This window comes from Labrus mixtus, chromosome 7 (genome assembly GCF_963584025.1).
Source record: "Labrus mixtus chromosome 7, fLabMix1.1, whole genome shotgun sequence".
In the NCBI taxonomy this organism is placed as follows: Eukaryota; Metazoa; Chordata; class Actinopteri; order Labriformes; family Labridae; genus Labrus; species Labrus mixtus.
Window position 1 is genome coordinate 5,475,153 of NC_083618.1, and position 288,358 is coordinate 5,763,510.

Consider the following 288,358-nt stretch of genomic DNA (forward strand, 5'->3'; position numbering starts at 1 on the left):
GTCCAGTGGGTAATCTTGAATGCATACTCTTCAACATATGGTATCGAGTACGTTGGCATGTGCTGCAGAAACTAGGTAAGCTACGAAAATCCTCATTTCAGCCCATGTTTGAGCACCACATCCATGCATCCAACGCGAGGCTGTGAGGAGGGTAAATAGCACCTAAAAAGACATTGAAATATTCAAGAACCATTGGGTGTTTTCCAACATTAAGACAATGGTTGAATCTTGAAAGTGAATGACATTAAATATTATCTGAAAAGATAAAAGTTAAAGAAAAAAAAGTGTGTTGTTTGACTAAATCCAGCAGCTGCAGATTCATGCAGCACCCCCTCTGCCTGTAAATCCTGCAGCATCGGGCAATGCTAGAGAAAATATTTCATTTTTCTGCAGTAGTACATCCCTGCTGGTGTTCACAGGTCGCCAAGAGTGACCACTCTGTGTTCTGCTTTTTCACTCCTCCATCCATGTTGTTTCTGGAGGGGAAATAAAATAGTGCACACAGCTAGGTGTCATCACCCATATATTTCTGCCACTGTTATGAAATATGGATGCAGCTTCATTTTTTTCTTCTTCAGTGAGTGTAAAAATGTTTAGCTAAGAGAGTGAATAAAGGAGGAAGGACTGTTGAGGACGACCGGAAAAGTGGGCCATTGAAACCGCTCTAATCAAAGAAAGCAGAGAGAGGAGGAGTGGAGGAACATTTTTTTAAGGCTGCTCGATCTAGGCTTTGATGTTGAGAAAGGATGGAAGCTCTTTGCTTTACTTTTCTTCAAAGACTTATCCACAAATCCTCTCACACTCAGATCCACACTTATGGGAGGCCTGAGATAACAACGTCAGCCTCTTCAGTCTTCTAGTTTTTCGTTTGCCCATATGATGAGAGCTCAGTGCTCTACAATCTCCTTCTACCTGCCACCCAATATCTACCTCTGCTGCTTTCACACTTCAGACTCCATTTCTGTACTGTTAAGAACTTCAAAATCAAAATCCAACAGAGACCAAACCAAAACAACCACACGCTCTTTTATTTGTTGAATATATTATTTTATTTTAACATCATCATCATAGTTTAACTTTTAATTTCCCCTTCCTTCATTTAAAATGATCACCTCTGAATGTACACATACTGCAAACTGTCAAAAATATACAAACAAATGCAGGCTTGTGCTATAGTCTGGTCAAATGTCTAAAAAACAGTGGCACTGGGGAGAGAGAGTGAGTGAGAGAGAGAGCAAGAGAGAGAGAGAGAGAGAGCGAGAGAGAGAGAGAGAGACATTGAAACCGGTAAAGACATGCACAGCATCATTGTGAGCACCCGTTACAGTGATCTGGGTGCGCAGTACTCCCATGGGTTCCTTGTGGAAAAGTACATCCATTCATCATCTGACAACGACCGCAGCACAAAATGCTCGTCAGGTATCAAATGGAAATCAAATTGTTGTTGTTAATGGAACTGTTAGGCACATCATTGTTTTTTATGGTTTTACATTTTCTGGAAAACTTTGTTATTTACTGTAAATGTAGAATGCTAAACCAAAAACAAGAAAAAGGAAAAAAAAAAAAAAAAGGAAAAAAAACAGCTCCCAAAAGTCATTTTAGAATCACTGTCTTGTTAGTAACATGTTACATAATGTGCATGTGTGTGTTTAGTATGTGTGTGTGTGTGTGTGTGTGTGTGTGTGTGTGAGTATTTCAGTTTCTGAAAGCATTTAAGTTAGTGTTGTCTGGTGTGTGTATGTATTTGTTAGTTCACAATTTGATGCATTTCTGTTGAACCAAATGGTATTAAAAGTAAGTGTTTGAGGTGTATTGTGGGTAGATGCTGTTATTGTCTAACAGCGTCCAATCAGATGCTCAGGTCTTTGGGGTTTGTCTTGTGGGTCTTCTTGGGCTCGGGGAGTGTGGCCTTGGATGAGCGACTGGTGTTGGTCTGAAGCGTGCTGTAGTACTCCCTCACCTTCGCTGCTACAAAGTTGTCATCGTCCTCTTCGTCCTCCGAGTCTTCCCTTGTGTCGCTCCTGATCGGGGAGATGTCTCGCCCCAGGCTGCGGGTTCGGTACTGCGGCTCGGGGGAGCTTCCTCGTCTGGCGAAGAGCCCGTCACTCCTTTCAGGTGAGCGTCCCCTCAGCAGCGAGCTGTATCTCTTGTAGGCGGAATCTGAGTCAGGGGTACGCACTCTGGGCAAGGTGATGTCTCTGTAGGCGTCCCTCGAACTGCCCGACGCCACGTCCCTCAGCAAGCTGTCCCCCCTGTAGGCTTTCTCCATGGAGGACGCTTTCAACAGCAGGCTGTCATCTGCAAACAGGCGATCCTCTCTTCGCAGTGGAGGGAGCGTGTCTTCCCGGTTCAGGCGGTCCAGGGCTGGCAGCTCACGGAGGATGCTGTCGTCCACTGGGACTCTGGGCACTGAAGACGTTGGCGGCTCCTTCAAAACGGCGTCGTCCACTGTGGGCTTCTCGTTGCTGCGGCTCTGTCTCGGAGGAGAAGCATGGCGACGGTAGGGGTCCGAGGAGTGGGCATGGCGTCTTGGGGAGTAGTGCCGAGAACGATGGGGGGACCTGTGGCGGTGTGGCGAACGGTAAGGGGAGCGGTAAGGAGAGCGATAAGGGGAGCGGTGGCGACGATTAGGGGAATGGTGACGATGTTGTCTGTCTGGTGAGCGCCCGTGTCGATGTCCCCTGTGACGGCTTTCCAGTGTGTTTTCTGCGCTGCGTGACCGCCCCTTCTCTGGAGAACGATGGCGGCTACGGTGGTGGCCCTTGGAATGGGGTTGGTGGTCACTTCCCTTGTCATCCTTCTTTTTGAACAGTTTGATTTTATCGCCTGCTGACTTCTTCCCCTTGTGTTTTCCTTTGCTGTTTTTCTTGTTGGGGGAGCGGTGGCGATGATTGGAACGGTGGTGCTTGCCGGTGCCAGTAGCGTGGCGGCTCGGCTCCTTCTTGCTTCGGGATGACTGGTTTGGTTCTGGTGGGAAACTTGATTCTGATGGTGCGTTGGTTGTTGGCAGGTCACTTACTTCCGCAGCGTTTTGTAACCCTGTGGCTGCGATGGCTGAGATGTTGTCGTTGATGCCGTCTGCAAGAGAATGTGACATACAGACCAGGGCAGGGGATCAAATATGGATCTAGACTCTAAAGGCTCCTATGTGCTTTCACGTTTACCATGTGCAATCACTCGGACATAAAGCTGAGAACATTTTCAATGGAAGCCGTTCTGATGTTAATACCAGCGGAGATGGCTAGTTGTAAGATGCAAAAAAGAAAGAAAAAAAACAGCCAATGGAAAAACTTTAGTGTAGCTGACATGAGAATAAATGGCAGTGACACAAAGGCAGCCATTGCTTGAAGATACTTGTTTTTTTCTTCATGAAACAAACCTGTTCTCAGGTAGAGCTGAGGTCACCTCTCTGAGGCAGAAAGGGACTCAGCTTGCTGGACTGGGCTGGTTGGAGTGCCCCTGTTCTGCATGATAATGAAGCTGCCTGATTGGACTGATTAGCCATGCTCTTTCATGCACTGACACGATGCCTTAGAAACTTTGTAAATGTTTGAGGCTAATTAAGCTGCAGCAACGGCTAGGACATAAAAGAGGTGATTTGCCTTAAAGGAAAATAATTGATTTCAAATTAATTTTGTGACTCCTTAAGGAACTTCCTCCTGTTTGTCTATATAAGCAGAAAACACAATTCATTAACTATCGGATTCTAGGAGTTACACCTAAATCTAATTTTACATTTGGTAAATGTTAAATGTAACTGGTGCAGACATAAGCATACAGTATCCTTAACAGCGGCTACGGCAGCGGCGGCACTGGCGATGCATTTTGGGTGAATGGATTTCTATGCATGGAGCAGAGCACGGGCATGGGTGAGTTGAGGCCATACCACACAGAGATCAGGATGGAGAAAGAGAGAGAGAGACACAGGAAGTGGGAGAGAGAGCCAGACGACAGGGGAGGACAGTTACAAACCGTGGTCTGATTTTGGAGGACAGAGGCCTCCCCCATCTTGTCATTTCTCATACATGCAGTGAGATGGGGAGCGACCATCCCTGAAGGAAGACAAGAGCCCAGCGTAATACAGGAAAGAGAAAGGGAAGATACAAAAAAAAACAGAAGAGAAGAGCACAGGGTTTAGATCGCTAGGAACCAACTTGAAGGAAGAAAAGGAGAATTATTGTGTTGATTTTTCAATGAAAAAACGTGTTTATTTGATCATTGAGTCATTCAGAAAAAGAGACAGTCCAGGAAATTGCCCAAACCCTTTCAGTGGAAATCATCAGTTACAGAGAAAAGTCCTGGAACCAATCGCACACACAATCGGACACACTAACCCACACACCCACCTACACATGTGGACACAGAAGCAGCAGAAACCCAAACCCCAAAGAAGACAGTGAGACTCACACACCCACAATAACAGCGTATGAAGCAGTTTTACATTGCTGACAGAAATCAAAAGAAATACTGGTGAGACTGTCGAAAGGTTGTGCCAACTAAAAAGTACAAACAATGATCCAAAATATACAAGTTCACATGTTGCCATATCGGTGCAGGTTAAGACAGCACATTCTTAGCGCAAATAAAAGTACATTGATGAACTTTTCAAGACAGGCAAATGCATCTCCACTCAAATAAAAAGTAACAAAATGAACATTTATGATGACTCGTGACTATCAATCAAAACTGGTCATTACGATTAAAAAAAGAAATGTTCCATAAATATTATGGAAAATAGACAATAGAAGGGGAAAAAAAATCCAATGTACACTTTTGACAAGTTCATGCAGCAATAAACTTTTATCCATTAATATGTGGCTTCAATTCATGGCTCTGTACATGGAACAAAAATACTTGCCTCTATTCTTTTCATCACTGTACAAAAACGTCTATATAATTGGAGCGACTGGTTTTCTTTTTGACTCTGGATGGGTGGAGTTCTTATGGTCACAGCTTTTAACTTACAGTAACAGTGGGTGCAAATAAAATCCATGGATCAGTGAGTAATGTCAAGCACAGTACAGTGAGATTCTCTCTTTAAAATGGCTGAAAAAAAAAGCATCAGACCGCCTTTTTCTTCTCAGAACAGTTCTCACTTTAAACCCTTAAGAGCTCAGTAGCTTACATTCACCTTCAATAAATATCATAAATATGCCTGTGTCACGTCTAACCAAAGCTGAGAGATGTCCCATTTTATCATGGGATGGAACGGATCAAGTTTTCCTTTACTCATAACAATATCAAAGTGTTTTAATAAGGAGGCCTCAACATTACTTTTTTACTCACAGGAAACATTGATTTTTACGACTCTGGTCATTCAAACCCTGTAAACAGTTTCTGTTAGCATGTAGCACTGACATCAGACCCACCACCTCTCTGTGAAGTCCCAGCAGAGTGATTTTGCTCAGTGGTCAGAAGGTGAAAAGTGACAGCGGGATGACATGGAAACTGAGAGCAGGTGACAGCATGAGAGGGCAGCAGCACCCACAGGAGAAAACCTCCACCCCTGCACCCCCAAAAATCCCAAAGCCCAGGAGTGACCTCCACCAGAAAGACCAACCAACACCAACCATTCCTCTGGTGGACGTGTCCCAGGGAGGGGTGAAGGGTCCTGGAATGGAAAAATAGTTCTTTCCCCTTCGACCCACCACCGTCCACTGGGCGTTCCCTGGTTCAAGGCGTGAAGATGGGGGAGAAGGGAATGTTTTCGTAGATTGACCCACCATATTCAGGCACCGAGCCGTCGCCTCTCTTGAGCACCAAGTGGGCACGCCGACCTCCGCTCTTGATGAGCTCAATGGCTCGCGCATGCTTCATGCCCTTCGTGCTCTCGCCGTTGATCTCCAAGATTTCATCGCCGACCTACGGGCAGGAAGAGGAACAAGAAGGAAAGAAAGACGAGGAGGAAGTAAAAGTTGGTAGGAAGAGAAGGGAGTGACAGGTGAGGATGGTACAAGGAAGAGGTAATACAGAGAGAAGAGGAGAGACAGTAAAAGCCAGAAAAAGGAGAGGAGGCAGTAGAAAAAAGACAGAATGTGGAAAACAAGTGCCAGTGGGAAAGAAAGTACACAAGAGGAAAGATGAGAGGAACCAAGGTTCAAAGGAAATAGTGACAGCAGGAGGAAGGGAAAGGGAGGACAAATTGAAAAGAAGTTACATATCGAGTACTCCAAAACTGGAAAAAAAAAAAAAAAAATCTCTCTAAATCAAGAGTTACCAGAGAGGGCAAATTGCGTTATAAAGCAGCAACTGAGACGCTGAGAGAAGAAAATGAGAGAGAGAGGAGAAATAACAGGAGCCAGAAGTTACACTTTCTGTTTCCCCGATTATTTGCCTCCATGCCTGAAGTTATCTGTCAGTGCTCTGTGCCGAGGGAATTCCTCTCTGGCAGAGTATGGATCTCTCTCTGACACCTCTCTGCCTCACAGAGCTGCTTCTGCTATTAATACCTCTGCTAATAAGGTGCACAACACTAACTCCATATTCATATATGCATGCAGAAACACATGCACACCCACACACTTCCTAAAGGGAGTATCTTCACAAACACCTTACATTCCTTTATAGGTCATAACCATACAGTATCTGCCAACAGACAGTCTGCATATGTCACATGTAAACATAGAACGGGCAGAATCAATTAACCCACTATTGTAAATTCAATCAAGCAGCTCAGGGGAAGAGCTCCTAGTTTAAGCAATTAATGACGATTTATGACGTCTATGTGTGAAGGGCTGTTTAAAATCAACTAGAGGCATGTTAATTCATTAACATGTACATATTCTGTCAACAGGTATGCTCTATGGCTCTGCAGTCTTTGATATTTTATATTGCACTCACACATTCCTGATACGCACCGAGGCCTTCAGGAGACTGTGTTAATATGCAGTGACTTGTAACTTGCAGTTTTTGGGGTTACTTTTGTTGTTTTTGACTGTAAAGTCTATGAGTCAGGATTACAAGCCCCTATGTTAATCAACAAAGTCACTGGTTTAACTCATCTAACTCAACAGTGATCCATTTAAAAATCTACTTGACCGCTGCTAAGCTGAAGACAAGGCTTTTTTTCTGCTTGTCAAAAGCTCTTTGGATTTGATTTGATTTTGGGGTTGCACGCAGAGATCACCCATTACAGTTTTGTTAACATGAGCAGGGATGACTACCACATTTCCAACCAGTGGAAGGAACCATGATAAGCAAACATAGTCTAAATGGACTATGTGACCCAGGTGTCCTTTGATAGGTTCCAAAGAGTGCAGCTTCAAAGCTTAAAATACATTTGGAATTATTCCAGTTACTAAAGACTATATATACGCTTTAGTTAAGAAAGTAAGTCCCATAGAGACAAAATAAATAATTTCAAGGGACTACATAGAAGAATATTAAATTCAGTAAATAACTGTAAGGACTTTGTAGACTTTAACACCTTCAAAAAAATCAAAAAAGTATCGCGCTGAGGATGACATACCCTGACTTTTATTTGCATTGTATGAACTGACTGGAAACAATTTTTGTTCGTGTGAGTCAAGCTTCAAGAAATGCATCGATGAAACTTTCAAACTCAACTCTCATTCCTAATTACACACGTCTTAGCACCCAAAATAAGACACCCCCCTGCTGACATCATCAGGGTGTGTTTGTCACACTTTGTCCGTACCCTCATGTTTCCGTTGCGGACAGCTGCCCCGTCTTCAGCTAGCCGCAGCACATACAGGTCCATGTTGTATTCTCTGCCGCCCCGCAGACTGAAGCCGAAGCCTTTGTTGTCTCGCTCCAGGTCCACTGAGTAGAACTCGGAATCCTGATAGACACAAAGATCACACACACACACACACACACACACACACACACACACACACACACACACACACACACACACACACACACACACACACACACACACACACACACACACACACACACACACACACACACACACACACACACACACACACACACACACACACACACACACACACACACACACACACACACACACACACACACACACACACACACACACACACACACACACACACACACACACACACACACACACACACACACACACACACACACACACACACATTTGCATCAAGATGTGTGATCCGGATATAAAGGGGGTGTGTGTCCTTTGAATTAGGCTTCTATTTCAGGAGCATGGGACAAATGCCACCTTCAGGAAAGTCACACCTTTTTAATAGTTCTGCCAGACTCTGTGAGTGTGTGTGTGTGTGTGTGTGTGTGGGAGAGAGTGCATGTGCATATCCTCAAGTGTAAGGATGCTGAATTATTGATGCCTTGGGCTCTGGGTGGACAAAAAAAGAGAGGGCACAGACAGAGGGAGAAAGAAGGAGAGAGCGTCGGGCACCACAAGGACAAGCAGACAGCCACAGCAGCTCCTGTCTTCACGCCCTCCTAATCTCCTCTGCTGAGGGATCAATGCTATCAGTGAGAGCTATCTCCACACCGCCAGATTAATTCAGCGGTGAGAAAAGTGGACTGAGGGGCTACATTGAAAGCAAACAGGCTTTCCTTAATGCATGGAGTCTGATAACGGCAGCAGGTTGTAACGGGGGAACGGGGGAAATAAATAAATAAAAAAAAGCACTCTGTTTGTCCTTGGAAGGCTGGGGAGGTGGATCGGTTGATGCACGAAGGGCCACAGGATGAATGAGTGTTTGGGTGCTTGATCAGCTGGACGGATTTATGAAGAGATGAATGTGGATGTGGGTGGGAAGCTGATGGAATGGAGCAGAGATGGCTTGGGTGTTTGATGGAGACATGAAATAGATTCATGTATGAATGAAGCGACAGGTGGAATTGATGACTGGTGTGTCCTTCCTTACCTGAGGTGAGACTTGTTGTGTGGGGGGTTGGGGGGGAGGTGCTTGAGGTGCTTGAGGGGCTTTGAATTCATATGATTCCTGTTTTGGTTTGGTGTTGTTCCTTAGAGAGAGCGAGAGAAAACAATTGAGATCAAGTCAGTTAATCTCTGTCTGCATTTAGCACATTATTGATTAATTCAATCAGCACATTTTCTACACTTACACTGAAGAAACCCAACATTGCACATCTTTTTATGGGACTACACATAATTCAACACATGCTTCATTTCCTCATGTGCCTCTTACCTGGCCTCAGGTGCAGCCTGTTGCTGAGGTGTGTGAGTGGTGGTAATGGTGGCAATCTTCTCCGCATTGGTCAACAAAGAGGCGTTTGATGACTCTGAAGAAGAAAAAGTTTGTCGTGACTTTTCCATCCAAGAGTGAAGCACAGTTCAAGCACTAATATGATGTGCTAAAATTAGCCTGTTTCTGATTGCCAGCTGAAGTTCACAAAATGTCCTTAAAGAAGAAAGATGGAGAGTTTCCAGCAAGCTGAAGTGATGCTGAACAAAGGCACAGAACTGCTACTGAAGAGATAAACATAAAGGTGTCATTTTAACCATGTTCATATTCTAAGGCTAACATTAGCCCAGAAATCTACACATGAAATATAACTTTTTGCTAATGAGAGTGTGATTTGTTTGATAATCAGATAACAAATATATATATATATATTAGTTAAACCATACCACGTAGCACTCAAGGAAAAGTTTGCTTATGAAAGTTGTTGGGACGAATCCTTTGGGGATCATGAAAGGGTGTCCCCAATATCATGTCTGGACAAAGCTGATGGATCAGCCGGCTGATAGACAGACCAACAGGACAACATTTGACCCATCAAGCCAAGCTGCTTGAAACAGACTGTATTGAAGTAGTTCAGTTAAAAATCAGTCTGAAGAGATAAAGAGTCTCTTTGCTGTTTTCAGTTTAACAGCATGTTACACATTGTGTCCCAATTTAAGGAAACATGATGGTATGAGGATAATGAGCTCTCAAAGACGCCTGGTCAAAACTCAGCTTTTCATGTCAAACAGCAAAATACAATTATTTTACACAGTTCAGGGACCGGTCTACCTCATGCACATAAAAACACCTTCATCCTTCACTGACTACATTTTGACGTTTCCATTTCCCTGATATGGAATAAAGTATAAATTACATTTAAAAAACCCCACTCTAATAGAAGTGTATTATGTGTCCTGGAGGACTCTGTCTGATAGAATTAAATTCCTATTTCTCAGATGGAACATTTTCAGGATTTAGCGTAGGTTCAGCTGCTTTCTGCAACAAATGTAAGCTGCCCCACAGGGATCCCCGTCAGTTCACAAGCCTTCCCTACAATGCTTAGCTAACACCAGACTAAAGCAACAGATAACACTTTGTCATTCAGTCGTTTTGTCAGGGAACTTGTCTGATTGTGTTTCTCCTTTTTCAAACGGTGTACATTTCCTTGCACACCCCTCTCCTCGAAGGGGCATAAGCACTTCTGATTATTCTGTCTTTGATCTTAAGTGATTCAATCATTTCTGGTTATCAATGAATCCTGCGGGGCTCTAACGACAAAAAAGGCCATCATTAATTCACTCTTGCTGCATAAGTATCCTTTCTTCTTCTTAACAATATATTCTGTCTTGGACTTACAGGTATCCTTTATTTAATTACAACTCTCCACTCCTCTCTGCTTACTCCCCTACTCACTATTCCTCTCGCAGTCGTTCCCCTTTCATCTATTCATCTCCTTCACCTCCACAAGTCCCCTCCAAGCCTGTTGGCTTAACTCTTCGATTGCCTGTTGCCAATGAGATGCCGAGTAAACCACTCAAGCAGAAGCCTGGCTGGGGCGAGCTTTGATTGGAACTGCTGCCTCAAGAAATTCTGGCATAAACCTCAAACTGTTTACAATCTCACATCTTTTGCGCTGCTCTATTCCCACGCTTGTGACCTTAAATTTGTCACTGTTAACCCATTTGCTCATTTGAATATCCTCACTTCCTCTACCTCTCTCCGTGTATCTCTCCTTTTGAGTGCTTTGTCTGTAAATTAAATCAAATTTGCTCTGTGTCTCTCGGTCTTTCCTTTCTCCTTGTGACCCACTGCCTTTTCCTCTACCCGGGCTTTTAAAAACATTCATGGTGCACGGAGAAATCTCTGAGCTGATTCAGTAATTTGTCTCCAGACAGAGCAGTCTGCCCTCTTGCGCCATATGGACCGAGATAGGAACAAGAGCAGTTAGAATCGAAATGAGAAATTCTGAAAGAGGAAAAAGGGAAATAAAGGGAGATGAGATAAGAGACGAGACAACTACAAAATCAAGCCAAGGTTTTGCTTAGAAAAAGGCACCTCATTTCACCTAAGGCAAGCCTGTCTCCCTTTATGCACACATAATAGAAAGCAATGAGGTGTTTCTGCTCTGTGCTGCAGAGACATACGCTCTGATGAAGGCATTATCTGTTTGCGCTTGCATTACTGTGCACCAGCAGGTTCCCTGTCTTTGCAGAAGTATTGAGCATCCATCACTACAAAACTCTGACTGCTTTCCCACACAGGGGAGAGGTGAGCTTATTGGAAAGGAGCTGAACCTGACTTCACCTTGAGAGAGTCTCTTCTGACGGTGTTTATTCATGTCAGAAAGTTTAGACAGGATTGATTGCCACAAAAAATAAGCATGTGCAGTCTCCTGTAAACAGAAGCAGAGAAAACAAACACTCCGAGACACAACTCGAGTACAAGCCACAATCTTTTTCCTGTCACTTTCTGCGTCTGTGACAGCCAGCGTCTGTTTGTCTGACACATGCACATAAACACAAAGCAAAAACTTTCTGATAAAGCATATCCAGTCATTCCTCTTTGACGCCTTCTCTCTTGCTCTCTGGTCTTCGAGGCAGAGCAATTTTTGCATACTGTTCTCATCAACCGCTCTGCAGAAAGGAAAAAAAAAAAACCCTCTTCATCAATAAGAAGTGAGCCGGAAAGCAACGAGCGGCGGACAAATCGCTCCAATTTCTACCAGTGCTCAGGTTGACAGGGAGTATCGCCTTCCTCTCACACGCGCACACACACTTAATTAAACCGTATTTGTGAAGCATGCCGGGTTGATCTGTCAGCACAAAGAAGCGAGAGCTCTCGGCTGCACCACAACACAGAAAAAGTAGACAAACTTTTCCTTAAAACCAATTTGTCATAAGAGACACACCTACATCGCAGAGCATCACGGAGGAAGTTTTTTTTTTTCTCTCTCTCAGACACCATACACACAAACTCACGTACACACCTATCCCTCATTTTTGAAGTGCAGGCATGCTGAAGGCAGAAATGCAAAGACTGGAAAGACTCCCAGATATCCCCAAAGAGGAAGTGCTGTCATCAATGTTCCACTCACTATGAAAGCAGGTAAAAGAAACTGAACATTTGGTATAACACTACGAGCATACATATTAACCACTGAGTGACGACAGGACGACATGTCCTGCACCTTAAATAGACTCTGGTACAAAACTTAGCCAACATGTTGATGCCATTCCTTTTCTAACGAGCAGAGCAACTTGAAAAACTCCTGACCCCATTCATGATCAAAATCTTGACCAGTTGTTCAGCTAAATAAGAATTTTGGCTGTAGGATACAACCTGAGTGGGATATTGTTAGAATGTGCAGGTAACCATAATCCAAGTTAATGCAAGGACCCTTGAGGTGGCTGAGTTCCCCTTTAATACAAATAAAATCACACTTTGTGATCAAACTAGCTTCGTAAAGTTCCCAACTCTTAGTCTCTACTCACCATCTCCGGGAATGATACGTAGCGTGACAGTGTTCCCAGCCTCCTTGATGAGGTTGACGATGTCGGAGTGGGACTTGTTGGTGATGGAGCACGAGTTCACGGCCAGGATGCGGTCGCCGACTTTCAGCTTCCCGCAGCGGTCTGCCGGGCTTCCCTCGATGATACGCCCTATTTTGTGGGGCATTGCCACACATGCATTGCCAGCTATGGTCACCATTGACAGGTTATGGTGCGTGATTCAGTACATATGTGTGTGTGTGTGTGTGTGTGTGTGTGTAGTTGAATGGTTGTTGGATTGCGTTTGGAGAGAGAAGGAAAAAAAAAGGAAAGCGAGTTGGGAAATGAGCAGAGAAAAAGAGAATAAGAAGTTTACGGGTTAATTCACCGACAGCATCAAGCCAGGCAAAGTCACTGAGAGGAGCTGATCAGAATAAAATGCAAGCGTTGGGAGAGAAGTGTGTGTGCTCTAGGAGAACATGGCATATTTAAAGTTTCAGTACTTCGGCTGCAGATGTCTTTCTCAAACGAATTATTGGAAAAAAAAAAATGAGCTAAAATATATATCCAATGTGTTCCCCCTAATTCTCCCTCTCTCTCATCCTTCTTTTTTACCTCAAGCTGCTACAGGAACACATTTGGAAAAGGGGTGTCATTATTATATTTGCATGAGAGTCTCTTGGCAGAAAAGGATAATAATGAAAAATCTGTGTTGTGTTGCCTGCATCCCAAACACCTGCACCTGCAGAACGTTTCAGCCCATAAACATACATCAGAGCTGACAGCTCACAAACTACCCTCAGGTCTCTCTATTCCCCCCCCCCCCCCCCCTCTCTCTGTCTGCAGTTTGACATCAGATCTGCAGTTAGAATCACTCTTTTCTTTCTTGATCTTTATTCAATATTATTTATTTATTCCTTTTTTACTGTTTCACTTTGTTATTCCACTAAAAACTCATCTAACCTCAACCTCCGTCTGCCTCTTTAACTGAATTGAGCAGTAAAATATTGAGTGGAAAACAAATGATGGAGAAAAATAATGGCAGAGGTGCTGTTGCATCCGAACAAAAAAATGAAGTGCTTCTCCAAACACACAAAAGTGTAAGTGGACGCACTTCTGACTCCATCACTGCTATGAGCTGATGCAACAACTGAGTGTGAAACTTTCATGTGGTCAATGGGTCCCTATGAGATATTGCACGTCAGGTCAAATCAAATAAAGTGTACACATCGGAGCTGTGCTTTCTACTGTGGCCTGGGAAAAAAAAGGAGCTTTGCCACTTTGTCAGCCAAACTGGAAAGTTGAGCTTTTTCAGGCCTCTTTCAGTCCACCCACACTGAGATAAGAGCCTGAAGAGTAGGAAGCTATAGTAGTGTAGCGGGAAAGCCACAGCGCAGAAAATAACCTGCTCAGAAAAGACACCACTTGTTTGAAAAAAGCAAAGTCGAGTCATTTTAACAGATTTATATGTGAGAAAGTTTGTGGTTTAATTTAAAACGTACTCATTACGGTTATTTTCTATTAGCTTAGTGACGCAAAATGACCTAAAAACTTGATCAAGAGTCAGCGAATCACTTTGATCCCAGACCATATTCTAAATAAACAGATTACACACTTATCATTACTTCCCATTTAACCTACTTGCAGCACTCTTATCTTTCTCATTAAGTTGTCATTAGGCTTTTAGCGACGACCTGCCATCGACAGAAGCCATTTAGGTTCAGCTGAATAAAACAGATGCCTTATGTAAGACCGACTTCACTTATGATCAATTATGAAAGCTGTGTGTGAGCGAAGCAGCAGCTGCAGGCAAAGAAAGGGTTTCAGTGTCGTGGTTTGACAGGCTCAGGCGAAAATAGAGAAAAAAAAAGAAGCACTTCTTTGAAGAGTGTTTGTATTGATCGGGTTGGGACTGTAAATAACCAGAGAATGAGTCTGATGTCAGACTATTTGGAGTTCAGAGGTTTTATGGATGACACAAAGCCAGCCCAAGAAGAAGATGAGAAGATAAAAGGCCGCTGTGTTAAGGAATTGCTTCAGCGGTTGTTGCATGTTTTGCTGAGTGGAACTGCAATATTTGCATAGGCAATCAACATCTGTGTGCAGGGAGATTTGTTTTTGAACACTTTAAACAGAATAATGAGACATCTCTTACCAAAGGTGGTGCCGGCTTCAGGCCGCGACACCGAGGAGACGATCACAAAACCGAATCCTTCGTTCTCACCGCGTCGGATCTCTACATCATAGGGCTGCAGGCCAGAGGAGACCGTGGAGTTGGCGATGGGGGGCTGAGAGGAGGTGGTGGCAGCTGCAGTGGCGACCACAGCGTTACCACTGCCTCCTGCCCCTCCGCCTCCTCCCCCGCTGCCTATGCCAGAGGTGGAGCCGCTGCCGGAGCTGACTGTGTTGAGGGAGTTCTGGCTGCCCTGCGGGGTGCGCTTTCCAATCTCCTCTGTTAGGCTGGGCGCATGGTTACTGCTGTGATGGGAGGACGCAGGCGATGGAGGCACATCTCCTTCTGCTTTCACTAGAGATAGAAGCGGAGGATAAGATGAGAAAAAATGACCATGTACAGTGGAAGGTGGGAGAAGAAAAACGGTGACAGAGACATATTCAGAGGGAGACAGTAAACAGTAAATTATATAAAAGACTAGGAGGTAAATTAAGACAAATACTGTCGATAAAAAAGAAGAAGCTAGTGTTGAATGAGCTGAAGGAAAGTAAGATACCTTTGCATAATAAGGTAGATAACATATAAGATAACATTAGAACAAAACTGTTAAGATTTGACAATAACAGGGTTTTATCAAGAATTACATGAAAATGAAAAAGTTCTTGTAATGTCTTTTCCACCGAACACATCCAGTGTTATAAAAGATAAGCCAGCAAGACAGCTTATGGAGAAGAGCCTCTTCAACTATCTCCCCCGTGATCTGTTTTGAACAGAAGATGAACTAAAGACACGCTCCGCCTGGTGTATCTGGACATTTCATTCCACATTTCATTTCCTGTACAGCTGCTTGAGGAAGGCGCCTCATATTCTGGACGCTCTGAGGCAGACGGGGAGCAGCAATGCACTAATGTCTGGCTGCTTACATCGGTGCCGAAGGTTGACCACGCTCTCCATCATATTTATAGGCTTTTCTTTATCGCCTGATGGGGGTGGAGGTGCTTGCTTTGGAGGACGAGCACTTCCTCGTGTTACCCACCCAGACTATTACAGTAGGACGCTGCCCTTGCCCAAAGTAAGCATGTCCCTCGCGTCCCTGAAGGAACTGCATTGAAAATAGATGGAGCCATGACGAGGTGCTTTTCAGCTACTGAACATTTGTTGAACTGTTGAGCTGAGGCTGTAGTGATATTATGAAGTCTAGTGCAACTTCAGGAATATGTTTTTATTTGTAAAAGTAATCTTTTAATCTGAACATATGTTGTGAGTATTTAAGACATACCATTCTTTAATGTCAAGTGAAGATAAAGACATTGATGGGGTTTGTCAAAAGGTTAAAATAAGGAACAGAAGAGGTTAATTTTACAAAGATTTTGAATGAAATTTTACCTAAAATCATAACAGACAGTTGCCCAGTAATTTATTAACACTTATTAAATACAGTTCTTTATATTACTTTTAATTGTCACATACTGAACCTAAGTTAGCTTCACAGTCATGCTGGGTTCACTGGAAAGAAGTCACCATGCATTTCTGAATTACTTTTTTAGCTAATGTAAACGCAACAACCAGCTTTTCATACCTTACATCACAAGAGTTTAACAGATGAAAGCCAGAGAGGCTTTTACTTTGAGGGAGCTACAGGATGCAATACATTTGTCACAACTGTCACCTCTCAATGTGACTGTTCATTGAGAGTGCGCCCTTAAACAAAAATACAACAGTCATTTTCTTTATGTTTTGACAGCAGATCCATTCTGGATATTCCAGTATTAATGGAACAAGATGAAGCAATCAGTCTGAGCTGTCAGATGAAGAGTTAAGTTAGAGTAAGACACTACAAACGTCACCAACTTTACTGTGTCCGGTGTCTTGTGCGGCATGACATTAGATTTTGGTTGCTCGTGGTACGATGGAAAAGGTTATATAACTGACTTCTTCAGTTCAACACAAGTATGTTAGGCTAGACTGTAAAGACACACAATAGTTGCTCTTCTGTTGTATTTTTTCATTTACTCAACATGTGCGCTCCTGCCAGAATTGTTTGTACTTTAGTATTAACCCCAGCTTGTTGTTACCAAGGTTGTCATTTACTCGCTCTTTCTTTTCATGCAATTTGCAAAATATCTATCCTTCTTTTGCCTCCACTTTTCAGAAAATGTGTGCTCAAACAGGACGTTTGGAGATGTTCCCTATGTGACATCACAAAGGGCAGTAACCCCTCCCCCATGTGGGTGACACTCCCACAGCTAGGTGTTTGTTCTGCCCTCTGTGTCCGGCTTCTCACTGTAAACAATTGGGCATGGAGAGAGAAATCCCGAGCCACCTAAGCCCTTCTAGAGGGGGTCAAACACAGCTCATTTAAAGGTACAGACACAGAAACAGCCTGTTCTGAGCAGGGCTGAAATAGAGGGGTTTATAGGTATATCAAATATAGGATCAGGGTGGATTTTTAGCAATAAACTTTACAGTCATGCCTCTGAGACTTATTTAAAGTTGTTAAAAAGAAGTACAATATGTGACCTTTCAAACCCGTCTTGTGTCTTTAGTGTATTCACTTTAATTCTCTCTCAGAGTTAAGGCCTATGCGAGTGGTGTGAATTTACGTTTTTGGACCTCTAAGCCAATCTCTCAGCTCAGCTGCCCTTAAATCTGGACCCCTCTTACCTGCGTAGTTGGTTTTGCGTCGCACAGTGAGGTTCACATGGCCCTGCTTTGCAGCCTGCTGCATCAGCTGCACGACAAGCTGGTGCGACTTTCCCACAACTGCTGTGCCATCCACACATATCAGTTCATCTCCAGACCGCAGGCGTCCATCCTCATCTGCAGCTCCATACTTCACTATGTGGCCGATATAGATCTGAAACACAAACGGAGAAGATAAAGGAGACATGTTAGACTGTGAGGAAAAATCTAGATCATGAAGAGGAGAAATTAAGCCTTAAGCAATGAAAAAAAGGGTTAAAAGAATTTAAACAATGCTTTCAAATACAGCTTGCAATGTACATATAATTAGAATTCTCAAACATCTCAGCCTTCACTGAATTCATTAAGTTAGCATCTGGTCAACTAGAAGTCAAACTTCCCTATCACATTGTTTGACTTTGTGCAAGCCTCATTATTTTACTTTAAAAAACAAACACATTGGCAGAAAAACACAGTGTATCTGGGGTGACCTTTTAAAAAAAACTCTGGCCAGATCAAAGAGAAACCGTTTTGTAGGAATCACTCATGAAGCTTGAAACTACACAACAGATGACAATAAATCAAATAAAGACACAGATGTTGTAAAATACCTTATTGATGTTGCCCAGACTACTGCTGAAAATATAGCATCCTTTTCATTTACCATGTTACTGCATGTAGTCAGTGGTTGTAGTTATAAAAAACTATGAAAATTGAGGAAATTGAAAGCAATCCAGAGGGAATGAAAGATTAAACAGGCGAGAGAGAGAGAGAGAGAGAGACTCACCGGCTCTCCTGGCTCATTGCCTCCGAGGATCCTGAAGCCGAAGCCTGTGTCCTTCCTCCACAGGAAAATGTCCTGCTCCTGGAAGTCTGGAACTGCAAAATCAACAAACCATCTTTATTATTTCTGCCATAATACCAACAGACAGCCAAGGAGACTCTCTGTGCCAGCACCAGTACAGGAAGAGTTCAGCTTTTGTGTACCTGCTAGTTTAACTCTCTCAATAATAACCTACTAAAACTTTCAGTTTTTTTTGCCTGAGTCACAAAGAGCCCTGAAGACCACAGTCTTCAGCCTTCCTCTGTCTACTGTGGAAGTAACCATTGATTTGAAGGACACAAAATGCTCTGCCTGCTTATGTCAACATGCAAATAAATTCCCTCCAAACTGTTCCAAGTGTATCACTTTGTAAAGACAATCTGAATTGAGGCTTTGGCTAAAGAAAAAACAAATAACCCATCAAAAGATTAAAATGGTCTATTTTGAGTAAAGAGCAAAGGTATGGAGCCTAAATAAACATCAAAAGCCAATAGAAGATGCCAAAAAAAAAAAAAAAAACAGAGCACACTCATTCATTGGAGCCATAATTAGAAACGATCAGGCTGAAATTCCTCTCTGATGTTAGAAATAGAATAGGGTCATTTTCTACTAGCTTTAAATCTTTCCCTAGGTTTGACATTACAACTGAATGGACTTTACTGGGTTTTTTTTAGTCACATGCAGCTCAATCTCCACTCTTCAATATCTTGGAGAGCACTTCCCAGATAACAGAGGTGCTAATACATGCTGAAACCGGTCATATATTATTAAGTCTGGATGGTTCACAGTCCACTCCATATGAGTGTGTGCTGATAGACACTAGAAAGGTGCTGTACTATAAAAGAAGCATTGCACTGCAGAGAGTGACAGCTCATGGTTCATGTAGCAGGGGATATGTGGGGAGCCTCAGGGGGGCTCCAGGGCACCAGGGGAGAGACAGAGTATGTGAGAGTGAGTATTCGTGTGTGGTCATATGGTATACACATACGATTGTTTGCTTTAAATATGTGTCTATTTATTCACATATACATGTATGTGCATGCATTTTGCATGGTTGCAGCAGAGTTTAAGGGGCTGACAAACATGTACCTCTGAGCAAACCTCCCAGGGAGATTTCTTTTTTTGCTTTCATTCAGGCCACTCATGCCAAGGACAGTAAAGCCAGTAAGAGGCGGCAGGATGGCAGAAGGCGCAAACAGCCAGTTTCCAATCTGTTCCTTCAGTCAACAGTTGAAATCCCTGCAGAGTGCAGCCATCGCTCTCAATATATCACAATGTAACTGTGCAGGAACCAGCAGAGGAAGAGTCAAAGGCTAACAGCCGCAATCTGCACCTACACTGGGGAGGGTCAACTGCACGGTTACACCCTGCTCCTGTCGATTAATAGACCCATTAGTGATCCCCACAGTGAGGCAACTGGGCGTGAATCACATTGTGAATCGATATCTCACAGAGATAGACCGTCCTGAGCACCTGTGCAGAACTGTGAGCGAGGACTGCAAATTACAAACATGCATGGGCCAAACATTGAAGAAAATGAAATTGGCATCATGTTAAAAAAAAGGGGCACTAATGCAAATGAAGAAGAAGTGAGTGTCTTCTCCTCTCTGGCCTACATTTTTTTCTTCAGCAGGTTAATGCCGTGAGGTTTTTTTTTTCTGGAGACTTTTTTTTTCAAATGGAAATCTTTCACCACATTGGGTGTTTAAAGACCTTGAGCTCAGAAGGACTTTCCATTAAAGGGAATGATGTGAGGAGAAATGTCTCTGCAGCAGCCACGGCCAGGGCCCTATGGGGGTGCACACCGCAGGATTTAAGGACCAGAGGCTCAATGCAGCGTGAGGAAGCAGAGGATTCACACCTGCTGCTTTAGGTGAGCTGCCCTTCCTGTCATTCTCTGTGAGTTCCTCCCTTCTTTTCTTTACCTCAGGATCTCTCGATTCCACAAAGCTTGACATTTCTCTCTTCCTTACTTTTTTTTCTTTTACGTCACTTTATGTATTTCTGGCATGTCCCTCTTCGTTATCCTTTGTGTTCTCTTTACACATCCTACACTTTGTACTCAGAAACAGAGAAAACCCCCTGTTGAGACACCATCACATTAGGATAGGTATGAAGAAATAATCCCTGTAGTCTTGGTATCTTTCCCTCTTTATCCTTACTCTTTATTTCCTGTTTAAATCAAACACTTTAGTCCTCTCAGCCCTTCAAACGAGACGCTGGTGTCTGCTCAGCCCTTTGTTTCACATTTTTCTACACAAGCAAATACATGATAAAAATCATTGACAAGGTGGGCCTGGGAAGTTGATTAGCTATTAAGTTTTCATAGCCTTTACAGCCTTCTTTTTTTTTTCATTCCAGTTGACATAGTACAGAGGCTTGTTCTTTTTAATTGGCGCTTTCCTTTTGCTTTGGCAAAGCTAGACAATGAGAGAGGGGAATAAGCAATCCACTTCCATCCACTACGCCGTGGATGCTAATTATAGGGCCATACGTCTCCTAGGAGAAGTCTGCTATAAAAGTGTGTCAGTGGTGCCAATGTCTACAACTGGGCCTAAGTGGCATCTAATAGATGTGAGAGGACTAGACCAGGAACTTGAGGGAGACCTCTAATGCTAATGGTGCTCCAGATGACAGCCAACTAAATGTGAAAATAATAAATTACTCAACGTTTCAGTCACAACATTCATTCACTTTCCTACTTTAAGATATCCCAAAGGATTTATACCTCTGTCATATCTTGGTTCTCTGCATAACAGACTTACAGATGTCTTGTCTATTGGACTTATCTAATCTAGTGTTTAAAATGCTGTACTTATTGTTGGCCTGATGGATGGATGTTTTGCTGTTTACTGCAAAACAAGACAACTTTGAACCATACCTGTATGCTTTATACTTAGCTAGAACTAGCAGGGGATAACCTTTGCTTAGTTGCATTTATTTCATATTCAGAAATGCTTTTCCCACCCAAGGCTCCAGGTTCTTCAGCACTCATCTACAGTCTTATTTGGTTTCCAACACTTTATATGAAGGAGGTCAGTCTAAATAACAGCTCTCATTCAAAAGCACAACAAACTACAACCTCCATAAAAATCTAACTGTGAATAAACACTACTCTGAACCGGTTTGAACAAAAGCTGAACCTTCAGAGACGAGAACTGTTCACAAGACTGTTGAATTACATTACATTGGTTTTAGTAAAGAGCAATCCAACAACCCATGCACCAAACCGTGACCAGACTCCTCGACAGAAACTGAACAAAAGCACACAATTAGTATGGTCTCTGTCAGTTCTTTGTAAGAATATATACCAGTTACTTACATGTGCATGACTCTTTCTTATCCAAACCCTGCTGCAAAATAGCAGCACCATTTAAACACACCAAGGATCCCCATCGAACCTTAAGCTTCATGCAGCCCTCTCCCAAACCGCCACCAAAAATGTATATACTTACGCCTACTTTCATACATGCTCCTGGACTGGGCCCAGATCTTAAAAGGGTCCGGTTTTCTCTGGATTGTTCCGTCAGCTGGAGAGTCCTGGGGCGGCAGGCCTGGCAGGGGCTGAGAGGGGGGCGGGGGAGCGATGCTCTCGTTGAGAGGGGGCGCCAGGGACGGGTGCACAGGAGAGTCTGTGTGGGCGCTCCTGTGGCTTGAAACGCTATGCTGGGAGCTGTTCTGACTGTCCTTTCTTGACAATGGCTGTTGGAGAAGAAGTAGATCGATATCATTTGACAACTGAAAGTCAGCAGCAGCATTACACCTGTGAACATGGAGGCTGACAGAGGAGACAAAAAAAGTAGCGTGTTCAGCAGTTGAAAGACAAGAGGAAAGGAGGTTGTGGTTTGTCAAAGGAGACAAAAAGTGGGGTGAAGCTTTAGAGGACTGAAGACTTTTGGATAAGAATTCAGAATGATTAAAGGTTGCTACGTCTTGGAGACAAAAAAGGAGAATCTAAGAGAGTATGATGTCAGCTATTGTTGCGCTGCTCCCTTAATCATCACAAAAAAAATAATCAAGCCCTTTTATTTAGGCTAGAGAATGATTTTAGCACGCAAAGAAAGGAAAAAGAAGAGCTCAACTGTTTCTCATGATTAAGTCATTCAACTGTGGGAGAAGAAGAAAAAAAAACACTGTTGCTCCACTTACAGTGAGTGTACATTGCCTATTCCTTTTGTTTAACAGAGTGGAATGTATTAACAAGGATCAGCATCCCCCCCCCTTGCTGTGTATGGAGAAATATTCACAGCGAATAATGCGCATGTGGGGTTTGAAATGAAGGGAGGATTTCACTGGTGATGCTTGAAAATGTAAAACTCTTTTAAAATTGCCACTGGCCACTCAATAACACAGGCTCTTAAGCACCTGCTCAAGGATTTAAGGGCAGCGGTGCTTGAGCAGAGTCAAGTACATACAAACCTGAGCTCAAGCACAAGTGCACTGTGAATACAAGTTAAAAATCCTTCCCACAACACAGTATCTGTCTACAGACCCCATCTTCCACATGACTTAGCTACAGTTCAAAAAGAAACCAGTGATGGGAAAAGGGCTACAGAGCATGAGAAAGACAGAAAGATATTTTAAGACAGTAAGAGAAAATGACAGCAATTCAGTCTCTGAACATCACGTGACCTCCCAGCACTTCAGATGTGGTGTACAAAAATACACCAGGAAGGGGCGGAGGCAAGGGGGGCTCATGTGTTCTGCAAAAATATCAAAGTGTTTGGCCTTCAAAGTGCAGCTATGTCTTCAATAAATTTGGACTCATTACTCCCTGAATCAGCCTTCTACACCTCTGCAATTCATGTTTATATTCATCAACCTTGTTAGGCATAAGAGGAGCCTGACGCTTTAGCGAAGATTAAGTCTGAGCAGACCAGTGGTGTGATTGTAACCTCACTGGGTTGTGTGGTGAAGAGAAAATCAATGGTTTATATAATTAGTCACAAGTGCAGAAAAAGCCGGACCCCAGGACCGATGCTTCACCCAGACAGCAACATTTATTCAGGCTTGTTTTGATTCATCAAACAAAATGCTGCTTCCATTAGCAAATGAAGCATCCTGTTTTCTCGTGTCTCTCAGTTTGATGCACACAAAGTCTGAATCCTATTCCCCTCTTAAATGAAAACAAATCTCTTGTTCTTGATGGATCTATTAGATTTGACCTTCTGCAGTTATTGTGTTCTCCCTCTGTGCTCCGGGACTGCTTTAATACATTGCTTTCTCTGCTCCAATAACTTATTAAGGAGACAGAGGAAGGGGGAGGGGGGAGGGAGGGAGGGAAAGGGGAGCTGGGGCAATGAAAACACATCCTGGCTGCTTCCTCAGACTGAGTTTAATCCTGCTCTGCCACCAGCAGGCCACGCTAAGGTTCAGTGCCTTGATGCATGACAGCATTAACAGACATCCCAAGTGTATTTTGCAGCACATAAACAAACGTATACGACCAAACATTATGTTGAAATATCACGCATTAGCACCATTATCATTCTCAACTTACAACCTCTATTTTCCGCACTATGAAAGCTACACCATCACCATTATCATCTTACACATTACATAACCAGCACCAGCCAAAACTTTCACCCCAGCTCATCAACATTACATACCCTCCTAGCGTAATCTTTGTATGGAGGAGCCAGCTCATCCTGCAAAAAAACAAAATTGACACACACACGTTCAGTTGGGCCAAGTCAACAGAGTCCCTCCATAGATGAGGCATATATCACAGGACGAGGCAGTCTCCCAGCTGTGATCATACATTCAACTCTCACGCTGCAAGCTTAGCACCCGGCGCGATGAGATCATCGGCATGTTAGCAACCCAGCTCACGCTGTGCATCAAAGCCCCTCGTCCCAGCCCACGCCAGAGAGAGCGTGATGGGGGGGGGGTGTTGTGAAGCTACAGGGATCCACCCCCACACAACAGAGCATCCCATGTCTACAAACAGACCCACAACATCAGCACAAGTTGCACCACACAGAGGAGAGGCAGCAAAAGTGAGACCAATATCCCTGAGACAGAAACACCATATGGATGATGAATAAGAGATGAGAAAAAAAAAAACATAGGAAAACAACTACTTACCAGTTTTGGGCTCTTCTTTGCAGGTGCCACCCCTGTAAAACCAGACAACAAAAAGAGAGAAAAGAAAAAGGAAGCCGGTTACAAATGGAGTTTAACTATATTTCCATGCTCATCAAAAGAAAAATGCAAAAAAAACAAAGCAGAAAGGAAAAAAAAAAAACAGACAACGCAGACTCCAAAACAATGTCACATCAGTGCTCGGCTAGCCCTCGTCTCCTTCTCCCTTCTATCCTCTCTTCCCCTGCTCGGATCCTGTGCTCGCCCATCCGCGGCTGGTGTTTGAGTAGGAAGAGAGGGGAGGGGAGGGAGGTGCAGGCAGCGAGATCTATCTGCATCACTGCCGCGTCCAGCGCTCGGCTTGACTGGTGCAGCGGAAGACTGGGGCCAGCCCCTAGGGCTAACTCGGTGCTCGTTCAGATCTTGGCTACCGAAACAGCGACGCACGCAAATGAGTGAGTGCGTGTGTGTGTCAGGGAAGGAAAGTGAGAGTTGAGAGGAGAGGACAGAATCCTAGAGAGTAACTAAGCCAGAGAATAAAAGAGCAAGGAGCAGAGAGGAGAGAAGCGAGCTGTGCTCTGGAGTTCCTGGCCGTAGCATTACCCATGGAGAAGGAGTCCAAGATACTGAACATTAAATTATAGGCAACCGTCAGTTCCCCTCTTACTGAGACCATCTTCCTGCGTCCGCTGAGCACCGCACTCCGCTGTCCAAGGCTCCAGCATCTATAGGCAGTAGCCGTGTCCTCCCTGTCTCTCTCTTTCCTGCTGCCTTTTCCTTTTTTTTTTCCCTTTCTCTCTCTCTCTCTTGCTCACCTCACTGCACACTATCCTCCCTCCCTTTTCTTCCCTCAGCATCATCAACGCACCCTCCCCTCTTCCTCCCTCCCCTCAGTCTCAGTCTCCCTCCCACATGCTGGTAAGCATCCGTGCAGCTGCACACACACACACACACACACACACACACACACACACACACACACACACACACACACACACACACACACACACACACACACACACACACACCCAACAACACACGGCATTGCTACGACGCAAGTTGTAGTGTGCTTAAGGTATGAGAAATAGCTGTCTGCGTGAGTGAGCAGTGAACAGAAATATCATTGCAGAAATAAAATGATCACAGAAGCGGCACACAGAGAAATACTGATAGATGCCGACACAGCCTGGATTTAGGTGGGGAAATTTGTTCCTTAAGCACATCACTGCCCTCTCCCCCTCCCCCTCCCTCCCTTCCCCCCTCAGCTCTGTATGAAATAAACAGCTGTATGAAGTTATGGAAATAAGAATGGGAGAAGGAATGCATAAAACGAAGAGAAAATGCATGACTCTATTTACCTGTACGATACTCAAGATTCTACAGTGTGTTGGGTGAGAACCACACAAACCTCTGATATACAAGATGGGTGTGTAACGACATGTAAAGCACGAGTGAGACTAGGCGGCATCTGATCTAAGAAAATGGGCCACTATTGTGTGTCAATCCTTCGGGGAAAATAAGAGGATAAGATCTCTCTCTCTCTCACTCTCACTCTCTCTGACACACACACACACACACACACACACACACACACGGATGCTCATTGTCTTTATCTCTCAGACATCTGGCTTCATTCACAACTGACAGCTCCAACTGTGTTGCGTCTGCAGCTTTTTCTTCTTATTTCCTTTCCTCTTCTCCCACCCTTCCCCTCATCTCTCTCCTCTCCCCTTCTTTCAATCAATAGGAATCATTCATTCAAAAGCGTATTACCATCACATAAATCAGATGCAGCCTGTCAATCTTGCGGTATTCTCTCCGGGCTAAGCATGCTGTCAGTCAAAATGTCAGGGGGGGGGGAGAGAGTTTGATTAACCTGCATCTATCCACCGCAGCTGATCAGCTGCTTACTGTTTGTCAATGTCTGTCACTGCTTTCCTTTTAGTTTTACAATCAGAGACACTTAAAGTAGACAATCATATATCGGTATTAAACACAGTCAGAGGTGGATTCAGGTCGCCTGAATGTAAAGCACTTTCTAAGTTTAACACTGAAACTAGATGATAAAAATAAATGTTTGTTTTTCATAAAGTAAAACTCATAACTGTCAGTATTACAGTTTCAATGCAGACAAAACAAGAAATATCAGTACGATAATGTAAAGGTCAACGCTGCTTTTAGGGGTTCCATGAGTTTTAGCTTTGTTGCTGAGTTTTAGCTTTGTTGAGTTAGTAAAGCCCCACAGTGTATTTGAAACTCCCTGATCAAAAGGCAGTGTGGATGTTTCAGTCAACCTCTACTTTTAATTACAAACAAAGAGGGGGAGAATGGAGGAAAGATGTTAAGAAGAGGTGGGCGATGATCGGCTGCCCTGCACACTGACAGGCTGAGTGAGAGAGTGCCTCCAGCTCTCAAATAATGGACCAGGACTGCTTTAGGGCTCAAAAGCTCAATTTATTGTGCTTACCTAATCTTGAAATTTATGGACAAAAAAAATGCATTCTAACCAGTGAGTAATGAAGAACTGTTCAACCCACAGGGCACACATTTTGTATAATAGTGTTTTTTTCTATGATTAATGATGTATTAACTGATTATTATGTATTCCAATGAAGCTGAAATAACAGAGTATCCAGTATAGTTTAGGCCTGCAGTTAAAAAATGTTCTCAAACTTGACAGAATAACAGTCATCTTGTTTCCCTGCCTCAGGCAAAACTCCATTAATTTCTGGGAACACAACTTGTTTTTGTCCTCGGACAGCCCGACAGCTGGTCAAAATCCGACAGCAGACACTCTGGCATCTTTTTCACACTCTGGATATTAAGGTGATATGGAAAGAATTTAACATCACATATGAAAACGTTAAAAACTGCGTAAGGAAAATTAAATCAGCTAAAATAGTTTCCTGGGAATCTGAGGCTTGGAATAATTGTATTGGGAAAAACTGGGTACAGATTTACAAGAGGTGCTGGACCCTCTGCTGGAGGGTTTGTACAGTATGCCTCAACAGATAGGAACTGTTGCAACAACCTGGCAGCACAGCAGTCACTAAACGGAAGCAGTTACAAAGCAGATTATGTTGTCTGTCTGCAGTACGTGTGTGTGTGTTGGTAGATCTCGGCTGGGGGTGATGGTGTCCAACAGGCAGGTCCATCTGTCACTGGGGCGACAGTGCCTGCTGACCATAGGGAACTGACAGACGGTCCCTTAGGAGTGAAAGGCTCACATCAGCTGAGAACATCAGCAGCCACGATGTGACAGCCCAGCAGAGCACAGCTTTATTTTGCCTGTGTGTGTGTAAACAGTGAACTAGAAACGTGACAGAGGACCACAGCTATGTGACTAAAATCAATGGAGAAAGAGTGCATGCAAAAAGTAAAAAAATAAAGAAAAAAGGATGGAACATCAATATTTTTCTTGCAATGAAAGCAATGCTGCTCTTTAAAGAAGAAAGTCTGAAAAATCTAAAAGAAAATTATTGTGTTGTGGCTTCCTTCTTGTGTGGCAGGGGTGAAATCCCCTCCTCCCACAATAGCGCACATACCCTGAGGAGACCCCCGAGGAGATTATCTGCAGAGCATTGCCATAGAAACAAAGGATGGTGGAACAGAGATTTACATTCTGCCCAATAGCAGTGGAGTTGTGAAGATCAACAGTGGGGTTGAGGGGGAGAAAAGAAAGCTCACCTTGTCCCTGTGCAACAAGCTGTGATCCAAAATCCAAATCCAAATCCTCCAGTGAGCCCAAAAATGAGCTGTGGTAAAATGTGGGTACCAAGTGGGAAACCCGTTCCCTCATCATTGCTCTTCAAGCTGTGACGCTTTTCGTTACGATGCCAACGGAAAGTGCAGTCAGCAGAATTTTTAATGCAAAGTGGGCAAAAATATGATGCTTCCTGCCCATACAGTGAATTGATTTCCTGCTTCTGTCTGTGCAGGGACTCCTCGTCACCGTTTATGTCTTCCTAATGGCTGTGTACAAGACATTTCACATTATACAACCTTTATGACTGTGCATGCCGGTAAATGTGTGTTTGTTTATGTGGGTTATCCAAGTTCACATAATTGTATTTGTGCCTATCAGTGTGTGTCCTCAAAGTGCACTGATCCGATGGACGGAGTGCTTTTTGACAGGAGGCATTTACAAGCTGTTGCGTGCCTGTATGCCAAAAAGAGCTCTCTACTGTGGTGCTGATCCACTTGGTGTTTTTACCCTCTTTAACCTGCATGTCCAAAAAAAGTAAACACACATTTCAGCACAGTGTCTGTCTTTAAGGGGACAATAAATCTCTTTTAAACCGCACTTTAAGGCAAAGAAGGGAAATGCAAACCAACGTAATGAGAAGAAAAACTCAAACCTCTACCTAAACACTGTGGATGTATGCTCCTGTTCAAGTAGCCTGAAAATAATTGCTGATCTTGGACATGTCTTTGGGTATTTACTCAAACGGGATAGAGTCGCAAAGGTTCATCAGATATATTGGCATCTGCGAAAGAGTTTAACATCTCTCCTCTGTGTCTGTCCGTAAACCTGCCATTGGTCTCTCCGCTGGCTGTTCGGGCGTAAAGAAAAAGGTCCATGTCTCATTTGGTGCGAGGCCTGATTGCCCGGCCGGGACTAACGTGTCTTTGGTTGATTGATGAGTCATGCGTAGGGGGGGGAGAGAGAGAGAGAGGAAAGGGGAGAGAGAAAAGTGTGGAAAGCATAGCATCATGGGGGTTTATACGCTGCTCTTTCATCATCTCTTGGAGCCTCTGACATCCTTCTATCTTCTGTTTTTCCTCCTCTCTCTTCATGCACTTTTCCATCCATTTTCCAATACGTAGCTACAGTTGCTGCACTCTATCACAAATTACCTTGCATTCATCTGTACCTGCCAGGCCTTACAAACAGGTAAGACATATTGAGTAGAAGGCGACCCTACATCCTTCCTGAAATAAATGGGCTTTCTGTTTTAGTTTTTTTTTTATTTATAGCTGACTAATGACACAGGCTGCTGGGCTAGCAGCACAAATTCCACACCCAAACAAGTTTTCGCTGACAAAAGGCTCTAAAGCAGGTGTGTGCGTCCCTCGAGACGCTGCAACATCCACACACCTTTTTTTAAAGGGAACAGAGGAAATTAGCTTCTGTGCTACGGCAAGACCTCCGGGGCTAAAATGAGTTATGCCAGCGCATCAGTGGGGGCAGCAGAAGACTGGCAGGGGAAAATGAGCACATTAGAGAAGTGTAATTAGACAAATGAAAGAACGATGTATCACGAAACACAGAGCACATTGAAGTAATAAATCAGGCCTGTGTGCTTACAAGCAGTAAAAAAAGCTCAAAGTACAAAATGTAAAAACTGTTTTTTGTAAGCTAAACCTATAAAACACTGACAGTCTCATAACCTGAAACTCTAACCTGAGGGTGTTTTTTTGTGTATTAACTTGCTTTAGAGGTTATTCACACATATAATGAAGCTTGCTTAGGCAAAGATGATGAAAGCAAAATGCCTCGAATGACAGACACACTGCCAGGTTTTCACCCGGAGCGCCATGAATTGTGCTTTCTTCTGGTGTGGACTGAAAACGCACGTTCACATTTCCACACAGGCTGACGTGCTCGCACACTGTGAGAAAGACAGTGAGAGAAGGGGTGAGGGGTTCACTGTTGCACAGAGCCGCCTTAACAAGTGTGAGTCTTCATGCACTGGTCCTCTGGGACTGGCTCCAGATCTCACGTGGGAGAGCTGGTGTGAAACTACATGCCAGCAGAGAGGGGGAATGGGAACAGAAAAATGGGGGGATGGAATGGTGTAGCAGGAGTGGATCTCCACTAATTAAGACTGTACAAGGGTCTGTGTGGCTCCAATCTTTAATTGGGTGCACAGTTTTCCATATTGGAGGCTGACACGGCTTGTGCGGATGTATGAGTATGTACAGGCAGAAGCTGTGTTTGCCCAGGGAAGACATGATTCTTGATGGATGGAGAGAGAGTGAGAGTAAAAAGAGAGCACAAGAAGGGGAAAAAAAGATGTATGTGTATGATAAGCAAAGCTGACATCAGGACCCCAATTAGAGGCCAGCATGCATTGCTGCTACCGTCGGAGTGAGCGGGAGTGAGAAAGCAGTGAGAAGTGTAAGAGCGGGAGAGTAATTAAGGCACCGTGTCTAGAAACCTTGCTTTATGTTCTCTTGTGTCTTACTGCAACGATAGTGTGTGAGTGTGTGTAAATGTCAGCAACATGCATGACACATGACTGATGCTGTGTAAACGCATTGACACCCAAAGGGTCTAATGTAAACAGATTCATCACTCGACATGAAGGAATCTGAAGGACAGGGAAATGTGTGAGTCAGAAATATAAACATGCACACAATTGCCTGCTCCATGTTGTATGCTAATGTCGTGTTTGTGTCATCATTCGAGGCTGACAGGTGGAAATGGTAATATTTATGAATATAAAATGTTCTATAAAAAAGGACAGGGGTCATATTCTACATTGAGTTTTGTATTCAAATGATCCCATATGTGCATAATAATGTTAAAACTCTGTGAATTGGGAAATTCTGTCAAGGTGGTCGATTGTCTTCAGTGACTGAGCGGGGAAGTCTACACAGTGTTTGGCTGGGAAAAAGCTGGAGGTAACTTAACAATGGTAAACCAAATATTTGTCTTTTTCCCACTTCAATGGGCATATTTTTAGTTTTAATAACATTCTGTCAACAAAACAATCAAAAATAGAAATTGATTGTGCAAAAAAAACCAGAACTAGTCTACATTTCTGATTGCTTATCATTTTGTAGATTGGTGACACTGCACAATATTTAGCAGGTTCTAGCTATATAAGGCTGTATGCTATTCAACATCTGTCAATATTTGTATGACAGTTTTTTTATATAACACGGAGTAGCTGCCACTTCGACCTTAATGATGTCATTAAGCAGACCTTTCTTCTCTTATAAATCAGAAGGTGAACTGTAGTATTTTCTCTATGATCATGTTTTTTTGGATGCTCTTGGTCTTTAATTGGGATTTTGTCTCAAATTGTATTGTTTCTCTTGGTTGTACAGCACTTTGGTCAACATTGAGTTGTTGTGCTTTAGAAATACACTTGACTTGACTTAATCCCCATGAAGTGAAACAAAGTCGGGTCCTACAATAAACAACATGATTTTTCTGGCTTTCTATTTGGTTTCCTGTGCTTGTTTCTAACCTGCCTGGCACTATCCAAACAGAACCTTAAACAGGATCAATCCGACTATAAAAAGCAGATAGTAACTCTGGTTCAATCAAAACGCTCCATATGCCCACATTTCTGTAAGCTCAGTGCCATTTCTTCTACCACAGTCATATCCATCTCTCTGTGGCTATCAAAGCCTGTCGCTACGTTTACACAAGCAAGGCTAATCTCCCTTCTGTTTTATTGACAGCCCATTATGCCCCTGCCTATGATGAGGCTGTATCACTTTGTTGGCTTGTGTACACTAGCAGGATGAAGAAATGCTACTCATTAGCAGAAGCCAGTGAGGGGGAGTGGAGCAGTTTGATCAGTGTGTGTGTGTGTGTGTGTTTGTGTGGAGAGAGTGGGTGTGTGTCAAGAAGCGAGACAAAGCGAGAGTGTGACAACATGCAGAAAGATACGGAGCTACAAATTGAGACAGAATCACACATGTAGATCAAAAGACGGACGAGAACACATGGTGGCTTGCCTGCCATTTATCTGACCAATTTTCCTTGACAGTTTTGAGCACTTAACCCAACAGAGGAGATAAACGACATGTGTGCTCCCCAAAAACACACAAAAACCTTTTAGTTTGAACTAATAGGCCCCAAAGCACAGCTATGGACAGTCTTGACAGAGAAAATAGTCCAATTACTTGTATCACACAGTGCATTTAGAGCTCTGGAGGTCTGTGAGTCTGAGGGGGATTGAAGGGAAAATACAGAAATTCAATCATTTCAGTTTTAGCCTCCATTCACAGTTTCTTTGTTTCCATTTAGGGCTCGGGTGCGACAGTGACTTTCAATCAGAAACCACGACAGAAGTTGGGTTTTGGTTCATGTTGAATGGCAGTAATAAGATGGCGATGCACTCTTTTCTTGTTGAGTTGACATTGAACAAATAGCAATGAATATGTAAGCTAATAGTAGAAAATGTCACTGACTTCAGCTCATACAGACAGATAGCCTTGTGGGTGGCTGTAATGCAAGCCGGCACCGCTGATGGAACCTTTCAAGCTTTGATATGGGAGGAATATAAAATCTTAAAATAAACTAGACATGCTGTCAACCCACAAACATGGCAGAAAAGCAGAGGAGTGAATAAGAACCTGGGATTAGAAATAGAACGAGACGCAAATTCAGCCTTTGACCTGGAACTTAACCTTAGTTTCTTTGCTATAATTACCCTTCTTAGGTCATCCTACCCTCCTTTTTATCTTTCCTTCTCAAACAGCAATAATATTCCGTCTGCCAATACCTCTCAGCATAAACACCTCACTCTCTCTTTCCACTTCTTCTGGGGCTCCTTTCCCCCTTCCATAATTATCCCTCTATCTCGCCTTCTGTGCAATCACTTTTTCTTCCAACCTTTATTTACATGAATAAATAATTTGTGTGTGTCAATAAAAGAGCTCTCTGTGGGCTAGAACAGCCTGTAAGGCAGAAACTTCATGAGAACAACATCATAAGAAAGGTTTGTTGTTGTTTTTTCCACATTACTTAAACATATGGGCACTAGATCAGAATCTGCCACATAACTCACTCTTCTCCTCATCTTCCTCGTCTCCATCTGCTCCCATCAATTACAACACAAATGACACATTCAGTGGGACAACATATGGGAAGATCAGCCTCCACTCACCTCTCTGCACCAGCATGGTGACCTCGCTGCCTTTGGGACACTTGCTAAGCAGGTCGACCACCTGGTTGTGAGACATGCTCTGCACGTTTCTCTTGTTCACCTCCATGATGATGTCGCCCTCCTTGAGGCCACGGCAGCGTGGGTAATCCACAATCTGCTTCACCCGCTGCCCTCCGCCTCCGGGACTGTCGGCGATGGTGAACCCGAAGCCCTTGTCTCCTTTCTCCATGTGTACAGTGATGAGTTCTGGTTGTGTTGCGATAGATGAAGCCAGGGTGACCGAGTCGCTGGGGTAGCCGTGCTGGGAAGAGGTATCAGACGCCCCCTCCGCTGAGGGGCTGTGGGGTCGAGGGAGGCCGTTGAGGGGTGCCCCGCCGTTAATCGTGCCGTTGTTGTTGTTCTGACTCCCGTGGCTGGAAGGCGAGTCGTAGCTGTTGGGGTGCTCCTGGCCATTTACAATGATGGGGTCTTTGTTTTCCAGAATGGCCACTGAGGTAACCAGGCTGGTGTTGGGGTCATCTGGGTCAAAAGGCAGTGGGTAGCCACGGCAAAGCTCTAAATTGACCATGGAGCCAATTGGGATGGACTGGAAGATCTTCACGACTTGGGCATGGGTGTAGCCTAGCACACATGTGTCATTGACGCTCACGATCACGTCACCTTAGCAAGAAAGAAGAGGGAGAAGTTCATTTGATTTTTTTGAAAAATAATTCACAAGTTTCAGCTATTTTATGCGATAAAAAGTTTAAGCTTTATATATGCAAAGATATTCTTTGATAGTGTTGTTTTGCATTGGAAGAACTCATTCATTAGATAAAGCTTTTCAGTTTGATAAAAGATTATGCTTCCTTATTTTTTACACAGTGCTTTCATACAAGGACCATTCAGAAAATATAACTGTAACAACACATAAAAAAAAACTGTACTCCTTTTTCTTTTAACTTTTTATCATGTTTAGTTCACTAACCAGTCTCCATTTTGCCATCAAGGGCAGCAGGTCCATCCAGGACCAGGCTCTTGATCTGCAGGAACTCGTCCGGCTCGTCCCCTCCCACCACGGTGAAACCGAACCCCCGACGACTCTTTTTCAGCTTGGTGTTGATGAAAGTCCCGTTCAGCTCGGATCGGTTTCGAGTAAAGAAAGGCTTCCCTCCTGATCACACAAACACATGTGATTAAAACGGGATCAATCTGATTTACTGCTGTAACAGCAAAACCTGCATTAGAGCTTACATGTCACTCTAGGTGCTAATACAGTTCTCAACCTCAGCCCTTAAGACTCGGTGCATCTCCTGAAATCCATGAACACACAACCTTTACTCTTAGCGAACAATGCAACCATGTCAATGGATGTTGGCCAGGGCTTTCAGATGGCCCGGTCAGAGTGTTCTGTTCAAGAATCAGGTGAAGCGAGAGGTTGCTGGCTGTAGTGTATCAAGACCTGTTGTATAATGTCAAATAATTCAGACTCTACAGCTCAACAATTGCTGCCGTAAAAGAGTAACTTGAATTCAGAAAATCTGGAAACTGTATTTGACTGCATAATCTCTCTCTCTTTTTTCCAGCCAGTTAGCTGTAAAAAATAAAAAGATGTAAACGATACCCATAAAGGGTTCTAGAGTGATACCGTATTTGTGCTGACTGAAGCTTTATTGATTACTGGTACTTATAAGTGCATGAAATCAAAGGCTTTGTTCGGAAACAGCATCTAAAACAGATTGCCAGGGAAGTAAAACATCAAAAGAAGTATAAAGAACATTCATTTTTCATTCATGTGTAAAGATTATACAATTCTAGACTCTCGAGCGCCTCTCATATGAAGCCTCGTCTTCACCTTAAATGGTGGTTTTGTAATACAGATAAGGCAGTGAGGCAATACATTATGATAATCACAGAAACACATTTTGTAATGCTCTTAAAGCAGGAGAACTGATAAAACACTGCAATTATCACCCAATTACTCAGTCATCCTTATTCTTCTCGCTTCCTCTACCTCATTATCTTGTCTTTGAGATTAAAGAGAAAAGACATCAGATGCAATAGATCTAAATCAAAAACACTGAGTAAGGTATTCATCCACTGTCTTCCCTTTTAAGGAGGGGAGCGACGGGGGGGCGCTGAGCTATACCTGTCAAATGAAAGATATATAAGAGCCATATACTACAGAAAATAACTTCACACAAGTGAAGATGGAGATGTTGGTGAAGGTGAAGGCAAGAATGAAAGTGAGAAGGAGATGGAGAGGGCGCATGTTAAGAAGAGGGGATCTCAGAGGGATGTTTGATTAGTGACCTGCAGCACCACAGCAGGTTATGCTAGTGCTGCAGCGTATTCGATGAAAAATGTATTACCCTCGGTGTCCTTGTGTTTGTGAGGTTTTTCAGTGTGTGTGTGTGTGTGTGTGTCTGTGTGTGTGGTTTGCTTTTGAATAGCCTTCTACAGCACAGGAGAGAAAGTGCGACAAAAGTGTGACGATAAGACAGCGAGGCAGAGATGTAAGAACAGACCAGGAAGCAGGAGAAACATGAAAGTAGGGAGATAGATAAAGAGATTTAAAATGACGCCTTGCTCTGAAGGAATGTCAAGGCCTAGGAAAGTGCAGAATAGTGAAATCTCAGAGGATGGGGGGGAGGTAAAGAAATAGAGCTCAAAGACAGAATGATGGACAGAACCTACAATTGAACCAAAGCAGAGAGCAGCAGGAGACGAGTCAGAAGTCAGCGAGATGGCTAATGTGGGCCATAAAACACAGAGAGCGAGGATGAGGGAGAGGGAAAAGACGGCAGACAAAGCGGCGAGGGAGAGTAAGAGGGAGAGACGGGGTGAGGCAGTTAATTCTCTGCTATGGCTGTGCTAATTAGACAAGCTGCTGGTGGGAGGCTGGTATAAAAGGAGCTGGCAACCAGGAGAAGAAAACACACAGTAATGGCTAGACGATGTGTGTATTGCTAAATGATGGGTGAAATCAAGCCATTATTTTATCTTCAAAACAAAGATGACAGGAGTTGAGAAACAACAGCAGGGTGCATATATATATAAAGTATGTTTGGTTTGTTTGTAAGAAAACATGAGCAATGTCTTGCCAATATCAGCAGGTTTTTTTTGTACTTTTTAAGAAAATACGGTGGTAACTTGTATTTAGAGCATCATAGCATTATTTCTTAACTGGTTCTCCATCATGAAAACTCAAACAGGGCCTGAGGCAATGGCTCAGGAAAACAAACTACAAGAGCCAAAATTCATTTCAACTTATAATGAGTCGCTCTGGGTAACGCAACCCAGAAAGCGAAGAGTAATGAGGAACTTTCCTTTTATGAAGTTTCAGGTTTTGATTCTTCAGGAAGGGGAACTTACGTTTTTGTCCCATTGCGTTGGGCACTGGAGGTCCTGTCGGAGGGTCCCTGTAGGTCTCTTGGTGGTTTGCAGCATAACTGGCCAGTGGGGCCCCTGCCAACGCTGAGTCCTCAATCCATTCTGCAACAGCAAGAGGCACATGTTCTCTAGACGGCGTCTAAACGGGTGCACAGCTGCCCTACTTGTGCAAGAAACCGTGCCTGCGGGCTCCGGGGCACTTTGGCATACTGTGCTATGTTTCTGGGAAAAGGTATTTGACTTTCCATGAAGCGGGACGAACGAAGGGGGCAGATCTGAAAATGATCCTATTTCTATTTGACGTCTATTTATTTAAAAACTCACCTCCAAAATGTAAGGGTTCATGTACTCTAACTATCAAGATAAGACCTGAAACATACATTTCAGATTCCAATCTTCTTAAGGGTGCAACTTCAGGGATAATATTTGAACCCAGGTAAAACAGGTCACTGAAACTTTCCACAGATCTTCCAATTGAATAATAATAGAGTCCTGCGAAAATAGAGCTGCCCATGACTTCAAAATAGATTCCATCTTCGATTGATCACCTTGTTACAGCATCAAGGCACCAATTAGACTACCAAAAACACCTCATTAATATTATAAACAGTGACACAGAATCAATGCGGAAGTGGGAAAAATGGTTAAAAACACCGCTTGAAGGTATTGAGTTGATTTTAAGCGATTGAGCCTTCAGACGAGGGGAAAGTCAGCAGGTAATCGAATGGCAGAGAATGATTTCTGCTGAATGAGCAGAAGGTGGAGCGTGATAGCAGAGTCCCCATGTGGGTCGGCCTGCATTTACAATTAATCTCCCCGCGGGGCGTCCTGAGAATGTATAAAGTTAAAGACAGGAAGCAGGAGCGACCTAAGGTGACCAACTGGTTGGGTTTTGGCAGAAGTTTGAGCTAAAACATTACTCTCGTTACTGGCAGCACTTAGTGCTTTGTTATGTGACAACAATTAGGAGAAAGAGACTCTTTAGGAAGTTCAATGAATTTCAGATGATGAAAAACTTACCTGTTTCCGCTTGGGATAAAAGGGTTTCAAGTTATTACAACAAATACGTATCCAGAGGCAACACAGAAAACTGAAATTAACTTCAAAAAGGCTGCACGGTACAGCCGTAAATAATAGTTATGCCTTTATGGAAGGGCACTTAGCAAATCATAAGGCAGCAGCGGGCGACACCAAGGACTGAAGCAATAAGATATAGGCAGTAAGACACACTCTCACTCACATACAGAGGCATTTGCAGGCAGCTCAGTCACACACACATGGATAGAAAGAAAGGAAATGACGCCCTTGGCGGGGGCTTGTGAACGAACCTCGGATGTAGCGCTCACCTTCAGGTGGCTGCTGACTCTGGGGCTGAGGCTGCTGAGGCTGCTGCTGCTCCAGCTGCCTGCGCCTCTTAGTCTCCAACACTGGATTCTCATACTGGGTCTTTCTGTTGATATGACTTTGGGACGGTGAGAGGGGAGATGAGGTGTAGATGAAGGTTGCAGAATAAAAATGGAGGGGCAAAGGGATGCATGATAGGAAGGAATAGGGAGTAGGAATAGAAACCAGGATGTAGGACAATAAGTAAATATCAACGGGGAAGCGGAGCATAGCAGGGAGGGAAAACAGGAGAGGAGAGGAGAGGAGAAGGTAACAGAAAAGAGAGATAGGGCCAAGAGGAGGGAGGAGAGACATGGCAACAAGAGTTGATTAATATACAGTTTCCACATTATACATTCATACTTACACAAGAGTCCTGGTGCATGACACATTCAAACCTCAACATCACATTCAAAAAAATAGCATTTTCATGATGGCTTAATTCACAAACAATAAACATTTTCCTGACAACCTACCATTACAGAGAAATTACAGCTGAAAGCACCCCATTATGTAGCAAATGAATGTAATGGTGAATAGTAGTGTACAAATATTGCAGAGACAAAGAGGAAGAAAATAGAAATGCCACAGCCCTGCGCCCCAGGTGCTGCTTTGAACAACATCAAAAACCAATGAAACATATTCTGAGGCTGAGGGGCTTCACACAAGATGAGATGCACACATATGCTCACATAGACACACACACACACACTCAAAGTGGCTTCACGTTTCCCCAAATGATAATGACACAAACAAAATGACCTACATTTTCTGGCACACAAAAGACCAAAATAGCTGAAAGGAAATCATGTGATGTCTTACAGCTGAACTGTGCAAACATTACAGATGATCCAATTTACAGAAAGGTCAAGGGTTTCTTTGGTTAGAACGAACATGTGTGAAAGCAGTCATATTTATGTTCAAAGAAGAAGAATGCAAAGGGGTCATTTCTTCTTCTTTCTGCATGTGTGAAACATTTTGTATGAGCATAGTGTGCACCCTTGTGTGGCCGCCACACATGCTGTATGTCACTTACTCAACGTAGTAGACCCCATACACTGGATCGTCTATTTTCTCCCATCCCGGTGGAAGTTCTAAAAAAAAAAAAAGACAGAGAATGAGCCAAAGAAAACAAGGCAAAACTCAAGCTGTGAAGTTACTAGAGACCATGTATTGAGCCATCAGAGGTAAGGCAAGGAGAGACCTTTCTCCTCTCCATTGTGTCTGCCTGTCAGTCAGTCTCAGAGGCATAAGTGACTCAACAGCTTCACAAGCTGCCTGTTTGCCCCCACTGTTCCCTTACACTGCTGACATTTCCACACATTAGATTAGAACAGAGCGAGACCCCCTCGAGCAAAGATGGATGGATGAATGGTGAGATGAAAGAAGGCAGGAGAGAGGGGTGGTGAAAGGGTCAGAGAGGTAGGACAGAAAGCGTGCGCGGGGGGGGGGGGACTAAATGTGAAAGACAGGTAAAGGTGAGATGAGGGGAGGGAGGGAGGGAGATATAATCCAGACTAAAAACTAAATAAAGCACACACTAAAAAATATATAAGAAAGGTTTGAGGTTGATAATGTAGAAGACAAAATGAGAAAATGATTGATTGTTGTTTTTGAAGGATGACATGTTACTTGTTTTCTTTTCCCAAAAGAAATGACAGTAGTCCAAAGAAGAGAACAAAGGCACATTTCCAATCAAGTCTATGGCCTTCTTAGTGAAAAACCTGCCCCTTTCTTAACAAACTGTACTGTGGCTGTTGTATCCCTGGTTATGGTTGCCTTCTTTTTTCATGACTACAGCCTCTGTTTGTGTATGTGACCTGACTTGACCTGTGCCAGCTCCTGCTTTTCCTCTTGAACTGAACCCTTGACTTGCCTGAAAACGTACTTCAACCGATGGGGTCATAATGTCAGTGGCTAACAGTGATGTTTGCATACTTCAGAAGACACTTGCACAGACTTTCACAGAAAGAAAAAGTCAAATTCATCGTAATTTGAATAAAACTGGGTCCACTTCAGCAGCCTGTGCCAGGCTGATGGTGCAATTTATTCTGTTTCCACTGCATTTGCCAGAGAGAATGATGTCATTATCTCCAGCAGAGCTGTCTGATTCAGCTCTATATTTTGATTAGAGAAGCATTGATTATTGGCTGGCCTCCACGTTAAAAATGTCAGAAGATTATAATTGGCTACAAACACAGATTGTCCAATAGTCCTCTCCTGCAATGTATCAGTTTTACATATTATTACCCTCAGCCAATTAAGCCTCACCCTGTGTGCAAGTAGATGGTAATTACAATCATCCAGCTTGGAGAGCCTCCCTCTGCTTTCTAATGAGGAGGTCCGTTTGTTACGAGTGGAGTCAGCAGAAGAGGCAAAAATAGAGCCAGATGGGAATGTTTAAATTGTCCGTACTTGACTCACAACTATAGAATGCAGTTTGTCTGACTGGGAAGCTAAGGACAAATCTGCAAACCAAGTCATCAATTTGATCCATGTAAACAACTCTAGAGTTATTATTTCATGTTTCTACATGCCTATTGCAGCTAATACAAAGAAATAAATATGCAGCAAAAAGAGAATGTAAGGTAACAGTGGTAGTGTTGCAGCACAAGGTGAATCTCAGAGAAGGCATGGTAAATTATCATTCAGATGTTTTGAACTGGAACATTAAATGGAATGCAGTCCTGCCTCGCCTCGCGCAAAATTTTAATCACCCACTTGATTTCACACAGCACTAGTTCCGCTCCAGGAGGAGCACCTGTTTGTGTGTGTGAGTGAGCATGTTTGTGTGTGACAGCAAAAAGGTCGTTTTTTTTCTTTTCAAAATCTTGACAATATGGTATATATTCCAGAGGGAGGAAAACACATATGAGAAAGACAAAGAGAAATCTGTCGCTAATTAAGCAGCGTTTTCTCTCTCACCCTGTATCCCTTCTCCCACGTAAGACCTTCCAGAACATATTGTGAATTCAAGCAGGTGTCAAGCCTGATGAATTACATTTTCAGTTTACATCTCATATTCTTGATGCAATGCTGTGATTGATTTCTCTTGAGTAAGCATATACTACAGAGAGGAACTATACGTGTGTGTGTGTTGTGTTAGAATTAGTGCATGTATGTGCCTGCGCTCATAAAACGCTTGAGTCTGCTTCTCCTTAGAGAACTGAGTTAATTGCATTCTGTTGCCCACTTGTATTGGATTGTGCTGATCGATAACTATTGAACATGTTCATCCAGTGGAGGGCTGTCTGACAGGCAGGGGGGACTCGTCTGATCTGATGGTCATGACATGACAGCTGTTGAGGATGCTTAACGATGGGAGCTGCTAACAAGGTGGAAGACTTGCAGTTTGCTTTCACAGAGCATTGTCAACTTTTCCCATGTGATCTTATGTCTCTGTCCTCTTTTTAACCATTTTGTAGATAACAGCTGTCGGATACTTCAACTGGAAAAACACCATACGAGGCTAAAAGTAGAGTAATATTACCATAATACCAATGACATCATTATTTTCGCTACAGGTCACGGTCTCCAGACACCATTTATCCTGCTAAAGCGACCAGGCTGCTGTGTCTGATAGGATAGTTAGAGCGCTGATAGGATTCAAGAAAAAAAAAGGCCTATTGTATTGTGGCTCAGACAGACACCCATTAGGGAAACCATCATTAGAACAATCTTCATCGGAGCACTTGCCTCCTGTGTGTGAGATGACGGTCTGCCGACGTGGGAGTTTTTTTGTAGAGTGTCTGTGTCTGCTAGTATGTGGGTACTGTTCACAGCTGTGTTCAAGGCACATACAGTGTGTGCTTGTTGAAAATCAAAGCTCCGTACTATGGCTCATAAAGGTGAAGGTCAATTTTCTGTCAGCGTTGCATCTTGTCATAGCTAGATGGTTAGAGTCTTTGTCATAGTTATCTCTCAACAAACTGACAGACGAGTCTGTATGAGCAATCAGCGGTGAGTTATTATGTAGATGTGCACTATTAACTGTTGTGACTATTATCTTCATGTATGCAGTTTACACTGTTTAAAATCTGCTGACACTTTTTGAAGGGCAGAAATGAATCAGATGTTTGCAATCTACAAATGAACAGCGGTGGTGGGATGAGAAGAAGGGTTATATGTTTGTGTATGTGGTGCAAAAGATAAATTGAGATCTTACCTGGGTCATTGTCCAGCTCCTCTGTATGTACCCCTTCTACTCAGCAGATGGACAGCACAGATGCACAGGAAAGTGGTTTAAGAGAAGAAAAAAAACAAGGGAAAAGGTGCACATCTGTGAGTCACTCCACTGCATCTGGCCAATGGCCTTTCCCCCCTGAGTGATTGGATCCTCGCTTAAATCTGTCAGGTCAGGTAACATCTCACTTTCCGGGGATTAACGCATCTCACCGAAGGTTAACAAAACAACAACAACTGCAAGAATCACTCAATATATTTGGAAATATGGTTATTTCTGTCCTTCAGCATCAGAATCTGTTGCTGCATATCTGTGTTAAAGATCTATGAGCAGGCAGTAATGACACCTCAGTGTAAGTGCTCTAATTATTATTGGAATTAGATTATGCAAAAGAGTTAATTTGTGAAGGTGTAGAGCACACTGGTCTCATCAGTAAGAGCTAAATAAAGGGGCACAGCAAACTAGTGGACCCACATCACTGCTCACTGTTTTCTGTGACTCAACAATGACACCTAAAGGCTCCTGGGGGAACTACTACTCCAGTTTAAACCTCTCACTTTTAAATTGGGAATAAATAATTGGAAAAACAATGTTTTTTTTCTTAACTTCGATTTCAGTCAAATCTAGAAAAACCTTGATGGAGGTACAGCTAGAGCCTAAACACAAGGCTAGTTACCTTGATATATGGAGAGATGGTAACATTACTTTACCCATAAACAGGTTTTCAAGGAATTCCTGGCAAAACACCAAATAACCCGCATTACAGCATAGATATAAATGATCTATAAGGCTTAGACATACCGTCATCTTCACATTCTTCCAGAGGTTTCTGAGGCTTGTCCAGGCACCGAGGGTCAATCCAGGAAGTTGTTTTTGTGTTGTGGCTACACAGGAAATACACACAAATTAAATGATAAAATATGAAGAATTTAAAAAAGTTACATCCACACATCCAGCATGAAGTAGGATCTTTTTTTTTTTAAATCTGGATTTGAGACTGACTGGATTTAAGAATTAGAAATTGTTAAATGAAGATTTGTCTGTATTTTATGAAGTGAGTTGAGTGACTTTTCAGTTAAATAACTGTTTGAATTCTTTGTTTAAGGATATGTTGGAGTCAGACGTTCTTGTGATCCATTGATGGGAAACATAAAAGTCAATACGACTCAAATTCACTTCTGTCATCTTTATCCACAAAACAAGAGCCCAAACTAAAAACACAGAACACTGTATCAATTGTAAGAGGAAAAGCTCTTCTACTATTGATTTGAAACACAGACAGGGGCCTTTGGATGGTAAAGCTACTACAGAAAAGGACTATTCTTAAAGATTGTTCATAAATTAACAACAGAAATTCTGAAGGTTATGTTATTTGTTACATACTCTGCAAATGATGGTTTAGTTTTAATCAAGGCCTTTCATCTGCTCTTGGATGTTGTCACTCAACTGCAAGCTCTTAATACCTGGGCCATGCTCCCAGATGCTTTATGGCTGTTTCTATTGAACCCACAGCAGATCGAATTCAGGTTTTTCTTTTTATTAAAGCAGAAACATGAATCTATAAACAGAATGGGTTATACCAGGTTTGCCTGAGACAATGTGCTTGTTTTCTATAATTGATGTTTCACAACAGACATTCTGATCTGCACTATATTTATTAAATTGAGAAGTTTAACATTACACCTTATGCACATATACACCACATACTCATACATGTAATATAGCTTGCTTCTTGGACTTGAATCTTAAGTTAACATACTTCAATTCTGAAACATCACCTACAGACATGATGCATTAAGAGTGTATATATGTCTTGATCGGCTTACTCTATAAAGTAGACCTCTCCGTTCTCGGTGTAGGCCATCTCCCAGTTGTCAGGCAGAGGTCCCAGTGGGTCCTCGGGGGGAGGATGGCTCAGATGAGGGTGTGTCTGCTGTGTGCTCTCCGTGGTGGCCGTTGGTGAGGGGGTTATCCCAGTGTAGGGAGGTTCACTGTAGTGGGGGGCGAAGGGGCGCACCGAGTAATGAATCTCGTCTAATTCACTTGAGTCTCCTGGAGGATTCAAGCAAATGAGACGCGGTGTAAAGAACATGTTGGTGATAGTGAACACTTGAAATAACAAACACATGATCAATCACTATTGACAACTAAAAAAAGGCTTTTGCAGAGACTATTTCTTCTCTTTTATTAAACACCTCCCAGACTGTGACACTTATTTGTAAGAGCATGACATGACTGTTGCCAGGTTGCAAATATGACAAATTGTTTTGGATCAAGTGCACATTTCTATGTTTATAGAAAACTGCAAAAAAAAATATCTAATTTTCTGTATTTGAATAACTAAAATATTCTCCACATGACTAACAGGGATGATTTTGCCAATGCTGTCAAAACTTCCACGATGTGAGAACTTTAAGGCTTTTAAAAAAACCTCTGGGTGCCATTAGCAGCCCTTTACATCAGTCCAGGAACTTTTCAAAGCTTTCACATTCAAGCTTTTGGTTCAATCACAGTTACACGACAGCATGTATTTCAGCTTTTTTCTCAACTACTTTTAACAGCCGAAAAAAAACATTTCCTCCATCTTGGACTGCTAAGTGGGCAGTTCACACCTAGAGCCATGAAATCTGAAGTGCCATCACCTAGCTTCCTGTTTTTCTCCTTTTCACACTCACGCTCAACTAGCACCCTCAGAGCTCACACAATCACAGACGGCAAATAAACAACTTTTGGTCTCACTTCTAAAAAAAACACATGGCAGAAACAGCTTACAGGCTGAGTCAACCTCCTAACAATGCCTCCTGACCCACTGACATACTGGAATAGATCTGCAGTAAGTAAGTATTCAGAATCATCGCTGAGAGGGATATTAGAACCCAAGCGCTCATGTCGGCATTAAACATCCAAACATTTGAAAGTAATTAAGAAAATGCTTCATTCGTAAACCCAAATGACCTCCAGAGTAGAAATGAAATCATCGAGAATAATTGAAAAAGATGAAGGTTGCCCACATGTCCACAGCCTGCTTCTTACAGCCAGATGGCACTATTTTACATTTTGCCTGCATGGATACAGGCAGATGTAGTCATACCCAGAGACCACTTACTCACCAATCAAAGACGCTCTTGTATATGCAGCCCCTCACCATACAAAAGTGCTCCCTCTGCCTCTCTCTCTCTCTCTCTCTCCTTTGAGCTCTTTCTCTTACTTCTTCATTTTCTGAGCTTATCCTCCTCCCAAAAAACCTATAATCCTCCCTTCCTTCTCTTACTCTCTGTCCAATCCAGACCGTGTGAAGCCCCACCCTCTTTCTTCTTGATGTTCTGCTACCTTGCCTCCACTTTCATCCCCTCCCACTTTATCCACCTCAACTTCAACATTCTCGTTTTGTCTTCCAAACAGAGCTGCAGAAAGCAGGATCACAGTCTGGTGTTATACACTAAACTAAACAGAGCACAGCATGTTGTCGGGCTGCTGTTACAGTCGGCACTGCAAGCAGCTGCCTGTGTGCTCAACACATTCTACTCTGTCTGCTCCAGCGGAAGAAGCATGTGAGGCGTCATGTCAGTGTTGTAAAACTGAAGTTAACGTACTATTATAGCTTGTGTTGTATAGAACAATAAGTCAACAATAACTGTAGATTTGGTAGAGTTTTGAGAAGACATCCAAACCTGTCTGAAATCATAGTAGTAGACAGTCTTTGTCAGTGCTAAATGTGGTGAATCATTTTGGCTGTCATCTGTGCAAAGATGCCAAAATTATTACATTTGGAGAATAGTACCAGCTTTGGAGTCCAATTCCAAAGCTGAGTGAAGTATTTCAAAGCCAAATAAATAGATATTGTGTCGTAATCCATTGGAGACAGACTCCTGTTTGGTCCTGGTTACAGAACGTGTTTGAGAGAAGTCTTGACTGACCGCCAATTATTGGATGTCACTTCCCTTCTCTCATAGTGAAAGTGTTGAACAGAAAAAAACACATCTTGGTTGAACTCAACAAAGATAATTAAGACTTTTCAGACTTTTCAGTGCCCATACAAATTACATCAGACAGACAGGATTACTTTGTAAAGCTATTAAGCACTGCACCTGCATAGAGATGGAGGACTTAAGCCATGATAGATAACTAAGAAATGTAAAACAGAGCAGCAGTGGTCCAAATATCGGTTTAATCCTTATCAAAGGTCAGGCCCTAAAGACCTTGGATCCTAAATGACCCATACCTAATGGTCTCTGTGGTCTGGTAAATGTCCAGTGTTTAACTTTACAGTGCTAACTTTCTCTCATCGATTTGTTATCACCAAAGCATGAACAATTCAGTGACATCATCAGCGTTATTTTCTTCTACTCTTTCCTACCCCCTTCCCCCCCTCAACCCTCCAGTACGTCCCCTGTACGTACCTGTAAAGCTACTGTTCATGTCAGGGAGATCCTCGTCGTCCTCCTGCTGCGGCTCTCCAGGCACTATTCCAGCATTGTGCATGTCATTGTAGGACTTGGAGCGACGGGGCGTAGATGGCTGCGAGCCTGGCAGGCTACTGCTGAGCCCGTCTGGCAGTGGGGCATCACCGCCGCTACCACTATTGCTAATCACTTTCCCGCCGGGGGGCTGCACCGGTGGCTTGGGGGTCCCATAATAGTTACCTAGGCAACGGAGAAGAAGACAGGGAGGGGGGGATTAAAAAAGAAGATAGGAACAAGAAGAGGAATTTAGAAGAAGGGTTAGAGAGGAGGGGTCAAAGGGTTTTGTGCATATTGCTTTGTGCTTGTGTGTGTGTGTGAGTTGGAGGGGGTTAAGTTTTAGCCTTTGTATGCAAATGAAGAGCCCAGCACTCTGTGAGAACATTCCTAGAGTGAAAACTAAAACTATTTATGATGAATGTATTTAATCATATTATTTTATTCATGATAAGCAAAAACAAAGTTCCAAACCAAGACAGCTTTGCTTTAACTTACAAAGTAGTGAATATATTACTCAAATAGTATTTCACAAAACCAAAATCCCATAACTTCCCTGTGTTTACATACAGAGATAAATCCATTGTTATGGAACACTGAACAGGCTAAGTGGACACCGCAGGCACTTAATTAGACAATATCTGAGTGAATGGAGGCGATACATGGCAGTGTTGTTGTTTACAGTCCTTCAGTATTGTTTTTTGTAAGCAGCAGAGCAAAAGTGTGTGCTGTGTAATTACTGACACGTGCCACAATAACTGAACTTTTTGCTTTTGTGGACTAGAGTTGCAGATGGTTATAAAACACATTTAGTCATGGCAGCTTTAGGTGCATACAGTGCAGAAGAAATAAAAAAAACAATACAGTTGATTAATCAGAAGGCTGTGATATCAGTGTGGTTGCAAAACCCTAAACGATCGTGTAATGTCCCAAAAACCTGGACCTGACCTGAAACATGTGCCTGCGTTTGTGTGTCAAAGTTACGAGCTTAACGACACAGACATGTCAAACAAACAGTTACTGACAACTTCCCAGTCCCTCGTTTAATCAAAATTCATCAAATCTATTTTTCATACCATTTTCGTTTTGCTTAAATGAAAGACAAATCCTCTCATGATATTGGCAGCTACCTTTTCCAACTTCCAAATTTTTTTTTTTTTTTTTTTTTAAAACTTTACTCATGCTCTACCTTTGCTTCTGTTTTCCAATATGTCCGGAAGCTACTTTCAACATCCCCAGGAATACAAAAACACATGTTGCTGAGGGCTATCTGACCTAAATTTATAGTGGACAGAGCGATGCCAACAGTGGAGCAAAAAAAGTCAAGAGACTTAGAATTTTGTTATCCCAAAACTTCTCCTAAAAACACATGAATTCTTCTGCATTGCTCAACAAGTTAATGTGTAAATACAGCTTTTCTGCCCTTAGCGTTGCATTTCTTTCAATTTGGTTGTTGACGGTCAATGCAAACAGAATCTAGAGCGAGGCATGTACTCTTTCACCTTCAGGGACGGACTGAAAAACTTGACTGTTGTCGATGGCAGGCTTGTTTTGAGCACTGGCTGAAAGCAAAGAGGGGGTATGGTTCCCTCCTGCTGGGCCAGCAGGTGCACCTGTCAAAAAGAATGCTGAGTGGCCTGGTCTGGGACACAGCACTTCTACTTTTTTATAATATACACTGGATGGTCAAGTTTAAGTGCTGGTACAGTGGGCATTATTGTTTATAAAAAAGTTTATATAAGCTTGCATTTCTACTTGCTACCTGTCAAAGCATCCAGTGCATTTGTGTTAATAAAGCATAACCATATCTATATGCAAATAGCTTACTGCCATTATTGCTGAAGTTCTAGATACCCTGAACTTAAAATACGAGCTATTATAGTACCAAAGTCAATTTATGCAATATCAGCAAAACGCGAAAATGATGTCACACCCTCTATGTTGGTCCAAGTATTCATAATTTTTTATGAAAGAGAAAAATAAAGAGAAAATTGACCCTGTGATGCACGAGTAAAGTGGGCCAAGTGATTCAAGGTAAACTTCCACCAAAAAGCAGACTAAGCAGGTGCAAACATCTGGTTCACCTATAATGATTCCTACTTCTCCTCAGGTATGAGTAGTTCGCCAACCCACAAAACAGAAAACACATCAATTGAAGTAACATACTATACACCAGGCAAAATGTGTGATATCTTGATTTACCTTCGTATGTTCCAATCTCTAATAAGGTCCCACTTTTCTCCAACTCCAGGAAGTCCTCCACCGAGAGGAAGTTGTAGTCTACCCCAGTAACTTCTCCTTCTCTTGGGGCACGGGTTGTACCTAGAAGTCAGAACAGAGACAGAGGGGGAGTTAGAGAAAAACATGAATAAGAGGGAATATAACTACATTTGTATTCACAAGAGTCTTCTCAGCTTCTTTGATTTACCAAGCTTAGTTGTAACTACCAACTACTGATATTGCAACAATTTACTCGCTTCACTTCCCCCCAAAAAATTCCCGGGTTTAAGATCATTAAAACAAGGAATGTGGAGAGAAAAATAAAATAATGTAAAAGCTGATTATCCAAAGGCAGAAGATCCATTAATGCTATGATCTGCATTCACACTAAGGTAGAGTGTGAGGTATCATAGTAGCACTTTGGTGGGATCTGGCCATATGTGAGGGGGGGAAATATCTGTGTGTGAATGTGTGTGTGGCGGCTTGGCATGAAGCTTGTGAGATTCTAGCACCTCTCTTTAATGACTGTGGGCAGTTGGCCAGTGTGGTGTAAATGGTAAACAGCTTCACGGCAGAGACAAAGTATTTTCTTTCTTTTACACATTCTGCCTACTTTGCCTCCTTCTATGGTTCTATCTTTACCGAGCTTTACGAGCACATTTCTACTTATATCTGACTGCTGTCTAGCTCTTCTTTTAGATATCTCACAAGTCTCTTTTGCATTGTATCCAACTACAATAGGAGATGATTCTATCAGAGGATTAAAACTGTATAAATTAAAGTATCTAGACAGTCCCAGCTCATAGCAAATCACCTTTCTGATCTCAATCATTCTTACAGACATCTGCTTGTCGACAACAGAGGGCTTTCCCTCCTTTGCTATATACCTTGTAGCTCTTCCATCTCTTGATCTATCTGTCTTATCTCCCAATCAATCTGTCTCCAGTGGGTTGGTAAGCAATAAGCCGGTAAAAATAGATATGTGGGGATGGGGGAGAGACTCCCACTGCAGCCATGTTCATGACACCGGTGATAAATCACAGATGTGCCGGTCCTAACTCAAGCAAGCATGTAGCACTCTCATGCAAGCATACAGAACATGTAAAAAGACATGGTTGTTGCAATTTCTGAAGTACCGATGTCTCACATGAATTATTCTTGACAAGCATCATCCAGCTTTCCAATCAGGGTATTCCCGTAAGTATTTTTTATTATAGGATCAAGTAAAGGGTCAGAAATAGACATAACATCTTCCCTCACTAGTATTCATACTTAACAGTCTACAGATATACACTCCACTGTCTGTGATGAGACACTCATGGGACGAGAGGAAGTTGAATTCAGTCAAAGAAATCGCCTCAGAAATCTTTCAGAAAGTCAGTGCACTCAATCCAGGGCACAGAGCATTTTACAGAACCTGGACCTTGGAGGGTTCTCAGCTGATCCTGAGCATTCATCTGACTGTCAGTTTACTCCCAGCACAAAAGTGTCCATTGATTCGACTCCATTTAGACACTGTTTCTCTTAGAAAACCAAATAGGAAGTGGAATTGTGATGGTGTTTTAAAGTGGATGGAAAAGAAGTGCCTTGGCTTAGACTCAGGGGTAAGACGGTGTCAATGCTATAGGCCTGATTAATTCAATACACAAAAGCCCCATTGACCAAGCTGTGAAATAGAGTGAGAAGGGTTGGGACAGAGAGTCGAGCATTGAGACTCTAGACTCCTAGAGTACTTAGACTTGAAAAAAATGTAATGACAACTATCCTGGATTATGACTTTTGAAATGCAGCAGAAGAAGGAGAAGACGTGAGACTAGCGAAGTTGAGCGTTAGCATAATCTGGCACATTAAATAAAGCCTTGGGAATTTGCTACAAGGGTGTTCGTCTAGCACTGCCTGGCTCGGGACTTAACGGCTTCAACGTTGCAACAAGCTGAGAGAGGTTGGTGGGCGTTGAGGGAAAAAAATCATCGTTAACATTTCAAGTAGATGATCAAGGAAAACAAGTGTTGAGATTTTGGCAGTCATACTGTAGCTCAGGGAGCACAGAGCCACTACTAGAGCATCAAAACACATGAAAAGAAGCAAATGTACTGTAACCTGAAACTTAAAAACAGAGAAGAAATGATCCAGGGCTGTATGTTCCTTTAAAACAAAACAACAAACAAGGAAAAGAAAAAAAAATGAAAGTAATTTATGTGTCTTCATGCCACTGGGTCTCTGCTGTTGCTAGGGACAACCAAGGATGGAGAGGATAAAAAGAGAGAGAAAGAGATGTGGGGAAGCTAAGTGGGGAAGTTTGTTTTCTAGTGATGATACAATCCTCTACATAGTCTCCTTTTGCTTCACAACTCCCTTTCAAGTTCCATGACAGTAATATGAATGCTATTTTGGCTTATCTTAACACTAAACTTGAGCTGCATCTGAAATTGGAAGGAACTGGACATACACCACAAACTTGTTTCCGTTGGAAAAGAGTCATACTTAAACAGTAATGCTACAATATTTGTCAATTATCATCCATGGGGGTGAAGACAAAGAGTTACATGAAGGTAAAGCTGGATGACGCTTAGCAGTAGGCTTGGGCGATAATACGATAAATATCACAATATCATTTTTCTCCATATAAATGTGACAAATGTTAAAAAAAGAAGTTTGATATATTAAACCTGTAATTACACAAAACAAACACTGGAAAAGTGGGGGAGGGTTGCTAATGCCACCAGACATCAAAAAGAAGAAGAAGAAAAGACAAACAGCCAATCATGTCGCAGTGAAATGGGTGGATGCTCAAATTTGGAGTTTGGATATATTTTGGATATTTACAGTCTGACAAAAAGCAGAGGAATGTGATCTGTGTACTGAGCCAGAGACAAGCGCAGCTAAAACTGACAACACCACAAACCTTTTCCACCCTGTGAAACAATATCAACCGTTAGAAAACAGCGAAGAAAATAAATGAAAAAACGTCCCAAACGAGTGTTAGTGGACCCTCAGCAAGCAGCGGGCCAGTAAGTTTTACTCCCCAGCAGCAAACTGTCTTATCAGTGTTTTTCCGGCACCGTGCACTATGCTCATGATGGTGAAATGTTCATCATGTTCTGACAATAAATAATCATTGAAACACAATAAACCATCTGGTTTCTCAACTTTCACTCGATACAAAAAAAAAACGACTTTATTCTTAAAGAAAAAATGATTTGACATTTATCGTGATAATTATTGATATCGACTGATATTACATTTTATAATGTGATAATATTTTAAGTCATATCGCCCAGGTATGGCTGGTTACATTTCTGCACATTAAAGCTAACTGCTTCATATTAAAAAGTGTTTCAAGTTCAATAGAGCTCTACTTAATCATCGGTGCTGCCCTTCCATCTCTACTTTATGCTTTTCCATGTCCCTTCACACAGATTAGGGCACAGTGATGAGCCACCTCTTCCCCCTGGCAATCTAGCAGAGGCTTGACTCAGATACCAACAGTCACAGAGGAGTCATATGGCCTGTGTGTGTGACGGCAAAACATTATTCGGCTTGTAATTAACGCTACAAAAAGGATTTGGAAGGAAACAGCTCCTGTTATAATCAATAGCCCGTGTCAGCCAGGGCATACACATGTATAAATGCACACTAGCATGCACACACACAAAAAGCCTACACACATTATTGACAATGGGGATGAGGTGCTTGACCACCAAATGGCATGGTCTGGTGCTAAACTGGAGCTGTGGGTGGAGGGTAATCACTTAATGGAGCTTTATGCAACTGGCTCCTCTAACACACACACACACACACACACACACACACACACACACACACACACACACACACACACACACACACACACACACACACACACACATTTTCATTACCATAACAGCCACAATGGGAGGAGTGTCCTGTCTATGCTTAGAGCCACCTATGGTGACCAGATTAGACCCCCACGGTGAGAAGATAAACTCAGAGTTCATCACCTCTGAACTGTTACTCAACATTGAATAAGCAGGTTGTAGTTGCTAAAAACATCACAGCCTTTTCACAAAAATTATCAATGGGTTCCACCATTTTACTGCTTCTATTCTCATGGCAATTGTTTCTGCATAATGTGGGAATGTTAGCATCCTCATAGAGTTTTTGGTCGGAGACAATTGCAATTGGAAACAACTAAATCAGGAAACAGAAACTGAAAGGAAACTGAAACTGACTTATCGAGTTTGACATTCAGATATTCAGCCATTAATCAGCAAGAATAGACCCTATAGTCAATTAAAAAATAGCTTTGAAGAGGCGCTAATGACCTTGCGGTTATGTCTTGAGCCCCATGTGCAGAGGCTATAGTCCTCATCGCAGGGGTTTGGATCCAACCACGGCCCTTTGCTGCATGTCGCCCCCCGCTCCCTCCTCCCAACATTTCCTGTCTCTCTTCAGCTGTTCTGTCTAATAAAGGCGACAAAAAATTGAACAAATGTTGCTCTGAATAAGACCCAGTGACAAAGTGAGTCAGGGGACCTCCGACCAAACACAGCACTGTCAAAAAAACAAAAACAAAGGACTCCAGTGCTTGTGTTGTGTTGCTTTGGGGAAGATCCTGACTGATAGTAGATCTTTGAGGTTAATGCAGATACTGATTACAAAGAGGGATAAGCTAAATGATTACTGACATGGTGGCTGATATATAACTTCTGGATGGAATGAAAAAAAGACATATCATCAGGGCTTTCCATAAACATATGGATTATTTTGCCAGCCAGGTATTTGAGTTTAAAGGCACATTATAGAACTAGCAAAGCCTACTTTATACGGCTTTTAGGGCAGGTCTTTAAACTTAGGTCTTCTTCATTTTCTCCTTTGTCAAGGAAAACTGCATCAATGCAACAAGATTGCTTAGAGAATCAAGGCATATACTGCATAATATCCAAGAGGTAACGACACAGAAAGAAGACTTCAGGATGTTGTCCAATGACTTGAACTGAGTTTATGATGATGACGTATAGGAAAAACAACATGCCGGCTTCTCAGCTATGCATTCAGAAGACGCTTCATCAAAAAGTGTTTTTTGCAATATCAAGAACACTCATTATTCAAACCATATATCAATTCTTTTTGCATCTGGTAGGTCGTATAGCCCGAGAGAGAAGTGTAGGTGTAAAGACTGTGTCTGTCCCCAGACTGTTAAGCTTCTGAACTCACCATCTTCATTATCAATGACTCTCCATGTTTAAGGGACTAACCAGTCCTTCACTATGAACTTCATTTCCACAATCAGAAGTCCGTGGCACACTGAAAATAACTTTACTTTTTCATGATTCGCTGCAACCGTGAGCACCTGGGAGCATGTTTAGGCTGTGCATAGGGTACCCTGTTGACCATATATTTCATTTCCACAATGTTTCTTCTCTGTGCTGTAACAGAGAGCACTGAAAGGGCTTTGACTCAACAACAACAGAGAAGTTGAAGGTTTACGCATACAAATATTTTTGTGTTTGTTACTTTGTTTCAGATTTTAAAAGTTATTGTTCTATATCAAAATAAATGGAAAAGAAGTATAAAGAAGTACCTTGTAGTGGCACAAACATCTTTATGACTGTGTATGCCAAAGGGTATGCAAGTTCAATTACAGGGTTTGTTAGTCATGTGTAACATTAGACCACAAACCATATGCAAAGTGAGTGCATGTGGAAACACTTTAGATTTACCAGAACAAAATCAGACAAAATAAGACATAACTCATAGACCGTAAAAAAAAGTGGATGTAGCCGCCATGATGTCAACCACTGGTTTGAGAACTGGTTTGGAATATTTGCTGACCAAGAAACTAAATACATGAAAAAAGTTCACTTCACGAAAGCAGCAAACTATTTCCTTCAATCTGTTAAACTCCTTCAGCTGACACAATATGAATGTCTCATCTGTCCAAAACTATGTGGTTCTCACTCAAACACTCTCCATGATGATACCATTGTCTTGTTTTCTTCTTGGCTTTCTTCTACACATTTATGCTGTTTGACTTCTGGGTCAAAACCTTGTGTTGGAACTGTGGAGCATGCACAGAACCCCTAAGTATGGGTCTGATTAAGGTGTATACATGCAATAGCAAATCGACTCTAAACCCCATTGTCTAGGTGTGTTAGTCTAACTTCGGGAAAATTGACAAAGTTACTCTAAATTAGCAACATGAGAAACAAGAACTGAGAACAACTTATAACTGACTGTTAGCAGGACTTGCATTCACATATCTGCTGATAAACTATTTCCTGATGGTTTCTGGATTTGGATTAAAAAGAGTTGCATTCTCCCTGTCTTTCGCTCTCCACATAGACATTCTCCTTCATACAACGACGGCCTAGTAGACAATACTTAGACTTTAGAGAAAAATCATAAAACAACACCAAAAGTCAAAATCCTTGCCTTAAGATTCTGTATTCGCATACAAAACATTTAAAAAATAGGTTTAGTTGAATCATTTTAGTTTGAAGGCACTTCAACATCAACTTGACATTTCTCTGAAATCCTCAGTTTTGGAACCAAATAACCATACCATAATGCTATTATCATCTAGAACAGTTTCCTGCACTCTACTTTTGCAAGTAGATCATTATTTTTCCCTTCAACAGTATGTTCTTGTTTGCAGTAGTTTTTCAAGTCAATCCCTCATTCAGTGACATCGCACACATGGAAATATATTAGGATTACTGATACTACCCTGAGTTGTCCCTTGATAAGGATTTATTTAGCACTTAGACCTCTATCTATCTCAGCAGAAGTCCGAAGAACAACTTTAACCCACAACGTACAAAATCAAACAACTGCATGTGATATATAAAGAGCAAGTATTTCTCCTAACCCAGGGACCAAAAGTACAACTAAAACAAAATATCCCAAGATTTGGCTTTGGAGCTTTTCTGAACTCTAGCCTTCAAATGTGTATCAGTACATGTTTAAACTTAAACTTACAAAATAGACAAAAGATGAAAAGTAAACATGGTATGTTTTAGTTCAGTTATAAATGAACACAAAGATGTTATTCAAAAAACTTTTTCACATAATTTAGCGATCTCAAAGGCAAACAACAAAAAATGTTGGTGCTACCCTGACCTTGGGATCACCAATCAAAATGTTGTCCCATCCACAAAGTATCTCATGATTGGGCTTACCGACTACAGGGAGCATCCAGTTACACCACAAAGTCTTTCAAACCACAATCAATACGTGACAGCAACTGGTCACACCCCTTAATGTGACCTTGGCCTCCCCAGATTGTCTCAACTCTAACTCACCTTACAGAGGATCAATATCAAATGGTTTTTTTTTTAGTGTCATCTACCCATCAACTCAACAGACCAGAATCAACTGTCCTGTTTCAGGTTCAATTAAACAAACTGAACCTTTATTCAGAAGATCTGTCTTAAAGTGATCAATGTTCATCACCTGACACAAATCACTAGATCTAAATAGGGTAAAGAAAAATGGATTGTTTTGTCATTTTAAAGCTAATGTGTGGAGCTTTCATTTTGTGTTTATCTTTTGTGTCATCCTGCTTTTTTAATCGTCTAACATACCACTCAAGTTAAACTGTGGAAAATGTTTACAACCTGATCAGCGGCGAGCTGTTAATCCCTTTGATTAACAACCGCCCGTGTCAGGAATTTAAATTATGATATAGAAATGGTCAACCATCTCGATATTGCTTGCATATGAAGGTCATACAGAGGCTTCAGTAATTCCTTCAGTGGGTTTTGTAATGTAAAACTTCTCACAGGTGCTTTAGCATACGAAAGATCTTCACCTTTTCCCTCTTAAAGCACAACCAAAACACAACAGCAGACAAATCCAAGCACCTCATCCATATTAAATTGATAGCGGACTATTTCAAGGGAGCATTTGCCCTTCTAGTTTCATGATAAACTTAGAAGAAAGGTCGTTGACATTTATGAAAGCAGAGGATGACCCTATTAGACATATGAATACACTGACATTATAAAAGAGAAACTCAAAATGACTACACATTTCAATTAGCATCACTGAAACATCTTCTACCACAAGCCTAGAGACTTAGAGATGAATTATATCATTATTTCAAACGTGCTAGATTTTGAAAGACAGGAGAGAAATGCTTACAGGGAAGAGGAAAATATGTCAGCTTGGCAACAACCAATAGAGTCTAAATGACAAGAGGGAAACACATGGTATTAAAATAAGCCATCTTTTTTTAACACCGTGACATCAAAACACATGAAAAATGTAAAAGGAGGCTGAAGAGGCATGCACGCAGCCACAACCCAGCTTCTAAAAATAACCATGTGTGAAAAATCTGTTTATTTCCTACGCTTGCTTTCCCCAGAGCAATAGAGCACCCTGAGCCCACATATCCCCCAGGCTCGGCCTTGCATTTTAGCTGTGACCTACATTTAATTCCCTCCACAAGGACAATGTTAGGCTGGACTTCTTTGACAACTGCAGGTTCATTGCTGGGAGAAGAGGAGTTGAGTTTAACGTCTTCCTTAGGTCCAGTTCGGGGGTGAACATCGGCATTTTCCTCAAGTCTGTCGTTATCTTGGCAAGATTCCAAGGACTTGACTTCTAGGACAACTACAGGTTCATTGCTGTGAGCTGAGGAGTTGACTTTAACGTCTTCTTCTGGTTCTTTTTTTAGGTAAACATCAACATGTTCCTCAAGTGTGTCGTTATCTTGGCAAGATTCCAATGGCTTGACTTCTTGGATGACTTTGGGTTCATTGTTGGGAGCTGAGGAGTTATCTTGCACGTCTCCTTCAAGTTCTTTTTTGATATGGACATCAGCATTTTCCTTCAGTGTATCTTTATCTTGGTAAGATTCCAATGGCTTGACTTCTTTGACGACTTCTGGTTCAACGCTGGGAGCTGAGGAGTTGTCTTGTTTCATGTCTTCATTAGATCCAGTTAGGAGGTGAAGATCTGTATTGTCCACTAGTGTGTCTATTCCTTTGTTAAATTCCAAGGGTTTCTCAATTTCAAAAGGTGCAAGTAACCCAGAAAGAAATATTTTTCTCATATTAGTACCAGGTTTCCTTCGCTTTTTGCGGGCTCCATGACACCCACAAAACCTGAACATGACTAAATCCTGGTCCTTACAAATAAAAACAAATCCAGACCGATTTGTCCAAATATTATTGAACGTCAATTTCAAACTATGAAAAGGGGTCCAACAATAGAAAGCTGTAGCAAGAAAAATAAGTTTCCTGAATAAAATACCTTTCAAAGGAATTGCTTGCCTTTCACGACTGAAAATATGCAGTTTGTGTCGCAACACAAATGAAACATACTGACTTCTGTTTGCTGGACAAACTGGGAGGAACCTTATTTCTGACCCCCAGGCTGTTCAGACTTTAAGGGAAGTCTTGACTGACACTCGACATTTGACAGTGAAGAAAACACATACAGATAGAAGGCCTAATTTGCCTATGCAGCCTGGCTAAGGCCCTCAGGGGTTGTTGAGATGGGATGGTGATCAATACTGGATTGTTGTGTTGAAACGAAACAAACAATTTGAGAACTTGTCAAATCTTCTGTTTTTTACAAAGGTATACAATGCTCCAAAAAAAGGGGAACTTGAGATGATATAATCTTTTTTTAAATATCTTGCATTATTCAGAAGATCAGTATCAAACTGACAGAGATCAATGTTCATCACTTTTTAACAATCACGCTGACAGACTTCCTCTGCCTGAGTGTCACTGATGGTTTATTAGTATCATTAAGAAAGAACAAAAGAGCTTACTGGTCTTATGGCCCAAACGGTCTTGTCCACAACACATATTTTTTAGTGCAAATATAATCACATTTTCCCAGCATTTTTCCAGTTTGGTTATGTTTTAAAAAAAAAAAAGTATACATACATATATATATATATATATATATATATAACAAAATATATACTGTATATAACAAGTAGTTTCATAGTTCATGGAGCCATTAAAAATGACTGTTTTGGAATATGGGCACAGCAAACTTCACTTGTAATTCCCTGTCATAAATCATTGAAGATTAAAAGGTACTTTGTGCTCTATCGCCCAGCCAGTTAAACCTGGAATTACTTAACATCAGGAAGTCAAGTGACTCAATCAAATAAGTATGTCAAGCTCTCAAGAAAACACACCTACCCAAACACTGACATTTAAGAACCGCCTGAAAGCTCTGTTTTGAAAACATGTCGACATAAGCTGAGAGAGACAGATATTTATGCAAGTTCGGCATCAATAATTACCTTTTTATTTAACAAAATAAGTGGTTAGAAACATTTAAAGTAAATCCAGTGCCAAATCATCAAGGCAGCCTTTTATTTTCCATCACAATCGTTCTTTCCATTTGAGACAGACCTTTGGAGTATGCCCACACTCCACCAACAGATACACAGACTTCAGTATGACCTAGATACAAATTGTCTTCAAAAGTCAGAGGGTTCAGTGAAACGATATGCACAGTAAGGTGGAAAACACCTATGATTTAGACTATTGTGGGTTCATTTCTTGGGAAATTCCACTTGTAGTGTTGTAAATAACACATAAACAAAACAAGGGGGGAAATGTTTTTTGTTTCTACATATGCACTGCGATGAACTGATCAGTGCCATGAATGAAAAGTAGGCCATCATAAATGTGTTTGGCAATGATTCATTATCATAATTGTTCTATTTATAGGCCACGCTATTCTTATTCGGCTTGTGTGCTGGCATCCAGGTCATTCAGGACAGGAGTTATTTGAAAGAGTGCATTTTAAGTAGTCTGAAAGTGACATGGAAACAATGGCGGCGCTTATGAACTCTGACACCATTTTGGGGATGAAAGAGACACACGAATCATCAACAAACAAAGAGTTAAATGTATGTGCAAGGTAAGAGAAGAAGCTCTTATCTACTCAGTTCCATTAAAATTTTCATGAGCATGACCCAGTGGATAGCACAGGAAACCTGTGGTACTCATTTCCTTTGCTCCCCTCTCCTCCATCACTCCCTCCACCTTCTATCGCGCCTCCACTTAATTCCTCTCTCTCTTTCCATGTTTTCTTTGTTCTGTCTTGTGCTGGTGCTGTGATTTGTTCCAGTTCTGTAAAATACTCTCTTTTAATCTTTAAGCCACAATTCATCTTCTTTCTCTTTCGTACAAATAATATTAAGAAAGTTAATACCACAGACTCCTCCGCCCAGTCTCTGATCTGCTCATTTCTCTTTGTTTTGGTATTGTCCTTATACGATGTTTGACAGATTTAACATCTGCCTGTGTGGCCTGACACAAGTGTTTCTGCTTTCTGGTTTGACTGGAGGACAACTGTTTTCTCTCAAGCTGCTGAACGAGTCCAGAAGGCCGAAATAGCTATTTGCTTCTCTGATGTTAACGATGTCATGAAATCAAGAAGTACAACAAAGAACTACTCCTTCTTTCTCTTGGCTACCACCTTAATGACATTTCCGGTTATACCACACTGTGTAAGACAGTTTATCTAATTTTTTTTTTAACATTAAACCAGGAAAAGGGGCGTCGAATGACAATAATGAATATCCTGCTCATAACTTGAATAGGTCCTCATAACTATTGATTGACGATAAAAGCCATTAACATCTTTAAGAGATCTCAAAAGAAGTGTTGCACCCTTGCATCGCTGATGATTGAAAGTTTTTATTTTAAAAAACTGTTGCATAAGAACGAACAGGTAGTGATTTTTTTTTTCTTCACTGTCTAAACCTTAAAACTACAATCTGGAGAATTTAACCAACAGTTTGGGATTCATTGAAACATTCAGATGGGTTTTGCTAGATTAAGCGAAAGAAGCAGTGAGAGTCTCAAGCAGGGATGAGGATCAGGCTAGAAATCAGGTGAGCTCACTTTTTGTTCAACTTCAAACCCGCTGACTTCTTTTTAGTTTCAAAGATTTAGGCCTATAGGTCACCTGAGGTCATTTATCAGATTGATTTGGTTAAATTTGGAGCCACAAAAGACTTGTGGAAAAGAAAGAAAAAATTGCATCCCTTTTATGCATGAACTGCATTTCTAACAATGTCCCAAATTTTCCGGGTGGGGTCCATTGTGTCAACACAATGCACCAGATAATAGTCAAGAAAATTCATGATACTTTTGTTGTGAACTGCTGGTGTGCAATCAGTGCAATTTGAATGATTGCTTCTTCATACTCTTTTCATCTCGCCAGTCTGATATTTTCCACTGATTTGTTAAACACATCCAATCACACATAGCATTGATTTAAAGGGGAAACTGTCATCTCAGAGTCAGAATATGTTCCTTTCAGCCATTTTGGATATGTTATTAACATTACACTGCGATTTAAGCAGTGTCATTTTGCGTAGTATCCGGCCTGCTGAGCCCCCACCCCTCAACCACACCTTGCCTGATAGAGAAAATATCATTGTGAGAGACATGTGTGATAGGGCAACATAGAAAAAGTCTGGGGCAGGAAGTGCTGACATTTTCTAGACGGGTTAAAGTGAGGTCTACTCTGCTTCGGTATAACTCAGAGGCACAACGTGTGCATCCCTCATTCATCCTCTGTCTGTAGTCTGTGCACATCTCACTCGTGAATGTAGAGTGAAGGGGTGAAGCTGTGGGCCATGGACGCTAACAGCTCTGGCTCCCTCTCTAATAAAGACTGGTGCCTTAACATATAGCGAGCAAATGCTTTTCCTGAGTCTTGCCTGTATTAAGTGAAAAGGAAAATGGACCCATGCACTGAGTCATGGTGCGCTGAAATGAAATGTGATGACTGTGTTACATTAAAGGCAGGCCTCGCAGTGGATTGAATTATCCCGCTGTATGTCTTTCAAAGAGTCCAGTCATTTCACTTTCAAGTCAAACTCCTGGCACATATGACATTTACTATACTTCATAAACACACTGCACACCATAGAACAAGGACACAATGTTCCACTTTTTCTCAACAAATCACAAAGATCTAGACATGAACAGACTTACTCTGTAGGGTATTTATGGTTTTCATTATATGGCAGTCAGAGTAAATTCAACAGGACGTTAATATAGGATACAGGATGTGGGTGTATATACTTTTTCTGGTATATTGTGCCAGACAAAATTCTGCAAACTGACCCTATTTGGCAGATGATGTTGGGTTCACTGTAGCAGGTCATGCTGAAAAAGTGCTTACTGTAAGAATATTAAATGAAGCTGGTGGATGATCATGGAGAAACAACACGGATAACGGCCCTGCCTCGAAAATCTGGCAACATTCAAGGACCCAACTGTTGTTCAGAAGCTATTCCAGAAGAATTTCTCTAAATCTCCACAATGAACATGCTCTGATGTCAAGCTAGCCAGCTAGTCCATATTTTCCAGGCTGAAACTAAGGCTTGTCTTCAGATAAACACACGGCTGTATGCACGTGCACACACAAAAACACAAGGGAAGGGCGAGCAGACTCCTGTTATATTTCAAAACCAAAACACAGCCATCCACCATCTTTGCCACAGCTCGCTTGCCAGAGCTTTTTTTTTTTTTGGGGGGGGGGGGGGGGGGGGGGAATGAAGCATGCACTCAAACACACACAAATGCAGGAGGGGTGGTGAGCTGACTGGGGTTTGTCAGCTCGGCAGGGGGATGGAGCCATCTGTCCCACTAAAGGGTTAATCCAACCAAAAACACAGGCCGCAAATTCCAGCATTTTCCAGTCATCACATTTCTTTTTTTTTTTGTTGTTGTTGTTGGTTTGGTTTTTGCAGGGAGGATGGGTTACAGTGTATCAACAAGCCCTAAGGAAACCTCAACCACCCCACCTGATTCTGAAAACCATCAAAATCCAAAGAGTCCTCCCTATGTGGTAGTGGCATGGAATTAAATGTTGAAGAGGGCAGTTTCTGCCATGGCTTTTGAATGACTGGCCTGGTCCCCTTAATTTGTGATGGAGTGTTTCAGAGTTAGGGGAGGGTGGTTTCACAGCTCTTGTTGGCTGGCTGTAAGTGGCTGGCAATGAAGAGGCATACATGCCACACCACAATGAGATCAAAACAGGACTTTTCTGAAACTATGACATGCTCTATTTTACCTTCATAACAAATGTTTTCAGCTCTAAATGATCCACACACACACACACACACACACACACACACACACACACACAAGGAGGGATGGGGGGTTTCTGAAGATAGGGGGGGGGGGGGAAGAGAGATTAGAATAAGAAACAAAAAAACCTGAAGGGCCAGTAGTGCAGTGTGAAGCTAAATCAGCCAGAATCTAGCCTGAAAATGCCCCCCGCACACACACACAGACAGCCTTTGTCTTTCTATTCCAGCCAGAAAAAAAAGCACCCTGGGCTTGCTGCTACCTACAGCAACATGAAAATGGATGAGAGAGGCTTTAAAACGATGCATTTAGAGGGGCAGGGAGGGAGAGGGTATATAGAGACACGAGCTGGATAGAGAGAAAGAGAAAGAGTGAGGGAGGATGAAGGAGAGGTAGAAGCTAACCTTAGCATCCCTGAAGCTCCAGACAGACAGACAGACAGACAGACAGGCAGCAGTTTGCTGCTGGAGGTAATGGCTTCCAATATGATCAAGTGTGTCAACAGATCAACCTTAATACAACCATTGCAGAGTTGGAGTGCTTCCATCAGAAAAAACACCCACATGGGATGTGACACTTTGCACACACACAGGCATCAAACCAGGGCACAGACAAAAACAGACAGACGCACGCATACCTGAGACAGACAGACACAGACAGACACACACAGCTTCCGTTTGACCACAACACATCAGCCTCCATTACTGCCAGCGATGTGCCTCTGTCTCTCTCGCTCTGCTCCTGATGCCTTCCGCCTGATGCACAGACATCCTCACCGCCTGCCTCTCCATCTCTCTCCATCCCAACCCCCAACCATTAAATCACAGCAGCCTGTAGTCCCCCTCTCAGAATGAAACACAAAACAAAAATACCTCAGTTAGGGAGCCTGTGAGGGGCTTCTTCTTCTTCCTCTCCTTCCTTTCCCTACAGTCCAGTGAACAACACCACGTCGACAGAATACAGAGGGAGCAACAAAATCCAATCAGGTGTGGATGAGTGGAAGGAAAAAACCAGCGCAGATTCACATTTCCTTCTCCGTTCCTCCCTCCCCTTCCTCTGCCTGTGCGTCTGTCCTCTGTCCAGCTTTGGCTTTGTGATGCTAAGCTAATGGGAGCTAGGCTAAGCAGCATCCACACATTGGCTTATAATGCGCTCCGTCTCATACCCACACACACACACCAATGCTAGTCTTCTCTCTCTCTCTTTCTGACTGAGCCCCGCTGTCTCCCGTCTCGCAGGCACCCACATGCACCCGCCCACCTCCCCCTCTCGCTCTCCTTCTCTCCCTCCCCTTCTCCTGGCTGTTCACCCCTTTTTCTCTCTTGTTCTCGCAGACCCCGTCATATATATATTTTTTTCATCCCCCACACCTCTGTTTCTTTTTCCACACAAACTCATGCACATGCTCTGGGTGCTTAACAAGTTCCAGACAACTCATCCTTGACCACAATGTGGAGAGGAAAGGAGTCGGGGGGGTAGAATTGAAGAGGCAGGCATGAAAAACACAGAATCAAGACTTGAGGAATCTGCAAAAAGAACTTGACATGAAGGTGTAAACATGAGTAAGGCTAAAGCTTATATGTCAGATACAGAAGGAGTCCAAAACAATGAGTACATCAACAACTATAGGTGCTAAAACTTGGCAGAAAAAAAAGCATATATGTGCTCGTAGCATTAAGCCACTAGGGTGTCTGTAGAAATGAGGCAAAACTTATAAAAGAATAAAAAAAAAAAGAAGCTCAAACTTCACATGAGATTCAAGACAAAATATGAATTAACAAACAAAAAAAGTCATGCTCATGCTGAGTCACATAAAAGAAGGCTCTGCATGTGCAGAATTCATTTGTTATGCTCCATGGTTAGAGGAGGTTGGGGGTTGGGACCAGCAGCTAGAAATCATTCGAGGGAGAAAAGTCAAAGGTCGTGTGATGTGCCATTCTCTGCCAGATAGCCCTTAAATGTGTCCCAATTAGATACGTTGTGTCCACTATAGGCAGGCATTTACAAAGGGTACTTCCAGGGTTTAGAGAACCATCCAACCAAATAATAGAAGATTTTTGAGGGTGGTTTTGATTGACACTTTCAGATTTCTTTTTTTCCTTTATTTAAGTCACTGCTGCCAAACATGAAGCAATTCCAAAAAACGTCAAAGAAAACACAAATCATGTGTGAAATGTTGGATGAAATGTAGATTTTTGTTTCTCTAAGGTTTTATTAGTTGCTTTTCAAAGACACTCGTATTTACTATCCCTTCGGATAAGTGTGTCTCATGCATTGACGTAAATTAAGTGCCAAAACATTCACACGTATATCAATAGTTGACAGTTTAATTCAGACATGAGGCAAAGTTTCAGATTGGTCAGCTTCCAAACTCAAACTGGGCTTACCTTAGAGCATTACCAGTAAGGCAGAATGTTAATGACTTGTTATAATTCATGGTTATTTGGAATAGACTAAATTGTCAGTTTCTTGGGCAAACAACACGGCTATAGTTCAGTCTGAAGGGACTTGGGTTACTGGACAGTCGCGTATCCAAGTCCCGGTACAGACCAAATTTGGAAGATTAGGACTGGTTGCTGAAGAGATACCAGTTCAATTCCACTGCTGAGCTGCCTTTGAGCAAGACACCTAACCCCCAAATGAACCAAATGTCTGGTCTCTGTTTCGTGAGCTGTATTTTCTATGTTTAAGAGTTGGATTAGAGAGAGAGTTGTTTCAGATACATTGCATATTAATGTAAAAAAAATCCACAGATAAATCTCACCTCATTAACAATTAATTAAAAAATCCACGTTTTAGACTCTTAAATGGTTTAATGGTGAAATATAGATGCTAATACAGATGAAATCATTTAGTAAACGGTTCCATTGTCTCAGTTAAAGGCATTATCTACAAAGTCCAAAATGCCAGTCAACACAGTAGGAGCTATCCTAAGAAAACAAGCTCAGACGCAGGGGGGCATTAACTCCCATTTTAAAGATGAAGGAATGACTCGAGAAAATTACCTCCATGCCAATTGTCATGGATTTGTGTGCAACAGTGTCTTTGTTTGGTGTGTGAATACTATAAATTGTAGCACAAGTCAGTGTAAGTGAGGGTGTGGTGGGGGGAGGGGCTAAGGACCAGGGACACTCCACCCATCACTCTTTCTGTTTCGACAACTTTCTTTCAATCCTGCTAATGGTGTTAGCTTGACAAAAAAAACCAAAAAAACTTTCCCACCAGCATGAATTAAGCTCCTTTTGTTTCCTTCACAACTTCCTTCTGATCTACCTGCAGTGGGCCGGACCCTCTCCACACAAATGTAAACACACTGACACTGGTAACTGTCGTGCCTTCTGTCCTTCTCCAACAGTCATGTATGCTCAGGATCTAACACATAAAGTTTTGTAGTGATTGAGCTGCAAAATATGAAGAGTTTCAATTTATTTGACATTTAAAGCTCCTGATGTGAACTTTAGACTTCCATTTTGCTATCTCCTGTGAACATCTTACCTCTTTGCTGACAATGTCCTTCACGTGTATAATGTTTTTTTATTTTCAAAATAAAAATCTCATCCCTGCTCTTTTAAATGGTCAAATATATCACTCATTTTACTGTAGGAAAAAAGGCTGTTTTTGGCAGCATTCAGTTCTTCACTTCATGTGACACCTACCTCGCAGGAGTGGTTTCAGGCATTAAAAATAACTTCATAGAAATACTCCATCTTTATACTGATGGTGGCTTTTGCTTTTGTCACTCATATAGAGGCATCAGTATGTATTGTAGCGTGTGTCATGGCCACCTAAAGACTATTGGCAGGAGCTTTGAAAAAACAAGTCTATTCAAATCATGAGCTATTGCTTTTCAGGAGCTAAACTCCAAAGAAGAAAATACACACATTCACTACTTTCATATGACAAAAAAACAGATATGTGACCTCTCAGCAACAAATGATGTCTCTCACAAAAAAGGTCAATTTCTTTAACCTAAACAAAATATTCAACAGAGAACCTTTCAAACACATTTATTGCATGCTCAAAATACTACACATAAAGGAAAACAAATACAGTGTCTATAAGTTACCTGAACAATTGATGCACATATTGTGATCGTGGCCATCACAAGTAACAAGCCATTGCAAGGAATCCAACCGGGTTTATGTGAGGCTCTTACTGAACTGAGAACTGGTTTAACAGGAATGATTGGATGAGTTTTGTCTTTCCATCTAAGATCGGAAAGACATGCAAGACTGTGTTTACCTAGCCATGACAAAACCAACATCATGTAAAGCATGTCAAACAGACACACACACACAGCAGGTATTTGACTGACATGCAGTAGATCCTCTTCTTGTTGATAAAAGTCAACAATATTGTCTGACGCTCAGCTCACTGTATCATTTTCCTCTATTTCAACAATTTAGATTTACCAGTGAGTTGGAGCATTTCTTTTGTTAGAACAATGTGATTTCATCTGTGGGTGCAATCTCTAACCTCACCACAGCAGTCCTCAACAGGCTGCTTTGTAAACACTGTAGACACTTAAATACACATGCACTGTGCACACATGCACACACACATACACAAACACGCAGTGGTAGAACAAGATCGTATAATGACAACACATCCTTCTTGTACATATGTTGATGTTAGCTTGACTGGCTAGCTAGCTGCAACGTTAATTTGACTGTGAGTGTTTTTGCATCTCACCATTTCCCCCTCTCTCCCCTCACTCCACCCATCCCCCCTTTTTTTGCACCCCTCCCACATCCAAACTCCACCCCACCCCCATCTTCATCTCCATCCCCATCCCCGCGGCTTCAGCCCCAACCTCCCTCAGAGCCGTCCTCTTAGCCTATATACAGGCTGTCCAATCGTCTGTGCTGCTAGCCCCCTCAATTCATCACACATGCACGTGAACACTAGCCCCTGCAACGCTCGCTCAGTTTAGAGGCGAACACCGAGTTGTCAGCATCACAAACACCACACAAGACAATACTGCTATACTTGCCTATATGCAGGAAATCCAGGGCTCGCTTGTCAAGGCTGGCAGACCTAGAATGCTTTTAAATCAGGCGTAAACCAAACAGAGCATTTCCTTTCTTCTTGTCACTCCTCCAAACCACAGTCAGGGACAATAAGAGGGAAGAGTGGTACAGAGAGAGAAAGGCAGCAGCAGTGGCGGCAGTGAGGCAGCAGTGTCATGAGTTTGGGGGGGTCAGGATAGAGGAGATTGGGGGGCTTGTCGTGAGAATGGGTGAATTTGGAATGCTGAATGCGCAGAGGGGGTGACCACAAGGGGAGGTTGACGGACGTAGCAGATGGTGGAGGGTGTGAGAGCTGTGCCTCAACTTCTTCAGGGTTATGGGAACATCTGAGGAAGACCGTTCACAAATCACTTTACGACACCTGCACATCGAAATTAATCTACAAGAACATGTGCAGATATTCAAGAACTTCTCTGCGTAATTCAACCTAATATTAAAGGCAAACATAGATGGTTTTATTTGCTCTATTTATGTTTCATGTGTATTTTGAAAGATTATTTTTCTTTCTGCAAAAGGACAGCCCAACTTTAAGTCCAGGGGTTTCCTAAAGTAAATCTGTTGGAAGCTAAACTTGTCTTAGCCCATTTCTTTTCATGAAAATTATGTCTTGGTATTTTTTTTTTTTTTTAGAAGTGGTGGCATGCGTAGGTGGTCTAGAGTAACAACCTCCTGCCAGCCACCACAGTAAACTGTGGTCAATCCCCTCTGTGGTGCACACAGCCTGGCAGTCCAACCAACTGATTCAGCAATGCTGGAAGCCAACGAGGGAGCATATCCTCTTTTCTGTCCTTGTGTCTCCTTTTGGTTGTTTGGGGCATCAATGTGAAGGCAATTAGTAGGGGTAGAATAAACATCTATAATTTCACAAGTTATAAAGTTATAGCTTGTTAATGTTGGGTGAATAGACACAACAGCTAGACAAATTAAGTATCACAGCAGAAAACCAGCCATACCATGTAGGCTACATGTCAACACTGTGGGGTTGCAAAACATGGAAATAATCAATCAAAAACGCAAAACCATTCCTCAGCAAAATATGTGTTGTGTCTTTGTTTGCCTACGACTTAACGTTTACATACATTCATTCCAAAATAGTTAAATAAAACAACCACATATACAGCTCTGAATTTCAGTTTGGGAAATAAAATATAGTAACTGCAATGTAAGAAATTCATTTTACAGCAAAAGCTACTGCAAAGCTATTTAAAATTTCCAGTGAATAATACTAGCAATTTGCCAATAAACAAAATACCATGTCAATCAGAGAGTAAAACTTAGCAAGAATAGATGGGAATTTTGGTAAAATCACAGATTGGACTGAAATGTACTGTTGTGCATAATCGTCTTATGGAGGTTCCCCCCGGCCTGAACACTCCATTTTGCCTGATTTAAAGGCAGCACAACCAACCATGGACTCACTTCTCCATCTGTCTCTCCACCTGCTTGCTTTGCATTAATCACACCTACACCTACACAAGCACATGCACAGTGCAGTGAACAACCTTTGGACATATGTCAGCATGGACACACACTGACCTCTTGCAATCGTAGGCCAAAGCGTAAGCGCATCTAAATGTATGTTTTGCTATACATTCACTAAATTTGACTTTTCTTTAGAATGAAGGTCAGAAGAAGTAATTATTCATGGTATTTGCACAATATAACATGCCTTCCTATTACAAAAAGAGATTAAAAAAAAAAAGACTTAGCTGAAAATGTAATTTTCTGTTAAGAATGTCCCAGTGCTCAACAAGTGCATTTGCAGTCCTATAAAACACATGGCCTAGGGGACACCTCCATGCTTTGTTTACTGCTAACGACACAGGGGTTTTTATTAGAGTGCCGACTTAGTGATTTAAATGGCCATTATGGCCAGACCCCCACCTTCCACTAGTGTCTGTCTGACTTATAGTAGTGGAGGTAATGCAGATAAAGTCCCTTAAACAAGCCTCCTGAATAAAGATAATAATTTACAAGAGAGGGCTACAGATAAACTTCAGAGAAGCCAACGGATGTTAACTATTTAAGTAAAGCAGGAATATTGGAAATGACAGATCTCCCAAGTCATGCCGAGTATTTAATGCAAAGACAACAACATAGGCTTCAAAAAGGTGTATGGTGATGGGGGTAATGACCAGCAAAAAGAACAGTTTAATTTTGTTTTAAACATGTCTTTTAATTTATGTACGTCAAATATCCTTGATTATGAAAGTGAAATAAAGTGACATGTCCCATATTCACATGTGGAATCTTAATACAATATTTAATGACAGGGAACTACTATAATCCACCTGAACATACTTGGATACAGTCATTTCTAAATGGGGAGGAGAATCCATTCCTGCTGTTTCACCTTGTATATACTCATTTTGTCTCTTCTACTCTCCCTATACATCTTTATAAATAAGGCATGTTGTGTCATAAGTCAGTAGGGATTCCACCATCATGTCAATGAAGGGTCTGGTTCTCATCGGTGCACTTGGCTGATTTCACAGCTATGTGCATATTAGGGATAACACAAGACTGGAAACATACATGGTTCACCAGTCTAACCATAATTCTGTTTTATCTGCCTCTCCACAGAGGAAGTTGCACAGGTATCCCACTCCACTGTTACATTGTTATTAATGTGACGAAGCCACATCCTCAGCATCGTAGCATTGACGAACAAAACCTTTGAACATCCATCTCAGCATCAAAAACAAATGTGACTTTAGATCCCTGCAATATTCAGAGAGAAAAGAAGTCAACGACACAAGCCTCTATTCCTGGATTACACCAGCAGCTCTGGCAGAGTCGATACTCGTTGGTGATAAAGGGTGAGGGACCAGGATGAGGCCACAGTGTACGTATAATTATTAGTGCCATTGATCCTGTAGACATGAGATACTATGAGCAGATTCAATGAGGAGTGACCAGACTTTGCCTTCACATGAACAGGCAAAGAACAACAAACACCAACCTGACTGAATGTATGGGGGTTGACTTAGTGAAATCTCACTGCTTTTTATCATAGATGCAAGATCCACTTTTTTTCATTTCCGATCTGATTCCGGTATACTACCGATATACTGATTCCGGAGATTATATTTAGTCATAATTCTACTGTTATTGTTGTTATTGGTATTATGTGTAAGCGTACACAAAGATGTAGTAAATCTGGCTTTGCATTTCTTATCGAAAGAGCAAAAAAGTAAATTAATACAAATTCCAAAGAAATGTATCTGAACTTTGTGCTGGCTTCACATACAAACAGCAATACGGGAAGCAGCAACAACTGTAAGGTTTTCATATCAAATCTTTTAAACTGAAGTGTAAGCTTTGTACTTTTGATCATTTGAGACTTTGCAAGCTGAGAATGTTTAAAGTGGTCAACAATCTTTCTTGAAGTGTGACGTGGATTGGCGACGTCATTCCAATATGTTAATTACTTCAATATCAGACCTGATACTGATATTAGATTGGATCTGTCCCATCTCTACTTTTTATCAGCTTGGGGAATAAACATGAACGGGGGACAAAATGAAGCAAATAACACAGATAACAACAGTATTGGTCAAAAGGAAACCATGTGTCCACTTAGGACTGGAACATAGTATGGCTTTACTGGATCATCCTATTATCCTATTAGATTATTACATGGGTCTAAAACTGATCTTGCCCAAGCTCAGCTCAGCTCAGCTCAGTTCAGTTCAGTTCAGTTCAGTTCAGATCTTTATTGTCCATGCATTTGTTTTATTTTTCATGAGGATGTATACTAGTGCCATGGTGATGTTCCTTTGGAATCATACACACAGTGTGTAGCCTTGACTAGACAGCATATGATCAAGAAAGGAAAGAAATGCCCTCGGAAGATGCCAGGACATAGAGAAGATACTAGAACAGTTGTGGTCAAAAACGTAAGAAAAAAGGAACAACATTTCAGGGTGAAAGTGGTGTCATGGACTCACAAGGCACGGCGTGACGGTAGAGGTTGTCTCGGATGGTCTGCTGCAGTTCGTGGTCAGGCGAGGATTTCTGGAAGCGCTGGCTCAGATAATGCTTTAGGTCCTTGTTGAGCTTGCTTCCTGTCATCGTGAACACAGAGAAACATGTTGTTACACATAAAACATAAAAAATAAGGATAACAGACATTACAATATCACAGGAGTCAAACAACGCTGTTATAATTCATAGAGAAGTGTCAAACGACCACACAGTTGGTCTCCCACAGAACAAAACACCCAAGTTCATCCTGCAAACACAACAAAGCTAAACGCTGAGTGTGTAGCCGTGAATTGTTCACTTGCCAGCGTCACTCGGTGGGGTTGCTGGCTGCAGGCTCTCCCACTCCAACCAGCCAGGGCTAGCCAAAACTAAGACTGCTAGCACTACAGCTAACGCTGTGAATTAGCCCACCTACTGCTATGCCATCTGGACCTCAGACACACATTAGGGTAGTGAAGGGCACCACGGCTAGAAAGTGTCCGCTGTGTGTGTTTGATTGTAAATGTGTCTGTGTGTAATTATTAGAGTTCATTTTGACTATTACAACATAACAGAAAACAGCCTGCAATATCATACAAACAGAAGAATGACAGAATGCTCAAGATGAATATGACAATGTGTTGCTCTAAATTAATTGGCATTTCTGCAGGCAACATCTCCTCTCATTCTATGTTAATACATGTCCAATTATTTATTATCCATATGATTTATCTCCCATCACTGCACAGCTGCTGAGACCATTTTTAGTTGTCTTGGGCAAACAACGTGTCATAAAAGGCCCTGGATCCTGTTTCCATGGCAACTGTGTGTATATGAGCGTGTGTCGTTATGTGTGCTTGTGTGTGTTTGTGTTTAATAAAAAGATTAAGATTGTTAGCATAGTACAGAAGAGCATTCTGCACTGGTTGGCAGAATGATTGTAGGTTCATATGATAAAAAATAGAATTGAAACACAAAATGCACCTCCCACAGATATATGATATGACTGCTTTTAGTATCACCAATCTTTTCTGTTATGTTATTAGCATAAGGGGAGTAGGGGGGAGTAGACGCAAAGATCTTAATATGATTTTTCCTGTGATTAAGTTGGCAATGAAGTTTGGAGGCTGACATGCTCACACTGCAGTTAAAATGTAAACAATCGTACATGAGACCCTTCTTTTCAAGAAAAATCCTTAACTGCTCCCTAACATAATATTGTCCAAATAATAAATTCCCCAAGGAAAGTATTTCAATCTGTATTGTTGCTGTTTTTTTTTTTTTTTTAAAGAAGGTGAATTGGATTTCTGACATGGGCTTCACAGGCCCATGCATACAAACATATCTTGTGAAAGTATTGAGGGACACATTTGATTATCCATATCCAATTCCATACAAAAAACAATGTGGCCGTTTTGTTTTCAGACTTGGGAAAAGGTTGAGTCTTAGCTTCTTCATGGAAGAAAACTCTGGCCCTGTCCCATCCATACAACAAAGTGTGCACTAATCCTAGTGTGACCAGGTCTTGTGCTGGGAAATCTGTACAATGACAAAAACTAAAATGCACCAAAGGGCAGAAAAATAAGAGACACTGCCATTTATGAAGTTGCTGTATAAGTACTGTGTTGTTCTCAATTTCCCTCCTTCAAAATCCCAAAACATTTTCCATCTAAATTTCAAGGTATAACCAAAGGAGAAATGTATCAATTACCAAAATTGTTTTTACCATATCCAGCTTGTTTCCCTGCATGGCATATATTGTGCATTTATTTTACATATTTAAGAACAACAGGGTCTTGTTGCTAATACTATAAGTAATGTAAAAGAAGTATATTCTAGTGGTTTTGTACTTCACTCCCATTGTGGGGAAAAAGCAGAGACCATAATATTTGATCTTCCAAACTCGATATGGGTCAAGCCCTGAAAATGCTCGATCCTTCAACTCCCACAATAAATCTACAAAACAGGTTTTAATGGCCCGGGTGGGCTGCTGTGGGTCAGTGGTAGAGTCGATCATTTCTCGATTGGAAAGTTGGCGGTTTGATCCACAGTTCCTGCAGTCCACATGTCAAAGTGTCAAGAATCTGAAACCTAATAGGCTCCAGATTGAATAAACAATGGCATGTGGAAGTGCATGAATGAACGGGATTGGCTTACCTTGAACCCTCTGCAGTGTTAAAGCGGGTCAGAAGACGAGAAATAAAAGTCCATTCACAGTCCATTTAGCTGAATGAGTTGCCACAAATTTCAAATGGTGTATCCCTCATAAATGATACAGGGTGAGAATAGAGATGAATGTCAAATATGAAATAATTTTATTTTCAAAAGTTGATAACCGGACTATGTACTTAAAAAGGTATTCATTATTCAATGTTACATTTTTTTGGCTTATACTGATGAGTCATTCATTCATGCTTTTTGGTTGATCCCTGGGTTCTGCAACCCAAAGCACCTCAAGCACCCATTACATAAGCTTTTATCCAGTTACGTAGATTATAGCCCCCCTTTATTTTATTGTGTATGCTTATCTTGATGGGAACAGCAGTGTTTTACTGAAAATGAGAAGAAGTCCTTTAAAGGAAGGACAATGTGAATGACAGAGCCCTGAAGGACCATTTCCTCAATGAATTGGGAGAAGATAATCACTTAGAAAGGGTTGATTAAGTAGATAGCACTATCTGTTGTCCCTTTGTATTGTGACACTTTTCATAGAAAGCTTACACTGATTTATCAACACCTGTGGACATTGTTGTTTTTACCAGTAAAAGTGCAACCATTGTCCAGTTTTGTCATTGACCGGGCTGGGACCAACACTAGCAGCACTTTTTTAAGGTGACCTAATGCAACCAGTTTAGCCAATCCTTCTGTCTTTCTGCGTGATCACTTTCATACTCATATGTTTTGATACCCTTTTAAAATGCCCATTGATTGAATAGTGTGCTCCGTGCGCTCAGATAACCATCTACTAACTTTTCATTGGCCTTGGTTAAGTGTTGACTGATACCAAAGTATGCATGGGCCTAGAAACCAGCTCTACCCAACATTAGTATGTTTTTACTGGTCTGAGGTCAAATATCTTCTCAGCACATTTCCTTTCTCTTTTCTCATTCCTGTCAATAACAGCCGACTACTGTACAACCACTTTTCTAAAGTGCACCCACAATGTTTGGATTTCAGACATTTGGTTGGCTCCAACTTTTGTCTAGGTTTGGTCCAACTGTGGCCAAATGAGGACAACTGTATTATCTTTACTCTTCAAGATCAATATTCTGTAGACTCTTTTCCAGCAATCTGTCACCCATGTCGAGTGTTAAAAGGTCAAGAAGATCACATCTCACCTCCATTTAAGCCTTTAAGGCAGATAGTCAGCTCCTTCAAACCCATGCAGAGTACAGTAACACCATAAGCCCATTAACTGCTTCTGCAGTGCCTTGTACTGTTTTGGCTTTTTCAATATGACAGAGCATGCAAGCCATAATGGCAAAAGACACTGTATCCAATGTAAAGATTTGAATAGATCAACTGGGAACACCATACAGGCATGGAATGATTGAACTAGGACTACCATATTAGGTCCACCTAACCAATTGTCTGTTAGAAGTGGGCAAACAGTCAACCAATGGTGGACTTTTTCTAACTGCGTCCAGGATCAATGCCTTTTTGAAAATGCTGGGACAATCAGGACCCCAATGTGGACCTTTTATTTTGTAAGAGGGACTGCAGGATTGCGCCATTAAGTCCACACAATGAAAAAACGTGTTTTCCAGTTTCGTCATATTTGGCATCTGTTAGACCTATATGTAAGGTAAGTATTAGTGAAGTTATAGTATTTGCTTCTAGCCAGGGAAAAGCTGATAATACGATAAGTTGAATACTTTTCTTACGATTAATAACAATGTCAGCAACAATCTTAGATCTTTGTCATTTTCAACAATATATTTTAGCTAGATGAGCCAGAAATGGTGGACGGTTAAATGTTAGAGGAGCGATATGCATACGTAAGTACTGGCATGCAAGAAGAGCCGGAATTAAATGTTAAATGTATTTGAGCTCTAAAGCGCTTTTCTAGTCTTCGGACTACTCAAAAGCACTTTTACACCACAGGTCCCCACCTACACATTCTGATTGGCAGAAGTTTCTATGTAAAGTGACCATCAGTAAACCATTCGTATTCATACGCCACCGCCAAGGAAGCAGCAATAGTTTCCTGGCCCAAGGACACAGGAATGAAGTGTTTACTAATTATCATTTTCACACAGGTGGACATTGAATGCACCGGTGGAAATCACTGCATTTAGGAATGAATGCCATGTTTGCCACTAGTATGGTTACAACAGTTTTGTGAGTGCATTTGTACAATTTATATTTAAAAGGCTTTAAATGTATAAACATGCAATACACAGCTAACTCATGGTTTTGAAGCTAAGACAACTTGACTACAAATATATTAAGTCTGCGTCAAGCTTAGCAAAATTTGTGTCAAAACCAATTACTAGACACTTATGTGAGGTGAGTTTGATGGTTTTTGGGCATTGTTTGAAATTATTTTATTTCTGAATTCAATTTGAAACAAAACACAGGCAGGCAGCAGGGCTTGGTTTGGAGAGCATTTGGCCTCACAGCCCCCCACCCATATCCCTCAGCAACAGATAATTAGTTAAGACATATCCTTCAACCACAGCCATCTGTTTTAGATTTTTCAAAAGCCCCCTAAAACAAGCAAGATTTGGAGGAGACAAGGAGGGAGTCGGAGAATGTATTTTTTTGGGAGGGAAGAGGCAGAGTCTGTAACATAGAAGAGAACATCAGAGTAGGCCAGACATATCAAAAGAACCACCCATGCACCCCTCAACTCTGATCAGCCAGCCAAGGCCCTGCTCAGACATGCAGCGCCAGACACGGCACCATCCAGACCCTCCGCTGGCAGCTGACATCTGTATTCACAGCATGGAAAAACCAAACTACACAGAAACTCGATCCTCCTGCTTGTAGTGGGAAAGGAAAAGTTTGACCGATTTCTAATTATTTAAAAATTGCAAGAGTCACAGAGCAGTACAAAGCCCTTCAAAAATGACGAAAAGCATTGTCATTGGGGAACCCCAGTTCCATTTATTTACATAAAAAACCTAAGGCTAGTTTATCCAAAGATCTTTTTGTCTGATTCCACTGCTTTTTAGTAAAGCAACTGAGGTTGCTGATAGAAACCAAACTTGCTTACACTTGCATACATTGACTGGAAGAAGCCTTGTGAAGGAAGTTTGACTGTGATTCCCGAGGAAGATACATTAGAAAAAGGACCTGAGTTTTCCACCAAATACCATACACATTTCAATTTTCTTTCATGTTTAATCCAGTGCCATCAGCAGGTCCAAATTTGTTCCATCTTTAATTTGAAAAAATCCCAGGTCCCCTAATGTTGGCAGATGTTTGAGCCTATATGAGCATGTCTTAATCAAGTGCTTAGAATTAGTCTTTAGTTTTGAATTCCTATAATGAATCAAAAGACACAAGGTATAAATGACAGCAATGCAAAGGGTAGTTTATTCGTTAATATTTCTTTATGTAGTTTGTTTTGGTTGTTCCACATGAACCCCAAATCTTTTTAAATTTATAAGTTGAACAAAACCCTCATTACCCTCAACATTACATTTTGTCTCATAGTTTAAAACGTATCATACATACTAACTTCAAGTTGCCAATTATGCCTAATGAGTGATTTAATCTGACATTTCCGTTTAGTTCTGTTGGTCTATGGACAGGAAGCGCACATCTGCCCTGGTTAGAAGTATTTCTTAAAGAGAATATGCTGGCGTATGTTGTTGATGTTTATGACATACTTTTATTTACCCCAGAGGGAACTATTAAAAACTTTCAGATTTTTTTTTTTTTTTTTTAATTTCAAGGATATTCATGTAACGCTAGAGCAACTAGAGCTCATGTGTTTTATAGAGATGAACTGATTGTGAAATCAGTGCTGATAATGATACGGATGTTGAAAATAACAATTTGGCCAATTGATGATTTCCAAGTTTGATTCTTTAATAACTCCTTTTGGTGTAAGACTCACACAATGTAAACATTTTCTCTAATGTTTGACCATGAATACAGATCAGAGTTTGGCCACAGACGACTTCTGCTGCCAAATAAAAAAAAAAATTCTCTGAATACAGTAGTTAAGTGTTCTAGATGCCACACTAATACATCGAAATCACACAACAGTTACATCAGTTCATGCCACATTATTTCCCGATGGGCCGACGTCTGTCAACAAGGCCGTTATAGGCTGATACAAATGTTAAACCAATGCATTGGTGCATCCTCAGTATTTACTATACATCTAGCATGTTGACTGATGCTGACACAGTGGTACCACAAGCATAATGGGACCAATGTTACTAATAATAAGATATGGCATCCCTGAGAGTATGTAATCCTATTTAAAAAGGCCTAACAATAGAGGCTATTGTTTTGTAAAACCCTTTGAAGACACATTTGTGGCTTATAATATTGGATAATATGAATAAAACAAATTTCCCTTCACTTTAAAAAAATATCTATTTGCTCAGGCAGTTAAGAAATATCAAAATGTGAATCAGCATACGGGGTAATGGCAGACTGGGTCTCCCTCTTAACACTAAGCACCAGTCTAATATGTGACAGAGCAGAAACCCAGTCATATGCCATGGTGCCAGCATGTTTTACGCTTAGCCAAGTCTGATTTGGCAGCACCATCATGTTTGGCTGGGCGCTGAGTGTTGTATCAATGTAGAATACACAAACAGTCTGGAATATAGGTTAAAAAACACTTTTCTTGTCTTTCCTCTCTTCAGTTTTCGTTTTAATATCAAGGGACGTGTCGCGAGGTGGATGCTATAATTAGAAATAGAGTATTATTGCAGCGGGCTGTTTATTGTTAAATATAGTCTCTGTAAGCTGGGACATTGTAAAGAAGTGGGCTATACAGTTAAATGTGCAATTTAAACATGACCTACAACCAGTTACATTTAGCTTGAAGACATACAGTACAAATGCTGTCCAAGTCTTAAGTAATCAACTCTTAAGTGAGCAGTCCGTCCATGGCTCTAATTAATCAGGTAATCAGGGTTAATCACCCTTTAATGGCTTTAACCAGCAGCAGTTTTCTACAGTTAACATTTTCATCACCGCTAATCACAGCTTAACCATATGTCATAGTGAGTAGGGGGCATGTAAGGGAGTCAGAGAGAGCTCAAGTGGACCCCTGACCAGGGAATAGGGACCTTATTCTCTGTAGGTGCAGGTCCAGGTGATGACTAGTAACTGAACCATCAAAGTAGCCAACTTTCTGAACTATGATTGATCAACAACGTAGCAAAGCTTGCAGTGATTCTGAAGAAAATGTAGCTGGAAGAGTACTTTTCATTTCACGCTATTATGTAAAGTGGTTGACAATCAGTTCTTCTTTGAATAAGTCCAAATCAAACTTGACAAGTACATGGAGAGAACCAACTTATACTCATATCAAAGTAGGCAGGTGTGAGTTTTGGATGTGTGTGTGTGTGTGTGTGTGTGTCCCTTTCTCTGAGCACAACACTACCCCCTATGTTCCTCTATTAGATGTGGCTCTATTACAGCAATGGCCAAGGTCGGTATCCATAGCAACGGCAGCCGGATGATTGCAGAATGTGGTGAAGGTGGTGATGGTCACAGACAGCCATAGTCTGCTGCCCCCATCTGGACTGACAGGATATCACAAAAATAAAGGAGAGGTCTACTAATAGAGATACAAAGACGCTGGGATTGTCACAAATGTGTCAAGAGTTTCCGGTATTTAAATAAGTTGTACATTTAGACAAAAATGTGTGTATGTAAAATAGGTTATATTAAGATTTTAAGCCACAAATGAAACCCATTGCCTACCTAGGCTCTACCTAGATAATAAATTAAAGCTGTTTCATAATATCTTTCAATAATTCCCAGAGAAGCTTAATGCCAGCCTGGACTTGGACAAAAAAGCAATGGCTTTCAATACAGCTCCCTCTGCCATGCTGGTGATTTCAGCACTGTGGCACAACAAAAACATGTTTTTATCCTTTGAAATCTGCTCCTTGGAGAGGCGAAACAGAAAAACAGCAGATCCTGCATGGTCAGGGTTAAATCGCTGCCGATATTGAGCACCTTCAATCCTGTCGATACGGTTGTGAGCCCTGCAGCTGCTTTCCTGTTTACTATGCTCCAGATTGCTTTCATTGATCGTACTCCTTCACGTGGGGGAAAAGAAATCCTCCGAGGATTGATTTAAGCACGGAGAGCAGCCAAAGGCATCAATTCCCCCTCTGCAGTCTGACACTGAATTGAGGGATAATACATGTAGTCACATGTTACATGTGTATTGTTCATGTCGTAAATTTGATGTGTTGTATTTTAATTGTGTTTTGCTATTTGTTAAGCCAATTTTGTTTTACACAAGAGTCTGTCTTATTTGAAATCCATAAGCATCAGTCAAGGACTCCAACACTATGAACAATAATAGAGAACCTGCGTCATGATTTATGAACTCAATACAAAATGGACTACATACTGTTAAACTCAAAGATTGGTGTGAATGACAGGATCACCCATTCTCTGAATTACTCTATATTTACTGTCAACAGGTATTGCAATATGTAAAAGTCTGCAATCATAAAAGACAAAACAAACCAATGTGAGAACTGAGCTACAGCTTCACATAACACAGACCAACAAAGTGAACTCTTGACTCTAAGTTACATAAGATATTTCTATCCACATTTTTTCTCTAAAGGCTGAGGTTTGACCAGCGAATGATGTGATTATTGACTGACTGATGCATAAGCCAGAGGATGCGAGTATTTAGGAGGTAATTACATCTCCATCACAGCCTCCACTCATAGACAGCCGGCATTTCATGACCAATGGGGGTATTAGTTTCTTGTGACAGGGCAGCTGATTGGCTCGGAGATTTAAAACAGGTCCCCCGGCCAAAAGAGCAGATCAGCACTTTCACACGGAGAGACAAAGGAGGTTTTTATGAGTGACTGAATAAAGAAAGACAAATTGAAAAAAAAAGATTGATAAACAAAGCAGTGGAGGACGGCAAGAAAGGTCAACCTGAGATATTACAAAGACAGAGTTTTGAAGGGTTGTCTTTGAGAGGTTGACATGACCACAAATGTTCACAGTCGGTGAGAAACATGACAGCAAAGAAATCTCTGTGTAGGGGAAAGATCTAGACACTGATAAAGGGACCCTGGGACACTGGGAGCTTAAACCTTCACACACTTCAGCTGCAAAGTGCTCTTAATGGACCAACACAACCCGAGAGGCCATGTGTCAGCAAAAAGACAAGTCAGTTTTTAGAAGAAAACCAACTATACAAAAAAACGATAGAAGTACCTAACTGACAAAATGATTAATGCAAAGTAGTTTAAAACTATGACTAAAACATGAAATGGTAAATGGACTTGAGCTTGTATAGCACTTTTGACTACTCAGAGCACTTTTACACCGCAGGTCACATCTACAAATTCACACTGATAGCAGAGGCATGGACATCAGTATATTAATTAACCCTCGTTACCACACATTCATACGACGACGCAGAAGCAGCAAGAGCAACTTTGGGTTAAGTGTTTTTCTACAAGGACACATCAGACATGTGACTGGAGGAGCTGGGGATCGAACCCCCAACCGTCCGGTTGAAAGACAACCCACTCTACCAGTGAGCCATGGCAACATCTTCTACTTCTTGTGCCTACTTGTGCAACTGCCTGTGCAGCAACTTGTCAGTCATAGAGGGCTATTTCTATAATTTCTCTACATTCCAGTTAAAATAATTTCTGGCAACATCAGGGAAAAAAAGGTGAAGACATCAACCGCAGAGACAGAGATACCAAGACTTGTTTTTGTCTTTAAAGTGAGTCAGACTACTAAAATGCTCAATCCTATATTTCCTATAATGCCCTTATCTTATCTGTTGGCAAAGTTCAAATTTACATAAAATGTTTTATAAACCCAAATGTCATATCCTTATTTCAGGAAAAAAATGCTACTTAAAATGTGCATTTTAAGTAGCATTTATGTAACAAAAAAAAACAGCTAAAGACATAGGAACAAATCTATAGAGACTCGAGAAAAAATGTTCCAGTGGAAATGCAGACAAATAAGCAAACTGTAGCACAGATGAAAAACTAAATAAAAAGACAGAAAACCCATCAGCAAATTAAAACCACAGTTATAAATGAATGGATTGGAAAATGTATGACTAAGCTAGAAGTTTGCAAATTTTATTAGGCTTTAACTGTGCTGAGATGTATTACCATAAAATCTCCTGGCCCCTCACCACCTCTTTTCCATTTCACGGCAAGATAAATGAACAACCGCTGCGGTGTAATCAGAGGCAGGGTGCTAGGTCACCCCAGGCCCACAGTGGGTGAACGCTGTACTGATAGACCAACCACTGGTCACAGCCAGGGAAGGAGGGCGGGCAGGGCAGGGAGAGGGAGGGCGGAATAACATAAACAACAGGAGGAGAGGCAGATACATTAATCCAGAGGAGGGGACATGGTGGTCTATGGATAGAGAGCAAGGAAAGAAAAAGACTTTGATGAAGAATGGATGAAGGTAAAAACAAAAGAACACAAATGTGGGAGGTTTGGGAGTGAATTCATATAGATATAGACCTGTAGCAAGGCCTGTTCCTCCTCTCTGACTACATCTGTACAGCCAGCTGTTGAGACTCCTTCTCTACAGATTTCCTGACCTCTAATTGGCCATGTGGGGAAGAGTGTGTTACTCTCTGATTAACAGGGCAAGCTCATTAATCCTACCACTAGGGGGCAGATGTCACTCAGGATCATTATGAGTGAAGGACAGCATGGACTCTTTGTGTGCTGTGTGTCTTCTAGTGACTACAATTCCTGAACTGCTGAGCTGGGAAGATGTTATCGAATACAAAAACATCTACCTGGTCTACAAAATTCCGCATAACACTGCTCCTCCTCCTTTGAACCCGTTCACAATCCAACATAACAGCAGTCAGATCACTAGAAGCACCACACGAGGTGACCTTCTAATTCCATTTAGGAAGAGCACATTTGGTCAGCTATCATTTTCTGTTAGAGCAACACAAAACTGGAATTCACTGCCCACCACTATCAAAGATATACATACTCCACCTTTACGACACACCTTAAAACATTGCTGTCTGACAACTACATCTGCACACATTAATCCCTGTCAGATGGGATATGTGTGTTTGATGTGACATAGTCATTGCTGCTGCCGCTGCTGTCTGCCTCCATGTTATGTCTTGTATGTGCTTTCAATGTGGCCTCTATGATTATTCTTTTCCCTTGTCGCCCCAGTATTGTCTTTATTGCATGAACTGCTTTGATTGTGCTTTGTTTGTGCCTGCTCCAAATGTGTGTGATATGATGTATCTTTTCCTTTAGCTTAGGCCTGTTGTAATTATAAATGTAATGTATTTTATTGTATTTTAAATCTTAACAATTGCATTTTAGGTTGCCTACTGACAACTGGCCGGGGACTACAGCTGGAAATTAGCCATACAGGCTAAAGCTGTTTCTTTTACTGTACAGTAAATTAAAGGGGACTGTCCACCAAACAATAAACAAATAAACTAAACTAAACTAAACAATTGCACATAACAGCATGTGAGACTTTTAGTTTTAGGTGTGAGTATGTATAATAAAGATGATGATAACAGAGCTGCCTTCACGGATTTCAGACCAACTGGGTTTTGGGCTGATTTGACCCTCAGAGCATGCACAAAGGTAGGAGGAGGACAACAATTTGTTTGAAAAAACACACAAAATGTGTACAGCATTTTAGTTAAAAAAGTGATAATTTATTGTTCATGAATGTAAGAAAATGGTGAAAAGGGTCAGTCACAGTTTCACAGAGGCCTCAATACAGTCTTTAAGTATGTTTTTGGTCAGATGAGCAATCTCAAAACCCCAGATTTTCAATTTCAAGTAAAGACTAAAGAAAATCATCCTTATTTTAAGAGGCTGAATCTGTATTTTTTGGGGCAATTACGCTCAACAACAAATAACATTTTCAGAAGTAATAGATTAATTACCATTAAAATTATCAACGTATCATTTTCTTATAAAATATTATTATCTTTTCTTAAAGACCTAAAAGAAAGTTGATATACTAAATAATACATGAGTTATTATTTATTGCTTATTCAGTTTTATATAAAATAATTTGCAAATACTGAAAAATTAATTTTGCATGTGGCCACAGTGATGTCTTCAAATTGCTTTTTTTCCAGCCCAACCCTTAACTATTAAGATTCATATCAGATTGAATAGACTAGTTGGATCTAGTGTTTTACTTTTTCTTTAAAGAATGGCTTTAACAATTAATTGTAAAAAATAGTTACTGCATTTTAAGACTGAATGGTAAATCAATGTATGTAAGTTCAGCTCTTGGTAATATAAAAATGATTTCACATCTATTAGAATATGTGGCTCAGTTAAGTTAGTTAAACAGCGTCTGTTCTTCACAGTTGACCTTTAAATGCCTCAATGTTTTGTTCTAGTTTTTGCAGTCCTCTTGTTTTCTTCCTCTGGACTGCAGTCTTCCTTTCTTTTCTCCGCTCATCTTTTTTTTGTTTACCTTCTCCTTTCTTATGTAACACCTCATTTAACCCCCTTTTCATCCTGAAAAAACCTTGTTTCATTAAGTCTGCAAAACCATAGAAGTGGCAAACATCCACCTCAGGTCATCATCCATCCATCCATCCATCTGTCCGTCCGTCCGCCTCCCTCACGCCTGAAGAGGGCATGACTGACCCACTTTCCCGCCGCTGTCATCCTGTCACTCTGCTGACTCAAGACGCGCTCAAGATGTTGTGTGATTGCACAGACACATACACATACATACTTGCTAATACGGATGAATACATTTGGCAACACATGCATACAAAAGGACTCAAACACAACATCTGCTCACTTATCTAAATTTAGAAACAGAATAGGAACACATGCACACGAACACAAGCATACATAAAGAAAGATAGAAGGCAACACTTAAAGACCCATTCCTGTCTGACAGGAGAAAATAAACACACCATGCTAACACAAATCATTTCAACCAGTCATCTGGGTTATTCTGTTGTGAAATCAGAGTCAGCCCTGCCCTTTGTTCAGCATAATTGAAAATATCAGAGGCAACGGCAACAATATATCTGCTCTTGCCATGAACTACAAACTATCCAAAACAGAAAACACACACACACACTCAGAGCTGAGTGTGTGTAGGGTTGTGGGCTAATGGGGCAGCAGTCACTGATGGTTACGTCTGCAGTCGTTTCTGGGTCAGCATCAGGCAGTGTTCATCCAGAGTTGCATCCCTTAACAGCTGACTCCAGGCCAGAGAGGGACACACACACACACACACACACACACACACACACACACACACACACACACACACACACACACACACACACACACACACACACACACACACACACACACACACACACACACACACACACACACACACACACACACACACACACACACACACACACACACACACACACACACACACACACACACACACACACACACACACACACACACACACACACACACACACACACACACACACACACACACACACACACACACATGGTGCTTAAGATGCACAACAAGCTCACATGTAGGGCGATAATGCAGACAGAAGTACAAATGGAGTTATTGATACATGATCTAATTCATGTGGACAATCAAGCTGGTTCAGGGGGCTCATCATGTGCGTGTGCGTGCACTGCCTATAAAGAGAAGCGCAGACACACTCATATATGAGCTATCTGCAGTGTCCTAGCTCCGTAGCATGGTGATCCAGATGAAGCTCAGTGAACCATAAGTGGAGCTGTGTGTGAGTGTGTGAGTTAGGGCGATCACTTTGTGTGTAACTGGGCTGCTCAGTTTGCTCTCAAATATCTGTTACAAGCGAACACACCCATGTGCACAGACGTCACAAGAATGTGAGATCCTCACACGCACACTCAGATGCAGGCTGTACACTCTTCAGAAATACAGTCACAAGTGTAGTACGACAGAGGCTGAGGCTGGAGCAGGACCAGGTCCGAGGACCGGGCTGCCAGTTTTCAGCATTAATCCAGTACAGAGGTTTACTTCTGAAGCATGCTGACAACTCATCCAAAGACAGACACACCTCCATCTCTGCTTGTTGATACAGCTTTCTTTATATAACCTTTTAATTCATCAATAATAGCTGACATTTAATAGAGAAAATAAAACAAAACATTTAAATGACATGTTAAAATTTAGGGAAAAAACTACTTGTACATTTAAAATATTTTAATCAGAGATTGTTGCAACAGAAAGCGGACGTCTGGAGAAAAAGCGCAGCGCCCAGTGTCTTTTATTACAAGCGCTTCGCCTTTTTTATGCGGCCGCTCCGAGCGCCGTTGTCAACAGACTGTTGTCATAGAGACAGGACGGACGTAGAACGCACAAACGCTCAATGCCAGCGCTTTTCTGCCCATAAAAAAAACTAGGTGGACACAGGGCCTAATACCCTCAGGCTACCTTCTGGTTATTCAGTATATATTATTGCTGTGGGTTAGTTAAAGTAATAGTTGTAAACTTGGCTGTCTGGGAGCTGCTGGAGTTGCCCTATGAAGACCCCTCATCTCCTCTGCATGTTAGCTTAGCAGCAGCAGCTGTACTAACAGTGTGCTTATCACCAAGCTAATGTCAGTTTCATTGCTTGCTGGCTTTTTTTCTTAAGAGCAGAACAGTATTTGTGCTGAATGTTTGCATAGAGGTTTTTTTTACTCATTACAAGATGAACAATAAACAATATTAATGCAAAATACTCTTAAAAAATGAAATGAAATACTAAAGAATGCATTACCTGTATATTTATATTTTGGAAATACAGAGAGCTTCTGTCTTCATCCCTAACCCCCCAAAAAGCAAAGTGTGCCACTTTTGTCTCTGCTTTAAAGACAATCAGCAAATAGACCTGGAGCAAATTATCTACCAAGGACACATAGATGATGGATGATGTCTGAGTTCTCATTAGTTCTATCTTTTTTAAGTATAGATACGAAACCATGACTTTGAATGTTTTGTAAAATTTGATTGATTTCATTCTGTAGGTGAAATAAATATCTGCCTTCCCCCAGCCTGGTAAAGCAGCACAAAGCAGTGTGCCACAGAGCTATTGGAGAATATGAGCCAAAGAAGAGGATGATGCTGAGAGCAGGGCAAGCCTAAAACCACAGAAAGAGAGACAGACAGACAGATAGACAGGCAGGCAGGGGGATCAGCTGGCTGGGAACCGGCAGCCAGTAATCACTGTCAGCAGCTCGTATTGTGCCCGATCATGTGCCTGAATATCACCAGGAAGCTTAACCAGAACTCACAAACCCACAGCTGAAGGACCAGGGGGCCACATGTGTACGCACTGAAACCACTACATGCAATTCAGGCAAATACATGAAGAACGTTTGAATGAATATGTACTCTCCTATTTATAGCTCCTATAATGATATAGAAGCTATAAATAGGAGACTGGCTGTCATTTGAAGACATTGCCCTTAGCTCCATTTGACAGAAGAAGACCACGTGTTAGATTCCTGATTTCCTGGACCATGAGGCTCAGATGCAGTTTTAGGTTTACGAGGGATTTTATTTTAGAGCTGTGTGAGGCACTACAGCTTTGGAGCAACAGAACCCAGAGATACCACATTACTCCTGAAAGTCTTCAGGTTTCAACAACTTTGACTCTGGGACTTTATCACAACAGGGTCATATAGGAGAGAGCTAGCCAAAATGTCTGGAAATGCATCTGTACCATGCCCACAAGGTGATAATACTATTCATCAAATATAACTACAATCATTATTTGATGTAGTTGGCTGTGCGTCAGTATGGAGTTCTCATGTTTTGCTGCACCTTAGGGAGTCAGGTTTAGTATTTATTCTGGATTTTGTTTAGTTTTGCTTATGGTTAGTCAGCACTTTTTTAATGTTCACCCTGGGTCATATGACTTTTGGTTATTGTCCCTTTTCATTTTTGCAATATTATATACACACTAAAGTGTTTTACCTTTAGTTTGAAGATCAGTGAGCAAATATAATTTGTAAAACCAGGTAAACTACTGACTCTAAGAATTGTGTGTTTTGTTCTTATGCTTACATCCTCACATGAAATTAGAGATGCACTGATCGGGAAAATCAGGACTGATGCTGATGTTTGAGATAATTTAGCTGATTGCCAATTCCGATGTTTGTTTCATGAATTCTTTGGGTATAAGACTCACATAATGGCACTATTTTCTCTCATGATTGACTGTGAAAACAAGTCAGAGTTTCTTCAACAGGGATACATGTTGGGATATTTACAAGGCAGGAGAGCTTTGGGCAGAGAAAAGATATGGGCAGGTGGGGATGACAGGAGAGGGAGAGTTCCTGTGGTGTAGTGAAAGAAAGAGAGCTGTAGGAAGAAGTGTAATAAAAAAGTCCTCTTTTTGAACAAGAAAGAACAAATGAAAACAAAAAAGGAACTGAGTATTCTTAACATTTTCTGGAAGGATTGGAAGAAAACTAATTGAACAAATTGAAAAACCAAGTGTTCAGTAATGTATATACATGTTTTGCATTCTGCCAGTTTTGTGTTTAGTCATCAGACAGAGCACTATAAGGAAAATGGAGTTGGAAAATGAAAGGCAGGAAAATCCACAAAGAAAGGAGGGATGAGCAAAAGCAGAGGAAGTGAAAGAGGGAGTGGGGGGGGGGGTGTAGGAAGGTATGGGGGCCTGGCAAGGTTCCAGGGCAGGGAGTGTGCCACAGATGTGCCCCCACCATCAGGGAGGGAATGTGCTGAGTGGCCGGGAACGCCCTCCTCACACAAACGTATGTTACATCCTACAGCGCCTCTCATTTAGACCCCAACTGGACTATAGGGCCACCCAAGAAGATAAAACATGTACGGGGAGTGTAGATGCCAATCACATGGTCAAGTGCCACTCAAGCTCTATTAGGTTGGTGTTAGTGGAGCTGCAGTGTTTGATTAAAAAAAAAAATCAGTCCAAAAAATACATCCAAACATAATCCTAGTCTTTACTCAGCATCTAAAAGGATCAAAGAGAAGACGGCCACTAGTATTTAAACTATGTGATCACAGGGACATGATGGACAAGATGATAAATGATCAATGGTATACAGAAGTATTAGGGGATAAATTACCCTCCCCCCACTTTACTTAGTTACATAATAGTAATGTCTCTGATTGACATTAACAGTACTATTATTGAATCCTGAGTTGAGACAACGTCCAAAATCTGCATACCTTAATAGTTTCTGTATATATATTTGCAGTACAAACCTTAGGTTAAAGCACTGATCAGATGTCAGCTGTAGCTGTCTTTTTGACTGTTCAGCCCAGGTGACAGGTTATACTAGGTCATCCATACCAAAAATGAATGTGGTCTCTTATAAACGTGTCAACAAGTGGCATATCAATGAGTTAAAATAGACTGAAATTGCAATGAAAAACTCATATTTTCCCTTGAAAGACCCCCCCCCCCTGTGAGCTTTAGCATGCTGCCGCTTCACGTTAGCTTTATCTACGGTCTTTAAGCGAGCCGTGAAGGCTGGATCTCCACCGTGCTGCTGGATTTTTCGCAGATCAGAGGGATGGGATGGAAAATGTACTAAACGTCAGTAACAGTGACACAGCCAGCTCGGTTGCCGTGAGTCCCTGGGGCTCAAGGGATTGTGGGCCGTTAAATGGTTGAGGGAAAAACGATGTCATTTTTCACATCAGCACAGGAAGAAAAAAAACTCCATCTGAAGGACCGTTTATCGTGTGTTTAACACCTGCTCACCTCTCATCAACCCTCTCCATCATCACTGTAGCATCACTGCTACTACTACAATCATCAGGATCCTGGTATGCAGACAGAAACAGTCATCCACTGTCTAAATATTATTTTTAAAACCCCACGAGACATTCAGCAGCCCGGAAATATCTGCCTCATTCCTCATCTTCATCCTCATAACTTCCTCTGCTGGTCTGTCTACCATTCACAGCCTGATGGAAATTCTACATTTTTATTTGAGTCTCAGCAGGTAGGTGAAGGGAACTGCTGTAGTGACGTAGTGATGTGTATATCATGTAGGAAACAGGGCTTGTACATTCATCATATTATACAGTGGAGGCAGTATTTTTCTTACCTGATGGAGTCATGGAAGAAGAGTCATCATCAACGTCAAGCGACATCAAAGAAAGCAGAAACATGAACGGGAAACAAGAAGAGAAAACAACGTAAGTAATTTTGCAGTCAAGATCATCTCAGTTTACATCAATCAATCCATCAATCAATTTTCATTTTTAAATCACCAAATCATAACAAATCTTATCTCAAGACAAGCAGGTTGAGGCCGTACTCTTTGTTATATCTGCTGATCTTGTGAAATATGAGTAATGTACAATATGCTGTTAGGGTTTAATAGTTATGTGCTTCTCTGCTTACATGTGGATGTTGTTTTATCTTATTATTTATTAATACTGATGTGGAGACAGCTAAATGTACTCAGACCTTGGAGTCCAAGACACATTTCCCCAAGGGGTTGTTTTGGATCATCCTGATAAACACATGAATGTCCACACAAAATGTTATGGCAATCCATACACAAGGTTGTGAGACATTTGGTCTAGAACCACAAATGCAAACATCATGGTGGCTGTAAAGGGGAAAAAGCCAGAGGACGACCAGAGTCATTAGGGTTCATCCTCTGGGCACCATGACTGTCTTTACAAAACTGAACTGCAATCCATTGAAATGCTGCTGAGATGTTTCAATCTAGAGCTTGGAACAACATGCAGCCAAAAGTCTTTAGTACATCCATCATCCATCAATAGAGCCATGATGGAAATATGGCTGAAGACAAAGCTGAGCTTCTTGAATTTTTACACCAAACGTGGCTTAACTTCATCTGAGAGCAACGTTAAAGACTTCTGGTGAGCATGCCAAGACTCATGGAAAGTTGTGATTAGAAATCTGTGTTATTAGACCAATCATCTTTTTCTGGGCTCTTCTTAAGTTAAAACAAAAGTATACTGCTGTCTAACGGTGACTATAAACACGTTTACGCTGCAAAATTTGACGTTTGAAAAGTATGGTATAATTATGTTAACTAAACCAGTTTTCATATTCTGCAAATAAAAGACAAACATTAGACATTTTATGAGGAAGATGTGGGAAATGTTCTTTACAATAACAATATTTGACTCCAACACAAACCTAAAGAGTTAACTGATATAGAATCAGAGAAAAACATGTTTTTACTGTCGTCTTTTTGCTTGGCGATATATTTCAGTTGAAAGCTGCTTAAGGAAAAGGTAATTATAGCCCGAGAGCTAATTAAGGTACTGACAAAGTAGAACAAACTAAAGTAGCTAAAGTGAACACAGGAAATCAATAAAGTCATAAGAGACACTAAACCTTTCATTGTGTTATGATCCAACACAGGAGAGAAAATCAACACAATTTCTGTAAAGCAGAACTTTGACGGGAATAGATGATTAGCACCTTGTCACAAATCCTCTCAGTATAAGACAAACTAGCATGGGTGTCCTCAGACAAATATTAAACAGCCTCTGCACTCAACAACTCTACAACGTGACATCACCACAGGCCCCGACAGGCCCGAGGAGTCACAGATGAAAATGTGGGACGTGGTGGAAATTGACTTTGCTTTAATTAGGTGGTAAGGGATTATTGTGTTGATGTTAGCGCTCATGCTAATTCCTAGGCACAGTCAGAAGCCTTAGCGGTAACTCGAGCAATGTGCAGGAGCCCGACCCAAAGCTAACATTACACAGAGCTGAGGCTGCTGAGGCTGCTGAGGCTGCTGAGGCTGCTGAGGCTTACAGGCGTGTTTACCTTGGAGACCAGCTGGTGCAAATGGAGAGGTGTAACTCAGCAATACTCTGAGCTCATAATGCTAAAGAAAGACACACCAGAACTAATAAAACACAGCTACAGATACTCTGATACAAAAATGTGCGCCCAGGACTCCAATAAAAATAGACAGCACTATACAGACAAGTAGTATGACCACGTACATTTGTCAAAACAGTGGGCGCACTCTGCCACATTCTTAAGTTAATAAAAGTTGAGGAATAAGCACACAGTTGTGCTCTTAAAATTCTCATCCATAAAGTCAAACTGCAGTACCAGTATATATGTAGGGACTTGTGTTGGTATCCTTTCGGGCCGCTGTTTCAAGTCCCAGTGTGGAGCAAGTATGGACTGGGGTGCCTGCTGACTTCCTGAGCACTGCTGAAGTGCCCTTGAGAAATGCATTGAACCCCCAACTGCTGGGGGGTCTGAAGAGTGTTTAACCAAACGTTTAGTGCAGAGTTGAAGTTGGATTTCTAAATCATGTAAGTATGTACATCAATTGACTAATCATCTCACATACTCGGACCAATCAAAGACCAGTATCTCCAACCAAAATCGACAAACTGGAGAGAAAAAGAAAATCTCCAATATTTACAGATACACATTTAAATCAACTTTAATGACAGTTATTGCATCTCTGTATGCTTGTTCACTGTAATTATAACTTCCAACAACACTTGTCTTCATTGTGTTCCTTATAGCTAGTGGCCAATTTAAACTTCCTGTTAGTTTATTTATTCCTTTAGCCCGAGCAAAAGCACCCCCCGCATGTGTTGTTGTGAGTTCACACCGCAGAGGAGTGACACAAATCTACAATGAACAAAAGGTTTCATCCAAAGTACATGGATATGGGTATGGTTTCCAAACATCAGACACTAAGTGAAATATAATGAACATCTACTGAAACGTAAAGGGCTAAAGAAGAATTGTTTTTCCATTCTACCAGTGCATAAAGTTTTTTTCTTTAACAGCATCTTGAGGTGTAACTCAAAGCAGACCCCTGACACCCGACTCTATCACATCCAATGACAAAGGGTAGATTAAAAACACAGAACAAAGGAGGAGTGTGAAACAACAGGAAGAAAAAGGTAAGAGCCTTGTAGATGAGAGGAGGTAATGAATGTCTGTGACCAAATTCCTCTTTAGTCCATTAAGATCCTGCAGAACGGGGGAATGTTTAGTGCCCCTGACGACTCTAAAACTGTGCTTCATTAATCATTCTTTAAGAGTGAAAAGTGATCTCTTCTACAGGAAAACTAATTCATCCAACAACTGTAGGTAGAACAAATAATGACACTGATATGTATGAGGCTTAGATGGATAAAAGGTAAGAGAAGGACAAGTGAGGAAGAGGAGTAGACATTTGGAGACTGCAGTCTGCAGCTAATCAAACAGATAAATCAAACAGACAAGAGAGCGTGATGAAGGAGAGATGAGAGACGAGCAGAAACTCAGAGAGGTCAGTTGGAAGATGTCTCGCTACACGCTGTCTGATGCTCTTACTGCGCCAGTCAGTCAGAAACAACATTGATTCATTTACATTCCTTTATACAGGGCTTGGAAGAAGAAGAAAACAATCAAAGACACGTTTAAGGTGAATGCAACAGTTCAGCCTTTATCAGATATTGATCCAGGGAGAGACTACAAATAATCTAAGGATATCTGAGGATACACAAACGCTTCTTATCTTCAGGTCATCTCACTAGCTACAGGTCCTTCTTACTACACAGCAACCCATTCTACATTGAGACCACAGGAAAGGACTGGCCTTTTCCTTTTCTCAAACACACACATCCAGTTTTGCTGATACAGCTTTAAGTCTGGTAATGAGAAGTATGGTGGGATTTTCGCTGTGTGTAAAATGTGTGTGAGAGGAGAGAGAGATAGAGAGAGAGAGAGCGAGAGAGAGAGTGTGTGTGGATGGTGTCAGCTCCAGCTGCTTACAGGCAGGACAGTGCAGAGGGAACGACCAGCCTTTATGGTTTACATCAGCTGTTTGTTAAGTTCAGTTGTTTACAAAGTGGAAATGTATGCAACTCAGAATTTAAAATAGTGTTAGTTTAGAGATTAGCTGTTGGTAAAATGCTATGCTAACTTTAGATGTAACCAATACACAGCTAAATAAACCAACTGGCAAAGCTAAAACAAGCTTGCTCATATTAAACAATTGAAGATAAGCGTTAAAGATCTAACAGGTTACAATTAACCAATCTAACCTGACGTGATTTAAACATGGGTTCATCATGATGTTAATAAAGAGGTTTTTAAATTTCCATTAACCAGGAAAATATCATAAAACTATTAGTAGTGATTGGATGGCTTAATCAGATATGTCCTATTCATTCTCCACACATAATATGTGTTAACTATATTTAGAGCTAATTGGTCATTAGATTTCAGATATTGTCTGTTAGAGATCCAGGATGTGATAACTGTGCAGCCTGATTCAATGAATCAATAGATTGAAAGAAGCTTCAAACAAAAAGGTACGTTAGAGATTTGTGTGTGTCTTGTGTTAGTTAGTCTTAGTTCATTTTTATCAAGTACAAAAATATTTTTATTTAAAAAAAAAAGGGATTCAAATCTAGCTCACTGTTTCGACATACTTGGAATTTAAATGCAAAACTAAGTCTGCTTGTTTATTTTTTATCTTACTTTTTTAAATATTTGCTGCATCCAATCAGCTTCCAGATTGTCTTCCAGAATTTGTTTTTGAAGTGTATCAAGTGACTACACGGCAAAGTGGTGGCAAACAGCTACTATAAAAACAAGGAGGAAATGCCTTTTCAACTCTGTTTACAAGAATCTGAAGAAAAATAGTTTGGACAAAGAAAAAACAGAGCCGGAGAGGATATTGGATGTTGAACAAGAGGAGGAAACAGGAGAGGGAATGCAGAGAGGATATGAGTCAGAGAGGATGTCAGGAAAGGGTTCGGGGGGTTAGGGGGTGAGAGGAGAGCGAAAAGGGAGTTTCATGTGTGCCAGTTTTGTGGTTCTTCTCCTTTAACAGCCTCCATTTACCCCTCACCCTCCTCCTCCTCCTCCTCCTCCTCCTGTCGCCTTTAATGGGCAGATCAGAGATAAGATGACCAGAGTGGAAACTGTCTAGAAAGAAAAAAAAAAAGAAGGGAGATCCATCTGTCCCCAAATGAGATCTTTGCAATGCACTCTGAGGGAGGAAGAGGAAGACAGACACACACAGGAAGAGACGGGAAAGGAAATCGGCTGCCCGGACACAACTCCATTACTGCTATCACATTATCGACTCCATCAGATGGAGACGCATGACATGAGAACAACATCTTCTCCAAGCACTTTTTAAAGTATTTATAGAAATCAGGTTTTTTATTTGAGGTCAAATGTGCCTGAAACTTTGTAAAGGCTGTTTCCTATTGCGTTGAAATCTTTCTACGGTGCATTATTAAGCGGGAGAGAATTAGTTGTCCATTTATATGCAAATGTCCTTCAATCAGTGACAGCTCATTGAAAGGGGTGAATGCAGCGAGGTGTGGCTAACTCCTAAATCCACTGAAGAACTCTTTATTGTTTTTTAGGAGATGGCTGTTCTGAGTGATGGGAGGTGAAGCAGAGAGCACAGCCAGGCAGTGTGCTCTCTCTCTCTCTCTCTCTCTCTAACATCAGGAAGAACGAGAGGTCTTCACAAACATTGTTTATCAGCCCCCACATGATGATCAATGATTGTTATCAATCCTCTTCAAACGTTCTCATAATGACCCCGTCAGTAGAACTCATCATTAGATTTGAGACAATGTGTTAAAGATGATACGTGAGGATTGTTAATATTTCAAGAAGGTGACTATGAATACATTCATTGAATACAAATAGTTAAGGACGTGTATCCGTCATTTCTGTGAATCCCATTGAGACTAATCATTTCAAACTAACAAGCCATTAAGCCGCCTCAACAAACCATTAGCCTCTAAGCTTCTTAGCTTTTCTGCTGAAATCATGCAAACACTGAAGCTGTTACTCACACCTTCAGTGTAATGGAAGCCGAAGTGACCCCAGAAGAAACATGTAAGAGGGTCACAATAAAGAGCCTCGAATTTCCCTAGAGAGCCTGAAGGATTGACCAATAATTCAGCGCCAGATGACACATCAGCAACTTTTAGACGATCAGTTCAGATTGAAGACAATAAACCATCAACTGTAAACTCACAAGATACGGTTCACTTTTTTTCATCTTTCCAGGGATGGCAGCATTTCATTGGAAATAATCAAAAATGTTATAAATCTGCTATTTAAACTGAAAATGTCCAACGGCCACCATATTTATTTATTTTACTCCATATGACACCCAATCATTTGCAACAACCAGCTTACAAAGTTCAACGCCATCTTTCTGATGACCCTTTGCACCTAAACTCGCTGTTATTGTCTTTTATTGCTCCAAAACAAAGCACTAAATGCAACTCAGTGTGCAAATGACCTGACTGCACAACCAAACTCAAGTTTATAGAGTGGCTTCAAAATGACTAGGAGCTAATGTGAAATCCCTCCACCAAACCCAATAGATCTGGAGTTTACTTATGAAAGATAAAATAACAAACTCTGTAGATCAGTGGTTCACAAACTTGTTTCTGCCAGGCCCATTTTGACAGATAAAGATATTTTCTAAGAGCTAAACATAGGAATGAAAATAAATACTGTTGTTTACTAAAAACGCCAATTTTGGCCCAATGATACCAGTTTCAGCATGGTCTGTTTTACATAATGTGACAGTGACTATAATGTAAAGCAGAATGATGACTTTAAAAAAACTATAGCAACAGAGGAAGGAACACCAACTGCTCTGCTACATCCGATTAGCTTTCCTCACAATGGCAAAAAAGTTTCCAGTAATACCTGAAGGACAAAAAGTTTTCAGCCAACAGCCAATTAAAGCAATACCTCAGAGGACATAGAGCAGCCTGTATATGTAATAGGACATACCAGTGTTACTACAACCTACAGTAATGTCAAATATTCATGATGAAGCAAAAACTGCAAAGTCGGCACATTGCAAACCAACAGCAGAATAAAAACTTTTTTTCCCTCCCTGTGGGTCCCTGCCAGAGAATCTACCCTCCCTCACCATTTCAAAAAAGTTCTAACATTTTCTTTTTTAGTGAGCCACATAGGACCACAGGACAGGCAGAGGATGCACAGCATGCGATCCTCCATTACAGCTAACCAGTGCTCAAGTCACTAGCGGTGCTTTAAGGTGGAAGACTGCAGGGAACTCACAGCTGATGACATAAATGGAAGAACAACAAACACTGAGCAGGAGTGGATAAACTTAATGATTTGGGTTCGACTCCCCCAGGAGGTGAAAGAGGTGTGGGGGTTTGTGTGTATGTGTGTGTAAGAGTGTGGGTCGGTCGTTGTGCAATGCTCATTTATGCATGCATGCATGATAAAGTGTGCATTCCAGGCGACTGAGGAGACAAGTACTCTGAGGCAAGTTGGCAGATTGACAGAGATGGAGCAGGCAAAGGTTGTACACTGTTAGAGAACACATCTTAACAATTAGTGAAATGCAAAGCCCTCTTAAACGCTCCTAAAATGATCTGAATGAAACAATCAGGGAACTGATGAAACCCTTCTTTTTTTTAAACTAAGAGACATGCAAGATGGGATGAAGGTTGGTACAAAGATACTGATTTACTATATTAAGGGATTAAAAAATGGAAGACTAAGGATAATACTTTCACAGTGAGAGTCTCATCTTAAAGGTAACCAATAAATAACTGAAGAAGAAATAAATGATCCCTTTAGCAATTTGGTGTCATATTTAGTTTTGGGTTAATATTGTGAGTGTCTGCAAGCAATTCATGCATATTCAAATACAAATACACAATGATAAATTCAATACACTGTGTTTTCTTGTGATCATCTATGTTGAAAATAATTGGCTCACCACTTAAACATTTCCTGGTACCTTGTGATGAGTTTAATGACCAATCAGACTCTCACATTATTCATGAACCACAGGCTCTCTTACCAAAGCAACTCTGAAGTGATCTCAAAGACAGGTTTTTTATTCTACCCCTTGACCTATGACCTGTACTGCAACCAGTCAGCAGGGGGAGCTGAACGTTTTGGCTTCACACCCAGAAAGCTGTTGCTTCGTCCATCCTATATACAGTCTCTGGGATTAATTAACTTGTTCAATGCCATTTCTTCTACTTGGTCCCACTGTTATAGACTTGATGAAGAGGAGAATGAGTCACACATACCTGAACATCCCCATGTGAACCCTCTTTACAGCAGTCTTTATAAAGAAGTTCAACATTGTGCTATTAAAAGCCCATCTGGCCCATTGCTGATCATTTAGCTATAAACTTGTACAGTGCTTGTAATGAAGTAAATGAGTTTCTGGACTGGCAGCTGCTTGGTGTAGCAGAACTTAATGGCCCACAGCAGCAGCAGCAGCTCAGTAACTCAAAGTCAGACTGATAAATGAATCAACAAGTGTCAGAGGACACAGCATGGATTGTGGGTGTGTGCAGGAATCTTGGCGAGTGATTTATCGGGCAGCGTTAGCCAGACATCAGGACAGTGGCCTCGGTGCCCCCAGCCCACCTCTCAGACCTCCACATTCCCACAAAACCTCCTGAGCTGGAAGAACTGAAGATAGAGTTGTTTTGGAGCGAGGGAGAGGAGGATGGGTGTGTTGTTGGGAGGGGGGGGGGGGGGTGGAGGAGAACTGGCAGATGTGACAGTCTGCGTGGGGGAGCGCAGAGGTCATAGAGGAGTAGACAAAGAAACTGAGCAGGTAGAACTGTGAGATATTGGAATGTAAAAGAAATCACACTGTGAAACTTTTGAGTCCCGTTACATATCTCCATGTGAACATTAAAGGTCCCATATGATGCTTTTTCTGGTTTTATATGCTCTTTAGTGTGTTTTCCAAGTGTCCTGTGCATGTTTAGGCACATCTATGTGCAAAAATTCCACGGAAACGCGGCTTCTCCTACGTCCTCCTGTTAGCTGTAGCATTAGCTGCATGTAACGCTCGGTTCTAGCCCCCCTCGATAAAAAAATTGTCAGTGCGGCGTCATTGTCAGTGTGAGATCACTGATCTACGTCCATTGGCTCGTTGTGGCAAGCCCTGCAGCTCATGTTGCAGGCCTGTTAACTTCTGTAGCACGCCCACGATATGCCGTAGCCAGCGGTAGCACAGTAGTGCTAAGGTGCTAATGTTTATGCTCCACTCGGACGGAGCCAGTGGCTGCATTCCCAATATGGTAAAAGAGGCGGGACATTTCCGAGAACCGTGCTGAGCAACTGACCAATAACGACAGAGCGGATCGGCAGACCAATCAGAGCAGACTTGGCCCACGTGGGGTCTAACAGTGTGGGCTCAGCAGAGCCTAGCTGACGGACTCAGAGCGTAGAGGGAGCAAGGAGGAGCAGTACATGAAAACAGACACTTTTTTCAGACTTTAGCTATTGTGAACGTACAAAAGTAGGTACATAGATTAAATATACAAACCCCAAAAAGGGCATAATATGGGCTCTTTAATCTGTGATAAATGGACCTGGGCATTTGGAGGTCCGGACCACACTGCAGTTTCCTTTAAATTTTTCCGCTCAGCTGCCAAATCAATTAAACAGTTTCCTCACCCTGAGCCAAAGATCAGTTCAACATTTGAAGGAAAACTTTGAAGGAAACAGGAGCGGCTCAATAGGTTCAGCTCGGTCAGAAGACACTGAAATGAGCAATCAAGGGTCAAGGAATAAGAATCAGAAGTACAGGAAATAAAATGATACCATGGTAAAAACTAGAAAAAGGCCAAAGCTCCTTAGAGTAGTGCCATTAATTGTCCACATGAATACAGTCAGAAGAGAACTGCTAAGAAGCAGACATAACTAACTAATGATGCTTTGGTACCTTTGATTAACTTAACCCTGCAACTAAAACCACAAGGTTTTACCACACTGCCTTGTGAATCACTAATTTGGAGTGCAGCTCCACAATGATGTCATTTTTTTTTTTTTTAACTCCAGGTCTTTTGGGTAAGTTTCATTAAAAAGAAGAGTCAGCGGTCGACACTTTTTATTGGTAACACATGGGGAGAAATGGCAGAGATTTTGGCTAAAGAGCTGCTGTTAATATCCTTTACTCTTATACCTCATTCTGTAATGTCTGTGCAAGCTCAGTGAAAGTGTTAAATGTCTGAAAGGAAGCACAATGTTTTAATGTGAAAGTCTGCTGTAAAAAGAGCAGAATGCAGTCGTTCAAATTGAATGGTTTCATATATTAGACAGTAAAAAGTTAAAGAGATGCTGTGTGAGCAGGACTCTTGTATTTCTTACTAACATAAAGAGGCTAAAGATTCACACCGCAGTGACACGTTGTGATGTCGTCCTTCTCAACAAGCAAGTCCCTTAAATAAAGCAGAAAGGTGAATGACAGGAAAAAGACACACGGTTTGAATGAAAAAAAAAAACTACACTCAACAACTGCTTTCAATTAAAGATCTGGCAAAAGCCAAAGCATGCTCTGTATACAACAGAAGGTCAGAGCATGTGGTCATGATTTGAATGTGTACTGTACAAACGTGTTACAATGCATACCAACAGAGCTACGTTATATACTCCCTTTTCCTCTCAAATCTAAGACCGCATGACATCAACAAACGGCAGTGTTTGAAATGATCTAAATGTCCTCTTGAATCAGACTTGATGATATCATTCTTGAGATCCTCTTTCATTATTTTGGCAGTGGTGTGATAAACTTTTGTTACTATCTTTGGACTTCAAAACTAACTAAATTACACTCCCAGCATCGTTAAAGGCGTACGGCGTAAAACACTTGCTTCAGAATGTTTCCATGTAAAGGAAGTTTTAATCAATAATGACTGAGTCGTATTGATCACCAGAGAAGCTATGATCATCGCTTGATCGGGAAAAAAGAGATCATTAGTTTATTATAGACCAAGAAAACATTAGAAGGGAATTCAAAGCACCATGTCAGGTTTTTTAATCTGTGATCTCAAATTCCCAAATTTGTATAACGGTTGACCAGAAGTTATGTAAAACAGCAGATCTGACCAGTTAAAATTAATTGCATTAGTTTTAGTGAGAACTTGAAGTCCATAAAATGGAAAAAAAAGTAGTGTGGTCCTTTAAATGACAGCTGGGGGAATAAAACCTGGGTCCAGCTATTTCCATCGTTGCTCCAATCCTAGAAAAAAACCACAAAGGTCTTTATGTTAGTCATCCCTCAGCGCCGACCGCATTAGGCCATCAGCCTCATACTTGGAAAGCAGATCTATGCTAACAATGTAGCTGCGGGGCGCTCACCGAGGTAAAAAGGTCATCAGAAAACCTAAATCAGGCTGGAGCCAACAGACGTGCGGTGAAAAGAAATTAATGACTAATGGAGACGTATAAGGAGACGGGTTAGGATGGTATACTGCGAGGGCTCGACCGAGAGGAGGAGGATGTTTCTGAAAAGAGATGACTGATAAACTAGGGGCTGCAAAGAATAAGACATCATAATGCTCACTGTGCATGGAAGCATGTAAATGAACTGCATCTTGTGCTGTTTAAATGAGGCTTCACAAGAGGTCAGGGTAAAGCAAGAGACAGCAGAGAGGGTGGGGCCTCATCGGGGAGAATCAAGAGAAGAAGAAGGCCAAAGACAATCAGAAAGAATGGCTAAACTGAGGATGAATAAATGGCATACTTATAAGATACTCTCACACATAGCTGCTACTGCTGCTGCTGCTTTTTGAAAAGTCACCAAGCAGGACATTTAATGACAGAGCTGCCTCAGGAGCACTGATTACACACAGCGAGGGAGACTTTAGCTCTTTGGAATGTGCATCACAAGAAACTGGAAACACAACATTGTCTGAAAAAGAACAAGATGTCCAAGTGGGCCGACATTTACCAGATCTCTGGGAACTGAAAGAGTAGACATCATGTTACGCTAGGGTTGAAGATTGAAAAATGTACCTTCTCCTTTAACTCCTGCTGGCGGGCAATGATGTGCGGGTACAATCTGACTAATATGTGCTTTGTTGGCTGAAAGACTTTTCTTTTTGTTGATCCCTTGATATACCCCCGAAACAACCCTCTGATTTTTAGTAGAGTGGATGAGACCATGTCATATATCTGGCTCCATGATGCTTAAAGCTCCTATGAAAAGTTTTGTAAGTGGTTATGTAACAGCCTGAATCTAATTTCGGCAAGCAGTTACAAGATTGATTATTTCTTTATTGTAATTTTTAGTGTCTGTATTCACTGCTGCAGGGTAGGTGTCAGATAAGACGATGAACAAAAAGCTGGAGAACCAGCTTTTTAAAAAAAATTCTCAAATACAATTCACAAAGGCGATACAGATAAGCAGGATAAGATAGTTCTGTCGGACTGGTTAGTGCACGCGTCCAACGTACAGAGGCTAGTCATCAAAGCGGGCAGTCTGGGTTGAAATCCGACCTCTGGCTCCTTTCACGCATTTACATTCCCCACTCTCTCTCTCCCTGATTTCGGACTCTATCCACTGTGACTGTCCTATCTCTAATAAAGGTGTAACAAGCCCAAAAATAAATCTAAAAAAAAAAAACAAGTAGAATTGTTTTGTCAGAAACACCTACACAAGTACAGGACGAGATCAGCATTGAGATTTAGACACTTTGTCCACATGGTGATTCCAAAATGTGCACAAACTGCAGGTTCAACGTACTTTAAAGGTAATTCACTTTTTGAGATACAGATGCTTACTGTTCTACTTGTTGTAGAATCATTTAATTACAAAACCTGGAAAAATGTGGGAAGACTGGGAACCACCAACTGTTTAATTTGTTTTCTCAGCCCACTATCATTGCTATCACACATTAGTATTTAGGATGCTCAAAGAGTGTACACCAGCATCACTTGCCATTAACAACCATAATGACAAAGACAGCGATAACGCTCTCCATTACAGACGCTGCCAGATGATTCTCTCTCCTGATAACCTCGTTTTGATTGGACACTTTAATCAAAAGGACCAAATGACTGTGTTTGAATCTTATTATGCACCAGAGCTCTTGTCTGCTTGTACAGAGGTGCACTGCAATGCTGCGAGCAACTCTGGTGCAAAAAAAGGAGTAGACATAGCTCTTGGGTTACTATGTGTTTTAGCTCCCATTATAAAAATGTACAGTTTCCACCTTCGGATTTGTTTACCTCCACTTCGTCATCTCATCTTTACGGACCTACAATTGAAGGGCCGTATATACTGGCTGAGTTTTGAGAACTGGATCAACGTTGGAAGGTGAATCTGTTTATAAAACACGGGCCATCGTTTCCAGCATCTAGCTCGTGTTACCGTAAAAAAAAAAAAACACCTGAAGGAGGCCTAACACTCACAGCCGTAAACACGTTGCGGCTTGAAAAAGATGAGGCAGAGAAATCGCTGTGAGGACAAAAAAGAAATGTTGCTGTCAAAGTTTGAGAGCCGGGTAGTAAATAAAGTCAGCTTTGATTTCTGTCCAGCCTGCCAGGAGAGTGAAGTGTGAACAGTCTCGCAGATAGATTTGTGAGCGAAATGTTGGAAAATCAATAGAGGGGGAGTGCTGACCCAATGTGGCTTGACCAACATTTGTCACTCTGATGTTTCAATCTAGGTTTGCTTTATGTCTTAGAAGAACAATTTGCTCAATAAAAAAGAATGAAAATGCAATACATGCATAATGAATGGATCATGAACAGATGAAGGGCTGTTATGTATCCTCCTGTTGGCTCTATGTAGTGATCTACATACTGGCATCATCAATTAGACATGACTACATGACAGATGACTTGCTTACTACAAGCTTATTGTTTATTTGCATAAATCACAGACTAGAGTGGCTGTGTTTGTGTGGTAAAAAAAAAAAAAGGGAGAAGGGAAGTGCACAAAAATAAACATGCTCATTGGAAAGTGACTAATCACACTGCAAAGCCCTGTGGCAACACAAAACCAGCTGCAACACAATGTAGTATGTACCTGTGTGACCTTCTAAAGCTCAAATTCTATTGAGTATAAGAAGTTGTGCAGGCAGTTTTTCTTAGTAAATATGCAAATGCCTCAGATGTTGAAACTTTAAAGAACTTATGTAAGTGTTGGCTGGGCTATGTGACTAGATAAGGCCATGTAAACAAACCATTCCACTCACTGTCCCTCAATGATGTGAAAAGCTGCTTCCCAGTCTCTGAAATCTCAAGGAAATCTTTGTGAACTAAGGGGGAGGGCGCGGCAGGACAGCCAGCCAAAGCAGGCATACAGTCACATTATATAAACAAAAACACAAGAGAGAAAGGGCACATTGTCGAGAATAAAGAGTCAGAGGAGATGACGACTGAGCATAAGCAAAACACATCCAACAAAGGCATTAAAGGAGATGAATTCATGTGAAAGATTGCGTGGGGATTTGTGGCTCAACAATGAGTGTACGGCTATACAAACTTGTAAACGCACTGACGCACTCCAAAGTACTCTCCGATGGCGGAGTTCTTCACGCTGGCTGCCGACATGCTCGTTGGCGTCCACACAAATCCCTCGCATTCCATAAATGAGCGCGTGAGTTGTGCTTTGGGCCAGATGAGCGGTGCCAGAGTGTTGCTGCCCTGCAGACAATCAGCCCTCTGCCCTGCTAATGAGGCCCTTTAATCAGTCGTTAAACATGGGGACCGGCCAGTGCTTTTTTTTCTTTTGCCCGCTCGCTGTCTGATCAATAGCCATGACATTTCTGTTCTCAACTCCGCTAATTACATTTTGGAGGGAGGAGAGATGGAGTTTTCATTCCGCTGCAGAACAATTATGACGCATGAGAGCAAACAGCACAAAACTCACTGACCTTACAAATAAAATAGAGAAAGCATTACACTGTATAATTCAATCCAATGTACAAGCTGAGCAATAATCCCTAATTAAAGTCCAACTTCTGTGCTAACTCCCCCTTTGTGTTATGATGGCCTTTTGTTGGATTGCATAATACTAACATGTGTTTACACCAATTTTTCACTCACAGTCACATGCACATGGGAAAATGTCACAAATACCCTCAAATACAAAGCCATTCATCACAGTTACACGACAAACTGCAGCCCCCAAAATTTCCATAGAGTTGACCCAGCAAATTGAACATCATCTATACACGCATAAAGAGAGAGAGGCAAACCTGTACAAATTCAGGTGAAAGGGGGAGGGGTCTGTAAGCTCTATTGATTTGTTTGTGCTGTGACATCCTTTCCTACGGAGTTCCCCGTGTGTGTACATGTGAGTGTTGACAGCGTGCAGCTAGTGGCCCCCAGCTGCTGCTCTGCTCCCCGCATTATCAATTACACACGGAGCCACCTCCAAGAACCTGTAAACATCCATCCTTGCTCAAGCCCCGCCTTCTCTGAGGGCGTATCATAGCAACAAAGACTCTGGGGGCGGGCCTTGATGCTTGTTTCTTCATCAGATGATCAATGTGTGGAGGTGTGTATAGCACCATGGACTCGCACACTCCTTTATTAAAGTAGTACAAACAAAACCATTAAGTACCTCATATAAGAGTTTTAGTGTGAAGCATTAACATCAAGGTAATGGTATTCTTAATGTTCTGACCGTGCACACTGTGGCCCAAAGAACTTCATAATGACCACATCCCTCTTTCAATACATCATTCCCCACCCTTTTCAGCCTCTGAAGAAATCCCATCTCCATAAAGCAAAGAGTGTGAGTGGGATCAATTACTGTATGATCTTTCAGCCGGACACACACACAGCACCACCTGTGAGTTTTATCCATCACAGTGCTCACCGCCTCCTGACCTCAGCATGACTAAAGGCCCTGAGCTGCTGCCAGCACTGCAGCCAGAGCACAGCTGGAATAATAAGCCATACGCTGCCAATGACACACTCGTCAAAAAGAATGCATGGAAGCGCAGCCAAGTATAGAAGACTTCAATGTGTTGTGATGAAAATGATTATGTGCAGAGGTTGAGGCGTTTATGGATCTTTTCAGTGCAGTTCAGACAACGGCTCTGGAGATATTTCAAAACTGTACTGGGGTTGACAGAAACATTACACCGAAAAAGTCCGCCGACTATTCCTCATCAGACTGCACATTCATTTTTCCATCCTCATCTCTTCCTCTGCTCCAGTGATTAGAGAAAGACTGAGGTACCATATGGCTGCATGCTGCTGCAGCTACCGCTGGGACAAAGCAGCTGGCCAGCTTCTGCTGTTTTCTGCTTGTAGCAAATACAAAATTACAGTTAAATTATCTTGAAAAGTAGCATGGTGACAATAAAAATGCTAGACTATTGCAAAACATTTTGCAGAAGTTTGCTAATCAGCTAATTGTTTGTTTCAACTTTGAATTAGGGAAATCATGTGACAAAAAGTAAGATCATTTTGTACCACATGACATGAAAGCTATGCTGCTGTGTAAAATTAGACGCCAAGAAAAACAACATGACAGAGAGTAGGAAGTCATGCATGCAGAAACTTTTTTTTTTTTAAATAATAAGAAACTGCTTTGTGGAGAATGTGGTCTTAGGCTCTACTAGAACAAATATCAATGTTTGGAGCAAGGGGCTACCAGTCAATCCCACATTAGCCTACATCCAGTGAGCTTAGCAATCAGAAAAGAGAACATGTTTTGAAAATTTGTGTTGTATAGAAAAAGGGAGAGCAACTGGACTGAGATAAAACGAACTATGATTCTTCTCTCAGAAAAAAGGGCAGGAGAGGCAGCTGTTTTCTACCTTTCAGCACTTTATGGCCACCAAAACAATAACATCACCCTCAATATGCAATATGAAAGCAATAAAGAACATATTAAGGTGAGGCATTTCTGTCTGTCTGAAACATTCCCCCCTACACCTTAGACTTTGAAAAAAATCACAAAGTTTTTTTTAGCAGAAAATTGCTCGTCCCTGAACAATATTTAGAAAGCATCATAAGAAAACCAAACACTACCTGACTCCAGCGCTTAAAACACAACTTTCTCTGAGTTCTTATTGGGCTGAGACGACTTTTTCCCGGGAGACAAAGGACGGACCTTAGATCCACTCGATTTTATCCAAAAAAAGATTGTTGTGCGCTGTGGGAATTTAGGCAGAGATCAGGAGATTTTCTTGTCTTCTCAGCAAGTCTACTGTGACTGAACCTGTATGGGACACTTGCTGGTGGCTGGGAGAGTGTGCAAGCATGCACATACATAAACATGCACGCTCATTTGTCACAGTTTCACAAGGGGAAGGGCCAAGGGCATGATACTATCACTGCCACCTTCGACAAAGTCTAAACACCTTAACCAGAGGAGTGATTGAGAATGGGAAAGTTTCCATCAGTGTATTGTTCACAGCTGATTACAGACCACCAACGTTCTTCCAGATATCTCCGTCCTTTTTAGAGTTATGTCAAGGGGTTGGAAACATACCATTCCTTAAAAATGGAAGCGGTGGCCTGGGATCAGAGCGCACATCTGTTGTTTGTTCAGCTATTTTTTTCCCAGAGTCCTAAGGGGTTGGAAGAGAAAAAGGGCCTTGAAAGCGCCCTCCACAAGCTTAACAGTAGATGTGATTTAGGATCAAAGAGTGAGCAGATAGGGAGCTGAACACGTGTGTGTGCACTGAAACTGGAAAAGGGGGCGAGTCACATGAAGGCTGAAACTGGCTGCATGTGTGGATGGTGACATCAGACCACCCACAATGCAACAGAGCAGGTCTAACCACATTCGTAGCATTCAGTTTGCTCAGATTCAGACACACTCTCTTGTATTTCATCTTCATTTTCTTTGCCATTAATTCTGCCAAACTAGACCTAACTGGACCTTTTCACATCAAAAGCTACTAAAAGGGGTTCTTGTTCGATTCCCGAGTGGTTTACATGAAATACAAATCCTTGGGTAATGCAGAAATAAAAAAAATATAAAGACTTCCACAACTCCTTTTTGAAAGGTTCTTATTTAACTCGCTTGTCTGTAGCTCAACCAAATCGAGTTTACTGATAAAAGGTGGGAAAATATGTACATGTCAAATCAGTGAGCAGGGGAGATGAATGAAAAGTGATTTGTCCAGTCAAGCCATCAATCACATCCTCAGAAGATAAAGCTGGAGAAGAGAGCAGAACTTCAGACAGTCATGAGCTATTGATCGCGAGTGAACGGATGACAGGAGAAGACCTACTGCAAAAATAAAGGGAGATAAAAAAAAAGAGTAAATAAGTGGGAGGGGGGATGAAAGAGAGAATGTGATAATGTGAAAGACACAGGTAGTGTCAGATGAGACAAACACATGCCGAGTCACCATCTGCCCGCCGTACTGGTGTTTTGCCTCGTGTCCTCAGATAACCTCCCTCCCTAATTAAGCGATGAGATAGGGCCGTATTGAGAAGCAATTAATCATCCCATTGGTCACACGTGAAACAATGAAATTCTCTATCCCTTCTATCAATGAGTCATTCTAAGGAAGGACACAAGGAGTTAGTATCTTGAGCTTTCAGCAAATGATCACATATTACTAAGCAGTCCTTAAAATGAATTGGAACTCCCAAAAGATGAAGCTCCTTAAAGGCAGCACAGTTCAGCCATGAAATCCTTTTAAATTATTCAAGGGGAAAAAACCTTACTGGACATGACCTGAAGCAACACAAAGCAAGTGCTCTGACTTCAATACATGTTGTTGAGTGAAGGGTAGCTTTTAGGATGCTGTATTTGATTCCTCCGTGTAAGCATGAATCAATATTTTAAAGTAGCCCATTGTCTCTAAGGATAGCTAGTTTATCAAACATTTTGGTTTGGACTGGAATATCTTAAAATAACTATTGGATGGATGGTCCCCAGAGGAGACATCCTGGAATGGGTGAACCCCTGACTTTTCACTTGTCCAGATAAATATCTGTATTTCATACAAGAGGATTTAGTACACATGTTTGATTCATAGTCCCCAGGACATGGATCCCAAGCCCTTTGGTGATCCCCTGACGTTAGTGTCACGAACGTGCCAAATGTGTCCAACACTTTGATTTACCACCAATTACTTGCAAGTGTAATGCTATTCTCATTGGACTCTAGAGTTTGTGTTTTTATGCTGCAGTTAAGAGAAAATGTGAGCATGCCATCAATTCACTGATTGACCATGAACATGCTCAGGACACCAGTTAGCATGTATGCATTTCACTTAAAGATGCACCATTTCCATTGAGCTATTAGTCAGTAGACTGGTATTATAGCCCCCTCCCATATCAGCTCTGGATTAAGTTAGTTTCATTGAAACTTTAATTTGAGTTGTAAGTGGAAATTTCACAATACCTACATTTTATGCACACACCAGCATCGAAACAAGGTATGACAACACGAAAAAGAAAAGGTGTGCATATTAACAAAAACGTTCTTATCCATCTCCCACTGTCTAGTTCAAATGTTTAGCTAAAGGGTACCACAGGTGTTATTTTAAGTAGAACAGAGTCTAATCCATCACCTTCTCCAGTCAGTTCTTACAGTCAGACTTAAATCTTTAACAACTGCTCGGCTCCCGCCTCCTCAGGTGTGATACGAACTCAACTGGGATATAATATTGAAAAGGCTCTCTACTCAGATGAGGTGTTTCAGCAGAGTAAATCAACAAGCTTGCTAACAGCGTTGCCGTGGTGTTACAGGCTGACTGTAGGCAGAACAAGGTTCAGGTCCCCGGGGGAGGAATGCAGGGCATATGGTTGTGATTAAAAGAGGGCCAGCAAAGCACAGCGTTTACATTAGCATGCTGCCTGAGGGGCAGAGGAGCTTTATGAAGGCCTGTGCCAGTCACACATTCACAGTTTACACAGGCAGGCAAGTGAGAGCTGAGATATGAAACAGGAGTGTATTTTTTTTTTACTTGTCTGCTGTATCGAGAAAGTTTATTGCTTTTCTATGATTGGCATCGAGTTTGAGGAGTTAAATAGATTTATATTTCTCCTGACTGCAGGAATTTAAAGTGACATAAAGTATCAGAAAGGAAAAGATGACATGGCAACTGCATGACAAAATGCGAGAACGAATCAATTCACACAAAAAATAAACTCTCTATCCTATGTCACTCTGTTACTGTGCATGTCGGTCTACTATTTAAAGACTCTATTTTTTTTGTTTGGTGTAACATGCTTTTCACAAAAGTATTAACTTAAGAAAGAAAGACGATGTACTTAATGAAATAAGGATAATTTACATTTCTTTTCAGTATTATGATGAAAAATACATAAAAAAATAAAGGTTTTTAAAAGGGGAAATACATTTTTCATCACTTACGAAGAAATGCGTTTTTCAAATGTAAACATCTTTAACTTCTTTGTTGGAGGACATACGTTATGGATGGGTTCTAAAGAGCTGATGAGAAAGATGTGGGAGGAGGAGGAGGATTTGTTTGAGTGTGCTTGCACTCCTCCTCTTTGAGCAGTGGGAGGCCGTCATTATTACAGACGAGCACACACATCTGACACAGTCGAGCATGGAGCATATCCATCACACACACATTCACTCTCTCTCCCTCTTTCTCTCTCTCTCACACACACACACACACACACACAAGTTCACTCACAAACAAAAGGATTCAAGATAGAACATGCCTCTGACACCCTGCACTGTGTGTTGTGTACCTGTGATGTTTGATAGAGAGTTCTTTGTATTAACAGGATTCTATTGCGGAGTGAAAAACTGCATGATCTGGTTGCATTCAGCTCAATGTCTTATGGTTAAATAAAGCACTAGTAGTGTGAAATGACAGTTTATGAGCAAGATAATTATATTTTTAAGTCACTAAGTTTTAAAGTTGAACCAATTTGATCGTTTGCAGATCGTTTGGAAGTTCAAGTGTTTCCAAAAGTTGCATGGAGTCTTATTTACCAAGTCTGAGAGTCTGATGACGTCTCATGTCAGTGTCAATTTGGGATGAAGACTGCAGTTGAAAAATGCAAAAAGTTCCCTGGGAGAGACCAGTCAGTATCCCAGACCTCTACAGCCTCCCTGCATCCACGATCGATAGCTGCTACAAGCATAACACACCTGCTGCTTTTGTGTTCTCATCCCCTGCAGCCATCGCTATAGTGAATAAATACCTGCTTCTACAAAGGATCCCCCCTCTGTGTTTGTACTGCCATAACTAGTGATTTACATGGAATAACATTAACCCTTTCTATTGAGCTCTCACAAAGTGAAACTCAAATTTAAAATGCATGATCAGGGTTCCCAAGTCTTCAAGTCTTTTTTTTTTTTTTTTAATCTCTTCCACTCCAAGTCATTAAACAACAATCACCTTCACTGGGCTCAATTGACTGAGTATATTTTCTCACACAATGCAGAGTATCAAAAAGTAGGCCTTTACTGAAATCAATGATGCAAATCCAATTTAGAAATATGACAGCATTGTATTAAGAAAGAACAGCCTGAGTAACAGCCTGCATCACATCCTTCCTGTCATGGTTTCCTATATTATTTTCAGTTTATTTTTCTCTCCAATACCCACAAAGAGAGGAGCTTCAGTCTGCAGTGGCAGGATGCAGATAGAATTTAGATTACATCTCATTATTCCATGTATGAATAACGTTTAATTGATGTTATTATTTAGTAGAGGTGGGGAAAAAAAACGATTTATCTAAAATTCAAGATTCTTATCTTCTTAGATGTTAAGTAGATTCATAGGGGGGTAATCAGTCACTCCCTGCTAAGTGCTAGCTTTTTAACTCAGCAGAATGCCAAATGGAGCAACAAGAAATCCAGCCAGTCTCACAGATGACTGAAGTAGATCCTGAAGTTCAAAAACAGACTTGAATCATGAATCCAGAATCGTTTTGACACGAAAAAATATTCTCAATCGAATAGTGACCCCCTGAATCGAAATCAAATCAAATCATGAGACACCCAAAGATTCCCAGCCCTATTATTTAGGTATATGGACCTTTTTGAAGAGAAAAAAAGACGCTCTGTTTTGAAAATGCTGACTTACTTTTTTTGATAAATGCCACCCCAAAGCTAACTTGCATGCATTGACATGCATTTGTGTCTCACAGCTGTCATGTTCAGATAAAAATGGGTTTATCTGCAGAAATCCGTGCTTGAAAATACCTTCATCAAGGCCCTTGCCAATCTTGCCAAACAGCTCAGGACAATCTGATAACTTAATGTGTCTTTAATATGATCTTTAGTGTTCTAGTTGTATGTGCTGTAGAAAATATCCCTAAAATAAGATTTATTTTTGAGTTTTCTTCTTTAGCTTTGTCCCCTGAATGAATTCAATAACATGTCAAAATAGTATATCTTTAAAAAAGCACAAAAAGAATACCATTTCAAATCTGTATCAGCCCCTGTTTTGTCTTACTACTCTTGTTTTGGCGTTTAGACACGGCCCACACAGCACACTGTAAATTGAAAAGCATGCTATGCATTGTGAGTCAAATATTGACATACCAACAACAACAACAACAACAACACACCTCAGCCGAAAAAAGGTAGATGATGAAATTGATTTGTGGCAGCTGATTACTGGCACAGTCCACTCTGGGCTGATGAGACAGTGGGAGGGACAGGGCACGTCTATTCACCCTGACATGAATTATGGAGGTAATATCTAACGCCTTCTGTTGGAGGATCCCGACAGCTTAATGATTCAGCAAGCACTGTTTCACACACACACACACACACACACACACACACACACACACACACACACACACACACACACACACACACACACACACACACACACACACACACACACACACACACACACACACACACACACACACACACACACACACACACACACACACACACACACACACACACACACACACACACACACACACACACACACACACACACACACACACACACACACACACACACACACACACACACACACACACACACACACACACACACACACACACACACACACACACACACACACTCTCTCAAACACTGCTGCTGTCTAATAAAACCCCAACACAACGGTGTCTGTTGCTTTTTACAAGTTAAGCAGGGTTTATTTATCTTCCATTCTTGTGTCACTGACTTAAACTTTCAATGTGAATACATACATTTCCTTAAATGCATACATCATTTTCTTCTCACAGTCCACAGTATGGAAGTCAGGTGGCAGGTAAGTAAACATCTAAAGTAGAATCGTTAAATAAACACCCAAATTCAGTCAACAAAAATAACATATCAACTGGTTCAACTGGTTCAACCTCAACCCTCCATATCACTACCCACATCATCCATCCATGGCCTTTCTGTGGCCCTGTCCTTGTTCATGGTTCACCTGCTGTGTGTCAGAAAAACGTGACAGCACCACTAGAACAGTGTCAACACAGCCACTGTTTAGTGTGGGAAAGCAAAGAAAGCCAAGCACCCAGGGCCCAGAGAGGATGATGAGCCTGGAGGTGACACTGACCCAGGACAGAGTGACACCCGGGGGCAAAATACCCAGGGGGTGAGGGATATACTCCCACAGGGGGGAAAAGTAAACTGAAGAATTGAGCAGGAGCGCGTTCTAAGGAGGGCAGGATTGAAGCCAGAGAACAGCAGTGGAATTAGACTGGGTTAACTCTCATGTGATGTAATTGGATTCCTGGCAACATGGGCTGGGGGAGAAAGATGGAGGACAGGAGGAGGTGACTTAAATGAGAGAGAGAATGAGGGAGTTAAGAGGAGGAGGAGGAGGAGTGCAGAGTGACAGGGAAGAGAATTGATTTCAGGTTTTAAACGCTGGAATGAGTCTCAGGGGAGGGAAGGGGCTTGGTTGTTGGAAAAGCCCCACCAGTTTTTTTTTTTCCCTTTCTCCTCGGGGCTCCTATGGCTCCATCAGGTCATGTCAAGCCGACCACGGCCGTTGTAAGAAACTACTCACGCCCAGATTTTACGACCCACAATGCATTCTGCTCAATCAGTGAAGGAGGGAGAGAGATCCCCGGAGAGAGAAAGTACATTAAGATGGGTGTGCGCTAACATGCTAATGAGAGCGAATGAGGTAATCTCTCTATTTTTCCTTTGTGGTTGTGAACCAAGATGGAAAACCTTGTGATGCTTTCTTTGTGTAATTTTTTAGACAATAATCCAAGGATATGGCTTCACCTGCATTCAGAATAAATTCAGAATTCTAAAGTGGAAAGGGAATTTTAATGTACTAAATCATAATGAAGTGATGGTTTGTCAGTGTAATGGGAAATAAGCTTTAAAATACAGACCACGACTTGTGAAGAATCCTCACTTCTCGATTATAAACGTCTATATGACGGTAACTGATGTCAGTTTGCAGTTTTAACACTTGGCAAACGTCAAATTCACTAAAGATCATCAACGGTTAGGGTCTTCAGTTTTTGAGATACAAGGGTCAAATTGAACCATTGCAGGTCTCTCGTTTTAGGTGGAGAACTTCCACTACACATTGTACTGTAAACACTTTGCAGCATTTGGGCAGAGCAGGTAGTCCATTAAAGTCAAGGCAGTCTGTGAAGTGGTACGTGGTGTAAAGATCTCTGTGTGGTTGTAACAGTAGAAAAGCTCCATATCAATCGCTGTTTATAATCAAGATCATTGTTAGTATTAGAAAGTGAGTGATGGCTCTATGGTTTACCCGAACCAGCTCTCCACTGTCTGTACTATAGACTGAAATACCTTTGTGTGCAGCTGGCACAAACAAACCAGAGAAACGGACCAGATGAGCAGGTACACACACACACACACACACACACACACACACACACACACACACACACACACACACACACACAAGCTAAAAAAACTCAGATCTAGCCTTTCTTCCTGTGTCTGCTCTAATTCATCTGAATGTCAGGCAGATGGAATGGATGTGTAGCGGGGTTGATCTGTATGTGTGTGTTGGTGGATGTGTGTGTGTGTGTGTGTGTGTGTGTGCCTTCTAGCTGCCAAAAAGAGTGAGCAGAGGTTAAGCCAGGATCACAGTTTGGTAGGCGATTTCCCCACGCTTACTGGGTCGCATCTGAGCGGACATGTCTGAGCTTTCTTATTACAAGTGTGTTACATTCCTAGCAAGCAAGATTGACTGATATTATATGAACTATTACTGCCATAATGAGAGACACTTCTGGTAATTATCACAATAATGTTGATAGCATGGCTAGATCTATAAAAAAAAAAAAAAATGAAACAAAAAACATTTCATTGAATGACAACATTGTAGCTACAGCATTCATGCTCATGACACAAATATAACCTAGCTAACATTTCGTCAGCACACAGTGGCGTTATACAGACTCAATGCTGACTCACATACAACAAAGACACAATCACTCCTGCTAAATGGTTTCAAAATATAGAGCTGGGCTATGTTTAGACCGGCCTAACAAAGTCACTTTTATGACCTTGTGTGTGCCTTTTGGCGCACAATTATTTGGGCAGCAGTAAAGAGCTGTTTTTAGACCACACACACAAGCAGTCATGCCAGAGTACAGTTGCCGGTACAGTTGCCAGTACACACACACACACACACACACACACACACACACACACACACACATACACACACATACAGGGCCTGTGGTCAAGAGCCATAAGAGAACAAAGAAACACATTTTTCCTCCGCTCTCATTTTACAACGTGAGCGAAGCTATGACATCATTTGTTTAAAAGTGCATTCAAATCTGACTGCCTTCCCAGCAACCATCATCCTGTGGAAACATTAATGCCACTTTCCCAAATTTATCTACAGCTCCTTCAGCAGCAAAACTCAGAATTCACTTCCATCTCCCACATACACTCAAGAACAGCCTGCAGTTTCACATTTGTAGTTCCGTCTTGGTGAAAGTCCATTTCAATAGAGCGTTAGCTTCAGAGGTTACCTCCCTGCTAAAAGGCTACAGAAAATGATCCCACATGTATAATGACTGAAGTAAGTTATTATCATACACGTTGTTAAACTAATCCCTTAGCCCACTCTCCTCCGCATGCCGTGGATTAGTGCACGCTGGAACAGAAGAGCAGCTAGCCTGTAGCTTATCTTTCAGGGCAAACCTGGGAGTTACAAAGTTTGCAGGAGTAAACTGATGAATTCCCTTAAAAAAGATTTTCCGCTGAAACTATACATATTTCTTTTTCGCAGCTGAGAGGACTCCAAGGACGCTCTCATTACTCTAAAAAGCCTGAATGAAACAGTATAATGTTGTACAACTTTGTTTAAACCATATTTGAATTTAGAGCTGCATTAGCATCTGTTTGTATTGAGTAAACGTGATTGTTCTGTGAATAACTAATTCATTGTTTGGTGCATTAAATGACATGTTTTGGTTTTTTCAAGAAGGAGTCTGAAAGCTAAAAATAGAAATAACATTTGCAAGAAAAATCCACGGTTGAACATTTGTACTTTTTAAAAGTATCTACATGATAAAGCAGCTATCAGAATACTTGATGAAACTAGTGTCCACGTAAACAACAATCTGACTCAGCTCCAACCAGTTGTGGACAACAAAGCAGTTGTATCTTGTTGTCTGAGCAGAGAGACGGCAGGAATGTGGTCTGTCCATACTCAGACAGCTAAACAAAGTTATCTGCCTGCAACATCATGAGACTAAGAGCTACTCCTCTCCCCACCACTGTTTATCTACCGCCTTCCAAGTATGAGTGTGTGTGTGTGTGTGTGTGTGTGTGTGTGTGTGTGTGCGCGTGTGTACGGGTTGATTTTATTTAGTAATCATCAGCCCATCCCTGGAGATGACCGGCGCCTCGGGATTAAAGACCCGGTTGCCTTGACAACCCAAAGGTCACCTGACACCAATCACCTCAGACGTCATGTTTACACTCTCCAGATGAACATGTGCGGTGGATAAGAGTGAAAGGAAAGAGCAAGCGCTCAGCGCTGTTTTAAACGGGGGTAAAGACACCCATGGGCTCACGCTGAGGAAAGAAAGTCAATCTCTTTTTGAGGGCCACTGAATGCTACTGTGACGTACTTCTGACACTTTAAACTAGGTGAGACAGTTCAGATATCAAGGTTTGCATGGCCCTTGGGGATTTGCATTTAGCCAGTGAGGAGGAAAAAAGGGTGCAGTATAAAACAGGGATGTATGTAGTCACATTTCCAGGAAGCACAGCAGGCTCTGATCTCTGAGCTTCATCCCGCCCTCATGATGTGACCTGCCACACAGCACCGCCCTGTGTGCCTGCCGACAGGTGCAGCGGAAGGTATGCCGCAGTTTCACCCCAACCTGTCTGACTGGAAGAGCGATCAGTTCTGCTGTCTTCACTAACACACACACACAGACACACACACACACACACGAACAGAAGGTAGTTTTATGATGAACTTTCCTTCAGGTGATTAATCCCCAAATGACCATCAACAATTGATAATTGAGCAAAAACTGCTTCCAAATTTCATCCCAATTAAGCAATAAAACGTTGTGTAACTTTAAATCCACACCCACTTGTTAAGGACTGCCTCCTTTAAATATAGAGTTGACATCATTTGGCTCTGTACAGAAGCCTGATTTTCAAGACAACTGAAACCCATAATCTGTCAGTGTTTCACTCGTGTTGTAAGCGACACATGAAGAATGAGTGACATATTCTTCTGCTCTTGTCTGTCAGCAAAGCAGAGACGTTGTGATGATAAACAGCCCCGACTGGCTCTACAGGATTCCAACCATTCCTACCAACAGGACAATGAACCGTTGCAGCCTCATAAACACAGACTAGCTGGAAGCATGGGTGGAGTCTTCATATAGGTTAGATATTTGTTTTTACTTCCTTTGAAGACAAGGTGAAAGTATAGGAGTTCAGATTCTTCCAGAGAAGTTTGGGAAGTTCACAGAAACAGTGTTCGAGGAATATAGGAACTGTATTGATGGGACACAAGGGTGTAGTGTCAGAGCATGAATACTCACCCTCCCCTCTCCCCTATCTGGTGTGTGTTCACATTAGTAACATCTTTCCGTACCCGGGGAAATTTGCCTATTTAAAAAGTCCTTTGGCAACCACTTGCAGAGTCCATCCCGCTTGCTGTGGGTGTTTCTGTTATTTCTGAAATGCCAACAACGTGACGCTCATGGAACATGTGAAGAGATGAGGCTGCGCGCATGCGACTGTTTTTGAAGATACAGGAGTTATTTAGAATTACGTCACATAGCGTTCCACTTCCTTGTTTGAGCACGGTTGCATTCTCATCTCCCGCGGACTGTGCGCAAATACTCATGAATCATGCCCAAGACCACCTCTTCAAGTGGGCTCTGGAACAGTATGCGAATATGGTTCGAGTACAATACGTTTGTGTTCACACTGATTAAATGAACCAGACTTTGAGATCAAGCGTACTCCAATCCGGGCCAAAGTCCCTAATGTGAAACCACCCTAAACAATACTGATATTAAGACATCAAAATAAGGTTTTGGAGTGATGTCATTTGGCAATCAAATATTGCAATCATTTACTGGTAGGTTAGATTTAGACTTTAACTTGTAGACTATTCAAAAACCTAAATTTGTGTAAATTGGTTAATTTAGAAGTTTACCAAATCCTCGCTAATAGCAGGTCCTGTTTGAAAATATGCATGGACATACAGTAAGGCATCATTGTTTTATTTTGAAAGACAAGAAAACAATGATTTCCTGGTTGATTTATGGGTGTTTGTACATAACTGACAGAGATGATATCTCCACAGGTTAAACTGACCAACATTAATGTGTATCATGACTGTGTGAGGAGTCAAAGGGGGAAATAACTTTAAAAAAAATAATTGTGGTTCCCACTTTGTGTCCTCCTCAATGCCCACCCTCATCCTCAAACCCAAGAACATAGACACTTTGTTGTCTGGGTTCCTTTGCTGTTGGGTTCTTGTGTTGTCTTTGTCCTTTTGGTGTTGTTAGGCTTCTTTTGTGTTTGGTTTCTTTTGAGTTGTTCTACTGTTTCTACTGTATGTCAAAGCACTTTGTAAACCAATTTTTAAAAGGTGCTTTATAAATAAAGTTATTACTAATATTATTATTAATATTACACTTCAGAAGAAGAGTTTTAGTTTGCTGATGTAAGATAAATATCTGTCTTCTTTCGGCTGCCAATTTTACAGTGGTACATTTTTGCAGCACTATTAAGTTACTGTGCCTTTAAATGTGCTGAGGAGATCCATTGGGCGGACTCCCTGGGGTTTTCATGGTTATGAAGAAGAGGCTGAATAATAAAGTAAACAAATCTCTTACATCACTTTTTAAACATTAACACGTGGAAGGCATGAGTCAGGTTTCGGATAAAGATGAGCACTGTCACCAGGTTCTATCAGCAATCATCTTAATGGCTTGTTTGTATCTGAACGTTGGAAACTAAACACACCCCTGCCAAACGTTTCATAACCCTGAGGCCTGTCAGGCTGCTTGGCATGTCCTTATAGTGTCCCAAACATGTCTTAAACTCTACCCTGCTCGGTACCAACAGAAAGAAAGAGAATGGTGGACAAATGCAACACAATGAATCAAGGAAATCTGAATGGAAGCGACAGAGAGCCCGAGACAGTGAAAATGCATCAAAGGAAAAGCTGAACAATAAAAAAAAAGTCCCCTTAAAGGGAGACAAGCCCTCAGCAGCAGAGCTCCGTAATACATGACAGTGCTGAAAATGACTCTCCTTATCACAGTCATTCCCACTCTGGTTTTCCAGCTGTTTTCTGTGATAACGTTGTTCAAAGTGCTTTCAGTGACCCTCAAGAGTCTATAAGACCAACACAATTCAACACTTGTAATACACTCCCTCTGACTACAACATCATCTCCAGGCCTGTGTGGAGGAGACAACTGCCATGTGCACTGCCCAAAAAACAAACAACAACAGTGTGTGTCAAAAAGAGAGTAATACTTGTCCACAGTGACTCAGAAAACAACGGGAACACAATCCAGATCCGCATGACTGCTTATCAGCCCATTTACATCAAGAAGAATGGAAATCAACCACCCCCGAAAAGAAACAGTGTGTCTGCGAGCGCTCAGATCCCTAAGAGCCCCACAGGGAAATTAGATTTCTTGTCTAATTTATGAGGTCTGGAGCCCTATAGAGCTCGGGTCATGGAGGGACGTGCTCGCCAGCAATCTTCTGCATATTTGCAACAATGAGCTTTTAACAAATAGGGGACTCTCAATTTGTTAATAGATTGGTGGTATAAATCACCTGTAAAGGAACTGTCTTTTCACGGCAGGGTTCATTGAGTAGGAACATCCGAGACAGAGGGAGGGTCTGAGAGAGAGAGAGAGAGAGATCGTCTTCAAAGGCGAGCTGACGTTGCATATTTGTTTTTAAAATGATGTGGTTGGCTGGGCTATTAGGATGCGATCGCACAAGCAGGTAGATGGATGAAATCTGTTAGACAATCAGTGCGGCCCTCATTTGCAGAGTTTAATTTGATCATTTTTTCAGCAGGAATACAAGTCACAGTGTGCAATCTTATCTGTAGTGCCTTTAGATGATTAGTTATAAGCTGAGAAAGTCAAAGTATATTAGACCAGGTGAAAAATACAACGTTTTTTTTTTCAATACAGAAAACAACTAAATAACCTAAATTAAACTGAGGATCATTTTAATGATCGTCCTAAACTTTGACCCGTAGACTCTGGTCTAAATTGTATCCTGCTATAAATCCAAAGCAAGGTGCAGCAGCATTTTTTCAAGTGTGAGCCATACTGAGACCTATTAAAGACCTGTCAGTGACACACAGCAGACACCTGAGAGACCGAAATACGGATCTGGGCCGGCTCCAGCTATGTAAACAGAGCATTCCTGAACGGTACATGGAAGCATTGGTGTGTGTGTGTGTGTGTGTGTGTGTTGGGGGGGGGAGCAAACGTGGTGGCAAATGAACGAGACAATGTCCCTGAATGTGAACTAAGAGAAAAGTATCTGCATGCATTAGGGGGCTTAACATGTCTATCCTAAGAGCATCGTGAGCAGAGTATCATGGATTTAGCTTTACGACAGAGAATATAAGGCTTTGTGTGAATGATACTACAGTGGCAAATGGAATTCAGACTCGGCCCACACAATCCTGCTTATTTAACCCAACACATAGCTAAAAAAAAAAATAATCACATGATGTCCACATGAAAGCCTCGCAACTAGCATGAACAACCTGCTATGTGTGGTAAAACCTCAGATTCACAAAGCCTCCAATAAGACTAGCGACAGTGAGTCAATGTGCTGCTGAGCAGTCATTAGATAAACTCAAAACACAGGCATGATGACAAGGCCTGGAGGGTCTGTGTCAAGTCATAATCCTGCCGTATGGCACCATTTCCATACAGGATTCAGATTAGGCTTGTTGTCACGGTGGCCACTATTAGCGGTGGCACGTGGTCCACAAGCCTACATAAGCGTTTCCTTACACACACTGTGCCCACAGTGATTTTTTGTTTTCTGATCAATCAATGGGCTACGCCGTGGTCATGCGTCACTTTCAAGCTGTGGAGAATACAATGTGATTTCAGACAGATTAGGGTTACCACAAGCACACTCAGCTGCCCTAGTTTAATATTACAGCCTCTCTGAATAAGCACTGCTGTAAAATGTTCATTTTCATTTGTACGAGGCCACTGTTTCGCTTTAATTACAGCTACAAAGTCAAGAGTCGCTGGCTTTGGAACTTGTTTACAACATTTATGTGAGAAATGGGTGTTCCCGCTTTAAATATTAAAACTTGAGTTTAAAGCCAAGCGTGTCTGCCTCACACCATTTGTTCACTGCAGCCTGAGGAAGCAATTGAAGTCAGTTACACAAGTATGCGGTGGTTTAAAGTCTATATACAATCAGAGAGGAATGAATAAAGTAGACACACCAGGCACCATAAACCTTCTTATCCCCTGACACAATGACAAAACTGTGATCCCCAACAGTTTCAACATATTCTCTTTGGATATGATGGAAGTCCTGACAAAATAACACAAAGAAAGGCTCAATTAGGCGTCTCTGCTGTCGGCACATTGTTAAATGGCTTTGTCAGGTGTTGAATAAGTTGCATTAGTAAAGTGGCTGTTATGTCATTCACATTACGAGTCCTTGACATATAAGAAAGTGGACTCGCAGTCAAACAATGTGTTTTGCTGTAAGTTTATCAGAATGCTGCAATTAATTGGCTGCTGTAGAGATTAAGTTGTATAATATCATCTTTCTAAAGGAGGAGGATACTCTTCATCATGTGGACTGCTAGCTTTAACTTTAAGAGCAGTCTGTGTTGATCTTCTGAATACATGCATTGAACTCACAGACGTTAGAGATCAGATTTCCAGGCGGGTGAGTGGCCGACAGTGGCATATAGAAAATCGAGTCGTCACATAAAGAGGCTTCTTAACTTAAAAGAGACGAGACGCAAACATCTGTGACGGGTGCCAACAGTGAAGAGGGAAGATGGACACCGGTGACCTCTTAATTAAGACTCAATCCTTTTCCTGTCTTCGCTAATTAGTCTCTGCTTGTCTAATTAAGATTCTATCAGTAGGCTGGCCCGTTTGCCTCACAGTGCTGGTTAAGTGAAGCATGTACAGTGAATGATGAGAGGTTGGACTGCTTCTGTCAGAGAAAAATGAGGACAAAGTTTATCTATTGTAGGTGTACTAACCTTCAGGTGCTCATGTTGGCCTTTATGTGTTCTATTATCAGGCAAACACAGAGGACAGGCGTACATTTCTTCCACCATTGTCCTATACCAAGACAATCGAAGCGGCTTTTACAGGCCCGGTACAAACAAATACAGTTAGATGGGTCACGGAAATAATGTGTATTTATTTTCAAAAAAGTTATATTGTGCCGTGCGACTTTTGTCAGTCACTATGGCAAAAAAAAAAGTTTAATCAGTTTGGCCTCACATTTTTAAGAATCGTAAGAGAGATTTGCTCGAAGTTAGGATAGTTTTTAACTTTAAAGACAAAAGGCCGTTACTAACTTGGCTATCAGCTTTCACCTGACCCAGAATAGAAACTCTCAAGTGTATACTCTGCTTTTGTTTCTTGTATTGAGGAGTCATTAAAACTACAAACACTGGACTTTAATATGAGTGGTGCAGAGGCCTTTGGTGATGTAATCATACAGCCAATGCACAGCCTCGGAGGACACACAAACACAGCTGATGCACAGACTTCCTTCAGACCCACACAGTCTGACACGAGGACATCAGATAGTGGTGATGGCTGTAAGACACACTGTCACTCAGCCCTTATAGCTACTAACAAGTCATTACTGAGCACCCATCAGCACCAAGAGGCCACCTGCAAAGCTGATGACACAACCATATCCCCCCCCCTGTCAGTATAGAAGATTATCGAAGCCACTTGGTGTCCTGACCACACACGTGCTTTCTCAATCAAGGCTGCTTCAGAGCGGGCCACCATCATGCAGGCGGATATTTCCAGATGGGAAATCTACAGGAACAGTGAACTCACCATCTACATAAACATCGCTCACCAAGTAATTTCAGCGACAACACAGAAGGTTCATAGATGTATCGCATTTCTCAACATGTCTCTGCCATTTTCTCAGGGAGAGTAAAGGAATATTTGCTTGTAAAATAAATCTCAATATCTGGTTGTTATTGCAATTTAATGTCTGAATGACAGCTCATCTGGCACATCACAGAAATGTTATGAAAGTGCATTGTCCCTGTAACGTTAAATTGTGTAAATACATTTAATTATAAAAATAGAACTCATTAAGAGAAAAAAATAATATTTAATGTGAAAAAGCAATGCTTTCTCAAACAACATGAGTCAGTTTTACATATTGGATGGAGGCCTGGGAATCACAGCCATGTTTTTACACAGGTTTGATGCAGTCAGTCAGGTTTAAGCTCAAGCTATCTATCAGCTACCCTCAGATGAACTGACACTTATCTAATAATGGAAATAAAAAATGTTTGGATTTATTTACGGTTCAGGAGAAACAAGTTGCAAATACAGACTGTTTAACATATAAGGAACAAGCAGAAAGACATCAGCAGTGTGAGTCACACTCAAAACACACTCTTCAAGTTTTGACTGTTCTAGGTTAGTTGATTATTTGCTAAACTAAGCGAGCAAGCTTCTTGGCCCTTCAAAATATAATATATTTAGTTTATAAAAAGTGGAATAAAAGAGAGCGCAGATAGCCTAGTGGTTATGTCACACGTCCCATGTACAGAGGCTATAGTCCTGGTCACAGCGGCCAGGGGTTCGAATCCGACCTCAGCCCTTTGCTGCATGTCATCCCTTACTCTTTCCTCCCAACATTTCCTGTCTGTCTTCAGCTGTCCTATCTATATTAAGGCACAAAAAATAACTTAAAAAAAGGAAATGAATATTATTTTCCTACAATGACTATATACAAAACTATTTTTGAAAGCTATAGCGCTTCACTCTTTACACATAAATGAGAGTACAATAATCCATCCACAAGTACTTCGACACACACTTTTTTTATTTATCAGCTGATTTTTCTTACCCCTAATCCCCCACACGACTCCCCCCTCTTCAGCTGCCACCACCCACATTGAGCATTCTTTAATGCTTTGCCAGAGACTGTCATCCATAACTGCTGTTAAGTGACCTGTTGGACAATTATTTTCTTTAGGAGACTCAAGCAGGAAGAGGACAGGGAGGGGGACTCGGTCACAGAGTCAGCTGCCCCTTAGAGCGGTCACTTGTTTCCATATACAGAGGACAATGAGTGTTGAGAGAATGGGCAAAGACTTGTGAGGGGAGAGATGAAGAGAACTGGCAGGATCAATAGTGCGAGGAAAGATGAGGAGGAGGAGGAATAAAGCTGAGTGGTTCAGCGAAGCATTGTTGTGTGCTGCCACCACAGGAGGACCACAGGAGGACCACAGGAGTTTGTGCACTCACTGCCACAGGGCAACGCACAGACTTGTTCCTAAATCCTCTTAATCAGGGCTAGACTATTCTCTAAACCTGTAAACACTCTGTTGTTTTGTCTGTGTGTGCACATGAATGTGCGTGTCTAAGCTTCCCAAAGACGTTGCATTAATGGGATTTGTGTAAACAGACCCTAAGGCCTCTACAAGTACGTAATTAGAGGTAAAGAAAAGAAGGAAGAACACGAAAGGCCTTTGTCGCAAGGAGCCGTAGAGAAAGTATGGATTTACTGGACACAACCTTATCTAGATAACAAGCTAAAGATAATCTTTAACAACTGTAAAGTAGCTCCTTTAAAGCTTCCAAGTGTCTTTTCACTATCTTGTGTCTAACAAACTCAAATATGCTGCATCACTTCTTTGTTCAAAAGTCCCTGCTGAATTGAGAAAATAAAAAACTTTTAAAGTGTCGAGCAGCATTTTTTCTTTTTTGGGGCACATCCTCTCGCTACTGGGTCTGGTCTGAGCCATATTAATGATGCCCACAGCCACTACCAATTCCATCACTTTGCTTCCCTGTCATGCCTGCTGCAGGCAGAGCCTCTGAGTTTTACAGCAGCAGAGCTGACAGAAAGACTTGGCCATTTCAGCCTTTCTGGCACGCAAACCAGAACACATACATGAACACACCACTGTTATCTGCAGCATGCGTATGTTCCCATATCCGACTTAAAACTGGACAGGGCAGAACTGCCGATGCACAAACAGTGAAAAGGCTGGCATAAGGAATGTAACATTTCATCTACAGCTGATGTGACTGCAGTGTCTGTGTGTATTATACAGTTTCAACACTGAGCTACTGACTTTACATTTTCAATTCCAGCCCTAATTGTGACTTAAAACACACACAAACATGCACACAAAAGCCCTTGTCGCACATGCACAACGCTCAGAGGGTGATGATGTTTTTTACCTTGCAATCAGCTCAAGAATGATGCGATCTCAGAGCATGGATAGGGAGTTAGGGTTTATTGTCATGGGGATTCATACTTGTCCGTTTGGCCTTTCCTTGCTTCTTACTTCATTTCAAAGAATGGCCACTCCGACTCACCGAGCATGCTGGAGTTGAAGCTAATGAATGTTCAACAAAAATGATTAATACAATTTTAGCAATGCAGAAAATATGTACACACAACATGCCAAAACACATGAAGGCAGGCAGTCATCCTGAGAGCTTCAGCTTCATGTTAAAGCTAAACTCAGAGACTGTTCAAGACTCTGCAACTAAGAATCCTAGTGACCTTTGTAGTTTATAAGTGCAAAGCTACCAAGATGACCATGCTGCTTTTGTATGCCATTTATCCACATATATTCACTCCTCTGGGAAGATACATACCAGCATATAGGTCACTGAGTCCAAACAAATGATATAGCTAATGTGTAGGTTCCAGACAAAAGGAGAAAACAGGCTTAAGTCATTGATTTCTCTCAGTTTATTTTTAATAAAACGTGTTTATTTCTCATGGAAAATACTGTTTATGAATTCTTGAGAATATGGGAGGGATCCATTTAATTGAACTTAAACAATTCAAATCTGTACTGAAAAAGTGATTTGGAGACGTCTGAAACAACGAATACAATGAATATTTTCAAAATCTGAAATTAAAGCCCTGTTGAAGATGTTCATCTGTTCTGAGATCGTTTAATGTCCCTGCAGCTGAGCATCATGGGTCCTCCCAGCTGGGGGGGATTATGCTAACGGTGCAGTCAGATTGACAGTGTGGGAATAAGTGTAGGCCTCTTGAGCAGATTTGTCAACTCATCCCACACGTTCGCTAGGTTAACAGTTACCTTCGGTACTAAACCAAAGCAGCCTGATATTAAGCTTAAGGCTTTCATTTTCCTGTGTGTCCTGACACTTGTAAGGAGCTCAGCATTTTATGGTTTGACAGATGGAAAGAAGGAAAGCGTGGTTATATGACTCTGCTGTACAAATCCTCGAAAACTGACCACAGAGAAAGCAGAGTGTTGACAGATTTCCTTGGAACTTTAGTAAATGTCATAACAGCTGCATTACACATGTATGCAAATGCTTAGAATTCCAGTGTGGATCTTTGGAAATTGTATTAAGAAATGTAACATTAATAACATCAACAGCTTGTTTAATGAGTGTTAAAAGATCTCACACACTGTTTCTCTTGTCCTAAACTTTTTGGATATTAAAGACTCTCCTTGGGAAATTTTGACGAGTTTGTCTTAATCTAGAAACATTCCTCCAAAACACACTCCTCTGCTGTGCATATTTACAATTTGAAGACACTGTACATAGAGCATTCTTCAGAGGAAAGCAAAGGGACCTGCCTAGATGCTTCCCCAACTGAACTGAACTCAGTACCATAAATTAGTTGGCCTTTCTCTTCCTCTGACAGAGTGTGTAACTGCAAGTGCCAAGTGTGACCAATTCGCATTCACATTCAATACAACAGCCTGCGTTTGAGCTAATTGGGAAAAGAAAGACAATTCTTCCTCAAACAAGAGAAGAGGCAGCGCACATGTGCACATGTAGCTCTTTAGTGGGATTACATAAAGCGCTGCATTAGTGAGACAGCCTTTCATGGTCTATTTAGTTGGTAACCGAGTGTCCCTCCAATGCATTTAAACGCAAGGTCTTAAGCTGAGCACCGACACACACAAACAAAAACTCAGATCAAAGTCGGGAAGATGCTTATACGGTACACATGTGACTTCTATCTGGCCCTGCCTTCATTGCTGCCATACTTACACACACACACTCGCTTGGATATAAACACACACCCTGAAATTGAAGCCAGAGATCTTTCCTAAAGCCGGGCTATAGGGAGGAAGTGAAGTCGTTCGACCTCTGTCAGAGAATACAAAAGGTGGAGGAACGCTTTTAGGGCAAGGAGGGGTGTCCAACTTCCTGCTGAGAGAAAGGAAATAAACACTTCCATATGCAATACCCTGCCAGAAACACACACACACAAGTGCACACAGGGTTTAGAGCTTATGCAGGATAACAAAGTGTTGTAAATTCAAGCAGGATCTCTAGTTAGCAACATCATATGAAAGGGAGAATATGTTCTGCTTCCAGAAATTTATAGCAAGCAAGGCCTAGTTCATCACACCAGCTTGTTAATATAACGCAGCTTGGAAAGAATTGCACTCCTCCAAAGCGGTAGTTTCTCAATTCCTGATTGGTCTGACCGAGTCGACTATTGGTTTTTACGTGTAGAGGACTCAGGTTTCATGAGTGTGCGAGTGTGGTCACATGCAGCAAAATCCTGTTCACCCAGGCGAGCAACGGCACAGCACACCTCCTGCCTGGGGAGATCTGTAACTTTAGGGCCAACATGACATTTTTCATACATCTACAAAAACACCCAGGCGGACATTCACACGTATTTGCGCTTGCTTGCTTGCAACAACACCTTGCACCTGAAATCACAAAAAAAAACATGCCTGACCCTAAAACTTCATTTTTACTAAGAGCCTTTACCTCAAACATAGACAAAAACAATCAACCATGAAAAGAGAGCACACGCATACATATCATAAAAAAACGTCCCTGATTGAGAGCATGACACTAATCTGCTCTCAATCTGAATCCTCTCTGTTGTGATTGTTTGTGTGTACATGCTGTTAGTGCATCACTGTGCGTGTTATCCACGGCCGTGGTGTTATACAGTGACAGCATTTGCATATGTGGAGCACTAGGTCTTCCTCTTATAAAGATAATCCAACAAAAGAACTTGTGCAGTTTATCAGATTGACGAGTCTTATCATCTAAGTTTATGTTAGCAAACATGGCATATTGGCTTTGTTATTCCAGCACTCTCCTGTCTGATTATTGAACTGCATTAGCACCGGGTCAGTGGCTGCGTGTTTAAAAGGGTAAAGAGCGAGCGTGCATGTCTGTGTTCGTCTGTAATAGCCCTAATTACATAATCCAGTTATTTTCCCACAGCCTCCGCTCGATCGATACACAGTGAAATGGATTTATCGTTGCTTTGACCCCCCCCTAACAGGACACGGGGTGTGTGTCCTACTGTGAATATGTGTGTGTTTTACTTTTACACCGATACCCAAAGCAAACACTACAATCTCTGCAGCGGGACTGGTTAGAGCCTCTTATCAGCTCAGACTAGAAAAAGCCCCTGTTTGCGTGTGAGTGTGTGTGTGAGTTTGTGTGAGTTTGTGTGAGTGTGTGTGAGTTTGTGTGAGTGTGTGTGAGTGTGTGTGTGAGTGTGTGTGTGCTAACAGGTCTGAATAAACTGCTGAAGGTCCCGACCTAACACATATCAACACGTCTTCTTAAACAGCTGGCAGTGAACAGCAGCATATCCTTTGTGAATATCAGAGAGCTAAGACACTGCAGCAGCATTACCTCTCTGCACTTCCCACTTGATTAAAGTGAGAAAATGGCACAGGCTCTGGCTAGAATTAGGTCACTCTGATTTTACAGATGGCCCTTGTTGCCAAGCATATTTTCCCAATTAAGGCTGATTAGGGACGGGAAATTCCCAGACAGTGTGAATTATTAAAAACTTGAAATGGAATCTGATCATGTGACGTTGTATGCCGGTGACACCCGACATCCCCAGATGGATCCTGGAGAGAGAGAGAGAGAGAGAGAAAAAAGCAGGGGAGCAGCTCGCTTCGAGACTTCTGATTGGTTCAAAGTGAGAAGCGAGTTAAGTTTCCTGCTATTGTCTGAAGTCATTACGAATTGCAAAAAGAGTTGGAGGCTGCAAAATCAACACCGGCAGATGTTACATGAACTGAATTTTAAAATGCTGAACACACACTGATGAGACTCAAAAACTATTAGCATGTGTGCAAAATAAAGTCACCAGAATCGCTTCCTGTTTACAAGTTCTAAAACAAAAAGGATTTAAGAAATACTTGAAGATAAAGCACACAACTACAGGCAAAAGACACAGAATACATCCACATATTTAGACTCCTGCACTGGACCAGTGTTTCATCTTTCTCTGACAATTCAGAATAAACTGAAAACAAAGGAGAGGAATAGTTCACTCAGCTACTGAACATAAACAAACATGATACTCTGGAAAATCACAGTAATGCATGATTAAAATTACACTTACTTTTAAATGTTGTATAATTTAAAAGAAAAATGATGATGGATCCCTTCAGGAGGAATTGAAGCCCTTAGACGCTTGTGTTTAATCCACACAGGTGTTTCCTGATAAAAACCACTTCTCAGGACTGTGAGAAAGTTGAAAGACTCAAACTGAGAGACTTCTTCACAACTCTTCTTGCACACGATGTGAAATAAGTGAATTAATAAAAAAGTATTCTAACATTAACAAAAAAATCTTTTGGGGCCCCCATGTGATGACAAATAGGAAGTCAAGATGTCAAGTCGGGCACCTTATTCTTTCCAGAGTTTTACGAGTCGTTGCTCCGACTTGAGGAGGCGTTCACGTGCATTTTCCAAATCGGAAACTTGATTTTTTTGATGTCTCCGACGCCACATGAATGCAGGGATACACCGGCATCATTCTTAAGAAAGTCATTTTAAACTGAAGCAGCGGGACAAGCTCAAATGTTCACAACAAAATGTATCATGTCTCACTGGGACAAAGGGTTTGTCATTGTATGGTTCCTCGTGTTCTCATCCTCCAACTATGAGACATTTTAAAACAGTTCACGAGAGATGAAAATGTCTGCTATTAAAAGGGCCTCATTAGTTATGTGACATCACATCATAACCAGAACAGCCCCGCCCACATCTCCCAATTAGACAACAAGTGGAAACACCTGCGTGCCGGGCCTTTAAACTCCAGTTTGTCATCACATTCTTTTTTCTTTTTTTTTTAAGTTTAAAAATCAAAAACTGTTTCAGACTATGTGACTATGACTAGATTTGTTTTTTAAACATATGTAGCTCACTTTAGCTACAGGAAACCATGAAGCGGAGACCTTTAAAAACCAACCAAGAATTGCACTGAGTGATTGAACAGGAACCAATCAGTGATATCCGCTTACAACATGTTGGTGTGTACGCCTCAGAGCATGCAACGCCTCAGCCCTAGTGTAAACAAATCAAATAAAAAAAGAAAGATAGGGTTGTCCTCAGGTAGCCTATACCTCTGGTTATTGCCAGAGCTGGACCATTTCTTCCCAGTACCTCAACCAGAAAATGTAAATATTTGGTTTAAGGTTTTTGTCCTCATCATACATCAGAGGTTTCCTCATCTTTTCAAGGGTTGACTTTGCTAAGAGACTGTATTGTACAAGGTAGAATAACAAAATCCACCTTGTAAGTGACAAAGTGACTGACTCCTCTCCTTAACATAATGCAGTGGCACATAATGTGTACTGCGGGTATATTCTGATGTTAATTTGTGCATAATGTAGCAGCCTTTAAAAAGCCACTTCTGAATGGGCCTCACCAATATAGCTGCCAGCGTTTCGCAGGTTATGAATATGTGAAATTGTCCTTGAAGACTTGCTGTTCTTTTGTCTGTCTCTACATGGAGTCAGTGTGGCCCAGGCTGGCTCTGAGCATCCCTTCAGCGGTCTGCTTCTCCACGCTGGGAGCCTGTCACTGAGGCTCAGTGTCAAACAGCATGGCTGCACTGCTGAGTCAAGCTGACCATGAACGAGCCAGACCAGCCACCCTGGCCTGATGTGCACGCTTATGTTAGGTGTCCTGATGTTCAAGCTAGGTGCTATGGGGACGTGGGGACTTTAATTTGCTTGTTATGAGCTTTGTGAAACTTCTAAATCAATTGGCCATTTACTTTTTGTAAACTGTTATTCAAATTAGAGTATCATCTGGAAATTAATTTGTGGGATAAAGGGCATCTGTTTGCTTCTTTCAGGTGTTTTTTTTGTGAAATGCCATGACAAAATGTATTATTAACAATAACCCAACACTACTGTATGTGGAAAAGCTTCTTAACATTGGAGTTAATTTAAAGCATGAGGAAACAGAACTAAAGAGAAGGTGAATAAACCAGATGAGTGGCCCTGTGGTGTTTCCATACACCTGACAGGTGGTAATTTCTCTGGAATAGACAAATGTGCACACCAAACGCCATTCAAAAACCAGTCCATTTCACGTCACGACTCCCTGAAGTTTGGCACCAACTCTGCTTTTCCATAAACAAACATTGGGCCTGGCAGAAATCATTTTCTCATAGTTTTTACTATGTAGTTTAGGTAGTTTAGCCTAAAGGTGTGTGTGTTTGTTTGTTTTAGCCTAATAGTTGTAGCCTACAATGTGATGTACCCCAGGGTTGGGCGGCCCCCATCAACCCTCAATGTGGCCCTCATGTAAATTTTTACATATCAATGAATTGGAAACATTTAGAAAATGTGACAAAATCTGCCATGAAATCATGAAAACCAGAAATATGTCCATAATAATATTTCATCACTGGTATATGTTAAGTTTAATTTGAGACATAATTGATTGTAATTGGTTTTTTAGAATACTATTTGGCCCTCTGGCAGGAAGAATTAAATGAATGTGGCCCTTGCTGTGACCAAAGTTGCCCATCCATGATGTAGCCTATGCCGAATTGGCCTATGTACCTCCTTCAGTATCGATGTAAAGACCGGCACACAAAACAATAACTCCAGTACATTGAAGGAAAACTTAGTAAGCTCAATAGACAGAAGTTAGAAGGGAGCTCGTGGGAGCCCTATTCCAGTCCTTACCTTGTCTGACAGTTTTCAACCTGACGGCCCCTTTGCAGTTCTTTATGACTGTCTGTATGTCGTACAAAGGTAATCCCGAAATCGATAGATTCTCCACTTCCAGCAGCAGTTCCCCTTCATTTAATTGTCCACTTTTGTAAACCACGAGATCCTCGCTAACTTGTCCAATGTAGGCGAACTCTCCATTCTCAGCCCCGCCGCGCAGCGACACGTTCAAGTCACCGCGGGCATCCTTAGAAACGGAGCACTCGTTTATTCTGGACGTCCAGTGGTTCTTCTTCACCACTGGTTTGGACATTGTGGACAGTTTCTGAGTTGACACCAAAAAATAAAAAAAAAAACAGGCAGTGCTCTGCCACTGAGATGAGAAAAAAAGTCAAAGCAGCTCAAAAAGTAGATTTGAATCCGAGGGAGGCGCAGCAAACTTTCTTCCTCTTCAACAGGAACATGAGTGTGACAGTGTTGTCCCACCGCTCTCCCGCGGTGACAAATCAAGCCATTCCTGTCGGCCCTGAAGTCACTCCTTACTTGGTGGATATTGTCTTCATTATTTTCTTAACATCCCTGCAGTTTAATCCCCTTTCATCGATGTCATCTTACATCCGCCACGGTCCCATTCACGTCTTGTGCCCACTTATTAAATCCTCTCAGCTGCTCCTCGAAACTCACTTTCAAAATGTTTTCCTGATGGCAACTTCTCCTTTTCTTTCGCCTTTTAATCGGATTTATCGGTTGTAGCCACCGTCCTCTGCTTGTTTTACCAGGTGCAACGCGCTCGTGTACTTAACTGGATCTCACTCCTGCTCCGCGCTGGGAATGTGTTGCTGTTCGTGCTGCATTTACGTGCTATCGGAAACTTTTACGCTCAAATAGTCGAACCAACCTCAATGTGGGGAATACTTTATGTTACAAAATTGAATTCTTAAGTAACAGAATTTGACATAACAATTACGGAAATACATTAGATAATTGTAGCTTTTTATAAAATAATTGCTTGTTGTGAGATTTAGGCTACACCATGCTATTTTCTGGCCACATATATCAAGTCATTTGTGAAATGTAAAAGGGGATAAACTTTTTTTATGTGATGAAAAACGTGACTTTTTTCATTCTTGACCTAAGACTCCCTAGTTGTAAACCGAATCCATATTTGAAGTAGATCATTTTGTACAAGCCAATCAAATGTAGGCTACCCCCCACAGAACAATAATAATAACAACACGTACATTATTTTGTTATTTTAACAACGAGAATAATTAATTACAGATGAATCAACTGAGAAATATATTCTAGTCACAAACACATGCGATTTTAACTTGTAAATTTTTTTTTTTTTGTGCCCATGTGGCCCACATATTGGAAATCAATAGACTACACTATTTATTTTTATAGATCAAATAACAAAATAGTTAACAATAAACGTAAGTAGGCCAATTTATAGAATGTACAGTTTTTAGCACTGTACTGTGTGGGCTGGAGACAATATTTTGCTTCAAAAATCTGCAGCCGGAGCCTACAAGGGGTACATGAATGCAGCAATATTACAATGAGCGCATGCGTGTTGATCAGGGCTGAAAGCATTATTGGCAGTTCTAAATTAAAGATAGGTCGCGTTGGGTTTAGTCCTAGGCTATATAAAACATTTGGATATTAAAAAGGTGATCCCATCAAAATTCACTCAATGAGAAACATTTTTTAGTCAAGGACATTGTCAGACTTTGCTTTTTGGAGAAAAATAATTCTTGATTTTTGTCAAGAAATAACCTTTTTTGAGGTGATACTGAATTCAGCTGTTAAATGAACAGACTTGATATGTTGATTCAGACTGAAATGTTCATTTGATAATGACCTAGTCTGTCATGCAGTGGTAACACCTGTGATCCTGCCTGTCAGGATTCCTACATTTCAGGTTAGACAGGTGGTACACCTTGTTTTGTGTGTGGGTGAAACCTCCTCTTTATCTTCAAACACTCCTAAGTGGGTGTTACGCTGTAAGTGATTGTTTGTGCTTGACGCAGACATTTCTACAAAATTTATGAGATCCCTTACATCACAAACACATATTATAAATCAAACATAAAGAGAAGCAATTGCTCCATACCTTTCTTTTTTTACAGCAATTTCAGAGCAACACGACTGTTTGGCAACAATATTAGTGTCATGCTAAACTGTTATCATCATTACAATAACCTCCCATTCCTTCTTATGAATGATTTGTAAGTCAAGCAATGAATTACACACAAAATAAAATCAATAATCTGTAAAAATATTTTTTGAATCATAGATATAATGAAAAGAAGAGATATATTGTATAATAAGACAATATAAATGTAAAAATATAAATAAGCTAGATATGCACTGAGACAGCCAGAATGTATACAACTGCATGATGGGATCAGATGGGCCAGGCTTCACACCTAGGGAATAGCAGATGAGCTTTCCCGACCTAAAAATAACAGTGAAAGCACTCTGGGTCTCAGGGGAGTAAAAACCACTGGCCTGGATGAGACAGGAAATAGTAAGTGCACTTTCAAGCTGAAACTTACAACTTTCCCTCATGTTCATCCGTTATCGTGCCTATCCATGAAATGCTTATGTAATTTGTCAGTTCATTTCAGTTTCCACCGAGAGAGGCAGCCAATTGATGAACAATAAACACCAATATAGAAAGTACTTAAAACACAGCACAACACCATTCATCATAAATTATGAACATCTTCACTCATCTGCAGAGCACCATTAAACTAAACAGCACTTCTAACTATTATGAAAAATGCAATAACCAAAAGCAAGTTATTGAATAGTGCAAGATACAAAATAGCTTTTTAGCTGTTGGAGTTATCCATCAGCAGGGGCGTTGTTTGTCAACAGGAAAGGCAGGCAACTGCTTGGGGCCCCAGTCCAGTTGAGGGCTGACAAACTTTGGACCAAAGCAGAAACCCAAAATGTGCAAATTTTGCAATGACAGTAGGAAACCTCCCTGTAGGTATCCACTGAATGAAGCCGTAGCTTGACGCTCCCAAAACTCCTCTCTTGCGTCATTTTCATCCAAAAAGTCCACAGGACCACACGATCAAATTAAAGGTTTACTTAAACAAAAATAAACAAAAAACAGATACAGGTTAATCCAAAACTATACAAAAAGAGAGAGGTGAAGAGACTGTGGCTCCACTCTCTACTAGTCTGAACTAAGCCCAATTAAGTCCACAAGCCCCTCCCCCTCCCAGATCCAATGAACAAAAATTATTACATACATCCATACATTTAACATGATGAGCGATAAGGCTCCTACACTCCCCATGGGGGCCCCATCTGAGCACATTGGTTGGTGTTGGTGGGCTGGTTTGCACTGTAATCTAAAAGGAATATCTGGAACACTGTTAATTTGATAGCCGTCACATATATCTACACATATTCATGGTCTCAAGAAGATTAATCCAACTGAATTGGAGGATCCTCCGACTTTTCCATTAACAACAGTAGCAGGCCAAAGCTTTTATTTAAACACATATAACAACATCTAATTAACATACATATTTTTTAAGACGCTCATGGCCCCTATATGATGCATCTGACTGAATTTTGTGATTCTCTCATGTGTCCTTTAGTGCCACTATGAGGTTGATAATTGTTGTTTTAAACTAATTTGACTCAAAAACATTGTAGTTTAAGTGAGCTGTTCACTCTTCCTTTAGTGCATTAATAAGGTTAGAATTTGTATTGCTATGTGAACAAAAACCCACAAAGCCACTGACATTCCCATACAACCTTAGCTGTACTTGGGATGAAGTGCTCATTAATAAATAAAGGAACTGGAGTGCTAACACGCTACACTAAGATGGTGAACATTGCAAACATTACACCTGCTTTGCACTGCAGAGACACGGCCATAGCTGTAGGCTCCTTGTCTTGATTTTAATTCTTTATAAAAGTGTCTGTCAAATCATTTACTCCCAATGTCTCTTGTTTAATACACAGACTTTTTTAAATGCTCCATTTCCCATGTGTGGATTAATACCAGCAATATATCAGCCTGAATTCCACTTTAAAAGGTTGGAGGGCTGTTAAGAAGTTAAGGGTAGATGCAGTGTAAGATGGAGACTTGAGTTGATGTGTGTGTACTTGTTTGTGCGTCTTTGAATATGTATATGTGCCAGTCACTTCCATCGTGACCTCCAATTGGGGATGGGGTTGCCCAGCTTCTTTGCCAGCTTCCTATCACACAGTGTCACCCAAATTAGATTGACAGAGGCAAATGCACAGCCACGGGCCCAAAATTTCATATTCACTCCCCAACTAACCTCCAGTCTCTAATGTGTCAACAGTTTTGTAAGCGTTTGCTGCCTCTCTATAATCCACTCTCTCTCTCTCTGTGTGTCTGTTATTCAATCTCTCTCAAATGTTGATCAATGTAACTACCTCTATGCATTCCAAAGGCATAAACAAGCCCAGACTCTGCAGCATGCAATGTTATATAAGCAATACTTATATTCTACAAGTCCGTAATGCTTTAGGTAAGGGTGCGCAAATTATCATGAATGAATGCATGTAATCATGATAAAATATAAGGCACATGTATTAACAGTATACATCGATTACTGCATTCACTTAGGTCTTTCAGTCATCACGAGTTAAGAGTTCAATGTTCATGATTTCTTCACAGGCAAGTCTGCAGTTTAAGGGACAAGACAAAAAACGGACCAATCTTCTGAATTCCAAGTGTCATGGAGTCATGATTACGTCTCCATGATTTCATGTTTGAGGACCCTCAAATAAAGTGCAGCAATGATCTGTATTTTATACTTTTAAATGACATAAAGTCAATGGAGGTTCAATTGTTTCAAAGTGTTGGAATCATGATAACTTCAGCATTACTTCTTCATCATCATGAGCATCCTTTAAAAAGTCATGAGGATTGAAACACCTTAGTTAATGCATTAATTAATGTATGAAAATGCTGTTAATTCATGTGCATTATTTTTTAATGTGTACATTAGCCAGCATCCTTAAAGGCTTTATATGCGATTTTTTGATCCAGCAGATGTCGCCCTTGAGAACCAGCATGAAACCAAAACAACTCGTACTGCATTGTTGTGTTAGCATGCTAATGCTAGCGATCTTTATTATGCTCGTATCTTCACACTGCATGTAAATTTACCTGAAATGAGCGTGATTTAGAAACACAGTTAAGCAGTGAGTACAGTATGTTATTCTTCTTTTCTCTAGTCCTTCAATTAAACAACTTTTATACACGAGGGGAGGAGTCAGCCAGCCGTCCTGGCAATGTAAACAAACTGAAGATAGGACTCTGAAAACTCTGAAAACATCACAGACAGTGGGACTCGGGTGTTACACCCATTGTAGACAGTCAGACTCACAGAGTTATTTTCAGAGGATATACTTGATTTATATTACATTTAAGTGTGAAAAATCACATATAAAGCCTTTAAGCCCCGTTTCGGTACCATACCCATTAATTGACGTTTCCACTGTGAAAATATGGGAATGGTACCATCCTGCTTTTTTGGTACCCTTCTGTTGGGGTGCCAAGGGTACCGATCGGACCCTAAAGGGTCCCTTATTTTACTGTGTCCTGTTCTTCTTGAACATTTAACTTAACCAATAGCGTGCTACACTTTGTTGGGCTGCTATGATGTCACACTAATTACAGAGCTGACGGGGATATCTTTATCTGGCTTACACTCTGCTTACTAAATAAGGGTACGGTTGGCTGTGGAAACTCAAGCAAGTTCAGGGTTTACCATACCAAACCGTACCAAACTGTGCCGAACCAAACCGGACCGCTTGGTGGAAACTGGGCTTAAAACACAAAAGTGATACAAGAGTGCACTGTTCTTCTCCATACTCATCCACTCCCACCCCTACACATGAATAAACCAACAACAACAAATATACAGAAATGAATAATACTGATATTTCATCATTAATTCATGATTCACTCATGTTTACTTCATGCATGATATTCATGATGATTTGTAGACCCTTATCTAAAGCGCTACCTTCAAGTCTTGTCTGGTTTACATTTCAGTTTATATAACATCTCCATTTTCAAATATGTAACACTAAACAGCATTAGGATCCACATATTAAACTCAGCCCACAGCATAAATAAATCAAGTGTCATTGTTGTTCTTTCACAGTCATAGACAAGTCAGAACCTCTCCATGCATTGAAGCCGTGCATTCACATAAACACATTCTGCCTTTGTGCCTCTGTGTTTAGACAGTGTGTGTAATGAGGAAGAGCTGCGATTGGCTTGTTTACAATGAATTACTATTAGCATCCACTTCCTTTCACATACTGTCTGATGCGTCTAGTGACACCGCTGACAAGTTATAACAGAGTTTGGCCAACAGTAATAATTCAACTTTCAATTCTGACGTTGGCGCTTCACTCTGGCAGTCCTCCATTATTAGTGGCTTTAATGGTTTACACAGAGGATGACCCATCCATCACTTCTCATGTTAAGATGGGTGATGGGATGTAAACTCTAAAGCTACATGGTCTTTCCCAATATTCACATCTTGAATATTTCCTAGTTTTCAAGAGTCTACTTGTTTGATGCTTTTTACAAGACAACACCAAAGTGACTGTGAAGAGCCTAAACATATGTACAGTAAGACTTTGAGAACACACTGGGACAAGTTCAATCAATGGAGAATCACGTTGCTAAGATGATTTTATATGCGATTTAAAATACATTAGTAATGTACTGAAAACAAACAGGAAAGAGAAACACACACTAAGGGAGAAATATATAAAGTATTCAGACACATGTCTCGAGCAGAATTATAATTGCACATTAAAACAGAGACATATATAGTTGTGTAATACAGGATATCTGGCACACCGGCTTCTGTGTGATAAAACATAAATAGTAGGAATGTTTTCTCTAAGTCATCAAATAAATGCAGAAAACTCATTTTGATAAAGATCAATACAGAACAAGTTGACATGGGGATGGACACTGCATTTTAAATTATATTAATATTGCATCGCTTTTTTTTAATGTCACTTCATGCAGAGGTGGAAAGTAGGGATTTACATTTACTAACGTTACTGTAATTAAGGAAGTTTTTTGTGTACTTGTACTTTCTAAGTCATTTTTAAAATCTGTAATTTTACTTAAGCAGGTTTTTAAGTATTTTACTTGGCTACATTTTAAATCACATTCGTTACTGAATTTAAAAAAAAATGAAGGTCTAAATAAAAAACGAAAGTAAAAAAATCGTCCCAGAAACATCTGCAGTGTCAACCGAAAATAAACACTACAGAAGAAGAAGAACACCAACTGCAGTGAATGTAGTTTTGTCTTAAAACATCTTGAATGTCGCTGATACTTAGATTTTGGTATTCTTCATGTCTTTTAGGGAAAGTCACAACACTTATGACCTTGAACTAAGAAAAGAAGGATGGTCTACAAAATCCACAATTCATGCCACCTTCAATGGTTCTATTGTTTGAACAATCTTTAATTTACATGCTCTCAACTAAAATAACACATTTTAACTCCCTAAGGGTTCCAAATGTCATGCGCTGACATGTCTTATTTTGTAATTGCACTTTAATTTGTAAAGCCTTTGCCTTTGATGAAAAAGTTAGATTTAAATAAATGTAAATCCTCTTGCCCTTTTTACACTACACGGGAGAGATCTGTTGTTAAAAAAGTAACTAAATAACTTTTACTTTAAGTCCATTTTAAACAAGTCACTTCTTCAGGTGATCATTTTTAAATCACCTGAAGAAGACCTCTTGTCAAAAAGTTGTGATGAAGTCAAACTTTTTGTGGCACCTATCTTCTTCTTCCACAGTCTGCTGTGATTTTTGCACTGCCCTGATGCATATAACTGCCTCCTTTTTCACAGTGATCATGTTTCCATGATGAATCTTGCATGAGTTTAACAACTTGAGAACGATTTGTGTTTCATGATTATCAGCGGATAAATCATTCTGTAGGTGCATCTAAAGCTTTATCGTTCCAGGATTGCAAGGAGAATAGAAAGAACACAAATGATGGCAGATCAGGGAAATGATGCTTTAAATCAATGATTCTCAACTGGTGGGTCGGGACCCAAAAGTGGGTCGCAGATGTGTGCCTGGAACAATAATTGTGTCAGAAAATCTATAGAGTGCTTTATAAACCTGTTTGTTTTGATCAGTCTCTTTGTTCTGTTACATATTATCTGAGGTCCAAACTACACAATTTTTCATGAAATAAATTTGATTGGTAAAAAACAACTAATTTACTTTGCAATTTCTCTTTAAGGAGTTGGTAGTGGGTCCTGAGGCTAAATCTGGTGGGTTCATAGATGTAGAGACAGAAGCCTGTACAACTTCTTGTCCTCTCCTTCTCATTCACTTCATATCTCAGTGCTTCCGATCTGTTTGGAAGCTTTCCGTTTCACGTCTCAAACTTGAATTCTTCAGCTATCTTTGCAGACTTTTCGTATTTTAAATGACAAAATAAATATTTTAATAAACTCCATATTACTCTTTAATTCGCAGAAACACGGATGGATGTTTTTAGGCCACAAAACGAGAAGTCTGTAAAAAAAAAAAAAAATCCAGGCTGTATTTATGGTATCTAATGTATGACGCATGGCATCGGGCTGTCAGGAGCTGTCATTACACCATCTTCTACATCAAGAGAAACAAAATCTGATTTGATGTGTTCGAGGGGCTGTGTACATGATCTGTATGTGTGTAATTCTACATGCAACCTGCAGGCCATGCATGACCTCATATTCTCTGTGTCGTGACACTGCATTGATGTACCAATTCACACATCTGCACAGCATCATGTGCATCAATGATAAGTCATTAAACCATATAAGCATAGTAAAACAAAGGCTTTTTCTCTGTGTTATGTTCACTGACCCATGACCTATCAGCGCTTATCGTTTAGCACAGGCTTTGTAAATGAGGAGGTCATTTTTCTGCTTTAGATGTCACTATAATCTGCTTTACCTCTGTGCCCTGATAATGCCTTATTCATCATAATATCCTCCAAGTAGAAGAGGCAGCGAGAGAGGGAGAGAGGGAGAGAGAGAGAGTGGTGGAAAAAGAGTGAAATCCTTCTTTTAACTAAAGCAGTGCAGCTGTAAAGCTCGGTGTTGCCCTAGAAGATTAGGGATGAATGGCTCTGTACAAAAAGGCCATCAGATTATGTGACCGGATTGCTTAAACCTGCCACATCGCAGCCAATGGAGGTGCTTAATAAAAGGGATGAGGTATAGTAATGAGTCTATTTTACTGTAAGCTCTACTGTACCAAAGTGTCATCTAAATTGTTTTTTCCTTATCTGTATCATCAAAACTTGAGCAATGACAGGATGGGGACTTACCGTGATTTATATATATATACAGTATTATTCAGCACATTTAGGTGCCCAAATTAAAGTCTGCACATTCTTAAAGCTGGCTGTGATCCCAGGCAATAACACACCATCTAGATCTGGATGCTGCAAATGTTCCGCTGCCTTTAATAGAGCACAGAAATCCTGCCGCACCCTGCTATTTATTTTTCTCCACCCACTATTTGAAAAAAAAGTGTTGTTACAGATTCCTGTTAAGGGACTTTTACCCAGTTGCATTCACATAATTTACTTGCCTATTTGGGATCCACTTTTAATATGTGTCTTTGTTAAAGCTAAAACAAAAAACCCCTCTACATAAACACCCAAGTCTACAAACCTCACAAATATCATTGAGCATCTTTTCCAATGCTCTGAATTAAACAAATCCCTCACACTGCAGCGCTCACACACAGCTCAGTTGGCAGAGCGGTTGGCTTTGATGAAGCCCGCAGACGTCTGACATATGGGTCACCGTGTCAGGAGTGCTCCGAACTGCCCTCCCAAGCCCCTCCCGTCAGCAGGAACCCAGAGGAGGATCATCTCTTTTTCTGGACTGACAGCTGAGTAGAGATAAGTATCGGTTTGAATCTGCGTTTTCAGAGCCTTAGGGAGGGGATTGATTGTATTTGGATGTGGACTGGTAGACATGTGCCCCTTTACATAATAAGTGAGAAGTTTTGCTTGTAGCCCTGGTTTCCCTGGTATCTATAAGCATGTATTTACCTTTTAATCCAAGTTAAGCCCCATACAGTTTATTTGCTTCTGCCTATGAGAAACCTTTAATATTACACGTTTATTTCATTAACATTGCCTCTGCAGGCAGCTACATTTAAGAGTTAAAGTATGGAAGCATCATCATTTCTCCTCTTCAGCTTAGCCTATCTAAAGTCACGTTTGAAAAAATAGCATGAAATTGGGAGGGTTCTAAGAATCTGGAGCTTCCTATAAAGTTCAAAAGTGTCTTTTTGAAGTAATAAGTCATGGCTGATAGGTGTGAGTTAAATAGGGCAGAAATATTTATATCCAGACAAAAATGTTATACTGACTCAGCAGTCTTTGTTGAGCTCTTTGTGGACTACGGCATGTATTTTTCTTATTTCAGGTTTCCACCTTTATTGTTTAGTTCCACTCTCACTGCTTTATAGTTTTGGGTCAGAGCAGCAGACGTGTGCTTTGAGAAAATGGTCTAGAACCCAGTTATACAATACTTGCTTAGATTCAAAGGCCGACAGACAAAGTCAACGAGCTAGATAGTTTAGATTAGCTTTAAAGTGTAACATTTGGGTTAGAAGTTTAGTGAATAAAAATAGTCACAAAGGTGATGCATTTGCTATAGGTGGCCAGAATGACTTTTTTTAAATAATATTAATGTTGCTTCTGTCGGCCTGTTGGATATCTATATGCCTAAGTCTAAGATCTAAGACAAAGAGTCAGTCGTAAAAGGTTTAAAGCACATTTTAAACGTCATCCAGACTTAATGGCCATGCCCTAAAAGTCCTCCAAGCCCATAAAGACACTTATGTTGTTTGTTTGTTTAAGCCCTTTTATAGGACCCACAGGAGCGTTTCCTAATTTAGCATTCCTCTGAGGGTATTTCGTCCTTCTACATACCTGCAAAGGCTTACTAGACAATCACGTGGGAAACATTGCTCACCTTGTGAAACTACTGCAGCTTGGTTAGGTTCAGGCAAAAAATACAGATTTAGTTATGTGAATTCAAATGATCCCATTCTTTGTGTGTAAACATGTTTGGTAGTTGCAAAGTGACTTACAAAGTTATGTTCATCAGTGTCATTACATAAGTTCATTCATGACTTTGATAGTTTTATCATCATCTTCTGGGTTTAAGAACTCTTAGCAGACATACATCCATACATTTGATTGACTACATTTTGTGGTGATTAGTAATTTCTGGTTGTCTTTTAGAGATCTCAACTCATTAATCTCTAGTTGCAAAGCACAAATCTATCATAGAAATAGGCCCAGCTTATCTCATTAGTCTGGGAAATAGCAGCATGGCATGTCTTGGTCTGGCCTATCACAGTAACAAGCCAGTAAATGTAATCTTGAGATGAGACTAATGTGTTATTATGGGATAACTACCTTGGTTAGCTCAAGATAATGAACCAATAAGCCAAGAAATCAAGAAATCAAGAAATCAAGAGAACAACTAAAACCCAATTGATAACCAGCATTGTTATTTCAAGATAACATGATTAATAACTTCATATCGCAACAAAAAAAAAAACTAGAATGATCATTACAGGAAAATAGAGTTAAAGTTCATGGATGCATGTCTGACAGGGATTCGGTAAAGAAGTTCACTCTGTATTAGTTTAAAGACATGCATAACTAATGTTACATGACCATAATGTAGGTCAATGTTTCTCAACTGGTGGGTCGGGACCCAAAAGTTCAGTGGGTCGCCAATGTGTGCCTGGAAAAGATATTGAGTGAAAAAGTTGATGAAGCTTTTTCAACATGTTTGTTTTGTGTTTTTGTTCTGTCACAAATCGAACCGACTGAGGTCCAAACAGCAGAATCTTTCATTGAACAAATCTGATTGGTTGAAAAATATCTGAAATTCGGGTAAAATTTTCCTGAAGGAGTTGGTGGTGGGACCTGAGGCTCGACTAGATGAGAGCCACTGATGTAGGTGACATTCTGCATGAAACTACAAAGTAAGTTGATGTTTGGTTCCATGGGACTCCTGAGTGAAAGTCCAGGTACTGATTTGTTGGCTCATGTATCACACTCATTGACCGCCCCTGATGAACGCTCCCGTGTGACGTGACTTACCCTCCTATAGTTTTATCTTTTACTATAATCGGACATTAAAGTTAAGGAGATCCTCAAAAAGGAAACCAAAAGTAGAAGGAAACAGCACAGAGAGAAAGCGAGGGAGAGAGAGATGATGAAGATACATGGTGATTAGCTGGGTATGACTGGGTGAGGTCACGTGGGCCATGTTAAAGCATGACTGAATAATTCAAGGCAACACAAGTACACAATATCTGAACAGAGCAGGCTTTTTTCTTCCTGCTCGGCTACCGACTCCCACGCCAGCACACTGCCTGCAATAAAACAGAAGCAAGTCATGTGGACATTTTAGGGTTAGGACTCAGCTGTACAAGCTGATGATGTACTGTGCTTGACATTTCCCATGTTCTCGTACACGTTTTAATTGGGAACTTCTGAAGAAGAGAACCCTGTACTGCACTATTTAAAATAGATTATGATAGGTTTCTGCTTTAGTATTGTCTGTTCCTTTGTATGTATGGTCTGAGCTCAATAACATACACAAGAGGCATGAATTAATAAAACGTCTAAATGAAGGAACAGCGCATGGACGTTTTGCGGTTTCACAGATGGGTGGTTCATGTTAAGACCAAATGAGCTGCCAAGCTTGCCCTCTGTGCTCTCTCACTGTTGCCTTGAGCAACTCCTTTCATTTCCTCCTGAATTCATATGTGACTACTTGAAGATGTTCAGCCAGGCCACATGAGATGTTGCTCGCTCTCCTCCTGACCTCTTACTCCTGACAGAAGAGCTGCATGCTACTAACTATCACAGCTGAGGAACACCTCTCAGGCAATAAAGGCAGGAAAGTATATATCCTGTATTAACATCCACATATTGATTTATACCCTTCTTAAAAATAAAAGTCATGAGGTTAAGGAAAGATGTTAGGAGAATTCATAAAGGACTTAGGGAAAGGCGTTCTCGTTGCTCTGATAATCTGTCCACATTTCCACGAGGCGACGTGATTTAATGCGACGGGCCGGCAGAGGTTAATGACGTGGGTCCGCCATGTTGAAACTACAATGTTCAGAAAATGGACTACTAAAAGCGCATCTAAAAAACTTTCCCCTGTGCCTTCTTGCTGGTGAAATAATCTTAATTACCACTTGGTTGGGATTGAAATAAAAGAAATATAGGCTCCCAGGCTACGAGTAACAAAAGTGAAACCATCACCTTCCTGTCCACTCAGAAATCAACATAAATATGATTGTATGAAATTAATTGTTACATTTATGCAAGATATAACCTACACATAATGTTTTAAGCATACAAATGTACAACTGCACAAAGCATTCTTAAGTGAATGCAATATGTTGAATAAAACATCATCTGGCTATAAATGTCTCTTATCCCTTCATCCCTCATCTGAGCCCCTTCACGGCCATCGTTAATGTCCGTGAACGGTTGGTTGCGCGACTCGCTTTAAATGTTGCGGCCGCAAGGAATTGTTGGGCGGCATATCTCATCTCCTTTCGTAAAGGATGGTCCAGTGTATCCTATGCTAAAGGAGGTTATAAAGGAAGCATTGACCCACCTTTCCTTAGCTTTTAGAGAATTCGAACGGCTCTTATCATGGCCGCCACTTAAATGATTCCGGGTCGTTTCACTCAGTTAGGAACCTTCCTAAGCAAAAATTACAATTCGAACGCACCCACAGACTAAATACTAAAAGTGAGGGGAAGACAATGAGACACAGCTGTAGATAATCAGGACAGGGCAGACAATCAAACAGCGGGAAACACATGAGGGCAGGAAGAGGAGGATCTGAAGCGAGAGGAGAAGTAAGTACACAAAATAAAACAGGAAATGACTGATGAAACAAGAAAAAATGACAAAATGAGCTAAGAGGCAGAGCTGGACATGAAAAAATCTGCCCCTGTTGAAGGAGTCCATGCAAAGTATTTAACTTGTTTTAACTTTTATTAGAGTTATCTTAGACTTTAGTCTTTTTATTATTTGAATTATTGTCTTGAGAGCTTTGCCATTCTTTAAGCAACCTTCTAGATGGAGGGAAATAGGGGGTCTTGAAAAAATAGTCCTGACTGGCACACTATTTTGTGTGCATATGTATACTAAGACCCCTAGAGGACGCTTTACAGTTTAGACTTTAGAGCCTTCAACACCGGCAGGAAATGTTGTTTTTTTGCCAATCTCCTGTTCCTTAAGTTGTCCCCTTGCTGCAGAGAAGTGTACACAAAGTGTATTCTCTGACATCACTGTTAGGTGGGATTACTGGTTCAGCAGAGGAAAGCTTCACCTTACTCTCATTATCATCTTTGGGTGTGGTACTGGTTGGATTTAATAGTGTATTTACAGTTTTTTCCACAAGCTGTGTTGTATGAAATGAAATTGTCACTAAAATTTAAAGCATCTCTCCAGCGTCCCGTTCTCGGCGCCAGCATTGAAATACCTGCCATGATGTCACACAGTGGTACTACAAGGCAGCTATTGTGACCAGGTGCTCCTTTGTTTGCTTGACCTGGCGGGTTGCTCTGCATGACGACCGACCAAAGCACACAATGTTAGGAGGGGTCGAGAGGGAACTAGTGGCCTTGAAAAATTCCTCACCACATCAGGCGTGACTCCCTTCCCCACCTCGGCTCTGTTTGGGTTTGGTGGGAACTTACCACAAAGTCCCTGGGTTAAGCAACATTTGCTCTGTATGTATGTAATGTATTTCTTGATGTCCTGTCTCTTTAAATATTTCACACAACCAGAATGTATAAACATATATACACACATACCTTCAGACTTCACAGTGGAATTTGGACAGGATCCAGAGTCCAAATAAAAATGGTCCCTATATTTTCTACATACAGTACTGTATGTGGCTAGTGGCAGTTTCCTATGCCTAAATTGAGAACTCTTGTAGTTTTTGGTCATCTTTGTTGAAACCCTGCACATCAATGGGAATCTTGTTATTTTCATAATCATTAGCATGTCAACTGAAGTATATTGGACTCTTTGCAGAAATGAAGTTGACTGATTGGCTGGTAGGGAATTAGTTTTGGCTTTTAAGGACTCTTACTAAACGAGCAGGATTTCAGATCCTGGTCACTTCTGTCTGAGTGCTTATTTAAGTCCAGTGGAGGAAGCATTCAGGCCCTTCGGTTAGTGTGCAGGTGGTTCCACTCTGTATAACTCGAGCAGAATGGAGCTGCTCCATCAAACAGCTAACAAAGAGCTTTGTTCTGCAGCCCGGGAAACCGATATCGTGAAGCTACATCTGCTCTGCGCACTTTAAAGCCACAAAGGTTTATGATTTATCAAGTGCGCTGCATGTTGGGAGGGGTTGATCACAATCTGAGTGATACTGATACCCGTGTGTAATGGATGGCTGTAGGATATAGAATCTAGTTTGATTGATATATACTGTAAGATATAAAGTTTAGATAAAGAATAAATTACCAAGGACTAGCTAAATTTGAAAATGCAGAAGTTTGAAGTATGATTTTTTTCTTTAACTCGTGCACTTTTATGAAAACATTCCCTTGGCAGCTAGGACAGAACTCATCTCTGACATTAGAGTTGTAACCGACTGTGGACCAAACAAGCTAACAAAAGCACCAAAAGAAACACAGACTCACTCATCTTCAAAAATTCGGTCCCTTTAATATTCAACAAGGAGGCTGATAATCAGTTACAGCTTAAGAGCTTCGACACATTTGCCAACAAATATAGTAAATAATTGATTAGATAGAAAGCGTAAACACAGGCGGGGTGTTGAGTAAATCCATAAGTGGCTCTACTCACAGCCTGCTAACCTGCCTGCAGCAGCATGTGGCCTTCCCCTCCTCAGGCTGCAGTTCAGTATACAGAGCCCAGCTTTGTGCCTGAACCCTGATTACAGAGAGGGAATCAGCATGAATACAAAATATAATGTTGTCATGGGTTCACTTGTCTGCACTGTGTTTGTTGTGGTTTTTGATGGCCATTATCATTAAACTATGTAATGCTGTCTTGAGGCAAAGAAAAGTAAATCAGATTTATCTATATACGCACATTTCATACACAGAGGTCATCATAGTGTCCTACTCACACAAGCAATTACACTGAAAAAATTTTAAACATGCCATGAATGAACTCTTGTAAAACTTTGAGAGTTAGCTATTTCAAATTAGACCTTTACAATGTTTGTACAGGGAAGTTGATGTACCAAAAAATTCCCTGATTTACAGTATTACCATTTATGAATATAAGTAGAAGCAAGATGTCTTCTGCAAAAACAAAAAATGTATCATGTGAGGACACTTGACAAGAATTGGCCCCTTTGCCAAAATTGCTTCAAAGTCTGATGTATTTCCTGGGGGCTTGGCTATATAGCAGCAAGCAGACATCCTGCTGGATATGTGTTAGTTTCTGATGTCTGTGAAATCACTGAATCAGTAGTTTTACTTTAAAGGCGTATTAAAAGATTTTGGGCAGTAGTTGGGAGCAGAACAAGCTGTGACCCCGTTTGACCTCAAAGAAAGGGTAGTCCATTTATTTTGGATGCTGATTCTGCTTCATAAAGGTGTTCATGAAAATGTCAGATCATAGTAAAACTTTTTTTTTTTAAATGGCAATCACAGGAATGTAAAAAGTCAATCCAGTCATTTTACTTGGTCTGAGTGACATGACATGCTTGCCAACCTGTTACCTTCCAAACACTCAGATCATGATGCTCTCATTCTGGTTAGTCTGCATGTGCAGTCTTCTGCATCCAAAATACAATAGCAGGAAAGGGAAGGTCAACCGCCGCTGTGCATTACACATTGCATGCCAGGCTTACTTTAACATAATCCAGGGAAACAAAACCCAAAAAAGAACAACTAGGTCCAACTTTAAATCCTCCAAAACAGGTGAAAAATAACAGGGAAAGCCTGATTGAAGGTCAGGCTACAAACTGGCACAGAAGGGAAGGAACAAAGTGACTAAATACACATTGTAATTAGACACAGGTGAGTCTAACAGGACACGGGTGAAAACAAAAAAAGGCGAGGCACACAAACACACACACACACACACACACACACACACACACACACACACTTTGTTTAGGGCCACATGCTTAAAATATTAACTTTCCTTTTAGCACTTGCGTTTTAGCAGCCGAAATGTTCTACTAGCTAGCTGTTAATTTGGACTGCTGTTTGGTGCTGGACTGCTAGCATACACCACATGTTAGCCCAGCCCATAAGAGTCTGGATTCATTGCTTTTATAAAAGCATCAATCAGTACAGTACAGAGCCATTACATTTTGTATTGACAGTAAGCTAAACGACTTTGACTTTTATAGAGGTTTAGTTCAGTATATTTGCCTTTTTGCTTAAATATCTTAGGGTATGTAATGTTCTCCTCTGAGCCTTCCACATCAGTAAAAGTCTGCTTCTTCTGCTATCCCCTCGTTGACTGAAGTCTTGGCAGAAGTCCAGCAGATGTAGGGGGAGATTGAGCGAATTGTCCCCCTGAGGCAGTGGCTGTGGGCCAGTAGGGCGAGGGCCACGGGACCCGGGGAGTGCCGGTTTGTTACTATGCTCCAGTTATGTATGTCAAGACTGTATAAGATTTCACGTGGAGAGGCAGGGAACTAGCCCAGGAGAAAATTCAAGCGAAGGGAAGTCGGCAGTCAGGAAGTGAACAATAATTCAAAACAGAACTCCCAACAAAAGAGGCCCTTCAAATGTGTTGACTTTAGAGCATATCATTTATCCATGCAGTCAAGGTATCCTGGTGGAAAATATACAGGCACATAAAGACAATAATGAAAAGGTCATGCAGGAAGTTTGAAATGGAAATGATGCATTTAACAAGCATATTTATGTTTGGAATATACCAAGAGACGTTTCTACTGACATGTTAATGCTTTTGTCACAACTGGACTCCATTGTGAACAAACATAAAAACTGACCAGCAGCAGTTGTTGGCTCCATCAGTATGGCATCCCCCCCCCCCCCCCCCATGAACAGCCTGTATTGAATGTGAAACATTATATTATTAGTGTTTGAAAATAATTTGTATTTAAGAACATTTTCATTTTACAACCACAATAGCTAATGCGTTGGACCTTTGAGGAAAATGTAAATTAAAAAAAAGCATGTGATGATTTGTGAAACATTGAAACCCTGCAGCCTTGTGGTCAGTGTGTGCACCACATGTACGGATGCTGTGGTCCTCCAAGCGGGCGGCCCGAGTTTGAATCCGACCTGTGGCTCCTTTCCCGCATGTCACTCCCCACTTGCTCTCTCCTAGATTTGACCTTAAAAAAACAAAAACATTGAACCACCATTCAAAGAGAACATATCTGATCTGATCTATGTCATTGTATTTGGAAAGTTATGCCCATTTGTAATTTGTAGCCAGTAACACATTTTTAAAAAGTTGGCTAGGGGTCACGTTTACCATTTAGTTGCATCACTTTGTCTTTTATCAAGACTTTGTACGCGTTTTGGGAACTGAGGAGACGAGTTTCTATGATTCTGCAAGGGGAATGTTCGACCACTCTTGCTTAATGTAGGATTTCAACTGTTGGGTCTCCTTAGTCTTATTTCATGTTTCAAAATGCTCCGAACATTGTAAAACATTTCAAACTTTGACAAAACTATCTATTTGTGAATCATGTTGTTCCTAGGGCTCTAACATGCATGCAGATGAGAGACATGAACATACATAAACCTGTAACTGAAACACTTGCAGTCAGTAAAGCGTGAGCAGCTATGGGTATGGAGGAGTCAGTTATCGTCTGCTCTGTCACTGTGCTTTGCTGTGTTCACTGTCTTCAGCAGGAAGCCGCCTAACTCATAGGCTGACTCTCTGCCACAGGCTCCAAAGCTGCAGGTCCTCAGTGGTCTTTAACTGTGATCCAATGTGGCAGCGCTGCCTGCTGCACTGACTCAGACTATGTGTGTTTGTGCGCTCAGATAAAAGGAGAGGACGGTGTGTAATTTATCACATACACAGGGAGAGAATGGCTGCCGTTATGGGTTTCACTTGCTTTAATGTAAATATGCATAGACAAGATGTGTGTGTCTCATTTAGTGTAGATGGCTGCAGCTGTGTATGTGTTAGGTCAAGGGTCATCCCCATGGCAATGTGAATGACTGTGTTATCACTGTGAGGCATGAAATGGTTGTGACTTTTCTTGGAGGAACAGCATCATTTCTATCATCTTTGAGATCAGTCTGGAGTAAATCTGTAGACTGAGATCATATCAACACTGATGGCACAACCAGAAGGATATATAGCAGGGGCGTGTCCACATGGGTGGCCTTCTAGAAATCTGATTGGCCACCCCCAGGTGCCACCCCAAAAATCCTAAACAGTGATTGGTTATTTGCCCTGTCATAAGCAGGACTTGTGTTAAACCAACTATTAGGTATTTTTTGTGTGTTTAAATATCACTGTCTATTAGGTCAGGTGCATGGGACAGTAATGCAATCTGTCTTACTTGCAATGAACTAACTGGCAATGCGTAGGGACCAAAACATTTGCGAATGAATGTAATTTTGCAAGTTAGACTGTGCAGGCGTTTTCTTGCACATTTTTAAGTATTCTCAATTCTTCAATTCTGACTTTAACATAAATCTTATTTTTGTATCATTAAGATAGATATGTATGTAGATATGATAAATTGATATTTATTTGAGTGTGTTTGTGTGCACATCCCTTCAGACCCCCCCTGCACGAGTCAGTGCCCCATTTGGACCACCCCAGTCAAAGAAGTCTGGACACACCCCTGATGTATAGATATTTATGATAGTAAATGCACTGATGCTATCAGTCTTTATCCAAATGAACTTTCTTCTATTTGACTTTTTCTTTTAAAAAAAATCTAAATTACATGTGTCTCAGATTTAAAGGCTGCAAGCTTGTTTTTTATGTGTTATGTTTGCATCAAAGTTTTGTAACTTAAAAAAGCTAAAAAAGGAGGAGTAGGTATCTTACCTCTTCCTCTGTGCTTTTCTTCCTGTGTGATTGTTATTTTTCTAATGAGGCCAGCATAAGCCTCCCAGAGGGAGGACTAAGTGCCATTGAAGTATATTCCTACCTGTAGCAGGAATTATTTTGACATGACCTCAGGTCCTCTGTTTTGCCGGTTATCATGTTTTTTATCATCATTGAGGAAATGATTTTGCTGATGATAATGCAATGTGAATAACAGGAGTAAACCAAGTCACAAAAACAAGACTTGATATGTTCCTCTGGAGAAGATGTCTTTGCCTAAAAGCACATACGAAATATTAATTTTCAGCACAAAGGCATCATAAAAACTATACCACTGTATGTAGTGTGTAAAAGGGTTTCTCAAACAGATGGTCAGTTCTTGTCTCTATTTGGGCCTTTAGAGATGAGTTAAATAATCATAGTAAAATGATAACATTAAAGGCTTAAACATTTGGCGGCTCAAGTACCTTTTGCTGCACAGATTTAAGTGCTTACATCAACATTTTGATGATGAAATATGACTGGAAGTGATGACTAAACCATATGTTTTGTTCAGTACAAGATCATCTTATGACTCTCAATATGTTATCCACTTTTTCAGCATACCGACATTGGCATGCTGGTAAAAAAAAGGTATCCATAAGTCAAAAAGCTCCAGCACCACCTGAACTTTACGACAATATAGTGAGAAGTTGTTTATTCCAAACAGAACATGTATAAACTTTACTGTGAGGCTGCAGCTGCCTCCAGACAGAACAACAATCTCACCGATGCCTTTGCACTGCGTCCCCCGCCACTGCAGCTTACCCCATATCGATCTCCATAAACATGCTCATAAACTACCGTTAACACCCCCCGGCCCTGAAGCTTACATTGTGCCACCGGGGCAGGGAGATTATGTGTTTTTATTTAATAACCTCCTGGCAGCATCCGTCTCCCTCTATAGATGAGTGGTCAGTATTCACGTCCTCATAATGCATCTGCTCTGAATTACTGCTTTTGTTTTTACTCGTTTTAGCCCCATCGTCCTAAGTAATAAAGAGGCTGCTCAATATAGCAAATAATGCTCTTTGTCACCATTACTGTATATTAATCCCTCTATCACACACACACACAATCTCCAGAAATCCCCCCTTGAGTGAACAAGGTAGGCTGGTGGGAGCTTAAGACAAACAACAGTCATGTACTGTAATGGAAGTGTGTGAAAGAAAAGTGTGCATGAGCAATACGTCACTATGACTTTTTGTCATGGAAACGCTACTGGGTAAAAAGTGAGTGTGTGTTTTTTGTGTGTTAATGTGCATTTATTTTCCAGAGTTTTGGCCTCATCAAGTACTTACTGGATAAGTGTGCATGTGTCTTGGCATGGTTTCCCCTTGCAAAAAAAAACAGCAGATATGAGTGGACATGATTAATCTGTCAACAGAATTCTGTTTCCAATGTATTCTGTCTGTAAAAAAATCTGAAATTTAAACCATAGATAGCACATATCTGTATGGGAGAGGACTGGGAAGCGATTAAGCAGTTGATATTCCCAAGAGTCAGTGGAAACTCAGTAAATGAGCTCCCAGAGGACAGAGTTCACTGTGAGATGGCTCATCTTTGTGGATGCACCAGTGCAGAGCCATTCCTCTGTGATTTGGAAACAGTTTTAATTCAAAGGGTCATACAGTGGTGTAGAACATTGTTATGGTCAGGGGAAAATGTGAGAGCGTGCTATAGTTTAATACCAGTTTATGCTGAAAAGTAAAACATCAATGAAACATAACTAAATTGCACCTTCGTCATTTTCATATTGTTTGTTTACCTTAAATTGTAAAATTTCTAAAGCAATGTCATATACTTTCTGTTTACATTTTTGATGACTTTTAATTGGATGGGGCGACATCCAGTTTCTTGTAATGAATAGGCCCTCGATCAACATGGGAACATTAATTCACGAGTAAAACTGAGTGACCAATAGCTGGTTCAAACAATTTCTGGCTGTTTTACCACTGCAAGAGTTTGACACTTCAGAAAAACAAACGTTGATATTTCTTGGAGAATAAAATCAAAGTGCTGCCGTCTGCTGCCACACTACTTACAACATAAAAGATTACCCGTATGCTAACACCGTGAAGAAATCATCTCTCCGAGTGGGCAGCTCTCCATTCCAGTGTCTACCATTATGCCTGATTTTGAGGACCAGTTATCCCAACAACACGTTTTGAAGTGGAAACAGTGGCTCTGTCTTTGATAATGCAGCATAACAGGCCACTGAAAGAGGACCACATTCTCCGCTTTGTCCAAGGCCTTTGACACGATTACAATGTGAAGCATTGGATGGAGGCTCACTGCATATATTTACTATAGAGGTTGTTTAATAAGATTAGCTATATTGTATTGCAGACCTAAAGCTTTACTATTACGATCTCATTATCCACTGATGCACTCTTAACCAGCCAAAGCTTTTGAAATCAAGAGTGAACCATACGGTACGAGAGCATGAGAAAGTTTCAACTGACACACTTTGAGCTTTAAATATTCAAATGAATTATTGGAGCATGCAAAAATGGATGACCGTCTTGATGAAGTATTGTCTTCTGTAAGGGAATCCTTTCAAACCTGCACGAGGCCCTCCCTGAGATCACGTTCAGTAAAGGTTTTAGCCACGCTAACAGCATCGCTAAGGCGGACCATGTCACTGTGTTAATCTTAACATCTTTTTTTTTAATGTATTTTTAAAAAAATTCATGGCTCCTTGACAATATATCCCAATGACTTTAGTTATCATCTGACTTTTTTTCTTTCCCCTGTATCAGGTCAAAATCTCTATTTGTCCAATTCTATAATGCCCCCAGTAAACTAGCACGCCTCAGCTATACTTTATGTTTATCTTAAAGCGCTGTAGTGGTTTTTGACAGAAGAAAGAAAAGAATGTCCTTCTTTCTTTTAACAGTAAATTGTATCACTCACCTTGACTTTTTGATTTGGAAAACTTCAGCCTGTTTGTCTCACACTACAACCATGGCAACAGTTTTAGGCAATTATAATGACCGTATTGTTCATTTTCTGCTGACAGACAGTCCTCTTAGCTTTTTTGGTCATATAGAGGCATCAGTAGTAGGCTTTACTTCATTTTAGTCTGTTTCATAACCATCTAATAACTCCTCACTGGGGATTTAATTGGTAATCGTTATCATGCTAACACAAAACTTTACTGAAGATGTGTGAGCCATGTTACTGGCAGTTAGCATGCTTACATTCACATTTAACTCTAAGCCCAGACAAGCCCACATTGAAGGCTGTATTCAGCCTACAATCAGTACAGAGCTGCAATAGCATTAGACTCATGTAGCGCAAAAAGTACTTTAGTTCATGACTGTAGCTCTGATTTTGATTTGGGCTTCAGTGAAGAGAAGGCTATAAAGAGCTACATTGCTAAAATACAAAGGTCTGTTTTGTTGTATGCTGTTTTTTCTAAGCTGAGATAAAGTATATGAAACTCCTTGACTTTCTCTTACTATCAAAAGAGGAGAGATTGAACTACAGCGTATTCTCTACTGAGCAGAAATCCTTTGAGTAGATCAGAGCTCACATTGTATGTAACAGAACAAGACAGAATGAAAGGAATGAAAAATGCAGGACCACACAGGGGCAGAGTTTAATAAACAGCCCAGGGCCACACACAGGTAATCAATAAGCTAGTCAAACAATTCCAAAAAGGCAGCAGGCAAAAAAACAAACAGGCAAATAGTCAAATCGCAGAAAACTGCTGGAAAGAGGCATGACGAGGAGAAAAACAAAGAACAGGCAACATAAGGGAGGACACACTGGGTTTAAATACACAGACAATCAGGGGATAATGAGATGCAGGTGAGTACAATCAGGTCGTGGGCGCACTAGGCGGAAAACACAAGGAGCGGGATCTGAAAGACAGAGACATGTAAGCACAAAATAAAATAGGAAATGACTGATAAAATAAACAGGAAACTAAAACATGATCTTATTGAACTTGACAGACCGTGTTTGAATACTGAAAAAAAAAAGTCTCCGAACATCGGTTTGGATTCAGAAGATTATTGCGAAGGGGCCCTGGTAGCCTAGCAGTTAGCATGTGTGTCCCAGGCCTCAGTACTTCAAAGCGAACGACCTGGGCTCAAATCCTGCACCTAAGGCTCCCTTTCAGCATGTTGCTCCCCACTTTCTCTCTACCCAGTTTCTGACTCTATCCTCTGTCCTGTCTCTGAAATCAAGGCATAAAAAGCCAAAAAAATAAATCTTAAGAAAAAGAAGACTATCACGAAAACATGACCAATTGTTTCCAGATTCAGTGTTATGCAGTTAAACCCTGTTTTGGCCCTACATTTCTCCAACATGAAACTACCTTATAGCTCTCAGGCTTCATTACTGCTGGTATAAGCACTCAAACTGATTCTGGCTCAGTCGGGGGCAGGATGGTGACCGACTCTGTCATACCATTAAAAAGATCAGCTTTTCACATATCCATTCATCTCTCCCTCTCTGTGTCTATTTTACTGTGTCTCTGGGCAGGTAAAAAAAATAATCCTCATATCCAGCCTATTAGTCACAGAGGATTAGACCCCTGGCAGAGAAGAACTGAGATGGGAGGTGAGCAGAGAGAGAGAGAGAGAGAGAGAGAGAGAGGGATATTAAATGCCTATAGCCTATGGTATTATGAGGTAATGTTCAGGGGCCCTGAGGAAAAGTGTCATTTTTGAAAGTACTGTGTGTATATATACAAAGATACATTTTAATCAGGCAGAATATTCCTGCTTCACATGCCATTGATAACACTTATTCTGTATATGTGCATGCAAATAACTCCTTACTGCATGACAGTGTACATGTTTTATTCATGTCTGCATGCATGTCAGCAGTATCTGCATGTGAAGAGAAAACATGCTGTGTGTGTAAACAAATCCATCCCTGCCCTGTACTGACTTCCTGATGTATTGCAGGCCATCAACATCATCGGTGTGGATATATCTCTCCAACCTGCAACCCTCTGAGAAGCTCATTTGAAAAGCAAGACTCACTTATCAGCTTTTGATCTAATTGAACAACCTGAAGCTGGGAGGAAAGCAGGGACCGGCAATTATCTGACAATTAGCTTTGGGCGACACATAAGAAATTACGCCCAATCCCTTTACTTTAGACCAACTCTCTCACTTGTTCTTGTCCTGCAGCAGCTGGTAAAGATTAGGATCTTGTTTTTATTCCACCTTTTATTGCTCTGCTGCTGAAGCTCTTTAAAAAAAAAAAAAAAAATTCCTAAAAATGAATTTCATAACTTTCTCTCCTGAAAACTTCATTGTTGTTTGCTATATGTGAAGTTTCATAATTCCTTACTCGTCAGCTCAGCTTTCAGATTTCAACAACTTCAGTGTAATTCATTTCTTAGGATTCAGGTAAAGCGCTGTATATTCTCTGCTCTAATACCTTATACCTACATGTTCTTAACCTCTGTCTGTTGAGATCAGGGGTTACTCTTTAAAACATCTCCCCTCTTTCCTCAAGTGAGTTTTAGGGACGGAGGTGCAGATGTATGACGGGTCTGATGGAAGAGGATCAAGTTAGGATCAGACCTAGCTTGAAACTTGACTGGGAAAGTGACAGTTTTGCATGAAAACAGTGTGCGAGACATGCAGTTCCCTGGTTGAACTGCAAACTACACTTAACACTTTTTTTTTGTTGTTGTTGTGGATTCATAGTTTGAAATCCATAACCTATAAAAAAGCATGCGTCAATGTAGCATGAGGGGAAATATGTGTGAGTGTTTCCTCCTGTGACGTTTTCATATTTGGCCTGAAAGACATGTGCCCCCTCTGCTGGAAAGTTAAGGTATTTGCAGCAATAGCAGAACACCTCTGGAATTTACATGGCAAAATATTACATAAATAATCCTAAAAAAAATCAAATAAATGCAGCTAGTATACCAATTAACCTGACTGCAAGCATTTATTATTGTTACTCCAACATTTTCTATTATGTGTTGACTGTTTATAGCCAACAGCTGCAGAGTGCCGAACATATCAGTGATCATTGAACACATCACAGAGTCATTTTCACTGGGCCTGCAGGCGTCTGGAAACATTACTGTTAGAAATGTAATGGCATCAGTTTTCTGAGATGAGAGACAATGACGACACCAATTAGGATGGAAAGACTCGTGGCAGCAAAAGAAAAAGAGAATGTTGGAGGAAATGTAGTGGTGGAGCGTAATTAGCTGTGTTTACTGCAAGCTATTAGCGCTAATTTGTGATGCCTGCAAACAAGCAGTTAAAGGTAATGGGCAATGTCTTGTTCAGTGGAGTTAATAATGGCAGTCTCATGTAATTACAATTCAACAAACTGTTTCTCGACCTGAAGTCATGGATTCATTTAGTGGGAACCACTAATATAAATTAAAAACACAGGTCACTAATGGAGGCCTGTCACTTAATCTATCCATCATTTCTTAGCGCTGAAGTCATTATTAATGTGGTAGACATTACCACTAATCAGGACAGCTTATGTATGTGTACCTGCAGGCCTCTTTCTCCTGTCTGGCATGCTGCAGTTGAGTTTCTGCTGGTATGCACAACTTCTATTAGACTAGAAATGTGTCTGTTCTACTGATTAATGAGATTTTGGCTGTTGCACCGATCGAGACAGTTGGTCCATGGTTCCCTGCTCTTATTCTTTATGAAACCCTGGTGGCGAGTACGGTGGCTCAGCTTTTAGCAGTATGAAGTTGCAGCCTTGTGATTCATGTAATAGTTGTTTCATTTTAGGTTGACCACTAAAACTGCTGATATTCTTGCCCCCCTTTTCTTCACCCTTAATTATTCCTTTTAGTGCCCCCTTTTCAGCAATTGTTTTTTTCCCCTTCTTGCTTCTGTTATAATAATTGTTCTTAACCTATTTAGTCCTGCATCTAAATTCCCTTTTTATTTAAAATAACAAAACAAATACTGAAAATGCACTTAAATATAAAGTCTGTGATTCCTATTTTTTTTATATTATATAACTCAAATGTTTTTAATTATTTATTAACGTATCACTTTTTAATTGAACAAACATCTAGTTTATTCTCTTACAATGTCTTATTCTTATAAGCTTATTATAAATGGTCGTATTTTGTGTGAAATCTTCGTTCAGAGCAACCAGTACAGCTATAAAGCTTTAAATAATGTAAATGAAGAAACAGATAAAAGTGTAACGTAATAGAAAAATACTCAACCAATATTCAATCCAACACCAGCAGGGTGCTCTCAGATTTGTTCATACTTCAACAAAAGTTTCATAACATTCAATATCAGCTCCCTCAGTAACTCCTATACCAGAATGCACTTTCTTTATGAACAGACAAAATCCAATCTGTTTAAAATCTCATTTGATCCCACGTATAAAGAAAAGCAACCTCCAGCGAAAGATTCTTTATATTGCTTTTGTAATCTACGTTATATCGTATCATGAACTTTAGTATTTGATTTGGCCAAACACAAAGTCAGCATCTTCACATTAAAAAAAGTCTTTGTGGCTCTTGACAGTTCAGCACATTAGTGTGGACCACATTATACCAACACATTAAAAATGGAACTGGTGACAACAAGAAAAACATGTTTACAGTAAACTACTGTCTAACAGACGTGCTAGTGTTGACAAATAAATGCATGTTGTATAATGATACAGAAGAATTGCATGATTTCCTGCAATGACGGTCTGCTTGTTGTTTACGAGTGAGAGCATTTTCTGGCAAAATGGTAAAAATAGCCCGTCTTCCTACCCTTGTTCCTGACGTAGATGTAAATTATTTATTCTCTGGTTGCTTCTTGTTGTTTCTTTTGGTTTTTTAGTTGGACTTTAAAGAAGCCTGTCTTGTTTTGCCTTTTGGTCTTTTTTTTTAAATGATGTTAATTAAATATAGTTTAGTTTTCCTGCATGTGGGTCCTCCTCTTTGTTTTGAACTAACTGGGACAGATAAGCTGCAGATTGAGACTTGATAACTGCTATATAATCCATTAAATAACAGTTTTGTTACAATCAAATATATAGGTTGGATCGAATACAACATTTTATATCATTTTAAATTAATTTATGAAGTGTTTCTAATTTTACATGTTGTATACAAAAGAAAAAAGTGACTTACAACTAATGAATATCCTACTACTTGTCCCTAAAAAAACAAACATTGTTCCTATGATTTACATCTGCAGGCCACAGGGTTGTAGAGGAACAACATGTTATTTCCCTTTGAAAAAAATTGCAAAGCAACACGCGTCTTTATTTTGCACTTCTAGAGAAGACTATTGAACCCCCACAGAGACCTAAATCCTGTAAGGATCCAGGATTTCAGGTGGGATGAGGTCCTGAGCAGATCTGGAGCCCCAGGTGAATCTTCCGCATGAGAACAGCCTCCATGCAACAAAAGGTCACTGAAACATGAGGTCGATGTTATGGTTGGAAATCTTAAATTGTCAGAATTATGTTGATTTGCCAAAGAAAGCCTTACATCGAGAAATGCCCTAGTCTTTTTTTTTTTTTTAAATACATTTGCTTGTAGGGTGCAGTTGTGCAAAAAAGTTGGAACCTTTTTGTATAAGCAGATTGAGTTTTGGTATTTTTTAATTATTTGATGTTTTTGTGACAAATTAGACCAACATGGCACATCATTGTATGGACTTTGACCAGGCTTGCAGATTTCACGGGTGCTAGATTGTCAACAGGGATAATAACTTTAATCATTTTAGTTTGATAGGTGTTTAGAAGGGTTCAATTATTTGCAGCATTACACATCCATGTGAAAGAGTTGGAAAAAGTGTAGATGGGTGAGGCTTTACACCTTTATTTTTCATCATCTAAAGCCATTCATCCAGTTTCTTTCAACCCAACAATGAAAATCAAAGAAGATAACAGACTCTTAACAAAACTGTTCAGGATTGTACAGGAGACGTTTCAACATTTTAATTACCAGTTAAACAGCAAACACAAGGGTATTTTTAATATAAATATTTGATTGAGATTTATGACCAGGTGTAATCACATACCAGTGAAGCTGCTGTTTTCTTTGACTTTTGTCTGACCTGCAGAGGAAGTAAAATGTAACCAGTGGCTGGTGTCTAATGAGGTCTATCCTGTTCCCGAGCTGCATGAATGTAGATTAAACCATTTAAAAACCACACTATGTTGAAGCTCACTCTAATCTGCCTTTATTGCTGACTCTTATGAGCTTTCATGACTTGCCCTGTACAGGCAGCTCTGCTCTGTTAATAGCTGCTGGACTAGTCACTGTCTTTGCTGGTGGGTTGCCAGTTTGGCTCCAAGGTAGTCAGATAGGAAATCGTTAATAGAGAGAGTTCTACATTTACCCTCTTCTCCAAAGGTGCATACTGTGCTGTTTGTCCTGACATTACACATTTTTAATCTCAATGTGAAGGAGCACGTCAAAAGAAACCAAAACTTTGTTTTACAAAGTACGTCTGTGCAGCCTCGGTTCATATTGATGAAGGCAATTATGGCAAAGATGAATGGTAAAATTAGCATGCTAATGGCTTATTACCACACAATCAGGCACATTGGTCCCTAAAGACTTTCCTCCTATACACTGATCTGATGGGAGCAATCCCATGTGTTGGAGGTGAAAATTGCTAATACATAATGTCTGACAACTGATAAATTGGAAGAACAGAAATTATGAATGCAGGGTTAATGAAGCCACATCATTTTTTTTGATGCAATTATTTTATGCCTTTATTTTGACATTGATTTCACTATTCAAATATTTTACAAAATATGAGCTGCATTGCTTATTTGAGAGGATAAAAAATACTCCACCCATCATTTCCTTGTATCACATTATCCAAATGACATGAAAAGGTAGAATTTCTGTGTCGTATTTGACCACTAGATGGCACTCTGACACTGCAGTAAAGCAGCCCTCGCTGTCCAGATGTTATTCAAATGTAAAGGTTAGCTTCTCCCTTGGTGCTCACTCTTTACTGTTTTAAAGGTCATTATTTGCAAGCAGAGGACAATCTGATGTAACATTTATGTTGCTGAATCATAATTGTAGTCTGCGACAGAGTGCCGAGTTGATCACTATCACAGTTTGGTTGATACTTTCATTTCCAGACCCCACACAAAAGTTCTCCAATGTAACCTGAAGGTGAATGCAGAGGAGAGGAGGGCAATGCTAATGTTCACCGTGTCATCTCTTCCCACTGTGCTCTGATTAAAGGTCTCATCTATGACAAACATTTTTCACATTCAAGGCAACAATTTGTCACATATCTCCTGTGACTTAAAGCGTCACAAAGCGTCAGCGTGTCACGCCCATGCCAGATATTGAATCAGCTCATGAAGGGATGAATCAAATGTCAGAGTGACAGGGGGGCATGCGAGAACAGATCTATATTTCTATTAGGCTGCACAGACAGAACAGATAGGACTGGATTGCCAAGCATGTTTGTGCATATTTTTTTCTGTAATGCAGCTCCTCCGTCTTCATTGACCCACAGAGGAGGTGATAGAGAAACCTGCATGGAGTCTACGCACATACAGAGTCATACACACACGCACACCATTTTCTGTCCTCCTCTCCTATTTGATGTTCATGTCATAAATCGATCCACACAAAGCGAATGTATCTGTACATGCCTTTGCCAAAAGAGCCACTCCGAGTCTCTCATTCAAGCGGAGACGGGGGACCGGTGTTATTGATCCACCTGCAGCTGCCTGGAGAGAATGACTGCCAGCAAAGATGAAATCTACTTGTTCACATCTGGTCCCTGTGCTGAACAGGCCTTTAGCACAGTGCAGACTTTCGACATGCCACACATACTGTAAGCTCTCAGACAGACATGGCACTGGTGGATATTGACAGAGCTGTGTGATGTCGTCGTAAAAATTATACTTTGTGCTCCACATGTGAAGCCTGAGCCCAGTGTTGCTAAAAGAAAAATGGTCAGAGGATCATTAATAGAGTAAAGATTTCCTCTAAGATGTAGTAGGTGACATGTTAGCAAGAGGATAAGACTCCTATCAAATGTTCCCTTTTCCATTCTGGGGTCCTTTATCTGCATTCAGATGGATTATTGTGTTAAAGGGAAAAAAGGGTTTGGGAAATTTATGGAAAAAAGATGAAGATGAAATTAAGAAATTACATTGTAGGGCTGTCCGATATCTTTCTGAGATCTATGTTCGATCTGTAGAGATAGATATAGATAAACACATTTGTTACATTTATCCCTCAATTGCAGTCAACTGGAAAGTAACTGCATGTACTTGCAGCACTTTGAATGGTGATACTGCTTGTTGTAATCATATAGCGCACTCTGTTGGTGAAAGAGAACTGCTAGTGTAATACAATGAAACTCAAATGAAATGCTACTTGACTGGTGAATAAATCATATTGGCAGATACCTGCGATAAAATTAGCCGATACGATAGTCACTGGATATGCTAATATCGACCGATATTATCAGCTAGCTGAAAAATTGGTCAAGCTCTATTACAATTCTACAATTCACTTAGCAGACGCTTTTATCCAAAGCGCCGTACATCAGAGAGTAAGTACAAGTATTACATTGCATCCTTCCCAATCATCATCCCAACTGTAATTAGTTAATGGAACAATTGACTGCACTTGTATAACGCCCTCAAAGTCTTCTGATCAAGGTGTCAACCTGCCATTCAGAATTCTCTCTAATTCATTCACATACAATCACACACTGATGGCAGGGTCTCCGACAGCCCATCTCTCAAATAGAAGATGATCGCAGCCTTAGCATCTAGTTCTTGGCAGCTTGAAATGTACTCTAAATACATCTCGCCTCTTGAAGACATAAAGTCTCAAAATGTTTTTATTCAATTTTTAGTATTTAACAAGAGAAATGTTGCTTTGCAGATCCAGATCATTCCCGCTCCCACAACATCATCATTGACAAAATATAGATCCTCTGTTCTTACTAAACAAAAAACAAAAAGAAATGGAAAACCAACGTCTGCCAATGTCATATCTATTTTGTTAAAGGGCCTTAAAGAGACAGTGTCATACATGACAGAGGCTTACAGTGTTGCAAGATGCTTTGTGAAATGTTAAAAGCCACGCTGAGGCATCAGCCACCAGAAGGCAATAGGCTTTGTCAGGGATATCTGTCACTGCAGACACAAAGACAGGCTGGCATTAGTGGAGTCAATGAGGTGTGTGTGTGTGTGTGTGTGTGTGTGTGTGTGTGTGTGTGTGTGTGTGTTCACAACAAAATGTTCCATAACTGGAAAGGATCATCTTAGGCTACAGAAAAGAGAGGAACACGTGAAAGGAAACATTATTTTTTTCCTTTAATGTTTTTGTTTCAACAAAAATACATTAGACTCTCCTCTGTATCTTTTCCATTGAGTAGTGGTGTTCTTAATATTAAATGCAAAAAGAAGCTAAATCGTACGGTATAAAGAAGGGAGACCAAGTGAAGTGATTTATCAGAGGGCACAGGATGCTGCACACAAAGCTCCCAGGATTCATTTTGCTTTGTGAAGAATTTTGGTTTGGGTGCGCTCACCTTCTCCTCCTCAGCACTAAAGGCCGTGACAAATGCACGTGTCATCCGTGGCCAAGAACCAAAACAGAGAAAGGCCAGTCAGCTGATGTAAGCGAAGGGTGGAAGTCAGCCACACTAGTTGTGATGAATAGATACTGTATCTCCTTTGAACTAATTTTTGTTTTGGTGCTTTCAGCGAGGAGACTGGCTGCTCACAGTTTCCTTTTTTTTTTTTTTTTCACATCAGTCAGCACATTTCTTCAGAGATAATTCAACCTGTTGATAAAAAAGCACTTACAGTATCAGAGTTTGTGACCCTAAATATTGTTGCCACTCTGCTCAGGGCCGGTACAATACCTCAAATTTCAATATTGATTTTTCATTCTGAACATAGATGTGAAGGTCAGGTGAAGGAAAAAAGAGCAGATTGTGATTTTATCATCCCAAATTTTAATTTCCATGTGAACAGATTATCGGGACGCAGCTCTTACACAACAAGACTTGTAAGTCAGTTTGGCTACTTAGTTTAATTCAAAATAAAATGTTATGTTGTATCAGCTAATAAGATTAAAACATGCTGAAACTTACCTCATTTTGAATCAAATTGATTGCCATCAAATCCTGAATGGGGGTGAAAGCAGCTATGAGGTTTAACTAACTGTTTGCTCATCCCAAGTTTCCAACAATATCTTCCTACATTGCAAAAGATTGTTAAGGTAAACATTTTGATGCCCAAAAGGAAGGAGGGAAAATAGAACGATCAACTGCAGAAACTCGATCAGAGTTGAACTGTGAAGAAGAAGATCCCCAGTTGAAACAGCTGGTTTGTGCTAACATCAGGGTTCTAACTTTTTCTCATTGACAACAGTCCCAACATGTTTTTAAACGCAGTCTTAAAACTCATTTATTCAGTCTGGCTTTTATATAGTGTTTTATATCAATTCAAATCTTAACATTACTGTATTGTCTTTTTTATCCTATGACAATTTTAAATATTTTCCTCTTATGTATTTATTTTAATATCTTGTTGCTTTTATGTGTCGTATTTTATTTTATTTTATTTTTATACATATCTTTTAATTCTTATTGGTGTGCATTAGTCTCTCAATGATTTTATCAATGATTTTATAAACTACTTTTTGTCAACAACTTTTCTGCACTCTTCTTAAGCACTTTGAACTGCAATTTGCAGTTTGTCTCAAAGGTGCTAGGCTATATAAATAAAGTTTGATTGATTGATTGATTGATGTTTAGCATTGTGACGGAGCGGCTCCGTCATTGACTGCAGTCAGCACACACACCGACACACACACACACACACACCCACCCACACACACACACACACACACACACACACACACACACACACACACACACACACACACACACACGCCAAACTTTTCCCTCTGCCAGTGCGCCTATAATCACTCTCCGTTTCATAGCGCGACCAAGGGTGCACACTTGAGAGCTCTATTTTTGTTTTTCATACATATATACATATATATATATATATATGTATATATATTGATTCATAGTATTCTTACCGTTGGTGCGTTGGTGCTCCGCTGTGTCCCGTTTGGGGGCCAAACAGAGGGGGCCCATTTCCGCATTCTAAATAGGCGGATGCGGCGCGCAATAGTAATCACGTGATTGATTGTTTAATTAAGTGTTTGTTTACAAAGTATCGCCACAGATACATTGCTGTGGTGTTAAATAGATATGGATTAAAATGTTTAGTTTAGTGATGAGTAGACCATATGAATGTAACAGGTTAAAAACCATCTCATTCATGTGTGTTTTGTTTAAAATGTTATGTCATTCATAACGTCCAGTGGGAGGGGCTTCTTGCTTTAAAAAATGGCTGCTTGCTGCTTTCAGACAGGTTGGTGTGTTGGAGACTTTCTTTTTGAAGTGCAGTTTTGTTTGCTCGCTCATGTGGAATTTTGTTTTTGGAAGACTTTTGTTTTGTAAATAGTTTAAATATTTCCTGTTTTTGTATATATTTTTTGTAAATATCTGACAAAATAAAACACACTGCAATTGCAGTCTTCGACTACGCCTGTGTTTTTAAGATTTTTGGGTGTTTTGAAAGAGGACCCCGTCACAAGCATGTACAATGTTTACAATGATAGTTATGAGAAGTACAGTTAAGCTAAGCTATGTGAAGTAAATAAGCCTAAGCAAAGCTAAGATAAGGTTTGTACAGCTATGCTAAAAAAAAAAGCTAAAGCATAAAGCTAAGCTTAATTAAGCTAAGTTGTTAGCTCTCCCTTTGCTTGAACAATGACCCATTGCAAATAAACGAATGGCTGCCTTAGTCTATCTCATATGATGTCATATATGACTTAAAATTGTCATAAATGAGTAAACACATCAAATAATCTGCATACTATTTAAAGCTTTATCTTCAGAGATTTATTCCGAGGGTGAAGGAGGTCTTGACAACTGATGCCTCTATTGTGGCCCCTGCCACTGGACAGCTCTAACACAGAGCTGATTACACACGTCCTGACCAATCGAAGGCCATCACAGTTCAGCCTGTGTGACAGCCCTCTGTTCAGCTCCTACTGAGACAATGACAACAGAATCCATCAGCATGCGTTGTTGGCCAAATTGATCGTCGCAATCAATATCAACCAGTGAATCCATTGGCACTGCCACTGCTACAGCTGCAGAGGAGGAGAAGGAGAAGGAGAAGGAGGCATCAGGAGGAGTGCTTCGCCTTGTCTGTGATCCATCTATCTTCAGGCAGGAGCTAGGCATGGGATCAATATGCTACAGGCAGCTCATATTTCAACCACTGGCCCAGACGGGATGAGAGGGCAGAGGGGGAGAAAAGGGGGAAGGGGTAGATAGGATGAGGACGTGGCTTTGCGAGGCTCACGGGGTTCAATAGAGAGCAGACAGCGAGCAGCAGAAACAGGTGATATGAATGCAAGCAGAGGTGAGAGAGGAGAGAGAAGTTTTGGGTGTGACGTAGGAGTCAATAGTTCAGCAGAGGCTTATACACTACGTAGACGGCAGCGCAGCCTGACAGCTTGTCGATTCAGTGAATTTATAATGAATGTTCTTTTGTTCTCCTCCTTCTCTCTAACCTTTCTTTTCTCCTCTCCTCCCTTCATCTCACCTACCTCCTTCCTCTCCTACTGTCACCTCCCTCCTCTCTTCGTTTTACCGCTCTCCCTCCCTGTCACGGACTCATGTAGCCTATCATCCGGAGAGTAAAAAAAAAAAACAGAGTTATATGAAAGGCGCTTAGTTGCATTTCCTCCTGCCCCTGCTGTTGCACTGTCCTAATGATGCAAATGTTAGGCCGGCTAATGAGCAGGAGTTATGTTTGCGATGAAGTTTAACACGCTGCTCGGCCATCCTGTCTCATGAATAATATCACCGTGTCACACTCAAGATGTGTGTTCCTCTCAGCTCACAAATAATGACCATTACAGATGGTGCTTTCTCAAGGGGGAAAAAAAGAGACAATGCTCGGTTCATAACAGTGTCCAAAAGAGCAACTCGGCCTTTAAAATGAAGGTAATGAAAATTCATTTGAAGATAAGCAATCTGCCCTGTCTGAAAAAAAACACACATAGTCCACAAACACACACACACAGGCAAAAAAAAAATGTGTCTAAAAACTTTAGTCGGAACTCTAAACACCCTCTCACCTGTGCAAATCTCATGACTTTTTATTTATTTATCCTGAGTTCATTCTGGCTGTCACAAAGCACACATGCTCTAAAAGGGAGTGCAACCGTAGCTGGCAGCTCTGTGTTATTACAATAACACTTATGGCTGCTTGCATTTCTCCCCCTCCCCACCTCGCGCCTTAATCCACCGCGATTTTGCCCTTCGGTGTTTCAAAGACAGCCTGCAGGCTAGAATTGCCCTTTGCTGACTTGTGGCTGACAGTGAATAAGTTCCCCCTCTCGTCTCCTCCCTTTTATCTCTGAGATCATACTCGGAGTGGGTCAAGATCAATGGTGCTCCCTGCAAATCTGCCCAGACTCTGGTTGCTTCTCATTGACCTTACACTGGGGTAACTGAACACTCCAGCTCTCATCCAGGCAGCTTAAACATTAACTTCTATAGATAAATTCACCTACCCCCTGGCAGGGCTCTCATCAAAAACACACACACCCCCGTTGGTGCAGACCAATTTCTGTTTCTATTAGTATTCTTCCTCTCACAGTCAGAGCTCGACTCCTGACAGGTTCCTGATTAAAAGTCATTTGAGAAAAGGTGAAGCCTACAAGCTGCTTGTAAGTTTGACCAGGAATAAAAGTGCTCCATCACTGCTGCAGAAGTAAATAAATGTTTCAGGCGCATTGATTCAAACTACTTTTTTTGGACAAGAGACCCATATTAAACTTTCAGAGGTAACAAACCTATTAAACAAGTGTTTATGGGTATCCAGTCTTGTAGCTGTAGATTTTAACGCCACTTTTGAAGGTTTTACTAACTGTTCCTTTAGACTTAGCATTTGGAGCACAAATGACAAAAATCCCAATACCCAAGGACGTCCTGTGACAGGGTGATAAATGACTTTACGTGACAGAACAGACAGCACTCTGGACACCACAAACTTGTCGACATCAAGTGAAAGAAGACAAAATCAATTACATGGCACAGAATTCATTATTTTTATTGACTTAACTGAGGGACAAAGTCTTCCTAAAGGTCTGCATTGTAAACGAAGTAGTAAGTAGTGTGACAATAAATATCCATTGCATAAGTCCAGCAAAGTAAAATGTAACTAAAATAGACCAAAGCAATAGAAAAGTCACTCACAGAAAAGGACATTTTTGTACTCTGCAGCACATGAAATGCTTCACTGAGACAATAAAATGTGAGACGCAGAGGCTAAGTGATGCTGTTGCCATCCCCGGGCATAATACAGATCAAGACAGCAGCCCGCTACAGATCCAGCTGGGGCTCACATCCAAAGGGATCCCTGTGAGACCCGCATCAACAAGATGAATGACGGGCACAGAGCTTCAAACTGGGCGCACTCAGCCCAGACATCATTGGGTCCGGGCTGAATAAAGAGGTGGCGGCCCCTCGCCTGCTCTTCCCTAATAGGAGGCGCTGCCTGGCTGACAACAGCCCATAAATAACCCAGTCGGCGTGTCACTAGAAAAGAACAAACTCACCTGAGCACACTCACTCAGTGGGATCAAGAGGGAGAGGTGAGACATACAGGGTAATGTTATTGAATGGTAATAAAAGTGCATGTGAAGGTAGGTCACAAGAGCTATTTTTCTCCCTTTTAGGCTTCATTTTCCCCCCAATGATAATAACTGTGTTGTGTCAGTACATGACTCCATTTAATCACATGGTCAAATAAACACTTCAAATTCAATTTATGAGAGTCTTCTTAAAACTAAATGAGACTGGTGCAATTTTTAAATATGATAAATGTGATTGGATCTTCTCCCTAAACCTTATTCTTTCCATCTTTTAATGCTTTGTGTCATTAAGTTTATTTATTTTCTAGACTTTTCCCAGTTGTTAGCAACATTTCTAGCAAATATAAAATGGGTAAAAATTTAGAACAATAATATTAGCCGTCAAAATGCACAACAACATTAAGATACAATCGATACATGCCTGAACTTTAATATCTGAAATGCTGGGACAATAAAGCCACTAAAGCATAGATTTATTTTTTTCTCATTTCAGTTCAAAAAACGCTATCTGTCCCTGGGGGCAAATATCTCTGTACCGTCTGCTTTGTTTTATTGGAATGATTTTGTCTCTTTATGGAAAATGGTTAGGATGCTACCTCACTAATTTTTCATTAACAAAAAAAATAGAGAGGTTTTAAATGATTAAATATAACTTACCTCACAAATCAGTGCATGATGAAATTCACAAGAATAATCCCCAACTATACTTTCTGTAAAACTCAACCCAGAGAATATCACACATTTATTGCACATTTATACATTTGTCGCCTTTTTCCCTGATTTATTCTACAATTTCACAAAGCACTGAAAACTAAGCAATTAAGACTTATATTGTCTGTTAATTTTATGTTTTTTTTTATTTATGTACGTCTGTTATATGCTTCACAAAATGCTTTGATTTGAAGCATCCCTTGGCATCTCACCGTTTTGTACTTTTTGTCTATCCAGTTTGTTTTTCTGCGTTAATTTCCTGTTTCAGAAAAATATCCTGTATTGTTATTTTTATCAGTAAAGTTAAAAAACAAAAATAAATGAATAAAGCGTAGATGTCTTGATTTAGAAATGTGACCGAGACTGTAAATACAGAAATGAACTCGCGCTAGAAGCGTTCGACATCACGTGAGCAACATGCGTAATGACGTCATGCGGAAGCCGTTCAACCAAGATGGCAGCGTCCTTGACAGGCATGTTTTGATTCAGGTTGAGTGTCGAACATGCAAAACGGGTGTAATTTCACGAATTGCACGACCGACGAGAGGAGACTTTGAGAGCGGAGGATGGAGAGACGAGCGTTTGTCACGTCCCTTGTGGTAAGGTGGCAATTTAGTAAAAAATGACAACGATAAAATAGTATTGTCACACACCAATATTGAATTTTACTATTAGTAATGACAAATGCATTCGGTTCTTCGTGTTTAAAAACTATAACACCACAGGAGCTGAAGTATTTTTCTTCATACAAACCAGAAAAAAGGAAGAGGAATGCGCTGTCTCTACTTAAAGAAGCCAGGGGGCAGGGCAGCTCTTTTTTATTTGACACATCAACAGTTATTGTTCCTCTCCATGTTGTGGTTTTCTGGCCCAAGAGGGAACAGCCGCAGTGTTATGAATCTTATTATACAAACACGACCGACTTACAGTTTACAGTCGACGAAAATCTTTTTATTCCATCACTAAAACAATGATTGTTATGAGATAAGGATGGACAAGGAAACATACTCAACTCAAATACATGCTGAAGCATCAATACATATGCTTCATGTTTCCTTTGAGGTGACTTTGAAGGACAAGGTGATGAAGGTCATGACTTCACATCATGGACTGTAAATATTAGTCTGCAAAGATAGTAGGCTAAATATAGAAATATACAAAAGGCAAAATGACAAGCTTTTGAGCTTTAAGCTGACTTTGAGGAATTGATATCGTATAATTGACCTATAAAGACGAAGAGAGGTCAGACTAATAGACGAGGGAGTTTAGCTGAACTTTAGTATCTCTGTGTAGGTCCTCGCTCCTTTTTAAGACCCTTGGGCTTCTGCATAAAACATTATTATAATAACTCATTTATAATACAGTGACAAAGAAACATCTCAAAGTCAAAGTCAACTTTATTGTCAATTTCAAAATATGTCAGACATACAGTGGAATCGAAATTGCGTTTGTCTCTGTGCAATACAACCAAAGTAAGGTAAAATAAGATAAGGTAAAATAGATAAGATAAATAATATTTACAGTAATAAATTCTAAATTGTGCAAAAGGTACAAAACAAAATGGTAAATAAAATAAAAATACAATTTCAAGAAAAAGTAAGCTTGTGCAATATGTGCAATGTGCAGTGAACTGAGTGTACTTTTGAGTAGATAGCTTCAGAGTTATTAGTCCAGAGTTCTATTGGATTTTACTGAAAATAATAGCTACGTTTATGTTCTGTTACTTAAAGTTCTGCTGTATTTTGGTTGTAATGTACAGTTTGCGTCTTTAATATTTTTGAGCATCCTAATCCCTCATGATTATTAGCATTAAACACAACAGCATCATCAGATATATGTTTTCAGTGATAAAAGCTCTGATAAGTCAACTATACACCTCTTCCTGACAAAGGTAAAAGCTAGCTGCTTAGCATGGGTGAGCTTTTAGAAGCGTAAGAGACAGATATTACCTTCCAGGAGTTGGTGTAGACAAAACAAGAGCTAAAAGGAGGGTGAATATTGAGCTGACACAAAAAGAACTTCAATTTATTTATACATTACATATACATATATTTCCCTTTGTCTGCTTGATTTGTTGTAGTTACCACTAACAAGTTCACCACTTTTGCTCTGAAACTTTCAGTGTTGTGTTTACAACATACAGCAATGCCCCATGTGGCTCATAAAATCAATGCACATAAAATTAAGTGAAAGGTCTAAATATATCTTCCTTCATTGGTGTTAAAGAGTGTGTTTCCCCCTCATAAAGTCTCACAAAGTGATTGTCTCTGCAGGCAGGAGGCTGTGCAGGGATGTGTGTGGATTTGACCCTCTTCCCCCTGGACACTATTAAGACAAGGCTGCAGAGTCAGCAGGGCTTCTACAAGGCAGGGGGCTTCAGGGGCATCTACGCTGGAGTCCCATCTGCTGCTGTCGGCTCCTTCCCCAACGGTACGACAGTCATTGTGATGATACATGTTCTCATATGAATCTTCAAGGTGCAGTATTGTTTGTATTGGATGTTTTTCCCCTGAAGCACATGCACACCCCAAAAAAACAAAACCTCGTCATCTGCAGGTTGGCAGCTTAAAAAAAAATCAGATTCTTCAGTGTCTGATTCAACACAGCATTGCATCCAAAAACACACTTTACAGTATGTGATAGAAAACACAACCAGACGATTGTTTCGACAGCTTTACAGGCAGACTTTTGTATGGAAGATGGAAGATAATGATGAACTAAAGAAGAGAAGAACAGTAAATAGAAAATACTTAAAAGAATGTCTCGAGACTGTCTATACAGCAGTAAATTCTGACCAAGACAAGGAGGCATTCTATGAGTGCTGATGTGGAGTACACCATCACTGGGCCTTTCACACTATGTATCACTCCACCTAAGATGAGTGTTACAGCACTCAGGCCTTTGGATTAATGTAGCTGGTACCTCTGTGATTATCTTCCGCAAATGACGGCAGTGCTGATGTTCAGTACATCACTCACTCTGGTGTGGTATTGCTTGAATAGAGTGGAGATAGAAGCACTTCTATTCGCTGATCAATAAATCATTCAAACCATTTATCTGGGATGTGAGTGTGATATTAACAGAAAAATTTGCCACACCCAACCCCCCCGATTCACAGTTTCACTAAATCAAGATTTTGTTAAAACAACAAAAAGATAGCTTCTTCAATGTAATGCCTGTCCTGACTGAAAGTATGTGGCATCACATTCTGAATGAATACCATTCTTGCAATGAACAAAACAAAACAAGTGGGCGAATTTCAGTCATGTTGTGCAAAACTACAAATTAACCAGACATAGACTACTTCTTCTGCAGGGCTGAAATATTGCTGAAAAAGACGTTTGTAATAAGTGCCATGCACATTCAAAGTGGTTAAAGCTTGTTTTTTTTTGTCCAAGGCGTATCACATTCTTGAGTTAGCGGTTAATACTGCACTGTATTGAATAAATTGGTATATTAGAAAGCTTAAGCAGTTTGTATGAGCCTCTCAGAGAGAGACTGATAACGGTGAGGTAATGGTCTCGTACTTTGTTTGTAAACCTATCCAATCTGCTCTCTACAGTCTGCTCACGAACTCCACTCTCTTGCAGGATACATTTCTTTGACTATTGGGAGAAACAACTCTGTCTAAATGAGTCACTGTTAACTTTCAGAGCTTTCCCCTTGTCTTGTACTCGCAGAAACAGACTCACATACACACACACAAACGTCCACACCTCAGTGTCTCCCCTGTCAGTGGTAGTGAGGGATATTAATTGCTGTATGCTGGTTGACTAATGGGCCTTAAATGGCTGTGGTTCTGCTTGGTTTCAGCCGCTGCTTTCTTTGTCACCTACGACTGCACAAAGTCCCTGCTCGGCGCCAGAGGAGTGCTAGAAGCACCACATCTAGCACCTGTCACTCATATGCTGGCCGCCTCCCTGGGAGAAATCGTAAGTTTGCCTGTCTTTCATTCTCCCAACTTTTGATTCTGCACATCCGCTGCTCTTTTACTTTTCCAGTAATCCTTAAATATTTGACTTCGGTTGTTCCTTCATTGAGAGGCCAGCTGCCGAAAGCACATCTTCTTGCTCTTCCATGTACTCATTCTTCCCTTTATTTACTTGTCTGATCTGTTTGTACAAAAATGAACACCACTGGCATGTCCTTTATTGCCTTTCTAATTTAACAGACAAGAAGGCAGCAGGGGAGGAGGGGAAGTATGTTCTTTTGGCTCTGGACCCCAGAGTCCAGCTGGTTGAGTTAAAAGAGCTTCCTCAGGACTGCCCCAGCATTTCCCCCACAAGCTGGGTAAATAAGATCTCATTACTGCCTATTGACTCATCTACTTTCCCAGCTCAGGCCCCTAGACTCTGCCAATTTAGTCTGGGGAATTCAGGCTTGAAACCAACAAGGAACGGTGCAATTTCCTCAGCCCATCCTCTCCAAATCACTCGCACGGAACCGGAGAGTCTGAGCCATATGGGGGCCAGGCGTACTTACATTGGCACGAAAGAAAGGTAGACATAGATAGGGGGTATGGAAAGAGGGACACCCCCTGCTATACCACCGTGGCTTTCTGCAAAATACTAGGTTTTCAGTATTCATGGCTTTTGGATGGATGTGATTTAGCCAAGTTTTGCATGTTTATGAAATGGGATTATTCCACATGGAAGGATGTTCTTCTTGCTGGAGTTTTTCTAAGTCTTGGTCTCTCATTGTTGATAAAAATTCATATAATATTAGAGTATAAAACGTATACTCTTAGCAGAAAAACAAAGAGAGATATGTCACAGTTATCATAGCAATCATGCAGAACTGGAGGAGTTTATGACTTATCGTTATAATCTGTGCATCTTTCCACTTTTTGTCTATTGTGCGTAGTCGATGTGAGGGTAAAAGGTGAACCTGAGGCTGCAGCTCCCGTTAACTCCTTCCCCGCTGTTCTGGATTTGAGCACATCAAAGGCATAAAATCCCAGGAGCAGAGCTGCGCGGAGCAGGGGCGGTATCCCACTGCAATCTGGCAACTGGATACGTCTTGTTCAAAGCGAGTAATCTTCAGGCTTAGCCATGAAAGGCCTACTCTAGCGCTGCCCCCGAGTACTACCCAGGGTCTCTACGCTTGCACTATGATGCAACCACTGCCACATATGATTCTTCTTCTCCTCAGGCGTTGCTAATGATTTGTAATTAAAAGTTATTGCACTGGTGTGCTCACATAAGCTTGACTTAGTTCTGGCCAAGAGGCTGCATAAACTAGTTACATGTAGTGCTAAAACGTTTTATTGATTAATGGATTAGTTTATTCAGCATGATTTTTCAGCTTTTTTTTACTGCAAACATTACTCCCCTTAGTTCTTCTCGGGCTCCTTAAGGAAGACAACAATCTCACCTGCTTGCTTTTTGAATCTACTTTGTAACTTTAAAGTTTTATTTTCTTATATTTCCTATTGAGAAATATATATTGCTTTTATTTTGGTAGCATTTAAGCCATACCCGCGCTATTTTCCCATTAATCTTCCATCTTCTGTTAATTGTTGTGCTCAGCCAGACATGGTGTTTATCTGTTGCTCTTCCTTCTACTTTTCCTTCTGTCAGTGGGTCCAGCTGAGTGAGGGAAGGCTCTGACACATAGGAACTTAATGCAAGGATAAGCAACTTGTTATTTGTCGCTGGTCAGATTATCCCACTCCACTCCTTCATGAGTGCAAAATCTTTTCCACAGGTGTCCTTTTTTTTTTTTTTTTAAATCCAAGCATTCTCACTCTGCAGCGTTCACACAACAGAAGCATCATGGGACTTATTGTCTTGCTAATCCCATCCCCAGAGTCTCCCTCTGTGGATGATGTGCTCGACTTGGCACTAACTTTCTAGAGTGTATTATCATCGTACCAGAGGGAGTTCTAGCACAGAATTTATACTGTTCAAAGTACGGGATGGAAATTGAAAAAGAGAAAAGACAACACCCTAAACACACTCAAATCTTTTTACAATCTTGACAGTCAAACTTTTTGTCTGATGCCCATTAAGGGGTAGAAGAGAGCAGCCTCACCAATCTGATATTTAATTCCAAACTAAGGTCCTTCGTTACAATTTTTGTCACAGCAGGGGGTGAGTATGTACTAAAGAAGACATTTATTTGTATTTTATTTCTCCAGTGTCGTAACTTTTGCCTTTCCTTAGTAAATCCCCTTAATGTTGGTGATGTATGTAAACATTGGGCATGGCAGACATAGACTGGGAGGACAGAGATGCAGACAGTCACAAGTTGCTGAGAGAAAGACCTACACAGGTTCAGGACAATGAGAGAAATCTGCCCAGCCTGAAGCGTCCTGGTATTTGTGTGACTGTGGTGTTGGGACGCTCCTATAAAGAATGTGTAAGCTGATGGCGTCTGTCAGGCTCTAGCAGGCTGTTATCCAGCCATTAGATCAGATTTATCTTCATTCCCATTCGCCCGACGTCTGCCCTGAAAGCTCATTTGTCAAGGCCAGGCGGCGGGCTTCTCTCGCATCCATAAACCCCCTCAGCGCCACCACCATCTCAACACAACGCGTCCATGGGAGGATGTACTGGAAAATACAGGGTGACATGACAAGATAGGAGGACAGCGAGAAGGAGGGTGCAGGAGGGAGGAGATTTGGTGGTAGAAACTGGCAGCCACTTTCCCTTGCACTCAGAAATAATCCATGCATCGCCTATCAACCACGCTCTGTGATTTATTGGCTGTTGTTTCAAATTTAGAGACACACGGTGTCCTCATCTTTTCCCCTTTCTTTATGACCCTTTTTATTACCTCGCTTTCTTTCCCTCCTATAGAAACCTCATTCCAACCTTTGTTGTGCTATGATACATTTCCAGGATTGGGCATTTTAATGAAAACAGAAAATTGGAAGAAGTTTGGTACTGGAATAATTGTTGGTTCATGCTGTATTTCAGGGAAGGAGATGTCGTAGTTTTTGGTCTTCCCAGGCGTCACTGTTTTAGTATGTACCACTTATTGTCTCTTGATCAAATGAGATGTATTGTATTGTATTGTTATGTTGTATTGTACTATTGGGGGGCGGCTGGGCTCAGTGGTAGAGTCAGTCATTTCTTAACTAGACAGTCACGGGTTTGATTCCCCAGCTGTCCTTGGGCAAGACCCAGAATTCCAAATTGCTCGCTTCTATGCCAGCAGTGTAGGAAAGCATGTGCATGTGATAGTACTGAGGACTGAGTACTGGGGATGTAATGATTCAATCTGCTGATTGATTCACCAGCTATGCTGATAATTTGCTGAGAGTCTCCAGTGCTTACCTTGTTGTTCGGAGGCCAGCGCTGGGAATTGAAAACACACTCTGTCATTTGGATAAACAACAACAGGCCAAGGGAAACTGAGGGCCTCCAATCACGGGCAGACAGCTCCCTAATTAACGGCACTTGACGAATCCAACAGCTTGTAAATAAAAATGAATGGGACAGGAATTTAAAAGCCTGCCAATGGGTTTATAATAAGTTTACAAGCAAGACGAAAGCTTTGAGAATGAAGGGCATGGAAAACAGGGAATAAACAGACGTCTGTCATCCAGATAGTGCCTCCTCTAAACGTGAGGTAGCAAGCCTGATTTGTTGAGGGACACCTTCCATTCTTTGATTCTGTCTATTGTTTGTTCTTCTTTGAAAATCTTACAGCATACTCGCACTGTTTTTTTTTTCCAGCCTTTTGAATTCCCAGCCCCTTATCGCCCTGATTCATCATCATTGTTCCCCCGTTCTTCGCTGTTTTCTGAGATCTAAAATGGCCTCGGCGGCTGCACACTCTGTCCTCTCTCCAATCAACACCATCTTCCCACCCCTAGGCGCGGAAATTACTCCCAAATAAACAATGTCCCTAATTTATTTGGTATAATCTCTGGCTCATTCTGCCTTCCCCTCTGCAGTGACAGGAGAGGAAAGGCCGTCTCAACTCGGGGCCCCACATCCAATTACGTCAGTAATTACTTGTCATAGCCACTTTCTTTCTATTTAGCCACCTTGGTCTGGTCCTTTGGAGAATTGGTTCGGGGAAAACATGATGTACAATGTATTATAAATGGTTACTTGACCAAAGGGCGGGTAAATGAGATCTGTGAGATGGATGCAGCAAGCTCAGTTATAACAGGGAGGTGATGGTGGTGGAAGTTTGGCCACTTGGTGGTACTGTTGCACTGTGATTGAAGATGAAGCTAGACTAGAGGCTTACTCACCTGAAATACCAAAAAATATTTGCGCTGAGTCCTTTTGTAGACACCTATTCAAGTCTTTTGTATGTGCTCTTATACACAGGGAATCAGGTTTGTCTTCTCATTGTGCGTTGAAAAGAGCTAGAACTTCCATTTCTTGTGACAAAAAGTTGGACAGTAAAGGTCAAAACATAGCTGAGGAATACACTTTATTTATAATCAATAGTTAGAGCTGCAGAACAAAAACTCTCCCTTTTCAGCTCAGTCTGATTTCACTTGACTTTCAGCTTACTTATCCTTTCTGTGCTCCACATATATTCCCATTCTTGCTCATTAGGTGTCCTTGGTGTCTCATGGACGAGACCACAGAAAGGACAAGTGGCTGACAGAAGTGACGTCTCTTGCAGCTGTCAGGCAGCCTCTGCACACAGTACGCAAATAGTGCCTGACCCTCCAGGGCCCTTTGTCTCTCTCTGTTCTGGCAATAAAGCTCAATCAGTACGATGGATTGCTGAACAGAGGGCTGAAAACAGGAAAAGATGCACTATCATATCTTTGTTGCAGCTGTTGCTCCATTGCTCTTTTCTTTTTTGTGCTCACCCCACCTCATGGTTATTTTTTTTTTCGAGGGTGGCACTGGTGGAGAACTGGCATTTTTGTATGACTGGGGGAAATCGCAGCAGGGGGGCGGCTCACCAATCGCTCTGTGAGATTGCCCGCCGTTATCAGGATAATGGGAAATCAAGTCGCCAGGTGGGCAGCTGTATGCCTTCCTGCCTACCTTTAGGGCCATGGTAGTTATGAAGCATAAATATTCATGTCTATCTTCACTAGCTGCTGGGAGTCCATATTTCTTTCTGACATATGGTGCATGGGTTGGAACTTGAAGCTGGAAGTGTGTATGAATGAGTGTCTACATCCACACTGTAAGAGTGTGAATGGAGAACGCATGTTACCCTGATGACCTTTACACCTGTTACTCAGTTGTCATGTCTGTTGTGTGTTTTGTTAATTGGCAGAATTGCATGCTAGCTAAAGTACTTTTCTAGGACACAAGCTTGATCTAATTTCTCTCCTTGGTTCAATGTCAAAAGCAAAGCTTGTATCAGTAATGCTCTCTCCATCCTGTAGGTGGCGTGTCTGATCCGGGTGCCCACGGAGGTGGTCAAGCAGAGAACCCAGGCATCTCCATCTTCTGGCACCTACCGCATACTGCTGGCCACACTCAGTGAAGAGGTACAGAGGTTAACTTTGGCTTCAGTTCTCACCAGGATGATTGTGTGTTAGGGACATAGCTAAGTCATTTTGAGTGAAAACCACAGTCAGATACTACTGAAGGCTGGTGTGAGAACTAATTCATAATATATGCAACCATCTCTGAAAACAAACTATTCACCTTTGTTCCAAAAAGCAAAAGAGCCAGCATTCGTAGTTGAAGCATGTGGATAAGAATTCAAAATAAACACCGCCTTTTCTGTAAGACAAACATTGATTTTCACGTGTGCAATGATTGAGTAAGTCAGGAACAAGGAGGGCTTGAGATCGAAGTCTAAACCCTACTTCTTTCTTAATTCTAAACACATTGAAAAGTATCATAAAGTAGCCTTGAGTGACCATCAATGCCTTCAGAAAGAAAAGAAAAAAAAAAAAGGTGCCAGAAACAGCTGTCATAATTCTCTTTCTTGAAAGACGAGTTGGGATGAGACTGTTTGACCCTTTGACCTTTGGTTTGATTGGAGAAGACTTTTCTCAATGAGTGACATAAAGATCAGATTGGTAAAAAATAAGGACTGAACTTTAAGAACATATAATGTCACAGATGACTTTGCATACACTTTTCATAATGTTGTGATTTAATTAACTTTAAATAAACATTTTAATTTCTTTAAAATCCTTCATTATTTAATGAATTATTATTCAAATTAATGTCTGACAGGCTGCTGGATTATGGGAAAAATCCTAATCATGATTATTTTGATTAATATTGAGATCACGATTATTAAAATTATTCTTTTTGATCTGCATCACATACATCAATCATACTTAAAAACTCTTAACACTTTAACATCCTGAACACTTTAAAAAAACAAGCAATACATGACAATAAAGAAGTGAAAAATATAAATAAACAATAATAATAATATATAATAATAATAAAAATATACAAATAACTTAAATATGTTTTTTGATGTACGTGTAATGTACTCTTGTGGCCAAAAATATAATAAACACTAGAAACATTTAGCACACATGACAGATCCGATGGATTGAACACATGTGGCACAGTTATCGTTTAATCTCAATGATCTTGTTTGTATGATCATGGGAAGCCAGGAATCATAATTGAAATAGAAACATGATTTACATCCAGCGCTGATGTCTGCAAAGGTGACATTCTCTGTTGTCTCTGAACAGGGGGTCCGCGGCTTGTACAGAGGATTTGGGACTACGGTTCTCAGAGAGGTAAGATTAACTCCATTATATTTCTTCCTCACATTGTCTGTCTGTGTAATCTCAGGTGATGTGCATTCCTCCAGTGAGGGTGATCAAAACTAAAATGACAACCAAAAATACATGTGATGGAACATGCTGCACACATGTCTGTCTTTGGTCAAGGTTGTTCTCAGGAAATTGCAAAGCACATCTCACAGACTCTACTGAATTCAATTTGAGGAGTTTATACTAAAGACCATTACTGGACTACTTAAAGACTGTGAAGTGAATTCTGTTTGATTGGCTGCACGAGTATTGGGGCTTTCCACTCCTCTGACTGAAGACATTTTAATTTCTCTCGGGCTTTATTGAGGTTGGAAATATTGATTTACAGTTTTTTTTTCTTCACTTTCATTTCATTCAATTACTTGAGCAAGATGCTCTCCTTCCTATGTGAAGTACATCTGATTAATTAATGCAATTAGTTGTGTTATAAATGCAAAACAAAACCAGGATAAATGAGCGCTGGGCTGCACTCCCTTGATGGCCGCTCACCTTTTTTAATGAAAAGATGCTCTAGTTCTTTGATTCATGATCTTCTGCTTAATTGCACTTGCAGTGCATGATAATACAAACTGATTGTTGCAAAAGCTGTATAGATCTCGCCCTCTTTCCCCCTCCCCTCATGCCTAATGAGCTTCGATAGAAGTGGAAAAGAGAATGAGAAAAGCCGAGAAGGAGAAAGAAGTATATGAAGGTGACACTTGTCTTTCCATCCTTTTCTTTTGGGGAGGTGGGTGAGAGTGTAATCTAGTCCCCTCTGCTGTGCTAGCCTGTACTTATTTTCTGCCTCACTAAACTGATGTTATTCACGCAAATTCCATCTGGACAGCCGCGGAAAAAAGGACAACAAGACACTGTGATTTCTCCGAGGGGCTCTGAATAAATGAATACATTTGGAGGCTGGCGCATGGCCTGTGTGCATACTAACACTGGTAGATGAAACGCAACGGTGGTGGCGGGGATTTGGGGCGCGGCAACGGCAAGGGATGCTCCGCTGTGATTGGCTTTGACGTGTGTCAGGAAGGTAATTCATTTTCTCTCGGCCTCCTTCGCTATCCGCACATCTCCCTCCTTCAACCAAGCGACCCTGTCAGGATAAGTTTGTTTATGTAGTATGGTGTCGCATCCCTCCCCTCGCTAGCCCATTAATTGGAGGCCTTCGTAGTGCTGTGTATTCAGACGGGCTCAGAGGACATTTCTTTTGGCCATGATTTCACAGCGGTGCAGGATATGGGGTGTTCAAACTGGACTGGACCTAAAAGGTGAAGTTTTGGTGTGACTGGTCCACATAATCTATGCCTTCCTGAGAATGTATAAAAAGTGATGGTTGCGTTAACACAGCACGCTCCAACAATTCCCCTGATGTTATTTAAAAAAAGATGTGGGTCTATTTGTCCTAACCACATTAATCTGGACTTGTAACTGTCTATTCCCTTTTTAAATATAAATGTCGAGTCGTTTGCCGAGTTGGCACTTTTGGGTTTTAGCTGAGTAGAGCATGAAATCGTTGAGATTCACATTGTTGTGAATAAAGCTGCGCTGTGAGAAATGACTTAGTCAACTTTGAGAAAATTTGGATTTTTTAATTAGAAAAACTGCAGACTAGTTTTTTTTCTTCCTGATTTAAAGTAAGCCGTTTAAGTTGTCTGGGTGTTTATTTATTTTCTCATTATAAAGATTCAATTACCCCTGACTCCTCACTCCTCCTTACAGTTTAATCAAGACTCTGATCTATTTCATTTTCTGCTGATGCCTGTCATTTGGGCATGATCCCCTACTTCAAGACAAGCCATAACCGGACTCCCCAAGCATCTCATTTGTACAGTACCCCTTTTTACCACTAGATGGCATGCTAAGATTAGCCCTGCCTTCGTTGTCTGTACCTGACTTCATCTCATTTCACTCCTCTCCCCACTCCTTCTCTCCTTTTCTCCCCCCTTTCCCATTTCACCAATCCAGCTTCATGACATTTACAAGCAGCAGTCACTGCAGTAAAAATGAAGGCTTTTTTCTTATTTTATGCCTTTTTTGTTTTAATGGTAAGAGCGGTAAGGTGATCTTCAAGTGAAGATCTTTGATCTTCACTTCTCCAATCTGAGTAATGAGCCTGAGATGGGTTATTAGTAACTTGGTAATATGGTGCTATGGGGGCAGTGGAAGGCTCTAGTGTAAGTGAAGCTGACGGTGTCTGACACAGTCGAGGTCGTCGTCTGATTGAGTACAGCATACGACGAATACGCTACTTCTGCCCTTTCACCTTCTCAGTCTGATGGCCACTTTATCTAAATCCATTTTCTTCACGTGTACAAGAAGGAAAGTACACAGACAAGGAAGGTAATAGAGGCTGAATGGTCTACCTATGAAAATGTGTTCCTGCTCTTCCCTCCACCGGTGCTATTTATACATTTTTCTTTTGCCAGCGTCTAAATCAGCCTTTTAACTTTCCCCACCCAAACAGCTTGGACCTGGCAACCTGAGGTACAGGATCTGGCTGTAGGAATTATGAAACACCTCTCGATCCACACCTCTTCTTCCTCCATATCCCTCCCTCTCTTCTCCAATCCCTGGTTGATCCTGCTTCCTCAGTCAGACTGTAAGGAAAGACTTGCTGACTTGGGTTTTAACTGGTACCAACCGGCCAGATTACATCTCTCCAACTCTGAGATTTCAGTCCTGGTCAGAACTGATCTCACAGATTTTAATGATCAGTTTCGAAAGCACGTCTTTGGATGACCTTTGAGCTAAAGATAGGTGACAAATGGAGGGAAAAACCAACGTATGTGTCAGGGTAGAGTCAGGTGTTGGGTCATCACAATCCATCAGACCAGTTGTCAGATTCTCTGACATTCTGAAACCCTGTTTGAGAAAAGCCCACAATTGCACTAAAACATATTTCCGGGTGTTTTGGTGATTGTTGTTAACGTGACACAAGTCACTTTATTGGTGGTTTATTTTATTAGTCTATTAATTGTTATTTTCATATTTTCATTTGGTCCATGTGATGATATAATGAAAAATGCTGCTGATCACAATTATTTGTTGTAAAATATACAAATAGTTTGTTTTACCAGAATAAGAGTCATTAAACTAAAGTTGTTTAGTTTAATGAAATGGCAAAACACCTTGAACATTTTCTCGATGAAGTAAAACGTTCTTTTTGCTTAGAAGGAATACTTGAAAATGAATTTTCCACCTCCTGATAATCTGTTAATTAATCACTCAACTATTTCTTTAGACTTGAAAATGTCTAAAAGAAACTTGAATTTAAAGGTTTGTTTGTTCAGGGTTCGGTAAGTGAAGCCAGATTCAGCCTGAAAAAGGTAAAACTGGTGGTGAGTTTGCATGCTTCAGCGTGTAACACCTGCAGTCTCAACTGTTTCACAGCTCAGTTGTTTGTATGATAAGTACGCGGGTTCTGCTTCCACTGCTGGGATGCTTTGGTTTAAACTGTTTTAACAGGCGTGCAGCAGAGCAGAGCACAGCTGACCCCTGCATAGCCCTTTTTTTTTTTTTTTTTGGGAATAGAGCCACTTTTCTCCGTCTGTGACGCAGGTTCAAACGGGAGAGGAGAGGGGAATCGCTCTCATATCCTGTCTCTGGGCGCACTGAGCCACAGAGGCTCATGTTTATACACCCTCATATGACTGAGACAGAGTGCAGGAGAGAGGCAGAGCAGAAAGAGAGACGCGAGACAGAGCAGGGGGAGCAGAAGGTGTTTATTTTCCCTCACATATGCAAAGACAGATTTTTTTTTTTGGACACGTGTGATGGACCAAAAGGCTTCCTCCAGCTTTGTGTTTAGAGTTGGACACCATGTTAGAGCGACAGCCATTAGTCTCCCAAACGTCATCTGACTTTATAACTTGGCTTCACCACCTTAAAAAGTCTTAACAGGACTGGGTAAATGAAATGGAAATGTCACACAAATGCACTGTAAAAAAGAGAAACTAAACCAAGGGAAATGTTAACCAGTCGACTGAAAATGAAATGTAATGCCGACTGATCTGCTTACTGATGCACCTGTTCTTGTTTTTGACCTGTGGAGTCATTTTCAATTCGTAGCTGTTTGCAATTACACAGTTACAGGAAAATATATTTTTTTGTTTATCAGCATCTTCAAGCCAACAGAATAACTAAGAAAACAGAGCTTTGGCTTTCAAAGGTGGAGCTGACCTGAAAGAACCTGTTGACCTCTGTAGGGGCTGACCCCCTTGACATGACTTGACCTCTAGAAGGCTGCTCGATCTGTTTCTGTGATATGCCAGGTGTGGTGGGTGTCACCAGGGTGTCAGCCATCTTGGATTTGAATCCAACGCCACGTCTTACTATCAGGTAATACAGAGAAGGGGTGGGAGTTGCAGGCTAACTTATCAAATTCCCCTATTTAATTATTGCAGTTTATTGTCAGGCAGTGTCACCTCTTATAAGGCTTCATCTCTTTATATCCTCTCACAAGCTGTCCGACATTACGCTGCAGTCTTCTTCTTCTTGTATCCCGCTGTCAACTTCTTCTTTGGCCAATTGACTTCTGTTTCATGTTACCCTCATTCAAGTCATAACCTCCGTGATGACGAGTCAGGAAGTGAGAAGATGTGAGTAGAATTGTGGGGAAATGTATTTGAGTGCCGTATTTGTAATTAAACAATATATATATATATATATATATATATATTTGACACCTGAGAGTTGGTAATTGTATCTCACGAGTCAGGAAGACGATATACTTGGATATGGATATTGTGTTCACACTCATACATCCAACTTTCAGGTCATCTTTGAGCAGTCATCCACAGCTATAGAGGGGCCTCAGTTTGTTGTGTCTTTTCACATTAACAGTATTTATTTCTTTGACAAATCTGAAACGGTCGAAATTATGGAATATCATTTTGAAATACTGACCTTTATTGGAGTTGTTTGCAGGTCAGGATGACCCTTGTTAGAAGAGCGATGGGTCTTCTTAAGCTGCAGAAAGTGATTCCTCTTCGTGACTGAATGATCTTTATCACTTTACCACACATGTCACTCCAGGGATTAATGGTTTTACTCCCACCGCCACTCTGGATGACTGATGGATGGGCTTCTTCGCTGCATCTGTCATTCACATTAGTGTAGTCTGGTGATACAGCTGTATCTATACATTTCTATTTTCTATGGCTCATTGTGCGTCCGTGCTAGCCCATTAACATATAGGCTATATTACATCCCCTCATACTTTCTGGGGGTTGACTTTGGCAAAGTGGCTTTTGCTACAAATCTGACTAAACCTCAGTGACCTTCTTGAGATCAACACGTTGTTTTTAATGACTTCTACAGCCCGATGTGCTTAAGGAGTTAGCTGCCATGCTGTCTGACCCCCATGTGCGCTCGCTCCTCGATGCAGACTTGGCAAGGGGACAGTACGAGGCTTTCTCTGCTTCCCTGTTTAAGATGATGCATTGGGAGTCCTTGCCACAAAGAGCCATGGATCACACGCTTATGTTAAGTATGTTTTCCCCCTCTGAGCTTTTCAATCCACTCGAAAATCCATCATTGTGGCAATATTTCTAAATGCAGCGATTCTCATGTGGAGACTTATTACCAATATCTACTGCCAGACATATTTCCAGGAAAAAGACACTTGTTGTTTTTTATCCGTGCAACCATTTCTTTTATTCCTCTCCCACCTGCTGTATGAGTGAATGCTGTGGACATGTTAGTCAATAGTCTGTGTGCCTCTCCAGGTCCGGGGGCTATATTTGCTTACCACAACTTCATGCATATTTGTCTCAATGTGAGCAGAAAAACTCTGGCGCTCCACATGTGTTTCGAATAACACACACGGCCATGACGGCTTGGCAAGGAGCTGAGGCCAGGGGGGTGGGGGTGGGGGGGTTAGGTCTGAGATGGAGGGGTAAGGGACAGCAGCGGTTTGGATGTCCTTTGGAAGGAAATAAGTGTCAAGACTAGGCTCCTGTATGTGGGAATCTGGTGCCAGTACCCATGATTGAGTGTGACGCATTATTCCCCTGACAGCAATACTTGCAATGCACTTTGTGTTTGACTTGGACACCTGTTCCACTTGAGTTCTGCAGGCATTAAAGTGACATAATACTTTAACTGCCTAATTACCTTAATACACATCTCAGTCAATAAGCCTGTTATAAAGTCACTGTAAGAGACATTTACATGAGTCAGTTATGTCCACTCTAAATAACAGTTAGGTCTTATTTACTCTTTATTTTGAAGTGACAGGAGAGAGTGAGAGTCAAGGGAGTGGAAGGGGAATAAATCATTGCTGTGCTAAAGCCAGACGTGGGGAAGCACCCGGTAATTACAGCGCCATTTCTCTTTCATGAGAAGCAACGATGCACATCCCTCTCCTGTTCTCCTCTCCTTTCCAAAACCAGCAGCCTCATCTCTCATTCTGCGGATTTACAGTGATGTTCAGTTACATGAAGCATGCGACCACTTGTGAATTCAATTGGTTTTTGGAATGTAAATCATTTATGACTCATAGAGGGAGTTGCATTTTTTTTAAATATCATAACAAATTGAAAGCCGATGGTGTAGTTTATGAGGGTTTTTTTTGTTGCACAAGTGCCCCTTTATTCCCAGACAGTCATGTGAGGTTTTCCAAAAGCAGCACTCCCCCCCCCCCCCCCCCCCACCGCCCTACCATATGCCTGTCCCTCCTGTTTCTGCAACCACAACCATCATCTCGCTAGCAGGAGTGCTTACGACAAAAAGCATCTGGAACAAACCAACTGAATGTCAGGGGTCAGGCTGTGATGTCACTGCTTAATGTCTAATAGAGAAAAAAGCAACGTGAAGTGTCAGCTGCACTAAAAAGCATTCACCTCATACAACCCTGGCAGAGGTTAGTGGTTCAAACCAATTTATAAATCAACACTCATCTGCAATCACAACCGTCCAGGCTGGAAGTGTTTTCAATGTAAGCTATGGGTTAACAAGGGAACAATATTATATTATTTTTGCATGTTTGATGTTAACAATGTACAGGTCTTTGCAAACAAGGATTCATTTTTTTGTCTTTGCAAACAAGCGCTCTTCTTGGACAAGACCATTTATTCTCTCCAGCACATTAAATTGTAAGTCCCAGTGGTCAAGTCAATAAAGTAATGGAAAGGTCAAAGACTACCTGTCAGCATCTGGGCTCAAGGGATGGCAACAGTGATTGGTTATTTTGTTGTGTGTGTTGATTGTTAGGTGCACCAATCCATCCAGATCTCATGGATTGACAATCATTTTCTCAAGAGGATGAGCCCTTATAACTTTGGTTATTTTCCTGAATTTGTCTGAAGTTTTTATGTAAAGAACTTGGCAAATATTGCATGGATTGCTTGGAACTTTTTTTTTGGATATGAGAGGGGGGGTAGATGAGTTTGGTGGAGACCTTTTGGTCAAACTTTTCATTTATCCAATGACATTGGAGAGATGGAATTGCATGACATATTGTACCGATGTTCATGTTTTCACGGTTAATGTTTTGTTTGGGCTGAAAAATTAATTCCTTTTTCTCTACCCAACCACCCGGAAAACATTTTAACAGCAAAATGGATACAATTTCCATTAACCTTGGCCATATGTATTTAAGTGCTTACAATTCCAATTTTCCTACTGTTGGTCAATATGCCTTGAGAAAAAATAAATCAACTCTGAAATTGGAAATGTTGTGCAGACTCAGCAGATCAAAAGCAGACTCAGTGTCAGCAGTTATTACTGCAATGACAGAGTGCCACCCAAACAACTCAGAGTTCTTTAACCCATTGTAACAAAACATCTATTGTTTCAACTTTAACAAAAAATGGAAGTGCTGGACTAAATAATGAATTGGAAGTTTTTTAATCAGTAGAGCCTAAAGATTAAATATTGGTGCAGTGGCTGTAAAGATAAGATCACTAAAATGGTGAGGCAGCTGAGATGTCTTCCATAAAGACCCTAGTGTGTGTTTATATAGTCAATAATGATAAGCATTATGTTGTGCTGCGTGTGTGCGTGTGTGCGTGTGCGCGTGTACGTGTGTGTGTGTGTGTTGAAATGGTTGTACACTTTCTGTTCTTTCCAGCTGCGTTGCGGCTGCTCCTTTCTGATTCCCAGCTGACAAGATGTGTTTGTGCTAGTGAGAAACGGGGAACGAAACATTTCAGTTGACCGTCAGGCTGTGATTGGTTAGCTGCAGTGACTGTGTTTCTGTTTTTATTGCTTTGGGCAATACTCTCAGAGTCAACGTTTTTATGTGTGTGTGTGTGTGTGTGTGTGTGTGTGTGTGTGTGTGTGTGTGTGTGTGTGTGTGTGTGTGTGTGTGTGTGTGTGTGTGTGTGTGTGTGTGTGTGTGTGTGTGTGTGTGTGTGTGTGTGTGTGTGTGTGTGTGTGTGTGTGTGTGTGTGTGTGTGTGTGTGTGTGTGCCATGCTGGAGATACAGTATCAAAGCAAGCACCCTTATTCTGAACCTTCCTCCCCACTTGCTGTCTTCTGAGACATGAATAATACTTTTATTTATTGACATATATATTTGAATATACTGCCAATAATAATGCTTTCTGCTTTTAGCCTAACCTGGTCGTTAACAAAACCATATATTGATTGCAAATGCTGCATTGGCTGGTGGTGTCCAGTTAAAGTGAACCACTTAGCTTTTTGTTTTACTTGACGATTGTACAATCACAGTTTAAAATGTTTGAATACACAGCAACTTTACTGAAGTGACATTTTATGTAACTGCCTGGGCCAGACCACCTGACTGTAATTAGTAGCTAACTTAAGCTAGTTAGTTAGCAGCTATATAAGCAGAGGTTCTATGATTCTATGTTGGTGGCATAACAACATGTTTGTTCTCACACTCACTTAATTAGTAGTGAACTGCTCTTGTCGTGTTCTTTAAAACGCCCCTGCCGTGTTGTGGTGGCAACAAAACTCCTTAAGGAAAGTCCTTTATACTGCTGTCCCCAATAAATTCTGACAGAGATATGCAGCCCATTTTCAAGTTAACTACACCCATTATATGTTGGTTTGGTTGATTAGAGCAATGTGCTCCATGTTGGCTAAGTTTACCCAGCTTGTCCTTGTGCTACTGGCTGTGTCACTTTTTATTTTTCTGTTAAGCGCTGTTGTTGATTTTCTGCCGACCAAGGCTTCGTGGTGTTTCCCCAGTGTCTGTAGTTTGTATAAATAACCATGTTTCTCTTGCTGTTGTTTTCAGTTTGTCTTAGGTTGATTAAAGTGCCACTCCAACACACATTCAGCAGCGTGTTTGCTCGGGCCTCAACAACCAAATACAATTGTTTATCCTCCTAATTGAAATTCATTCAGTGCATTGTTGGCACCATTTGGCTGAGTATTTGCTCCTAAAACTTTCTAAATGGAGGTGTTTGTTAGCACAATCAGGGAAGACAATGCCCTGTTGACTTAAGCCGGGTACACACTACAAGATAATAGGGCCAATTTTGGGCCCGATTTCCCCGACTTCTGACCAAAGTCAGCAAATGCCCAATTATCTTGCCAGATTCTGTGATTCTGAGAAGACGATTGAGGCCGTCCCCATTTTAAATCGCAAATATGAAACGTGTTCAATATTTTCCTTGTCAATACAACTGACAAGGAAAGGAGTTGAACCAACATGTTTACCATAATGGATGAACCAGCTAACAGCTAGCCACATGTAGCTTGACCATCATGTTTACTCTTAGGTCACGTTTGACAGTGTGAGATTACACGTTTTGATAGTGGAGACTCTGGTGTTGGTGAATGACTCGGGAAGTTTGTGGTGTGCTGAGTTGGTTGCCTCGTTGCACACCACACTCTATAACTGAACTGTTGATCTGTCATGACTTGACCTCATGTGTTGGGTCTCTCACATTTTCAAATTCTTCTAAGATTTTAAAAATCTTTTAGTGTTTGCCAGGCTTTAGGGAGGCAACCAACTATGAGTAAGTTGAAATGTTCTTCCATTGACAGGCTTTCTCCAAAAATAGAGCTGATGATGCATCTTTATTTCACATGTCATAGCATTGTTTTCCATCCTGGTACCAATTGTGATTCATAGACTAGCTGCCAATACTTAGTACTCCAGGTGTTAAAGAATTTCAAAAACTTGGTGAAATAACACTTTTTTCAGACATAAAGCTATATTTGTCTGACTACACTATCAGTGAGCAGTGAGCAACACATTGTTTGGTTTTTTAATAATGCCACAAAACAACCTGATTGTTAATGGAGTTATTAGTTATGGTACTAGATGGTTGGCTTTACTTCCTGATGCTTGATATCATATTTTAGGCAATATTGTAGGCCAATACAAGTCCAAATATAAAATCTAAATAATGTTGAAAAGGTTGTGTCTGTTAAGGCTTCAGCCAAGTTAAGATACCAAACATTCCTGTCAGTTCAATGATCATTTGCATGTTAGAAATGTTCTGCTCAGTGCTCTAAACGCTCCTCAACCAGCTGTGCAGCTGGGCTAACTCTGCCCCACCAACCTCTCCCATGAACATTGCACCAACACATTTTCCCCCAGTCCACTCTCCCACGCCTGACTCGTATAGCCTCAGCCAGATCCTCAGGCGGCCATACATCTCTCTTCCTGTCAGCAGCTAATTGGTTGGCCCTCAGGGCATCCTGTGTCACACCACACCACCATTCATTGGCTAATGCACCCTGCCACTGATGTCATCTGTCAGAGGCCATGACTGATCTGAAGTGGCATGTTTTTAACCCATTGAAAGTCTTGATACATAAATACACTACACGTTAAACAGCATCTTTTCATTTTTCTTCAACTGTTGGACATTGAAAAAAGGTTTGTCAGTGAAAAAAAAAAGCATAATTCATAACACAGACTTGCATGTCTGTACTGTCTGTACCCTGAGTAAAAAGTCTCATTAATGTTTACCTCTCCTGATTTGCTACAGTGTTGTATGAGCATCGTGCTGTATAACATCTGTTTTTTAAAGTTTGGTGAAGCATCACGTTTGTATATAGCCTACAGAAGTTTTCATTTTCCCCTGTATGCCTGTACTGCTGTATCAGTTGTCCATTTTGAAGCAACAAGCTGCACACAGGTAGGAGGAAGAAAAAAATCACCGGCACAACATAAATATTATTCAGAGTTTCTGGGAAATATTTCTCTCATGTCGATGGAATTGCTGTCTTGAATCTTTGCCAGCACACTGTTTCTCCCCACCACCTCCTCTCCTCCTTCTTCTCCTCCTCTCCCTCCTGTCTCCCCCTCTAACCCTGAACAAGTCTTAATTTGTCGGGGAATATTACTGCCTTGTGCCGCCATTCGCTGGAGCTGAGGAGGCTTATATAGGAACATGGGCCAGCTGCGATTTGATTTGCTCGCAGGAGATGTGCCGGCTCTCAAACGTCTCCTGAGTTTGGCTTGTTTAAACATACACACACACGCAGCACTGCCCTTGGCATTCAAAACTGTCAGATGGAATTCTTCAGCAAGTGCACTCACTCTTGTTTCTAGTTGTTACAGCACCGAGGAGTGGGAAAGGTATGGAATGAGTGATCGCTAGCTGCTTAAGGCAGAACACTCCTCACTATAAGACTTAAAGGGACACATGCTCATACTACGGGATGCGCTCAACTGCAACTCCTCCGGCACCCCCTTATCTGTGACAAATGTAGGTGTAGAGAAGCTTTCTATGCGTTATAGCTTTAGCTTTGGATAGGCGTATGATTTGTGTGAAGGGTGCCTCAGGGTAGGGTAGGTAGAGACAGGTGTGTGTGCGTGTGCATTAGATTGAGACAGCATATTGGGATCTGTTTTCTGTTATTGGGAGAGCAGCTCTTGGCTTCCACTAACCAGCACTATACAACCACCAGGAGGGAAGAAATCCAACCTCCTACCTCTCTCTATCTATTACTCTCTCCCCTCTCTCTCTCTGATTTTCTCTCTCTCTCTCTCTCTCTCTCTCTCTCTCTCTCTCTCTCTCTCTCTCTCTCCTCTCTCTCACTGGCACTCTCAGGTTCCCCCTCCTTCCACCCCCCTGTCGCTCCCTCAGGCCTCTCTTATGAAGTGAGAGGCCAAACACAGGCCCGCAGTGCCGGATCAGGCTCCTTCTATCGATTGACTTTATTTATGTGTTTGTTTACTTATTTAAAAGGCCCTGAACCCCTCTGTCCCTGAGGGGTACTTATGTGCCACACACACACACACTATCTTTCTTATTGGTCTGTGCACATACAAATTCCCTGTGTGCGTCTATGTTTAGTCAGGGGTTTTTGCCGCGTCACTGCTGGGTGTAACGTATGTTGTCACTGCAGTGACTAGGTGTTACATTAGCTTATATGTGCGCACACGGCTTGTGCTAAGTGTTTAGAAACATAACAAAGTGCTGCTCGTAAAAGGAAAACATTGAACTGTGAATACGCGGTTAAACAAGGATTAGGTTTAATTTATATTAAAGGAAGCTGGGTTGATATTGCTGGATCAACTACTACGTTCTAATAAAATAATTTGTATTGTTCAATTATGGAAAGTATTAAACATTATATACACAGAAGTTAATCCAATTAAAAGTAAAGGTGATTGAAAATCAAATCTAATTAATTAAAAATAACATGAAAATTTTTTGAAATCAAAGTACATGAATCCCAATTGTTCCTTTAGTCCTTCTCTGATGCAGAAACCTTTAAATTCTTCATGTACCTGAGATCTTCACAAATATAAAAATAAAGTAAGTGTGGCATTCCTTTTATATAAAGTAGTATTTCTGAATAAATACAGCTCCTGGTAAGGTCATATCATTTGCTATATAAATACAATCCTGCATTGAAACATAGAATTACATCTTCATCTGATAAAAGTTTTATAAATATGCGTATAAAATAGATTGTCATCCACAGAAGTCTCTTGAACATTTTTTTTCTTCATGCAATAACAAACATATTAGCCAAAGTAATTTCAGGGGAATTGTTGCTAACTCACCAAATAGAGCTGTGGGAATTGCAACATGCACCCTTATCACATATCTGTCTTATTTCATTAGAGAAGCACTAACCCTCATGCAGCATGTGTGTTTGTGTTGTTTGTATGTGCGTATGTGTGAAGCTGCACACAAACAGGTCTGTCTTCTTCCTGTCGAGGGTGCCTTTCTAAGACTTGGCACAGTTCTGTTCGGAGGTGTCCAACACCACCTGCCTCCCTGCTGTGATTAATGACTTCATCAACTTTCAGCATATTAAAATCTGATCTCTGTCTGTTTGTTATCAGCGTGTCACCACACACCGATCCTCATCATACTTTCTTGACACACAGCAGATGGAATGTGGGTGTGTCTGAATGTTTGTGTGTGTGTATGACTTTGGCAAGTGAATCTAGCTTGCGGCCCTGTTGCATTAGCAGGTAATAAATGTGGACTTAGACTCAGGGCTATGCTCTGCTGTGTGAGTGTGTGTGTGTCTTTGTGTCTTCACATGTGATTCCTCACTTTGAATAAAGCTGCTGTTGATCGTTTCACCATCCGACTCCCATCTGCTTTCTTTTAAAAGTGCCTCTTCTCCCCTTCTCTCCTCTCCTTCCCCCTCCCCAGCTATTCCACCTTCTAACTTTGTTATCATAGGAAAAAAAAAAACATGTTTTTATTTGTCTGACTCCTACATGTTAGTGTTGCACACTTCTGTAAACAATGTTCAGGTTTACAAGCAGTACTGTACCACAGAATACCGAGTATCAAATTGCAAAGAAAATGCTGACACTGGAACTTTGTGATGCATTTAAGATCCTATAAAAGACTATAAAAGGCTCTGAGTAGAATCAAAGACCATCGGGTTAAATGGACAGTAAGACCTTTTCTGTTGGCTTGACTTTAGCTCTTTAGTGACTCATCATTCCTTAACTTGACTTTTTAAACGTGAAAAAGGAGCCATTGTTTGTTTTATTTTGCATATAAATTGAATTTGAGAGAAAACTCCAAATCCTCGGGTTAAGGAGGTTTTGCCAAATGGATTTGGCTTGGACACTCAGTATCCAAAACGAAGTGAGCATCCAAAAGGCCTCTCTGGCTCGTGAATCATTTGCACTTTTACTCATTTGCTTCACATCTGGTGAGGAGAACACAGCAGAATGACTGCTCTAAGATGTTGGGTTTTAGATTGCACCACAGTGCCTTGACTGAGTTAAAGTGTGAGTGGTGGTTTTCTGAATACTGTTATTTGTGTCTAGAATTTCATAATATACTGTTGCAATAAAATCTTGGAGGGCGCCTGTCTTGTAATTGAGATGACAGTTAAATATGTCATTATGCGTGTACAAAATCTTAAAACCATAAACTGCAACATTTTGGCTGAACTGTTTCCAGTAAGGTTGAGTCTTCACAAGCTGGTACAGAAGTGTGGCTCTTCTGTTTACCCAACATCTTAAACAAGATCCAAAAAAACTATCAGCAGGATTGCAAAGTGAACATCAGACTGCATGTAAACTACTTTGTGTGAAAAGTAATATACTCAGTGTAACATAAAGAATTAACTTTGGGCAGCTTATCGCTATTTGCTTCACTTTTTGTTGAAAAAAAAAATCTATTTGTCAAATGGTTGGTCTGCCATTCTTTTCCACATATAATTATCTACTTAATTATCTAACTACTGTATGGATTGAAATGAGATACAGATACCAAGAATGAATTATGACTATGAGGATCCACTGGTTTTTCTTTTTGTGCCAATATCAGGTTTCCTTTGGATTGTGGTTTATAGTGAGTTGTGTAAACAAAGTATTGGATGGATCTCCATTGTAGGGAAATACAGCTTTCTTCTGCAACATTGCATTGTAAAAACATTGGTAATCTCTTAACTTTCATCTTAAACCATTACAAGGTCAAATTTAGAATTTGGCCATTTCTTTGAAACTTTCAAAACTATTAACATGTTCAGTATGTTATCAAATCAAAAATGTCTTGTACTTTGTAAGGCCTCAAACTATAAGAGCTGGATGCCATTGTTACTGTGATAAAATTAGCACTCTGATGTTAGCATTTAGCCCAAAGCCCCAGTGTTTCTATGAACATCATAAAATCAAAATCACAGTCACTTGAGTGGATGTAGAATTTAAGGCTTGAGCCATGCAAGAAAAATTGGTCCTCCTCTAGTTTGTATGAAGTCAGTTTGTTGGCATAGCAGGGTGCCAACGTAAAAAGAAAGTCTCTGGAAAAAGAAGCTGACTCAACGTTTTCTGCAATGCCAGGCAACACATTAACCTGTTACTTCAATTGGACTCCCTGCCTGGACGGTAATTCTGGACCTGTCTCTCACGTGCCCTAAACAACTTGTTCCCACAAATGCAGCCCTGCAGGTGACTCAACTTTTGTCTCTTTAACTTAATGGTGGGTCCATATGACCAGTGAGATATTTCTGCTAACATAATGTAGAGCCAAAGTTCTGTCTATGAGCAATTTACAGTTTGAACAATGGTAAAATGACTGCCAATCAGTATGTGTTGGGCCTGTTGTAAAAGTCCCTTGTGCACTCTTAATTGGACTGGATTGTACAAATTGACTTTATATCATCAATATGGCATATTATACTAACATCAGACATGCTCAGATTAATTTGAACATTTAGTTGGAAAGCATCTGAAATGTGGTTTCCAGTCAAGTTGCAGTTGGAGAGCGTTTCATCCAGTAGCAGCAGGTAGATATTTTAAAGCAGACAAACTTTAATGGATGAGATACTTTTTTGGAAAATAATCAGCTAGAGAAGATGAATAATGCCTCATCTGTTGGTCTTAGGCATCTGTACATTTGTCTGCTTGTCTCTCCATCTCAATATCCATCTCCCTTAATCTAACTCTCTCCTTTTAAATGCTCATCTGTATGCAGAGGCTGCAGTTTGACCTATTAAAAGTCATTTGTAAAATTGCAGCCAACTGGCTTGCCTGCAATCAGGCTCAATGTGAATATATTTTGACATGTGTTTTTCCTGCCCTCCGCTGAGTGCCTAAGGACCTGTGACAGCTCGGAGCCTCTCTGAATACTAATAAAGTTAGCACTAATACAGTTGGCAAGGACGCCTGCACACACACGTACATATACACACTGGAGCACTGTCAGTAGAGTGACACAGCAGACGCAATCTCCATATTCCTATAATATAGTACCTGACAGTCACTGCAAGTGGAACTGTCACCTTTGATCAGTGACTAAATGTGTCAGCCGGTGAACACAAAACGCCGCTTTCAGACACACGTAGACACATAGCAGCAGAATTATGATTAAGCATGCCAACATAGTCATAGAAAAAATGCAGAGGCATGGATAGCAGGTCTGTGTGAGAGCTGCTCATGTGTTTCCCAGCAGTGGAATCTGTCCCTGGAGACCAGATGGATGACACACATGTTTGTGGGCTTTGGGAGCAGATGCTGCTAAGCTTCTGGAGCACAATTTTTAAAAGTGTGTTCAAAATGGAGAGCCATAACTTGGCATGGTATTTATTTATATATATATCACTGTATGAAACAATGAATAGGTAAACAACTGTGTTCTAAATACTTAGAGTCCACGAAGGTAGTGTTACGAATCAGAGGAAGTGTAGATCAATGGAGTGGAAAGTGTAGATTGATGGTTAACGGAACAAGAATAGTGATGGAAGTTTGAGGCAGACAGTGAAGATGAAGATATGGTGTTGACAGCCAGATGCATTTGAGGTCTGGAAATTCAAGGATGAAACCAGAGACCGATTTCCTGATAATTTGTGAACATATTGTTAAGGCTTGACAAGCTTTTGTGCAGAGAGGAACAGGTTGATTGGACTGAATATGTATATGCTCACTGAGAATGTGTCCTATACTGCAAAATACCTCAAATAGGGGTGGATGACAGAGCCTAAGGGCAAAGAAAGGCTGCAGCTAAGTTAATGGTTATGTTAAATGTTTTGGTAGAGAAATGTCAAAGTTGGAGAAGTGTACAGATTCAGTGGTATATGTTCATAATTCTTTACACAAACTGTCCTCAGAGGAAAATTTGATCCCTGGAACACTGTTTGAAGATAAAATGATATGTGAGAAGTTATTGTGGTGGGGAAACCGTAACCCTCCTGGTATCTTTTTAGCTCCAAACAATGCTCCAGGGATCCATGTTTTCCTTTGAATAAAGTTTGTGTATTTAGTTCAGAAAATATAGTATAGAATTGTTTCACTTCTCCAACTTTCAAATTTCACTACCAGATCTACACAGTGCACCTTTAACTGCTGAGAAATGACTTCGACTAGATCTTCAAAAAAATAATTGTGAAAAATGGCCATCACAAGTTTCCAGTGCATAAAAATAAGCTTTTTTTTATTAGCCAAATGTCCTAAATCAAAGGACTAAGAAAAATATTTTCTTACAAAAAAATAAAGAAAAGACAGCAGAGCAGAAAACTTCAGGATCAAGACTGACCTCGACTTCTCTGTTACCAGAGCTACACTGCTCATATGGCTGAACTAATCCACTTTATTCAAATGTTTTTACTTTTAAACCTCCATTTTCCATAACTACAAACTTGATTTTGTGTGTGTGTGTGTGTGTGTGTGTGTGTGTGTGTGTGTGTGTGTGTGTGTGTGTGTGTCTGTCTGTTTTTTATATCAAGTGATGGGTCCCGTTCACAGAACATAATGTGTTTAATGCGCTGAGCATGTTGGTCTGCCTGGTTGTTGTTACGATTCAGTTACTGCATGCTCATGTGGTCAATGAAGAGCACTGGTTTTCTCAGCGAGCTAGTAAAGTTTTGGCAGGCGGAGGAAAACCTCATTCACTCTCAACGGACATAAACAGTACTGCTGCACTGCGCTGGCTTCAGGGTAAAGTTTTGCTAACTGATAATTTGACTAACAGCCACATATTTAGTCTGTGTAGATGATAGTGTAAAACAGGATGAAAACAAGCTCTCTCTCTCGTTTGCCTTGCAAGTGAACATTTGGATGATTTAACTGAGAGATTGTAAACTTTATGCTCTAAAGATGATGATGGACTTCTCTTTACATAATAAAGTGTATCCTCACACAAACACATAAACTGTAGCTTGGCTTTGCTCATTATACGAGGCAGGGGGATGAACAGTCAGCAGTTAGCACCAAGGACACTGTGGAGCATTCAATTCTGCTTGACTGCCTTCATGCTAGCCTAGCATAGCACTACCTGTTTGCATGGCTGTGTAGTAGTCTATTGGGACATAGCTTAGGTCTAAATGTGCCCTCAGCACCTCTTTGAAACTGTAGATTATCAGAACCATGCACCTTGTTCACTGGCTCAACGCTCAGAGAAATTGTCCCCTTTTGATTTTAGCTTCAGCACCTTCAACCAGTTACAGCCAGGTGGTCCCTCACTGGGTCCTTTAGTAATATACTGAGCCCCTTACTCTCTCAGTCACCGCCAAAATGTACTTTAGTTGTATGATTGTGTTCTTTTTGTATTGATAATAAATGAAAATGTAAAACATCTTAGGTCTTTAATCCTTCAATTACAACTTAAATATACTGATGATCTAAAACTCTTTTCACAGACACTGAAATACTTCAAAATGTGTTTCAATGCTTTTGTTAAGAATAAGATATATGGGTTTTATCAAGACAATCCCAAGTTTTAAAAAAGTGACATACTTTATACATACCGTTTAAATTATATTACTGATGATTGATTAGAAATAAGGCAGAACCATCAATCAGATTTTCATCGTCATTCAGATGTGAAAATGCACAAAAACATATCGCAAAACCCTGCTTCAAACACACATCTGAGATTTCCCTCGTAAAAAACTGACCTATTTACTATTTACATTTGAGTTCTACAAGTGTTTGATAACAGCATTTGAGGGACTTACTCAATAAATGGGTTTGTTTATCCATCTATAAAGATCAAAGAAAGATATCGGCAATTTATCTTTTCACTGTATCGGCACTTGTGTTTCTCCTTAATATCGGTATCGGCCCAAAAATACCACATCGGTCAGACCCTGATATTTATAACTTTGGACTGATTTTTATCTTTCCCTTTGTTGAGCAAAATCCTTCATTGTATGAACAGGGCTGTTATTCCAACCTGTTTAATGATCCCATTGGATTGATAAATATCAGTCAGACATATTTCATGAAAAACACTCCTTTGTAATCTCTGGTATTATTCTGATGTTTTCTGTTTGCCATGAAGAGTCAGACACAGATGTACCATCTCACCTCCCACAGCGTCTGATCATTCATCAGAGCATCAGACAATAAGAGTGACGTCATGGAAAAAGTTTCTTTTTAGAGTTAATCTGCATAACTGGTGTGCTCTGTGTAGTTTGACTTTCAATTATTTTAAGCACATTTCTTGTAACTCTTTATCACACCATAAAGAGACAAAAATGGATTTGACAAATTGCTGCCAAAGTCAACCTCTTTTAGCAACTCATCTCTGGCTTTCTTTCTTCGCCCGAAACTCCAGGGACAGAAAAGATATGAACAACTTTCAGTCTATCAGGTGCAATGCTGATGCACCAGTCCGTCTCCTAGATTACTGCACCTCAAAAACAATACCTCAAGCCAAAAAGGCCCGGGGATGTTTGGAGAAATCTTGCTTGTGTTATTTTTTTTGTGCGAGTCAGAGCAGTGAAGTAAATGCTTTCAGTTGTGGTGGCTTTCATTCCACAGCAGGTAACACATCACACACATAGACTGGGTGGTTAGAAAGTGAGCAGACTAAAGGTAACTTTTAGATTGGGATGTTCACAATGTGAGAGAGACGGATCACCTGTCCAGCCCCCTTCCTTTTACCACTTGTCTTTCTCTCTCTCTTATTTCTCATCCTGCTGAGAGACGTACTACATCCGTCATCTCCTCCATCACTGCACAAACATCAGCTGTCATCAGTTAGATGTTGATATGAGTTGAGATGAGAAGAAATCATTTCAGATCAACCAAGAAAATAACACTGCAGTGAATCCTCCACCCTGTTCTGTTTGATTTCATAACTCGGATAAACAAACACACGCATTGGTTAGGCCACATTTTCTCAGGTTGACACATGCCACGGGTGTGTGTGTGCGTATGTGCCCTCCGCCCTGCTTTAACTACAAATAGCTTATCAATCTTTATCAGACCGCATGTGGTTTTTTCAGGCGCTCCATCTCTGCCAGGCAACACACTCATTCACGCACACACACACACATGTGGCACGCACAGCGTTAAAGGGGTGTCAGACCAAGTCATAAATCATCGCTGGATCAGTCTTTCCAAAGAACAGTGTGCCTGTCTTTTTTCGCTCTCTGCAGTCATCGCTGTAGTTTGAAGGGACAACTTTGGAAGATTTGTCTATTTGGTTTTAAAAGAATAAACGTCCATAATATGGTAAACGTTATGTGTAAAGAGCTTTAACATGAGCACCCCCCCTTCCACTCTCTCTGTCTCTCTCCTCGCGGTCTGGAAAAGAGTAGAACTCATCAGAGTTCTAATAAAAGACAGGTGCACTGTAATTCCTTTTGAACGCTCTCTCATCTCTCTACAGTTGGAAAACAGTGGTGTTCTCTCTCTCTCTCTCTCTCTCTCTCTCTCTCTCTCTCTCTCTCTCTCTCTCTCTCTCTCTCTCCCTCTCTCTCACTCCACGTTCAGGGGGCTGGATACCAGACCTACGTCCAATAATGTTTTCAGATCATCTCCCTGCAGGACTGAGAGAATTTTCATCTGTCTGCCTGAGTTGAACAGATGGACAGAGAGTTTTCAGTGGAACATTTCTGTCAGCTCCGTGTATCAGACTCGCTTTATAAAGAAACAGTAAAAATGTGAGATTGGGTTGAACCAGCAAAAAGGGAAAAATGTGTGTTTCTGTATGCAACATTTGGAGACTGTGGATTTTCCTGCTCTTAATGTAAGATGTTAACAGAAACAACATGGTTAGCCTCTATCATCGATTTTAAACCTTAAGAGAATGCTGTTTACTAAATACATAATAAAACCATTATAATCCAACCTCTAACCATAATGTGTAGTTAGAGGTTATAAAAACACGTGTTTAATATCTGTCCTGTCCTAGCATCCCTTCACTGGCTCTCAATATGCTTCAGGATCTATTATAAGGTTGCGCTGTTTGTTTTTTTAAGCCCTGAATGGCTCTCCTGTAAATAACCGACCTCCTTAGCCTGACATTGCCCCCTTAGATTGTCAGATATGGGCCTCCTGGCTGTCCCCCCTGCTTACAGCTCAAACTCACAGGTGATGGGGCCTTTGCAGTCAAAGCCCCTAAAGGCCCTGTCAGACTAAGGAGAATGTCGGCCGTCGGTCACAGTTGGACCGTCGGCGAGCGATCGTCGCCCCAGTTTTTGTGGTTTGTCCGTCTCTGTCGCTACCCGTTGGCCCATGTCGACCTCTTTTTTGACTGGTTCGACGTGTTGAATCGGCGTTGGCGGTCGGTGAGAGGAACCTCTCTGATTGGCTGTTCGGAGGTTTCATTTCTCTCCAGCTCTCGACACAGGTCCGGGAAAGCTCCTTGAGCATGCCTCTGTAGTATCCATGCTTTCAACCATTTGTCGTCTTCGCCTCTTCTTTACTTTTTCCACTAAAAGACCAAGGGCTGACAACGCCAGTGCCATTTTCAACATTTTATCAGACATTATTCTCCTTTAGTAGGCTACCTATAGGTGCCGCCTGCTGGCATGGAGAGTTATTTCATCTTAGGCATGTGCAAAACGTACGTGGTGCTTGGCCTTGGTGGCCACTAGTTCTTTGCCGCCTGCTTGGTGTGTTAGGGCCTTACCAAGTGGGAGAGTCTTCCCTCCTACATTACATTTATTACTTTTTTATAGTTATTTCTTTATTCTTATTAATGTTGTAAACTCTTGTATTTTTTTTCTTGAATGCTTTGTACAGCACTTTGTTCTGCTGCTGCTGTTTTTAAATGTGCTTTATAAATAAATGTGACTTGACTGAAGTCTAGAAGCTCGGCTGTTTAGAGCTCTTTGGAACAACTTTCTGAGGGTTTTGGGAGATTTATGCTGAAACCCCCCTTGCCAAATATTTTGTTCATAGCGTAAAATGAGTCTAACACAATCATCAGTAAACAGAATTATGTCACCGCGGTGTTACAGGGGAAATCTTGACAGGAAACAGTACACAAGTGCACTACAGCTGTGGTCAGCTGAAGTTTATTCAAGGCACATGTTGATCTCTGTCTGTATATGAACGAAGAATTGTGTGTGGTAAAGCTTTTGAAAACAGGGATGAGTGATGTAGATGGTTTTTACAGGTATAGAAGTATTGAACTCATAACTCTTATTATGTTGACTATTAGGTGGTGACTACTTCCTGACATCCTCCTCTCACTTTCCTTAGTGATGCGATGACGTGTTTCTTATTTGACACGATTACTTTTACCTTTTGGAATCAGGACTTTTTCCAGTTCATTACAGAAACTACATTTGCTGTGCCAAGGTGGATTTGTGGACCTTTATATATTTCTAAAAGATGCCAGTTATTAAAACCAAATACTATATTAGTGAGTTTTATGTCGAGCCCTGTGAGAGCGTCTTCTGCAAAAACCTTTCAAGTGAATCTTCGTTTGAGATCGGTTCAGTTATTATCTGTTGTACTCACAGTTCCATGTGTCCCTTTTTTTGTCCCCCAACGTGATAAATGTAGTCTGATAGAACACGCTGATGAATGAATGATGCTCTTGTTTCTGTGATCAAAGACTGATGACACCACACAGTGTCACTTGATTTATTTTTCTCTTTGCATTTTTGTTTTTGTTTATTCTCTTCCTTCCTGTCCTGCAGTGCAAGATGACAGGATGCATGTGTGTGAGTGTGTGCACGTGTGTATGTGTGTGTGCGTGTGTAATGTGTGTGTGTGTAATGTGTGTGTGTGTGTGTGTGTGTGTGTGGTCTATCTGAGTGTCGTCTGCCCCTTGCCTTGGCACAACCATTGATTCCTCCCGCTGTAACTTCCTGCCTGAGGCGACTGTAGCATTTCCATTTTCCAGTGGCAACACTCATGATCCAACCATCTCTTCAAAGCCCTCCCCCCGTCCCGTTACTCCTCTTTCCAAGTTTGGACAATCAATCACCCATCCATCCGTCCGTCCATCCATCCATCCATTCAGGACTGCCAGACCACAGCCTCGTCTCATTCATTAATCATCAGCAGTGAGAAGGGGAAAAAGGGAGCAGTCAGGCAGAGAGAGGAAACAGAGAAAGGTGGTGGGGATGACAAGTGAAGGAGATGAAACTTGAACCTCCAGAAAAACCAAAAGAAAAAAAAAAAGATGCTGAGATATTTGTGGTGATTAATTCTCTGTTTACTTATTTTTCAGATCCCGTTCTCGCTGGTGCAGTTTCCGCTCTGGGAATATTTAAAGGTATGTTTTTAATCATTCCAGAAACCTTCCTCTAACAGACTTATTTCCTTTCTTTTTTGTTATCGATGCATTTGACCCCTTCCGCTCTCTACTTTTCTTCATAACCCTTATTTACAGAAATGATCCTCACCGGTGTATCTGTGTTACTGAGTTATAATGGTGTGATTGCTCTGACATATTCACTGCATGCTCACACTCTGCTTTTCCTTTTATTATTGAGACAAATCAAAATGGGACTTAACACCTCTCTTTAATGGGTTGTCACGAATACCATCGAATGAGACGATGAGCACATCCAGCCCTGTGTATTTTTCTTGCTTTAGCTTATCTATCTTTCTTTCCTTTCTCATTTAATTCTCCCCTCATGTCCCTCAGCTTGCCTTTGCTAATTGAATGTCCCTGAACACAGTAAAAAAAAGCCGTTTCTCTTTGAAAAGACGGCATTTTGTCAGAGTGACATCATGTCTCAAGGGCGCAAGAGGCGGACAGTCAAACATTCCATCAATGTTAGGCGCTAACGACCGAGCTATGATGAACAATACGCTGCACAGCTGTGTGTATGTGTGAGTGTGCGTGCTTGTGTGTGTGTGTGTATGCACTGTATGTTTGTGTGTGTCTGTGCATTTTTGAGTGTTAGGTTTTGTCATTCACAAGTGTCTCTTTGTCCCTCAGTCAAAGGCCCTCTCTCTCCAGGCCATCTGGACACGTCCGCTGGTGGAGAGCTAAACTGCCTCTCTTCTCCCTCTCCTCTCTCCTCTCTTCTCCCTCTCCTCTCTCCTCTTCTCTCCTCTCCTCTCCTCTCCTCCTCTCCTCTCCTCTCCTCTCCTCTCCTCTCCTCTCCTCTCCTCTCCTCTCCTCTCTCCTCTCTTCTCCCTCTCCTCTCTCCTCTTCTCTCCTCTCCTCCTCTCCTCTCCTCTCCTCTCCTCTCCTCTCTCCTCTCCTCTCCTCTCCTCTCCTCTCCTCTCCTCTCCTCTCCTCTCCTCTCCTCCTCTCCTCTCCTCTCGTCTCCCTCTCCTCTCTTCTCCCTCTCCTCTCTCCTCTCCTCTCCTCTCTCCTCTCTTCTCCCTCTCTCCTCTCCTCCTCTCCTCTCCTCTCGTCTCCCTCTCCTCTCTTCTCCCTCTCCTCTCTCCTCTCCTCTCCTCTCTCCTCTCTTCTCCCTCTCTCCTCTCCTCTCCTCTCCTCTCTTCTCCCTCTCCTCTCCTCTCCTCTCCTCTCCTCCTATCCATGTAATGGCTTTCATAATCATTAAGTAGCAAGGCATTTCTTCAGTTACAAAAGAAGATACCAGTTGACTAGTTGATGCATAAAAGGAAACAAAAAAAGTGACTACTTGCAGCCATAAAGACTTTTATTGCAAATTCCATCAGTATAACCACCCTGATGTTCTGAGGCTTTCATAAACACATTGAGTTTGAAATATGCCAGAGTGAAGGAATTTGGGAGAGTGCATGTGTGTGGCATGATCTCCCATCTGCTTTTGTGGGATAGTAATGTGCTGCGTTATTGCTTTTTTCTTTTTGCTTCACCCAGAGCCAGCACAGCTGTCAGGGAGAAAGTCAGAGAGAGGAGAAAGCAGACACACTTTTTCAGACTGCATTAAGTTCAACTCATCCATATATATGTCTATAACATAATTGATGGAGGGAAGTCCAAGACAGTGGCCTTTACTGTTTTCATCAAGCATATGAAAGGATATTGAAGGAACTTCAGTGATGGTCATCGCACCGATTTTCTAAATGCCTGCTTTGCACCAGACTTGAGTGTCATTGTGAGTATTTCTCACACTTCTGTCCCACATTAATTACACCATATTGTGTTTTTTCTCAGTTGTTTTCTCAACATAAACATGAGAAATACAGCTTTTCAGTTCATCCCATCTGCTCTGACCTCAAAAACAACATTAGAAAAACAGGAGGGTGTAACACTTGTAGGTTATGATTAAACACCAAGAATTAGCCACACAAAAAAAATTCAAGGAATCTCTCATGAAAAGGCATTTCAGGAACTCAGTTTAAACCAATGCGATGCACTTACAGATGTTCTCTCTCTACACATGAATACAAACACATACAAGATGCACATACAAGGACCACCTCCTTCCTGTGGGAAGTCGTCCAGGTGCAAACTCTGACCCTGACACACGGTGTCACAGGTCAAAAAGTTTGTTTTCCCAGGTTTGCCCCTTATTATTTATTCACGAAACAAAGAGGAAAGGATGGAGAGACCCAAAGAATGAAGGAGACAGAGAGGAATCCCCCAGCCTCGGCTTTTGATGTGGAAAACAAAAATCTCCCTTTTAATCTGCCCTTTAATGGAATACACATGACACATCCAGAGCTGGCTGTCTCCTCCTTTCTCTCTTTCATTGTGTGTTTACTTGTTTGCTGTGTGCATGTGTCATGGATGCGCACATGGTTTGAACATGATGTGCATATGTGTGTGAGGTAGGAGGAGAAGGAGATGACATGCAATAGATTATACTCACATGGGGGGTGGACAAAGCAAATATTAGTAATCGCTCCATGCTGTTGCTCAATTGCTCTCTCTCTCTCTCTAAGTATTCATACCTTGAAGGGCCTGAGGCTGTACAGCTGTCCACATGCATTTCACACAAAGGATAACCTTGTATAGACAGTCTCCTCATCGTGTTGCTGAAAACAGGGAGTGGGGGAAAGAGCGTTCATTCTTAAAACAAAAACATCAGGTGGTTTCACTCAGTAGCCAGTTGAATTTGGGAAACCTTTCAGTGAAGTGAGAGATATCACACAGAGGAGGTACTTAAAAAAAACATTAGACTTGTTTTTCATATTCACAAGCTTTAATGACCTGTAGACACATTTTAAGCTTTGTGGTGAAGTTGTAGAGTTTATTATTCAAACACAAGTCATTAAAAAGCAATTTAAAAAAAGAATACAAATTCAGTCAAATTTGATGATGTCAACAAAAGATGCACCATCAAGTACCAAATAAACACTAATGTAAGAAGAGGCTTTACCATTATTCAAGACTGACAAGAGAAAATTATATTTTATATTATTAATAGGGCTGTCAAAAAATATATATGGCGATGAATCACTGAATTTCAATGGTTATTGGGATTAATTGCATTTTTAATCACATTATTTTCAATTCATAAATACAAATTGTTAGGCTTTTATTTTGAATTTGCGTCATTTTTTTAAGCTGAGAGTTCTTTACTTGCTGTCTGAAATCAACCATGCTTTTATTTTGAAATAAAATGACGCCCTTCTGTTAGATGGAAGGTTACAACATTAAGTTAACCACAGAAAGAAGAACTTGTTATCGATAAAAAGCTAAATGAAAACAGCTAAAGAGGACAGTTAAAAAGTGACAGTGATGTCATAAGTTAGATTTTACTTTTCACTCGTCAACTGGTCTGCTTGAGAGATTTTTAAAAGTCAAATGAGACGATCAAAGATTCAACAGTCTAGTTTACTTTTCATCACTGTGACTACTGGGAGACACTGAGGCTTATCCACGGTGTGCCTAAAGCGACAAAATAGCCTATGAGATCTGAATCAGACAACCTATCAGGGCTAGCTTGAAAGGTTCTGCACAATCCTGCATCATCAAGCTTCTGTGTGACTTGTGTTGGCAGCTCCCCCCCCCACCCCGCTTCCCCTCTCCTTTCATTAGAGCAGAACCAAGACAATAAGCCAGTTGCTACATTCTAATGTTTGTTTTGTTTGTACATTGATGGGCTGTTAGTGTGTCGGTCCTCTTAGTCCGACACAATGAGCTGAATGGAACAGACCGTTTTCAGTGACAAAGTTACGATGGTTGGCGTTCATGTTTGGTTCATCATTTGATGGGAGTGGCTTAGCGGAGTGATACGAGGTAGCAGAGGGAAAGGTGGAAAACATTTTCATCACATTGGAATGTTCATGTTGCCAATGCCTACAGCCACTTTAACCATTTTGACAAATTTAGATCAAGAATCGATTTTGTCTTCACAGTAAATAAAGACTTTTATTTTGTTAAGTTCAGGAGGATTTCAGATTAAGCTTTGACAAAAAAAAAAGTCTTACATTTATAAATATTTTGTGAACATCGACACAGTAACAACATTAACTGATGTTTTTTTAATTTATTTCTGGAGCAGGAAAAAGATAGAATGAACTTTGCAACGTCAAAAAAGCAGCAACACACTTTATTTTACAATAAACAACCAAAATCATAAAGTAGATTAAAAAAACATTTAAATCATCAGTTAAATTATTTATACAGACATCCCGAACTTATTCGATTTTTTAAACATTTAAAACTGAGTGCTACTAGGTCGGACAAGAGAGGGACATAAGTCGTTCACCTTTAGAGTGTTAAGTTGCCATTTGAATGATTTTGTATTTTTCCAGTGTGGTGTTCATGTGGCCCCGTATTAACAGAACAACCCCACGGCCCCAATGTAATCTGAGTTTCAGACCCCCTGTGTATATTTATAACTGTACTATTTAACTCGTGTGCTTTTGTGGTACATACATAGAGGTTAAGAAAATACTTTGCTGATAATGATATGTGCCTGTAATGTTTGAATCTGTGCTGATCTCGATGGTGTCTAGACTAAATGTGTAAAGCTGCAGCATGTCGATCCTCTTGCCTCCCTCTCGTCCCGTCCCTGTTCCTGGGAAACAAGTAGCATGACATCACTGGGGATCACAAAAATAGCTGGACAGCCCAGTTCCCAGCCGCGGGCCTGGACCCCAGACCGGACCAAGGTTCACAATGTGTTTTCAATGTGTCTGATATCTGCACTAACTACAGTCTTCTCTCTCTCTCTCTCTCTCTTTGTCTCCCTCCCTCTTTCCCCCCTTTGTTCCTGCTCTTTCATCATCTTCTTCTATCCTCTTTTCTCTCTCTTTTTCTCAGACTCTCTGGTCATGGAGGCAAGGTCACACGCTCTACTCTTGGCAGGCTGCAGTGTGCGGAGCTTTTGCAGGTGCAGGGGATTATATGCTGCTTTTGGGAAAGAGGCGGAGATGGAGAAGTGGGGAAAGAGGGGGAGGATGAAAAAAAAAGAAAAGAGGGAGAGATGGATAGCTAGAATCGATGGATGGATGTGTGGATGGGTGAATGGATGGCCAGGAGGGCAGAACAAGTTTACCCAAAGCCACATTCTTGTTCTCTTCCGCTAGGTTGAGATCAGCTGACAAATCACATCCTGTTGCACAGTTGATCAGAGCCGAAAGAGAGAATAAAGTGAAGAAGAAGAAGGGATGAAAGGAGGAAACAGGAAATTCCATCCTTTTCTTCAACATTGCTTTATTACAGTCCTGTCTAATAAAGGTCTTAGCATCACTGTTCTCAAGCTCTTCAGCAAACGAAAGTCATAGCATAGTGGACTTTTATACTTCTGTCTCAGCCTGGATGAGTGTCCACGTAGAAACAGACAACTGAAGGAGGAGAGAGCAGGGATAAGAGGGGCCAGATCTCACAAGGGCCTCTGCAGCTGTGCGACCTCCTGAGCACTGGGGCCTGAAGTGGTTTAAGAGGGAAGGGGAGAGAATAAGGGCCGGAAAGGAGCGAGAGAGGGGAAGGGGAGTGGAATAATAAGAAGACAAATAGAGAAAAGGGAAAGACAGTAACTGGAGGAAATGAAATGAAACTATTAAATAGAAGCAGTAAATACATGAAAAAAGGCCAGAGTCTGAGTCTGTTGTCTGTGATCATAGTTTTTTATGTTCAAAGGATCTTGGGACAAAGGTGTAAGCGGTATCAAGGATATAGTTTTATGAAAACCTGGAAATGATTACTCTACTTTGAAAATTACAGAAATTGTTCTCCTTAGTTCCCAAAATGCAAACAAATTGATGAAGTAAAGATAAAAAGTGATGCAGCAGAGTGGTAAACATGACCTTGCCACAACTATTTGATGTGTGTTTCTGGCAGCAAATTCAAATTGGGCATGTCGTTTTCCAAAAACAATTCAACATATGATACTTGGATAGATTGAGAGATAATCTGTGTGCTATTTTTAGATTTGGGGATTAAATCATCACATGCTGGTTTTATTTCAAATGTGCAAAATGTCCCAACTTGACTGAATTTGGGGTTGTTAGTTGTGCATTATTACACATGTTTGTATTTGCCAACCTGTGAGTGTGACGTGTGTCTGTGATGTTGCTGTGTAGAGCTGCACGTCTGACAGAGGGCGATGCAGCAACACACAGCATGCAGCTTCAAGGACAAGGCTTTTTTAAGTTTATAGAGAGGAATTGGCAGGTAACAGAGGCACATCAATGATTTCTATTCATCATCAGAAATATCCAGAGTTACAAAGATACATAGTACGTACCTTTACTGTTGTAGCTCTGGATAAGAAATCTGTCACATCATCAATCTTTCCCCTCAGTTCTCACCTTTCACACGTTGAAAAAGCAGAACCACAATGAAAATACATATTTCAGAAGAACAGAGCCGCACACACCGGGTCTGTGTTGGACGGTCATAGCTCTCAGTCCATAACTCTTACGACGCTACAATGTGCCAGACAGCACAGGGAGCTTCAGCTTGCTGCTCCTGGGACAATGGAGAGATGGAAAAGTGGAGACGGAGGTGAAGGAGAGGAGAGGGGATGAGAAAACAGCACCCTGAGGAGCTGAGACGTGGCCCTGCGCCACCCTACCTGGACTCAGTCAATGCAGGGTGGGGGGGGAGAGGAGAGGAACGAAGGAAATGGAATTGGAAAAATAGGAAGAGGGGGCGGGAGGTGTAGATGAGTGGGAGGCAGAATGAGACCTTTAGAGAAAAATTCAAAATAAAAGACTTAGAATAGATATGGAGCAGAGTGGAGTAAATGAAAGATTGAGAAGAATCTTAACCCATTTATAGCCATGATTTAATTTCAGAGCAGCCTGCCCCTAACATCATCCTCAGTTGCTCCTTCATGTTCCTCACAGCTCCCTCACAGTGGGAGACAGAAGGGGGAGTGTTTGGAGGCTATCTGTGACGGGAAAATGATGCTGCGGAGGAAGCAACTGAGTGATGACACTTATTTACTTTATATCAATGCATTGATGTAATTGGACAAATTTAGTTGAAATGAAAGAGTGTAGTGTTACATCCAAACCGGCCGCCAAGTGGTCACAGGATGTGAACGTCATCAACCTGCCCTCTCGCCCAAACTACTGTGTTTACACATAAACTCACCCAAACTGTTTGCAGAACTTTAAAGGCTTTATATGCAATTTTTTTGATCCAGCAGAACTCGCCCTTGAGCACCAGCATGAAACCAAAACAACTCGCGGTGCATTGTTGTGTTAGCATGCTAATGCTAGCGATCTTTATTATGCTCGTATCTTCACACTGCATGTAAATTTACCTGAAATGAGCGTGATCTAGAAACACAGTTAAGCAGTGAGTACAGTATGTTATTCTTCTTTTCTCTAGTCCCTCAATTAAACAACTTTTATACGTGAGGGGAGGAGTCAGCCAGCCGTCCTGGCGATGTAAACAAAGTGAAGATAGGACTCTGAAAACTCTGAAAACATCACAGACAGTGGGACTCAGGTGTTACACCCATTGTAGACAGTCATGACTCACAGAGTTATTTTCAGAGGATATACTTGATTTATATTACATTCAAGTGTGAAAAATTGCATATTAAGCCTTTAAGTGAGGGGCTGGCAGGAAAATGCCTGGATAAAGTGGGAGTGACAACTCTTTTCAACAACATTTCTGGACTTGTTTTAGGAGTTTTGGTCTTGTGTAAAAAGGGGATTTAAAACATGTTTCAAGCTTTCAGAAATAACATTATTTCTCTTTCAAAAATGTTACACCTAATAATATAGGAAATATTAGAAAATATTAACATAAAGTGATTTATCATCGGAGAGGTTGACGGCCTACTAACATGCCCTGTATGTTGATCAAATTCTAATAAGGTTGAACATCAAAATCTTAGAAATTCAAGGGCAAACTGAGGCTAACAGAGGAGGAGGGGGGAAGGAGCAAGGAACTATGGGGTTGGGTGGTAGTACGGGGACTCCTGAGTCCAGGGCAGGAATCATGTTCACGTCCCTTTGTGACCGAGCTGCTTTCCAACAGGGATCCTCAAATTTCACTTCCCCGTACACCTCGCTTCACACTCCCCTCTTTCACTCATACATAATCTACTTGACACTGGAAATGCTCACACAGGCGTGTTTAATCATCCTGAATATCTCCACTCACACCCTGCTTTGACTTACGACTTACTTGACCCTGGTTGAACCGGCCTCGGAGAAAAACAAGCTGCCCCCTTGCTTGAGATGGGATTACATCAGTGTCTGATTTTGCTCTAACCTTCATCACATCACATGATTCTCCCAGCCAGTTTTAGATCCTCCAGTTATGCACTCAGAAAGAAAGATTTATGAGGGCAACGCATCCTTTTTCACTGCTGTCCAAGAATGTTACCAAACAGGCGACAGTAAGTGAGGCTGTAACTTCTAATCCTCCCGACATTTCATCCACCTGAGTAGGAAAGTCACTCTGCTCCGCTGTGGACCATATGGACAGAACAGAGGGAGGGAGTGAGCATACTTGCATCTGAATGTATCTGAATTTCTGCTTTTTTTTGATGGTTGTGCGTACAGGTGTGTGTGTGTGTGTTAGTGTATTAGTGACTGTGTGTGTGTAGCTTAGTTGAAGGTGTGTGTAGTACATAAGGGAATAGAAGTGTGTTTGGCTTGTGTGGTGTAGCGACATTAAAAGTCTCAGATGGGGAATATTATCTTTTGTATAAACTTAATGGAGCGGAGGGCTTAGAAGAGTTCCCCTGCTAATTCTGAATTAATTGCAATCGTGTATGTGTGGTTAAGTAATGGACTTTTTTATGGCTTCTTTTTTCAATATCTAAAGTGCTCTTAGAGTGAGACTGTGATGTTTGCACTTTGCTAAATGTGTCCATGTGTGTTTTCTAGGTGCTGTTGCGGCTTTAGTTACCACTCCTCTTGACGTGGCGAAGACCAGGATCATGCTTGCAAAGGTATACACACTTAAACTAGAACACACACACAAACACACACACACATTGCACCTCTGGCAGCGACTTTTAAACACTGTTGTCAGATGATGCCTCGCAGGCGGAGAGCTGAGCGGGCCTGCCGCCTGAGCAAACTTCAACAGTTTGAGGACGCAGGACGGAGCGGGCTGAGGTAGCGCCGGGACAGTAGAAATACATAACACACACATCAATCATCTGATGAAGACTGTGGGCCGTGTTAGGGAGACATGTTTGTGCGCATGGTTAGTGTTAGGGTGAGGACTTGAATTTCCATCTCAAGGCTGCTTGTCACCGAGAGGTGAACCAGAGGACCAGTGTCCCTCCGGTAACTCTGTGTGTTCTTTCAAACAGTCTCTCTCTCTCTCTCTCTCTCTCTCTCTCTCTCTCTCTCTCTCTCTCTCTCTCTCTCTCTCTCTCTCTCTCTCTCTCTCTCTCTCTGTGTAAAAGTGTCAGTCCTCTTCCTCCCTCTCTCCACCCCCTCTTTCACTTCTGGCTCGCTCACACTGTATGTCTGGCTTCCCTGACTATGTCCTGTATGTGTGTGCAAAGGGTAGAGAGTTCAGAGTTACCCCTATCCACTAGTAGTACAGCCACACACACACACACACACATTAGCTGTCCTTGAAGAAGACACAGTGTTCCCTCCCTTTCTACAATAACTAATGGGATACCGTTATTAACAAAACACTCACACAGTCTTGATCTGTAGCTAGAACTGGTTGGCTGGACGTGGAACATCTCGGTACAGGACAAAAGCTTCCTGTAAACACAACATTTGAAACACAGCTGTTGTGATTTACCACCAGCAAAGGACTCGGCCTGTGCTGCCTCACTGATGTTCAGTTGTAACTTTATAAGGCCAACATTTGTGATTCCATAAAGGCCCCACAGGTGGGCTGGAATGAGACTAAACTGCCAATGAAAATAAAACATTTTTTTAGAAGATAACATCCGGGTAACAACCTGAAAACCAGGATTTTACACACACACATATACAAATCAAAGTGTTTCTGAAGCAGGACTAGAGGTTTCTGGGATTACAATCAATCCTGCTGCAAATACTTTACATTGAAAGCATTTTCAGTTTCATTATGTTGAGCTATTTGTTAAGTAGACAATTCTATATTATTGGAAGTTTTCTTTTGCTTTAGTTAAAATGATTTATTTTCTCTTCTTAATGTTTGCAATTTAAAAAAAAAATTACAATTTTTCTTACCTATGTCATCTTATAACATTTTTCTTTTCACCATTATGAAACCCTGCTGGTTTAAAAAATGAACATGAACACACACATGCACAAACAGGATCCTAGAAACATTCATGGAGAGATGTCAGAATGAGGGAGCTGCCCACAGCGAGCGCTCCAGAGCAGTTTTGGGGTTCAGTGCCTTGCTCAAGGGCACCCCGGCAGTGCTCAGGAAGGGGACTGGCACCTCTCCAGCTACCAGGCCAATTTCCAGACTTGGTCCGTGCCGGGACTTGAACGGGCAAGCCTCCGGTTCCCAACCAAAGTCCCTACAGACCGAGCTACTGTCGCCCCACTAACCGCCTAAAAGTGAAACAAAAACTCAGGAACATTCACGGCAAAGAAAAGCAGCAAATCCTCACAATTGACAAGCAGCAAATGTTTGGAATTTCTCCTTGAACAATGCCTTACATGATAAATCAATTATCTAAATATTTGTATTCACTTTTTTTTTTTTTATCTCAGCTCCAATAGAAATGTACTAAAACATGTACTTAATGCATGTGAAAATGTTCTTTAAGTTAAAAATGTCATCACAACTGTACGTGCTTCACTCGTATGTGATTTAAAAAAAAATCATCTACCACTGAAGTTCAGTTGTTCTTACTCCCACCGCAGCACAGGACTACAAGTCCCTGCTTGTCATACAGCAAGACAAATATAAGGGTGAAAGAGAGACGGACAGACAGAGAGAGCAGGCTGCCGTGAATGGGTACCGATGATTTGGATTGGACTAAGGGGAGGAAATGTGGCTTTTGGAACCTGCCACACTAGTTTCCGTCGGACAGCAGCGGATGAGAAGCGTGTTTCTTTTTCTACGGCAGGCAGAATGAAAAGAGCCGTGTTGTACAGTAGGCTGATGTCCAGGACACAGCTGGAGGTGTAAAACCCCTCCTGGACACGACTCCTGCCACACTGGCCTCCCTGCAGCTCTGGCACCAGGCTTTGCACACCGCACTCCTGCTGCTACTGTACAGCGCTGCTCCTCTCCTCAGGCTGCCATGTTTCTTTCCATCAGTGTCTTGTTCACTTCACTCGACTGGAGCCAGCTGTGGCAGACACAGGAGTCCACATCGGGCCAGAGCAGTCGAACACCTTTAATGACAGTCATCACTGTCATTCAGATCACTGAGGCTTTTTGATGGAGATGGTCTGCATTAAAGTCACTTTTCACTGGTCGCACGTGACAACAAGAAGGCAGACAGTACAAACCAGATATCAGCAGAAATTCCACAGAGACTGTGTGTGTGTGTGTGTGTGTGTGTGTGTGTGTGTGTGTGTGTGTGTGTGTGTGTGTGTGTGTGTGTGTGTGTGTGTGTGTGTGTGTGTGTGTGTGTGTGTGTGTGTGTGTGTGTGTGTGTGTGTGTGTGTGTGTGTGTGTGTGTGTGTGTGTGTGTGTGTGTGTGTGTGTGTGTGTGTGTGTGTGTGTGTGTGTGTGTGTGTGTGTGTGTGTGTGTGTGTGTGTGTGTGTGTGTGTGTGTGTGTGTGTGTGTGTGTGTGTGTGTGTGTGTGTGTGTGTGTGTGTGTGTGTGTGTGTGTGTGTTTTGGACACCCTTTTTCATCCATTCCACAGCAGTAAAGGAAAGAAGAAAGACGAGTGAGGAGAGTCATTTCTCAGCCCCTTGTCTCCGACAGAACAGTAAGGAATACGGGGAATACGTTTTTCCTTCCTCGCGTGAATAAAATGCGGAATCTCTATCTCATTCCTTGGAGTTACAACTTACACTGAGCATGTTTCCTACATGCTCGGGGAGCTGTAGCGCCGATTGGTGCACATACACACACATTGTTACTGCATGAACTCCCTCTTATTTCTCCTTACTCCTCACTCGGTCTCTCTCTCTCTCTCTCTCTCTCTCTCTCTCTCCTCACTTAACCTTGCCTGGCCCCGTCCTGCAGCTCTCATACGGCCCTGCCACTCCGCAGAGATGGATTAAAAACTCTCTGCAGGCTAAGCTGTGTTATGTAAATAAAAGTTCCAGACTGACTGGTGTGGCAGGAGATGTGGAGGAGAACTTGTTGAGTGTGTTTTTGGGTGGGCAAATGGCTGGCTGGGTGTTGGAGGTGTCACCTTCGCCGACACAGCTGTCAATGAGGAGAAATGGAGGGGGAGACAGGGGGGTGGGGGGGGTAAAGGAAGCTCAGTTGTGGAAGACTAAACAGGGTGTCTTCTGGAGAAGCAGGAAGTGAAGGAGACGATCCATCCATCATCACACCTCTATTTTCTCTCTCTCTTTCTCTTTTTGTAGGCGGGGTCGACCACAGCGAGCGGCAACATCCCGCTGGTGCTCTATGACGTGTGGAAGAGTCGAGGAATTCCAGGGTGAGTGTGTGTCCCACATAGCGTGTTACCCCATCCCATTTAAACCCTCTTCTTTTACATGATTTGATTAACCCGGTCTGCTCCCTCACGTAATCAAGTTTGATGATAGATTTCTCTCTCGGGGCGACACAAATTTGCAGCTGCAGCTGAAAAATTAAGCCGCATAAAAGCTTTTCCTGCCTTCTTCCAATACCGTACCATTGATTAAGTCGTTACACGGTCCAATGCAAAGGATGTTATTTGACTGTTGTGATGTTTTTATAATGTGCACGGACTAAAGGCCAGGTCTAATGAGGCCGCAGAGGGCCGCCAGCTCTAAAACAAGCCCTCACTTGCACTGAATAATAGACCTGCTTGTATACAAGCTGCCATCATTTAGTTAGGATGCACCTCGACTTGATGCTCAGAGCAGATTTGGTTTGAGGCTGGGCCAAACACCAGCGAGACATCTCTCTACCCTCCTCCTGTGTCCCACAAACACACTCTGTGTTATTGTTTGTTTGTGGAGGCTGCAGGGCTGAAATCAACTCAGAGAGAGAAAAACATTTCAGCTTTTAAATGGAGCAAGGGGGGGGGGGGGTTCCTTACTTCAAATATAATCAAGGTCATGTCTGAGGCCACTGAACATTGCCGATGAGATCATAGTCTGTGGGCCCCTGTGCAAAAGACTTAGGGTGCACTCACTCTAGGAAAAGTTGTCCTGTAACGTGCTTAAGTATGATTGCCCAGTAAAATGGATGTGTGCTTGAGTCCGTGTCAATACCACCGAGAACAACACAGAGAACACGACAGCTACTTTACTGACTTTGTGGCTTATTTTGAGTCATTTTAGTCAGATTCAGCCAGAACACTCCTGGATTTCTCCATAATAAAGGCTGTCCGTGTTGTGTACCCGTGTGCTTGTGCTCGTGCATGAACTGTACCTTGACGAAGCACACCTCTTCCAAGCGTGCCAAGGAAGTGTACCGTTCTTGAGCTAGACTCGTGTGAGTGCTCCCTGATGAACTGGACTTTAACGGTGAAGCGTGTTTGACACGGTACAGATTGCCTCGTGTCAGTGCGCCCTAAAGCTCACTGTCCCAGCTGCAATAGTGCCCAAGTGTTAAAGGAGAGCTCTGAAGCCAGTCTGTCCACCTCTTCACCACACAGCTCTTCTCCTCCATCTCCCCCAACTATCTCCTGTGGCCACGTGTTACATCTACCCAGATTGTGAAACCACAAGTTCTACAACATAGTGAACTCCTGAAGGTATCCCTCTTCTCTCCTGATAGTTTTGAAACTGGAGTACGCAGAGAATGAGAAGAAAGAGAGGAGAGAATGAGCGGCGCAGACAAAAGCAGTGTGTAGACAGTAAAAAGGGGGGCTCGCAGCTCCGCAGGGCCAAAGGCCCGCTGGTTGCGCTGGTGCATGCCTGATACAAATTGCTGGGGCTTTAAAGCTGTAATTATGGTAATAGGCCCAATTGCAGTGTAGTGAAGCTCTAAAGTGCTTCCATGTGTGTGCCGTGCCCCAGAGACCCCGGGTTAGCAGGGAGCAAAGGAGCTCACAGTGGCCTCCCTCAGTAACCTACAAAACAACCAAACTGCAGCAGGAATCGTGTCAAAACAAAGACTAACAAGCAACATGTCCCCCAGGCTGTGTCTGCTCTGAGCCTTGTTAAAAGCAAAGTGGAAGAAAAGTAAACAACGGACATGTTGGTGCCACATACACACAACAAAACTGGAAGTTTGTGGTTAACCTGAAATGTGCTTTGATTAAATCAAGGGTCTTTGTTGTAAACCGAAGAAATAAAGTTCAGCAGTTTGAGCCATTTATTCAAATCCTAAACCGCACTTTAGTTGATCTTAGTGAGGGATGAAAAAGACACTAACCTGCTGCTTATATGCAGTTTTCTACTCAGTCATTTTTTAAAAAAAGATTCAGTAAATCTGCCCAAGGAAATAAAAACGTTTCATTCTCATTGGTGCAAGTAGAAACCTCAGACAAACCATTTCATTAAACAATAGTATAACGCTCAAAAATATCTACATGGACTTTAAAAAACATGGCACATTATGTTGTTTAATTCTGCAACACACCACCATATAAGGCAACCGTTTCATACAAAATGAAAATGAATACTGCACATCTGTTACATGGATCTGCTACTGCACACTTACAAGACTTCAGATGTTGTATATTGTTCTTAGTTTTAGAAATCCCCCCCCAAAACCAAACAGAGAGTTATTCTGTTTCTAAGTACACACCAATATCTCTCACCTTTTTGTAAATCGCAGCGTGAATGATCATAGTTGTAAAAAAAAAAAAAAAAAGGCGTTGAAGGACTTTTTAAATTATTTAATTTGAGAAAAAGAAATTAGTCTGTGCACTGTCGTTTAAAAAAATATAAATGTTCTTTGAACAGGAGAATATTGAAACTGTCTGAGGTTCACTGTGTGTGGCACACATTTGGGTTTTATGTTTTTATGGCAAATGTTTTAACATCATTTTTTTTGTAATCATTTAGTTTTACTTTACAGAAATTTGTGTACACCTCTTATTAAAAGAATGATAACGACTTAACCATATCTGCTTCTGTAAAGTTTAAGGTTTAAACCCTCTTCTAAGTTTATCCTGTGAAAAAGTTGCAAAACCAACTTTCAACACAGCCTCACATTGTTCCTGCTCCTTCATCAGCGCCAGAAATATGATCCCACGAACATCTGAAGGTTTCCACCCTTCTCTTCTTCAAGACTGACGCTTTTGTCTCAACTTCAGCCAAGACATTTTCATTCTCACCGAGTTCACCACTATTCCTCTGTTCCCTCCTGCCATGCGTTGAAACTATATTTAGTCCCAATCCCCCCCCGGAGAGTGGATTGGCCGACAATAGAGGGATGACTGCTCTCAGTGGTCGGCGAGGCTGTGATGTCAGAGTGAGTCGAAGCACCTTGGGGAGCAGAGGGGAATGTTTGAGCTCTGACTCTGACGTCTCACAGTCCACAGGTGGGCCTGATCCCAGACAGAAAATGAAACTGCAGTCAGGAGCTGAGACAAAACAAGAGCACTGAGTTTAAGATTAGATCATTCCTTACACTACTGATTATCAGTCTGACAGCATGAATCCAAAAAGGGAGAAATGCTTGGACTGTTTGTCCACTGTCTTGTTGTTTAGACGTCCAGCTGCTTTGTTTCTCTCTTTCTGTCATTAGAGTTGATCAGCAGTAAGCTCAGTGCAGCTCTCTATCATCGTATGCTGACTCACATCTTCATGTGTATTTGAAGAATTTACACCAGGTTCATTTTTGAACAAACACATTCTCATCAGGAATCATCTATAGTCGTTTGATAGATGATATATGCCCCCTGGAACGGATGTGTTGTCCACAGTAGTTCGGGTGAAGTGAGCAGAAAGGGTTAAACTGCTTCCTGGCTAACTTTTTGTACCATCCGCCATTCATGTCTGCAAAGTAAATGCAGTTTTCTTTGGTCCAGAACATCCCTCAGTAGAGCAGCGTCCGTTCATCTGTTGAGTCTCAGGTCAGCAGTAGAATATAAGTTACACAGTTCCTTCCCTCTGGATCACTTCAGGGGTATGAGCCTGAAAAAGAAACTGATTTAACCCCCCAATTAACAGGAATCAAACAAAAATAAAAGCATCATGATGTAGATTGGTAAAAAGTCAGCAGTAAAGATTCAGATTCTGTCATCAAGGGGAGAAGAAAACAACTTTTATGTTTATGTTTTTTATTTTAAATGCTTTTGTGTTAAATGGAGGTCTGGTCGATCATCATTTCTGATGCTTCTCATGTAGTCAGAGAATGTGAATGCTGATTGGCTTTCGCTACACAGCGAAAAGCAGATTTGTGGCTTAGTTGAGATGTTTCATCTTCAGTGGATCCTTAGCTTCACTGTTATGCAGGTATCTGTTGGATTGAAGCCACAGAAAGCTGACGCACCTTGGATGTGGTCATGAGTTGCAGTGAGAGACTGGATAAAGCTGATGTGGGTGTGTAGCTGATGAGATTGGGCCTAGATGTTTAGGGTGAAAGTTCTCGACCTTGAAAACAGAAGTTTCCTACCCTCAAGGTTAAGTTACTTGCTTTTTTTTGGCGCAATCTAAACCCCTACCTTGATTTCACAATGTGATGATGCCGTGACTTTTCAAAGATTACAACTATGATCTCATCGGCTTACTCCATGAAAGCTGAAAAAAGACTAGTGTGCACACATCCAAGCAAAATACATTCAGGTGCAGGACGAAAAAAAATATGAACCGCAGAAAAGAGAGAAAGGTCCACACACTGTTCAGCTCCCAATGAGCAACTTTATTAAGGGCAACGTTTTGATCCAAAGGATCTCTTTCAGGCAAATGTGGCAGGAGACGAGCAGTCTTTTCTAAAGTCTGGCAATCAGCAACACAGTCGTTGCCAAACTTTAGAAAAGACTGCTCGTCTCCTGCCACATTTGCCTCAGGAAGATCCTCTGGATGTTGCTCATTGGGAGTTGAGTTCTCTTTTTTTTTTATCCATAAAAGCTCAAATCAATCCAATATGCCAAAATGTGTCATTAAAAGATATCGTCCAATCCTTTTAAAATGTCAATCCCAGTATGAATGAACTATCATGTGTGACGTACATAATTCATAAATAATGTTTTAAAGAAAAAACTAAAGTAAGAAGGAATATTCTTGTTCACTTTTAGTCCCTATAGGGTGAGTCATATCCCAGAGACCAGGGCTACTACATTTCCCATAATGCAGCTCAGCTGTTTAAGAGGTTCCCAGCTTACTAAATGCTATCTTTTAACCCACTATCACAACTTACTCTAAACTAGGTAAGTATAAACTAATAAAACAGCCATTGATGACTTGTGTTCATGAGGCTTCTCTTCAGCTGACAGAAATGGTAAAGCAATTGTTATATTTCCAAAATTTTCTCTCGAAAACAGGAGTACACACACACACACACACACACACACTCCCGCATATGATGAATACAGACAGACATTTTGTGTGAGCTGACGCTTCTCCTCACACAGGCACGCATCCACAAACACACAATACTCTTCATCCGTTAACATCTGGCTCGGCTGGGGCCAGACCATGTGAGTGTGGGGGCGGCTTGGCAGACAGAAGGTGTTGGTAGGCAAATTCACGGCAAGGGAGAGACAGGCAGGAAGAAATAGGAGAGAGAGAGACATGTAAAAAGATGAGAAAAGTGAGCACATGTCTAAGAGGTGGATGACGCAGCAAGGAAAGGAGACGGTGGAGAAATCCCCGAATAAGTGAGCCAGCTGAGGGGGCCATCATGGACAGAGAGATAGAGAGAAATGGATGGATGGACAGCAGAGGGACATGTGTGGATGTCATCCGGCCATCAGTCAAGCATAGAGAGAAAAAAAGAAGAGGGTTGGGGGGGGGGGGGGGGGGGGGTGGAGCTCCAGGGAGGCCCTAGGGTGGGGAATTGAAGCCTAATCCCAAAAACAGCTGTGTGTAGCGGGGAGGGTAGAGAAAAGAGGGGAGTTGTTCCATGGCTCATCACATCCTCTGACCCCCGCAACGTCAACAGCTCCATGTTGGGCCTCAGATGCTGGAGCATGGGCCCCTGACTTTTTGCAAGGTGGTTCCACCAACAAGGCCTCATGTCTGACCTGCTTCTATGCACCAAAAAAAAAAAAAAAAACACCACAAGGCTCTGCTAACACGAAGGAGCCGTAACTCACTCACAGATACTGTCAGATCAGTCGAGGGATATCTGATTCAGATCCTGATCAATTGATTCTTTTGTGAAGAGGCGCTCCTCAGAAAATAAATATCTGAGTTAAGGAGTTTGCATGTGCAAAACCAAATACATTCCAAACATTGTAAGCAAAATATACAACTCAGCAACTGCAGCAATAAAACCAGCCGGGGTCATGGCAGTAATGTTCATCTGTGATTTTGTTAAACAAAGCTTATACTGCAGGGCCCTGTCATACAGTGTAGATTCTAGGGTTAGTAGGGGCCCTGGGCAGAAGTTATGTCAGGGGCCCTCTGACCAGCGCTCAGCAGGGTAACAAGAGTGGATGCGGTCAGATGGGGCCCCCTTAGGAAGGTTTCCTACTGTCATATTCCTGGTGCTAAACATTTTTTGCTGCCAGTGTCATTGGTATCATTCCATGACAGAACAGACAATGCACACCAACAATCAAACCAACAGATATGAAGACTGTCCAGTATCCACGATGGACTTATCATGCCTTGGATTCCAGCAGCAGAAAAGTAAATAATTGTTTACAGACTACCTTTATTTGATGATTAGCATACATATAAGATCCTGCTGACGTGTCTGTAGATATGAATAATTAATAAGGTTAATTATTGTGAATAAGGTCACAAGGGAATGCTTCAGGGTATTTCATTTGAATCTGAGTATTAACTTATTTTATACAGTGTGTGTTCTGCTTGTTCAGGAGCACAACGTAAGGAGAGAAGTAACATAAGGACTGAGATCCCGTGTAGATAAAGTGTCAGCCTGCAGGTGCACCTTGCTTCTCAAAGGGAATGAGAGCTGACAACGCTGTGCCTGGCCTCGCTTAGCGCGCAGATTTTGCGCCACTCAACAAGAAAAATGGTGGTGGCACACGCCCCCGATATCACTTTGTGCCATGCGCTTCAGACCATGTGTTTTATATCATCTTAATAGAGCCAGTCATCTCAAATTCGTATCTATTTCTGCATTAATTAAAAATGTGATGGAAAAATCCTGTGTGGTTTCCATCTCAGACCAGGGCCAAACTTTGAGGCATCATCCCTGCCTCTAATGAAAAATGAGCTCAGACTTTCTGGGCACAGATCTGTGAGAGGTTTGTGATAAACATGCAGTACATTTTCTGCTAATTTTAGTTTATTTCTGCTGTCAAAATGGACATTTGAATATGGGGTGTGTATGTGTCTTCTGGGTCTTTCTGGAGCCAGCATCAAGTGGACACTTGATGAACTGTACATTTCTGCACTTCTGCATTGGCTTCATTTTTAAACACTGAAGGTTCCCGCTATTGCTTTCTCATGTAAAGCATATAGAATGGGATTATTTCATACTGATGGACACTTTACATAGCAGCCTCTGTCACCGGTGTGTGAACGCGGTGTGAATTGGTGAAGTGGACATCTGGTGTAAATCACTTTGAGTTGTCAGAAGACTTGAAAAGCGTCCAACAAGCTCCAGTCCATTTAACATTTAATATTTGAATGATCCTATCAAATTGAGATTTTATCATACTGCAGTCAAACAAGACAATAACCATGTGAGCATGGTTTAGTTTAAGATATCCCCATTTGTCTTTGACATTGACCACATCTGGAAAACCAAAAACACAACAATAAATGGATGGGGTGCAGATTCTGCCACCACTTTGTGTTCCTTTGTGTGTATGATACAAAATGTAAAGAATGTGTGCTCTCTCTTTTCTTCTTCTGCAGTCTGTTTGCGGGCAGCATCCCGAGGGTGACCTTCATCAGCGTGGGTGGTTTCATCTTCCTGGGAGCGTATGAGAAGGTCCGCACCACTCTGCTTTAGCTCTCTGTGACTGTGCTGAGTTTTGACCTGAAGGACGTCAGGGGGAAATGTCCCCCTCGAAGTGGCACCCTCGGCCTCGTCCCCTGGGGGGGGCTTCAACTTGCACCTCAGTGCTGCAAGGCCCCCGAAGAGGCAACAACCACCTGATCCTATGAGGAAGAGTTCTCCTTAGGTTACCCAGGGTGCTTCATTCCTGCTCATCAGTGACCTGCTGATTGAGTTTGACATCCTGATCCGGAGCTTCTGTAACAGCAGCATCAGTGTGGAGAAGTGAAGCCACTCCCAATCACCAGAGACTCACAAGGACTATCTTTCCATCTTTACAGTTTTATGTGTGTGTATTTTTTAATTGGTTAAGCTATTAAACACTGTCTCTTTTATTGCTTTGACTGAGATTTCATGATTCCTGTGGTTCCTTTAATGCCCCCACAGGGGTGTTTCATGATCTCTTTAGTGCTCCGTCCATAATTTTTCCCTCCGCTTAGCCAGGCCACCTGCAATAAAGAGCCATGGGGGAGAGGCTGGGTAATATCTCAGCATTGTTACATTCCTGCTGAAGCACATCTGAGCTCATCCACCTGCAGGACATTTCATTTTATACTGAGAATGTGTGCAACAATGAACACTGTGTGTAATTAACGAGGCTTTAGTTTAAACAGGAGCTGTTGTGTTGGCTTGGACTAAACAGAATTGATCATTTGTTTATTGTCAAGAAATGTATTCAGTGACTTGAAAAGGCTACCTTGTAGTCATTAATAGTCGTGTTTGCTTAATTGGGGGGGTTGATTATTTTGAAAAATACTGAAGTTGACAATGTTTTGTTGATTTCACGAATCGAGGAAAAGTGGTTTCATAGTTAGCCACAGTCTGAGGGAAAAGCAAATCACTGCTCCATCAAACAAAGATACTTAAAATAAGGTTTAATCACTGCTCCATCAAACAAAGATACTTAAAATAAGGTTTAATAAGGTGACAAAGTCATGAGAATAGACAACCATATTGTAAGAATAGTATGATAAGAGATGTGACAATCAGGGCTTCTCTGAGATAGAATATTTTAGATTTAAATCATATATTATTTGCCTAAGATTTGAGTGTGTCACAGCACATGTAAGTAGAACGAGTTGTACACATTGAATCCACTTACAGGAGCTAGTTACTTTGTGTAAGTCTATTTCAGATTTTTTTTTAACAGGGTTAGTCACATCTATTTTATAAATGTAGTGAACAAACTCAAGGATTTGGAACATCTTATTTTCCCACTCTGAGTGGTATGGAGCCTCGCAGATGGTTTTCATTTCACTTGCCAAGTTTCCGGGATATCAGCTGTAGACTGCACGTGGGGAATTAACTTGGGAGGAATAAGTTTGTGTTGGGAGTTTGTCTAAATCGATCCATTTAAATATCAGTTATTCGGATGATACAACATGATATACAGATGGAGTTGCATCTGGCCTTACACAGGAAATGATATGACTCTGTGCAAATCTGTTCATTTCTCTTAATGTCTGAGCTGCAACACAGGTTGGAATGAATTGTAGCATATAAAACTGGATTATTGGATTCACCAGGAATGTATTTAATGGTTTACATGTTAAAGAAAAGACGTGCCCTAAAAGATACCTACATTATTGGCATGTTGAACCAGTCCATAGTTAAACAACTAACAAATCATTCCTCTTTGTCTGATTATAGGAAGATTATTTAAATGATAAATGCATCAACAGTTGACTTGAGAATAAGTGTGTTCCCTCCTGAGGCAAAACTGTGGACTTCTTAAATGCTGTCGGCTGCAGAGGGAGACGGATGGCCTCACAGGTGGGAGTGTTTGTCATGCTGCTTATCACTAGGCTGTTGTACGACAATGGTCAGAGTGTGATTGGTGGAGGCCACAGCCAGGAGCATGTCAATCATCCAGTGACACACATCCATCTGGAATGTACATTCTGGCCAGCTACCGACCCTCAGTCCGCCCTGACTCAATAGCAAATATTTTAAACAGCCCGCAGAAGGAAAAAATATGCCTGCTGTCTTTGGAGCTTCAGGGAGCCGGGACGCATTCCTGTTGGGAAGGTTTTAGCTCTGTGTGTGTGTGTGTGTGTGTGTGTTTGTATTCCATGCACAAACTACTTCACTGCTTTGAAGATCAAGGTCTCTGGGTTTCATGTCTTTGTGCATGCGCCATTCGAATTGATGACTTCTCCATAACGGCTGTGACGTGTGAGGAGCGCTAAATGCTAAGTCAGCTGCTCAGAATCTGTTGTCACTGAAGCATCCCTTCATCGTGTTTATGTGGGCAATAAAACATGATAAGAAACACTTGCATTAATAGCAAAATGGGATTTTATTCGACACTTCAATGCCATGTTAGACACTTCACTGTTTCAGCCTTGACATTGGTACAATGGTTCAATAAATTACTCAGCTGCAACCTCACTTCCTCTTGTCCCTTTTACCTGCTACACTAGGATCGTTTGTCCCACAGGGATCTCTGATCGGTCTTGCTGGTAAAAAAAAAAAAATCACCTCCTAAAGGTGGTATCAGGTGTAACCAGAGGAGCGTGTCCTCCACTTTACCTTGATAAGGCCACAGGTAACAGAGCACACATACACTACTACACAATACAACAATTTTGATTTGTGAGCCAGCGTGTTCAGGCCCTGACTGCGTTACTCCTCCAGGTTTGGTTAGAGCGCATTTCACAAGCTTCCAAACTATTCACAGCATGCGGCCGCACCTTTGGTTACCTGAAACTGTGTTCAACTGTAGTGATGATGAAAACGCATCGATTAACGCGACAGAGGCAGAAATACTGGCCATATGCCTGTGAATGCACAATGGTGGATGTATAGGCACATTACAGCAGTAACAATCATTTCCCTGATTCTCCATCTGTCTTAATTTAATAGCAGAAGAATGATCTCATTTTGAATTTGGCCAATTAAACACCAGTCCTTGGGCTCACATGCTGTAGATGTCATTACGAATGCAACCAAGACCATGTGATCATAGCAGTTAGTCTACGTTAGCACACGTGGTTGCAAATTTTGCCAAGTCACTATCTTGGACAAATAAAAGATCAATCAGAGAAGAATATTTTCTCCCAGCAAGATCAGAGCAGCTTCAAAGTACCTTGCAGTATTGTAAAACAGGTAGAAGAGCCTTAAAGGTCATGTCCTGTTGGATTTACTGTGGGAGAGGAATGTCTCCTCACACAGAGGAGCATCCTGCATGATCGGCTTTTGTATGAACTGAAAATAAAAGTGTCGTCCTCAAACATCCCGGCCTGTACCATCAGACGTACCAAAATATTTCACATAAAAGCTCGTCCTTCATTCAAAAACATTGAGTGTGAACTGTGTTTCTGTAAGGCCATGTTTGGCAGCGTTTGTCACAAAACTTTCAAGTGCAATTAAAGTGTTGCTATAAAGAGTGTACCAGAATCTCTCATGTAAAGTCTCTTGATATATGCTATTACAAGTTGAGTTTTCTTTGATCATGCAATAAGGCACCGCAGCTGACGGTTGGTTGAAGCTGAAAAAGGCTGTTTTTTTCGATAGAAATAAAAATACCATCACTCCTTTCTTTTTCATGCACATAAATTCAAATACTCTTTTGTAAAAGTTATATAATATATAATATAAGAAAACTCTTATGTACAGTCAAATGTCCAAAGGTATATTTCTCTTTTTCCCCTGCACATACATACACTGTACAAGATTCCCTACATTTACATGCTTCAAATGCAAGTCACATTTTCTGGAGCTAGAATTCTTATTGGTCACCTCCCACATGAAGGTTTTTAACTATGTACAGCTGATACGCTCAGATGGGACGCCACCCACACAAGCTCCGCCTTCACACTCCGGATGCCCCTCCCCCTCCTTTCTGTCTCCTGGTTCTCCATTTCAGTTCAAACCCAGGAGGTTTAGGATCAATAGCCTCGATATGAGGTAGCAGTTTATTTCCCAGTGCAAATTTTTTTTTTTTTAAGTCCACTTGGCTGCAGCGAGTCCAAGTTTGGGGCTCGATGGAGTGCCTGCTAGTCGCTGGCTCTCCTTAGGGGGGCGCTCTCATTTTGAGAGGCTCTGAGGGTGTGTCCATTGGACAGCAGAGTCTGCCTGATCTCAGGCTCACAGTCACTGTCCACGTGGCCATGGCACGTCACTGCAGCCAGCTTTACCGGCTTGTGGAAGGAGTCCTCCTGTGATGGAGAGCACGCCACCACTGAGGGACAAAGAGGAGAGGGGGAGAAGAAACAAAGTCAGTGATGTGACATGTGCGCAGACAAATATGCATTCGGCTTTAGAATAGAGAGGCAATGGAATGTATGCATAGGGCTGCGTTGACATGTAGAGGTGAGAATCGGTATTTGGAGGCCACTGGTATTAGTCCTCACTAAAGGAGATGAATCCCAGGACAGGCCCAGACGTGCACTTTGGAAGCAAAGGAAACTCAGTGCGTCTTTGCAGAGAGATCTCCTGAGGGGCTCTGGGCGTAAAACTATGATACACTGTCAAATGCTGCGAGGAGCCAATCCATCAACAATCACATTCAAAGGAATTTGCCTTCCTATATTGCAGCTAGTTTCTCATGGCTTCACCTCATATAAATGATATTCCAAGAAAAACAGGAACAGTTGTAAAAATAAAGAAGTGTTAGGCCCGTGGATACAGCTGTGAGCATTTGTTAAGAGACTTCGAGCAGTTCCTGCAAAAGGTTTTTTGAAAGTGTATTCAAACTCTGCTTCCTAATCATCTCACCTGTTCTATCACTCAGTTGTAACGTGTTGTGGTTTTTTGGATAGCCATGCAAGTCCTTTCGGATCCCGTTGGGTGTCCCGTTGCAGAGGGGGGTTGACAGTGTTTCTGAGTCGTGCTGCTCCCCTTGGAGGCAGTAAGAGTGTGGTGGGGGTGCAGAGTGCTGTTGGTAGTCCATCCCTCCTCCAGGGCCAAACCTATGCGGCAGGTAGTCGGGATCTTTGGAGTAGTTGCTGCTGTTCTCCATGCAGTCTGTACACACGACAGCACCGTCAAATCCTGCAAGCAGGGGAAGAAAAATATAAATGATTGGGAGAAAGAAAATCCACAAATGTATGTCAACACTGTGGTGTTGCAGTAATTATTTCTGATGCTGAGCAGGCCTGCACGGACAGCAGCACTCCTTTCATGGTTGTGCAGCACAGCAGCTTTGCTCATGGGAAGTGGGAGAAACTTTGCTGGGGTGGATAAACATTAGAAAAAACTGAGCGGTACCTGTGGTGTCTATGATGTGTCCGTTAGGCTGAGGTCCAATGCCTGCCTCTACGCGGATACACACATCCTGCCGCTCAGAGAGCGTGCCCTGGGAGGAGAGGTAGCTGGGTACATCTGGTGGAACAATCGTCTCATCTGAAAGAAAGGAAAGATACAAACACAAAACATTACTACACAGTCTGTGGATACTGTGCCACTAGTGCTCAAAGTATTTATGTGTATCAAATGTGTACGACCATATATAATCATAAATGTGAATCTTATTAATGTTTTAAGATCTTTGTGTAAAGCAACTTGTAACGCTGGTTTAAATGAGTGCTATACAATGTTATATGTATCCATGACAACAGGACAGAGTAGCTCACCTGTGTTGGTGACACTGCACTCCTCGCTCTTCTTCCTGGTCTGGTAGATGATGCACACCCAAACAAGCGATGTCACCACAATACTTGTCACCACGGCGATGACAATGATCCCTATAGTGACCGTGCTCGGCCCCGCCGGCGCTGCACATGTGCTGCGGCGCCGAGTCACCACCAGCTGGCTGTGAGCGCGCTCCGTCCCCAGCGCGTTGGACATGAGGCAGGTGTAGCGCCCGGCGTCCTCCAGCGAGGCGGAGCCGATGACCAGCAGCTGGTTCCCCGGGGTGAAGTGATGTCTGTCAGAAGGCCGTAGAGGCTGGTCATTGCGCAGCCAGGTGATGCGAGGCGGCGGGCTGCCCAGGGCCTTACACTGCAGGGCCACCGTGTCCCCGACCACCACGCTGCGGTCCTCCAGGTCCTGGGCCAGGTGGGGGGTTTCTGTGGAGGAGAGGGTGATGAGTTTCACATGAAAACAAGATTTCTGAGGTCAGCGTTCTAACTTATACTATTGTTATTCTATAGCTACAGAGTTTTAGGTTCCGCTCTCAGGTTTCTGCTGCAGATCACTTTGTTCACAGTATTGATTACTGGCTGGAGAGTCAGCAGGATACACTGAGCTCAAAGTGGGACGATCCCACTTTGATATCCAACAACTGAAACTTATATCATGATGAAAGCCTCATCTCACCATCACAATTTAAAATCTGAGCTCCCATCAGTCTTGCTGACAAATTCAAACATTTTAATTACAGAACACACCAAGTTTCAGTTGGGGAAGAATCCTCTTCAGAACAATGTTTCAGTGTTTTCAGAGCAACTTTTCATTCTGCTGAATAGAGCACATTGAACTGAGTCAGAGTGGGTGTGTGAGTCTCTCTCCCTCTTGAGGCAGGCCTCTCTGACTGAACACTTCCCCTCACAGTGGGACATACACAGATTAAGAGATCTCACTTAACCCTCTTCAGTCGCCCCTCTCTCTTCTATCAATACTTTCTCCCCCTCCATCAATCTCCTGCTGTCCTCTACCCCTGCACCTCTTTTCTTTCATTCTCTTTCTTATTTCTTTTCTCTCTCACTTCCCTACCTTCCCCCACCACACTCTCACTCCACCATTCCAGTTCTTCTTTGGCTACCATTTCTCTCCCCTGCCACTCTTTTCCAGACAGGGGCCCCTCAACTGCAGCCACCCCTCCTCTCTCCTTCCCCTCTGTCTCTTAAACCCAAACATCACAGATTCAGTGCGGAGGCATGGTGGCTCGCTTCAATATTTTACATTGTTGAGTGGATTAGCACTCAGCTTGAACTGCTGTGAAGTCTAACAAGTTTCTCACAAGTCTCACAACATGCAAATATGCCACTAAAACCGCCTCGACCACTCTGTTAGTAATACGTTAGGAAGTGTTGTGTCAAAGGGGGGGGGATTTAAGGCTCGTTACTATAAATAGAAACAAACCCCCAATAGCTGTGTTCGACTGCTCTGCTCAGTCCAAAGACAAAGGACAAAGATGATCTGTGGTCTGAGAAGGTTTTGTTTGATTTAACAGTGTAAAACAGCCAATAAACTGGGAGCACTGAGGCCTGCAGTGAAGCAGCCATGACTGTCCCTCCCACTGGGAGAGGAGAAGGGAGGGGTGAGAATGCCTAACAAACGTCCCTCTGTGAGCACCCCCTCTGTCACCCACCATCCCCCCTTTGACCCCCAACTGTGACCTCTGGCCCTTGACCTGCAGCACGGCCACAGCTGCAGAGAAAAGAAAAATATAAAGCCTCTCATTCTGCAACCTCGGACTGACCAATTCCCAACCGAGTGCTGAGCTATTTACAAGTGGAATGTGGGAGAATGATCGACACTGTGTTACACTGAACACCAGAAAACTCTACTCGGAGGAAACATGACAGGAGTACACACCTAGCACTGTGAGGGTGGCGTTGGCAGAGACGGTGCCAGCTGTATTTTTGGCAGTGCAGCTGTACACGCCCATGTCCTCCGGCTTGACGTCCATGATGAAGAAGACGTCGTCATCGGGCATGACGTGCATTCGTCGCTCGCGTGCAGCGGGGAAATCTGTGCCGCCGTCTTTCTGCCAGGCGATCTGCGGTGTCGGGTGTCCCTCTGCGGCACACTCCAGCCTGGCTGTGTGTCCAGTCCTGATGGTGCTGTCCCTGGGTGTCTTCACAAAGGACGGGAGCACTGTGGACACGAGAAACACAGTTAACATGAATGAATGAATTTTTTGCATTTCCCTGATTCATATGGAAACAGACCTCAACCTTAGTCGTTTTTTTCTTTTTCTATGACAAATTGGAGAGTTGGGTTGGTGACCATGCAGCCAATGTTCTATTTTAAAACCTCTGAGCTGATACTGCTGGAGAAGTTTGGGATCAGAATCTTGATGAAGTTCTCCTAACCACAATTTCCCTCCTGCTGCCGGAGTGAACTTCAATGATTCTAAATGCTAGTTAACCGTGAAATACTTTATATGCGTGTGCCCAAAGATAACAATCAAAAGTGAACTTAGTGATGAATGCAGTCCATTTGCAGTAAAGCAAGTGACAATGCGGAGAGATAGCCCCTTTTAGTGCTGACATCAATTTGTTCCGAATACCATCCATGGAGAGATAAGAGGCCGAGAAGGAGAGAGAGGACTTTATTGAAGTGGCACAGGAAATCTCTGCATGGCCACATAGCTCAATGGCTCCTCTGTCACACAGGACAGTTCAAAACAGGCATTTGATTTAGTGATAATGAAATGATCACTAAATAATGATAATGATGCTGCATCACACATATTAACAGAGATAGTTCTTTTCCCCCCTGTGGGTTGTTCTCTTAACATTAATCTGGATCTCTAATGTTCTTATACTTCCCCTTAACATTTTAATAAACATCAAACTTTTTACAATATCAACTCATACACTCTAAAAAAGCAACCTACCATTGACAATGAGGCGAGCCTTGCTGGAGTAGGTGGAGCCAAAGTGGTTGGTGATGATACACTGGTAACGGCCCTCATGAGCAAAGGTGACATGCCGCAGGTGCAGAATTGTGGTGTACTCCATCACACCTCCGCCTGCACCGGGCGCGTCAGATGTTGCTCCCTGATGGTGAGCACGCACATGGGCGTAGTTTTTGGTCTCAGCATTGCGAAGCAGCTCCTGGTCCTTTCGCCAAGCGAAGGTCATGGGGGAGGAGCTGCTGCTGGCGGCCGTACAGGTGAGCTTCACATCGCTACCGAGGACTGTCACTGTGGTTTCTGGCTGCACGGTGATTTGTGGCTTTGGAAGATCATCTGAAGGGGGGAAAAAAAGAAAAGACAAAGTCAGTTAAAAAAGAAAGTATCAAACAATCAATCAAGTAACACACAACTTTGAGCAAGTTGCGCGTAACGGATATTGCCAAAGTGTCAAAGAACCTCTTGTGAACAGATAAGGCACATCCACAGAACTCACCACAGACAAAGCTGCTGGGTGGGGCCTGGAAGATGTCGGTGCCCTTCAGGCTCTCTGGGTGAGCACAGGTGGCGTTGACTCCGGCCTGCAGACTGCGTGTCACCAACCAGTCGGGCAACCAGTGGAGCTGGCAGTCACACAGGAAGCTGTCGCTCTGAATTAGACTGGGGAGGGAGAGGAGAAGAAAATGAGAGAGATAAGTGGATGTGGTCTATAACTGAATATACATACAGCTGCAGGTTGTGATTTGTGTTCATCAATTATGTGGTTTTTAACAACACTCACAGGCTTTTGAGGTTCCTCATTTTGCTGAAGGCATCAGGCTGGATGGAGCGGATGGCATTCTCTCCCAAGTTCCTGTAGGGACATAACACACATTTTCACATCAGCTGTGAACCACTGCATCCACACACAGGGCTTCATTAGTGAGAATATGCCTCCAAACCACGGTGAAATATATGTATGTCTGAGGCTAGATGGCAGACATTCTGTCCCTCCCCACCCTTATTTAACAAAGGCCTGTGAAAGAGCGTATAGGAATCCCATTGCTTGATGACTTTGTTCCTGTGCAGAGGCAGGAATAAAGGCCAGAGTTGAGATTGTGCTAAGCTAACGTGAGGGAAGCAGCTGGGTGCTCGCAAAAGCCGCTGTCTTCTCCTTTTACAAAGATGCTATTAAATTGCTAGCAGTCTGCTCTCTGCCAGCTACTTTTGGTAATACGCCCCCCCCCCATACACACACACACACACAACTCTTTCTCTCTCTCTTTCTGAGAGGAGTGGCAGCTAAGCATTGTGGGATACTCACAGGTGTTCCAGGGTCTCCAGACCGGAGAAGGCTTTCTTGGCCACCGACTTGATCTTGTTTCCAAACAGAGTCCTGCCATTTGCAAACATGAAGAATGTTGATAGATGAAGAAGGGAGGAAGTGGGTGAGAAGGGGATGGCAAAGGTTGGGGTAGAGAGAGAGAGAGAGAGAGAGAGAGAAGCACAATTAGCCAGGCTGAATCTGATAAGAGTGAAGGGATTGAGGTATTGGAAATCTGAACTGTGCAGAGATTAGCCCCTGAGGAAGGGTGAGGGAGATTGGATGGGGTCGGAGGATGGTGGGGGTGGGTGGGGTCGGCTGGGCTCTGTGCTGCTCATCAAAGACCACTCTTATATTTATAATTTTTTTAAAAACAATAACTGGGCGGGTCTGTGAGTGTGTATGAGCTTGTAAAAACATACTTGCATCAGTGTATGTCGAGTCTGGTTTGAGCCAAGAATTGATTCACTCTAGTTTGGGGTACTAATCCCTTCTTCCTCCCTCTCTCCCCACTGCCACCTCCCCTCCCTCGCTGATCTCCTGTTGTAGCCATCGCTTCACAGGAAGAGGAGACACGGCTGGCTGGTTTACAATGAGGACCCCAGTGTTCAGATTCATCCACATGTATACACACAAACAAACGGCTGTCTTGTCATGTAGAAGATGAGAGGACATTTTTGCAATTTAGACTTTGAAAGAGTTAAAAAAATTGAATAAATCCCAAGATCTTCTCATCGCTTTCTTTGTGTTCTTCAATTTCCCCTCATGTAGCAGCTTTTTTTTTTTTTAAGGAAACCCAGTGTGTGTGTGTGTGATGGACACTTTGATGTTCAACCCCTGCTTTCTCTTCACTGCATCTCTTTTTCCCATGGCTCGCTTTGCCAGCGCTGGGATGCGGCGGGCCGCTTCCACCAGCACTGTGACAAAAGGGGTAGGGTCAGAGGGCGGGGCGTTCAAGGCGTTTGATGTTGATGACTGAATGCAGCCCTCAATTTCACCCTCTCTCAGCCCCAAACAACAAGAACTGGGAGAGAAGGGAAGAGAGAAGCGAAGGCACGGAGGAGAAATAGAAATAAGCCTATTGGGGAGCGAACCCCTGCCAGCTCGAAGAAAAGCTCTTTCTCTCTCTTTTTCTCCCGGTCTTTCTCTTTGAGCAGTGCCCACACTGGGAACCATCTTGGCTGGAAGTCATCTTTTCATCCTGCAGGTTGATGATTGCTCCACAGTGCCAGAGCATGCATGTCCGCTGTAATTTCTGAACTTGCTAATTCTTGACAGTGAACTATCTGGATTGATGAAAACATCTATGAGTAATCAGGAAAAACAGATAAAAAATGATTCACTGTATCTCCTTCTAGAACCATTAGCAGTAACAAGAGCCCAGTCTGGCCATAAAGCTTGGGGGAAACAATGAAATCATAAGATGAAAGCCAGATTGAACTGGAGGGAAAGTTGCCTGAACTTCCAAAAGCAAAAGAAAATCCTTCCATGTTCAAGATCAAGTGTTGTGCAAGGACGAGGGACCCTGTAAGTCATTGCAAACTCCTTACCAAGTGAAGTGTGGCCGTCCTGAGGGGACGTATATCACAAACTCTTTAGCCTTAACTTGGACTATTTGAACTTGTCTGGCAAGGAACGGCAAGTTGGGATTTGGGGGGAAAGCTTCTTGATGCAAAGGCAGGAGAAAGCTTTCATGTTTTTGCGACTGTTTTTGAAGAGCAGCACAGAGGGATGGAAAGGAGGGGTTGATAGCAAAGTAGAGGCAGAGGGAGTTCAAAAAAAAAAAAAAACCAGGGGAGACACTCACAGCTTGTTTAGGCTGTCCAAACCAGAGAAGGCCCCGTTGGTGTCCTCTATTGTCCCCGAGATGTCGTTATGGTCCAGCTCCCTGTGGAGAGAGAGAGAAAAGAGAAGGATAAGAGAGATGGAAGGAGGAGGGAAGAAGGAGAACAGGGAAAGCATTTGCCAGCGCTGTAGCGTTTCACAGCCCTGGCAGAGGATGGTCTGGAAGTCATGGGTTACCCTCTTCACCCAAACTCCCCCCTCCCCCCCTCCCACCATCATCCTCCCTCCTCTGCACCTGGCCTTTAGAGCCCCTCTGTCGCTCTGCTCTGCCAACCAAGCGCATTCTTTCCTTAGAGGCATGGAGGAGGAGTGTGCATGTGAGTATGAGTGCATGTGCATTGGTCTGCTGAGGCAAACAGAGAGCAGGGAAAACACATGTATAATTCATGACAGTGTGGGGGGCCAGGCGAGAACATAATGGTTGGTCTGAGTGTGACAGGTATGGCACAGCAAAAAACCATAGCCTGTGGTCTTAATGAGGTTAGATGGGGGGTTACGACATGGCTTGGCAAAGACAAAATGGATCAAATGAAAAGAGTTTGAGTTAAGGGAAAAGGGGCTTTTCAGAGCTTATGGGGTTTTCCAAACACTTGTTGAATGAACTTTATTCCTCTTTGCAAAGTCTAAAGAATCACCTCTGTAGGTGAAGTCATGGCTAAATGGCCACCAATCCACCCCTCTGCTTGGTCATCGAAAAGAAAAACAACTGAGCCAGAGGACTCCTCTGAACCATTAAAAGACTTTCTTTCAAACTTGAGAAAGACCTTTGAGGTTGATGGCCAGACACACCCTCCAACATCACCACAAAAGCCCCCTCCTCCCCTCCTCTTCCCGTTGCTTTCCAAGCATCTCTTATCCCCCTCTGCTTCTTTTCAGACCCCATTGGCCGCTGTCTTAGTTAGACCGGACAAGGGCTGCCAATTTCCTACTCTTTCTGGCTGGCTGGATGTGAATGGCAGTTGCCTTGTTAAAGCATGGCCAGTGTCGGGGGCTGTAGAGAGAGAACGGTCACAGAGAAGAGGGGGGGGGGGGGAGCCCGATGAGCCAACGACCCCCGTTGCCGAATTAGAGGGCAGGCTGGCTTGTTTGGAGCTTTCACACCCCGATGCAGGCTCCAGCCCCATGCCAGCACGACCAGCAGCGCAGGCCCAATTAAAACTCCCCCGGCTCCTTTTCAGGGCTCAGCCTATGCCTGTCCTCCCCTCCACTGATTAGATTAGGCCTGCCTCAAAGATACAGTGCGCGCAGGAGTGATACAAGAGAAGGAGTGAAAAAGACAAAGATACTGTGTGTGTATTGAGGGACAAGACAAAGATAGAGCATATCAACCGGGAAGGAATCAGCATTAACTGTGTGTTTAAAGACTATTGATGATTTAAACAAGGGAACAGTTATAGACAGATATGGAAATCATACAGCAGTCAGAAGCAAACCTCCCTATCCCACACATTTTCCTCTGCAGCTAGTTATCTAGCACCCAGTTAGCCAGCAGAGACAGGCATTTTGTGTCTTCACTTGTCAACCAGCTGTGAGAGAGCGCTTGTCCAGAGAGCTTTGGCACAGCACTCCTCTCTGGCTCTCACAGCCTGAGGGGACATAGCCAAGAGGACCTTGGTAGGAACCAAGACCCCCAAGTCTTACTCCTGGATTTATTCCTTGGCTTTCTCCTTTTCATTCCCTTCTTTTTCTTTATTTCTTAAAGCCTGTTCGAGGCCATCTGAGAAAGGTGGATCAGTGAGAAAAGGGACCTCTGTCTTTTATTTCAAAGGCTGGAAAGGTTCTAAAGTGACACAGAAAGCTCTCACATCCAAGGGTGTTTGGAGCCAGTTTTAAGACAAAAAAAAAAAAGAAGCAGACAAAGAAGCAAAGTGAGAAAAGTTGCCACAGAAACCACGACAATCGTGTTGCACAGACTCCTTATTCAAGTAAAAGAAACTCACAAACAGACATGACTGCAAATGAGATCCAGCCTGTCTTAAAAAAGTAAACAACTGCTGCATACTGAAGTCTAATGAAGGGACTAGTTGAGCCTAAATATCAAATATCACAGATGCAAAACCAATACTAAACATCTCAGTGTTCACTGCTCCCACAGGCACATCTTAGCCTTATCATCAGCAGGGGCAACACCATAATGACTTTTCTGTTGGGGGTCGTTTAGGGCTTGGTAATGGCTGTTTGGGGCGGGTTGTACTTACAGGATGCGTACAGCCTTGAGGCCTCTGAAGGCTCCCTCTGTGATGTGGCTGATGGAGTTGTGTCCCAGACGGAGAGCGTGGAGATCCCCCAGCACAGCCAGACTGCCTTCATCCAGACGAGTCAAGTTGTTGTACGACAGATTCCTGGAGAGAGAAACAGAGCATGAGACTTACAGAAAGGGAGACAGGGATGAAGAGAAAGAGAGGGGAGTGGGTGTTCTGTGTGAGGTCTGGAAGGAGATGACAGGTTGGCAAAATGCTGAGGCAGCTCGCGACATCATTATACTTAAATTTCATGGCTGAATCAGTGTCTATTTGCCACTCTGTGATGTGTTTTTCCATTGTGCCTTTTTATTCCCCATAAGATGTTAACAGAGAATGAGCTTAGCAGACCTTAGAGCTCCACTGAGGTCTTAACCATTTGACTGGGGGGAAAAATAGTTTCTTGGTTAAGAGCTTAACATGTCTACAACCTCCTTTTATAAGCTTACATGAGCATGTGGTAAACCCCAAGAGAATACGCTATCACTACTGCAGCCTTTATAGTGATACTTATTTTCAGATCTAGGCTTCAAATGTCATTTTTCTTCTGAGGCTGGAGGGAGTCTCCATGCGATGGTAACAGTGCATGCTTTTCCACTTAATTTATATGAATAATACGCGAAGATCAAGCCTAAAAGCTTCTTCTGTTAGGGACTTTCGGTTTGTCGTTTTCGGCACCACAAGCTGCTGAAAACAGTTTGTGAAAACAGTTCATTCTCTTTGCTGAACTTGTCCTGTACATGTGAGAAGTTTTTTTTCAGACATATAACTCACTAGCCCAATTCAGACTGCAGTTAGTTGCATTACATTCCCTGTGACGTGTCGCCTCCAATAAGAATATCGTGGAGGCGGGGTGAAATGTGACTTCACAGACTGGGACACCAAAACCGTCGCAGAATCAATATTAATGTACAAGGACGTGCTGACGGCTGAGCTTAGTTGCAGAAGCGCAGTATGAAAATGGCTGCTGTGACTCATTGCTGTAGGAAGACTGTGACACCTACTCTATGACAGCTGAATCATACATTTACATTTGTTTAGTTTCATACTTATATATATAATATATAAGTAATAACTCATGATATTTCTGATTCTACATTTTTAATAAATGTTATTATTGTGATTTTTGAACAGTGCTCAAAGGCAGTATTGTTCATTTTATTGCCCTCTCGGTGGCCCTGGCTGTCTGTCTCTGCTGCCAGGCCTCAGGTTTGCTTGACCAGTCATGTGTGTCGAGATTCTCCCTGATGACCAGCTCAGCCTGGTCCAGTGGGAATGCAATAACAGCCTCCTCATAAAGACAAGTCACTCTCTTCTATCAGTCACTGGGGTCATCATAACTCTAGATAATAAAAGAAATAATGTAAATACTGGCTAATGCAGCACTGGGGGGATTTTTTTCAGGGAGCAATCTGTCATTCTTAGACATGCACAGTGGAAACAGCACTGAGATACACAGAGCAAACTCAAATGAAAGCCATCTACCTTTTTATCCATTTTGACTGTTAACAGAAACAAACAAAGGCGCCACAGATACCCGGGGCTACCTCGCAGTTAGCAACGCCTCAGCTGAGCAAAGCACTTAACAGCAGCAATACCACAATCATGTCTACAGGAGAGGAAAGACTATCAGATAATAACTCCTCAATCGCTCGACAAAGGCAGTGAAGGCGATCCGTCAGAGTAATTACCACAACACAACATGTAGAGGATTACACGCTGCTTTGCCAAACCCTCACGCCTCACAACTGAGTACAAAAACTCTTGTCGAAGAGCTCGAGCGCCGTTGAGCTGGGCTCTAATTATGGGATAACAGGCTTAAACGGAGAATAGCGTAGCATAGTGAGTGTTTAAGCACAATGTCATTTAACCCCGAGGAAGGTGGATGGATGATATGGGTGGGGCTGGTGAAACGTCTCAGGTTTTAGAGCCACAGAAAAAGATGTTGAATAAAGGGATCCATCCAAACTATGTTAAACTTTTTATTTTAATTTTTAACTCCAGCTGTCTCCACCTGCAGATATCATTCCAGGTCTAAGATATTCAACCACCGTCTACCTAAAAGCTTTTTGCAAGAGCACCTCTGGCACTAGAGTTTGAGTGCTCGGGCTCATTTAAATGCTGATACTCACAGTTCCCTCAGTTTCTGGCAGAACTTCCATCCATCAGCATTGATGCGGGCTATAGAGTTGTTACTGAGGAATAACTGCTGAAGGGACGTCAGGCCATACAGGGAGCCACTGTTCACCTCTGCCAGGCTGTTGTAGTCCAGGTGACTGCAAGAGACAAAATGAGGAACATAAGCATTGCGAAAGAGCGGATGGTTACCATGGCAACAGGCTGTTTGGAGTGTGGCCATGATGATTTTTGAGCTCAGAAATGACTTCATTTGTAGCAGCTTTTCAAAAATCTTGATGCAATTTGTGACATTAATGTGATAGTAAGCTTATTACTGAAGTAATGTGCAGGTCAGCAGGAAAGGTGTGATTGCTGTTTAAGTGGACAAGCTCCAGGAAATCTACAGCGATCTTATTCTAATAAGATTAGCTGGTGGAGTGTTCCGGTAATAGAACGGCAACTGCTGCAGATAGGAATAGTTTCTGAGGTTGTGATCTCTCTGGACTATGTGCTGCCCTTAAATTCTGTGAATCAAATGTTTATTATTACAAGGTATATGATTCTGATGTGAGTGTTATGTTGGTAACACAATGTGACAATAATATATAAAAAATATTGCACAAAACAATATTTGCAAATTATAAGTATGTAGTAATATTTGCACGTTTTAAACTTGTTGCATTTTTTTTTTTACATACAGGACTTTCATCTTGGCCAGGTCCCAGAAGGCCCCGTCTGTCAGTTTGCTGATGCTGTTTCTTTGCAGCTTGAGGACCTCCAGGCTGGACAGACCCTGAAAGGTCAGACCCTCCACCTGACGGATACGGTTCCTGTTCAGCTCACTGCAGAGTGGACAGACAAAAAAGTACATGTAGCAACTGTTCATGGTAGAAAAGCAGTTTCAGTTTGCACTCGTCTGCCTCCGTTACTGAGAGACAAAGAAAAGAATCCTGTAGCCTGTAAGCTGCCACACGGATATTTTGCAGTTAACAGATTCTATGCTTAGCATGCATTTCTCAGAGCTGTCCTGGCATAAGAATAGTATTATCAAATTGATTCTTCAGTTTGCATGAGGACTGGGATATCTCACCATTCATATGTGTGTCTTGCTGTGTGTGTGTGTATGTGTGTGTGTGTGTGTGTGTGTGTGTGTGTGTGTCTTCCTGTGGGTGTGTGTAAAGGTTTTAAAAACCCTCAGGATGGCAAAGATCTAAACCCACATGAGTTCCTTTGTGTCTGATGTGCATCCTCACTGTCAACAGGGTTACTTGCTGAACAAAAAGGCACCTGGGGAAACTACCGGTGCCACAGTGTGTGACACTCCCATTATGCGAGTCCTTTTGCTCCCAGAATGGAGGCGTTGAGCAACAAATAGGTCGACCTCGCTGTAACACCAGAGGGAAGTTTGATGTTGACAATGAACAAAACCTCTTTTGGATTCTGAAAGGGGGCAGTGAATCACTAATAATGCGTCTTCAATGTTTACCCAGTCAGACTTCACCAGCCCTAGAGGTGTAGCTCGCACCAATAACGTTCCCAATGTATAACAGAGAGAGCTCAATCAACAGACACAACAAACTCCTCCACATTCTCCAAATTCTTTTTTACTCCGTGTTTTCTCCAAAGCTACGACCTAATGTCAAAAATAAACAGTTTTTGTTGCTATGACAGATCCAAACACACTCTTGTCATCACTCTAAATATGTTGTCTGACTGATGAAGTCCAGTGGTACTCACAGCTGGGTCAGTCTTGGGAGCTGGAAGGCTCTGACAGGTATCTGGCTGATGCGGTTTCGGCTCAGTCTCAGGACCTGTAGAGTTGATCCCAGATGGTCCAGAGCTCCAAGCTCCAGCACACTGATCTTGTTGTTGCTCAGGTACCTGAACACAAACACAACACATGTTGACGTCAGAAATGTGTCACACGTATTTACTAAAGTAAAATGCATTTATTCTGTAATGAATCTTTGTCCGTATGGTTTTATAATTAAGCTTTGGTTTTGGATAAAACGTCATGGGTTTTATGTTTTATTATGCTGCCCTGAAACATTTCTTCTTTATCTGTTTATTTGAACACCTCCATTTAAAAATTAAAAAAAGAAGCCTGTTGATTGTACTCACAGGTCTCGGATTTGGAGGGGAGAAGGAAAGCAGTGCCCGCGGAGCTCAGTGATGTCATTATTGCTCAGGTCCAGCGTTTCCACAGAGACCAGCTCTCTGGTCCGTCTGCCGTCTATACTGCGGATCTTATTATGATGTCTGGAAAATACAAAAACACATAAAAGGCATAAGGTGTGGTTAACAATCCGACTCAGAGTGTCCATATCACCATCTCGGAAAATATTACCCTGCTTAACGTCAGTGTCCTTTTCCCATCAACTGAGGAGGACACTCCAAATCCCAGAGCCTCTTTTAACCCATTCACAGGCACAAAGATGGAAGAGTACACAGAACAAAGTGGTCTTCATCTCCTCAACGTGTACTTTACAACTCTTAAAACAATCCCAAGGATACCTGTGCTTCTCCACAAAACTTTAGACGCAAAAGAAAGACCAACTGGAGCCATTGATAGGGAGATTTCAGAATTCTTTGTGTGATGTCATGAAGAGGTGTTTGTGCGGTACCCAAAGGTGTTCGTGTTCTGGGAGCTATCACAGTCCTAATCTATCAAGCATGAATAAGTGACAGCTACTGACAAGTCAAGAAAACGTAACCTGTTTTTATCTATACCAAACAAAACCGACTTCTACTTGTTAAAGTTGTTTTGTCATTCTTAGTAAGCCTGCAGCAGCCAGAAGCTCAACAGAAGACTGGACTGTTTTTTTGTTTTTCTTTTTGTCGACATCTGTGCTTGATTGTTTTCTGGGTAATCGGACCCTATTCCATACAGAGAAGAAGAAAAACAAAAGACACATCCATTTGGAGTAGAAGCGGACTGTCGAAACACTATTTGGCAGTCAAAACGACACAAACTCACACAAGTCTAAAACCACGTGTGAGTTCAGCACTTGGAAGGCCACGGGGCTTGCCAGAAATGTTTTACAGCTTTACTCTAACTTTAAAAACACACACACATAGACTAATGTATACTTTAGGTATAGATCATGCAAAGCAGACAGAGCGGTTGTGTGTGTATGTGTGAAGTGTCCGTGTGCAAGGAGTCTGATGGCCAGTGTTATCCGAGCATACATGAAAGCCTTTGCTGGGTGACACTTTTGACACATGCCTTGGTGCTAACTAGGGACGGGAATTTCATTTAGTGTCACTTTCATTTGACTTGTCCAAAAATAAAAAAGAAGAAAAAAAAACTTAAAAGGTAATGAACGGAAAGTGAAGAGACACGAAAGAGATCCATTACATAAACTTTATTTGTTCTGTGATAAATGTTAACAGCTCCAAGAAAGCAGGAACACACAGACCACATTAAAGCTCAAACAGTTAGCTCACGATCAATTTACTTGACCCATTGAGCACTTGAATTTAAGTAAAATACAACTCGATAAAAGACTAATTTTCCCACTTAATAAAGCTAAGTGTCGTTACTGTGAGATAGCTTCTGAAGTCATGTGTGTGTGTGTGTGTGTGTATGAGTGTGTTTGAGTGTGTGTGTGTGTGTATTTGATGTAAAGTGCAAAAGAGAGTGAGAGAGCAGGTGTTCCTTCAGTCAAACTCATCAAAACAAGGTCAGTCCCTCCTTCCTTTCTAGCCTTCAGCCAGCACATGGACACACACACACCTACACACACACACCTACACACACACACACACACACACACACACACACACACACACACACACACACACACAGAATTTATTGGTGTCTAAGAAGAGGAGGGGGTCACACCACAGTGGCCCACCTGAATAAACAGTGGCAGAAATGGTTAAGGATGAGCCATGAAAGCATGCCTGGGCAAACACACACACACACAACACAAATAAAAATCCCACACATGGGACAGAGCAACAGACAGTGGCTAGGGTGAGCCTAGGGAGGGAAGGAATGGGGGAGGAGAAAGGGTTAGGGGGATGGAAGGGGTGAGGTGGGGTCAACAGCTGGTGACCTTAGCTGGGAAAAACAGATCAGTCTCAAAGTGGTGGGAGAGGTTGACCTCTCTCACTGGTTTCTCTCGCCCCGCTCTACTTCCACGACTCAAACCAAATTCCCTCTCCTCTCTCTCTCTCTCTCTCTCTCCCTCTCCCCCTGTCCCACAGTCAGAGCCAGCTGTGTGTGAGAGACAGATAAAGCTCCAGCGCTCGGGGTGTTTGAAGTCCACACATACAATAGTAGCGTTTATAAAAACTGATTATCATACGGCCAGAGAGGTTTCTGATAAAGAGCAGCTTGATCCACTCTTGTTCCCTTTGATGTCCGGCGGTCTTAGTCGGCTTGATTCCACTTAATTCCAAATCTCATTACTCTGCCCCATTGACCATCTGATTATGGAGAGCTTAGCTCGTTTTGACACTTCTTTTGATGTATGGAAAGTGCATCGACGTTTTCTCACTAGCATGCCCATTTTCCCGTTACCAGTGTCATCTTTGGGGGCGAATGTTTGGCCATGAGGCTTCCCGTTTGAAGCCGCTGCTCAGGACAAAAGGAGAATTATTTTAAAACCAGATCATCCAGCAGGCCATATGATTTCTAGCCCTGAGCTGTTCTAAAGGTCCCCTTTGATGTGACGTTGGGAAAGTTGTTGAAATGTTGTTACTTCGACAGCATGTTTTTTTTATAACTTTTGGCTATTTTCTGACTCTCCTACAGTTGCTTTATGGGAGTCAGCGGGATGCCATAAAGCTCTCATAGTTCCTCATTGGACAGTTGCAGCATGGCATATGGCATTTGTCCAATTTTTCAGGAGTTCCTATGTGATCGGCTGACTTTTATAACATTTATTTATCATCTACTCAAATGTTTTGACTAAAAAACATTTATAAAAGGCAGCAAACGTGCTGACTTCTACAACAGCAGTAGCCAAGATCTGAAAGTCATGTGAAGAAAAGCAAGAGGTGAAGGCTTCAGAAAATAAAGTCACCTCTGAACCAAGCAAGAAGGTATAAGGAAAGAAGAAATGAATAAAGGAAAAGTTCAGCCCCCTTTTAGTTGTTTTTTTAATTCGCAGTTTAGACACAAGATGACAATATCTCTTTAAAATATTATATATTATATTCCTAAACTGGAAAAAGTCAGCAGGTTCTTAGGGAGTGCACATTTTGAAAGGTTCTGCATCAGAAAGTTCTGAATAGCCATGTGTGTCAGGGTCTGGAAATATCATGGCAAAAGATAATCATCAGCTAATTACAGCTGCTGAGGTGAAGTGAAAAACTGTGCGCAGTAATTCATCTATTTCTATCATCAAAAGACGGTAAACACATCCTTTTAAATAATAATAATTAATTAACTGATAATTTAGAAAGCCTGAGACTCTGAAAACGTGTCAATCATTGTATCTATATTTAATATATGAACTTCTACAACCTCTTTGAAATATAACAAACACTCCAGGACATAGAGACAGGCAGATGGAAGCAACCACACATAATGTTCTCTAAACTTCTTACAGACTTTGCTATTAGATAGAAGTTAGCAGTCAGTCCATTTGCTTAGGTGTGTGTGTGTGTGTGTGTGTGTGTCTCACACACAGACTTGTCGTCAGACAGCATTCCAGACTTTCTCAACCAAATGCACAGGAGCACTGCCCTGCAGTATGTACTGGGCTCATTCACACAGACTCTCACACTCCTGAGAGAGCCTGCTGGTTGGCATGGAGACTCAATGCATTACTTTAGGGAATAATCCTGAACATGACCTCAGCTCTTGCTTCCCTTTTTTTGCCTTCATATGCCTCTCTGTTTCTCCTTATTACCTCCTCCACTATTTCTCCACAACCATTCCTCTTTCGACATGTGGGTGATGTCACCCTGATCTGATACTGCACTCCCTATTTTCTCATCCTTCCTCCCCTTCTCACTGTCACCCATTTTACTGTAAGCCATGTGACTGACAGCTGCAGCTGCAAGTGCTTCCACGGGCCTTTGCTTCAGCTGTGTGGCTTTGTAAAGATCTGACCCTCCCTTCAGCCTCCACTCCCGTCAGACCTACAGACCTTCCCCCTAGCAACAGGCTTCAAGTCAGGCCAAAAAAAGACACCGCAATCATTTGGAGGGGCTGCAACTCTGCATAGTTTGTGCAAGTTAAGGTGAACTTGCTCTGATCTGTTTTGGATATGAAGCTAAGTGAACTGGAGTTTGTGCTACACACTATTATTAAGAAATTTGAACAGTTTCCTAATCTTTCCTGATGTATACAGCTTACAGAAATGTCCTGACCGTATTAGTGCATCATGTCAATTTCTGAGAAGCAGGCAGATGACACATAGGAAGAGGCGTAGGTGTGACTCCCACGAAGCTCATCACAGAAAATCATATGACGATGACCAAATATTAAAGGAGCAGGCAGCTGCGTCCTTTACTTCCAGTCAGTCAGCTGGCAAGCTAGCAAGGTGCGAAAGAAGATACACTGAGTTAAGCTAATGCTTAGCAGTCGACTAGCTTAGAGGGGTTTAACTTTCTTGTTTCAGGTTGAGTGAGATGTGAGAATGTTCTCTGGTCACACGAGGGGAAAAAGCTATGGCACGCTGGAAAAACAACAGTCCACCCAACAGATGATACGGGTTGGAACGCTGTTATGATTGTTCTTCTCCATGTGTGTGTTTTTGTGCGTGTTTATAGAGCCACATTCATTCGAAACATACCAAGGAGCATTGCAATTTATCTGCGACTAGCTTTTATACAGTTCAGCCTCGTGATTGTTTTCTTAGACTAACTTATGTGTCACCTTCGACAGCCTTTCATTGTCATTTGTTTTGCATTCTTTGAGACATTCTTGAACATCGTAGTTATCAAGAAACCAATCAGATGTGAGATGAAATTGAAGATAAATGAAGGTGTTACATGACACATTTGAAATGGCTACTGCAGGAATGGTGAGAAACATTTCTTTGTAGCTTTACCTCAATTATTATGACTTTATTTCCTGTCCTCAAACTTACCCTCAAACTTACCATCAGACTTACAAATACAAAAATGTAGTCTGATTATCCTGATACTAACTTTTAACATGAAACATTTCCATGCTTTTTCTCATTCATCTCCCAAACTGCAACTTGAATTAAGTTAGAAAACTACAAATTTCTGCCCGGGTTCGAATCTAATCTGTGGCTCCTCTCCTGCATGTCATTCCCAACTCTCTCTCTCTCTCTCTCTCTCTCCTCAGTTTCTGACTGTATCCACTGTCCAATCTCTCTGAAATAAAGGCCTAAAAAGCCCCCTGCTAAAAACAACACATTTCTCACAGTGAATCTTAAAATGAGACTGTTAGCTCAAGCTAGTGACATACACAATCACAAACAAGCCCTTCCCAAATATGGCAGTAAAACTCCAGTGATATGCCAGTGCAAGCAGTCCCCACAGGCACAGTTGCACAACTAGGAGCAACCAAGATGGAACTACATCCAAGCTGAAAAACCCAAGCAGCCATTACCACTCACTGTAGACGCAAATACATGACAGGGTTTTAAGACTAGGTAGTTTCATGACGACCATATAGTTATCGCTCTGAGCTCAACTGCAGGAGCGAGTTTTGATTAAGCTTGTGAAAAAAATCTGAATGCAGTATTAATTTCAGATGCAAAGGTGCACGGATCCTCCACAGATGTCAACAGACTATTTTAAGAGCATTTCAAAGAGGCCACTGGCCTAAGAATACAGCACGAGGGGGCTTGGTCGTTTTGGTACCATGTTTAGCAGTGAATGAGGCAGTACTCACAGGTAGAGGGATACAATCTTGGAAGCTGCCTGTCCTAAATCTGGTATGGAGGTCAGCTCATTGTGGTCCAGCCGCCTGTAAATGGGAAAAAGAAAAGTAGTAAGTTAAAGATCAAAACTATTCCCTGAAGGGAAAAACCAAACCGTGCATACAAATTACAAAATGGGAGCATTTTTACAAGAGGAATACATTTTAAACTGAAAGAATCAAAGCAACAGATGATTTTTAACTGCTGTAATTATGGAAAATAAACAAAATAAATTCACTATATCTCAAATCTAGAGACACATTGAGCCTTCATCAAACTACATGGAGTGTGTGCGAACTTCTGGTTTGCTGGCTGAGTTACAAGAGTGTTGTCAGGTCTGTTTCACATTGCATAAGGCTTAAAAAAAACTGTATAAATCAAAAGATTTCAAACTCGACTTGTCACTTCAGCCGCAAAGCAAGTCGCAAGTCATCCTTTTTAAAGAACCAAAAATAACATGAGAGTAAAACAGATGTCAGGGAGCGTATGACTGGCCGTTCGACCTGCCAAAGATGTCACCAGTGTGTGTATCACCAGTTAGCTGGTGTATGTGTGTGTGTCTTGTGCACTGGTGCTGAGTGACACAGAGCCAAGCCCTCTCCTCACCATATAAAATATTTACAAGGCCAGCGTTGGTCACAGTATCGGGTTGTCGAGGGGCTGCTTAATTTAGAAAACCACCACTTTATTCTCAATTGGACTTAGGTCAAGGCAACATATACTAGGATGCTACTAGGAAGTAGAGTGGCGAGCATGGAAGTTAGACATAAGTCATTGATGGAAAAAAAAAGTGTTGAATTCAACTGACGGTCCTTGATTTGCATAAAGAAACTAAGCTACATTTATACACTGTAAGCCTCACACAATGGAGAAAAACAGATGAGTCATGCCAAACATACACAAGGGGAAATCAACAAGACGTTTTCAGAGGTTACGTTATGACGACTTACAGCTCTCTCAAGTTGGGAAGGTCGTCAAAAGCTTCAACATCGATGGAGGTCAGCTTGTTGTGTCCAAGATTTCTGAAAGGAGAAAATACGGTGTAAATAAATAAAAGCAGTTCAACTCCTTTCCTTTGCAGTTGCCACTTTTCAGATCTTTGAATGAGGATCAGGATCAATACCAACAATTATCTTTCCCATTTGACAAACAGCCTCCCCCGTCCACATTAAGTATGCCTCAAAACGCTGCAGTACATCCATCGAGGCGGCCTTCAAGGAGGGCCCGATCAATACTATCGATACAGAGTGCCTCTCTCCTGGCTCACTTTCCAAACATAACCCACAGGCTATTCATCCGTAGCAGTCAATTTGCACTTTAGGCTAACAGTGTATTTAATAGCTGCCACTTGACTTGTGTGGAGAGTTATTAGAGTGATTTGTCCAGTGATATAGCGTTACTGATTCAAAAGCAGGGGCTTTGAGCTTCACACTTCACATGAATATATTTTATGCATAAGCTAGTCTGTCACACACACACACATACACGCCTCCTGCCCGGCTGGCATGCAGCCGGCCTGTTGGCAGAGAGTAGACTGCAGTGAGAGTGGTGTTTGTGTTTGTGTGCTGGGGTTATGGCTAGGGACAAAGGGAGCCTACAGCCCTGAGCCGCCTGCCTCCCGCCCCTCCATCCCTCTGTCCAGACGTGAGAGACGGCCCAGGAATGTTTCACAGGCTTGCCGAGAGATGGCTGCTTGTTCCCAGAGACTGGGGACACTTTTACCTGATGCAACACATTCCTCATCCTATTGTCCCACCATGGCCTTAGAAGATTGCAAAGGGGGAGAAAGGGGAGTAAACTCTGTTGCAAAAGCTATAAGGTCTTAAATGTGTCTACATTTTAGAGACTGTAGAAATGGATATTACAGTAAAAGAGTGAGAAGGGGCTCAGTCCATAGAGCAGCAAAAAGTATGTTATTGCAGACACTCAGCGTTATAAACCCATTTATTCCTATCAATCTCAACCTCCGTCTCGCTTGAAAAATTTCCCTTTCTTGTCTCCTGTGCTTGATTGCAGATAATGACAGTCTCCCTCCCCAAAGCTTTCTCCCTGTGTGTATGACGAGATAATAGCAGCGCATGTGTCTGGCCTCCAGGCACAGATCTGACAAGGAGGTGTGCATAGTGTGTGTCTATGTTATGATCATTTCACTGGGGCACCTCCCATTGTGGCCTAGATCGCTTAAATTGTCGTCCGCTGCAACAGGAGGCAATTTCCTCGTTATGGTGAAGCTAAGTGAAAAATCACACGGCTTTCCTACGGGTTGCCTCTGCCTGAAGGTACACACACACACACACACACCTGGCACACACAAACACAGCTCAGACAAAATGAACTTGAGAGAGAACTCTCTTTGGCAGATTTGAATCAAACTACTGGAATAAACAGGCGAGGGACATTTACAAGTAGAGCTTGCTTTACGGGCAAACAAGACGTGTTGATAAACCAACATGGAGCTTTTTGTTGTTAAAGGTGAGGGGAATTGTATCTGTGCGAGGTATGTGCAAAGCAAGTTCAAAGGCAAATTCAAAAGCAGAGCCAAAATGGAAAAGTTTAAAATAAAGAGCAGAGAAAAACAGAACAAAGGCGTAACATCGAGAGTCAAACCTGCCATACTGCTGCTAAAGGCCCCAGCAACAACAAAACTGGTCCTTTTTCTGTGTGTATGCAAGCATGCATGTGCCTCTTTCTTAGTCACCTATGATGTTTACATAACTGAGGCCTTTTCTCCCTCCTCCTCATTCAGACAGATTTATTCCCCTGCCTATCAGATAAGATAAGTTTCACAGCATTTTAACACCTACTGTATAAAGTGATGCAGATAACACTGGATTCCCATCTATGCCCACTGTCTCCCTACCTCTCTCCTGTACAAGGAGGGGTTGTAAGAGGGTGGGGTGGAGGGGGGTGTTTACAGTGCTAAGCCAGGTTAATGCTTTCCAGAAAATGACCTTACAACTATTAAGCTGTTTCTGCAACAGTTTGCCACGTCTGGATCAGACGACTACAAGTCTTTAGAGCTTTGGTATTTAAGATTTGCAGACAAAAAAAAACTGCAGGAACATTCAACCAAACCGAGAAGAATGAGAAGCTTTCATGTATTCTGAAAATCTCTAAAGTTGCTGCAGGGCACAAACAACCAATTGCAAACAATTTCCCACAAGAACAGTGCATACAAATCAACCAGTCGTAGAAGGATGGATGATTTATCAGCCCGATGAAATCCGTTTTTCCAATTTAGTTTTCTAATTTCTGAGTTTTACGATGTCACCACATTTTGTGACCCGAGGCTACTCTCATGTCCTTGCAATGCTCCTCCTTGATTACAATGCTTCACCAGAAACTGACTTAGCTTCTTCAGTTTTTTCCCAGTGGAATAACTTATTCCACACATACACTCCCCTCTTAGGTACTTGGGGCAGCTTCTGCTGATGTGTTTGCAAGATTGAGTTATTGCTGAAGTGATGAGCTCTTGCTTGCACGCTGTCTCTCTCAGTTATTTTTGTAGATCGTAGGTGGCCATTGCACATTGCAGTCAATCGTATCGTGAAGTTGCTCTCCTGTTTAGGTGGAAGTCGTTCAGATTTTGTTGCTCTGATGCATCTCTTAATTTTTGTCGATGGCTTTGACGTGTTAGGTGGCCCCTTCTTCATGTCTGGCCGTTATGGGGGAGACTAGCCCCGCCCCCGGGTGAAAACAGGTCACACACAGAAAGGCTGGCAGAAGCTGCAGTGGCTAAACTACGGTAGAGACTCTCAACGTAGTTTTTATCTGTTCATTTGGCTCAGGTTCTATAACAAAGACTTGGATTGGTAAGTAGGTTTTTTGTTAATCACGTCCACATTTCAGCATATTCCCAGATATTCCACGTTTTACCATCAGTGTTTTCTGCGTCGTGGAAAAATCATAGGACCCAACATTTAGAAGGGAGCTGTCGCTGAGATTAACCATGACAAACCCTACAAAGCAGTTTGCCGTCATGCTTCAAACACAACATTTCATTGTACCGTACAACTAGTTTGATACAAATGGGCTGGACTGTTTGACATTAGTCAGCCGGATTACACTCAAACGCCTGTTCTGGCAGATCCTTCACCAGACAAAGTGTGTGCTAATTCAAGGCTGCACGTTGAGCCAAAAACAAATGTTCCCACTAAAAGTGTACCCTCCTGACTGGGGCACTGCTGCCAGGTGAGCATGTTGTTACATTCCTTTCAAATGTTACTTACCGGTAATTATTATTCATGGTCCGAAATGACGATTGAACAAAATATTAAAATTGATGACCGTGTTATTACTCTTACACTAACACACATCTGTTTTACGGTTTTCATTTTAGTAAGCATGTCAATAAAAAAACCCACTCCATCTATCTATTTCAAACTGTTAAAAACAAAGATTTTCCACTGATGTCAGCACAAAGTCTTTTCTGTCGTCAGAATGCAAAGACACAAAACAAAAGGGAAGCAGAAAAAACGGGCATGTCTGGCATACAGACGCAGTTACTCTCCCACCTTCCAACCCCCGCCCCACCAAGCACCTCCCTACATATTACAAACAATAACCACAAACAATAAGAAACTATGAAATACTCAGGGAGGGGGACTGGCTCTAGCATAAAAGTCACACACAGGGCTACACCACAGTAATGTGGACAAAAGACAAATGTTGATCTCAGAAAAACACACAAACAATCAGCCACCTGTTGCTCTGGATAGTGTCACTAAATCTGACACATTACAGTTGATAAACCAGCACAGAAGTAATGTTAAGACAGTCGGCACTTTCTGCCTTTCCTACTATATTTACAGTATGAATATGTCTCTCTATGGCTTTTTGTTAATGTAACTTATGACCTTAGTAACTCCTCTTTTCTCTTTCAAAATTCTTAGATCAAGTGATAATCAGCAAACTACTGTATCTAAAATGTGAGCAGTCTGAGCCTGCTGGAAAAAAAAGGCCTAAAAGGACAACGTGATAAACTCCTAATAAGCCTGTCTGACTAAGCAAACTGTCTCAGGGAGAAAAATGGGGCTCAGCGCCTGCACTAAAGCGTCATTGCTGGACCGAGAAGCTGATCCAACATATAAAACTCATTAAAAGGCTTTAAAAAATAGCTGTGTTATGGGTGCTGTGGGAGTAGAGGAAATCTGGGAGGACAGGAGTGATGTCATAGCATATGACACTATGCTTGTAAGTCAGCACACAGTCTGTGTGTGGGAGAGGGGAGATACGGAGAGGGAGAGGTGAAGAGCAGGGACTCTCACATATGGAGATTCATCATCATTATCTTTCCAGCTTTTTTTTTTAATCACACATAGACGCAGAGCGAACTTTGCTCGCTCAAAGTGTGAAGTGATGTCAGGGATGAACCTTCTGTAGTCAAGCTGCAAGACAAAGGCCCTTTAATGTGGTCGATTTCAGAGCATCATAAAAGCGGTCAAATAATAACCTGAGTGTCAGGGGCCAGGCACACACGCACGCACACACGCACACGCACGCACACACACACACACACAGTCTTCCTGTCATTAAGACCAAGTTTATAGCCAGGCAACTGCAGTGAGAGTGTACACAAAGCTAACACCAGCTCCAGGCCACCATTTTACACACAAGTCAAACAGAGGAAGGAAACGGGCAGAACAAAGCTTCTATCTTATCAGCTTTGACAAGGTTAAAAGCTTAAGCCGACCAACAATATCTGCAATAATAATGACAAATGAGATAAGCTGAAACCATAGTAAAACACAGTGAGTGTCAGATCTCAGGAGCTTGAGGAGATCTAAGGTGCGAGATCAGAGAAATGTAGTGCAGATGGGATCAGCATAATTCACCATTTGCATAACAGAATCCTCCCCCACACGCGCACACGCACACGCACACACACGCACACGCACACGCACACACACACACACACACACTTCTCAACAAAGGAGTCGCTCCCAGCCTTTGAAATCAGCCAGGCTAGGAGGGAGCGTGACTCAGTTTCTGAAGTTTTCCAAGGCAGGAAGAAGGGCCACATCTTGGGGCCATGTGCAGCGCCATTTTTTCACGCTGCTGGTTTGGGGGGGCTGAAGCCGGGAATGGAACGGGGCACTCCAAACAAACAGGGAGAAGGTTGGGAAAAGGCCCTGCACTCTAGCCTGAGGCAACGCATGAAACCGACGCCAGGCCTGAAGACGCCAGCCTGGACACTCCAGATGTAAAGCATAATTACACTGACGCTGTCTACACACATCCTACACACTGTATGTGAACATGCTGCTGCATTGAACACTGGATTCTTGCGTGATAACAATAAGTAATTTGATATAAATGGCACCAGATTACTTCATTATGAGTAAGAGGAAATGAGTCAATTAATTTGAAAGAATAACATAAGTACTGTATGTCTCTATACTGAGGCTCTAGTGCAGACATCTGACCTTATGCTCTCGACTTCAAAGTGGACTAAAAGACAGGATCGTTTGTCAATTCCTTTTCTACACTTTGTTTATTTTACTATCAGATCAAAACTCTACAACAGTTACTCTCCAGGCAATGGTGAAACAAGCATCTAAACATTAGACTGTGCTAATCTCAGTGCATGTGAAAGCATGGCTGTCTAGACAGTGCCTCTCCTTTCTCCAGTACCAGAAAGTACAGATGCTAATAGAGAGAGAGAGAAAAAAATATATATTTGGCCGAATTGAGCCCTCAGAGCTTCATTTTCTTCTCCAAAGACTGCATGGTTTCTTGGGAGAAGCTGCGTTCACTTGCACAGCACCTCCTCCTCCTCCTCCTCCTCTCAGTCCAAGTCACGCTTTTTTTTTTTTTAAACATCTTCTCCAGATTTCTAAACTCTCACCAGATGTAGAGAATTCACAGATGATTCATCGATCAAGTCCACTTTGTAGACGCCGACTTTGTTGGGAGAGGGAAAGGTGGAGAAAAAAAAAACTTGGCGCCCTAAAGTGTCTTCACAAAAGAGCCATCTATTCTGCTGACTGGATTCCTCTAGAATGACTTGCAGAGCAGCTGTTTGATTGTCATTAAAGCCAGAGCAAGGGGCCATGAGCTCATTCCATATCTTCATGTTAATGTCAGGCTTTATCTGCTGCTATTAGAGCAGGGGCTCAACCTTTGCTGTTCCTTCCTAAATTGTAATTAAGCTGTGATTTTTATTTTAGCATGAATCATCTTAATCTGATATTTAAAAAGAGCATCACTCCCTGAAAAAACGAGACCGCTGCTTTAAATTTCCATCCAGGAAGTGTCCTTTACTTTTACTATCCTTCTTTACACCAAGCAGCCTGATAAGAGGGGAAAAGTGAAGAGATGCTGATAAAAATCTGTGCCAGTGATGGTATCATCCCAAAGCCTTCTAAACACTTATAAAAATATCTGCGGGAGGACATTCAAGCTACACCGCTAGGGAAACGATAACAATAAACAAACATAGTGTAATTACCCACAATACCACAAGATTACAAGGCTGTGTAGCTAGAATTGCCCTAGTGACCACAAGAAGCTCAGCCCCGCTGAGTGCTACTGCTGCTGAAATGTTCACCTGTTTAAACAGGAGGAGAAGCCTTTTCACTGTTCAGACTTACAAACTAAACAGCAGAAACTCTATAGCTGTACTTTTTCTAATTATTTTTGTAAGCTCACAGATAGTTCAAACTAGGTAAAACCCTTCCTCAAAATCAAGTTGTGCCTGATATTATGGAAGTAACAGTGCTGTGCTTTTTCATTCCCTCTGGCGTTGCTCAGTGTGTTAAAACATGTGTGACAGTGGTTGAGGTTTCTGACCACTGACAGGACTTTCACCAACTAGTGGAACCAGCCCGAAGGCAGCAGCAGCAGCGGCAGCAGCAGACCGTGACATTGACAAAACACTTCCTATGCAGCGGGCGGAAAATGTCCCCCACCTCCGCTCATATTCCCCCAGGCCAGGTGATCCTCAGCCCCACCCTTTGCAGACTGGTCCGCAAGCAGCCAGCTGAGCTCTGAGCCCCTGCCAGGAAAACCACCGACACAAACCCATATCCTGAGGGCAGCAGCCAAAACCAACTGTTGGGGGTGGTGTTTACCAATAAGGCTGTGCCGTGAGGTTTTAAGGCTAAGGCTTGGGGTTAAACTGTAGCAGACAGTTGGTGTACGCCAAACATTATGGCCAACATATTGGGAAACCACTGGGGGAAATGTAAGCTTACAAAGGAGACCTTTCAAGATCATGCATCGTCTATGCCGTACCACCAGTTACAGCAAGCTAATTAAGCAAGAACTCACATGTTCAAATACAAACAAAGAGAAACAATAAAAAGTGCAGCTTTTTATCATTGTAAAAAAACAAACAAAAAGGATTTACAATCTTGCATGAAAAGACAGAGAGGCGCTGGCAAACAGACACCCGGTATCTGCTTGATCTCTATCCAACCACAGCAATCTCAGCCAAAATTAGCAATGTTCATGCTTTTAGTTACTCGCAAAATCGCATTACGCCTTTGGTGCTGTGGGCTAAAATGCTTTTAATACACATTACCCCCGCTCCAAATAAGATAAGGCACCACTCTTGAGAGGAAATTTGTTACTGTGTGAGGGCAAACTTGCTTTGAATGTTATTTGTCTATTCATCAATCAGAAAAAAATGACAAACATCCGAGGCTGGCAGTCCGATTGTTCAATGTCCCGAGCACTGAAGTAAAACAGCGGAAGACAAGGCAATGAAATTCCGGACTGCAGAGGGTGAAAAGAAGCTGCATCAGTCTAAAGTGTTCACCCTAATAAACCTGTGATGTCAAACAGTGAGATGTCTTTGTTTTTGATTAATAAATATACTCATTTGTTCTTATCACATTGCAGTAAACTCTGGGTTATCATCAACCCCTAAAGCCCTACACATATCCTCAATCCGTCCTCGGATTGCTCTGTCAGAATGTGCCACCATGTTTGTTTCTTTGGTCCCTCATCACAGGACCAAATTACATCTTTATGACGGGTCATGTCAAAAACCAAGGTCCTGGTGGGAGATTTTTTTTGACAAGGGGACAGTATTATTAGAGCCCTTTATTCAAAGTACAGAGACAATACAGCTATTGAGGCACAAACTGCAAACATCTAAACCCATCTAACTTCCCATGACACACAACATCTCTGAAAGTGACAAAGAACAGCTATGCCTGAGAGGAAGGGGCAAGAAGATAACGCCCCCTGTGTGTCCAATATCTTCATTTTAAGGGGTTTTAAGGCTGGTCTCGATAATTCTGAGGTAAGAAAAAAACAAAGAGGATAACGCCCTGTGTTGGCCCAACAGAAGCAACCTCTGCACGGCTAAAAGCCAAGATTAAGTTACAGCATGAAGCTTGCACCAAAGTTTAACACAGCAACAAATACAGGGAATTACTAAACTCACTAATCGGGGAAAAGCAATCCTTCCTACTCACTCTGATTCAGCCTAGAAAGTCATTGAAAGGAAAGGTTGTTTTTTTCACTTGATTCACTTGCTCCTCAAACTTCTGCGATCTGCTGTGTAAATGCAGGTTCTGAGGAAATACTGTTGTGTCATCAAAGTAATCCCGATTTAAGAGCTTGTATTAAGATAATTGCAACAAATGCAATCCCTCTTAACCAAGACAAAAGGCTGGGAAGCTGCCATTTATTTTCAGCTCTGTGCTGGAACGTCTTTAATTTGTTTAGACATAAGAGCAGATCACAAGGCTGATTTTGAAGTCTTAAAATGATTGTAGAAAGCATATAGTATAGTAGGCTTCCTTGTTGATGAACAAGATGCAAATGTGCTTTATTTGTTTTACAGTCAAATCCTACAGGTGGTTTAGGTACAGGTAATTGAGATTTCCTTTAATCTTTACATCTATTTTACATTCAGATGAACGTAGAAAAGCCGGCCTTGGTGCAGAGACGTTCTTTTATGTCTCTGATTAACTTACAGCCACAGGTTGCACACATTCTTTTGCAAAGCAGCACTCAAAAACTAAAACTTCCAACCCAGAACACAAAGTTTTTTCATCCACTAAATCGGACAGGACTGGGCTTAAGGTACCCATAATGGGATCACATTAGGCCACAAGTCAAATTGTCCATACTTGTCTTTCTGGGTTTACGGCAATAGTCGGCCAATCTGGCTCGTTTACAGATCCCGTAGGAGCAGAGCTTGTTCCCTTTGAGTTACCTGCCAACATAATGTGACTATCTCGAGTCATGTGGAAATATTCAACTGAGGTGTTTTAAAAGACCCTTCAAAGCCATAAAGCCATTCCCTTTGAAAACAGCGAGATTGCGGGCGCTTATATCTCGACCAATAAGGTTTGGCTGAGATAACAGGAGTAGGACACTCTTTGCACAAACCAGAAGTTTGAGAGCAGCTGTTTAAGACGGGACATTTGTCCAACAGTAGTTGTCCATTGTCCATTGGTCCGTGGGTACAGGAGACGCAGTGTGTGTCTATGTGCATGCATGATAAACAGCGTCTGCACTTGAACTTGGCTAAGTGGTGCTTCAGGGCAATGAGGCTACCCGGGCACAAGTGCCGTTATTCATGTTTTTAGAGGACTTTTTAAAGTTGCATTCCTCACTTCCCATGGGGAAGAAAACACAGGAACCTGGGAGCCGAGGAGTCTTTTGGTCTTTAACCCCACATTCCCAGAAACACAGACACACAGACACACAGACACACACACACGCAGAAAAAAAAACTCTATAACAAGATGTGGAATTGTCACAATTGCCACTGGACATAGTGGTTGCAATAAAATGCAGAGAGAGCCAAAATGTTGATTGGGAGGACAGAGAGTGGTGTTGTGTGTAAATAAATTGTGTCATTTAGTTTGATAAGTGTTGAAGTTCACTAAACACTGAGGGATGTTCCATAAAAATGCCCCCAAATTGGCTCATTTCCTAGATTGAGAAAGCAAACAGGGCAACTTTTGTCGGTCTTATCCTGACGAGTCAATGCTTTGAATATTTCCAAGAAATGCAATTTGTGAACTGTGGCTGGAAACAGAGAAGAAAAAAAAAAAAGAGGAGGTAATACCTGTTGTGAATCTGTCTGAATAAAGGGGAGGATTATTTCTTTATCACATGTTTGGCTCTATTTTTCAAACCCATTAAAGGGACAGTTGGTTCATTCTAACATGAGAAACATGAAGACAATCTCGGTAAATTGTGCATGTTTACTATCTATGTTTCAGTGCCTATGAAACACATTTGAATGTATCGACTGCAAGAGATGGGAAGTCATGGCATGATGCAGTTTACTAAAAGGCTCAGGGTTTAACCGAGCTGGAGATTTTGTTAAAATAAAATCCAAACTAAGAGGATCTTTTGAAGAGAAAAAGCTGCATTTGTTAGCATCTTTAATACTTGAATGTGCCCCTGACAGGCTGAATAAGAGCTCAAAGTTGCTCTATGTTTGTGCCTGCCCTCCATTAGTTATCATTACACCTGTCAAAGTGCTGCAAGTCATTCAGCTACATTAGAAAGTTCAAAACGAGCAAGCACCTTATCAAGTCTGTTGAATTAAAGAGAGCGTGGATACTTGAATAGCAGATTTGGATGTTTATTGAATGAATAAACGGTCTTCCTGCTGTGCTTTTGTTAAATGGGGGGCAAACTCACGAATTGGTGAATAATTCTTATCATGTAACAACATGATTTATGTCTGAACTGTCTGTGCAGACAAGTAGAAATATGTTAGTTGCAGGGTGTCCCTGTGCAAAAAAAGGGGACTAGTTGTTTTTAACACTTACAACTTGCTAAGAGTTAGAGGGAATAAACACTACTCATCTTGTTACAGCTGATAGACAACATTATGCAATTCAAATGCAAAACCACAAACATCTCCTCAGATGGGATTCCCTCTGAGAAAACCCCGTTTAAACACAGACATATCGCCTAATTACTATGTACGTGTGTTTTTAAGAAAAGCTTTCTGTGCTTTAATGAACTTTTCTGTACAAACTGTGTTGCCCCCGTTATGGACTGGTCAATAAATAGGCAGCAAGGGCATCTTTACTTACAAGGAGACGGTCCGGACTGGAAGGTCCAGAGGCGTAGCAGTCAGCTCCTGGTTACTACAGTCCACTGAGTCTCCGCTGCACGTACAGTTCTGGGCACACGGCAGGTCTGAGCTCAATCCACGACTGATAAACAGTTCGAGCGACAATATTAAATAAAAAACACAACGTGAAACATATCCAAATCGTCCCAGTGACGCCGCCATTTTGTATCCAGCTTTAATAGCGCGGCCGCTGTGCTGTCTCCTCGTACCCACAAACTGTGATTATGAAGGTAGCTTCGGAGAGATTAAAAGCCTTTACAGCATGTTTGCGGTCCTCCTCGTGTCAAACTGAGGCTAGCATAAACGGCGGTGTAGTAAAATGTTGTCCATTGTAATAACAGTCTTTCAGGACAGGAGTTCCCCACTCCAACTTTCTCCTCTGGTGTCCGACGCGGGCTAAAAAAAAAAAATCAAAGGTGATTCACATTAAAGCCAACAAAAGTAGGCTACAACGGACTGGTGTAGCACCGAAGTTGGCATTCAAGTTTCGAAGAGTTTTCCTAAAGGCTCAACCTTACTTTCTGGTTAGGAAAGCTTACATGTTTGAAGACATGAAACAGTGTTAAAGGACACTGCGCCCGGAGAGCTCTCAAAATAACTGCAGAGCAACACTGTTCAAAACTTAGCCAGATAGTTGCATTGTCTTATTACGCAGTTATTATACGTCCACTACAAATTTTGAAGATGTAGGGAATAACTTAAGACACTTAGGGATAGTGTCCGACAAACTCCAGCGTTTCTCTCTCAAGCCGAGAGCTGCATATCCAATCCCGGCAGCACTTCACCTCTGATAAATCCAACTTTGGAAAACCCACGGTCCACCGAGAAGAAGTCAGCCAACAGCTTATCAGGTGCAGTCTGTGGTCACAAAATCTCCACGATCTGATTAAAAGCAAAATACAGTACCCCCTCCTTCCGACCGTGCACCACCACCATGAGTTTTTTCCTTTCTTGAGTTACTTTTCCTTTTTTTTTCCTGGGTGATCGTTCCGTAGTCCCACGTTGGATGCACAACAGCGATTCCAGGATCCTCCTTTAGGTTTGCTGCGATTGGCTGTAAAGGCTTAATGGGCGGAGCAAGTCTTAACCCGATTGGTCGTTTCAAGTTCCTCCGGCACCAGGGTGTACGACAGAACCGTGAGCGCCTGTCAGTCAGCGGCGGCTGGCCCCGCCCATGTTTCCCACCCCGGGGTGTGAAACCGCACCACCTCCTCTCACTCTCACTGCTTCTTAAAGGGACAAATCACCGGGATCAAGCTCTGTAATCGCATTATAACAAGCCATAATAACATCATTGGTTTGAATGTAATAACAATGCCATTGGAAGTGTTTGTAGGTGAGACTGAAATCAAGATTTACATGTTCAAAGAAAAAGTCAAGAGAGGAAGCAGTAAACAATATGGTCCATTTCCTGCGATCCTCAGGTCATTTGAAAGAGAAAGCAACTAGTGTTACTCTAGTTAATTCAACTGTGTCACTACCTGCTATCAACTTCCATCAACTCTTGGATTAGAATTTGCCTTGACAAATTGACCTGAGCCTCACTCAGAAGCGTTTTTAAATAATCCACTGCTGCATGTAACTATTTAAGATACTCAAATAATGTAGCCCATTTAAGAAGGCTACTTATTTTAGGCACTTAGTTGTAGCATATTTTCAAATCCAGTTTATGTTTATTGGACTATATTTCAGTGTAAAATATGTAATGCCTTCTTCTAACTCAATTCATTTTGCTTTGTTTTAGAGATATGGCACATTAATGCAAAATTATCAATCAAATGTCAATCACATTTTGAATTCAACACTTATAAAAAATGTTTTTTTTAAATTGGCATTACTCTTTCAGCATATCTAGTCAGTATATGTTTTGCTGCAATTTGAAGAATTAACTTTGAATTTAAGTCTGTTGGCGTGGGCCCTATTATAATTATTGATTAATTAATTAAATCAACCAAAAAAACAATCCCTCAACACAAAAAGGAAACATGACTAATATTGAGAACGTGACTTTGCCTGTGGGCTGAGTCTGAAATAAGTCAAATGTTAAAATTGTATTAGTACACTTATTAAGTCTACTTGTACTTTTCTTGTGAATTAAATGTTGAATACAGTGAAGGCATCCACTTAAAAAAAACACTTAATTTATGACTTATCCTTTCTTCAGTGAATGATTAAAGCATTGATTTTTATTACCCTGCAACAATGTGGCATTTGTGCTAATTTCATGGAGAATAGGTTTTCTCAAACTGTGTTTTGATCCGATATCATTTTTTAAAAAACATTTCTGAATCTTCAAAGTAAAACGACATTGGGTGAAATCAACTTAATTGTGTAAAAAGTGAAATATCTGGTTAAAAAATGAGAAGAATAGAAGAATGAAGTTCAGAAATATTCAGGCAACATTTTTGAAAAGGAACTAGGAAAGCTTGGTAAATGTGTAAATCCCACTACTCATACGAAGTATTTGTTGTTAAAAAATCAGCTTCTTGCAAGTCCAATGCTGTTTGCAAGTTATTGCATCTGGAAAATTCCAGTTATAAATTATAGACTTATTAGATGTTTCTGTTTAAACTACATGATACAGACTTTTACTTTGGGATACTTGTTTATACTCTGGTACTTTACTCGTGCATTTTGAACTTTGAATGCACAACTTTAATAAACAATGGGGCAATTTAAAGTGCAGCAACCTTATTTGGCTTCAGCGCAGGATCAGGATACATCTCTCACCACTGTCTGAGTATTGAGCAAAACTAGTTTTATGCAGGTGTGTCTAAGCATCTGTGTGCATGACTGTGTGCTAACTAGGTGTGCAGGCACACCCATGCATGCATGACTTTGTATTGTGTGCATTCAGACTGCTCTTTTCAGCACTTGAATGCCCTCTATATTGGCCACATGATAGCACAAAATCATTCCCAAATGTTGAAGTCGTAGTCTCCCTGTTGTCTCGAAAATGCACATCTGTGATAAATCAGGGGTCCTGTCAGCCGCCTGGCCCCCACAAACCCTTCTTTTCTCAACACGTTTTTCTCCTCGCCCTGACAGATCAGATTGATTGACTTTGTCAGAGCTATTGTGATCCCTTCGTGTTGGGAGATGTCCCAGATTTCATTGCTATTAATCACAGTAGGACTCAGATATTCACACCTGTAACACTGCAGGCTGTTCAGTGGCACAGTTCCTCGTTCCTTTTTCTTTTTCTTTTTTAATCAGTGAATAGGTAAGGGTTTCACATTGCATCTTGTGTGTGTGTGTGTGTGTGTGTGTGTGTGTGAGCTATAGCAAGCAACATAGGCTATATGTGAGGCCTCCAGCTCTTAGAAGAGGGGGAAATATCTGAGAAATGAGACCCTGTAAAAACATGAGTTCATTGATGATGGGAATAGACATTCAATTTGTCCAGAAATCATGACACTTTGAAAAGGAAAAAATATTCTGAAATGCAAAAGAACAAAAACTTCTTCTAAGAAGAGAGTTTCTTTTGGCAACTTTCCAAAAAAAAGTTTGATTTGATTGATGTAGAAGCAATACTTTTAGTGAAGCACTGACATCACTCATGCCCACTTTGATTAATAGTTTAGCTTGATAAGGTTTTTTATGCGATATGATGCAATACATTTATTGTTTCTCATCCAAAACCAAAAGATTGCTATCTAAGTTCCCAGCAAGAAAGTAATGGAAGAACTGAATTGACGTGTGTTGGATTTCTGTCTTCTTTTAATCAGACTGGTTTCACATTTCATTCTCACCTCATTATTCCACGCCTCATATGTCTACTGCATATCTTCAGCACAAGTTTGTAACATAAGGTCTACAATTGCAGCCACCCCGAGAGTATATGCTCTGCCCAGCATTTTGATGGCCCTTCAGCAGATCGGGTATTTGGACCAGGTACTTTAGGGGCTCTATTTTGAGAAGATTGTTGACACGTCTTTTAATGTGATTTATTTGGTGGATGACCTGCTCTTAATGACTAGGCACAAAAATAACTTCACTAATGCAGCAGGCAAATACCAGGTTTACATTTTTGACTCAAGCCATGGGTTAGAGGGACAATGAATGTGAATGTTGTTAAACTTGTTCTAATGAACAAAGCCCACTATCCTCTAATGCAATCGTCTTTGATACAACTTTTGCACCTTGTGTTTCAAATGTCTTCCTTGTTATAGCGAATGTTGCATTGTTAATCTACATCCGGATAAAAAAATAACAAAATATTTGACATTGTTGAGTAAAGTAAAGTAAGTAATAAGCACTAAAAGTCTACCAATTATCTTATGTTGTAGTAAAATAACTACATTTTGACATGGCATGCACATGTTTTAATCAAATTCCTCTCATTAAATTAAGAATAAATGTATGCAAAGTCTTTTCAAACATTTGCGTTTTTCTTTAGGGCGTAGACATTTCACATGCCACTGTTGTGAGGGTTATTTCTCCCCGGGTATGGATTGATTTACAATCTGGAAACCAGAAGAATTCACATTGTAAGGAAAGCATTAAGGGCTTTTTGCTACCATAACTGGTCTGCCCCTCCTGCGATGAGCTGCTGTGTGAAGCTGTGACTGATGAGAAGAGTGGACATGAGTCTGTCATGAGAGTGCATTGTAAAGGGGATAATGACTGCACCAGATGAGCCCTGAGTGGTTTTTTTTGGTGGTTTTTTTTGTATAGATGTTTTTAAACCAACCATATTGGTGTTTGCGCAGCTGGAATGGAATGAAAGTGTCAACGCAGACATGTCTAAAGTTTTTTTGGGGAGCTGCTATTTGAAAAGTGAAAGCAGAAGCTTCATAGGTGTACTTGATGAGTCAACATAATGTTCACATTTAGAGTTTTTTTTTTCTTCTGGTGCTTGACTGGGCAACGTGATGGCGTTGCGGATGAATGTGTAAAGGCCTGGAGCGATTCATCACGCTCGTCTTACTGGAGTCTTCAAAGATAAGAAACCATCTGCTGTGGCTATTCATCAACTATAAAATGGAGAGGCGTGAAACTCGGCCAAGTCATCATACTGAGACTGGATGGCTAACGGGTGTTGCAGGAGCGTGGAGATGCTTTTTTGCTAATGGGAACCAGGAATGGTTTAGGCATTTCTGTCAATACCAGGCCGCCTGCTAAGTGGTGTGCATGCAGAACCTACAAGATGATAGCATGAAGAGGGGGGGGGAAATCACAGAGAGACAGATGTAGAAAAAGAATATAAGACGATAACATGCAGCACAATAGTCTGGAGGGGAAAGAGGCCAGCTTTTACATGATGTATACAAATCCTCCTGTCTAAAACCATTTTAAAGGTTTCTTCTTATTTCATCAAGTTCATATGTTTTATAATTTGAGAAGCACCCTTTGGGATTATATCACGATCAGGTGATCAATAATGTCCACTGGCTCTCGAGCTGTGATGGGCATGGGTTAAAGGACGTTACTTAAATGGAACAGTAATACATTTTTTTATTGCAACGTATGGTGTAAGAATTTATTGTATAGAGTTAAGTTATTAAACCATAGTCTTAATTTGGATTTTGGCTGATTTGCTCTTTCAGTAGAAGTTTTCTAGATGGTTGTCATCGAAGACTGGGGGTGGGGGTAGAGGTGGGGTTTAGGAAATCTTGCATGGAGTCACAGCAGATTTAAAAGCTTTGAAGTTTGGTCACGTTCATTTATATTCCCACTTAGCCTCATGGCTGCAAAGGGCTCCACCCCCCGAATGCCTTTGGTTCATCACTAAAAAGAAGCAGAAATGACCCTGTTGTCCCGCCACTATTTCTGGTTCGTGTTGCTCAAGATTAGAATGTTGAAGTCGGCATTTTGACAGATTTTCTTAATGATTTGTTCCCCTCTTCCCCATACAGTAGCCTACACTGATATCAAAATATGGTGTCCAACAATAGTTTCTACTGAAACTAAATTTCATAGAAGAACAATGTGCTGCAGAGTGCGCCAACAGTGTAAAGTCAATCAAAGCTAGAAAAATATGAGCAAGAAGTGTTATTCAAACAAATATTGTGAGGCACTGTTGTTTACAAAATAAAAACCAGTACAAACACAAATAAGATAAGATAACACTGTAACAAGACAACTGTGAAATGTACAGTAACTGGCTGGCAGCAATTAGCAAGTAAGTTGCTGTAGTACATTCTACAGTATGTTTACTGTATATTCAATCACAGTACCTGTAAAATACTGTAGTTGTTATTACAGTAATAATGACAGTACTGTAATTGTTATTACTGTAATATGGTGCTGTATTTTTTATCACAGCAAATAGTAGACTACTGTAACAAGCATTACTGCATTCATTTTAATAATGTAAATTAATAACTGTAAAGTAATTACATACTGTAAAATGAAGACACTGTTTTTGTCATTTATTTAAAATTTCAACATTTCAAATTTGAACATACATAGGCATTAAATATATTTCAATTTGTAAACAACAACACTATAGCTGGGTTTCCATCCAAATGTAGTTCAAATCTGAACCAAATTTAAAGAAATTCAGCAAAAGAAAATGCCAATGAATGCTTGTTCTTGTTTCCATCCACTACCGTTATGCGCTCATTGGGAGTTGGTTCATCGATACAAGCCATTAATATATATAAAACCATTATACTATATTACAGAAGAAGACAGCGCAACAGGATGACGTTAATTTAAAAGAGCGCCAGTTGAACCTCAAACAGTGAACAACAATGTAGAAAACAGAACACACAATGGGAATATTACATTCTGTTTGTTTCATGTATTAATGTGAGGAAATCAGATCTGTGTGGAGTAATGAGGAGGCTGTTTTAATCTACCGCAAAACGTCGACAGCACAAACAGCTGCTTACTGCCTCCTGAACTGTATTCTTCACCCGAACTGGATACTGGAGTCTTCTTCCCTGCAGTGGAAGGATAAAAAGGAATTAGTTACTGATGTAGAAATTGTAGAAAGCAGCTGTCCACTTCTCCAAACTGGGAGCGCTCTGACCAGCATCTACTATAGGTAACACACTGACTATCGATAAGTACTTCATACGACCCCACTTCAAAAAATCCGAACTATCACTTTAACAATTAAACAACAGCCCACATAAACAAAAATAAACTAACTATCACCGCTGCGCCGTTATATTGCATCCCAACAACGAGGAGAGGTGGGCTCAGCTGACCTCAGGAAGCCTACAGTGGCATTGTGTGGATTGAGATGGAACTACTAGATTCAAGTGAGGGGTTTAAATTGTTTTTTCTAGGTTCTGTCTCAGATAAGCAAAGTTACTTTGCAAATTTTGAGTAGTATTTTACTGGTCGAGTAGGTGGTTACATAACAAGTATTTGTTCCCATCCCTAGTGACGAATATCAACAACAAATACGTGCTTACCTCTGGATAAATTCCAGTGATGTGGCTGCCTCCTCTGGATATTCAATGTTGAACACGTAGTATGACCCAAAGAGGACAGCCAGGGCAGAAGTGAAATCTGAATGGTCACTCAGTTTGAGGACAACTCTGCCCTCAATGGAGAGCATCCACTTCTTTGCTCCCAGAATGGACTCTCCTGAAAAGACACCACTAATCAATGTCCAGCAGCTGGTGCAATCGTTGGGTTCAACACTTGACATTTGTAAAACTTTCATTTTACTAAAATTATCACATTCATACCACAGACTCTAGTGCAACTCAATGTAAGATCCAGAGGTATCTGGTGATTTTTCTGTAGAATCAGTGAATGGGAATGACTCATTACTGCTAGTGTGAGTGCAGGACTCAATATATGTGCAAATCTTCGTGAGAGTTCAGATATTAGTTATCATACATGTTTTCATAAACAGGACTTAAGTGATCACATAGCACTACCCATGACACCACAGTTAGATGTGATCCCTACAGGGTTACTTCATCTATAAAGCATATCTGTATCAAGTACTCACTGTGAGCTGCCTTAATCCCTGACAAAGACATTTTTACTTACAAGCTTCATGGTAGCCTACTTGATACAAATATGCGTTATAGGTGAATTAACCCTTAAAGTCATAGTGTGTTGTGTATTGTCTTGTGCTGGGATCTTACCAAGCATGATGAGCCTTGGTGTGCTAGCCAGGGAGATCTGGGCCTCCACTGCCTGGGTGGAAGTTTCCTGCAACACTAAATAAACAGAAAACAGTATAAGAAATCACAGGTACCATATTCATCAGGCAAGAAATCAAAGAGAAAACTGATGTTGTGGCAATACTGTACAAAACAATAAGTTACATCAGCCAAGAGGAAAAGGGCATCTTCCTTTTCTTTGAAGTAAGCCATCATGACTAGTATTGCAGCAAGTCCAGGATCGATGTCTTCCATCTGTCTCTCAAGGCCATAAAGGACTGTCTTCATTTAATTTTCCATTTCAGAAGTTGACTTCTGAAATATTGTAGCACTCTATTCCCCTTTTCAGCAAGTGATTTTCGTAGTCTTGATTCTACTTTAACATGCTTGATATATCTAGGGATTGTGTCTGCAGAGAAACAACATTGTTTGCACTTGAAAAACATATTTTATACATACTAGTTTATTCCTGTATGTAGCTGAAATAATTGCGTTTTATTACTGCCAGCTAAATACAAAACCTGTTAGACTTAAAAATTGTGAAGCCAAAAATCGTAATGCAGTGGAATTTGTAAACTTATGCTTCCACAAATTGGAAATAAGACCCCTGCATGCTTAAATTAGGCTAGCAAAAACGTATCAAATTTAGCTGTAGTTTGCCCTGTGATTAAGCTCAGATACACATAACCCTATGAAAAATGTTGTGGTGTTTGAAAGTCTTACCTCTTGTGGCGTTCTGTTTCACCTTGGCCCGCTTCAGTACTTGGTACCCAGCCTTGGTACCCATGAGTGATAAGCTTCTCCAAATGAAGCCATCTAGCTAGGTCATGTTTACACACACACACACACACACACACACACACACACACACACACACACACACGAGGGCACACACAACACGCCAATGTTATCCAGTAATGTTACTCCTCGGACAAACTGATGACTCTAAATGTCGCCAAAATCTATCAAAATTTCATGTGAAAATAGTTTATTTTGGTAACGTTAAATGCACAGTAGCTTACTAGCTAAGGGAGGTGTGTCTCTCTAACGTTACTTCTATCCTCCAGTGCACTCTTAAAGTTACACACACCATAACTTTACACGAGGAAACTGTGCTAAACTAAGGTAATGTTACAGTTGCAAAATAATGAGTTTACCTTGCTGATGTCAAAGGCTGAAGAAAGTGTGGAGTCTTGTCAGTAACCTCTTGCAACAAAACTGTGTGGGAACATTCAGGTAGCCATTATAGAGGATATAAAGATGTTGGGTCCTCCTCTGTCTGAAAAAAATCCCGCTCAAAATGACTGTATTGTGATTCACAGTAAAAATATATTTACTGTAGAATTCACCCACCAATGAATTTTGACCATGATGCTTTGCAGATCTACAGCAACATACTGTATACAGGTTCTACAGTAAGCATTTGGTCATTATACAGTAATAATGCTGTGAAAACTACAGAAACTTGTTACAGTGAAGATAAGATAAGATATACTTTATTCATCCCAGCAGGGAAATTTAGGTGTTCCAGCAGCCAGCATACATACAAACACACAACACAACACATATATACATACACACAACACATATATACAAACATATCCCACCCATACAAAAACACATGAGCCCACAATACAGTTTGATATATGATATATGCAACTCAGGCTAAAGTTTAAAAGTTTAAATGTCTTCTGTCCTTACTTAAAGGGGAGTCGTTATAAAGTGCAATTGCAGTAGGTAAAAAAGTATTTTTAAATCTGTCCTTTTTGCAGCTTAGCTGCCGTAGCCTCCCACTAAAAACACTCTTTTGTTCACACACGAGATTGTGTAAGGGATGCATGTTATTGTCCATAATGTTCAACAGTTTCTGTGTCATCCTTCTCCCCATCACCACCTCCAGGGGCTCCACAGCAGTCCCCAGCACAGAGCCAGCCCTCCTAATCAGCTTGTTAAGCTTTTTAGAGTCACAAGCCCTGATGAAAGAAAATGGCACTTGCCACAACAGTCTGATAAAACATGGATAACATTTTGCTACACACATTAAAAGACCTAAGCTTCCTCAAGAAGTAGAGTCTGCTCTGACCCTTCTTGTAGACGGCTTCTGTGTGCTGCTTCCAGTCCAGGTAATTGTTCATGTGCACCCCAAGTATTTATAGCACTCCACCACCTGCACCTCATCCCCAAGGATAGAGATGGTGCTTAGCTCAGGCCTGTCCCTCCTAAAGTCCACCACCATTTCCTTGGTCTTTGTTACATTTAACACCAGGTGGTTCTTCCCACTCCATGCAACAAAGTAGTAAAGTAGTTTCCTGTTAGAGATCAAGGTTTCTCTGACACTCTGTGAGGACACAATGTCCCGAGAGGCTGAGCGCTGAACTGCCACTTACGTTAGCTTAGCTTGCTTTGAGATGCTCACTTTATTTTTAGGTCTAGATTCTTTAAGTCCACTAAGCCAGGCCAGTCAGTAATAATAATGTCATTGTGCAAGGATTGGATATGTACCAATACTCCAAATGAGGTTTATCAGTATCGGGAAGGAGAATGGTATGGAAAAATCTCTTATCAGTGAAATGACGCTGAGAACTCCAACATTATTGTTAACAACAAAGGTAAGCCTTCATTTAAGAATCGCCTTTATTCATTAAGAATTTTGGATTTGTGAAGATTCACTTAAAGCTCATGTTTTGTTCTTGTTCATTTATTTTAGTATTATTGTCATTTCCTGTTTTATTCTGTACTTATCCTTGTCTCTGGCTGTATCCGAATTGCCAAGTACCTACTCAATCTTTCAGTAGACAGTACCTACTATCCGTGCTGTATACTGTTTAGTACCTACTATTCAGTAGGCACGCACAGTAGGCAGATATTTGTTCCTACTTCTGATTCATTCAGTATGGAAGTGATGTCATTTACGTTTTCCAAACCGGCCGCATTCACCCGTTTAAAAAAAAAAAATGTTTTAGCTTTATTCAAGAAGAGTAATGTGCATATACAGTCAGGTAAACAACAAACAATATCACAATGTAAATCAAGTAAAAGTCAGATTAAATAACTAAATAACATACAGTAGCCTACATAAAGAAAAGTAGAAATGAAAGACAGTAATATACAGAATATAAAATAAAATAAACAAATAAAGACGCATTTAAATAGTGAAATCATTATTTAATTAGAGGGGGAAAGGTTTTATAATAATGCAGATATTTGTTTTATTTTCTGTTGTTAATTAAAAGTAGTGATTTCAGACAGGACTTTAACTCTAGATTAAAAATTGATTAAATTAATCCACGCTCGTTTGTTCTGATTTGGAGGCGGACATGATGTGACGATTTACGTTTAATTTCGCACAGCATTGTGGTACAATTCATTTCCTGAAAGCACGCATCCGATCCATACTGCGTGAAACCCGGAAGTTAGTATCTATACTGAAATGTTCAGTATACTGAGGTGGACACAAAAAATGCATACTGAATGACCACGAAAGTTCAGTATACTGAAACTCCATACTGAATAGTACGTACTGCCTACTGAACTGTGGCTATTCGGAAAGGGCCCCCGTCTTTCAGATCCTGCACCCCGTGTTCCCCTTCCCTGATTGTGCTCACCTGTGTCTTGTTATCCCCTGATTGTCTGTGTTTATAACGCTGTGTCCTCCATCATGTTGCCAGTTCGTTGTGGGATGCCTCATTCCAGCATTCCTTGTCTTGTGAGTTTTCTAGGGTTTGACCATTGCCTGCCTTTTGACTTCTGCCTTTTTTGCCTGCCCCTTTTTGGATTTGTCTACTACGCTGATTTGATGTTTGTCAACCTTGACTGCTTAACCCTTACACACTGTTCTTATTTAAGGCCAACCTGGTTCAGAAATGCACACATATTTTTTGATTACATATCTATATAGAATGTGTAAATAGTCTATCTGGCATTAGTAAATGGATGACTTATCCTTACTTGTTGTGTCAGAGAGCAGGGAGAGTGTATTTGTTGACTCGTTTTTGGAGAAAACATACATTTTCACAAAATATCATGTCCTATTTTACCAAAGACATAAAGACATACATAACAACCATAATGATTACAATATATTTTACTGAAACTGAAAATGGCAAGAACATTATGTATAACCATTACAACCTGTCCTCACTGATATGTCTGCTACCTTGATCAGGTCTCTCTTGTAAAAGAGATTCTTTAACTTCACTGAGACTTACTTCCTAAATAAAAAATATCATCAAAACACCCTGCTCTGAAAGACTATTATACACAAATAACACTAATCACTTGATATCTATTTCCCCATTTTGGAAGTTCAGATCAATGGCCTGTTGCACAGTAAGACTAGCTGTCATAACCTCAGTCACTAAATAGCAGCCCAGGTAATTTTATAATCGTATGGCCCTCAAACCCCTCTTTTGATCTACTTAAAAAAAAAAAATAAAAATCTAAGTTAGTTTGGGATTAATGGATTCTAATGTGTTCTTTTCGATCATTTTGATACATCACAGGTCTTCTTGCGTCCAGGTGCAGATCTCACGACTGTTTCAAGGCACACCTCTGTATGAGGTCTGTTCCTTCTGTGCATTATATACGATCATATTTATGCAGTTCTACTCTTTTCACTGTTTCCACATTCCCCCCTGACTCTTCACAGACCAACAGGTCGCTGTCTCTGCGGGGAGCTTGGGCACATGTGGTGGGAACACAGGCACTTCTGAAGACAGCGTCAAGGCCCCCCTTGAACTCTGTCACTAGTGTCTCATAAATAAAAACACACAGACATGACGTGTACAGTTTCACCGTTTCAAGATTCCCTAAAATCACACAGCATACAGCAAAGCCAAGCAAAAAATTGGATACTTCATCAATAAAGAAGATTTAAACCTGGAAAAGTTCTCTGGAAATGTCATTTTTGTGTATTTTGGGTCACTTTTATTTTTCACATTAAATTTCAATTTGAAATTTGAAATTGAGCCTTTCGTCGCATCATGCCCTGTGTGAGCCTACACTTTTGAGTCCATAGATGTGTCTAGTTCTGTTAATGACCACTTGACAAACCACCTGTTTTCCCCCATCTTTTCAACACAGTTGTGTCAGATAGCTGTTCATCATGAGTCTGGTTTTGCTCAAGGTTTCTGCCTGTTTAAAGAAAGTTACTCCTTGCCACTGCAACTTAGCTAATGTTGCTTTGTGCTCTTAATGGATTCCTGTTGGGCCTTTTTAGATAATATAATCACGAGTTATGTCTTTTACCTGCTTTTTTGTAAAGTGTCTTGAGATAACATTTGTTATGAATTAGCCCTATACAACCGCAACAGCTTCGAGTGACGCAACATGACGATTTTTGCGTCACTGGAAGCTCCTTTTCAGACTAAGAAATACAAAGATTTCCCATCTCAGGGGAAAATGAGTGAAGGATGCCCGACCATTCAAAAATACTACCAGGTTTCTAATGATACAAAGATTAATGCAAATGAGTGAAGTATCCCTTCAAGTCCTCGTTGCAGCAGCTATCCAAACTCAGCCCTTTGATACTCATCCCCTGCTCTCTCCTACCAACATTTCCTGTCTCTCATCAGCTGTCCTTGAAAAAAAAAGGATTTCAATGGGCGGGTATTGTGGTGGTTTAAATTGCTAAAGAATGTAATGTAGTAGACGTTGTAAATGTTCCTTCTGTTGAACAATTGGTAAAGTCATAATAATTAGTAGATATTTATATTGACTTGTATAATAACTGAACTATGTTTCCTTTAACCCAGGTCATAACCTACATGACTGTAAATGGAGAAGGCGAAAACAAAAGTGTATCTGAATAAAGAGAGCTCAACTGTGGTGTGTCTATTGAGTGTCAAACACAATCACACGGTCCGCAGGTGTACAAACACCACAGCCCTGGCTTTTCTTCTGCCTCTATTATTTTTTTGATCCGTATTGAAAGTGTGTGCTAACATTTACATTTCTCATCACTGTTTGTCTAATGAGGAGAGTGAGTCGCGCCCTGCTTTGCCAAGTTCCTGTCAGTTGGTAAGACTTGCAGATCGTTGGCTCAACGGCAAGCGATTAGAGACAAACCATACCAGCTCCCTTAACCTGTTCCATCACGAGGTGGGCGGGGTTAGAGGCGCTCAATCCTGTCTGTTATGCTAACGCATCAAGCCACAGTGTCAGCTGCAGTGAAGGTATGCATTGTTGAAAGTAGGGCCAACATGGGGCAGTTAGCTTCCACGTCCTTTCAACAGGTGTTTGCCTGTGTCGACATCGCTCACATCCTCACGCTGCGAAGACAAAGTTGAAGCCGTGGCTTGTTGGTTTACAGCTTTTCTGACAGGCAGGGTGGGGAAGGGATGACTCTCTTGTGTATTCGGCTATGCTTGTTTTAATAGGCCGTGTCAATAGAATATTTGATAAAAGAAGCGACGGACTGGAACAGTTTTTGTTCAGCGCTTGGAGAGGAATGCGCTTGTTTCACCCTCTGAAAGGTGACTTCTGTGTTGCACGGCCGCAGCAGACACACAGCAGACACACAGCTTTTTTTTGTCTGCCAGCACTCTTTGTTTCTGTGTTTTAAGTGTGAATGCATTTGTACCAAGAAGACATTTCATTCGCTCTTCTGTCTTTTGTCTCCCACTCCGGCTCTCTCTTCAGTGTCTGAGGGGGTTTAAAAACCAGCTTTTGTTGCACAGAATAATAATTATCACTGTTAGAATTAACAAACCGAGTGCCCCTTCTGTACTCAGCGTGCATGTTTGTCTCTTCAAGTTTACATTAAGCAACAATTTTCTAACACGCTGTTGCACGGTGAGCTCCGAAATTGCTTTATTTAAACCCATTTACTATAAAATTACAAGACCCACCCTTTGACTTGTCACATTTCATGGTCGGCTTCATGTTAGGCCCAGCGCTTAGCTCTCCAGTGAGGGCTTTAATTAGCCAGCTAAATCAGAAAGGCCGCCGGTCTAAATTCAATTAGGCCTTCAAACACGCTCAATGGCACCACAGGCCAGAGGTGGAAAATTCAATTTATTTGAAGTAACTCAACCCATTTACTGCCCCGTGCACCATATGGCATCTCCCTTGGTGTGCGTTGTGTATGTTTACGAGCATCATTACATTATCTTAAGTGTGTTATTAACTGTAGCGAAATGGCAATTAGATGGTGTGTTAACTCATGCGGCATTGTGTGTGTGTGTGTGTGTGTGTGTGTGTGTGTGTGTGTTCACCAGCCATTAGGAAAAGAAGACAGAGAAGTGCAGTTTTTCGCGCAGTGCTTGGACAATAACTTTTTTTGTCTTCTCTGTAGCACACTAACGACTGTGATTCAATAAAACAGTCCACTGCATTTGCACTCAAACATTTAATGAAAACTTTAATTGGTTTTCGCTGCCTATAAATATTCTAAACCAGGCGTACAAAACACAAGCCTACTTAAGAAGCGAAACCACCCAGTAGGCTTACCAACAGAAGAGTGACATTCCATCAGAGAAGAGAATGAACCTGAATTAATCAAACCTTTTCTCTTTCACAAACCTGCTTCTTTCTCCACTCAAACCACTGCGGAGGCCAACTCATTAGCAGAAGGCTTTGGGAGCGCTTGTATAGCTATGTGGAGTACAAAGAGAGAGAAAAGGGTGATCCCTCCTTTTTCGCCGTGCTCCCTTGCTCCTGACAAAGTAGGGCCTGGGTGAATAGCAGAGGCAAAAGCAGGAGCTGAATGGAGCCGGAGGAGTGGGGCTCGCTCATGCAGAGAGCTCCCAGCCCCTCTATACCTGCCCTGGAGAAAAGAGTGGCCAGCTGCTGCTGCTGAGCCTTTTTCCCCTGGCTTCAATAGAGAGCCTGTGAAAGGGGCTTGGACAGGGTGGCTGAATACGGGGGAGAGAAAGTGAGGAATGGATGTTGAAGAGGGAAGGAAGGAAGAAGAAAAAAGGAAAGGGGAGGGGGAATAGAGAGGATACAACGTTTGCATAAGCCCATCGTTATGCCCCCACTGTGCAAAGAGCTTTTGGAGCACAGAAAAGAAGAAGAAAAGTCTCTGAGTTTAATCAATCATAATGGGAATTAGCATGTTATAGTGAAGCTGTTGGAAGAGTCAATTATTTGGGCAGTCAAAGGGGAGATGACCTTGGAGCCAGGACCTGTGGAAGACCTTCTTGACAGAACTTCTGCTAAAGCTCAAACAGAAAGGAAGAGCACGTTTGGTACAGTATTAACTGTTTTCATGCCACAAACAAGTAGTTTTTTAAAGGTTTTTTTAGGGCATATCTTGCTTCTGGTGCTATATTTGAATTTCACAGATCTCTATCCATTATCAAACAGTGTCTTAGTCCATCGATTTTCTTTCATTTCTAATAGTATTTTTGCGTCGCTGTAGCCATACTGAGCGCATATTCTTCTCTTCTCTTCAGTTCTCTTCTCTTCTCTTCAGTTCTCTTCTCTTCAGTTCTCTTCTCTTCAGTTCTCTTCTCTTCTCTTCTCTTCTCTTCACTTCTCTTCACTTCTCCTCTTCTCTTCACTTCTCTTCTCTTCACTTCTCTTCTCTTCTCTTCTCTTCTCTTCTCTTCACTTCTCTTCTCTTCTCTTCTCTTCAGTTCTCTTCTCTTTTCTTTTCTTTTCTTTTCTTTGCTTCTCTTCTCTTCTCTTCAGTTCTCTTCTCTTCTCTTTTCTTTTCTTTTCTTTTCTTTGCTTCTCTTCTCATCTCATCTCTTCTCTTCTCTTCCTCTGCAACCTCTACCCCCCCCCCCCCCACCATTAACTACTTCCCTCCTTTAACCCCCCAAATCTGCTGCTTCGCCTCCTTCCCTTGACCGTACCTTCTTTTTTTCTTGTCGGTTTATGCCAGTTTTTCTGCTCCTGTCTTCACTCCTTCCCACCCCCCTGCCTGCCCCCAGGCCTCTGTTGCTGCTAATAGGATAATGGCTGCCATGTTATGCACACTTAAGACCCACAGAGCAGCGCTGAGGGCTGTGTGCATGTGTGTGTGTGTGTGTGTGTGTGTGTGTGTGTGTGTGTGTCTGCTTTTCCCATTGCTCCTTGGGGAGTGCAGGATGTGTTCAGATGTATGTAAAATTATTTGCGATTGCACTGGGAGTAAAATTGTGCATCACTTCCAAAGTCAAAATTAAGGAAATTACACACAATTAGCTTTTACATACTGGATTCCAGAGGGCTTTAAACACTTTAACGACCACAGAGAGAACGTTTTCAGCATTTTCTACTCAGGCTTTATTAGAAGACCAGTTAGCAGTGCTTAAACTCTCATGTTGAACCCACCACTGCACGGTAACACGTCCCTGAGGCTAAATGAAAGAAACCCAACTGTAATTGGGAATTTCCTAATCTCTTAACAACAATATAAACTGAGAAGAGTTCCTTTAAACTATTTCAAATACAAACACAAGGGCTTTAAAGATTACACAATGAGGTACGTTTCTTGGCTCTCTAACTTCTAGAAATCTTAGAATGAAAAAAAAACATGATTTTAACATTGAATGGTGAAGTAGGTAAGACAGGGGATGTTTGATGATGTATGGTGTATTGAAAAACACAATTGATCTGCATCTGTTTATTGGAGAATGAGCAGACAATAACAAAAGGCCTTTTGAGTTTTTCTGACTGTCGGCCAGATTTTGGAGATGCTGTTGTAAACTACCTAGCAGATGTTGGGCGCTCCTGATGTACGTCCAGTTCCTTGGCTGCGCAGGGGACCTCTCGCCACACAACTAAAGCTTTTAGGCACGCACGCCATGTGCGTCTTCCTCCCTGAAACTCTCAAAGTCAAACAGCAAGGCACAGGTATGAAGCAAAAACACACAGGGAATGAGTGGAAGGAAAGTAAGTGGAGTGAAAAGTTCCCTCTGCTAATGTTTTCTCCCCTTGTAAAGAAGTGAGCGCAGGAGATAAAGTGGAGCGAAAGCAGAGCCAGAAACTATATCGTGTTTTTTTTTCATCCAGCTGGAAAAGCTCTCCATGGACACTCATAACATTTTAGCATGCACCTCAACTTTATACTTCGAGGCTGGAAGTATGCAGAAGTTCCAGAGATCAAACACAGAGAGCTGAACTCACATGAGGAGGTAAACATGTGAAGCCAAAATACATATTCACTCGAACACTCACACTAGACAGAAACCGCTAATATGTTCATGGATAAAAATACTTTTTCTCAGACACACACACACACACACACACACACACACACACACACACACACACACACACACATATAAACATCGATAAGCACTACATTTATGCATGCTGTTACATCTCAAATTCAAGGATTGGAAAACTCATTAGAGGGAATCATAAAAAACCATCCTCCAAAAAAACAAGAATCAGACATGCGGTGCAAATTAACATTCCTCAGCACCTTGACAAATTTGAAATGCTGCGCAAAACATGTTTGCAAAATCCAATTTTCCTTGCCATTAAATGTGATGATTTAACATCTTGCATTACTCACGATATTGACAATGCCTTCCATATGCCATAGCTTCGTTACCGAATCCTCCTGCTGCATGGTAGCACCATGCAACAAGGCACCAAGCAGCCATGAATTACAAGGTTCTGGGTGGTTTTGTGGAGTTGCTCAATATGTTCTGTAACTAAACAGATGTCTGGATTTGTGGGATGAAAATCAAGATGATAATGAGATATGGACATCTGAGACCCATGTTGTAAGAATCACTTCATCTCACTGCTGAAGTCATTCAACAGGTTGCATTTATTCCTTGTTAGCTCATTACAACTACTGACAGCAATGCTTTGTCATTCACACTCATCCAGGATCTTTTTCCATCTCGACTTAACTCCTGCAGATCGATTTAACCTTTTGCACTCCAGGCAAGCCGAGGTGATTAGTTTTGCCGGTAAGGTGCTGCTACGTGTCAAACTTGCCTGATGTTCCCCATTCCTGTTCAGACACACACACACACACACACACACACACACACACACACACACACACACACACACACACACACACACACACACACACACACACACACAGTAACCTCCTACTGTGATGAATTTGTTGTGCTTATTTAGCGTGGGCACCTAAGGCAGTTTGAGGCCAGAAGCGTGACAGGGCAGATGCACCGCAGTTCCGCATGTCTAACTCCAAACAGACATTCACAATTTGTCTCTCTCCTGCTTTATATCCTGCTTCTCTTTTTTTCTCCGTGTTGGTTCTTAAATCCCCTGTAAGAAAAACAAGGAAAATATCATACAATTGATTCGATAAAAAGTAAAAACGTATCACCAGCTCAGCATAAAAAATGTCCAGCAAAAAAAAAAGTTTCTTCTTTTAACAATAACACATCCACATCTCAACTGTGGATATTTTTTTGCCTAATGTCAAAGCCTGTGTTCTCTGTATAATCCTCTTTTTGTCAACCGTGAGGAGCATCCAAGTGAAACACACCGTGGTGGATTAAAAACACGACCAAAACAGGAGATGTGCAGTGGAAATCAAACTCGGCACTGAGGTGAGATACAGAGCGCTGAAGTCTGGCAGTCATTAAAGGGAAAAGATTGATTGGGTTGGATTAAACACACTCATCTCAGATTTCATCTTGGACCTGTTCAGAATAGAGTCTCCCCTACTCGTAAAGTCATATTGAACTAAAATTAATGAACAATTAATTATAAGAGACATTTGTTTGGGGCTAACATAAAATTGTTTAATAGAATAATCCCAAATCGGGTGCGTGGTGTGTTTACTTTTGCTGTCTTTCAGGTTTCTATGGACATGCATGCTTGCCACATTTTGTTTCTCCACACGCCCCGTCTGTTATGTGTGTATATATGTCAACATGCATGAATGCAGAGGCAGGCATGTGGATGAACATTTGGTCTGCGGCTTACTGACCCATTTGCAGGTGTGAATATGTGTGTGCATGCCTGCAGACACAGACAGTCTATTGCAATACCCACACAACTTCCTGTTGGTGAGCCCTACTTTATTTCCATAAGTGTGGTTTTTACCTTCCTCTTCTGCCTCTTTTCTCTCTCTTCACCGTGACAACATGGCCACATGACAAAATCAACATGTTTAGCAGCTTATTTCATCAGAATGTGCACACAAAGAAGCGCTGAGGATGATTAGGATAGAATTGGTTTGAAGGTTTTTTTTAAAACTAAAACTTTTTTTTTTACGGAAAGCTGAGTGATTAACAAAGCAGCTCTAATCAGAACGGAGACAAATTAGGCAACAATCATTATTTTCTTTATAACAGAAGTTGTGGTTATTAAGTTTTGCTTTAGCAGCAGAGGTTTTCTCTAAATAAATAAATGAATAAAGGTTTATCACTATAGTATATGAATAAGAGATGTTCATATTCAGTTCATTAGATGATATAAGGCTTTGAAATAGTGTCATTTGTCAATTTGTGATGGTTTTAATATCCTGCCCCTTCCAATTACCCAAACACACAATAACTTACAGATAAAAAAAAAACTCTTGTTTTCAGCACGATAAGAACTCACTCTGAAGACAGAAACCATGTGAATAAAAAAATATATATAATAAATGTATTTCGATTTCAAAGTTTGACCCGTGTCCCATCTGTTAACATGGAGAAGGTGTTTAGGAACTATAATGCAGCCAGTCGTGGGAGCTCAAATATTTTGGCTTCACTTTTTTGGAACTCTCATGTTGTTGTTGTTATTTTTTTTATACAGCCTATTTTCAACCTGTTGGTTTGAGAGGCGATACAGCCGTGCAGCATTTCATTAATAACTGACCTTCTCAGTCTGGTGGAACCAATGATTTCTCATTTGGTCGCTTTGCCAGCTTGTTCGTAAATGGTAAATGGACTTGAGCTTGTCTAGTCTTCTGACTACTCATTGGGCTTTTACGCCGCAGGGCACACCTACCCATCCACACCCATTCACACACTGATGGCAGAGGCTGCTATGGAAAGTCACAATCGGAATGAACTAATCCATTCATGCACATTCATACGCAACTGACAAAGCAGCTGGAGCATCTTGGGGAAAAGTATCTTGCCCAAGGACACATCGGACATGTGGCCACAGGATCTGCAGATAGAACCCCGGTTCGGTCCGGTTGAGAGTTGACCGACTCTACCAATTGAGTCACAGGCTCCTCTTTGTGCATCTGTCTCTCAAATCCTTGCTAGCAGAATGTAAGATGAAGAAAACATAGAAAGATAAAGTCCTTTTGTTTTATCTTTTTTTTAAGGGAAAGGTCCTTATTCGGGCCCTCTCGGGTTTCACACCTCTCTGACCTGCAAATATCTAAACTTTTATTCTAACTGGTGTTTTTTGCTACTCAGAGTCTAATTACAGACCACATCATTTGTCAATTTGATATGTTCACTTCAGAGTACAACAAACCTACAACAATCTATATCCTGTCATCTGACACATCACAGCAACATGGTGACATTTATGCTGCTGATTCCCGAGCCAACTGCTGTTCATACGAAACATTTCCTGAGCAGCAAGAACCTCCATATGTGGACATGTCTCCACCAGTCAAGCCCAGCAGTTGTAGAGCTGCCAGCAGATCTGATGACCTAATGTTAGCCCTGCTTCATCATGATCACTGCTGAAGGAACATACAAACTCAAACACACACACACACACACACACACACACACACACACACACACACACACACACACACACACACACACACACACACACACACACACACACACTCGAATACACAGGCCCTCCCTGAAGCCAAGGCATTACGCTCTACTCACTCCCAGATTTCAGGCAGGTGCTGCTGTTGTTTGTCGGAGCGTTTGGCAGGACAGTCTTGGATTGCAGCATTTCGGTGCATCTGTATCAGCTTGATACGAACAATTACGTATTCCTCTTGGTATGCTGCAGACCTCACTAACAGAGCCTAACTCTTTCAATGCAAGTCTCTGAATCTTTAAGGATTGTTTGTGACTTTTTTCAGGGGTAAAAAAGTCGGTATTATTATTTTTCTGCATTAATATCTGTGTGTTTGCATCTGCATACTGTCATGAACTTATGTGAGTGTGTGTGTGTGTGTGCGTGCGTGTGGTCCTTTGAGGCGTTTTAGCACATTACCTAGGTGTGAGGAAAAATAGCGTGGTTACCGAAAAAGAGCCGTACAGCAACATTTTGAGTCCTTGTTGCTGCTTTTAAACCTTCACATCACAAAAATCAATGGGTATATATACAGAGATATGTGATCCTGTATGAAAATACACACACATCCCACTCTTACTATAATTACACACACTATCATAGTTGTCTGTTCTGAAGACATTTTCATTTTGAATTACTAATTTGATTATTTGTTTTATTGGTGAGGTTATACAGCGATCATTGGACATGTAGTAGGTAAGCGAGTATCTGCATTATATTGGCTGATTAAAGACTGGTGATTTGTACGTGTTAGTCGTGAATCTAGAAATTGGAGGTGGCTGTGTCCACATCCCACAGTAGTGCAGTGCCAGGGACTGGAAGAGGAGACTTCCAGGAGGAGACATCTGGTGTTCAAAAAACTTATCCTACCTCATTAATCCTCTCAGGGCACATATCAGCTCAGATAACCTTTCAACAGGTTGTCTATCATTTCATGAATTATTGTCATCCCCAATTTTAACATCAGCCAACACAGCTAGATCATTTATTTATCTAAAATAGGGACAGTGCACATTAATGAAACTCAAAATGTAAATATGCCAGATTGTAGCCATAGGCTAATTTCCATCTGTAGTCTCTAGGCATGTTGGTGGTACGCATATAAATGAATATACAACCACAATGACAGATAAAAACCAAATTCAATTTTCAATTTGGTTATTACAAGGTACCAAATGTTCTTTTAGGAAAGCAGTCACTGTTTGGGTTCAAATAAGTACTAACTCATGTACACTGATTATAACAAATATATGTTTTGAAACTTCATCATCTAACTTAAATGCCACAACAAATCAATACTACTATAGAGGAACTTTATAAATGCAATTAAGTGGTACCAACAGTGTCATCATGTAATGCATTATTCCACTGCATGACCAAGGTGCCAAATATTTGTCCTGAGAATGAGAACTGTCTTAACATATTCTGTGTCATTGTAAACTGTTTTCATCAGATCTGTAAATCGGACATTTTTGCTTTGTAAGAAGCCGAATGGACAAAAATAAATCTAGAATCCAAAATTGGTTAGTTGCTGCATGCAATCTTTATTTCAAGGTTTTAAGGCAAAAGAGTGCAGACTGCAATTTACAATTTATTATCATGATGAATGATTCTTTTAATCATTTGTTCACAGAAATAAATCAAAGCGTAAGATTTCAGAACTTGTATTTTTTTCATAAATTTCTCCAAAAAGGCCTTAGAAAGGTATTTCTCATAAAGCCTGTGTCCTTCTCACATAACTAACTCATTGGGTGCTGCATTCAGGTGTCCAGAGAAGAAGCCTGACAAATGGCTGCACATTGTGGGAGGATAGAAGCAAGATATGAGCAGTTGTGTTGGAGCTCAACGGTTGGAGCCACAGGTGTTAAACAGCTAAGCGCTTTAGCTTCTCGGGGGGGTGGGGAGGGGGGGAAAGATGTTATTGAAGCAGGGAGGCTTCTCAAACAGCCCCTCTCTACAGAGCAAGTCAAAGCCTGGGGGTCAAAGGTCAGTGTGAGCAGCCATAGAAGCCATTTGTTTGGTTGTCATGGCTCAACAGGTGAGCCCTAGGTGGGGGACCCCGGCTTCTCAAAACATCTCACCCGGCAAAAAAAAAATAGCACCACAGGCTCAATATCAGGAATGTCCACCACACACGGTCACTCACTCAGCACACACGTCACAACAACCCGTGTTTACCCGCTTATTCCACCTGTGTTCACGCATCTCTGTTTGCTTTGCTTTGTTTGAGACGGACTGCCCTGAAAAATTCTGAAGCGAAAAAGGAGGACGGAAAAAACAGAAAGAACAGCCATGACCACCATCAGTGCACAGCTCGGTTCTTGTTTTTGTTTGAATGTCACAGGGTCGACTTCTCTTTTTTTTTTTTAGTTGAGGGAATCGCCAGAGCTGCACCTGTGCTTCAAGTGCCTCCGGACTGGTAGCCGCCCTCTCGCTGGGTTGTTTTGTATTCAGACCTAGCCTAATCATCACATTGAGCGTGTTGCTGCACACATTCCTCCTCCCCTTCAGTCTATTGTGCAAACTGTGAGGCTGCTGCAGCACTTCCTATCGAGGCTGCACAGCTCATTTATTCCGCTTTCGGGTGACTTCCATTACTTCACAATGAGGCCTGATTGCTTGTTAGCTGCAAATCATTTAAAGCTAATTTTAAATGATGTGCCGCATTTATCAGCAGATTTTCTTGAGTGATTAGGAAACTGTATAAAACTATGAAGGTGCTCAATACATCTTTTCTGTTTTCTGCAATCAGTCAAAATTACTATAGGAACTAAATACACATACTCAAGTAGTGTTAAAGCATTAAGAGTTTACTCACAAATATTTTTCTTTGTATTGCAATAGATTAATGGACTGGAGGATATGCAACGGCAAATTAGCTTCATTTCTAGCGTCAATGTTACTCATGTTCATATCATAAACAATGGATGAGTAATAACTACTTTTATGATTTTTACAGCAACAAAGGGGTCACATAATTTGACAAACTCTGCAGTTCCATTAAGATTAACAGATCTTTTTTTTTCCAGGTCATTGTTTTGTATTTTGGTTCTAAAAACTTGAATGTTTGGTTTGGTCTCGTCCCTCACATCCACCTTTCTTTCTTAACTTTTTATTTGTAAAGGGACCATGCACAATATTGATTGTTACCATTTGATGCATTGCACCAGAGTTAGCTTTGAGCTGGTTTAAATCTGCAGTCCCTCATTTCCAGATGCAACAAACAAAAGCTCAGTGCAGACAGTAAAGACGGTCAGGATCTAGCCTGAATAGTGGAACATTTAGCAGCTGAGGGACCAGATTTTTCTTTCTAACAGAGGAGTGAATATGGGTTTTACATTGTCAAGTGGCCCAAAACACTTAAAATAAAGGCAGATGTTAAAAGGTAAAAGGACTTTAGTGCTTTTTAAGTCTTTATACCATTCAAGGTGCTTTTACACTAAATGTCACATTTACCTGACACACTCATGGCACTTACAGATTCCAGGTCAAGGAGGTATATTCATGCCCCTGTTCAGTGGCGGCCGGTGCATTGTTTTCCCAAGGGGAGGGAGCGGCGTTGGCGTGCTTTCTGTTTGAAATGCAGGTGTCAAACACTGATGGCTAGCTTGTGCTAGCTTGTGCTAGCGTGCGGTAGCTTGCAGGGTAGGTACAAGCAATAAACGCACAATGTAATGAAGTGACTGTGCACTTCTGGGGTCGAAGAGCCCTGGAGGAGGAGCCCAGTTTGAATGTTGTGTTTACAAGCTGCAACGGACATTGCTGACTGTGCACTTTTGACAAAACGTACTCTGTTCATGAGCCAATGTCTGGCTTGTATTGAAACTTTCTTCCTTACTACATGGTCTTTAACATGGAGGAGACTCTTAGTGTTAAATAAAACACAAGAATTTCAAATGACTTATTGTGTACTTATTGTTCAGTGAGAACTCGTCAAAGAAAAGGACCTTGACTTGACATTGAGCTCGATAACTGCTGTCAGGAAGAAGGTGTCAAAGCCGAGCGCATGAGATGTGGCGCATGCTCAGAACACATAGACCAGTTTGGGTCTGTTTCAGGTGTATACAAAAAAAGAGTAAATCGATCCCTAATCTCATAACTGTGTTAGTCTGACTGTGAGATATTCGACTTAGTATATCAGTCTGGCTAACATGTTTACCTGTATTTTAAAAGTCCAGTTTCAGTCGGACTCACACAATAAATGAACTTTCTCTAACTTCAACTAAGCTGCCAAGTAGTTAACTCCACTCAGCCTTTTTCTCTCAGACAGCGGATCAGTCGACTAACAAGCATGAAGTTATGGTCCAACACAGAACAAGACGACGCATTAGCTAGTATTATCAGAAGCGGCCGTGACAATTTCAAAGCTGTAAAAACAAGCGATACACGTGAAAACATCTGTTGTATGTGTGAAATTAAGCAGTTTCAGACAGAAAAAAAAAAACACAGGGAACATCATCGTCTCAATTTCCCAGCAGTCCAAAGGCTTAGCAGCATATGCAAGTGAACGCACACAGATGTCCTACGTTGTCCCATCTCCATGGGCTCGGCAATAGAGATAATTATGTTTAAATGCAGCCATTTAAAGATAAATGAGCAATAGTAAGTAATGATGGCTTATTTCCCATCTGTCTGTATGTTGCTCGCCAGCTGAGGCTTGTGAATGAACACCAGTGTTCTGAATTCAGTTACCCTTCAGAACCTCAATTTAGCTCACTTTTTTTACGTCGTGTCATATCAAGCACCCAACTGCTATAAAAATGCACTCGTTTTTTTTAATATCAAAAACAAAAACAAATGGATTCACTTGTTGATCAGTGTTACCACAACAGTTTTCCTGTGTCTGACTCATGGGCCTGTAAACCAGATAGTGTCGAGTGTTTAAGGAGAGCTTAATGCTTTGCAGGTTGATTGAAACCAGGCCATTGACATGCAGGAGGGTGTTGTTGGGTGATTGGAAAAGCAATTGTGCAGAGGGGGAAGATAAAAGAAGGGTCTTGGCTAAGCGACGGAGACCCTGAAAACATCCTGCTTAACAGAAACTTTACAGCTTCCCCCTAGAAGGAGCGTGAGAGAGAGCCACGGCCACCTGCGTCCATGTGCTGTTCTGTTTTCGTTTGTCTTAGTTTCATCTCTACAGTCATGTGCTTCCTTCAAATCTTTTACCTTTCCTTCTCGTTTTCTTTTACCGTGGTCCTTTTTCTCTTTGTTCTGCATATACACTTACTCAGACACACACACACACACACACACACACACACACACACACACACACATACACCATACAAGTCCAGGCCATGCAGGTGTGAAGGTTGTGAAAGCAACTCATCCCAGGTGCGGATCGAATGTTTCTGTTATGACAAACACTGCACTGCATTTCCACATTCCAATACATTACTAACATCAAGTTTCGTTCTATTCATTTGAAAGGTAAGGCACTGAAAGACAGATTTGAACATTTAATACATGTGTTGTTTATGTCGTATGATCCAGAGGCGGCACAGATTTCTTGAGGTTAAGCTGGCTGTAAAATCTGTTTGGAGAAAGAATCAGAAACACTTACTTAGGTTTTAGGGACTGTGGAACCTTGTAGTGCACAATTAGAA

General features: G+C 41.4%; 3 protein-coding genes across 8 annotated transcripts; 1 reads left to right on the forward strand and 2 right to left on the reverse strand.

Moving 5' to 3' along the window:
- Window positions 1-1,025: 1,025 nt before the first annotated feature.
- magi1b (membrane associated guanylate kinase, WW and PDZ domain containing 1b) lies at window positions 1,026-133,238 on the reverse strand. Of its 6 annotated transcripts, XM_061042322.1 has the most exons (25): window positions 132,434-133,238; window positions 71,934-72,050; window positions 48,870-48,989; window positions 46,611-46,853; window positions 44,037-44,262; window positions 43,012-43,094; window positions 42,193-42,228; window positions 39,064-39,121; window positions 37,973-38,106; window positions 36,627-36,746; window positions 34,240-34,425; window positions 33,273-33,932; window positions 24,427-24,458; window positions 23,949-23,987; window positions 21,795-22,041; window positions 18,304-18,395; window positions 17,499-17,691; window positions 14,817-15,188; window positions 12,665-12,868; window positions 9,135-9,228; window positions 8,850-8,949; window positions 7,658-7,801; window positions 5,724-5,862; window positions 3,973-4,052; window positions 2,869-3,078 (listed from the first exon to the last, which is right to left on the reverse strand). In XM_061042322.1, exons 1-25 carry the CDS (start codon window positions 132,729-132,731, stop codon window positions 3,016-3,018), a joined length of 4,080 nt encoding a protein of 1,359 aa, XP_060898305.1. In that variant the 5' UTR covers window positions 132,732-133,238; the 3' UTR covers window positions 2,869-3,015. The 6 variants fall into 6 exon arrangements, with proteins under 6 accessions (XP_060898302.1, XP_060898301.1, XP_060898303.1 ...); XM_061042319.1 differs by lacking the exon at window positions 3,973-4,052 and having other exon boundaries at window positions 1,026-3,078; window positions 37,991-38,106; window positions 132,434-133,237; XM_061042318.1 differs by lacking the exon at window positions 3,973-4,052 and having other exon boundaries at window positions 1,026-3,078; window positions 21,801-22,041; window positions 132,434-133,237.
- A 38,142-nt stretch (window positions 133,239-171,380) lies between these two features.
- slc25a26 (solute carrier family 25 member 26) lies at window positions 171,381-225,430 on the forward strand. The gene is made up of 10 exons (XM_061042330.1): window positions 171,381-171,551; window positions 173,226-173,382; window positions 174,766-174,884; window positions 180,269-180,373; window positions 181,553-181,600; window positions 204,895-204,939; window positions 209,827-209,896; window positions 213,861-213,925; window positions 217,439-217,512; window positions 224,954-225,430. The coding sequence occupies exons 1-10, from the start codon at window positions 171,519-171,521 to the stop codon at window positions 225,048-225,050; spliced, it is 813 nt and encodes a 270-aa protein (XP_060898313.1). The 5' UTR covers window positions 171,381-171,518; the 3' UTR covers window positions 225,051-225,430.
- Window positions 225,431-229,062: 3,632 nt separating this feature from the next.
- On the reverse strand, window positions 229,063-262,033 carry lrig1 (leucine-rich repeats and immunoglobulin-like domains 1). The gene is made up of 18 exons (XM_061042331.1): window positions 260,999-262,033; window positions 249,932-250,003; window positions 248,954-249,028; window positions 243,250-243,387; window positions 242,866-243,009; window positions 241,827-241,970; window positions 241,143-241,286; window positions 238,969-239,112; window positions 236,733-236,813; window positions 234,926-234,997; window positions 234,404-234,475; window positions 234,119-234,282; window positions 233,605-233,958; window positions 232,578-232,859; window positions 230,672-231,106; window positions 230,307-230,441; window positions 229,815-230,090; window positions 229,063-229,278 (listed from the first exon to the last, which is right to left on the reverse strand). Exons 1-18 carry the CDS (start codon window positions 261,199-261,201, stop codon window positions 229,094-229,096), a joined length of 3,120 nt encoding a protein of 1,039 aa, XP_060898314.1. The 5' UTR covers window positions 261,202-262,033; the 3' UTR covers window positions 229,063-229,093.
- Between the last annotated feature and the right edge of the window lie 26,325 nt (window positions 262,034-288,358).

Coding starts and splice junctions, on each gene's coding strand:
- slc25a26 (XM_061042330.1), top strand. CDS start 171,519: ATGGAGAGACGAGCGTTTGTCACGTCCCTTGTG. Junction 173,383..174,765: donor TGTCGGCTCCTTCCCCAACG/GTACGACAGTCA, acceptor GCTTGGTTTCAG/CCGCTGCTTTCTTTGTCACC. Junction 217,513..224,953: donor AAGAGTCGAGGAATTCCAGG/GTGAGTGTGTGT, acceptor CTTCTTCTGCAG/TCTGTTTGCGGGCAGCATCC.
- lrig1 (XM_061042331.1), bottom strand. CDS start 261,201: ATGGCGGCGTCACTGGGACGATTTGGATATGTTTCACGTTGTGTTTTT. Junction 243,010..243,249: donor CCCCTCCAAATCCGAGACCT/GTGAGTACAATC, acceptor GTTTGTGTTCAG/GTACCTGAGCAACAACAAGA. Junction 229,279..229,814: donor ACAACTGAGTGATAGAACAG/GTGAGATGATTA, acceptor TTTGTCCCTCAG/TGGTGGCGTGCTCTCCATCA.
- magi1b (XM_061042317.1), bottom strand. CDS start 132,731: ATGTCCAAACCAGTGGTGAAGAAGAACCACTGGACGTCCAGAATAAAC. Junction 22,042..23,948: donor ACAAAGATTACGCTAGGAGG/GTATGTAATGTT, acceptor CTTCTCCAACAG/CCATTGTCAAGAAAGGACAG. Junction 7,802..8,849: donor CACAACAAGTCTCACCTCAG/GTAAGGAAGGAC, acceptor TGTGTCTATCAG/GATTCCGAGTTCTACTCAGT.